Source organism: Cydia fagiglandana, chromosome 3, assembly GCF_963556715.1.
Source record: "Cydia fagiglandana chromosome 3, ilCydFagi1.1, whole genome shotgun sequence".
NCBI lineage: Eukaryota > Metazoa > Arthropoda > Insecta > Lepidoptera > Tortricidae > Cydia > Cydia fagiglandana.
Genome location: NC_085934.1, coordinates 8,468,769 through 8,757,126, shown reverse-complemented (window position 1 = coordinate 8,757,126; position 288,358 = coordinate 8,468,769). Strand labels below are relative to the sequence as shown.

The window sequence follows — 288,358 nt, the reverse complement described above, 5'->3', positions numbered from 1 at the left end:
CACTATTGTCATCTAAAACCTCATGAGGAAGATCATGGTTTAAATGGAAATGGAATTAAATTATTAACTTAATTTATTACACGTGAAATCCGGTACGTGCGAGGAACACAGAGCTTTTAGGTGTTGTTGGCCAGATTATGGTTTGGACGAAAGAGGGACGTTAAAAGAAACAAAGGACTTCGCCGGGATAGATTTTCGAAAGGCACTTTAGTCGCTTACCGTTTTTGAAACCAGTATTTGTGGTGCAAGTGGTAAATATTCCTAAATATAGACAATTGGACAATTATCTAAATTTTTTATTTTTGTGTCAATGATTTGTCGCACTTTAATCACACATCACACATTCGGACTTGTCTTAATAGTAGGTAGGTATATACCTACTTAATCAGAGTCGCAGAGCTTAAGTGGAGAGGATGAAAATGGGTACCACTGTTTGTTTAGAATTTCTTCACATGTATAATTTAATATTTGTTTTGCTACCTCGGGTCGACGGTGACTAACAATCTCTCGCCGGATGCAGAAATTGACGTTCGAATCGGGAAAGCGGCTACGATGTTTGGGAAGTTGAGTACAAGAGTATGGCAAAATAAACATCTTACCAGGAAAACCAAGATGGTTGTTTATCAAACGTGCATCCTGAGCATACTCTTGTACGGGGCTGAGACCTGGACCTCGTATGCCAAGCACGAACGTCGTCTTAACGCTTTCCACATGCGCTGCATCCGGAACATTTTGGGCATACACTGGAAGGATAGGGTCACAAACGAGAGGGTGCTTGAGATTGCTCAGCTGCCCAGCCTCTTTGCGCTGCTAAAGCAGAGACGCTTACGTTGGCTGGGGCATGTGCATCGAATGCAACCTTCTCGTTTACCGCGGCGTGTTTTGCTTGGTGCCATAGCTGATGCCAAGAGAAGCGTCGGTCGGCCAATGTTACGACATAAGGATTGCGCCAAGCGAGACATGCTCGCCTTCAACATCCCGGTACACAAATGGGAGGAACTTGCCGAGGACAGAGTCAAGTGGCGCAAACTAGTTTTTGACGGGCGTAAAATTCACGATGACGCTTGGTTTAAGACACTCGCAAGTAAGCGAGCCAAGCGACATCAGCCCAACACATGTTCACCACGGGCACATTACACCTGCCAGGCCTGTGGGCGTGTTTGCCGCTCCCGTATTGGCTTACACAGCCACGAAAAACGTTGTCTCCCTACCTGACACTGTTTGTATAGTCTGTAATAGACTCGAAGGCCGATGATGATGATGATAATTTAATAACAAGGCTTTTCAATTCTCCCTTAATTGAGTCATACTGTTCGTCATTGACCTAATTTGCACAAACGTGCTACTTAATATGTACATAGATAGATAAAACAACTGTAATAATTAAGAGTAGATATTTGAAATACTCAGTATATAATACCGACTACATGCCAACTCTAGCAACTGACTAGTCCGTAAATTTGCTCCGACGGCTTCCTTCCGCTCGCCCTTGTGCGCTTGCGCTCTGCAAAACTTTTGTTTTAGGTTTCCCTTTGCGCTGCACGTCGCATTTTACTTCACAACGGAGATGCTTCCTGCAAATTTAGCTACCCTGCAATGGTTTATGATATTTGTGTTAAAGCCACAGTCTCAGAATTAGGTAGATGGTCATATTTGTACTCCGAAGTTAGAATGTTTGCAGTAGTTAGTTTTAATATATCACATTTGTGAAAGAGCACCATAGGACGCACTGTTAATATATATAACAAAACTTTCGTGAGACAAACAAACATTATGTTGATTAACTGTATTAAATGCTCGACATGTTGAGCGTTTTTCGACTTAAAAAACGTGTATCTAATATGTTGTAGGCAATGAAACAGTTGCAGTTGATTTGTATCTACAATATTTATTTATTAATATGAATGTACCTACATATGAACAGTGGCAATATATAGCACGGTGTTACGTTATAAGTTATAATATTTTACGTACTTATATCCTCTTGGGTGTATTCAGATTCAGATCATTTACCTATTTGCTTTTTCACATATATTCTTCAAAAACTTTGTTAAGAATGCTGCCCAAAACACAAAAATATAACTAAATCTATCTGATGCATGCTCGCTCGTGTGTACAATATTCAGACTGGGAGCAAAGTGGAAACACATAACGAAACGAAATGTTAGAATTACCAGAGGAGCTCCTGACCAACTCTGAAGGACACAAGGGAATACAGCAATTTGCTACGTAGATAAACACTGGACGTAGGAACGACTTGCTTGAAAACTTTACATAAATACGTGATTTTATGCTTCTATTTTCCTATACACGCCAGTTTAACCGCAGTTTTGGCCATCAGAGCTCTTCTGACCACCTCTTGTTCACTGTGGCTATAAGCGCTTAATATTTTGTGTACTACCGCGGAAAGAATTATAAACTCTTGAAAATCATCCTCAGTTTTAATCAATATCAATATCATTCGGGTATAAAAATATGTAGTGATCAAAAAGATCCAATCTTATCTTATCCGATTGACTTAGGAACTAGTTTGGTTAGGTTAAGCTAAGTTGAGATTAGTTTCAACTTTCAGACGTGATCATTAATCTTGCACGGAGCTGGGTTGCAAACGGGCACGCGTTTGCACACCACTTCTAATGAGATGCATGGAGCTGGTTTATATTTAAGGCGCCTTGCATTTGTACTCTATATAACAAGTGTAATTTTAGATGAAAGTATTCGATACCTATTTAAGATTGGGCTATAATATTGATTTTAAATAAAGTTGAGACTGATTCTTAGGTAAGCTGATTTTGAGTTTTCGCTAGAATAAATATCTAGGTACCGAAAAGTTATCCTTTCTTAGTCACGAAGTTACAGTTAAGTATATATACCTACACCTATTTGCTAGTACGAGTATTGCCCCGATTATACTCCGCGGCAAAATATTTATATGACCGTGCTAAAGACTGGGAATACACGTGTGCCTAGTCGTCGAATAGCGGAAATTTGGCGATATCACTTTCTTTGGCATCGCTTGAAAATATTAGCCGTGAAGTAAACAAAAATTATCACGCGATCAAACTTTCTACCACGTGCGTATTTGTTAATTAATTAAGGAATTGTAAGAATTTTATGGAGTATAGAATCTACAACTTTCTAAAAGCTGGGTTCGTTTTCCTTCTGCACTTTGTAAATGCCACTTTTACAATAGGGCTTTGGTTAATACTTTTTCATGACCTCTGTCGCAGGCACCGCATCGCTCTGTGGTTTATTACGCTTAGAACCGCCCACTTAAAGTGCGGTATTGTTGAGTCCCTTCGCAGATTTTTTTTAATACTATGACACAGGAAAATAAGCGAACGGCCTGCCTAATAGTACCAAATACTAATGGCCGCTTGGCATTCCAGTGGTGTTACATCGCTCAATTCGATATTGTTAAAAGTTTTAGTCGCTAAGTTGTTACATACTTATTACGTAATTGAATTTTAGAAATATTATGTAGGTAATTAATGCCGCAGGTATTTAACAAGAATGTGTATTTATATACATTGCCATTATTTTGAACTGAGATTACATTCCATCCCAACCTCGAATCATAAAATGATCAGACGCAGTTTCATGTAAGGAGTCATCCAGAGCCTCTTCGCTGCCTAACTTACCTCGAATCAACCAGCCGGCCTAGCCAAGGTAACAATCGCTATCGCTTCGACAACGAAACGCATTATGTCTCTCTATCACTCTTCCATATTAGTGCGACAGTGACAGTTGCGTTTCGATCGCTACGTAGCGTAAGCGATTGGCATCTTGGCTACGCGGCCAGTATCTTTGATCTCTGGCTAAGCAAAGTCGTTACGGATGTCCAGTTCCTGTTATACTGTAACCGAACTAAAATCGAGACTCTGTGCTGTGAATAAGATAGTGGTTTGCCTTGAGTTACAGCCACAGTGCGCTAAAGCCCTAAAGGGATGAGATATCGTTTTACGAAATCCGAACTTTAAGGGCAGTTTACACTTTTATGGTGAAATTGCTTTTTTGTGGTTGCTTCAGTGTAGATATAATAAAATCGTCCAAGGGCGTGTTGCGGCTCTATCAGTAGTAATTTTGTGCAACGTTTTCCATTTTATAAAATGCAAACCATGTCATGCAATCAAATACAACCATTTCAATTTCAATTATATATAAAATGAATCTGAGGTTCCTATATACTTAGGTAATAGAATATTGTATAGATAGTCAAATGTAAGACTGCTTTAAGCCAAAATAATGTTTGACTGACTGTCCTAAGGTCCTGTCTGTGTATGTATATTACTACTACTACTACTGCCGTGGCGCAGCGACCCGAAGTGGATCTTGGCCTCTGACACTAAGGAACGCCATGCTTCTCTGTCTAGCGCCGTTTCTGTCCAATCGACGGCACCGAGCTCGTTCAGATCTTTCACGACCTCATCGCACGTATACGTCGTCGTACGTTGTATGTATATTAAGTGTGTGTATAACTACAGACGCGGAAAAATAATTGGACACTTAATACGACACGACCACTTCTTTAAAACTATCCTGGAGGGGCGGATAGGACACAAGCGGGGAAGAGGGAAACCCAGATGCAGCTTTTTGGAGCAAGTGAAAGAAAAAGTGGGGGTCGAGTCGTATCAAAAAGTCAAAAGCTGGCACAAGATAGGGAAAGCTGGAAGATGAGTATTATCTTCTCATCTCACCGACAAGAGAATATCTCTTAAGTTAATGATGACGATGTAGTTATACACATAATATACATTCATAGACGAAAATTGGCCTCCCTGTTTCAATCAATATCGGAGGAAGATGAATAAAGCATCATGTTTGAACGGTTACGTACTGTCCGGCAAATGACTGATTACTTTTATAACTTCGTATCGTGCAGCGGCTACTTTTTAGGTTTCAGTATCAGTTGGGTATCAACGGGACCGACAGCATCTCATGAACCGTAGTACATAGACAGTAAAAAATTTAAAGAGTGTATAATTAATATACACTTTACATTATCATCCGCGTTTTATAACAATTATTTTTACAGTACAGGTAACAAATACTTAAGATCAGAAACAGAAAACTACAAATAACTTGACCGAGAATAAAAGAAAGATACCTATATAGACATTTGGTAAAGTAGCCGAAAAGCAATATACGAAGCAATCAGGTATTGGAAAGCGTTTAATAGAAGTCACCTTTGTACGGTCAGCTAACGTGATATTGCCAACTAGGGATCAAATGGAACTCTTTGTTTAAAATGTCATCTTGGACTGCTTATCTACACCTACCCTTGTTCAGAAAGTTGATATGGTATTGCTTTATTGTTTTTATTCCCTTTTTAATGATCTGCAAAATCAATATGCAATGTATGTATGTATAAAAAAAGAATTAAAAAAAAAATTAACGTATTGCGCATTTTTGGTTTATTGCACGTGAAGAACAACTTTTATGATTTTTAGAATTACAACACATAATAAAACATATATTACTTAAGTTTAATCTACGTTGAATCCTCTTTGAATTAAAAATGAAATCCATATAGCGTAAAGCTTGAGTTAAGTCGTTAGTTTCAGATAAGATAATGCTAAGCTCAGATATATTTTTCGAATTTGCAATAAGTGGATTCACCGATAAGTGCTTTCTTATTTCGCTGCTAAACTTTTGTAAATCCTGTTAGCCGACGATTAACTTAGTCGTGTCATGAATTGGCACTTTCATATCGGGCTTAAGATAAGCAACTTCTTAAAAACAGTTTCAGCTAAGATTAATGGACGGGAGACAGCTGTTGGCAATTATTTTACGGTAGTATCATTATCTAGTTATCATTGTTAGATCTAAACTACAAAACAATTTCCATTCAAGCATAACTATTATTCAACAGGACTGTATATGTAGGTAGATTGTGAATGAATGAATAATATTTATTTCAGCACAAGTCCCATATTATGTTAGTAACAAAGTTTTTATTATGTAAGTACAGTCGCCATCGGATATATCGGAGCGGCCAAGGTGCTCACAAATATCTGAACACGCCTCTATTGTCAGGGCGTTGGATGCATGTTCAGATATTGTGAACACCTTGGCCGCCCCGATATATCTGATGGCGACTGTACCTCGTCAGTAAAAACTTTTAATTGCATTACCCGAAACAGAACATATACCTTTATTTAGGTAACAAACCAACAGACGGACTCACGCCTACTACTAAATATTAAGAGGATACACTTCGGCCGCTTCTCTATACAAATGTAGTCCCCATTTTCCTCTCTGGATATTGACATCATAGAAAATGTTTTAACATATTTTGATGTACCTATAGTAACCATAGCTAATAATGGGATATTTGACTTTTTTATTTGTATAAAATTAGGGACAAAAAATAGATTTCATACAATTTTTTAAATGCTCCAAACTCTTATAATTTATAATAAATAAAGTATCGAAAAAAATCAAACCCTTATGTTTGATTAGCTGTGGTTGATATACCTACCTACTTACAACAAACTGTGTCAAAATATTTTCAATAATGTTTATTAACATGGATATGGATATATCCAGAGAGGAAAATGAGTCCTACGTTTGTATGAAATGGCGCAATCGCGGCCGCGGTGTATCCTCTTAACGAAGAACAACGCAAAGAATACTTAAGTATTTTTCTCCTCGTGCCAGTAGTTGAGACTTCTCTGTAAAAGTTCCCCGATGCGCTGCCTGGTGAAATATTCAACTTGTTTGAAACTGCCCGTGGAGGCTGCTAATGAAAAGAAACCACCTAAAAGAAATCATGAATATTGAATTAAAATGTGTGGATTCCACTCTACCGCTACGGGGCGAAGTTGCGGACTATTATAATAATATTCTGTGTTTGGTCAGCGTACTGCATTCCACATTTTTATAAGTAGTTAAGCTGGTAAAAATGGGTCACGATATTTTATTCAACATGCATATGATGCATGTATTAAATTTAATGCTGTATTCCTGGCGGGGAAAGGTCTTATGCATAGGCAGTGTTGGTAACAAGAGACCTAAATGTATCTAAGATCTACAGCAAATTCTTTTAATGATTAAATTAGGTATGAATCCTTAAAAATGCCGGCAACGTGCAATGCACATACAAACTTTACAAACGGTAGCTACAATGACTGCTACCAGTTGGGAGACACTCCTGACTTCGGTCGAACTCGGCGCCGTTCGGTTCAGCATTGCTCCGAGCAATTATTAGGGTTGGCTCCACTTGACTTCCTTTTGCGTGCACCACCACAGATAAGATAATCACGTGAATTTTGACAACCCTAAATAGCCGAAAGGGATAGTGCCATACATTACAAAGGGTTGGCATGATTCGACCCTGAACCGCTGTCAAACTTCGGGTTTGTAGGAAGTGTCCTTTCTGTACGATAGTACTATTATTTCTTCTGTGCTGCTAGCTACAATTGACATTTTAATTGGGCTTGATTGACAATTACAAGTCTTCCTTTCATGTCACACTATAGATACCTAAGTAGGTAATTAAATTCTACAAGCACGCCGATAGATTCTTAGATTGATAGTGATGTTATTTAAGGAACAGACAAGAAACTTCGGCGCAAATATTCACCAAGCCTACATTGCCGAGTAGAGGGCTCGAAGGGCGACAAACTTTGACAGGGCTCTACCCTTTTTATTCTCAAGTTATGTGATTGAACTCATTGGTATTCTTCCCGGGTGCCCCAGTTTTATACCTAATAAAAGACACGTAGCTTCCGTAACACACGATATTTTTACCTACATCATTTTAGAGGAACCCATTTTTTCATACCTGCTTTGATTTTACTTTTAGAAATATAATAGTAGTTTTCTCAAAAATGGACGGCAAAGTCGACTTTGCCGCGATTAGTACCGCTAGTATGAGTACCGATTAGTACGATTAGTACCGCGACTATTTAGCTGTCTCAAATAGGCTGGCGTATTTTCGGCAGAAAAATACGCTTCTATTTTTTTATTAAAAAATAAAAAGGCGACAAGGGCTTTTTTCTGTGAAAATTTATACGTAAGAACGTTGCTTTTGTAAAATATTTCTATGATATTTATATTTCTTGCACCTTTGAGAAAAGCACTATATATGACTCGGCTGGAAGGCAACTTGCAGGCTGAGGATTCGTTTTAAACGGACGACCTTGGGAGTCCGTTTAATTGAATCTGAAGCCAGCAAGTAGCTACTTCCGAGCCTCGACAATAATCAAATAATGTAATATAATTGTGTTACAAGGGATCAAAATGATATTTCCGTCGAGATCGTACATTAAATCCTGAACGAAGCGATGGATTCTAAAGTAGAATCCTGAGCGCAATGAGGGATTCAAGTGTTAACACCCAAGACGAAATAATTTTGATACCGTGTGACACATATGTACTGCTTTTCAAATGAACTATGAGGAAAATACAAAAAATCTTAGTGTTGACACTTTTTAATTTCTACTCTTTTTTGCCATGCTGTACATTTCATAGTTAATTATATTAATATTTTATACTGGCAATGAAATGTCGTTGAACAGAAAAGTGCCACTTTGATCCCTCCTAGCAGGGAAGAAAAATCCATTTTCTGATTAGGTGATGTGAAAATACATATATACTCGTATAAACCTAGAACAAAAAAATGGTTATATAAAATAACGAAGAATGCCCAATGATTGCCAAATAAAATGAGAGTTCGTTAATGAATGTTGTATTTTCGAATGTGTGTCGTTTACAAGCACAGGGATTAATTTGGGACGTGCACACAACTCGACGGCACCCTCAATGGAAACAAAATCTGACAAATGATCTAATTATATAAATCTTAAGGTCGAGATTATACTCCATCAGCCATTTTGCTTGAGATTAGAGTTTGCGATGTAATATGATATAAGGTATATAATGCATAGCAAAGTTTCAACGAAGTTGGTAAGTACATGTATATTTTTTCACCACACCGGCTCGTAGGATCTCTTTATTCTTCAAACACTAATGAGTAAGTTGCATTTTATCCACAAGAGTGGCAAAGTAAGTTGATGTAAATTTTGAATTGTTTTCTCATCTTAGCTGTTAAAAATTATTTTTAAATTATAATTTTGAATGATAATTATTTATATAAATAAGTGTGATGAAAAATTTTGTGTTTCACTCGGTAGCAAGGTTTGTTTAAACCTCGTGCCTTCAAACCCTCACAACGCTATTTTAGGGTCTTTCCCATGTTCCAGTTTCAATATTAGCACGAGTGGTTAAATAAAAACTTTGCCCCCTTGTTAAACCAAAACCTTACTATTTCTAAATGATTCAGAAAGCTTGTAACAAATGAAAAATAGGTATAATTACCTGTGTTTGCTTTATTTGTATGTAATATATATATATACCTTCGAATGTCAGAAATGCAGAATAAATCAAAACGTGTATTACTCATTATCGTTAAAATTAATCTTAATAATATTTTTTGGTACCCACTCAAGACCCTTTTTACCCCAGCTGCCGCTGAAGCTTTCTTCACTATATATACATGATTATAACTATCATATAATTAGGCAGACTGTAGTTATTAATTATATGTAGAAAGTATGTAGGTATATAAAGAACAAATATATTTTGACGAAGTACTTACCTAAAAATAAATTGAATAGGTACTGGGTAAATTAGGTTGGTTATATACTCGTAATTAGTTTGCGAAAATAATATTGGAATTATTTTAATAAAATTAGTTTTAGCTGCTATATTTTCAAGAACTTTATATCATTTGGAAATTCGTACCTAATTTATCAAAGTTAGCATTAAAGCTTATAGCAAGACTACAATTAATTTAGTCCATTTAAAATATTAGTTAAGATGAGGGAATTTATTTTGAGCAATTAAGACCCATTTCAATAGGATGAAATGAACTCAAAGCCTTATAGACTATACCTACTAAGTATACGAGACATAGGTACCTATACAAAAATGTTTGATCGTATGGATACGATCCAGAAATCCTGGTGAGTAAATTACGGCCCAATTCGAACTTTAAGATACGTGAAATATTTATTACGTCTAGAGTCTAGATGCCATATGGATTAGATATGTCAGTTGACGTTTCTTCGAACACAAACGTTACTTCGAACGAAGTTCGTTAAAGTTCGAAACGGGCCGACAACAGTCTTAATTTGGTGCACGTACCCAAATCATGCAAATTATGATGAACTGAAATTCAGGTAAGGTCAGGGAGGGCATTTCCGTCATACTTTTTGATAAGTTTACTTTGGCTGGTCATAACTAAGATGATATTAACTTTTTAATAAACCTAATCATTGTAATAGATTATTTAGGTATCATTTATAGCTGACTCCAATAAAAAAAGTTATGTATTGAGAACCTTTTTTTAATTGAATGGACACATTCCGAACGAGCGAAACGTCTTTGTAAAAGTTCTTGTTCGAGCATACTCGAGCTTGCGAGAAATTTTCCGCCTGATTCCGACACGTTCATGCAGAAATAGAATTATGGGAGCGTCTAGGTACATATTTAAAAGTTAACCTTAAATGTCGCATAAATTAAAATTGTCCTATAGAACAATTTTAAATTGTTATAAAGACTAAAAATTTGATACTTATTTCGTTTGTTTTCAGATATGCCAATTATTAGAAGCCTACACAAACGACACACAAAATACGAAATTGACAGCGACATAGCCTCATTAACACTGCAGCGGTAATGCTGCAATAGCCGCGCTGCTCCAGTCGTAATTCGAATGTAACCTTTACTAATGTCAAAATTTCGGCGGAACTTTACTAGCTACCGTATAGTTAAACTCTACGTGCGAAACAGTTACACCATCCGTTATATGAGTTGTGAAAATATTTCTTAAAGTTTTGCCATTACCATAGTTGAAGGAGAAAATAAAAAATACTCATGGGCCTCATGGCAACAGGATCAACTCGACAGACGACAAAATAAGGTAAACGTTCTAGTGCTCAACATACTAAAGCCCAATAGAATAGATGACACCTAGCTTCCTGTCACTTCTATTAACAATGACTTAAGTTTCAAGATGACATGTACTGGGACCGCGTCGAGCACCAGTACGTTTACCTTACGGACCCTTACCCCTGTTTGGTAGAAAGGAGCAGATTTAGAGGAACCATAAAATCAATGCGCGGCATCGACTCGCTCATCGTTCGACCCTTCCTCGCACAGGATTCAATGGGAATAGACACATGAACATTGTACGATGCCGTATCAATTTCCTATCACACTGAGGCAACCTTACCTATTCTAAGGTAAACATACCTATTCAATGTTGGTTGGTTGGTAGGTTGGTTGGTTTCACTGTCATAGAACGTTAGATCGGTTAGGTTAGGTAACTTAGGAGAAAAATACGACTAGAATAGGAATAGAGGGAATATCGTTTAAATTCTAAAGTAAGTATTAGTAGGTACAAATTTTTCAACGAATAAAGTAATTTAAATTCCGGTGTCCGAGCAGGTTCTCAATGAACCATCTTGAAAATGCATTCTGCATGTTCGTATTAGGATAAGCTCACACCTAAATACGTATTTATACACTGGCAAATTTACATTGATCCGAATTCTTCTCATTTACCATTTCACATAATGTTATTATCCCCTCGTCCCCTAGAGAGATTTGCTTGTTTCTCGAGTCTGTAATTCGAACACAGATATCTAATCGTATATGCAGCACAGCAAACGAATCAAATGTTTGAAATAGGTATCAGTCTTTGTCAAACTAGTTATGGCAGAGAATTGCCCGAACATCCAAACTTCTTAATACGATGCTTGAAACTTGTACAAGGAAGATATCTCTGTTCTGTTAATTCCTAAGTAATTTATTGACGAATAGAATAGAATAATAGATTTGAATTCTATTACTAGTTTATGAGCAAAAGACGTTTTATCTACCTACTTGGAAGTTTGCCTTATATTCTGCGTGAACAATAACTAATATACCTAACTATGCTACTGAATTTAGAAATTTATTTACGTTTGGCGTACTGACAACATCATAAGCGAACAGGTCGCTCCACGAAATAACAGGCCTATTCGGATTTCGAGATAATCACAAGATCTAGAGACGATTTAGAGATCAACTAACTAGATCTACATTAGATATCGATTAGAGGTGACTTGGATATCTAAGTCATAACTTGTCGAAATCGTTCAAGAGGACCTCCAGAATCGCGGAAATGTCAAATTTGACATATCTATCTTACAAATATCTTTAAATTATCCATATCGTAACTTGTTGAAGTCTAGTAGAAATCTAATTCATTTCCCGAATCGAGCCGTAAGTACTAGAATGAAAGCATGCCAATTTAAATTTCACGCAACAAGGCTCAGATTCCAGGGACACGATTTTCCTTTCTGCTAGCGTCATACAAATGCGCGTAAAAGGCAAGTACATAGTCGAGTTGCTTATACACTTTTACAGCCAAAAGATCGGGAAAATAAAGTTCTTTTATTGCCGCCAGTTTTACAACCCCGGTAATAGGTAAATTCCACGAACTCCGAGAAATTCCTGACGGTGACGCAAAGAGTGCCTTTTTGTAGCCTTTCCACTGTACCAAAACTACCGCAAAGGTTTACAGTTCCTTTAATGCTACACGAAACTTTGTTTCCAGTAGGTACAGTAAATATTTATTGAATAATTAGACCGTATTTATATTCCAGATACTAAAATGACAGTTCGATTGCATCGATTTGATCAACAGGATAATCGGGCAGTAAATTGTAATTAGGTATTTACTTTTATTTTATTTATTAGTTAGAGTAGCGAATTAATGTGCTTATAGGACAGTAATAGATATTTATAATACATACATTAAATTTACTCATAGTGTGCACGATAAAAATGTAATTTTGTCTTCGCCGTGATGTCTAAATGATGTCAGTTGCCTGCGTGCGTCTCGTGCGCTCACAGACCTAGGTACTTACCTAACTACCTACCATCGCTGTCAAGGGAAGGAGTGCAGGTATACTTTATGTTACAGCGAAAGTAATAAATCCGGATATTATTTTGGATATAATAGTTGGATATTATGTAATGTAAGGTATATACTACCTTATAATATCATATCCGGATTTATTTATTTTACTGTTGTTAGAATCTTCCTCAATAAAAGACAGTTGTACTGGTAATCCACAATTAGCATTTATTTTCCTTTCTTCCCCGTCCTCTCTCACATTCTTCAACGCCCCGAACTAACTGACTGACTTCTACCCGTTTTCTATATTATTTTATATTCAACTCCCAAACTACCTTCATTAAAAATATTGTCAGTATTACCAACTGTAAAAATGTTAAATAATTATAAAATTGTAATAAAAGTTAGTTTTAAATTACTCGAACCTTACATTCGACCATCCTGACGTCGTGTATGGTCCCCATACACGCGCCTGGTGGAACCTTACATTCGGTCAGTTAGTTCAGTTAACAACAAAACCATCGTATTATCACACTAATTTGGTAAGTAAGTACATTTGCAATATATGATATACTAAACCTACTCTTGGGTTCCATTCACAAAATTACTTAATAACAATTTCTCCTCCTAAATTTGAATCTGCGTTTAAATTTACGCTAGTATAAAATTAGGTCAAACTGCTCGACATATTTTACTTGTACATGATTTATGAAACCTCGAACCAATCGCTTCTCAAGGCATTTGAATAAACCTCGAACCAATCAATTCTCGAGGGAATTAAACTAAACCTCGAACCAATCAATTCTCGAGGGACTTAAAACTAAACCTCGAACCAATCAATTCTCGAGGGACTTAAACTAAACCTCGAACCAATCAATTCTCGAGGGACTTAAACTAAACCTCGAACCAATCAATTCTCGAGGGACTTAAACTTAACCTCGAACCAATCAATTCTCGAGGTTTTACCAATAAGCATTCCTTGAACCAATCAATTCTCAAGGTTTACCCACTGGCCATATCAATTTAGCGAACCAATCAATTCTAGCATTTCATCGTCAAGGTGCAAACCATTCTGTTCTCGCCCTTGACCTGGAACAACAGAGAAACCTCTAAGTACATAATTTTATAAAATATATTAGTCTGACATTTCATTCGCGTCTTCATTACAATTAAGATCATCAGCGACATCATCGTCTTCATTTAATTCTAATGCAGGTAAATGTATCCACGGCCGCATTCTATCAGTGGCTACGGTGGTTTTGCGTCTGTTCTTCATTCCCTCAAAGCCGGGAATCGGGGCAACTTTATACCGGTCATTTCCTAAAGATTTAACTACTTTGTAAGGCCCCTCAAAAGATGGTAGTAACTTAGAGCTATTTCCTTTATTTTGAAAAACTGTCTTAGTAATTTTAACTAGATCTCCGATATTGTAAGTAGGAGCAGGTCGTCTGCCCTTATCGTAACGTTGCTTTTGCTTAGCCTGTTCAGAGTCAATTTTAGTCTTTACTTGGTCCCTTATAGTATCTACATCAAGGTCATGGCGCACTACATCAGCTAGCTCATTAAGTATCGGTGTAGCTTCACTTAACATCGCCGTGCCAAACATTATCTCCGACGGTGCCCTACCCGTCGTTTTCTGAACAGAGTTGTTCAAACCCCATTGAATCTTTCCCAATTTGGTATCCCAATCTTTTTCATTATGAGAGAGGTTAGATGCAGTTAACGAGTCCAATATGGTACGGTTGTAGCGTTCTACTTGTCCATTTGCCCTTGGACTCGCTACTGCATTTAACACGTGGTTGATACCCCTATCCTGACAGAACTTGCGGAAAGCATGGGATGTGAAGCTACTACCACGGTCACTAATTAATCGATCCGGTGCCCTAAAGGTATCGAATATCGGGTCTAAAACTTTAATCACATTTTGTGTTTTTGTGTTGCGAACGGATTTGATGAAAACGAATTTAGTAAAAGAATCGACCACAACTAAAATATGGGTGTGCCCCTGCTTTGATTTAACGAAAGGCCCGAGGTGGTCGATGTGTAGGGTATGGAATGGCTTTGCCACTTTTTCAATAGGGTGTAAGAGCCCTTCGCGATTGCTGTGATTATGTTTTGCGTAAGCGCATTCAATACATGAATTTACATATTTTCGAACGAATCGGGCCATTTTTGAAAACCAATAAGTCTTCTTGATCCTTTCCAAAGTTTTCTCGTAACCAATATGTCCCATCTCATCGTGATTTAACCTACACAACTGCCACCTCGCGCCCTTCGGGACAACCCATCGTAAATTATCTTTGTCTCCCTCAATACACCTAAAGAGCCTATTATCTTTGATTACATAGTTATCTTTAATGTATTCGAGTCCCTTCTCATCGAGCCCGCTACATAAAATACCTCGAATCCTGTGTAACTCACTATCTCCTAGCTGCAGAGTAAGCAACCAGTCTTCATCACTTATGGCCATCACCGCTGGGTATGGATCAATGTTCTCCGTTTCGCTATCAATGATAGGATTTCTTGACAGCGCGTCCACGTGGGACATTTTAACTCCAGCTCGATACTCTATTGAGCAGTTAAACTCCTGGAAAGCCAACCACCATCTGGCTATGCGGGGTATGAGATCCCGTTTCTCAAAAGTAGACCGCAGTGCACTACAGTCGGTAACGACCCTGAACTCTTTGCCCAACAGATACACTCGAAACTTTTTTAAAGCACAAATTACCGCCAACGTCTCTAACTCATACGAGTGAAAATTTTTCTCTTCAGGGGTCGTCTGCCGACTGTAGTAAGCTACTGGCCTAAAACTATCATTCGGTTGGTGACGCTGCAATAGGATGCCGCCTACCCCCAGCCGACTGGCGTCTGTATGGAGCTCAGTCTCTGCTTTCGGATCATATATGGCTAGCACGGGACGTTCAATTAATTTAGATTTAAGCTTTTGAAATGCATCCTCCTGTTCTTTGCCCCACTGCCAGGCTGCATCTTTCTTTAGCAGTCTAGTCAGAGGATATGCGATCTGAGCAAAACCGTAAATAAACTTTCTGAAATAACTAACCAGCCCTATGAACTGGCGAACACCATGAACGTTCTCCGGGCATGGAAAGTCAACTACTGATTGTATTTTAGCCTTCCCTGGTCGCATACCCTCTGCATCAATTTCATAGCCTAAATACTCTATCTTATTTCGCAAGAAACTGCATTTCGAAAGATTTAATTTTAGGTTAGCTTTTTCTAGAAGTTGCAGGACCTCCTCTAACCGATTGAGGCACTCCTGAGGACTTTTCCCATACACCAACAAGTCATCTATATATACTGTAGCCTTTTCAAACCGGATCGGGCCTAGAACCTGGTTCATCATCCTTTGGAATATTGCAGGTGCATTTGCCAGGCCGAACGGCATACGGTTAAACTCGTACTGGCCGTCCGGCGTGACAAAAGCAGTCAGATGTTTCGACTGTTCAGAAATGGGCACTTGGTAGTAACCTGACATCAAATCTAGGGTGACAAACCAGGCCTGACCGGAAAGACGAGCTATTTCGTCTTCTATTATGGGCATGGGATACCTCTCCTTCACGGTAAGGGAGTTTAACATCCTATAGTCAACGCAGAGACGCACTTTACCATCCTTCTTCCTAACCAGAATAATAGGACTCGCATAGCTAGACACACTCTCACGTATTATCCCGGCCTCAAGCATCTCGTCTACCATGCCTCGAATTTTTTCCCGTTCAGGATAGGATAGTCTGTAGGGCCTGTATACCACTGGGCGTTGACTATTCAACTCGATAGTCATTGCGGCAGAGTCTGTGCAACCTAAACCCGACAGATTATATGCAAAACAATGTTTGTACTTTTCGAGCAAATCCATTAATTTAAGTTTATCTGCTTCTGACACCGTTTCGCCTACACTTATTTGGTTAACATCTATCGGATCACCTATTAAGCAAGTAGGATTAGAACTTGACTTACCATTTGGTGAGAGCATCTCAGTCGAATGCGTTACTATACGATTAACTAATGCTACCCTTTCTCCGCGGGAAAACACTGCATTTTTCTGTAATAAGCACGGGACTGTTAAAGGTGTAATCACGACATTCAAGTTACCATTTTTAACGGGGTAAACTCCTCCACTTACGACGAACTGTTGATTTGGTTTTCCTATGAGTTTGGTGCTTAAAAATATATTTCCCGTAAGTTTGGGCTCAGAAACGGCCTTCACATTGGCTACACCGTGTAAAATACTGTGATCCTTTATGCTAACCCTAACGCAATGTTCATTCTCGGAGTCCGGGTCATGGCTAGGTATTTCGACGCCAATGTTATAAAACAGTAACCTGGTCGAGTCCTTAATAACAAGAATATGCGGTTGTTCAGTGAACGATTGACCAACCAATATAGGCCTATTCAATAGGTGGTCTTTTACAACTTTACATTTAACGGTTGCATCTACTCCGTCGATAGACAATTTTAAAAGAACGGATCCTAATGCCTCTACCAGACCATCCCCGAAACCTGTCAATACAGCCGGTTTTCCATCGTGAGTAACATTCAATAGCGAGAGAGTAGATTCTTTCACTACCGTCACCTCACTGCCAAAATCTACAAATGCATCCATTGGCAAGCCATTGACAGTTATATTCTTGAAATATTTTCCGTTTGGCTTCTCATTTGAAACACACATTACAGTTTTCGCCGTGTCTGAATTTGTAGATTTTTCTTTCAAGTAACAATTTTCGACTAAGTGTCCTACTTTATTACATTGATTACACTTAAGCAAAGGTTTCGGGCATTGTAAGTAAGGGTGCCCCTTTTCTTTACAGTTAAAACAATATATGCCGTTAGTGCTCGAGCTGGGAGCGGATTTGGTTGGTGGCCTATTTGTTTTGTTGCTATCGCCTGAACCAGGTGCACCATTAGCAGCTTTATTTTTAAAAGATGTATATTGAGGCAAATATGTTTCTTTATTGCTCATTAGAAACTGTAATAGAGCCTCCGGTTCAGTACACCTGAGCGCCAAAGCACTAGACTTAGTAGTTTTATCCGTAATTCCGTGAATTAGGCATTCAACCGCCCGTTTTCCTTTAATCTCGCAATTATTTAAAAGGGCAAGTTTTTCATAAAAGTAGACCTCGATTGGCTCGTTAAATCGACTACGTCGTCTAAGCATCTCCTCCAGGGACTGACCATAGTTCTGGTCGCAAGGAAATGAGGCCGTAAGTTTTTCTTGCCACTCTGGCCAAGTGAACAAAATAGAGCTCTGGCTCTCATACCAGGTCTTGGCCAGGCCCCGGAGTTTTTGCATCGCAAAATGAACAGTGGTTTTTTCGTCCCAGTTGTAAACAGAGGCACATTCGTTAACTTTCCGTAGCCAAACGTCAATACGTTGGCTTTTCGCGGAAGGATCAAACTCCGGTACGATATTTTTATAATCCAAACCTTTAATATTCATTTGTGTACTCTGATTTACAGCCTGCGACGATTGACCACTCTTCAGTGACTGAATAATGCCAACAATATCTTTACTAGAAAATACAGGACTACGTGACCTTATCTGTCGACGCTCCCCGCTCGGGTGACGATCCCGCTGTCGATACGGCTCCGGTTGCTGAGTGTGTCGGTCGCGGCTGGGCTCACTGATGCGACTCGGACGCTCGTTCCTTGCAGTGCTAGGACGTCGGCTCCGCCGCTCGATCCTATCTCTGCTAGGATGTCGACTGCGGCGCTCGGCTGGCTCAGTGCTGCGAGGCCGGCTGTGGCGTAAGCTCCTCTCAAAGCTGGAACGACGGCTGATGCGTTCGCTGCGTCTCCTACGGTCTTCATCGCGCTCTCGTAACAGGTCTCGTTCCAACCGACGTACGCGTTCGCGTTCGATGTCCAGTTCTCTTTCCCGATCTTGTAAGCGACGGCGGCTAGAACTCCTGCTGCGCCTGCTCACGCGACTACGACTGCGCCTGTTCGCGTGCGTCCGGCTTCGGGAGCGTCTGTCTACCGTCTCATTGTGCTCATGCCGCAATGGAGTCAATAGCCTGCGATTGCCTCCATTGCGGTCATTGTCAGCCGCATCACCCATTTTCTGGAAGTTCGTTAGCGCTGGTTCATCCCACTTCTGACTTGTTAGAATCTTCCTCAATAAAAGACAGTTGTACTGGTAATCCACAATTAGCATTTATTTTCCTTTCTTCCCCGTCCTCTCTCACATTCTTCAACGCCCCGAACTAACTGACTGACTTCTACCCGTTTTCTATATTATTTTATTTTCAACTCCCAAACTACCTTCATTAAAAATATTGTCAGTATTACCAACTGTAAAAATGTTAAATAATTATAAAATTGTAATAAAAGTTAGTTTTAAATTACTCGAACCTTACATTGTAACATACGAGTATAAACGTGACTACTTGACAACTAGCTCATAGACTAATAATTATCAAATAACAGTTTATGTTTATGAATTACAGATCATATCCAGAAAAAAAAACAAATCATATTCATAATCTGTTATTATTACAAGTAGAATACGCTCGCTTTTGTATCTCTACTTTTTCGACAAGGACGATAAGTAAGTTAGGTAGGTTAGGTACTTACCTACCTAAATAATTGAACAAATAATGATAGGAGAGGAGAATTCAAAAATAACCGTGACAACGCGATTTTCGTTTCGTTTAAATGCACAAACGATAAATACGACAAACACCGGCACCGATCAGCCGCCTTGTATGTTATGTACATAATACATATACTAAAATAGCTATAGATAACAAGCTAGTGTCGCGTCGTCCGTGACTCCGAGCGCTCGGCTGTCAATTTTGTTAAGTGTACAATTTACAAAGCAAAATGGCGCTTTCCTTGCAAGATGCCGTAGTACAGTCGTACATAGTGTATTCCGCCATACTGGCGTTAAAGTTGTTAGCGCTTTCTACAATGACCGGTATGAAGAGAATGTCTAGGAAGGTGTTCGCGAACCCTGAGGACGCGGCCCCGTTAAAAGGGAAGGTGAATCTAAACGATCCAGAGGTTGAGCGCGTACGGCGGGCGCACCTCAACGACTTGGAGAATATCCCGGCGTTCTGGCTGTTGGGCGCACTGTACGTGACGACCAGCCCTGAAGCCGCCTGGGCCACGCTGCTGTTCCGCGTGTATACTGTCAGCCGCTTCATCCACACCCTCGTCTACGTCATCGTGCCTCTGCCCCAGCCTGCTCGCGGCATCGCCTACTTCATACCTTACCTTATCAAGTGGTACATGGGGATGCAAGTGATTCTGCATTACGCTACAGCTATTTAAATGTGTGATAGATCGAAGAAATTATAAGACTGTTTATTAGTAAAAAACGATTTATATATTAATATAACGTTGTTTCTGTTTTTTTTTAATATAACATTACGTCTCTCGCATATCTTTGAGTGAAACCTTTTACAGTAGGTATGATATTTGAGATTCGAAACTTGCTTAGCCTAGTCCTAACCTGTTATCACATCTGAAGGGCTAAGATGGTCGGATCTTTACCATTTGTCACCATGCCTGTCACGTTCTAACAAATGTTACACAACGAAGGCCGCAAAAATTTCTGACACGATCTTATTTGTCACATATTTTTGCGGTCTTTGAAGAGTAATATATTATTGCAGGAGACTACCTACAAGCTACAAGAAGCCTAATCAGTTGTTTTATATAAAAAAAAACTACAAACTATTACAAACTACATATTATAAACGACTTAGGCACTACCTAATTAATTATCTGTGAAAAATGGACGTACAGTAAAATATATATTTATATACTTATCGATTTTCATGTTATCGTTTCTGAACATTTAGTGAGAAAAAATGACTGCCTACTTGGCATTCAATAATGATTATCTACTTAGCTAATGATTGCTCGCCAAATATGTAAAGGCGCTTATGAAAGACGACAAGTAAGCAGCAGGTAAGTAAATAATGCTATTAATGTCAGGTCAAATAACATGGTAATGTGTTATTTTTTGAATAATAAGGAGGAGTAAAAACAGCAACACTCCTAACTGTACATTGGCGGACCTTATTATTATTACAAAAGGCATAAGGCCCACCAATTTACATTTAACAATATAGGCGATGGTACATACAAATAAAAATATACCTAGTCACATTTTTTATGCTTTGTATGTATGTACATAATTTTCATTCTTACATTAGCATCAGTAATCTTACTCGTAGGTACTTTGCGATTTTAACTGTCAATAACAAACTCCTGTGAAACGAAATAGACAGCTAAACCGGCTCGAGTCATTATTGTGCAATTCACTAGTGGCTCGACCGTCGCATTGAGCGCACCGTTGTTTGTATCGTTCATTGACTCCTTTTACTTAATGTTAATCAAAATGGCTTTGTCCTTGCAAGATCCCGCAGTTCAATCGTACATTGTGTATTCAGCGATATTGGCGTTGAAGTTATTAGCACTTTCTACACTGACCGGTATGAAGAGGATAACAAGGAAAGTGTTCGCGAATCCAGAGGACGCGGCCGCGTTAAAGGGGAAGGTGAATTTAAACGATCCAGAGGTTGAGCGCGTACGGCGGGCGCACCTGAACGACTTGGAGAACATCCCGGCGTTTTGGCTGTTGGGCGCACTGTACGTGACGACCGGCCCCGTGGCCGCCTGGGCTACGCTACTGTTCCGCGTGTATACTGTAAGCCGCTTCATCCACACATTCGTCTACGCCATCGTGCCTCTGCCCCAGCCTGCTCGCGGGATTGCCTTCGGTATCCCTTACGGTATCAAATGGTACATGGGGATTCAAGTGATTCTACACTACGCTGCCGCCATTTAAGTTTATGCTAATTATAAGTGAGGCAGGATTTGTTGTAATACATTGTTGGGTTAAAACTGGTTTCTCATTATAATAGCTATTACTTTGTGTATAATATGCGTTTTTATTTCGCTTTTAAACTTGACCTCTTGCTCCGTTGTCGTGCGATTAACTTGAGTAAATTAACTGGATTTAACATTGAAAATTACAACGTTGACTTTAAAGTAGGAATTTAATGTATGCTTCGTACCTTGTCAAAGTGAAGATCATCAAAAAATTTAATTTTCAGATTTTGAATGAAACGTCATTAAAAATTTAAACAACTTAAAGTTCATTTCTTTGATCTTTAAGAGGTCTTTCACGAGACAATACAACATTTATAGTAATAAAGTACAACAGCTATGGGGTCATCCATTAATTACGTCACACGTTTAGGGGGTGGGAGGGGGTCAAGAAAATGTTGTGACATGGGGGAGGGGGGAGACACAAACATTGTAACGTCACTTTAACTTCAGTTGTATTGCCGATTTCGTTGAAAACAAAATTGCCTAAAATGTGACGTCACACCAGGTGGGGAGGGATTTGCAAAATGTGACCAAGTGTGACAAGGAGGGGGGGAGGGGTCAAATTACCTAGAAATTCGTGTGACGTAATTAATGGATGATCCCTAATAAACAATGTAAACATTCCATTATAATAATTAATAATATAACAATAAATAATTACCTACTACAATATAACGGTCGATAAGAATAAGAAAATAACAGAATAACAGAATGTGAGTTAATAAGAATAACAGAGTTTCGTTATCGTGTGCAGGTCATACTATTAATATCGCATAGGTAATAACATGAAAACTTACATTTAATACTTAAAACTAAAAATTAACAATATACATAGTCTAAGGTAAAATTACAGTGCAGTGAAGTGACACCTTGTAAAATAGCTTCTGTCTCTGTGTAACTCTGCGATGTACCTATAGATTCTGTGGTTATGGTTAATAATATGTACATACATTAAAGTTGGATATGTAAAAGATCTCCAATGTCAGAGAAGAATACTAATATCCCACCAAAAACATTCTGTAAAAAACTAGCCAAGTCTCGATGGAGCTGCTTGTTTATCTCTAAAAAGTAATGAAATCTAGACAAAGTCGTGCCAAGTCTAAGGTTCCTTACTGCGATTTCTTTATTATTATAGTTAATGTTGTGTGACTTGGCCGTTGAAGGGTACACAAGGGTACAAAACCAGGTGCTCCATGACACCATTGCACCAATCTGTCGCCAGAAACGCTACCCATTGACGATGGAAAATTGCCACTTGGAAAACGTTGATTCAATAACCAGTCAATTGTAGGCTTGATAAAGCTGCGTATTTCAATAATACTTATGTATGGGCGAGCCTGAAACAAACACTTCTTTTTGGTGCAATGGCAGATTGGTGCAATGGTGTCATGGAGCACCTGGTTTTGTACCCTTGTGTACCCTTCAACGGCCAAGTCACACAACATTAACTATAATAATAAAGAAATCGCAGTAAGGAACCTTAGACTTGGCACGACTTTGTCTAGATTTCATTACTTTTTAGAGATAAACAAGCAGCTCCATCGAGACTAGGCTAGTTTTTTACAGAATGTTTTTGGTGGGATTTCACTTCTTTTTGTAGAAACGTGGGCATATTGATTTATTTTATTAGATTTTCTTATTTAACACATTTTTTTTCTTTTTAGGAGTAGTTTTTTTATTATTACAAATCTTTCTTTTCTTTTTTCCCGGTTCTGATTCTTGTACAGTAGCAACAGTTTTTCGTATTGCCCATTCATTAAATCTAATAATTAAATAATAATCAGTAATCCGTCACTAATCATCATATAATGACTTGGCAATCGCACATAATGCTTTACTCGTACCGTACTCGTAAATATGTGTAATGCTCAAACTGCAATTAGCGCTAGCGTTATGTTCAATTAGAATTATTTTTAATAGGTGACGATGATCCTTTTGTCATTATGCAACCGTGCGATGGCCAAGTCATTATACGTATTACAAATTAAAGATATCTTATTGATACGGTTTTAACACCCCCTGGCACTGATTAAAATAACCGACTTGGTTTCACATTACATCTTAAAACTTTTTTGTAGTAAAAGCGTTGCGAGACTTGCACCTTTTTACATGTAATGTTTTTGATGGGATCTCATCTCTTTTTGTAGGCAGTCCTTCTTTTCGGGTACTCATACCCATACTATGTATACACATATCATAACTAAACATATCTTCATTCATACTCACATCGTACATCGTAGTGTACCTTTACTTTACCTACTATTTGTAGGAACTGCAACAGTAACTTTGTAATATCATATATTTATATGGGATTACAAACTTACTTATGCAGTTCTTAGATCTTTAAAACGTAACTGATATTGCAATATTTTTAGGTTTTCCCTTTATGTGGCCATTAAACCCTAACTCTGTACCAAATTTCAGCTCTCTGAGTTTATGGGAAGTACTAGTTCTATTCTGATGATCATGAGTGAGTTTCATAAATGCGAAACTTTGCTTTCGCTTAACTTCGGAACTAAATGACCTACAGACTTGTAATTTTGGATTTTAAGTATGTGATTATAGCTTACTGGATGACCAAAATTTCTGCGTTCTGGTCTTATCCAGAGGTTCTCAAATAGGGGCCTGAAAATGCGGCGAAATGGTTCCAGTAAAGGATGGTACGGCAGTGTTTGCTTCGCGCTCGACTTGGCGGGGGCACTGCCGTGCCCCCCGACTAGGTAATGAGATTTGGAAGTGTAAAGTCTCTCCAAACACAAAATGGAGAATTGCCGTCTGCACAGAACCCTTACAAAATTAGGCGATTCGTATGAATATTAAACAGGTATTATGAATATTAAGAAGCAGTTTGGCCTTTTTGTGCAGCGGCGTGCATGCCTGTTCATCAGTGCGTGCGTGCGTATGCGTATGCGCATTCATATATGTAAATGAATTATTTTATAAATTATTAAATAAATAACGAACTAACTGACAACACATCTCTTCTTCTTCTTCTTCTTAGTCGGATACTCTTGTCAGAGCAGTCGTGGTCATTGAGGTCGTTGTACGGCCTTTTTAGGGTTCCGTACCCAAAGGGTAAAACGGGACCCTATTACTAAGACTTCGCTGTCCGTCCGTCCGTCCGTCCGTCTGTCACCAGGCTGTATCTCACGAACCGTGATAGCTAATACAGTTGAAATTTTCACAGATGATGTATTTCTGTTGCCGCTATAACAACAAATACTAAAAAGAGAATAAAATAAAGATTTAAATGGGGGTCCCATACAACAAACGTGATTTTTGACCAAAGTTAAGCAACGTCGGGAGTGGTCAGTACTTGGATGGGTGACCGTTTTTTTTCTTTTGCTTTTATTTTCGTTTTTTTTTTGCATTATGGTACGGAACCCTTCGTGCGCGAGTCCGACTCGCACTTGCCCGGTTTTTTGTTGTTTCCCGCCATGCTTCTCTACACAACATGATAATACATAATAAGGTAATAATCTGACAAATACACTTTAACTTATGTACCTACGTGTAATAGCCACAGTTACATCGGTATGAAATCCAGGTGACGATCAAGTACCTAATTTAGACCCATTCAACTGATCTGATGATGGAACCAGAAGGATAAGTAGTGATATAGACCAGGACCTACACATTGGGTAAATGGGGTTGAGATACATATGTACTCATACTTAGACTACAATTAACCAGAACGCTGGGAGGTTTTTAATTTTCATTTGACCGAACGCGATTTCTTCAGAAACCGTAAAATTTCTCTCTCTTTAAAAAAGGCATCCTGAGGAAGCTATTTGGTTAGATTCGTAACACATTTAAAAATTCAACGGATTAAAAAAAACACGTTAGGTGTACCTAATGTAATGTCCAATGTTTTTTTTTTACTCTGTAAGTATGTCTTTTTTTCTATATGTAATATGTATGTTGTTGTGTATGTAATGTGTTGTGTTGTGTGTTATGTTTTGAAAATTCGGCAAATGAAATATCGGGCTAACATATTTCGAAGTTGAGATAGGTATCCTAGGGCGGGTTTATTTGTTCTATAATGTCACATTAAACGAGGAGACACGGGAAGGTTGTTTATCATGTCCGCTACTGTTTACCATCTAGCAGTTTTCAAAACATGTTATACAAGTATAGCTAAATACTCAAGTATGTGAATTTTTATGTAAGTGCTTATTACCTACCTACTTAAAATTCGACTTCTCCAACTCCTCGATGCTTAATTTAAATGTGACAATGATACGTAGGTAGAAAAGAAACGTCACTTAATTTATCGTAATTTGACACCAAAATAAGGATCAGGGCCATAGAAATATTGACACGGATAAATTGCTAAAAATATGCATGCACGGCCTTATTGCCCATATATTAACGTCGTGTGTACATATTTTAGGCACTTTGTCCGTATCGATATTTAATACCTAGCCTGTACGAGTACGATTTCTGCTGCGAGCTGCGAGCGAGCGACCTACCTCCCTACTCATTCTATTTTATTAAACCAGCGTTATCAGCTAATATACTCCATCTATCTGTATTACGAAGTAATTCTAATAAATCACAGGTGTTTATTAATGTACTATGGATCTATGAAGTGAAATAAACCACCTATGAACAACAATGCTCTTCGTTTACTACAGGCGTTTTTTGTGCGAACGAACAGACAAATAGGTAACGGTTTTGAGTAGAGATGGGCTGAATATGGAGTTTGCCGGATACGAATAATACGAATATTCGGCCGAATGTTCGATTTATCTGTGTCATGTAACACCTGTAAACCACCATGGATGCATCGAATAAATGATTATGATCATTGCAATAAACCATTTGAAAACGTTTCAGTCACATTAGCAGCTAAAGATGAATCGCTTCCTAGAAACAAACAAGTCAAACGGGACTTACAACAAAATTTTCAAGATTTTCCAAAACTTCAAAACATCCTATGGTTTCAACATGTCTCATCATGTGCTTTAATGACAACGGGAAAACGTAACCTGATGGATGAGAGTATTGTAGGTACGTACTTGAAAAGTTCTGTAGCCCGATTCTCAAAAGCTTGTAACTTGTAATATATGCGGGTGTCACTTTTTGACAGCTTTTGTTAGAAAGGGCCGGACTTCCACTTGTATTACAAGGCACAAGCTTTTGAGACATGGGCCCCTGGAGGAGGTTTTGTGTTTCAACAAAGCAATTATTTGCCAAGTATCGGCACTAACCGAAAATTTCGGCCTAATACGAACATTGGAAAAGCCGAATATGCCGAATACCGAAAAATTACCGAATATGTATTGGGCCCATCTCTAGTTTTAGCACTCAGAATCCGGACGGTGGGTTTTCATTTTTTGAAGCCTTCTGAACCCGTAATTTTGCATAGGTACCTAATAGAACTGACTCCTTGTAGAGTTTTTTCTTTCCTGAATTCGAAAGTTTCGAAGTGATACTTACATTACTTATTTCTGTGGTGATACCATGATTTTATTTTAGGTTTCCCTAAAAGCAAGGCTTCTAAAACGGTAAGATCCGTTCCGGTCAACATCCGACAAACAGGTAAACAGATAGGTAGCATGCGATATCCACAATACAGGTCCGCTCAAGCAGAAGGGGTTCAGGAGATGAAGTTTCGAGAACCGTCACCGCGGCGCGGCGTTTGGTTTTGTGAGTCAGTTAACTGGAAGCGGGTACGACAACGGAAAAATATTTCAACCCGTGTTATTATATTAGTGTCGTAAAACGTGTTGTACATAATTTTGAATAATACCTACATACCTATACGAACACCTGACAAAAATGAGTCGTCGTCGAAACTACTATTTATGAATACAAGAATTGCTTATTTAAAGGTATAAAAGTATAAGGAATTTAAAGGTAAGATAAACAAAGAGGTTGATAAAAAAGTTCGTCGAACTTTAAGGCCCATCTTTTACTCTTTTAGGATTAGTTTAAAGGAAAGAGGAAACGGAAACAATTGAAATACCGGAGGACTTACGGAAATAAATTAAATTACCTCGAATTGTAATAAACCTGGCTTTTGCCGCCATTTGTTTGTTTACTAGCTATGCCAACAATTTTACTACCTTACGACGCATTTTAGACGAGAACAAAATTTAATCTGAACGGTCAGAATTGTTTGAAGTCTTAAGTAAATACAAATCTCTTAATTCCCGTGGAGTTTATCATCTCTAATCTCCCTGGACCTAATTCTGTTCAAACAACTTCTGTTAAGTAGGAACTTAGTTAAGGAGACAAGGTCAACTCCTGAAAGGGTTTACTTTGTGACTTCTCCCACTGTCAGTTTCAATGTAAGTAGTTGGTAAGTTGGTAATTTTTTTTCACACGTACAAACAACTGTCCATCGGTGGACTTTAAGCCTTTTGAAATAAGGTTTATCGATGGATTTGTTAACGGTGTGGGCGATGATACTTATATAGATAAGTACCTTCTTTCTTTGGAAGTAAGAGGGGCGGAGAGAAGGGAGGAAGGGAACGCAAATTTTAGTTTTTATATTTTTGTCAAATACCATGAAAAAATTTAACACAGAAACTAGACTCTTATATAAATTTGTAAGGACAAACTTCAACCCAAAACCGTAAAAGGTTTACTTGTGACAAAAAATGACGTTTCTTCTAGGCAATGTGTAATTACATACAAAAACATCTTTCAGTAAACAATTTGTTATAAAAAAGTATTCGTATAAGTAAATTTCTTTTTCTTGTCCAGAATTTGCATTGAAAAATCCTTCACTACGGTATAAATAATAAATAATGCAATCGCATGAGTAAAGCCGGATCAGCTAACAACTTTCGGATCAGCCCTCGTACGGAACTGCGTGACAAATTGACAATACTGACAATCAAACGACAAGACCATTATGAAATGCTGCATCGAATGAAATGGAGATATTCAAATGTAAAGTGATTAATTTGTCATTCAAATTGTTTCATTCGATTAGCACGGAATTTTCGTCCATAAAAAATGAAGGGCAAGCTTGGGCTAATATTTTAAAGAAGGTAAACTGGCTCGACGCTGATTTCCCTGGAGCACCGCACCTGTCGGCTGTTGCCTGACGGTCCCTAGCCACCGTCAGATTAATTCGCTTCCTATCTATCCTGATTTTTATTCCAATTTGGATAATCTGACCAATTATTGTCAAAACACGAGTGGAATATCTTTGTTAGAATATCTCGGGATATCATTTTATGATAAAGCGCAAGGATTTTCAGATCTATTTCAAAGACAAGATGATACTCCAAAAAACACAATGACACCAATGTAGATAGGCAGTAAATACGTCAGTAAAAATAACCCATCCAGCTCCTTTGAACTCTTGGAATAAATGAGAAATTCTTTGGCGGAGTAAGGACGAAGAGCCTCACTGTCTCCAGGTATCCTAATACGTAAGTATATGAAACGAAGCCTTTCTGGTATTCGTGGAGGAGCTGGGAGAGCGTACTTTATTCGCTGCACGCATTTTCCGCAAAATAAGAACGAAGGATGTCGACTTGCGGAAAATGCACAGGAAAACTATCTAACAAAGCTAGGGTTATTATTCTTTTAGTAGGTACCCTGGTAATTTATGTCCAACACTAAACAAAACAGCCATGAGCATTGCCCGCAATACAGGAGAAAATAAAATTCCTTGTGAACTCCTAGATATTGTCAAGCACAAAGGAAAGATGTAAAACTTTCGCTACACAAATTATGATTCCATAAAATAAAATTAGTTATTCAAAGAAAACTTTTACCGTTCGGTCGGAGTAACTATTAACTGAACATGTCTTCGAATCGTTCTTGTGTAAAATGACGAACTTAAGGAGCTTTTATTGTCCTAACAATATCAATGAGTAGTTGTTGGTTACCTAGTGGTAAGTTGCGCGACTTTTAAACCTGAAGTCATTGGTTTGAATTCCAGTTCGTACCAAAAAAATTAGTTCCACGGAACTTATTGTCAGTTTTCAGAAAAAATAAATATTGTGAGTAAATCGGATTAATCCCAATAAAACCTATTTCTCCTTCTAGTTGGAAGACCAACATCAGATGACTGTCGCTGTCGTAAAAACTATTCTCGTGATTAGGTTGCAAACCGAACTCTTGGTTTCCCTAGTGAAGATGGCAATGTCAATCAATAACCCATTTGTCCTCTATATTATACCTATAATATTAACAAACAAGCATCGTGACATATAAAAATCGTTAGGTAACCGGACTAATCAAAATAAGGTCTAATTTACCCTCTGGGTTGAAAGGTCAGATGGCAGTCGCTTTCGTAAAAACTGGTGCATGGATTAGTTGTCAAGCGGACCCCAGGCTCCCATGCGCCGTGGCGAAATGCCAGGATAACGCGAGGAAGAAGAAGATTGTATGAGTAATATTAACAAAATTTTGCTTATGTTGGTTACTTGGTTTAACGAGGTTTTTTAATCAGTCACGTCATTTGTTGAGTGGATATAAAACATATAACAACTTCAAATAAAAACGAAACTCTGCGTAAACGATTCCTGTGTTGACTTTGTGGCACGTGCTTGTTTTCGCAACTGACCTGAGTATGCCCCTTTGTATTGGGTCGAATGGGCCGGGTATAATTTCATGTTATCTTAAGGGTCAAATTCCTTAATTACCTTTGTCAAACGATTTAATCCTATCCTATCCAACGAACACTAGAGCCTACTTTAAAACTAAAGGTCAGGTCGCGGTCTTCTTGTCGCGAGGGTCTCTGTACCCTGCCCTACCAAATACGCAAATTGCGTTTATACATACCTACAACCTACAATATCTACATATACTCGTATCTACGATGACTCGTACTGTAACGGGTATAAGGTATGTACCTACCTATAGGTAATGTATTTTAATAATATATATTTACTAATCCATTAATTAGGTACCTATCATTAAATTGTTGCTAGAAGTGAAGTGAAGTTTATATATGATCATATACACAATTACCTACACAGTGAATTATCATACTCATATTCCGTCTTGTTTGTCATATCGTCAAAATTTTCCAAATTTCCAAATGTGACTTTGGTCTAAATAATATCAACGCAATCAGTTGGACTTTCAATTATTTTAACTTGAGAGAACTACTTAATTATGCACATGCCTAGCAATGCACGCACGAGAACTTTCCAAAGTTGCGAAACTTTCCACATGAGAATTTCTCGGTAACTTCTGAGAATGTTCTCGAGAACGAGAATTTATTTATTTATCGTAGTTTATACCATGAATATTCACGATAGTTTAGGTGTAGTCCTTACCCCCAGAAAATTCCGACTTTTGGTCGTCCGCTTCCGGTCAGAAAAATGTATGACGGCCCGGCCAAACGGTCAGACTTAGGTGGGGGGTGCTCGACCAAATGTCATAGAGGGACCCTGGCAGTTTTTGATGCCGCCATTTTTTTTCAATATGGCCGACTTTTTTTTAACTTTTTTAATTTTGTCCTAGCGCGCTGAAAATTTGGTCACGGAATCTCGGGGTCCCCTAGATACCTATGAAAAATATTTTTTTGGAAAAGTGCTACAATTGCGGGAAAACTGGCCACTTTTATTTTGTATGGCAACTTTTAAACGGTGCGTGATAGGTGCGGGGTGCTCGACCAAATGTCATAGGGGGCCCCAAGACAAAGGAAACTGCATTAAAAAAAAACAAAATGGCCGACTTTTTTTTTATTTTTTCAAGTTGGTCCGAGCGTGCTGAGATTTGGCATGGCGGTAGATAGAGGCCTCTAGATTCTAATGAAAAATAAAAAATTTTTTGGAAAGAATTGTCGAAAGTCGAAATGTTCTCTGAAATAAAGTGAGAATTTAAGCAATTTATTGGTAAACTTATCACATCAACAAAATAGCTAACTGTAATAGACAATAATATATGCATAATAACATTTAGTTTTAAGTTATGCCTATTTAAACTTTATTTCAAGTAGGTATATTCTCTTGTTTAAACAATAATTTCCATGTTGCAGGAATGTTCTGAGAACATTCTCGAGAACGTTTCCGCTTTTTGGGAATGTTCTGCAATTTGTACATTGCTACACATGCCTGAAATAATCTCTGGGGCGATTCAACGAGCTTTCGATTTGCAAGCAGTCCCAGGTTGTAACCGCTTTCACCGACACAGACGGCGTCAATTATGTGCTGTCTCCACAATCAGCGTAATTGCGGACCGCTTGTAGCGGTAGCTTCGCGAATTTTAACATTGCATACCGAGTGTTGATTAGAGATCGCATTTAAGTACTTACTTAATTAGGTAGGATTTAGAATTGACGTCACTAAAACTTTAGAGGGTTGATATGATCCGTTTCTGAAAATAATTACGTTTTACTTACAGGTATCTACGTTTCGTTCAATTTCTTGTTCGTTGTACTTTTTACGTACCTACTTAAATACCTACGTTTTATAAGGAGTCATGACAATGAGACCAATGGGTCATGGGTTATATAAAAAATGTATGCATGTGTTGCTTGATTTAGAATTTCAAAGCCTTGGCACATATATTACCTACTTGCCGGAGTGGCAACAGTTCCATTGAAAATCCCGATACGTTTGTTTTGTAAGCAATTACTTCCGGTGTGAAACACCCTGTCGCCTGTGTGTGCAAAGCTTCTATCAAAATTCGATTGTATTGTTGTAGTTGTCCATGAGGCTTCCTAATTTCATACTTTGTGTACTCTTTAACGCAGTTTGTACTTGCAGTACAGAAACATAAGCAAAATCGGGGGGCTAGAAAGCCAGAAGGGATCGGATATTATATATAGAACAAATAGTCGAGTAAAAGCACTATCGTTGCTATTAAAACACTAGAAGTGCTTTTATCCACTTTTACTCAACTCTTACAGCATCGATTTGCTTCTTATACAGCGCTTACTCGATTTTTATAACACTTTTAGTCTGTATAAGTGCGCCTTTTCGCGTTGAGTAAACGCTTACAGGACTTTTACTCGACTGTTTTTACACCGTTTATAGCACCAAAAAGCGAAAATAAAAACGTGCTCTCAACTTTTATAGCACATAGATTTGCTAGTATTTTACTTTAAAATTTTTACTTTCGCGCAAGAAAAGTGTAAGTACCGCGTCACTGAAAGGGACGCATGTATTATAAATCTTTAATCAACTGGTTGTTCAAACTGACAGTATTTGCTCTACAAAAAAAATACTCGCTCTGAAAAAACTCAACCATTGGTTTTTCAGTGGGACCGATGCGTAATAAGTGACGCTCGAAGCTAAGGTGCAAAAATTGTGCAGACTGCGCGGTTAAGAGTAGAGAAGCTAATACCTCTAATATCATAATGTTGTCGAAAAAAAAATATAGCCTCGCAATAACCAAGATTTTATTACATCCCAGGTTGCATCCTTGTACTGCATCCGCGGCGCTTAACGATCGTTTGCCCAAATTGGCTTACAGCTGTTATGCACAAGCGCTCTTGCGGGAACTTTAAACTGCCCCATCTTCAACTTTTAATTGATGCCCATTACAACCCTGGTTATGGGATGAACATCTTAACTGTAGTTTCTGAGGCAGTAAAAGTACCTAATGGGGTAGCCGCATTGTTCTAATAATAGGTATTAATTATTATGAAAGGTGGAAGTGGTTTAACTAGCGGGCGCAATGAAATAATGTTTGTTCACTACGCTTGTTAAAACAGGAAATTCTACTGAAGTTGAGTTTCAGTGTAAGCTAGTCAAATACTATATAATTAAAAAGCTTATTTGCGGTCCAGGCAGTGTTGGTAGGAACTCGAGTCTACTGAGTCTGAATTTGAAAGAAACCAGCTCGTTTTACGAGATTTGGCGCTTAAAAACTTCTGTATCTTTTAAGTCCCGAGTCGAGTCCTTTGTTGAGTCTTTTTTAAGAGTAACTCAAAAGGACTCGAGTCTTCAGTTCTCTGAAAAGGACTCAAGTCTCTACAAAAGATTCGGGTCTCTAACAAGTTGAAAAGAGCTCGAGTTATACTCTCAAAAACTGAGTCGTGTCTTGAAGCAGAGGACTCAAAGGACTCGAGTCTTAACCAACACTAGTCCAGACACTTTCAGTGATTACATTTAAATACCTACCCAATAAAATAACAATTGACAAATTGACAACGTTGTTGGAATTAGGTAGGTACTTAAATGAAATCATAATCAATCTGTTAGATAAATAACTGTCAGATACCTACCTAATCATATTCAACATAGCAAATATAAGAGCCTCGGCAGAGAGTACCGTTTTGTAAGAGCTGGCGGCTACCTCGCACAACGTATCAGCATTGCGATACAGCGAGGAAATGCCGCCAGCATCCTTGGTACAATGCCTCAAGGGCTTATTTTAGATTTAAGCTAGTTTTAATTTATTTTAGTAATACCATACCATTGTCAATTTCCATAGTAAAATGAACAGTAGTGCAGCTGTCGTTGGAAATGGACTGTCAGTACTGTCACCTTTAAGGTGGTCGGCTCTTTTATCATTCGTCACCATGTCTGTCACGTTATAACTAATATATGTAAGTGCGAAAGTGATGTATAGCATGACAGGTGATATAAATACGACCATGATACCGCTTCTGGCCGCAATATTGCACGGCTACTTTATGTATGAATTCTTTCGTAATACTTTCCTCAATCATTCCGCACTATAATTTATTTACAAGTTTTATAAAAAAACTTAAATGAGCATACGACGGGATAATTTCAATAGAATTTGTCTTTTCATAGCAGAGAAAAGACTCTTTGTTCCCATACCCATTTTCTAGGCAGTAAAAAATTGTTACAGCAGCATTTCCGTTAGGCTCGTAAATTCCCGGGCCATAAATAATAGTTCCCGTTTTATGGGGCAAATCGCGGCTTTTAACGTGACCACGTGTTCTAAAGGCGGTTTTCTGTTATGTAACCGTAAATACACTTTTTATTTACAACTTTCACACAGTTGCATTTCTCAAATGTGGATCGTTTCGCGCTCGTCGCCAATGTTATATCGCTAATTAACTTGGTGTAATTAATTAATACGACCAGATAATATTCGATAAGCAAACGCTTTATTTTAGAAGACACGAACGGAACATGACATTGACAGATGCTCATAATGGCGGGAGACTGCTGTTGAGTTGCCAGCTCTATATATATACAACAATAATGCCTTTCCGACAACTTATTATTTTTAATACAAGTGTGGAATGAACGCAATTAGAAATTAAGTATACCCGAACAATCTAGGGCGTGAAGTGTGAAGTTATCATCATAATATCAACATGCGCTTGTGCAGAAAGTGCTAGGTACTTTATGTACCTGTATTCATTAAAAAAGGGAGGTACCTATATATTAAAAATATTGCATTGTAATAGCAAAAGTTTTTGAAAGTCAAAACTCTTTGATGTGGACGTATTGTCGGAAAAATAAGAAGCACTAATTCCAAAACCAAAGGCTAAGATATAAAGTAGGTATATAAACAAACACGTAAATTACTACTTTATGAGTAACTGTATATACCTATAATAAGTTTTATTTACAATAATACACATACACATTTACAGTTTTTGTTTATAAAATCTAATAAAGCCCTGTTAGTTGCCCGGGGCATCGTAACTGTATTAAAAAGTTAGTAGGTAAACTCTAATCCGTCGCCAAAGTTCTAATATGTCAAAAAATCCTAAATTCGAAAATAAACCTTAACTTGCGAATGATATCGCAAAAATGTTAAAACAAAAAGTAATTATGTACGGATCAAAATAAACATCATAAAACTGCCAAGGTTTCCTTGGGCTTTATTCTCATACCATATTCATCGAATTGAAAGAAACTCGAACTATAAGTCACAATTGTCTCACTTTTGCTCATTAGTAACCAAATCAGGAAGAGCGAGAGGAACAAACAAATATATTGAAGATGAATATTGCTGTCGCAGAATGGCAGACTTGCTTGTTTTTGTTTTAAAAGGCGCGCTTCAAAACCGCATTCCTGAAATGACTCTTTCTCGGAACGTTAATTTCCAAATACAAACGGTTTTTTACCCGACTACGGCAACGCAAAAGGAGGGTTATGATTTTGACCGGTATGTATGTGGGTATGTATGTATGTATGTTCATCTGTTCCCTCATAACTTCTAAAGTACTTATTATAATTTAACAAACGTTGTGTCATTCGAATCGTGTTAATCGTCCGCTGGTTATAGGCTATATGGCATCACAAAAAAATGAACATTGCGCCCTCTAGAGGTCATAAAGTCACGAACCAAAAAACTAAAATTAAGTAATGATGATGTGTTATACATCATTGGAAAGAGCTCAATTAGCACATTTCAAATATATAAATATTGTTAGCTTTTGCACCCGGCTTTGCTTGCATGCGCCAGATAAAACATTAATTTATCGGTTAGGTGATTCGAACTATGAATCTACAAGCGCTCTGGATTCTATCCGCGTGTTACTCAACTACGGCGATACAAAAAGGTTTTTGCAAAAAAAAATTGTTTGGCCGCTATACATGGTGTTTTTTAATGTCCTGCAGCATTTTATAACGTGAACAGGTATAGAAGTCCTGATCAGCCAAAATGTATGAAACAGTCAATTTTTTTACAAGATACGTACGTGTTCCGAAGCCGGGCGCCTTCGGCGCCCTCGTACTAAAATTGTCGGGCGTAGCCCGACGTACGCGTTCCAGAGCCGGGCGCCTTCGGCGTCCTCATACTAAAAGTGTCGGGCGGAGCCCGACGTACACGTTCCAAAGCCGGGCGCCTTCGGCGCCCTCATACTAAAAGAGTCGGGCGGAGCCCGACGTACGCGTTCCAAAGCCGGGCGCCTTCGGCGCCCTCATACTAAAAGTGTCGGGCGTAGCCCGACGTACGCGTTCCAAAGCCGGGCGCCTTCGGCACCCTCATACTAAAAGAGTCGGGCGGAGCCCGACGTACGCGTTGCAAAGCCGGGCGCCTTCGGCGCCCTCATACTAAAAGTGTCGAGCGTAGCCCGACGTACGCGTTCGAAAGCCGGGCGCCTTCGGCGCCCTCATACCAGACGAGTCGGGCGTAGCCCGACATACGCGTTCCAAAGCCGGGCGCCGAAGGCGCCCTCATACTAAAAGACTCGGGCGGAGCCCGACGTACGCGTTCGAAAGCCGGACGCCTTCGGCGCCCTCATACTAAAAGTGTCGGGCGTAGCCCAACGTACGCGTTCCAAAGCCGGGCGCCTTCGGCGCCTTCATACTAAAAGAGTCGGGCGGAGCCCAACGTACGCGTTCGAAAGCCGGACGCCTTCGGCGCCCTCATACTAAAAGTGTCGGGCGTAGCCCAACGTACGCGTTCCAAAGCCGGGCGCCTTCATACTAAAAGAGTCGGGCGGAGCCCAACGTACGCGTTCGAAAGCCGGACGCCTTCGGCGCCCTCATACTAAAAGTGTCGGGCGTAGCCCAACGTACGCGTTCCAAAGCCGGGCGCCTTCGGCGCCTTCATACTAAAAGAGTCGGGCGGAGCCCAACGTACGCGTTCGAAAGCCGGACGCCTTCGGCGCCTTCATACTAAAAGAGTCGGGCGGAGCCCAACGTACGCGTTCCAAAGCCGGGCGCCTTCGGCGCCTTCATACTAAAAGTGTCGGGCGTAGCCCAACGTACGCGTTCCAAAGCCGGGCGCCTTCGGCGCCTTCATACTAAAAGAGTCGGGCGGAGCCCAACGTACGCGTTCCAAAGCCGGGCGCCTTCGGCGCCTTCATACTAAAAGAGTCGGGCGGAGCCCAACGTACGCGTTCGAAAGCCGGACGCCTTCGGCGCCTTCATACTAAAAGAGTCGGGCGGAGCCCAACGTACGCGTTCGAAAGCCGGACGCCTTCGGCGCCTTCATACTAAAAGAGTCGGGCGGAGCCCAACGTACGCGTTCGAAAGCCGGACGCCTTCGGCCCCTTCATACTAAAAGAGTCGGGCGGAGCCCAACGTACGCGTTCGAAAGCCGGACGCCTTCGGCGCCTTCATACTAAAAGAGTCGGGCGGAGCCCAACGTACGCGTTCGAAAGCCGGACGCCTTCGGCGCCTTCATACTAAAAGAGTCGGGCGGAGCCCAACGTACGCGTTCGAAAGCCGGACGCCTTCGGCGCCTTCATACTAAAAGTGTCGGGCGTAGCCCAACGTACGCGTTCGAAAGCCGGACGCCTTCGGCGCCTTCATACTAAAAGTGTCGGGCGTAGCCCAACGTACGCGTTCGAAAGCCGGACGCCTTCGGCGCCTTCATACTAAAAGTGTCGGGCGGAGCCCAACGTACGCGTTCGAAAGCCGGACGCCTTCGGCGCCTTCATACTAAAAGTGTCGGGCGTAGCCCAACGTACGCGTTCGAAAGCCGGACGCCTTCGGCGCCTTCATACTAAAAGTGTCGGGCGTAGCCCAACATACGCGTTCGAAAGCCGGACGCCTTCGGCGCCTTCATACTAAAAGTGTCGGGCGTAGCCCAACGTACGCGTTCCAAAGCCGGACGCCTTCGGCGCCTTCATACTAAAAGTGTCGGGCGTAGCCCAACGTACGCGTTCGAAAGCCGGACGCCTTCGGCGCCTTCATACTAAAAGTGTCGGGCGTAGCCCAACGTACGCGTTCGAAAGCCGGACGCCTTCGGCGCCTTCATACTAAAAGTGTCGGGCGGAGCCCAACGTACGCGTTCGAAAGCCGGACGCCTTCGGCGCCTTCATACTAAAAGTGTCGGGCGTAGCCCAACGTACGCGTTCGAAAGCCGGACGCCTTCGGCGCCTTCATACTAAAAGTGTCGGGCGTAGCCCAACGTACGCGTGCGAAAGCCGGACGCCTTCGGCGCCTTCATACTAAAAGTGTCGAGCGTAGCCCGACGTACGCGTTGCAAAGCCGGGCGCCTTCGGCGCCCTCATACTAAAAGTGTCGAGCGTAGCCCGACGTACGCCGGGCGAACGACCACGACAAATGTAACGAAATCATGACCCCAAAATTAATTAAATAAAAAATAAGTTCAAAAACTAAAACCCGACTACTGCAAATCGCGCTCTAAAAAGTATGAAACAAGATAGAATTCTTATCTACAATTATCAAGCAGGAAATATTATAAATGTTACCATTTTTTTATATAAAAATACAACGTAATATAATTTACTGAATTTTTTTATATATTTACAGAGATTCAGAGGATAGCCGTGGTCGTATGCCACATTACTTTTAAGTTTATAATCGTGGCATACGACCACGGCGATCCTCTGAATCTCTGTAAATATATAAAATAAAAACTTTTTACAAAAAAAAAGAAAACCGACTTCAAAAAGGATGAAATAAAATATTATCCATTTTAAGTCTATGCGTTACCAACTGATATGTTTGAAGTCGGTGCCAAGCCAACTTTGGAAGCATACCATGATTTTGGTGCGAATCGATAAGGATGTACGTTGGTTTGCCTTACACGACGACAATTAACGTACTTTCTGTAGGTACAGTTGACGTTAAAAATATGTTTACACTTTTCGTCTTATTACAAAGGAGTAAGGTGAAAAAGTGTAACCATATCTTTGACGTCGAATGTACCTAAGAACACACCTCAGAACACACGATCCAACCTTAGCACAGTCCGTACCATGTTAGTCGGTACGCAAGCGTGAGATTGGGACTGAAGTTATTTCCCGTCCCTTATTCAGAGAACTACGTTTCATAGTATAAAACAATTCAAGGAATTTACTTTCTTGCCAAATGTCACCTGAAGCGGTTCAGTTGTATAGCCATGAAAAGGTGACAAAGAGGCAGACAGAATTACTTACACATTTATAATAGTTATTAATACAGTTCTAATGGGATTTATAGTCATAAGGCTGATTATATTTGACGGGTATTGTTACTACTTGGCTTGGCACCGACTTCAAACATATCAGTTGGTAACGCATAGACTTAAAATGGATAATATTTTATTTCATCCTTTTTGAAGTCGGTTTTCTTTTTTTTTGTAAAAAGTTTTTATTTTTCAATTTTTAGTTTTAACGCATTGTTAAGAGCGCGACGCATGAATGAAAAACAACATCATGACTAACACTAAATTCGTGTATCTACTTTAATAAATATGTAATCAGGAATTTTCTCGAGTCCGTCTGGGAAATTACAATTCCTGTCACTACACTAAATCCATCCTCCGCCCCGCCACTGACCCAATCTCTCAACCCCACCCGATCACTCTACCTCACAGCGTATCAACTCCTGATCCATGTACCCCTCGGCCCTGAACCAGCAGCCCTACAACCACCATTACCCGACCCCTTTATCCCCGACCCCTTAACTCCTAACCCTAACCCCCGATCAGTAGCCTTACCAGCTTTCCAAGAGTTTGACATTGATTTATTCGCTAGCGTGTGTGTAACTTACTTTCTTTGCATCTCGCTCGTATTGGCATATTAGTGCGAGCGAGATGCATAAAAAGTTAGTTACGAAGACGTTAGCGTCGCTAACTTAGCGAATATGTCAATGTCAAACTCGTGGTACGGCTACACTTGCACTACATCAAATTGGCGGTGTTCGGAAGCAAATGCTTGAGTTACTTTAGAAAACACCGAAATCACTTTACACGTGCCTTTAAAAACTGAGGAGTTCCCTCAGTTCCTCATGGATTCCATCATCAGACCAGAACCAAAAATAATACGAAAACACCTAGGAGGCAACTCCTTTCAAACAAAAAAAGAATTACTCAATTCGGATCACAGGTGCCGGAGTAATCGCTGAACATACTACATTTAAAAAATCATCATCATTATCATCAAAACAATCATCATCATCAGGTCTACTTCATCAAAGTGGTGGTTTTCGGGAGAAAATGCTCGAGTTGCTTAAGAAAACACCCAAATCACCATGCATGTGCCTTTAAAAATTGAGGAGTTCCCTCAATTCCTCATGGATCCCATCATCAGAACAGAACCAAATTAAAATGGGACCAACTTGGAGGTAGCTCCTTTCGATCAAAAAAAGAATTACTCAAATCTGACTACGGATGTCAGAGTAATCGGTGAACGTACTACATTTAAAAAATCATCATCATTATCATCAAAACAATCATCATCATCAGGTCTACTTCATCAAAGTGGTGGTTTTCGGGAGAAAATGCTCGAGTTGCTTAAGAAAACACTCAAATCACCATGCATGTGCCTTTAAAAATTGAGGAGTTCCCTCAATTCCTCATGGATCCCATCATCAGAACAGAACCAAATTAAAATGGGACCAACTCGGAGGTAGCTCCTTTCGATCAAAAAAAGAATTACTGAAATCGGACTACGGATGTCGGAGTAATCGGTGAACGTACATAGAAAAAAAAAAAAATAGCCACAACCGAATACAGAACCTCCTCCTTCTATGAAATGGAAGTCGGTTAAAAATTCAGTAAATTATATTACGTTGTATTTTTATATAAAAAAATGGTAACATTTATAATATTTCCTGCTTGATAATTGTAGATAAGAATTCTATCTTGTTTCATACTTTTTAGAGCGCGATTTGCAGTAGTCGGGTTTTAGTTTTTGAACTTATTTTTTTATTTATTAACAAAATAATAATACGTATTTTGCATTGCCTGCATTGGATGACGAAAACATGAAACTAGCTTTTGTCTGCGTGGAATTAGTAATTTGGGTAGGTAACATAAATTTTTATACAATCTGTTATTTCATCGATCTACTTATTATTTAAAGCATGTCGGGTCATGCTTAGTGTTGGGTTCCATACGTCAAAATAGATTTTTTTGCAAAAACTCACAGCCGAATTACTTACTCCCCCGCGAAAACGAGCTAATAAACATATTCAATGTTAAAATAATACGTTTCAGTCAGGCTATAGGAATGTGATTAACTGCACAAGATAATCAGAAAGCTATCAGCATTAATTTCGCGATAGCCAATCTATAAACTCGTCTCAGACGTCTGGTCGCTCACATAGTGTCTGAAAGACGCTGAATCATTGTCGAATATCGGCGTTCTCGCTTCATCATCCTATTTATACAAAGTCGTATCTCACTTATACTCGCATAGACAATTACGTCTCTTTTTATTATAGGGTTATCTCGCCCGTTGCGTAGCAGAGGACGTGCGTAACGACGAGCCACGCCTCCTCAGCGTCTTTCTGTGAACGCAACTGAAAGATGCGCGCGCAAGATCGCTCCCGAGTTAGGGCGAGCATACATGGAGCTAAGACAGAGTATTTTTTATACACAACAGAAATATTTGACAGGGTTAGGTGGAGCAATGGAATAAAACTACGCGTTCTTTTATGTTTATGCTTCAAAGTAAGTATAATTTTTTTAACAAACATCAATAAAAACGCTTTTGACCGATTTTCAAGAGGTAAGGGATTCCATCCCCCATAAGTAAAAGTGCTCCGTGAACAAAGTTTTGTACGAAACAATAATAATTTTTTACCACTTTATGAAAGATTTGTATAGCAACTTGCATGCATAACATACTTACAACCTACATATATTCATTGAACCTATTGCACGAAGTATATTGCAGTTAGTAACTACATAATTTCATTCTGAATTAATGTAACATGTCAATCATTAGTGCACTAATAATACGGAATGAAAAAAGTAGAGTGTGCCTTCGCGGGTGAAGGTAGGACCATTGAACATTACCTACTTATTACATAAGTGTACTAACCTACCCTAACATGAAATGAAATCTGGTTACTTTTAATAAATACCGATGTTCAGCGGAAAATAAAATGCATATAGAGCTAATTACATGCCAAGTTAGCCTCCTAACAAAGTAGGCACTGTAAAGTGCAAACCTAGTAGATAGGTAATTATTAAATACGATTATCGTCACGTACCTATAGGTTTTCTAATTACGTACAGAATGTACATTTGCTTGACAAACGCACTTGTTCTACTCTCGAAAACTTAACGGGTGAAGAAAATACGAAAACGTATCTCAATAAACCGGTAAAAATAGTGTTTTATGTAGGACATTACGGTATCATGTACTATGGTATCCACTTTCTCTACTTATTTTACCACGTCAAAATAAACTGCTGAACGCTTAGGTACCTTTCCTTTCTCTCATCGAAAGATTTTGATTTTATTAGTAAAAAGTTAGGTACCTTTATTAAGCTCTGCAAGGTAAAAAGCCATTAATATACGGCCCCGACACTATCATGGATACTGACATTACTTTGACGGAATGACGTTTTTAGTGATAGTGTAGGGAGTGTCATGAAGGAATGACGGCAAGTAATGAAGTTTATTTTAATAATTTCCGTCAGTTTTGGAGTTATGTCAAAGTAATGATACTAGAAATGACATTATACTGACAGTGAATTGATTAGAATGATGGAATCAGAAATGACAGAAAGAATGATGGACGATAATGAAATTATTAAACATTTTTAATATTTTTGAAGAAATGTCAAAATAATGACATTATACTGATAGTGAGTGGAGCGCATCACTCTAATCCCTCATTCCGTCATTTAAAGTACTTTGAAGAAGGTTTTATATATAACAAGAGTCATTACTGGCATTTAAATCAATAAGTGAAGTATACCTACTCTGTTATCATTACTCTAAAGTTTATTTTCACTTGACTCTTAAGAAAAAAGGAAAACATGCAGAATACAACGCACAAAGAAAATCTCTGTCCCTTTCTAAAAGTTTCCATACATGAAATAAAAACCTTTTATTTTATATTGTTTATAACAATTTAATTATATTTTTACCGGGAAACGCTAAATTCGAAATTTAGTTATCTGCCTCTTTATCGTTCGAATATGCAAAAGTGAGGATGATGATGATAAAAAGTGATAGTGAGGTTATATAACGAAATTTCGTGTTTCGCGGTAGACCCCCAGATTGTGATGGATTGTAGTAGTGGCGCCCCCTACGCAGGGTTTCGAGTAATATTCCCTATTGATGGAAATATAATTTACGCAATACTCTGCGTAGGGGGCGCCTCTAGCACATATTGAGGGCTTACCGCGAAATTACGTTTTCTGCCTCTTTATCACTCTTGCGTATTCGAGCGTTAGAAACTGGTAACGAAATTTCGATTTTCGCATTTCGAAGTAGACCCTCTGAATTTGCTAGTGGCTCTCCCTACGCCGACTTTTGCGTAATATTCCCTTTTGCGTTTTATTTCGTGCATGGAGTTCAATATATTTTTTTAAATATTATGGTCAACCACCCTATTTTGTATATTCTGTATATGGCCTTAAAATAACATGTTGTAAGTATGCACCTATCCTATAAGTAAACTCTCTGGTTTTATGGCATTATTCATAAACTCGTTACTGGCCTGAATTAGCTATAAATAGTTTTGATCTTCTCGTTTTGGTATTTATCTCTCATTTTGACTTATGTATTTGTAAGAAAGGGATAAAACATATGAACTAAATCAGACCTGTAAAGCTTAAAAAGTTTTATGACTAATTGAGAGTGAATAGTTAGTGTTTATGGTTGAATGTTCCATATAAGACTATCCCGTTCGAACTTGCTTTTTAGTTTATGACGGACTCTTTATTTATACCTCCTTACTTCGAACCTCCACAGATATTGTTTTTACTAAACGTCAGGTCAACCGCAGAAACCCCGATTAGTTTTAATCAGCAAAATCCTAACCACTTTTTTAATAATTATGTACAAGTATTAGTATTTCGGATAACCCAAAAACCTGTGTCTTAAAGGTCCTTCCCTCAGCATAATATATAGAATGCGACAGAAAAATGCGGTACTAAAGACTTTTTCATAAGGATCTGAAACGAAAACAGATACTCAGAAAAAGTTCGAAGGAACACAATATAGATCTTTAAGACGAAATGCAGTCAGTTTTCTTCAAAACATCAATTAAATTTCTGCCATAGCCGTTTTTATTTTACTAAACAAATAAAAACAAAGTATTTTTATTATAGGTAGGTTAACTAGGTTAAATATCAGGTAACTTTTTTCTTAACCAAATACATATAAATTCTTACATAAAGGAAGAATCCAGTAGGTACAGTCAGCCTAGTCAGTCATATAGTAGGTAGCATCCAAAGTATTCAAATAGTTCGGTACACCATATAATAGGTATGTATGGCGTACCGAACTATTTGAATACTTTGGATGCTACCATATAATATGTATGGCGTACCGAACTATTTGAATAGGTACTTTGGATGCTATATGATGCTGATTGTACTTTAAGAATAGTTTGATTCCCGGTTCGTGGTAAGAATAAAAACAAAATTTGTATACATTTTTTAACTACCAATCTTTTACACAGTCATGACGCACGCACGCACGATAAGGTTGAAACTAAATTAATATTCTTTTTAATTACCTATTTCTTTTTCTGCATTTTTCTGACTCATCGGGCATAGAGTTGCCACAGTACATAGTATAGTTACGACAGGTTAGAAAAATCGATGATTAAATAATGTCTTGGTTTTGTGTTCTTCAAAACGTACACTACAACATAACTAAGAACGGTTAGGAAAATAATAATTTAAAATTCCCCGTGAAAAGAAATGATGAAAATACTGATAGAAATACTGATAAGTGTGTGGGGAGATTTAAGAATGTCATGACCTGACTGGACCAAACGCTGGAGCGTCATGGAATTTCATGTCATAACTAATGATAGTGTCGGGGCCGTAATAGGTAGGTAGTATTTGCAATAATTATTATATTGAAATAATTACAGCGGAATAATCAGCGGATGCTGTTTTAATAAGGATAGTCGTAAAATAAAACGGCGGAAGCGGAAAGTAATTCACTTCTGATTTCTGTGAAATAAGTTGATAAGCATATACAGTATGCTCCGCCGTCATTAGGAAGAAGGGTGCAACTAACAATTTTTCAAGAATTGAATTATTTATATTGCCGTGTATTTTCTAATTGATTTTATACTTATGGCATATAAAACAAGTTAACGTATATGACCAATAAAAAGGCGCAAGTAACCATTATGCATGTCTTTTCAACTGGGTCCGTGTAGTCTATCTCGCGTAGTCAGTAGGATAGTCTATCTCGCGGGCGAGATACTTACGCGACTCGCGTCCCTGACGCCCCTTCTATGCTAGGCCTGCTGCTTTTCTATTTTTAACCGACTTCCAAATCCCAAAGGAGGAGGTTATCAATTCGGTTGTATGTTTTTTATTATTTTTATTTTTTTTATTTTTTATGTTTGTTACTTCATATCTCCGTCATTACTGGACCGATTTTGAAAATTATTTTTTTGATTGAATGTATATGCATACAGATTGGTCCCGTTTCTGTCAAAACCCAGTTCTGATGATGGGTTCCATGAGGAATCGAGGGAACTCCTCAAATGTTAAAGGCATACATATAGTGATTTTTGGGTTTTTATCATCAAATCAAGCATATACATCCAAAAGAGTGACATTTGATGAAGTGGAACTGCTGATGATGATCAGAACGGAACTCCTCAACGACGCATCCTCGTTCACGGTTTGCGATTTGTCCTCTTCGTTATGTTTGTTAAGCAAGTTCAGTTTTTAATGCACATTTTTGTCAAGCTCGAGTTCTGATGATGGGATCCATGAGGAATCGAGAGAACTCCTCAAATCTTAAAGGCATGCGTATAGAGATTTTTGTATTTACATCAGAAAATTAAGCATTTTCATTAAAAACTGTCGCATTTGATGAAGTGGAACTGCTGATGATGATCAGAACAGAACTCTTCAACGACGCATAGTTCACGTTTGGCGATTTTTCCTCTTCGTTATGTTTGTTAAGCAAGTTAAGTTTTTAAGCCACATTTTTGTCAAGCTCGAGTTCTGATGATGGGATCCATAAGGAATCGAGGGAACTCCTCAAATATTAAAGGCATACGCATAGATTTTTTTGTATTTTCATCATAAAATCAAGCATTTACATTAAAAACTGTCGCATTTGATGAAATGGAACTGCTGATGATGACCAGAATAGAACTCTTCAACAACGCATAGTACACATTTGGTGATTACGAATTTCGATTTTGACTTGGACTGGGTCCCGGACTCGGACCCAGAACCGGACTCATACCCGGATCCGGTTCGGACCCGGACCCGGACCTGGACTCGAACCCGGGCTCGGACCCGGACTCGGACCCGGACTCAGACCCGGACTCGGACCCGGACCTTGACCCGGAAAACCACTAGGATACCTTAACTAAATAAACCACTATGATTACCTACCATAAAATGTGTTAGTATATAAGTATGATGATGCCAATCTTACTAGCCCCTCCCGCTTAAACCCCCGTACACCGCACCGCATGGGCCGTTAAGTGGGTTAGGTTAGGTTTGAACTGCGATCCTCACAGAACTGAACTGCTATCAGAGAAGTGTGTTAGGTTAGGCTAGAACTACGACCCTTACAGAAGCGAAATGCTAGTAAAAAAGTGGGTGGTTTTACCTCCTTTTCTACATAGTGTACCATCTACAATAATCTTTCACCGGCCCCCATTGAAGTCGGTTTTTTTTTCTTAAAAATTATGTAGATACCTACCCTACATATATATACGTAGTTAGTTTTTTTTTTACCATTTTGGCAAATGTATAACTTTTAATATACCTAAATACGGACCAACGGACCTTTGTATCATTAATATTCTTTTTTATTCTAACAAGTCATTGAAGCTGAACGAATTATCTGAGTACGAATGCTGCACAAAGTCACATAGGTACAAGAAAACCGTCTATTTTTGGAAATCATGCAGACACTTGCAATTTGAACTTACGGACTACGGAGTTTGAACATAACCAATTAGAGAGCCATCTGCGCACTTTTAACCTTACTGACAGTAGGTATTATAATTGTACACATGTAAACGCTCCCTTATGCTGTCTCGTACGTAGGATGCGTTGGAAAAATCTCTAGCTAGAATCAGCAGCGCCGCGCCACGGTTCAGTCGCCGAAACTAACCGAACGTCACGCGAGCGCGCCCGATCCCGACGCCATCTAGCGGCGCACCGCGTGCTCCGCTCGCACCTGCCTCCTGCCCGCCAGCCGACATTCTCTGTCGCGCTTGCACCAGGGGCACGTAAAAATAACCTCAAAAACCTAATCACTCACCAAAATATTGCTCTTTCGCACACATCTAACAGTGACAACAACTATTGAGGTGAACAACAGTGTTATACCAGTGATACACTATAGACCAGCTGCTGTGAATGTTTCAAAAGTGTACATTTTAGTGATTTTTGGCCAATCGAAAGTTTCCTGAGGACGTTACTCGTATCGGTGGGCTGTCATTGACAGCCCCCCCAAAATATTGTGCCAATATGTGGTGGTTAATTTTATTTTGTGTTATAAATGTACAGACTTATGGAGTTAAAGCCGATATTGGATTGATATCATCAAACAGTAAGTATTGTTTGTTTGTTTATTTAATAATTACATACGATTCTAATTTTAATTAAAAACATCACCTGATCTTACGCAAATGAGTCAAGCGTGCTATGTTTTTAACACCTGAAAACCGTACCAGTACCAACAAACGTCTCCAAAAATATCTGAACATGCACTTCGACGTCTTGATAATAAAAACGTTCAGATATAAAAGAGCATCTTGTTTGTTTCTTAATGACGAATGTTACAGCACAGGTAGATGTTACGTCTGTACACACCTTTATTTTAACGACGGATTTATTGCCATAGTTTTTATTTACACCAGATAACTGGTTTACCTGCGGACATGCACGTGTTGGTATTGCAATTATCGTTATTAGTGTAACATTTACATTCTCACTTGTACAACATACAAGGCGATAAACTGCCTTGGCGGAGATGGAACGCTCACTCTGCGTAATTCGACATTGATAAACTAGTCCCTTGGAATCTGATAAAAATATACGCGTGAGATCCTCATATAAACATTTACAGAGTATTGTTCTTTTACTCTGTCATCATCATCATCATTTCAGCCTATATACGTCCCACTGCTGAGCACAGGCCTCTCATGCGCGAGAGGGCTTGGGCTATAGTCCCCACGCTAGCCCAATGCGGATTGGGGACTTCACATACACCTACGAATTTCTTCGCAGATGTATGCAGGTTTCCTCACGATGTTTTCCTTCACCGAAAAGCTAGTGGTAAATATCAAATGATATTTCGTACATAAGTTCCGAAAAACTCATTGGTACGAGCCAGGATTTGAACCCGCGACCTCCGGATTGAAAGTCGGGCGTCATATCCACTCCGCCACCACTGCTTTACTCTGTATCTTTAGGTATTTAAATAAAAGTAAACAAATAATTTGTACATTTTCGGGTAGTTATAACATTTGTTTTTTAACCGACCAATTACAAAACCGCCTGGATCAGACACTGAACGACCTGACTTTAACCTACATTATTTGAACGTGTAATGTTTTCATCTATAAGTTATACGGTATAACTTATACCCTCGCCTTATGGCTCATTAAGCCATTTGAAGGTAATAAGTTTGCTTTTATTTAAATGCCTAAAGATACAGACATAGATAGATTGATAATACCTAATAATATTGGTAGGTTCTTGACAATTTGTACGTAATGAAGCAGTTGAAATAAGTACCTACTTAAAGTACCTAAATAATATTATGGTATGGTGGTTATAGGTAGGTACTTGATTGATCTAGCCCAGCCGTTCTCAAACTTTTTCGGTGACGGAACCCTTTTGGAAAGCGAAATATTTGACGGAGCCCCAAATTAAATATTTTCGTTCGTCACTGTCGACCAGATATACCTATACAAGAGCTGGTTTTTTTTCTTATTACCTACAAGTATTTTCGCGGAGCCCCAACAGAGGCTTCGCGGAACCCTAAGGTTCCGCGGAACACTCTTTGAGAATGGCTGATCTAGCCTCCTAAAATCCCGCGTAAAATTTATTGCACGTATTCCACAATCTATTCTGAACACAGTAACTAAAAGAGTTGCAAATTCAAAAACAAAACAACTGGTTCTGGGTATCAGGTAAGTTGAGGAATCGCATCCTTCAGCTTATTCCACTGGAATCTAAGTTTATTAATTAATAACAGAAACGTCTAACTTTTCACCAAACAGATCCGATCTAATCTTCTTTTTTAATAAAACTAAGGTATTTACGTCTTTGGGGATTCATTTAATATAAACAGTAAGTACGAATAAATTAATCATTGTACCAGAGTAAGGAGTTTAGGTTTTCGAAGGTAAAGGCTTTATTACCACACAGGTTGCGAATCCATGTCCATAACTGTGGATAAAATGAATCTAGACCAAAGATCTAGACACATTAGTTAAGGTGTAATGGTCGTAATACTATGTAGAATATATATATATATAGGGTGACGGCACCAGTAATGGACACGGCACCAATTATGGACATTTTTTACGTTGATCGAATTTATTAAGCAACTGTCCCAACATTTTTCAACTGGCGTATTAAAGCATAACCAATAGACGTTTGAGCTGTCATTTTGACACATGTCACCAAAATCAGCCGTTTTGTTCTAAGATGGCTGCGAAGTAAAATCTCGTTGCGGGCGGTGGTCATAAAAATCCGTTATTGTTGTTGAAATCGTTAAGGAGGTGAGTACATATTTGTGCATGGTGTTATCTTGTGTTATGTTGTAATGAGATTTAATGTTATTTTTACTGAATAATACTATATTGCAAGTAAATTGAGCTAAGTTGAATATGTCCAATCACAGCAATAAGTTTTTTGTGGGGTTTGTTCATTACTGGATTTGATATTTTATGAAATTCAGTAATGGACAAGTGTCCAAGCTTAAGCTTTTTATTACTTTTTTAGTTTATTGTGTTAAATTATTTAATTTATTGCACTAAATATTTGAGTTGGGTTGATTTTGTGATTGCTCTTTATTTTCCAATAATGGACGATGTCCATAACTGGGTATTTTTAGTTGTCCATAATTGGGCTCTTTGTTTTGTCTTAGATGGATGGATAAATGTGGTCGGACTGCAAAAACTGCCAGGCTACGGCGAGGCCGACCAAGCCATACGTCAACAGGTTTATTTTGCTATTATAATCTGTTTTTTATTCATCCTATTTTTCGATGAGGCAAATAATAGCTGTCACGTGGTACCACAAATTTGGTCGGACTGCAAAAACTGCCAGGATAAGGTGAGGCCGACCAAACCATACGTCAACAGGTTTATTTTAGCTATTATAATCCGTTTTTTCATCCTATTTTTCGACAAGGTAAATTATAGCTGTCACGTGGTACCACAAATTTGGTTGGACTGCAAAAACTCGTAGCCTGGCAGCAAAAACTGCCAATTCTATTTCTTGATGAGGTAAATTGTAGCTCTCACGTGGTACCACAAATTTGATCGACCCAATCGCCAATCGGCCGGCCAATACAGGATTTGGCCAACCATTTTTTTTTACTGTCCTCAAAGGCAGCTATCGTACCATACAAGTTTCATACGATTTTTCGATAAGATTTTTTTGATGATTTTTTTATAACTGTGGTCGGACTGCAAAAACTGACTGGTTATGGTGAGGCCGACCAAGACCCGTCAACAGGTTTATTTTAGCTATTGTAATCTGTTTGTTTCATTCTATTTTTCGATGAGGTAAATTGTAGGGATTGTAGCTGTCACGTGGTACCACAAATTTGGTGGAACTGCAAAAACTGCCAGGCTAAGGTGAGGCCGACCAAGCCATACGTCAATAGGTTTATTTTAGCTATTATAATCCGTTTTTTTTCATCCTATAGGTAAATTGTAGCTGTCACGTGGTACCACAAATTTGGTTGGACTGCAAAAACTCGTAGCCTGGCAGCAAAAACTGCCAATTCTATTTCTTGATGAGGTAAATTGTAGCTCTCACGTGGTACCACAAATTTGATCGACCCAATCGCCAATCGGCCGGCCAATACAGGATTTGGCCGACCATTTTTTTTACTGTCCTCAAAGGCAGCTATCGTGCCATACAAGTTTCATACGATTTTTCGATAGGTCTTTTTCATGTTTTTTTTTATAGATTTGGTCGGACTGCAAAAGCTGCCAGGTTAAGGTGAGGCCGACCAAGACATACGTCAACAATTCTATTTTGCTATGAGGTAAATTGTAGGTGTCATGTGGTCCAATAAATCTGGTCGGACTGCAAAAACTGCCAGGCTAAGGTGAGGCCGACCACTTTTTTTTACTGTCCCCAAGGTCAGGTATCCTACCATACAAGTTTCATTCCATTTTTCGATGAGGTATTTTTTTGATGTTTTTTTGTCCAACGTTTTTGCCATTTGTACAAAATCTGCCAGGCCTAGGCCGACCAAGTGCGTTGGAAGGTACTAAATGTCAGGTACCTCTACAGGGTAGGTATATTCTATTTTTTGATCAGGTTTGTTTCATGCAGCCGGCAACCGGACTAAAACTCTTATAGTATAACTTAGAAATCTAAATGAAAGTTCAAATAGCGTTAATAAAAGTTGATTTGTGACATCATTTGTTTCATTTATGTGTTCAATACAAAAGTGTCCATTAATGGATGTTCATAATTGGGTCCATGTCCATGACTGGGTGTCCATTACTGAATTTTTGATGTCCATCAATGGTGATTTCGTAAATTTCAATTTATATATTTTTTATTAATTATGTATTAAACATACAGAATTTTTGGTTTTGTTTAAATGTTCCTCATGTATTTAAGTGCCGAATAAAAAATCACCATTTTTGTATCGTCAAAAAACATCCCATTTTTAAACGAAATTCTAATTTAGTGCGCTTAACATGTCCATGATTGGTGCCGTCACTCTATATATGTATAACTTGTTTGCTACATAGGCAAGGCATTACTAACAGATAAGGCATTGTATAGTAAGTAACTATCTAGTACCTAGGTATAATAAGGTATAATTTAAACCTTATAACAGTGGTATAAGGTGCAAAACATGCCTTAGGCGCCGTCTGTCATATAAAAATACCTTTGTAATTTGCAAAACATTCCACATAAGGCGAAGGTGTCAAATAAAGCAAAAGCGTGCGATGTTCCTATTCAAGGTCTCATGTGGTTTGAGTCAACAAGACGTGGTATCATTTTGCACTGAACTGAAAAAGGAAGTAAACATACAAGGCGTTACACTGTATATCTGCGTTTTACCTTATTATAGAGTTATGACTACGTAAGACAGTTGTGACAACGACAACAGAGTCAGTATTATTCTGCCTGGATTACGTCATTTCATAGTCCTACTGCTGTCGTTATTATAGTTAGCTTAGTTGCATCAACGCCATCATCTGAGTATACTCTTATATTTTGCACAATTATCTTCGTTACTCCTTTTCAAATCGCTCTAATAGTAGATGTAGATGTAGTGCAGGGACCGAAGGGAAACAGGGGGCAGAGTTTTAAATTTTGACCACTCGATTTCGTGTATTTCGTTCAATAATATCTCCACTATAGGCATTGAAATTCTACTAATGGAATTGAAAACGAGTGGTCAATACCACTAGAATTCCAATTTCTATCGCTCGGGTTTCGAAAATTGGCATTTTGCCGTTTTTCACCGATTTTCGAGTAGCAATCGAGCGATCGAAATTCAAAAACCTGGGTCGGAAAAGATGTTGCGTTCGTTTAGCCCAATTCCCTGGAGTTGGAGCTGCAGGTTATGGCTCCTCTATACGATGGGCCAGCGCCGGCCACTCAAAGGGACGCATTTATGCGTTAGAGGGAGCAAATGATATTGCTCGGCCACTCCAAGGGACGCATTTATGCTTTAGAGGGAGCAAGTGATATTGCTATCTCATTCTACCGCATGGCTGCGTCCCTTGGAGTGGCCGGCGCTGGCCCATCGTGTAGAGGAGCCATTAATGTCCCGGCGGCATTCTCCTCGAATCATCCCGTTTTCCTGTAGAACAGAAGGACGTCTTTAAGTTCGACATCCTTCAGTTCGACATCCTTCAGTGAGCTCTCTTCTCTTAGTGTATCTCTATGCATGTTATAATTATAACCAGTAATAATAACAGTCAGTATTCTCAGACTGCTGTTACCTAGTTTCAAAAGATTGGTTCTCCTGTGGCTCTAACTCTAATCTAATAGTACGAGGCTATCTATATTATAATACATTTATAGTGTATGTGTTCAATGGGAGCTTTTTGTATAAAACGTCATACAAAATAAAAACGGCTCACCTTCAAGAATATACCTATACTATATGGAATAGATAGGTATAATCACGATTTTTGCATCTTGTATGACATAACGCCACTGGTAAGCTATCTATTTTGTGAAGAATTTGCATTGCACACACACAAAGAAATAGAGCCGGTTATTTTTTCTTGGTGGTTAATTTTGCGAATTACCTACTCAGTAATTGCCCGTGTTAAGATTGTCGCATAATATTTATTTACTGTTGGCAAAGGCCTAAGATTGCTAGGTATGAAGAAGGATCACCTCTATAACCTCAATTTTTAAACGATAGGTACCTATCATTTGATACACCCAGTATGTTATGTACAATCTAGGTAGGTATTGTGGGGTCTGTCAGACGTAACCTCTAACTTTTATACACAAACGCCACTTGACATTCGTTTTTACACGCAAACGCCGCGGTAAAAACAAATGTCAAATGTATATTTGAGGAAACCTGTAGTTGGCACAACGTCGGCAGAACCAATGTTTGACAGTTATGAATTGACCCTTATAAACCTATGAAGCAAAAGACATACGGTTTAACTGGTAGCCTGAGTTTCATATATACAGGGTGATTCCGGGGTCGTGGAGCAAGCGATCAAGGCATGATACACAAGAAGCCCATACTGAACAACTTTTACTATGGGACCAACTCCGAAATCGCGAAAATAAAATTGGTAGTTTCATACATTTCGGCCGATCACATTGGTAGTTTCATACATTTCGGCCGATCACTGTATTATGCCTTGATCGCTGGCTTTACTATGGGACCAAATCCGAAATCGCGAAAAAAAACTGGCCTTCCCATAGAACACGACAACATGTGATCGGCCGAAATGTATGAAACTACCAATTTTTTTTTTCGCGATTTCGGAGTTGGTCCCATAGTAAAAGTTGTTCAGTATGGGCTTGTGTATCATGCCTTGATCGCTTGCTCCACGACCCCGGAATCACCCTGTATATTTAGTCCGTTTTTTTTAGCATTAGAAAGCACTTCGCAGAAGTAAGCTTGTGGTTCCAAATTCGGCACTTTTAGCGGTAATAATTTGAAGTAAATTATATGTATTGACCATGCTACATTAGATAAATCAATAATTATTAACAATTAAAGAGCCTGATAAAAACTGCACGCTTGCTTCTGTGGAGTTCTTTCTAATGCTAAAAAAAACGAACTATAAGTAGGTAAATGTAGGTAGTATTTGCATATGTACACGTACGTGTTTCTATTACAAAGGATGTAAGAAATAGAGTAATTACTTAGCTTATTCAAATATCGATGTCTATTAGTAATACATACAGCTATTGATAAGATATCTATGAATTCTGGACATTTCCATGTTTCATTGCAGTGTATTCATGGTGCAGGCGCTGTTCTGCCGTGCCAAGTTTCTAAAATAGCAACAACTGCAAGGGACTGAATGGCATGATATTTTCCTGAATCAGTACAAAGTTCAACAGTTGTGGCGGAAAGCCAATTTTTGCGACGGGGCTATTCTGGTAACTTTGTTTACAATGCCTCGGGCAATTTTATTTTACAATCTATTGGAGCTGAATGAGTACCAAGGTTGTCATTTCTCCTTAATCTGAAAAGCCAAAGAAAAGCAGGAACTGCAGGAAGGAGCAGGAAGCGAGCGAGCTTATGATCATACAATGACATCTTCTAAATATGCATGTCAATATTGTCAATGGTAAGGTTCATGATATCTATAATCTATAGAGTTAGACCAAGAAAAGTCTGCAGAGATTTTTATATTTTTTATACCCCACGCAGTGGAAGTGTTATTTTAAACATCAAACTTCAATGCAATTATGACACTTGCACTGCGGGGGCTATCAAAATCGCTGCAAACTTTTCTTGGTCTAACTCTAGTTAGTATCTCCGCTCTCGAAGGTTGTCTGTAAGAAATCCCGCTATGGGGATAGTTAATAAATAACAAAATATTTTTCTCCAGTGCTTAATCCATACTCCTTTAGTTGACCTTTCGCTTTCGCCATGTTGCGGATTTTTAGTGGTACGAGTACTAATTTATTTTACTGGCAAGGACATTCATTGACATCAGACGTTGTAATAGTTGTAAGTCATCGAATGTCACCGAAGTAAAGAATAAGAATTGATTTCGAAATTATAAACGATTTTACCACGAAAATTCCAAATAGTCGACTATCAAAAATGCAAGTAAAATATTTTGAATACCTAAAATAAAACATTGACATCAATTAGTGAAAAGGGACGAAGACATTCCAATAAACAATGTTTTGAATTAGTTGTTGATGTAACCAAGTATAGATATTTTATTTGACTACATTATTGCCATATGTAAGCAGAAGACTGTACCAACATTATACTGTACTACTCGTATATTATGGCCAAACAGAATTTTATCAAGCTTACACTATCGATATACCTACATACTAACGTACCTAAATTAATATCTAAATTCCAAAATAGAAAAAATGAAAAAAAAACCTTACTTTAACGTATAGGTGTATATAAGAAAGTTAAAGATGAAACGGAGAATACCTACAAAAATATATTATAACACTGACATCAAGAAACATGTAAAAGATAAAAAAAACACACAATTGGTTTTTCCCGTCTTACATTTCATGACGCGTGTTTGTTTATTTTCGTTTCGTTCTAATCTAATCGAACATCTCGCCATTCGGTGAAATAAACAAAGAGATAATAACAATACAGCGGCTTTGGGTGGTCGTGCGCTTACCGAATAATCCACTCGTAGTTTTAACTGTCTCAATTATGGCGGCTCACAGCTGACGCGGCGACCATAAAAGTACCGCTGATGAAAGAGCACAATCCCATTGTGCTCCCAATAAAACGGGCTTTATGTCCGAAGGGTGCGTCATTATGTGAAAAATGAAAAACGAATCGAACTTGTCATATTTACCGAATATTGAATGTAGGTGATTTTGGGAATTTGACTGTTGATTGATTGCGTTATATTAGTTCTGACGTCGCATGTCTCTTCCACGACCGCTGAGGAATTGTCGTGTATTTCCACGCTGGGATTTGTCATTTTTACAGATAGACCTATTCGGATTTCGAGATAATCACAAGATCTAGAGACGATTAGAGATCAACTAGATCTACATTAGATATCGACTAGATGTGACTTGGATATCTAAGTCATAACTTGTCGAAATCGTTCAACAGGACCTCCAGAATCGCGGAAACGATAAATTTGACATATCTCTCTTACAAATATCTTTAAATTATCCATATCGTAACTTGTTGAAGTCTAGTAGAAATCTAATTCATTTTCCGAATCGAGCAGTACATCTAGCTCGGATATACTTTTCCTATTCAACATTGTTAATAGTTATGCACTTTTGAGTAATTTGTACGTATTTATCATACCTAATTGTGTTAACTCGGCGAAAGACGCAGTTTTTGCAAATTTCTGAGATGAAAAATGACGTCGTTTTTGGAGGCACCAGCTGCGTCAGTCATGGCCGGAGGGTCAACTCTGTAGATTAGATAAGGGAGTCTGACTTTTTGCCCCCAATTGTAATAAAGGACACGAATCAGAATAACAAAGCCTGTATAAACAAAAAAAGTTTCATCTTTTTCGTAATCACGCTGCTCACAGTTTCAATTTATTTTAATTTGTTTATCTTATTATCCGTTGTTATATTTTAATACCGTCTATGCCTACTGTATTTTATTTTGTTTCTGAGACTATGACTAGATTTCTCGATGACTTGTTGTTTAACTTCCACAATAATGTGATATAATAACTTAAGTGTTTGACTCTGCTTTAGCTTAGCGTTATTTGATTGTTTACAAGTATCCGTCGAAAACAATGTTCATTTGCTTCCCGGGGAAACGCTTATTGAATACGTCTCTAGATGCACGTTTCGTCGAATATTTTCCTTTTCTCGCCGGCATCCAATATCATCACAGCAGTCAGCCCACCGCCATCCATTACTTCGGTGACGCACGGATGAGGGTCCCAAAATTGCTTATTTCTGGATCCGCAATAAAGGTGGCAGAAGAAATTAAATACGAAACAAACATGTAGGTATCATGAGTCGCTGGTCTTACAATTGTATACTACAAAAGTAAAAAAGAAATAAAGGTTTTACCACCATTTGTACTTGTTTCTAAAGAATGTTTACATAACATTACAAGCACAGAATACCTAAGTTAAAGTAAGTAAGGATTTATCTACTATTAGATAATTTATAAACTAAAACGAACATAACAGTTTGATTGGATTTTACTACGAGAATAGTCAGCTCGCACATGGACTTGTAGCGGTGTGAGTGGTGCTACTGTGTAAATGAAACAGAAAATAGAGAAAGCCACGCCTGGTAGAAGATGCAATAACGAATGAATGGAGCCAAATAAAGATATAATGTAAGTATATTCTTTTATATACATTATATCTTTATTTGGCTCCATTTGCAAGTTCATAGCGTTTATCACTTCTTATGTTGTCAATTTAACTTTTTGGGGCGAGGCCATACATTAACTGTATTTAATAAACAGTGATTTATTGTCATTTAGCACCTTGTCCTATTGTTTTTACTGTACTCATCTCATATGGTGATGGATTTTGTGAAATATAAGTAGATATTTCACAAAATCCATCTTAGTGTCCGACATTTTTTGTAAATCCTGTCTATATTTCACAAAAGCTATTCGTTAATTTGAGTATTCGTGGAACTTGAAACCAATTGTGAGAATGTAGTACAGTTGCGTTTCAAGTCCTTAATTAATTGCACCCGGGTTGGTTCGGTAGTTCGACTGCGTAGAGGATCCAATTTACTTGCAAACTTACTCGGTGTTATATTCAGTGAAATGGAACATAATTTATCATGATACCCCTGTATTCTCTTGATGCTTCAAGGATATTTGGTTTACATGGCACAATTAACAGGGAATAATTCTTTAGTTATATTTAGTTAGTCTCGTTACGCTTGATTATACCTAGGTATAAATACAACAGATACGTCACACGAGATACTGACGATTGTGTTTATTTCAGCTGCTAGACTTGTATTATATTGCTACAGTATCGAAAATAGAGTGAAAACTTCTGTGCCATTCCACAATATTATCTAACGGTATTATAGAATTCATCACAAACTTCTTCTGAACTTACTACACTTTTCCGCGTTTATTTAAAACTTGTTTGTGAGACGACTGACGTTGAAATTATTACACAAGACACAAGAAAATCCAGTCTTCTAAACGATGCCTCCGTTTTGGCAGTTTTGCTCAAACATTATTCGACTGCCGATGGAGGGAAATACAACGTTGTACACACAACACACACAGTATTTCTTACTTCTGAAAGTTGATTCTTATCCAGCAGGCTAATCTTTACAATTTTCCGAAAAAAACACATACTAATCTAATGGTAACACTGAAGGTTTCAAAGATACCGCGTGCGATTACATTATAGGATGATAGTATGATATCTGTTCAATTGAAGTGCTTCAATACACAAAGATTATTGTACCTACCAAATCGTATAGTATGATAACCGCTCAATTGAGGTCCGCTGCCAAGTCCAATGCGACACTTAGCGCTGACCTCGATCCTGCTCTAATTCACTAACCATTTAGTCTCAATTGCCCAACCAAATCTAGCATCACTAGAGGCTGCAATCCGTAACAACTAAGCCTAATCGGAGATCATTCAAATACTGGTTCGTTAGGCGTTGCGCTATCTAGGTTCTCTAAATAACAAACTCGGTATTGGACCGTTGTCATTAAGCCTGACTGTCACTGCCCTACTGATGATATAGATAGACAGTGGTTCGATCAACGAGGGTGGGATATGGGAACATTGGGCGAAATATAGCCATCTGTTATTTGACTTTGAAGCTTTTGATGGCATGATAAGTTTGCTTTTTGCATGTGCCTGTCGGACATGTGCAGCGATAACGGGTGATTGGTTTCGATCCTGTATTAATTGTTGGCGCTGATATTGGAATCGTTTTAGTATGCTTGTATTCACATTCTCAGCTACCTATATATCTACATAAGTACGTGTACATTGTATTATATAATAGGATCTTGGTCAGCTTCTAACGAAAATTTATGAGATTAGGCGGAAATATTGACATTTTAGATGTAAATCAAGATGAAAAGACTCAAATAAGTGTTAATAACAATACCTTCTTACAAGGCGTAATGAGTAATGTGATGAGTAGCAAGTTTTTCGTGTATAAGAATTCGCACAAATTAACTTTTTGTGTCCATTGAACTTTAAAATTGCATTTATTTAAATGTCATTGTAAAATCACGAAAAAATTGTCCAGTTGTTGTCAAATACACAAGAACACGAGACCTAAACGTGCAGTCTAGTTGACCCTAGGACACCGCTTCGCTTTAGTCGAATCTGCTCAGGATCTCCTTTGATTAAACAGAACTTAAGCAAATCGCATTTCCATTCGTTATACTCGTAGTTATATCATCCTATATTTTCGCCCGCTTCCACTATCCAGAGCCAAACACCGAAAACAGTCTAATCGTCCTAATCCAGTTGGCGGACTTCCTTCATTTAAAATTGAAAACCATGACAGAAGCCTGAAAGACCTATCTATTTATCTATCTATCTATACATATAATAAAGCTGTAGAGGGTCGAAAGTCTGTACATGGAAGATATTTGAAAAAAAGTTGGCTGGGGATACTTAGAATCGATAACAGAACACGTTCCAACAGTTTTTAGAATTTTTGTCTGTTTGTCTGTTTATCTGTTTATCTGTTTGTCTGTTTATTTGAACGCGCATCACGTGAAAACGGCTGAACGGATTTTGATGCAAACTTTACTAATCGGTCGAAGACATCTCCGGCCAGGTTATAGGCTATAAAAATTCAACCCTTAAAAGGGGGGGTAGCCACAACCCTCGCTTGATTTAAGTGGGCGTTTTCGGAAAAAAATATTTGGGTAAAATATCACTGTCCTACGACTTTGGTATACTTTTTTACCGTCAAATACTGTTTTAAAGTGTACTACATGTATACAAAAATTGTAAAGTGATTTATTATCTGAGTATTTATGGTAAAAAAACTGAATAAATGGTACTTTAAAGTAAAGAAAATGTACAAAAACTGAAGAAAGGGAGATGATTTTTGAGTGTCCCATGCACACTTTGCATACTTTGGATTCAAATATTATATATCTGCCTCCTTCTAGGCCCGAACCTGGTTGTTGTGTGATAAGATCATACCAGCCAAAATCTATTAAAAACCTTATTTTTTAGCACCTAAAGTAAAAATATGCATTAAAGTTTAATTTATTGTTGTCCTTCAATATCGTCGTAGTGGAAATTTCCACCAACGTCACGGAGTTTTTACCAACTTAGTAGCAAAAATCTACTAATATCATACGGATTTTTACATGATCGTAACATTATGTTCCTATAATTACCCGGTGTTTAGGTTTTACAAGGCAATTGGGCTCGAAAAAAGCTAGTGTAGGTTGTGCGTCACGATGTGCAGAAATTTGTTTTCCACAACGAACTGAATTAAACTGAAGATAAGGAGTCAATTATTGACTAAATATTTATGAATTACGTTAGATTATTATGTGTTGTATGATATCAAATAATTATAATTAAGAAAATTCAAACGATCAGACCGCTATTTCGCTTTATTAACCAACCGGCATGCCTACGTCACATCCAATACGTTACGTGATGTATTAGTGGAACAAAAAAACGTGACGTATGGAATGAAAATGCACGGTTTACATGCCGTCAGTTTAAGTTGCCAAAATATAGTAGGTAGAGTGATATTAAAAACACAAATAATTTTATTCTAGCTATATTCTTCTAACTACTCGACCTACTAGTAATTACTTAGCACCAGCGGCGGCTCGACCTAAGAAACGCTAGTGGCAGGCGCAGGTTATGCTTTCGACTGCAGCAGTATTGCAGTACGACAATACTGCTAACTGCAAATGTCAAAAAACTGGGCAGCAACATCTATTTTGATTTTGTAGCAGTAATGCAGTCGGCAGTATATCGTACTGCAATACTGCTGCAGTCGAAAGCATAATTACTGCAGGAAATTTCAAAATCTGTTAAGTTAAACTATAACAATAGGTATTAATTACTAAATTATTTAATTTAGTACAACATTAAGTAGGTATTAAATTAAATAGCTATTTTCCGCACATGTAAACCCTTCATGTAGTTCCTAAACGCGATATTATGGTCCATAACGTCACTTTGTCCTACTGTGGCTGTGATTGATTTTATTAGAATTTATATTAATTTTTAGGATAATTGATACTGATTTCGATCTCATTTGCAAGAATAATATATGATAATTATTAAAAAGAACTTTTTATAATACCTTTACCTTACGTTTTTTATAACAAAATGATTGCAAAGCAACAATTAAAACGAAAAATGTGACGTATTGGAAAGACTTCTTTAAATAACTTTATTGTAATACTTAGTATTGCAGTTGTTATTCGTTTTTAGAAAATTAATATTGTTTTGTATTTCAATAAATAAAAACTGGTTCACTTAAAACACTCCGATCTTCACTTAAAACCTGCCTAAAACTTGTAACGTAATGGATCGTCACATTCGCTGTCATTCAGTTTAAAGTGATTTATTAGGAATATAAATAATTTATATAGAAAGAAAGTAACATTTTCATAAAATATATAAATAGTAGATTTAATTCAACCCATTTTTAGTCAAAAAAAATTTTTTTTTGGTGTGTGGAATTCCATTACGTGACGGACTCTAATTCTAAAAACGCCCAAGTTTGCCCCTGAATCTTAGGCGCTACTTAGGAAGCAGGAGCAAAATTTTTTCAAATATGTGCTACCACTATTGAGTATCCTGGTAAACTAACAGATGGCGCTGAATTTAATACGTATTGACATGAATAGCCACCGAGGAAGGTTTTTGCCAAATTAAGTCTAAGTTTAGATGAGGGGGTACGGACATCAACAAATTTAATTGAATAATTATGTCGAATTAATAATAAACAACAAAATTAAACGACAGTAAATTAATTACCCCTCATTGCACAGTGCCATCTTTTTCACGACTACCCAGAAAAAAGAGAGAGAGAGAGAGAGTGTATTGTGTTTCAGCGTTCGTGTTTGTATGTAGGTATATATTTATTTCTGAGTTTCTTTATAACACCTTAACTTCCGAATGCCTTAACCTTAGCCCGATAGGGAATGCAAATCGGTTATTTTTGTATGGAAATAATCAGTTTTTAACCGAAATCGCGGTTATTTCCATACAAAAAATAACCGATTTGCATTCCTTAAGCTCGACGTACGTGACACGCTGTACGCTTACCAAAGCCGGGCGCCGAAGGCGCCCTCATAGTAAAATCTTCCGACCAGTGCCGGATTAACCAATAAGCAAAACAAGCACGTGCTTAGGGCATCACGTTCAGGGGGGGGCACCAAAAGGCCAGGTTGAAAAAGTAAAACAAATTTTAAAATTAGGGACAGACACATCGTTTTTACCACACTATATTTTTTTAGCTGTCCAAAAGCTAATTTGCAAAAATAATGGCGCGTAATTCTTTGGGAAACAATCGGTAGCAGTAGAATAGAAGTGTCGTGATTACATGCATAGATTCGATTTCAATCCACTCTTTTGCGGTTCGGCGTTAGGTCTTATGCGAGGCTTTCTGCCTTACGGCAAAGTTGATCTTCTGCCTTAATTACACTTGGGCGTGGATCCAAATCCAAGCTTTCCTCTTTCGCAGCTGGGCCTACTGCCTTGCTCACACTTCGCCAATTCAATTCACTTGGTCAATTCCAAGCTCTGCTTTCTTGCATCTTTTATGCATGAAAATACCCTTAAATATCGAGCCCTATGCGAAGCTAGGCTGATAGAGAACTGTCCCATCCCTTCTTTCTATGAAATCCTGGATTCGCGCCTGGTTGGGACTAAAAGTAAAATTGCGGTTTTTATATCGAAAACTTTTCGCGCTTGCTTCGCTCGCGTTTTTAATGACTTTCTAAAATATGATAAAGGTGATATTCGGGTGGCGACTGCAGCAGCATTACTCTGTTACAACGTTACTGCTGCAGCACTGTCAATTTTCGTTATAAAATGATGTGACTGATTTCCATACTAAAAGTAAAAATGTACAACTGTCTATCATATTGCGTTTTTATATCGAAAAATTTTCGCGCTCGCTTCGCTCGCGTTTTCAATTACATTCTATCATTTCAATCATTTCATCATTCTAACCTAACATATGATAAAGGTGACATTCAGGTGGCGACTGCAGCAGCATTAGGTACTCTGTTGCAACATTACTGCTGCGGCACTGTCAATTTTCGTGACAAATTGGTGTGACTGATTTCCATTCTCAGCTGTAATGAGGAAATGAACTTCACTCAATTTACCAAAAAAAAAATGTTATCTTAATGACCCTAGGGAGAGGGGGCACTACGGGGGGGGGGTCTAGAAATGCTTAGGGCATCAAAATATCTTAATCCGGCATTGCTTCAGACTTAACCCGACGCACGTGGCACGCTGTGCGCGTTCCAAAGCCGGGCGCCTTCGGCGCCCTCATACTCAAAGCGTCGGGCGTAACCCGACGTACGTGACACGCTGTACGCTTGCCAAAGTTGGGAGCCGAAGGCACCCTCATACTCAAAGCGTCGGGTTACGCCCGACGCACGTGGCGCGCTGAATGCGTTCCAAAGCCGGGCTCCTGCTGCGCCCTCATACTAAAAAAGTCGGGAATTTCCCGACGTATGTGGCGCACTGCACGCGGTCCAAAGCTAGGCGACTTCGACTTTTTTATACTAAAAGAGTCGGGCGTAGTCGAACTACTACAAATCGCGCTCTAAAAAGTATGAAACAATAAAATAGAATTATTTTAAGAAATTATCATGCAGGAAATTATAAATGTTATAATTTTTTGAATAAAAAATACAGCGTAATGTAATTTACTATATTTTATATATTTAGAAGCTTACTGACACAAACCGAATTCCACGCGGGCGGAGCCGCGGGCACAGCTAGTCAGTAATAAGTTCAGGTTGGTTCCGTCAAAGTCAAAGAAATGTTTACGTTTTAGCATCCTTTTCCGTTGGAATAAGGCGAAAAATGTATACATATATCTGACTTAGAAGTACCTACGCACGGGAGTTTTATATGAAATTTTAAGCACGTCCCCGCGCAGTGGCGCGCCTGTAAATCTGGCGCGAAGTTTGCGCATTAGCAACGCGGGAAAAAGCCAGAGATGAGAAAAGTTGACGACAACATGGCATTGAAGATTTTAATTGTAAACCGTTAAGTAAGATTTCATTCAGGCCTGCATTGCGGTACCAGGTTTAAATACAGTACCTAAGGACTGTTCATTTTATTAAGCGGACACACAAAAAAGTATAAATTACATTTTTCTAATTCTGGAATCGCTTTATTTAGATAAATATAATAAAAACGGAAACCAACGCAAAACATTTTAATGTAAATATAGTATAATATAATAACATCGGTAAGATTTTCGTACTTTTACACGGTTGCGCCGTTCAAGTGCCTGCACATACATTTTTGACACTTTTTGACAAGTTGTAAACAACATTCGTTTGAATTCTTTCAATGTTTTAGCTTCTCATCTACCCTTTTTTAAGTGCATCTTCACATTGGTCAAGTGCCACTCGATGGAGTGGAGCTCCGGGCAATTAGATGAGTTGACTTGTTTTTGAACGAAATCAATGTTTTTCAAATTCAGTAGCTTTACTTTCTGACCAGCATAGTGGGCACTTGCCAAATCAGGCCGAAATGAAGAGGTGACATTATGCGTCTGATAGACGGAAAGTACTCGTTATTAGATGCATTATTTTCTGTAAATGTCGCAACCAAAGTTCATGTCGCAAAATAGAACAAACTTTTTAAGGCCACAGGAACCAATTGCCTGCCAGACAAGGACTTTCTTCATGAATTGGTCAATTTTGATGTTACTCTCCTCGTCGAATATATGATCTTCTACAACGGCATGGTAGCATCAGGGCCATTGGTAACGTACTACAGCAACATTTTACGCATTTTCCGTTGTCCATTAAAATGCTACGAAATTTATCTTAATGTAAAATGTAGTACAGTTTGACGCTTCTTTTTTTCGATTACTTTCGCTGCTCTGTAATTCTTTTGTCCATTTTTTTCTTTCTATGGGTCCATTTATTGTACATACTTCTTATATTTTAATCTGTGCCTACTCTAACGCCTGCTGTCTTAGGAATTTTGCGAACCGATAAGTAATTTATTGATTTTAACAGCCGCATGACAATACTTTTGTTTCTGGATTGGCCGGGCCGCTTCTGTGCCGGGATTTTGTAAAATCTTCAAGCATATGATGCTCTGCAAATGATTTAATAATTTTATTTACGTTTAACTTGGAAAATTTGTACATATTTACGATTTTTCGCAGTGAATACTAGCCTGTGCATCCTTATTGCAGAACTAACTTGCTATGTTCCAAATTTGTTCGGTCCTTCGGGAAAAATATTTGACTATTATGGGAACAAATATGTAGCAATTGATAAATAAGGGATTGTTAATTATATTGTTATGAGCTGTACATCAATTGATTTTAAATTCGCCGATTAAAAGAGGTGTAAGAGTGTCCGCTTAGTAAACTGAACAGTCCTTACTTGTCGTACCTAGATACGCCGCTGTCTAAATGAAGTGTTTTATTTTATAAAAACATTCTGAGCTTATTGATAATTCGGTAATTGATGGTCATTCTTTCATGAAATGTTTGAGTTGAGGGTGAAGGGACTAAAAGAGACAATCTGTGCAGGATCCAAACTAAGGGGCCTGTTGCATGACAATTTAGAACTTGAGAGTCCGTCTAATCTAAGTCTAACTTTGTACCGACTAACTAAACAGAACAGAACATAGTGAGAAAGTTATTATAAACGTCATATTTGCATAGAAATTTGTTATTCATAATGACATTTCCCCACTTTAACATTGTAAATATGTCATGCAAAATTAGCTTAGTCTGACTCTACAAGTGGAAGACTTTTTCTAATAAAAGTAATTTTAAAAACGCATCGCCTTGTATTGTTAAAGGTAAAATGTTATACGTCAGACTTCAAGGTAATAAGGAATTATTGTTTGTTCTTGTTTCGAATTGAGTTCCGAGTGTAGGTACCTTAAGTGTGAGTTGAGGAAAATTCAATGATCAGCGTATTGACGTTGGACTTAAAATACCATGTATTCCATTCTGTATACATTTGATCTCACGGAAGACTAGTTTAAAGCAGAGGATAAATGGGAGCGTCACTTTACTTACCTTATTATTTACATACGGTTCATGAGTTACAGCCTGGTGACAGGCAGACCGACAAACAGACAGACAGACAAACAAACGGATGGATAGCGGAGCCTATAGCTAATATGGTCCCGTTTTTACCCTTTGTGTACGAAACCCTAATACTTCGTACGGCACCGATGTTAATACTGTTATCCGTGAATTTTAGCAAACTAGCATTGAGTTGAAGTAGACTGTCTACGTTAATACGTACTATCATCTATAAGTACTGCGACTTCGCGTCACTGAGACTAAAGCGATAACGAGATCAGGAGCTTGAATGAGCAGAAATCGATAAATTGAAAAGTATCAAAATTAAACGAACTGATAATCCGGGGGTTCTGAAAATGAGCAACTAACGAGAATAGTTAAACGGACCCGTAATTTGCATACAAATTGGCTTTCAGGGATAAACGCTTCATTTGTATTCAAACGCAGGGTCTCAGTTCAGTGTGGCTGAAGATCATTTATCCAGTTTCGGATTTGAATCAACCACGATATCAGTGGCTACAACCACACTACCTGATTGCTAATTCGGACATTTTTTCAGTGATCTTGTACTAAAGATATAAATATTGTGTCGAATTCCACTTATGCCACCATCTTATTGTACAATAGATACTTATAGTTATAGACATAAGTATATAGGTATACTTACAAGCGAATGATGAAATGAAATTTTATACGGTAGTGTGACAGAAAATTCAGAGAAAATCTAGTAGGTAGAGTTAGACCAAAGAAAGTCTGAATGATTTTGATAGCATACGCAGTGCAAGTGTTATTTTAAAAGTCAATCTTCTATGAAATTATAACGTATCACTTGCACTGCGTGTGCTACTCGTATCAAAATCGCTGCAGACGATTTCTTAGTCTAACTCTAGTCATTATAGTCTCTAAATGCGGTCAATACACTTTTAAAACCTATCGGAATTTACCAGCCCATGGTGTATCTGTATACCTACTTAAAGTCTATTTCAATAGAACTTGCTAACTATGTAAACAAACCGCCATATTGTAATTGTCTCTGAATGATCAATTTACTAGTGATGGGCAAGACTCCTACATACTACTTTACTAATGTCAAACCATATCGAATAATAAAATACCAAAAGTAAAAAACAAGTATATAGTTACTTATTTTTATTAATTTGTATAATCACGATCAGGAGACAAATTAGTACTTAAGAATCATGTATTGATGTTTATTGTTTATTGTTTATTGTTTATTGTTTATTTGTTGCATACAATTAACACTTACAGTTCAACCTTACGTGCTAATTGGAATTACATTACTTAATAGCTAGCAACATGCATTATTCGAATAAATGAGTGAATATATTATAAGTACCTAACTACATTCGATTTAAATCTATAACACATTACTGACATTACATTAGGAGTATGACGTTATTACATAAAAGAGATCAAGGGAGTAAAATAATTGATTAAATGTCATTGAAGGATAATTAAACTGTGGGATTGCAATAATTAATTAAATGTCATGTATATAAATAAATCAAGGAATTGCAATAATTAATTAAATGTCATGGATAAAAATGAATCGAGGAATTACAATTATAGTACAAAGTCATAAAAATACAAATTCGGGTAAAGTCAAGCAGATGAGTACAATATGGGCAATTTATTAAAATTAAGTCAGTCGTACATAAGCAATGTCAAATATTTCCAGCGAATAATTATTATAGCATATTAGGTAATGGAGCTAGTGGTAACGATTGATTCGATGTACCGATTTGATGCGCCTAGAAATTTAGACTCCGTCGTGAAAAAAATATCTAGGTCATTGTCGCTGTCCAAGATGTTGTTAAGCAACGTTAAAGCCTGGTGAAGAGGGGACGTAGCAAGCAGGCGCGTCCGACCTGGAGGTACAGCAAAGAGACCACGGCTACGGGGCCGTAGCTGTTTCGCGGAGAGACGGGGAACCCGCAGGCTTATTTGTAGTAACAATGGTGGGTTTGTTACTTGTCCCCGAATTAATTGAAAAAAATATTTTATTAGGTACATATTTCTACGTGACTCTAAGGATATATAATCTACCATACCTAAAACGAATAGGGTGGGATAAAGAAGGGGATAAAAGCCATATAACTTCTTATAGAGGAACCTTATGAATGATTTTTGAACTTTTTCTATTAGAACCGTGTACTGTTTTTCATGGGGACTCCAAATAACTGCGTTTGTTTCGAGTTTACTTCGAACGAAGGCGTTATAGAGTACAGTCATAGCAAGCTTATTATTGAATAGCTTCGCTTGACGCATGACGAATCCCAGGCATCTGCGGGCTTCGTTACAGGTTATTGTAATGTGGTTATTAAATGTGAGCTGAGTATCAAACCACGTTCCTAAGTCTTTAATTTCATTGACGCGTTTCAAAGGCTTGCCCTCTATGACGTAAGGATGGGTTATAGGGAGTCGAGCTCGCGTGTACGTGTGTGATGTATTTTATAACCGTGGCGGTAGGTACAGAGCGTGGGTTGGGTAGTGTGTAGCGGGTTTATATTACAAACTTTAGTCACAACACTACCCATCATAGACAATTGTAGAATTTAAAAGAAACAAAACCGCCATTCCATCAGGTCCTAATAACCTAACTTATGAAACCATTTTAAACTTTTAATTAAATATCCAAGATACAGTTACATATTTATGTATTTTACGGAACGGGTCGTTTCAATAGTGTATATGTGTATGGTTTCAATGGTATTTGATGAGGTGGTGTGAAAATTCAAAGAGAAATAGTGATAAATCAAAATTGCGTTGTTTGTTTACATAGTTTGCAAGTTCTATTGGAATAGACTTTAAGTTCATAGTACGTATGCAACTTTTATACCTTTTTAATATTAAAAATTATATGTAGGTAATATAAACAGAAATAAATTTAATAATAGAATATATATTTTGTCCGGATTGGCGGGAAACTACAAAAGATAGGGTTGAGTGGAGGAAGCGAGGGGAGGCCTTTGCCCAGCAGTGGGACACTTAACCAGGCTAACAAAAAAAAATAAACAGTAAAAAAATTAAACACTACATAAAGCTACAACTACAACGTAAACTAAAATAACCTATAAATAAAACACTGGCTCCATTTCTGTGCCTTTGGCCAGGGTGCCTTTTTATACCTGATTCCTAATTTCATATGCTTTATTTCATTTTAATAGAAAGTAAGTCGTTTAGTTTATGTGACATTTATATGAAAAACGTCGTCCTTCTGAGGCGCGCTGAGGAAAAATTAGAAGTGTTTTCCTCCAAGTTAAAAATTTCCTTTGATGTCTGTAATGAAAACATTTTTCTACTCATTCCCAAGTAGCACAGATTAGCTGTATAGCAGCCGCATAATGAAGTACGAATACGCTTGAAGCTGGAATATAAAAGCTGCATATGAGCTGTATAAGCGTCTTTTCAGCTTTTATAACTCTTAAATGGGCACAAATTAAGCAGCCTTAAGTTCACATAGCTACTTAAGAGCGTTGTAGCAGCAATTTAACGGAATTATAAGGGGTAACAGGAGTTATAAGTGGTGTATATTGACTGGGTAAGAGACCACCAGTTACCCTTTATTCAGCTAATATGTCACATGTGCGCCCTAATACCGGGAAAGATTGACGTTGGGCTGAATAAAAGATAATGAATAACATACTTTTACACCTCTGCCTTAAAAAACAGCTATTATTTAGTATAGTGACATTGACGACGAACGCAGAGGTGAACATATTTATACTGAAGCGAAAACGTCAAGCGCAACGACACCATAAGTCATTTTGTTAAAGTGTTTAGTTATACATGATCTTATATATATTAATGCGAGAAACATGTTTGGGAATGCAAGTTTATTGACATTATATATATACATTATCTAAGAAAATTTCAGTGCGCCACGAAAATAATCAGTATTTATTTAAATTAATCATATAAATAAGCTATGTATAAAAACTATCTCAGTGGTTTGGACAGAATTATGAGATAAAAAGTTAATAATACGTTATAGAAAATACTAAACTAATGATTTAGGTTAAGAACTCATGCACAAAAAATTATTGTTACCCTTAAAAGTTGAAAAAGTAATACCAATTTTGTAGGTTATCTACGATAAAATGGCGGTCAATGTTAAAAAGCAACGTGAACCATTAAAATTCTAATATGCAGCATACGACTGATAAAGATACTTAAGTGAACCACTATAAAGTCCAAGTCGTTATTTCAATACACTAGTGAACCTCTAAACAGTTATAAGGCATCTTGTGAACGTTTAAACAGCCGCTATGCAGACAGTCTCAATGGTAGTATAATAGGCTGCTTAACGGTAAACATGTTCAGCGCTAAGCCGTATTATGCGCCACATGTGTTCGATTATACGTCTATTGGTTTCATAATAGTTCACTCGTTCTCCCTTATAATAAGTCAGCGAAATAAAAGCTGCTTTAGCGGTAAACATGTTCAGTGGTAAGCTGTATTATGCGCCCCATATGTTCCATTATACGTCTATTGGCTTCATAATAGTTCATTTGTGCTTCCTTAAAAAGTCAGAATAATAAAAGCTGCTTAGCGGTAAACATGTTCAGCTATAAGCTGTATTATGCGCCACATGTGTTCCATTTATACGTCTATTGGCTTCATATTAGTTCACTCGTGCTTCCTTACAAGTCGGCGTAATAAAAGCTGCTTAGCGGTAAACATGTTCAGCGATAAGCTGTATTATGCGCCCCACGTGTTCCATTATACGTCTATTGGCTATATAATAGTTCATTCGTGCTTCCTTAAAAAGTCAGAATAATAAAAGCTGCTTAGCGGTAAACATATTCAGCTATAAGCTGTATTATGCGCCACGTGTGTTCTATTATACGTCTATTGGCTTCATAATAGTTCACTCGTGCTCCCTCAGCCTCCTCAGCAACCTCAAAAGTCAGCGTAATAAAAGCTGCTTAGCGGTAAACATGTTCAGCGACAAGCTGTATTATGTGCCACATGTGTTCCATTATACGTCTATTAGCTTCATAATAGTTCACTTGTGCTCCCTTAATAAGTCAACGTAATAAAACTCCACAATTACCTCCTTCTACAGCACATGGCGTAATTTTATCCACTAAACAGACCTTATAACGGTTAAAGCATTTGATAACCCTTAAAGCTGTATAGGGTCGTAGCAAATATACCTTTTTCTACTCGAGTACTTTTATCTGTCATTTACATAGTCACGAACGAACATATAAGGGCATAAATTATTCATACTCCTTAAAAGTCTATAGTCTATTGCCCAAAAAAGCACTTGTGTCGTTTTAGAGACATTACGATATGGTAAGCTAGTGCAGGGTAGCAGGTGCCACATACCGGTACATTGCTCCCAACGTGACAAACGATTGAATGCATACGGTTTTTATTAAAAAAGAAACAAATTTGTACTGAGTTCATTGCTACCAACATAATAAAAAATACTTTTATACCCTACAGCATCACGACCCTGGTGCGGTGCGGTAGTGTGTAACGGCTTTAAAAAAAAACATAACCATAGACATTACTCGTTTGTTTCTCGTTTCCCGCCTTTCCCGGTAATTTCTTGTTCTTTGAGTACTTTGCGTTACTATTTGTTTTGCGTTCATAAAAAGTGTTGAAAATGGACAAAGAGGATTACATTGTGTCTACACCTGAAGAAATATCCGCTGCAGCACAAGCAGCGACCGAAAATTTGTTGCCTAAGTACTAAATCTCAGCACCTATACGACAAATCTTATGAGAAGTGCATGGCGTGGAGATTGGAGCACAAAACTTCGTCATTCTCTGAAAACGTCTTTGGTGTATTTTCAAAGACTAATTGGAAGCACCGGATCAGATCTATCTTTTAAGCAAGGTTGGTATATGTTATAAAATTTTTTGATACACATTTTTAGGGTACACAGTACAACGAGCTATATTTATGTACAATTTTATATTTTTGCATTGAAACTGAATATTATTTAATTCTCCTTTTTCTTGTTACAGGTTGCAGTAATATTTGGTATTATGGGTGCTTGTCGCATACAAGAGCTACATACATATAGTATAATACCTACTATCCAAAATTTACATTGACATTGTCATAAATAAAATTTTGTTTATATTTTTTTGTATTTTATTTAATATTGCCTACTCATAGAAAAAGCATTGTATGCAACGTTGTATAAGTAGTCAAAAAATGCTCATGGCGTATTTATTAACAATGTTCGCCTTCGGCTCACATTGTTACCCACGCCACTCACATTTTTTGACCCCTCTTATAAAACTGTTGCATAAAATACTATTATATCACTCTTTGCGTATTAATGGTAGTTTTCAGAGCGGTAATGCAGCTTTTAATCAGCCCTAAGCTATATAAATATCACTGAGATCTATTATACAGCTGTAGGACCACGATAGTGCTGTTATAAGTGTCTTAATACGCGCAGAGCGTTAGATAGAACTAAAAGTGATTAGTTATAGAGCTATCTGTGCTACTTGGGATTATTATTCGCGGTTGTGCTAGATGGGGACTATAAAATGTGCTCGAGGTGAATGACTTGCGGGCGCAGCACGGTTCCATTTTTATCGACTATCACTATGCGCGTCCCTTTCGCACTTACATACTTGTTAGAAAGTGACAGGTATGGTGACAAGGGATAAAAACGCCACCGTGCTACGCCGCTTGGACCGGGAGACAAATAGGCGAGGGGTCGGTCCATAAACAAACTCATTTGGCACCATTTGCACTGGTTTCTTTGTGTTTATGGACATTAACAGTTAGATTTCCTATGTTAATAGCTGTTATGGTAAAAGGTCCCTATAAACTCTCTAATTCCTTTTCCTCTTCTTTTAGTTTTTAGTCGCGGTTAAGGCGCATTGATGGTTTTATCGCTGGCTAAGTGTTAGCCTCGTTCTGTCTAATGTTTTAAATAAATAGCATTTTGGTATCGTCTTGGGTCGTCCCATTCGTTTTTCGTCAAGTTCTTAAATTAGTCCTATTCTGCTTTCGTCACGCATTCTACATTCGTCACAATCGTTGGTGGCTTTCAATGTAGAATGAGTGACGAAAGCAGAATAGGACTAATTTAAGAACTTGACGAAAAACGAATGGGACGACCCAAGACGATACCAGCATTTTTTATGTAGTATACGTGAACAGGAATTGGAATCAAAGTGAAGTGAATAGGAATCGAGCAGAATCCCACATTCTTTATTTTTCTCCTCCTCCTTCAAATATTTTTACCCGATATACCGATGAATATTTTTTTTTGTGTGGGTAAAGTTTAACACGCATATTTTCTTTTCTTGCATCCTAATGAAACTTGGAGAATTAATTGTGTGTTATGTTATGTGGTAATAATAACATGTTTTTCTGATACAAATATGAATATGTATGATAACATTTTGGCCTCAAACTTTAAGAAAATTACAATTTAATAATAGCGAAAATACAGCCTAAACCTTGTTCACAAATCTCACATTGCCAGTTTTAATTATGCCCCTAATGGCACCAATATTCTGAACAATATTTAAAATATTTTAACAAGCATCTGGTTTCATACTCGCCTACGTTAAATGATTAAAGGAATAAGTAGGTACCTATTTATATATTAACAGTGTTAATGGTGAATTACCGCATTTACGTAACACATTAATTTTGCGTCAGTGGTGCTGAGTTCTTCGTTCTTACATTGTGTTGCCAGACTTCAATAGTCTTTACCAAGATCCGCCATAACGCACAAAACTCCGTTTTAATTACCGAGTAATTTAATATCTCGGGTTTTACTCATAATTTGATTGTAAGTCCCTAGTAGGGATATAATTGAGTCGTCTACCTCACAGGTTTTCAAAGATAATCAAATCAGCAATGGAATATTTGAATAAGAAAGGAATATCTAATAATTTTCCTTATACGGGGTGTATTTTTTAGGTGAAAAAAAGATATATGTATGTGATTTATTAATGAACTCATCGTTATTATCAACTTTTACTACAACAGTAACTCTGCAATCACAAAAAAAAACTAAACTCTATGCAATTGTCGAATTGAAAGTATCGATCTCCCGGTCTTTATTACAAGCTTTTATTTAACTTGCAATGTACCTATGTAAATAAGTAGTTAACTATGTTTGTACGGGTCAAATCTTGAAAGCTAAATTAGAGCCATTTTCTGATTTCCAATGAAGCTGAAAATTTGCATACATATGTAAGTCGGGTGACAAATTGACAATGCAATATTATGGTACCATCGAGCTGATCTGATGATGGAGACAGATCTGTGATAAAACAACGCAACCTAATTGTGTTTGGAGTTTTTAGAATTGTCTCCATGAGTACCTCTTAGTTTTCTGTGGAAAGAAAAGTACAGTTAGCGATAAAAGCTTGTACCAAAAATGGAATTTTTGCCAAAAACTTATTTGCGATTTCAGTGTAGGTAGTTCTCATACCAAAAATTCCTCACAATAATTTAATAACTACAGTCTCTTTTGTTTTGCATTCCTACAATAAAGTTTTACAATAGGTAAATACATGAATGAAATTGGCCTTTCGCTGATGAATTAAATGTAATTACTCAGACGTACTAGGTACTGTCTTAACCTTATTGCTTTCAGTTAGGTTATTGACCCATGTCGAGCACTGAGTCAAATACGAATACAGTTAAAATTCGCTCGGGGGGTGTATCTACCTATTTACCTACTTAATGTAAAAAATATTCAGGAAATAATATTTGATAAAAATAAATCATTTACGCACGTGCCAAGCCTAAACACCTATTTAAAGCATTTCATCATAAAAAAATTGTTCTTTAAATGAAAATGAATAAGGTTTCCGTCCTCTGTTACTTATACATAAACCTCCTCCTCCACTGTTACTATAATTATACCAAAATGAACTCATTTAAATATTAGTTCAGGGTTTGAGTCCCGGCTCTGTGTACACTCGCACACTTCGCGGACTTTTTTAATTAAAATATTTCAAACGCCCAACATTCTTGGTTAACAAATGAAGTTGTTCCCGAAACGAAATAGGAAACTTTTGTTAGGTAAAACACAAGCATAACTTTGCTATTGGTTTAAATTTTCGGCAAGGGATGGATAAATATTAAGAAGTAGGGACCTCAGGATTTGTTCTCATATAAACTCATTTCCATCATTGTCTGATAAACTAATAAATTTTAGAGAAATGTTAATTATAAATAAATTTCATTTAACCCCTTACTGCATTTAATAAAAAAATATTTGTTTAAATTTGAACTTTAATGGCCGTCAATGGCGTCAATAGAGTTGAATATCACATCCGCCATATATGGCATTGTATGAGGTAAGGGGGTAAGGTGAGCGTCCTTGCTCGCCATGCTAATGCCCAATATATGGTAGCCTGCAGGCGTATTATGGATGGCTGTATCCACGTGATAAAATAACTGTCATGGTTTAACACCGCGGTATAGAAAGTGACGGACACCGTTTTACCACGCTGTCACGTAGACAAGAGCGACCATCATATCCGTACTGCTCTCACCTCCATTGAGAGTTAAGTTTAAATGTACTGGGACGTCTATCTTATAAGAAGCCTCATCTGCATTGGGGCAGTGTTGGTATATCTGCAATGTCCTATTTATTATTTGGTTTTCTAATTACTAATCTATTGCTAGTTTTAAAATACAACAGTGATAATATGTAAGAAACCATAAAACCAGACATGATAAATATACCTATATTTTATTACCCGCGACTAGTTTTAGAATCGCGCACTTAGGAATAAAAACATCGCAAGAAATTATCACCTGTTAAGTAGCATATCATGTCAACAGTTTTTATTATTATGTTCATTTTGTTATTACTGTTCCCTCTAATAAAAATATTATGTATTTTGCATTACTTAGCCTATACAATTTCTGTATCGTATCGACTTACCTTAATAAGTGAAATGTAATATTTCTTCAAAATAATATATCTTTACTCCGATATTACGTAAAATTTTCTAAAATGTTTAGCGAACTCTACCTAACATCCAAAAGCTTTTAATATAATGTTATCAATTAACATTAGTGAGTCCGAGTCATTACGCACGTTCTCTCTAATTGTGTTATTAAATTATTAATCACGAGTAATTGGATGAGCTGGCAATTCTAGTCAATTATTCGTAACCCGAATCTCATAATACGTATAGGTCAGATATTAGCTTTATTATACAATTCAGAGCCATGTATATGTGTAAGTCTAAGTACGGAGTACATTTGAAACAGTGTGCATTGTGCAAGTCTCTCTGCTTGTGCAAATTAAAAGTAAGTTTTAATTTAACATGCAATGTTAAATACAAAGATAGTATTTCCCGTCGGTAGAACCCGAGCTAAAGAAATGTAGGTGTGGAATGTTAGAGACACATACGTCTATGATATCTTCTTAACATCACTGTCATTTTCATTTGTCATATCAGTAACGACCATTTTATAAAGGGGATTGACAATTATAGCGCCCGCTTTACGGCCGCAGCAGTAAAGTGAGATTTGGTGCGACGGGTTTAAGTCCATAGATTCGGATGAAGTTTGGAGCTGACACCATCTGAATTTATGGACGCAGCACACGCTTTTTTTTCTGGAGATGAACTAACACAGTCTCGAGAAGTCCCATAGTAACCTAATCTACCACAAATGGCACAAAACGGGTAACCTAAAAACAGGACATTCTATCGTGTAAAGTTATTATACCAGCGTGATATTCGTTCGGCTTTTTCATTCCCTCCCGTTTAACATAATTAAATGTGTACGTGGTTTCGTTGAAATTACATGTCAAATCCCGGATAGGGTAGGTAAGTGAAACGTGCTTAGGCACTTATTTACAGATTCGTTCATTCCCCTAGCCGAGCGATTTGCTCTCAATGAGACATGAGGGTGCTCCACCCAGATTGGATGCCAGCACCCCGGCGCCGCGGTCCACCACCCGTTTCACAAGCACCCTCAGCCCTAAAGTAATGAAATTAAATTAGTGTCCCTTACAGACATCCACACTCATAGCCGGTTTGTCTTTCGCATAAAAATGCCCTCTGCATTCATTTAAATCACATCGTGAAAAACTGCCAAAAAGCGACCCATTTGTATGCAAATTGAATCAACTATATTTCAATTAGTTAAGGCTGCTTTTCACTGTTACTGCCGGATGCCGCAATAAATAAACATGAATTGAACTTGTTTCATAGGATTCGATTTATCATTTCAATGTGTTACAGAAAATGTAATACGTATTCGAGATTATTGGCTTACTTACAAAAACACCCGGTGAGCAGAACCGATATTTTTTAAGGACCGACACAGACATGTAGTTTCTATAGTCTATATCCACAAGTTGTAGCTGAATTGTTCTTGGTGTCTCTGTCGGCACTAAATCATACTTAATAAAAAAAAACAGTTGTCATGTAATAATTTTTAATAGGTAAATAATTAACTTCATCCATTAATACAACCTTTGGTAAATCAAACAGCGAATAACTTTTACACATAAAGCTCTGGGTGTTATTTATTAACAGTTGAACCACCATTACCAGAAATTTTGCAGTAAGTTAAAGTCCATTGCGTCGTCGACATTTAGTAATTGCGAAATTATCCTCAAAACCATCTAATTAGTTTGGTAACTACATTCGCTACCTTTTGTGGAAACAGGAAACGTGTAAATCATTGAAATAGTCCAAGTTCCATTCACGGGAATAGGACGCGTTCACGAAAATATTGCCCTATAAATCAAGCGAGTGGACGGCAAAGATATAGTTTGTAGTATTGTATTGGCGTCCCGACTCTCAGTGTCCACTAGTAATATACTAAAGGCTGTTTAGGATCATGGAAATATACGGTCAATGGAGTCACAGATAGCCCGCTTGAGTTATACGACAAGTTTCGATGGCCGATATCCGACGATTGTGCGTTTATCTTCCGAAAGTAAGAATGGGTATACATTTTTTACGAGAAGATATCATCAAAGCGTATAAATAAGCTGTTTGAATTTCATGGTGTAACAAAAATTAATCTTCGCTTCCTTGTCAGCTGACACGTTATGAAATTCGTTTTCGAAGAAATTATTATTTTCGTTTTACCTGATTTCCGAAGGAGCGTAATAATTTTAGCGTACCTATGTAAGCATGTATGTACTTTATATGAATGTATGCACAGATATGTTTTGATATAAGGAGAAATAGGTTAGCAGACGGTTCTGCTTATTTAGCACACAATTAATTTGTATTAAGGAGAAATTATTATGTAGGACACAAGAAATACAATATCATTCCTTCACAGCCTCCTCTTTCACCCATACTTTATATTCCTTTTAAGCATCCACACGCCGCTCCAGTGTGCGAGCAGGACATATATAGCACATATATATGTGTCGTGAACATTTTGATCAATTTATGAAATGTCATTTCAGAATTGATCAGTTCATTTGACTTTTTTCATGATGTGGCCAACCGTTCATTTCATGAAATAATTGCCACACCATGAAATTATCAATTCTAAGATCTGGCCACGCCATATAGATAAGGCTGTCTCGCTCTCACATAGGAGCAGTTTGCAGATTCGCTTTTGTGAGATAACTGCGTTATACGGAGTGATCACATTTTTTCAGTGAAATTTATTGTAGAATGTTTATCCCCCAGGTTGTTCGCTGGTGCAGTTCCAGTGTGCCAACAAGGAATGCATACCCCAGACTTGGCTGTGCGACGGCCACGCGGACTGCCAGGACGGCTCTGATGAAGCTTTGGACCAATGCAAAGGTAAGCCTGACTGTGCGCAAGATGAGTGTGAATATCAAATCAAGATTATAATTCTTCGAGCCGCAATGTTTTCTAATGGTTTTCAACGATCCTGTCAGGATCATCTGTCCATATTGTTAATTACGACGCACATACGATAGCACAGAATAAATAATAGTACTAGGTACAGAAGACTCACTCTCTAACAAAACGCGTCTGTCACGATCAGCACAGATATGGCCGCTAGGTGGCGACAGCGCCACGCGCGGCTTATGGCAAACCCCAAAATTGGGGTCGAACGGATGGAGTTTTAGCTACCTGTAGCAAAGCGACGAAATCGCGGAGTGAGCCACGCCTGACGATAGTGAGCAATTGACATTTTATTTGCAATTTTTAATATATATCTTTTCAGTTTCTAGCTACCTTATCTGATATTATAAAATTTAACGAAATGAAGCAACTATCGAGTATTCTTTTCAAAATATTGGCTGTTTCTTAGAAGATAATACGTAATAGCAAATGTGTGTGTGTAGCAAAAACACAAGAGACATTACACTAGTACAAACGGGAGTGGTATTCATTTCAATCAATTAATGGTCCCGTATCAATCAGTTTCCCGATGGAAAAGATTTATCGACGCCATTGTGTTGTTGTTATTGTGTACAACTGAAGCCTCGACAAAGGAGCCTTGTCCTGACAGCCTATTAACATTTATTCAAGGGGAACGGCTTCGGTAACGTCAACGTGCTCAGAACTCCTAATTTTACGCTAATTAGGCTCCCTGGAGTTCAATCAACTGAGTTTCGTCGAGAAATTCAATGTATAATTGCTATGGAATAAATTTTGACTAATTTATGTTTGCAGATAATTTACTTTTAATTAAATAATAAGGATAAGTGCTTACCTAGTACAAGTGTCGGCGGGAAAGGGATGGTGAAACATTATATAAAAATACGTAGGCATAGGTATTAGGTATTTAATGAACGAATGAGTGAATGTGGTTGAAGTGTACGACATTTTAGCAGTTGGCAAAAAACAAAACATTATAGTAGATACATTTCATAAAATATTTAATAACTCAGATAAATTCCGTTGAAGTAGTATTTGTTACGAACAATATGACTTCCGTATCTTTCCAGTCGAAATTATTTTAAAAATACAATTGGAGAGAGAATCAAATTATTACCGTTGACATACGGAAATAATTGAAACACAAAATATTATTTCGTCATCACATGTAGGTAACAGATAGTCGACAGTAAATTGATTATTTTATGAGCAATGTATATAATTTTGTACGAAATGTCATATTTACCAATTAGTCCAAGTATTTGCTCAAAAATATGATCCCATCCAACAGAAAGCATGAAACTGAAATATGTTGCTTATAACAAGGCTAAAATAAAACAGGAAGTAAAAATCTTTGCAAATTTTTCGTTTTCCCGTTCTTGGAAAAGACACAAATCAAAAGTTTAGGTTCCCACTCCCACTCAAAAAGTCGTTTAGGTACTTTTGGGACCGAAAAGGAGATTAATATTTTTGTAATACTTAGTTAACTCCTGAAAAGTTTTTTTATAATTCAAAAACAGTGAGCCAATTTAGAGTTTAGTTTAATATAAATATGTATTAAGTTACATATGTATTAAAATTTGGTTTGCTTTTTATGTAAGCAATCTTTAATTCTTATACTATAGCTAAACGTAACGAAGGTATGAGTATATATGTGCAATAAGTACGATTTAATATTACATAACAATAAAATGTTTATATAGACTAATATACGAGTAGAGTATAAATAAACACTTAGGTACGGCTAGAAAAAACATTACGTATTTAAGTAAATATTTTCCAAGATGATTTTAGTAAGTGATAAAATAAACGGTTAATTTGAGTTAAGAACATCCAAAACTTTGTAATACCACCGATACAATAAAGTCGATAACTACTTCGATAGTGCAATTCACATAATAGTCTTCACTTGATAAAAATAAGTGATAATGATGACAGAATTGTAGATTTAAAAACATCGAACTTTTCAATTCCAACAATGTTTATTCTCGAGATTAATACCTACCGAAAATGACATATTCATGCAGATTTTATATTCTTTGGTTGACTAATTCCGGAGCGCCTACACTACGAAAGTCCAAAGGTGACCCTGAACGTGGACAGTCTATTTTTAAATTGTTATGTTCGTAAATTATAAACTGGATTTCGGAATGCAAATATCGTTATAGAATTTTCATAGAAACAGTGTTTGCAAGCAGTGGTGGCCGAGTGGATATGACGTCTGACTTTCAATCCGGAGGTCGCGGTTCAAATCCTGGCTCGTCGTACCAATGAGTTTTTCGGAACTTATGTACGAAATATCATTTGATATTTACCACTAGCTTTTCGGTGAAGGAAAAACATCGTGAGGAAACCTGCATACATCTGCGAAGAAATTCAAAGGTTTATGTGAAGTCCCCAATCCGCATTGGGCTAGCGTGGGGACTATAGCCCAAGCCCTCTCGCGCATCAGAGGAGGCCTGTGCTCAGCAGTGGGACGTATATAGGCTGAAATGATGATGATGATGAGTGTTTGCAATGAAAGGGGTAAATGCTAAATATGTTTATCATAGATAAAAAATAAGTTCAAAAACTAAAACCCGACTACTGCAAATCGCGCTCTAAAAAGTATGAAACAAGATAGAATTCTTATCTACAATTATCAAGCAGGAAATATTATAAATGTTACCATTTTTTTATATAAAAATACAACGTAATATAATTTACTGAATTTTTTTATATATTTACAGAGATTCAGAGGATCGCCGTGGTCGTATGCCACGATTATAAACTTAAAAGTAATGTGGCATACGACCACGGCTATCCTCTGAATCTCTGTAAATATATAAAAAAATTCAGTAAATTATATTACGTTGTATTTTTATATAAAAAAATGGTAACATTTATAATATTTCCTGCTTGATAATTGTAGATAAGAATTCTATCTTGTTTCATACTTTTTAGAGCGCGATTTGCAGTAGTCGGGTTTTAGTTTTTGAACTTATTTTTTATTTAATTAATTTTGGGGTCATGATTTCGTTACATTTGTCGTGGTCGTTCGCCCGGCGTACGTCGGGCTACGCTCGACACTTTTAGTATGAGGGCGCCGAAGGCGCCCGGCTTTGCAACGCGTACGTCGGGCTACGCTCGACACTTTTAGTATGAAGGCGCCGAAGGCGTCCGGCTTTCGAACGCGTACGTTGGGCTACGCCCGACACTTTTAGTATGAAGGCGCCGAAGGCGTCCGGCTTTCGAACGCGTACGTTGGGCTACGCCCGACACTTTTAGTATGAAGGCGCCGAAGGCGTCCGGCTTTCGAACGCGTACGTTGGGCTCCGCCCGACACTTTTAGTATGAAGGCGCCGAAGGCGTCCGGCTTTCGAACGCGTACGTTGGGCTACGCCCGACACTTTTAGTATGAAGGCGCCGAAGGCGTCCGGCTTTCGAACGCGTACGTTGGGCTACGCCCGACACTTTTAGTATGAAGGCGCCGAAGGCGTCCGGCTTTGGAACGCGTACGTTGGGCTACGCCCGACACTTTTAGTATGAAGGCGCCGAAGGCGCCCGGCTTTGGAACGCGTACGTTGGGCTCCGCCCGACTCTTTTAGTATGAAGGCGCCGAAGGCGTCCGGCTTTCGAACGCGTACGTTGGGCTCCGCCCGACTCTTTTAGTATGAAGGCGCCCGGCTTTGGAACGCGTACGTTGGGCTACGCCCGACACTTTTAGTATGAGGGCGCCGAAGGCGTCCGGCTTTCGAACGCGTACGTTGGGCTCCGCCCGACTCTTTTAGTATGAAGGCGCCCGGCTTTGGAACGCGTACGTTGGGCTACGCCCGACACTTTTAGTATGAGGGCGCCGAAGGCGTCCGGCTTTCGAACGCGTACGTTGGGCTCCGCCCGACTCTTTTAGTATGAAGGCGCCGAAGGCGTCCGGCTTTCGAACGCGTACGTCGGGCTCCGCCCGAGTCTTTTAGTATGAGGGCCGGCTTTGGAACGCGTATGTCGGGCTACGCCCGACTCGTTTGGTATGAGGGCGCCGAAGGCGCCCGGCTTTCGAACGCGTACGTCGGGCTACGCTCGACACTTTTAGTATGAGGGCGCCGAAGGCGCCCGGCTTTGCAACGCGTACGTCGGGCTCCGCCCGACTCTTTTAGTATGAGGGCGCCGAAGGCGCCCGGCTTTGGAACGTGTACGTCGGGCTCCGCCCGACACTTTTAGTATGAGGACGCCGAAGGCGCCCGGCTCTGGAACGCGTACGTCGGGCTACGCCCGACAATTTTAGTACGAGGGCGCCGAAGGCGCCCGGCTTCGGAACACGTACGTATCTTGTAAAAAAATTGACTGTTTCATACATTTTGGCTGATCAGGACTTCTATACCTGTTCACGTTATAAAATGCTGCAGGACATTAAAAAACACCATGTATAGCGGCCAAACAAATTTTTTTTGCAAAACCCTTTTTGTATCGCCGTAGTTGAGTAACACGCGGATAGAATCCAGAGCGCTTGTAGATTCATAGTTCGAATCACCTAACCGATAAATTAATGTTTTATCTGGCGCATGCAAGCAAAGCCGGGTGCAAAAGCTAACAATATTTATATATTTGAAATGTGCTAATTGAGCTCTTTCCAATGATGTATAACACATCATCATTACTTAATTTTAGTTTTTTGGTTCGTGACTTTATGACCTCTAGAGGGCGCAATGTTCATTTTTTTGTGATGCCATATAGCCTATAACCAGCGGACGATTAACACGATTCGAATGACACATCGTTTGTTAAATTATAATAAGTACTTTAGAAGTTATGAGGGAACAGATGAACATACATACATACATACCCACATACATACCGGTCAAAATCATAACCCTCCTTTTGCGTTGCCGTAGTCGGGTAAAAATAAAAATACAATAAAACACAAGTCCGTAGTAGATCGTGTTATGGTATTTGTAGGTTTTACGACTTAAAATACGTGAGTGACCCGTGCTTAATATATTTAATATGTCTGTGTCTCACGGAAGTTTTGTTATTAATTAAAGTAGATAGTATTACTAGACTCAGCGCTACATATTTAGTAAGTCGAAGTATGTATTTTAAAGTACATCAGACCGCACTGTGTTCTATATAAGCCAAATCAGATTCCATTAAAGGAAGGCCGTATTTATTAATGAACGTTAATGATACCCTGAATGGTTTATAAAGACGGTTGCATGAGTTCCACTGATTGCCATTTGTTGGCTTCCATTGATAGGGATGACGAGTCGCGACGCTTTGGCGCCGCGGGTAGGTACGAGTAAATACGACGGTTGTGCACACGACTACTAGGGGCGAATTTGACGAGCCGCGAGCTCATGGCTGAACTGTTTTTGCGTTATAGTTTCAAGTTTTTTTGAAATTTGACAGTTCGTGATATAACCAGTTTTGAGTCAAATTGTTGAGCTCTATTGTCTCGATGTTAATATGTATTGTAGTGATCTCTTCGGCTCTTCAAATATTATGAATGTGTCGTTGATGGTCCTCGTTTTATGCGTAATAAAGTAGCACCATGTATTACGAGGGTGTCACTGTCAATTCACAACACACACTCGAACACAGACTCCTCCTTCTTGAAATCAAAGGCGGTTTATAAATAACGTATATAATGGTTTATAAAATTGACAGTAGTGCAGCTGTCGTTGGAAATGGAATGTCACTCTTAGGCTAACGAAACATTCCTCTCGTACATTTGTACTTGATTACCATTGTTAAGGCATAGCTCAAGAGTTCGCAAACAACTGCCAGGCAGTTGGCGAAAAATAATTATGTGTAATGGATATTGCTGTGTATTTTTATTAAGTAAAAAAAGAAACATTTAATTGTGACAAATGAGAACAAACTGATTTCCGGATATATACGGAGGGTTTTCGTCTTGTGAGTTCAAAATATTATCATTCAAATTAATTTACTCTACCTACACACGCAAGGCAACCTAATTAAGAGTAAGTAACCCTTACTTATTGGTTAATTTTGCAAATTTATTTCGCGTTTTATGGTTCCGTAAATAGACAACCTTGTTACTTCGCCATGCGTGTCTATCTGACCGTCCGTCCGCGATAGAAACCGATTCGGCATCGAATGTTATTCAAAAGATTATTACATATTTATTATTTGTAAAAATATTTTTTTATGAAAAAATCCTTTAACTAAACACCTGAACTGAAACGCGAGTCAAAAATCACGAAACCGTAACGCGAATGTGCTTTTATGCGAAATAAATAATTCATAGCGTACATTTTATTTTTAATAAAAAAAAAACCATTTTGGATATGACGTAGATAAAAGGATATAAATTTCGACGAGATTTTTCTTGTATTATGTTGCGCTACTAACCATTTTCGTATCATATACCGTAATGGATCCGCTACACGATGGGCCAACGCCGGCCACTCCAGGGGACGCATTTATGCGTCAGAGGGAGCAAGTGATATTGCTATCTTATTCTACCGCATGGCTGCGTCCCTTGGAGTGGCCGGCGTTGGCCCATCGTGTAGAGGAGCCATAATGGCAAGGTTTCCATTGCTCCCTAGGATCCTTGTAAGCTAGGATCGGCAACGTGCGTGTAACTTCACTAGCGTTTCAAGCACCCATAGGCTGCGGTGGCACCCGCGCATGTGTTTGCCACCGTCAGTCCGTCATGGTATGAAAGAACTAAAAACACGCATAATGTAGGTTTCCGTGCCTTCAGTTCGGATACTGAAATGCACATGGCCAGTAATCGATGGTAAAAAAACAAGGCCAAGGTTTCATTGATAAAAATCGTATGATACTCGTACCGTCAATAACAGCAATTGATAATGTTATCAGACGGTATTCAATTTGCGAAATAAATTACTTTTTTCTACTCGGGTACTTTTATCTGTCATTTACATAGTCACGAACGAACATATAAGGGCGTACATTATTAATACTCCTTAAAAGTCTATAGTCTATTGCCCAAAAAAGCACTTGTATCGTTTTAGAGACATTACGATACGGTAAGCTGGTGCAGGGTAGCAGGTGGCACATACCGGTACATTGCTACCAACGTGACAAACGATTGAATGCATACGGTTTTTATTAAAAAAGAAACAAATTTGTACTGAGTTCATTGCTACCAACATAATAAAAAATACTTTTATACCCTACAGCACCACGACCCTGGTGCGGTGCGGTAGTGTGTAACGGCTTTAAAAAAAAAAACATAACCATAGACATTACTCGTTTGTTTCTCGTTTCCCGCCTTTCCCGGTAATTTCTTGTTCTTTGAGTACTTTGCGTTACTATTTGTTTTGCGTTCATAAAAAGTGTTGAAAATGGACAAAGAGGACTACATTGTTTCTACACCTGAAGAAATATCCGCTGCAGCACAAGCAGCGACCGAAAATTTGTTGCCTAAGTACTAAATCTCAGCACCTATACGACAAATCTTATGAGAAGTGCATGGCGTGGAGATTGGAGCACAAAACTTCGTCATTCTCTGAAAACGTCTTTGGTGTATTTTCAAAGACTAATTGGAAGCACCGGATCAGATCTATCTTTTAAGCAAGGTTGGTATATGTTATAAAAATTTTTGATACACATTTTTAAGGTACACAGTACAACGAGCTATATTTATGTACATTTTATATTTTTGCATTGAAACTGAATATTATTTAATTCTCCTTTTTCTTGTTACAGGTTGCAGTAATATTTGGTATTACGGGTGCTTGTCGCAGACAAGAGCTACATACATATAGTAATATCTACTATCCAAAATTTAAATTGACATTTTCATAAATAACATTTTGTTTATATTTTTTTGTATTTTATTTAATATTGCCTACTCATAGAAAAAGCATTGTATGCAACGTTGTATAAGTAGTCAAAAAATGCTCATGGCGTATTTATTAACAATGTTCGCCTTCGGCTCACATTGTTACCCACGCCACTCACATTTTTTGACCCCTCTTATAAAACTGTTGCATAAAATACTATAAAACAATGATAACATTATCGTTGTTTCGCTTAAGTGATATGTGATTACAGTGATTCATTAATAATTCTAAGATTACTTATTACAATCATTACACACCTGTTTTTTCGTGTTTAATTGGACCGACGATTGATGACGGTGATTTTTCGGCAAAAACAAAAGGAAACGTTATGGATTGGCTGACGTTTGTGTCTTGTGTTCTACACTTAACATCCGTTGTACTTCTATTAAATGAAGTTGTGTGGGTAAAAACCCAGTTGAATGACAGTGTTTAATAGTATTATTTACTCCTATGAAGTTTATTTGTTTAGTTTCACCGGACCCTACAAAATTCTGATCTAAGATTTCGTTTCTTGGGAGGAAGTTTTGCATAAAAATTATGTTAGTTGGATGACCATACAACTAACATAATTAATATATATTTATATATTATAAGGGTGGCCTTATAATATTGTATTGTCATCCAACTAACTGCTGCTGCTTTGATGATGGAGATAAAAAGTCGTAAGGATTCTGTAATAAAATACTATAATATGTATGTAACGTTCAGCTTACCATAATCGTCTCAAACTTCATATCGCATTAGTGAGTAACATCTTGACTTTGTCTATCTGGCATCAAAAATATGCTCAGAATCTACTCAGCGTGTTTTGGAAGAGGCATAAAAGCTGACGGGCGCAATTAGATTGAATACTTTCTAGAAACTTCAAACCGAATTGGAAAATTTAACTCATTATGCTCGGCGAGGGCGATTTTGCTGGAGTTTTCTTCATCTCGCGATATAAAAGTTATTACGATATAACTTTTTCATGTAATCAATGCTGGGTTCCTCCGGGCTGTTTACCATCCCTTTGCATAATGATAAAGATATGGTAATGCCAGCGTAATAAGATAAGATATGCTAATGGGCTAAAAGGGCACCCGCTATATTAACTGAAATTTTAAGAAATATTAAAGACTGTACTACGGTGAAACCTGGTTAATTAGAAGCTGGAAAAATGGGAAACCTCAGTAACTGCAACCAAGTAGCCAGTCCCGGTTCCTTGTCTCCAAAAAAACCCTTTCCAAACTATAGATGCGGAGCTCAAAGCATCCATAAACGTAGGCTATAATGAATAAGTACCCACTAAATGTAACATTGTGAAGGAGCTTTCAATGGTTATGTGCACCTGCATACGTGAAATCAAATATGTTGTTAAACCTCTGTTACCAGATCTTGATATTTGGTACAAGTGGTACAACACAACCTCTATAACTGAAGTATCCAATATTTCAATTATGAACGTATACATATATACATTAACGAATGTTGCAATACACCCAAATAACGAGTAAATATTCTTTGTTAATTCCGATACTATACAAATACTCTTTATTGCGCAACTCAATTAAAGAAAACATTACAAAAGAAAATAAAAACACAAACGGAGGTAATCAACAAACGGCAACAGGGGTTGATTGTTCAAGAACAATCATTATAATTACCGACTTAAATAGCAATACGTCGATTTTGCTGGGCGACTAAGGTTATTTAATCAATACTCACCTAGGTAAAAATAGATATTAGGTATCTATAAAGGCAAATACCTAACACATCCCGGACACAGGAACAAATAACGTGCTCATCAAACAAATATTTGCCCTTATCCGGGACCCTCAGCTTCATACTCATTAATAGTCAACAAACTAAGCTAATCAAGTGTAATCAAGTCATCTTGTCGTCAATCTCATTAAAATGGTGAGTTTAGATACTTTCGCAAATTGACTTTGCTTATTAATATTAAATTTCACCGGTTTTAGAAACTTTCCTTCTCGTTTATATGATCCGCTAAGCATACTTTACTATCAATTTAAACAGATCCTGTCACAGAAATTAACCTAGGAACGTCGAAGTTTATAATCTTCATTAAATGAATCTTTCCCGGTCGCCCCTGAACGCTTAGTCCCCTTATTAGCAGATTACGTTAAGCTTGTTGCCTTAATGGAGCTGAACCCCGCGATTAAAATACGGTGTCTTAAGATATGAACGTTGTGCTGTAATTTTCAAAGGATTTGATACGAGAATAAATGCTATTATTCTTGACAGGCGGTTAACGGTAAAAGTGATACGGACAGGGATGTGTCACAGCTATTGCTGCTAAAATTTCATTCAGTATATTCTTAATTAAATTTTCAGTAATCGCACGCACCTCCATTTTACTTTCTTTTTCTGACAATAATTTTATCATACGGCTGCTTACTTTTATCATGTTACTGGCATTCACATATTATGGCTCCTCTACACGATGGGCCAACGCCGGCCACTCCAAGGGACGCATTTATGCGTTAGAGGGAGCAAGTGATATTGCTACCTCATTCTACGGCATGGCTGCGTCTCTTGGAGTGGCCGGCGTTGGCCCATCGTGTAGAGGAGCCATTAGCATTTAACCCGCACTTCTCTCCTTATTAACGGTAGGTATAGAAATTTACATATGTTGTATTTATTTATCCAGGTTATATCTGCGTGCCAAATTATATTCTAATAATATCTCATTAAATTGTCGTAAAGCTTCCATGTCCCGGCTCCGGATCCGCGTACGCCTCTCGAATATCCTTTATTTCTGAGAAACCATTATCCTGTGTACGGAAAAGTCATTGAAATATTAGTAGGACTAGACACCATTTACGTAGCAACAATATTTAGTAGCCTAATTCATTCGAAATATGCAAGAGAAAATTATTTCGAGACACTGTATGTATGTATGTAGGTATGTAAGACTAGAAATAAGGGGAATAATATTGAATATGTGTACAAAACGCGAGAGTTTAAAGTGTTATAGAAATAAGGGGAATAGGTATTTCCTTCATTAAATCACATTCACATTCTTACCTGCGACAAACAGCGGAGTATCGCTAGGGTTCTAAATATTTCCAAATAATTTTTTTAAGTAATGACACGTTTTGTTATAGATGTCTGTAGTTCTTTATTAAGTTAGTAAGAAATGATGTTGAAACTTTTAGTTTTTCGAGAGCAACTCATCTATTTCCATTACCAAGCGAATTATGGCAGTTACAACGTTAATATCTGATACGTTTGAACGAAACATCACTAACCAAACACGGTTATATTGTACCAGCTTGTTTCAAACATAAAATTCCGAGACTATATTACGAACTTTGTACCCTTGAAGATTTTAAATTGAAAAACTCGACAAAGGAGTTTGGTTAATTAATTTTCCAATTTACATTCATAAATTACCTAAAATGTGACTTTTTATTTTATTTGGAAATTTACGAGAAAAACATGTTTAGAGCTTAATTATATTAAAAGCGCTTCTAGAAAAGTAGATGCTGATAAAGCACTCTGATGAAAATTAATATTAGCTACACAGAACACACAATAAAATAGTTGGAGCGAGCCTTTCAAATTCATAAACAAAATGCACATGGCCGTTTAGTCGGTTAGTAAAATGTCCAATTCGACGCCGGCCGTAGTCAACAAGACCAACTGCTGTATTCGAACTTCAAGATATTCACAAGAGACGACACGTACTAGATCCATTCTAGATAAGTTATAGTTAGATATCAACTAGTTCTCTTTTGCAGCGCAATTCGGGCAACCAATGTCACTTTACGTTAGATAGAGTAAGATATCTATTAGATGTGAATTGTATCTCTAAGTCATATCCTGTGGAAATCGTTCAAGGGTATCTCCAGAATCGCGCAAATGTCAAATTTGACAGGTTAGATCTTAAAAATATCGTTATCGTATCTTGGTGATGTCTAAAAGATATCTAGTAGATGTCTAATCAAAATCCGAATCGGGCTCCGTGTGTCCGCTCCGCAATCAGATCACGTCGGCAAACGATCCCGGGCCGGGAAATTGTGCGTACAGACAGATACACCCATGAATACTTGCATTACTGGTCTTAGTTGCTGAAATGCGGCGTTGTGTGTCAGGCTCAAAGAGCGATAATGAAAAGCCGTGGGCGGAAAATGTAAGGGCTTTATTCCAGCCTCTCATGCTTGTTTGTAGTTTCAAACATGCACTGCATTGAAATTAGTAGTCTTGATAACGGAATTTACGTAATGTTATTTTTAGTACCTGGTACCTAGTACATTTGATATTATACCTACATCATCAAATTTTAAAAGCATAATAGGCAACTATCGTTAACTAATCTTAACTATACTGTATCGTGTTCCAAATATTCTACCTACTTATATATTGTGTATTCAGGAGTGGAACATTTCTAGAGACTAAGCTGAAAGGATAGTGTTAGTCGTATCGAGTTATTTTAATCGTAAAGCTGGATAAAAAAATAATTAATATGAAATATTTTTATATCAGTCACAACCCTACAAGGTTATTTACAATTTCAATTGACACATGTCATGCCATGCATTCATAGGATCTACTTTCTAGGGTTGAAACACAGATTTTTGCAATAATGTTTAATAAACTGTACTTATCTCAAAAACGGTTAGAAATATTAACGTGATAATAAGTGAAAAATAACGTACGTACCCTAAACAATTCCCCGTTTGCATAAAAGTCAGAACGAGGGAGGGTTCCACCCGATACAAGTAAAACCTATATTTAGTACTCTTTACCTACGAATGCTATGCGTCATTAAGTATCGTTTATGACAACGTCAGCTTTACACAAAGTAAAAACCCTTCTAAGGGATGCCATGAGGAGTAGCGATTCGAATTGAACCTTGTACCCATTGAGAAAAGGGTTGCTTTTCCCTGGTAGTGCTTATTCAAAAATGTTATTAGGAGACGCCCTTTTTCCAATACGGCTTAGTGAAAAAGGTAAGGCTGGAGTAATGAGGCAGAACTCGGACACTTCTGTTAATGATAGGGCCGAGTTTTGCATGAATCCAAATTGAAGCTCAAAATGCTGCTGATGTCAGGTTTATTTAAGTAAGGGTCGAATATATATTAAGTTTTCTATAATATTTTCAGGAACGATCCTGTTTGTGCCTACATGTAAACATATCATAAGGACCCATCACAATCCTAAAAAAGTGTTTACCAATTTGGTTTTTTTTTGTGATAATTATACAATTTGGAACAAACGTAACATTTAGGTACCAGTGGTACCGTCCGTACCATGTGAGTCATATGCATATTTTTGTATCCATCCCGACCTCTTTTTAGGTAATATACCTACCGTTGAAACTTTATTAAAATGGACTTGAGTACCCTACCATTTCTTTTAAAACCGCAAGATACCTATTATGTTTGTTTCTTTCAGCATTCATGACTATCTGTCGGATTCGAACTTTAAGATACGTCAACTAATAGATCTAGAAACGATATGGATTAGATGTGTCAGTGTCAAAAGTGACGTATTTGTTTGAAGAAACGTCACATTTGACAGTGACATATCCATTCATATCGTTTCTAGATCTATTAATTGACGTATCTTAAAGTTAGAATCGGGCCGTATATCAAATGTAAATGAATAATGTATTACTTTAAACCTTGTTTCCGTTCAGAAGATTTTCCCTTTTTGTCTTACATATAATATTACTACGATTCTGAAAAGGGCGCCTCCGATCATTTCTACAATAAACTTATTTTAGGATCTCTTCAGAAGATTGGCTTGATATCGCGCATGGCACGGCTTAGTTACAAAGGGCGCCGAAAAAAGGACCTGAATAATTTTCTCTTAAAATACAAATTCCAAGAATTTCTTGAAAAGGGCGAATATTTTACATCTTTTTTCTGCTTTGAGTTTAAAACAGTTGTATAAATGAAGCTATCTTTTGAAGTAGCCCAATTGTAATGTAAGGAGTCCGAAAATGAAATTCGAAACTGCTTCTGACCTTAGTTATAAAAATTTAAGTGTTTGACCGATAACGGCATCTTTCCCCTGGTTTTATTAATGTCATTAACCGCTTTTCTGATCTGAAACGAGTGCTATTAACGACTTGCATTGACGACGTTTTCAGGTTGTAATTATGTAGGCAGTCAATAGTACATTTTTACTGATTAAGGTATAAGGTAGGACACACTAGGTCCAGTGGCGGATTTGCACTAAGGCCCGGGCCTAGGGCGGGAAATTGTGACAAAACAGTCGCTGATGATAACAAGAAATAACGGGTGGTGAGAAAGGGGCGGCTACAGGGCCACCAACAAACTAAATTTTAGAAAAGTGACATAGTCAAAATAAATATAATATAGTGTGTAGGTAAAAACTAGCTAAGTCAAATTCTGAATTTTAATTACATCCAAGCGAACTAGAACTTGGCACTCACATATATCTCTATTCTTTTTCCAGCGAAATCAACAACGACGCATATTCTATTGAGTATGGCTCTCGTTTCACATTAATGTTTTTGATGGTATTGTATTACATAATGGCCTTTTATTGAAGATGTTTTTTTGATTCCAGACGTAAGGCCAAAGCCTTACTGTGAGGCATAATTGAAACTATACATAAATGTTTTGATATTTCTCGAAAGTAATACATTATGAGGCTTGTAAGAAATTAAGTCTAACTTTTACACAACTCAGTGACATTTTTTGTAGCGAATCGTGGCTTTTAAAATATAGAAGGTAGGTATAATCGCTTGTTAATAATGGGGTGAAATAATTGTAATGATTAATTTTGATGAAACGATTTTGCATGTGATCAATTTCTAAAAATTTATTTTCAATAGTTGTAATATCTACACGGTATTAAACCAACTGCCATCGTTTTTATCGCCGTTTTTAAAAAGGTTGATGGCGTCAGGTTCATGGCACGGTAAACTTTAATTCCTATCCAATAAAGAAATAAAAGTAATGCGTTTGCAATAACCATGGCTCCCGAAAACCTATAAAGGGCGAAACCAATCTTCCGTATTTCCACGATGAAGGTTAGTAATTGCCGCCATAAAGTCTGGTGTCCTCTGAGCGCGTCCGATATTAAATTTTAGCGCCCCAAGTTCAAGTCTTAAATTTCATATCGATTCTTTGATCGCTATCGTTTTTGTTTAATTTCAATTTGCCTGAGTGCTCTCCGCTATAAAATCTTGACATAAGTGTCTTCTTCCGAGTGTAAGAAATGTCTAGCAGTCACATTAAATGTAATATTAAATAGAAAAGTTCACAAGTTTAAGCACGTGCTAATATTGGTAGGTTTCATATGTTTTTCAATATATCGATACCGAGAACATATCGGTGAAAGAGATTAATGTTTTGGTACATTATTTGAATCACATTTCCAATTCATACCTTTTTTGAAATCACCGCGTTTCATGCATGCATTTCTCGCTACGCGCATCTACGGCGTAGCACAAGTTGCGTTGTGTACTAGACGATAGGTACGTAGCACTCTACGGTAGTGGCTTTGCTACGCTGAAGGACTCCTGTGTAGCGGCGCGATTCGGGAAATGAAATAGAGATGCACTAGATAAGATATAGTAAAGATATGTGACGTTCCACGGCAAAAGGTACCATTGCCGCGACTGAATATTGGAGCGGCGTTAATAATAAGCGTAAGCGCCAGCCGCCATAAGGTACCTTTTTTCGTGGAACGTCACACATCTTTACTATTTCATATCTAGTGAATGTCTAACGGCGCGATATCTTAAAGTTCGAATCGTGCCGTAGGACTCTGTTTTGTCTTAATATAAGGTGAAGAGCGGCTGCGCCAGTTTTCTATCCTTTTAAGCTGTAATGTACTAAATTAACTATTCTATTTTCAAGTTTAGCAACAACGTAGTTTGTTATAAAATTATACTGACTAAATTCATGAAAAGCACAATTTAAACGGCCGTTTAATAAGTAACTTTTTATATCTTCTCAAAAACTGATAATTTGTTCCATAATACCTAACATGAATTTCACAAGTTTCAAACTAGCCCAGAATTGTGTACGACATGACGTCACATAACACTTGGGAAACTTTTTAATAAAATAAAGTGCCTCTTTAAGTTGAAACTAAGTTTTTTTTTAATTTATAAGAGCACTCGTAGTTCAAAGCGTTGGTATTTTGAAGGAAGTGCCCGTACCTAGTGAGCCGAATTTTAACTCGCCCGAGGACATTCTAGAAAGTCTAGAAACGTGAGTCGAAAATCAGCGAACGTTAACTGTATTGTGTCAGTTACGACACTATAAGAATTTACTAAACTTGACTTTTAACTATGTAACCTAGGTATGATTTTATATGAACCTCTGTGTTAATAATAATGTTTGATTCAGCTGATGTAAACTGCATGTTTGATCGATCAATACACATTGACCGGCTGTTTGCTTAATAACAATGGATTGTGTACTTTGATAATTACCTACTAACCATATGTTTTACCATAGAACCCGCTATAAGCTTCAAAATATAAAAACCAACCAAGAGTTAGTTCTCAATTTCTGGTTTATGTTGTGCTCCACAAAGCATATCAACTGCTGTTATTAAATCATTCAATTTTATAAAGTCATTAAATTCAATATAAAAATACAAGTTCAAGCGACTTTTCTAATTAGCTAGTTATATTAGGAGTTGGACAGTAAATAAACAGCACACATGTTTAAGGAAATTAAGTTATACCACACACTGTGTGTGACAGGTAGAATTCAAGATGTATTAAATTGTATAAAAATTTCAACTACTAAAAAAATATTTTCAGTTTGTCCTTCTTTTGTTAACAAATTATACACCTAAACCTCCCTCACGAATCACTCTTCTATTAATAGGTGAAAACCGCATCAAAATAAGTCTAGTAGTTTTCGAATTTATCGCGAACATACATACACACAAACAGACAGACGCGGCGGGAGACTTTGTTTTATAAGGTGTAGTGATTATAATTATTGAAAGGTAACATCATTCCTCGGACAAAAACAGGTTCGAAGTATTAACGTGGACTTGTATCTATGAAACAAAGCTTGGGTTTGTTTCGTTATCCAGGCTACGTTACGGCAAGCGGCGGTTAATGACACGGAAAATTCCCGGGCTCCGCGTAAGCGCGGTTACCAAAACGCCGGATTATGCAGCGTAACATTATTACAGCTCAGACGAAACGACTTCTTGACGGCGCGGTATTATTCGGCCAAAACGTATAGTTATGAAATTCTTGGAAAAAACAGCACAAAAGGCCTCGGTGTTTTGTGTAAAGCTCTGCATATTCGTTTACGACTAATTTGGGTTAGATGCTTTACATAATGTACCTGCGCTATATGCGATTTTACAATAATAATTCTCAGAGTTGTTTCAAGCGTTCATGGACTTCATGGTAACCTATATTCTTGACAGGTTACTTTGTATGCCATCTTACATCGCCTAAAGGCTATAAGGCTAGGCCTTCAAGCCATAAATAAACCTAAGTTTGCCGGGATTAAATCCCGTGTTAGTTTTAAAATTATGAGTGAAAATCGTGTTAGTTTAAATCAAGCCTAAAACAATTCTGAGAATTGGGGGTACTTGACCGCATGAGATGGTCCATTGGTCCAATCCATCTTATGTGTCGTTTTTGATTATTATGTAGTATCTTTGCTATTATGTAGTACACATTCGTTATTCAATTAAGATTTCTCGTGCCAAATAATATTCCATAATAGCATCTTTTCCTCTCCTGCCATTCTGCCTTGTATATTCATTTCGGCTGAAGCAATGAGGACAGGCCACTGGGGTATTGATACGGTCTTAATACCGCAGTACTAACTGTAAGAAGCTAGGTTCGTAAATTGTGTTCTACTTTCCACTAGTAGCAAAACGAAAAAAAATAAAATGTATAATTCGGTATTTATTGAGGAAATTATTATGTAAATTGGATACACAAAAATAAGGTCTCTGTCTCTTCTTAAATTTGGCAGACGTCGAATAGAATATACAGTGATTTTTGTTATTGCCTGGACCTCGATTCGTCGAATAAAGGGAAAAGTTAATTTGCTACGTTTGTTAACTTGCTTTTGCATTCTTTGATATAACGGTATATAAGGTTACACGAATAAAAAAAAAAACAAATTCGAAGAACTTATAAATGACTTTCTTTGATATGAACAGAAAGGTCTCTTTTATACTTTAAATTTTCACATAAAATACTTTTGGCAACTTATAAAAGCGGCTTCTAAAATTCTTCGCAAGTGAGGAGGTACTAGCTCGCCCGCCACTTGTGAAAGATTGATATTCGTTCGCTAATGCGCTGACAATTTCCAACTAAGTACTTTATAGCACGACTTAGAGAAAAATGAGCTAAAGTAGAAAATCATGAAACTAGGTCACACGAGTACCTTGTTAGATATATAAGGGCTTGGTGGGTTTCTTGAGGCTTTCAGTACGGATACTTATATACCTACAGACAGAGCCAAGTCTTCTGACTTACCCACCCCACCTACAGATATGATGGTGGTTGCATTTTGAAAAACCAAAACCGAAGTGATCCCATAAGAGCACCGTGAACAAAGTTTTGTACGATGCTCTAAAAACTCAACGATGATCAACTCTCGCCAACTTGGTAGGTACGTCCCACAATAAAAAAGGAAAATATATTAACATTTAACGTAAATTTTGTTAGACAGGGTCGTACGCATTATACCTTTCTGTGCTGAGGCACAAAATAAGTGTTAGTGCTGACTGAGCTTTGTACCTACGTGAGACCTATTTTAACAGGGTAAGCTGACTTGAAAGCGCCATAATACAAAATGAGGATCTACGACGAGGAACGCGACTTTGTAATATCAAGTCTTCTTCGTTTATAAGCTAACACTAACGCATGTGTTGAGAATTGACGAACGGTATCCCGGGTGGTTGCAAATTGCTAAATATTACAGCAATAACGTCGTATTATGAGTTTGTTTGGCGCCGGGCTCCGGAGCCAGCTGCGTGTGCCGTACAATCATACGGTTTTACAGCGGGCGCCGCCGACGTGACCGGGGTGACAACCGCTCACGGAACATCTTGTTACATTTGCGATTGTTTCGATACACAATTCTGTTATAAAATGTTACATTGTTTGGAATAAAATGTATGCGATTACAGGCAATGAACACTCTTCTCTAATACACAACATTGTTATGCGTATCCACAGTAAGCGCAATTTATTTGTGTTCATAAGTAACAAGTAACTGCAAATTACGACTAAGTTTAATTTGGTTCTCCAGACCAATCGTGATGAGCATAGGAGTGTAAGCGACTTAATTGTCATCCGCCATTATATAAATTAACATTTTAAACCAACTTTAACCAGCAATGACACATTTTTAGCAGCGAAATGGCAAAAATAGCTTCGTCATATTAGTCGTGGACATTTTACTTTTAAATAATTTATAAGTGATAATTAGTGTAACATAATTTAAGAAATCTGGAATATAGGTGTAACTAGTACTACAATCCGCTATTTATTTCCTTTTTAAGTAGGGTTGAGGAATGGTGAAAAGGGTTTACTCGTTTAGCGACAGCAAAACATAATCCCAAATAATAATGAAAATTTTACCTAGGATAACAAAAGAAAGGGTTAACTAAATCTATATGCGAGGATTTTCCCTGCGAAGTAACTAATCTGTTATCCCAATTTCACACAACAACATGCTTAATACATTTCTATATTATAGCTAGGCTTCGCAAGCAACTTCCGCCATGTAAAAATTATAAAAAAATCCCCCGTCAATTTAACTCATAAGGATTAAAAACAATCCTGTCTAAAAGCAACTCTACGACATACATGAATATATTTTTCAAACTTTAAGACTACCCAAGCTGGACTTTCAATGGTGTTAGTACCTAATGCGTTGTCTGTCAAATAACTACTAATGGAACTAGGAGGAACCTTTTCATTACACATGTAAAAATGTTATTACATTCGGTGCCAGCTACGCGCTACGGTCTACGAGCTACACAGGAAAAACCATAGAAGCGAAAAGCGTCTACGAACGGAGAACCTGCCTAGTGGGTCGCTGGCGATGGCGGTGAATGTGTTAAAAACAAAACCGTGAGCAAGGAGCAAAATTCTAAAGCAAAATCCTAAGCAAGGAGCTAAATAACATTCGGCAAGTTCAATAATGAAATAACTAAAGTTGACTAAATTACCCGCAACCAAAGTACCTACATCGAGCAAAATCAAATCATGCGTAACTTTGTACTATGACATTTAATTAATGCAAATAATAAAGACTTAGTAGACTAGTCGAATAGCTAATAAACAATCAAATTCCAACAATGAAACAATCCCAACCCAACCCTACTGTTTTAAAACTCGCCAATCCTGATCCCGGCGGAAATCAAGACTTCACATTTTAAAATCCTATGCTGTTTGAGCTTGGAGCAAAGTTGACACGGCTTTGTAAATGAGTAGGTATGTAAATATTTGGCGAGCTTTGTTATATCCTAAATGTTTATTTCATAAAACATGGTCTCAGTATTGTTATTTTACAATACCTATGGACTATTTCATAAAATATTCACGAGATGTTTTCCAAAGCAGATACAAAGAAATGTAAACTTAAGACACCTTCAACAAACACGAAGAAACATTGTTAAAATTAAGATTTCGTTCTTTGTTTTCACAACTACAACCTCATCCGATCACCACTGTGCCGAGGTTATTTTTATATAAACCAGCAAATTATAAATTCTTACTGTGTTATCCTGAAATAAAGTGAAAATGCGCAATCGCTTTTTTGTTTTGGTGTCTCTAATCTCTAATCACCGCTTCAAGTCAAGTGATTCCAGAAGTGAAAAGAGTAATTCGAGCCGTTCAGACGAGGGTTTCTCATTCCCGGCTTTGCTTTGAAACTTGCTTGCAAAGATCACTCGTTAAGATTTCAAGAATACTTCAATGCACTTTCGTTTGTTCAAGTAATGAATGAGGAAAATGAACGTCATTTGAATAGATCCAATTGAATGAAAAGTATTTTTGAACTAATCTCTTAAAGTGGAAATGAAATTCCAAAAGACAATCATTTCATTAAAAAGTAACCCGCTAGAAATTTAACTCATGGAAGGACCCACTCGAAATTCAATTAGCAAATCGACATTGTAAGTTTACCTACTGTGTCGTAATAATACTAATACTACCTATTCTGGTAAATAGTTTTCTTTGGTAAATCCAGCTAATACGCGATTTATAAGAAGATAAGAGTGTCTGTCTGGATAGAACACCTGGATAGGTGACCCCACTTAACACATGTGCCAGAGAAGCATCTGCCAGGGAGAACTGGCGTAGAATCGTTCGTCGTTCAACGTGACCACGACTGCTCTGCCAAGAGTAATTCGACGGAGAAGAAGAAGATCCAGGTAGCGTAATTGTTACGTTCAAGTTAACAACGCCAGAATTTTCGAGAACCGTAAAACGACACCCGGCGCGAGTGAAATGTGGTAAAGACAAAATGTCGGCTACAAATTGTTCCACATTCTCTTAAGGCAGATCCGACCTTGTGCCTTATTGCGCGCCGCATACTGATCAGTGAACTGGAGGAAAGTATTTTTGAAACGATATATTTCTACATTCAATTTAAGTCGGGATACGATTACTAAAATGCATTCTGTTTACTTTATTTTATGTTTTCTTTCCCGGTGGCCCCTAAAAAAATGTGTTCCCCGCTCTAACAAGTAATTCACAGCATATGAATCTATATGAATAACTTCATATATTATAAAATATCTACACAAACTATTTCAATGTCGCTACTTTTTGTTTCATTAATTTATTTTAGTAATTTAATTTAATTTGCAAATTAATCAATTCCAGCTAAAATGTCATTGAAAACCTTAAGTAATATGTGCCTGTTTGAAACTAAATATATCTTTTACGTATATATCATAACATTCATGACGTAAGAAAGCCGATAGTTGGCACATAAAGCAAATAAGTGTAAATACAAGGCGCCGGCAGCTATTACCGCAGTCCAATGTGTATGGGAACTGAAAAAAGCGTATGTTATATTGGAACTAATACACATCCGTCCTTTTTACATTTCGCTCCTGTTATTGTGCACGCTCCGTCACGTTTACTTATGCGACGAGTGCTACAAAATAACCGCCATTACACGACAAACATCGCCACACTTTCGGTTCAATGCTATTCTTTATGAGGGTTTATGTCAATGAAAAGGGTAATTTCATTTTATAGATGACTTCACCTAGCATTTACCTATTGAAGTTTATTTTTATTTTATTTTTCATGGCTATCTCTCCAAACGAATGCTACGAATAATATTCGTAGTATTCTCTTCAGTCAATCTGCTTCTTATCTTAGTACTTACTACGTGAATAAATATGTACGATCTATCAAATCTGTCATCTTATCACTATCTAGATAGATAGAAGTAGCTATGCTATCATCCCAAAAGAACCCAATAGGTGCTGGTGATCCGCATGCCTAACCTCGTAGCTACAGTCGTTTGCTATTTATTTTGTCCATTCTTGACGTGTAATACATCGCTTAGTCTAACCGTGTTGTACATTAAATTCTTCCATCGTGAGGCGACTCATTCTGTGTGGACTTATAATATCAAACACAATCTGTAGAAACTAAACCCTCGTTTTTAAACTCTCAAACATTTCATAAACATAGTGGAGAGCTCGCTTAATCTAATTTATTTCTCTTTTTATATTCTCTTAAAATTTTGTAGATATACAGTAAATTGACGCGCGCACGATGCTCGTCGAGGGTCTTATTAGCATACGATCGTTCTAAAAGCTGAAAAATACGGATCGTGGAAAGAACGTTCGCTGTCCGCCATTGAAATACGAGTGCGGAGCTCATCCGCTTATAAATTATTTAGCGAAGAACGGTACGGATTCGCAAAACTCGCGAACACAACGACATATTGACGGATACAGGAAAATTTAAATATATAATCATCAGGACACTTGGCAAGTCATCAATTTTCGTGTTTGTTTCGAACTAGTCGTAACGGTACTCGTTCTACATAATGTAAAACGGGTTACAGACGCTCATACAAAGCGTTTCATATAAATATATTGAAAGGATATGTAAGAAAATGTTGAAACTTACACTTCTTACACCATACTAGAAAACTGGGTACAAACGCACATCATCATCATCATCATATCTGCTGGAAGACGTCCACTGCTAGACATAGGCCTCCCCCAGGAATCTCCACAACGACCGGTCTTTAACAGCAGGCGTATTATGGATGGCTTTATCCACATGATAAAATAACCGTCACTTTTTAACATCACGACATCGAAAGTGACGGACACCGTCTTATCACGCTGTCACGTATAGTTCGTTTTTTTAGCATTAGAAAGAACTCCACAGAAGCAAGCGTGCAGTTTTTATCAGGCTCTTTAATTGTTAATAATTATTGAATTATCTAATGAAGCATGGTCAATACATATAATTTACTTCAAATTATTACCGCTAATAGTGCCGGATTTGGAACCACAAGCTTACTTCTGCGAAGTTCTTTCTAATGCTAAAAAAAACGGACTGTTAGGCCAAGCAATAAGAAGTTATAGAGGGAAATGCTAGGAACACAATTTTTGACTCCGTAGCTTTGTTTGGACTAGTTACGAGGTGAACATATCAAAAGTCCCCGGCCGTAGACCCGGTGCTGGGGGGTGTAGAGGGGGGAAAGAAGGCCTCATTTTTCGGTTTTTCACTTATATCTTGGAAACTTTGCGTCTTAGCGACATGACTACTAAGACAAACCAAAAGCTGATAAAATTTGTTACAAGTTTTATCCAGTCAAGTTTTTCGATATCTTGAATAGTTTTTGAGATATCCGCTCTTGAAAGTTTATTTAGGGCTTTCAATTTTATCTTGATATCTACATTAGTGAAGCTCTTAGGCCGTGTTTGGTATCATTTTCGTATAAGTCGTGGGTGCTGAATTCATTTTTGGTATCACATTGACACCATTCCTAAGAAAAAACACATAAACTTTAAACAAATACCTTTTTTTTTTAATTCCTCTTCACGCTTAAACCGCTCAACCGATTTAATTGAAATTTGGTATGCAGATATTACGAGTCCCACGACAGGACATAAGATACTTTTTATCTCAATAATCATCCTTTAAAGTTGTGAAATAGAGTATGGGGGGAATTCAACTTCGTCGACGAAACTGCATTCCTGAGGTTAATACTGCTTAAGGTAAGGTTTATAGTCATGTTTGGTATCATTTTCATCTAAATCACAGATGTATACCATCCTAAATTTCATCTAAACCGGTTCAGTGGTTATTGACTCCCCATACAAACTTCCACCCCACTTTTCATACCCTCAAAAGATGTTTTTCGTTATAAAAACTATCTTATGTCCTGTATCGAGACTGAAACTATTTCTATACCAAATTTCAACGAAATTGATTCAGCGGGTTAAGCGTGAAGAGGGATTTAAAAAAATATGTTTTTTTAAATTTTGGTTTTACTTCGAAATAGTGTTAATGTGATACCATAAATGAATTCAGCACCCCCGATTTGTACGAAAATGATACCAAACATGGCCTAACAGCTTCACTGATGTAGATATCAAGATAAAATTAAAATCCCTAAATAAACTTTCAAGAGCGGGTATCTCAAAAACTATTCAAGATATCGAAAAACTTGACTGAATAGAACTTGTAACTAATTTTATCAGCTTTCGGTTTGTCTTAGTAGTCATGTCGCTAAGACGCAAAGTTTCCAAGATATCAATGAAAAACCGAAAAAATCGACCTTCTTACCCCCCCTCTACCCCCCAGCACCGGGGCTACAACCGGGGACTTTTGATATGTTCACCTCCTAACTAGTCCAAACAAAGTTACGGAGTCAAAAATTGTGTTCCAAGCATTTCCCTCTACAACGTTTTTTGAGCATTCATTTCCTGACCTATGTAGACAAGAACGACCATCATACCCGTACTAGATACGAAACTGTTTAAACATAGAGAAAAATTCATGTTCTAATTTGGTATTATTGTTCAAAATCGAACGAAAGAAAATAAAACGCTGTTTCAATAAAAATAATTTCATTGACATTTATTTGTAGGTACTAGTAGGTATTAGGACCTTGGGATGGGTTAAAAATACGTGTGTACAGATAGCTCGATGAGATATTTTAATCATCATAAGACTATGATAATATGTACTTTTACTTATTCTGTGATAAGACGCTTAATGGAATAAGCAACACACTTTGGTATATAGGTATAGGTATAGGTATAGGTATTGGACAATCTTTAGAAGTATTGCTAGTATTGATGTTCTTAGAAGGGTCAGTATCGAAATTAAATAAAATTTCATCAGGGCAATCTTTACAAGATCCACTTCTAATACAGTAAAATTATACATTTTGCGTTTGCGTCAAATCCGGTAGTTCTGATTTTTTGTAGGCTTGTTTATGATGTTGGCCCAATGAATAATCCAAGTTTGTAACCTCGAGCGCCGAACGCAACTTTGTCAAATATCGAATAAACCGCAATTTTTTTTGGATTTGGGCGATTATAACCCTAAAGTACTAGTTTTGATAGTAACTTCCTAGGGCGTTTTTAAAGTACACTAAATTTGCTACAATAAGACACTAGAATTGTCTCTGTACATCTAATATTTTCCGAAATAAAGCCTTTCAAAATTTTATAATTTTACATCAGTTTTTAGCTATAATATAAGGGTTAGGTAGGTAATTTATATGGAATTCATCACCGCCACGTTCTACAAAATATTCATATCCCATAAAAAATGTATGAGTGCCTATTTTGAAAAAAATATTTTTTTATTGAAAATAAATATTTTGTAGAACGTGGCGGTGATGAATTCCATATAAATTACATACCTAACCCTTATATTATAGCTAAGAATTGATGTAAAATTATAAAATTTTAAAAGGCTTTATCTCGGAAAATATTAGATGTACAAAGACAATTCTAGTGTCTTATCGTAGCAAATTTAGTCTATTTTAAAAACGCCCTAGGAAGTTACTACCAAAAACTAGTACTTTAGGGTTATAAACGCCCAAATCTAAAAAAAATTGCGGTTTATTCGATTTTTGACAAAGTTGCGTTCGGCGCTCGAAGTCACAAACTTGGATTATTCATTGGGCCAACATCATAAACAAGCCTGCAAAAAATCAGAACTACCGGATTTGACGCAAAATAGCCAGGTTACAAAATTCGACAAAGTTACTGGATTATTCGGGTCGCTGCGCCACGTACCTATACGTACCTATACAGTAAGTACCTATAAGTAAGGACAATCTTTAGCAGAGTCTTTTGTCCGTTGTCGTCAAGTTACCCGCAGAATCTCTGCTTAAATTCATCGCTGCGGCACTGGTAACTTGGAAAGAATACCCCATAAAATGCTATGGCCATGTAGAGGCGAACGACATGATTCCGTTTATGAGGATAAAGAGAGGCCTCCTGTTCTTTCCGCTCGCCTCTGACATCGCGGCCCAATAAATCAACCGTGAATAGCACACACGGTGTAGATAAGGGACATGGAACAAGAGGGTTCCATAAATCGTTATTAACTACCGCTTCCTGCGCCCTTGTTCAAGTTGAGTGTGCACAGAAATATGCGCGTTATCAAGTCGCGATATTGAAAAAAGGGGCATACGAAGGTTAATTACACATGTTTTTGAGAAGAGTTTTGATAAATAAAATTGTAAAATTGTCGCTTTTTACCGATATGACCGCCTGTTGTTTAATTTCATCTTCCTGTATTATTTGTATTGTTTTCTGTAATGAGGTGTGCAATAAAGAGTATTTGTATTGTATTGTATTGTACAATGTTTGACGCTAGCTTGCTTAGGAACTGGTAATAAAAGAGGGGTTAAATCAAAATTCGAAATATCACAGAATGCGGGAACAGGGGCAGACCAATGATAGACTATATGTACTTCTTTTTTAGGGTTCAGTACCCAAAGGGTAAAACGGGACCCTATTACTAAGACTTTGCTGTCCGTCCGTCCGTCCGTCCGTCCGTCTGTCACCAGGCTGTATCTCACGAACCGTGATAGCTAGACAGTTGACATTTTCACAGATGATGTATTTCTGTTGCCGCTATAACAACAAATACTAAAAACAGAATAAAATAAAGATTTAAATGGGGCTCCCATACAACAAACGTGATTTTTGACCAAAGTTAAGCAACGTCGGGAGGGGTCAGTACTTGGATGGGTGACCGTTTTCTTTGTGCTTTTTTTTGGTTTTTTTTTTTTGCATTATAGTAGGGAACCCTTCGTGCGCGAGTCCGACTCGCACTTGCCCGGTTTTTTAATGAAAAATTTTCAGCTAAATCTGTTTGCAGGACGATAATGTCTGGCAAGTGAATAAGTGCGTAAATCGTCCTACAACGTATTGTTTAATCAAAACTACAAGTAAGCATTCGGAATTGAATTTCGTGATCAGATATACTGTTGGCTGTCTGCTAACATTATTTTATTGCTGAATTGCTTATAAAGAATTCATTTTATTGGCAGGCAAGGTCGGGCATGATCTACCAATGAATTGAAATATCAATTCTATCTCGTTAAGGTAAAGAAAATTGGTTTTAGTAACACGAAAATAGACTTAGTAAGTATGTAGGTATATACTTATATAAGTAGGTATTTCATAAATTGTAGCGATAAATAGATCAAATTTGCGCCCATATTATTTTTTTAAAGGTTTCTAACTAAAAGTATTCTAGGTAAGTAAATAAAACATAATTTTAAACTACTGACTTTATGAAATAGTTTTTGAGAATTTTGCATAAAATGAAACCGAGTTGTGCATACGCGCCTTTCACAGAATGTAATATCAGGCTTCTGTTTGTCAAGCTATCTCCGTGAAGGCATGTTAATTTATTTGCAGCTCCTCTATCGCCTGAGCTTGTTTTATTCAAATTTGATGGCTAAACATATTTCATGCCGAAACTGCGCTTTCTGGGTCAACCCGGCTGCTAGACGACGTTGCTTTTACTATTTTAGGGAAACGGATGAATGATGAATTTCATCACTCGATTTGACGTAGGAAGCTGCTGGAGAAATTTGATTTCCAGTTACGTTATGACTTGAGATTCAATCTCTATTCTAGTTAATAATCTAAATAACTTTGTTGGTAGAGTAACTCCTAACGATTTTCTTCCATGGCTCCCATTTGGAATTAAGTGACAGAAGGTGAGTGGCTACAAATAACTACTTTTGTGAAAAGGAATGCCAAGTATCAGTCATCGTAACATCGCCCTTTAATGCAAAATTGGCTAATACTACTATTGATTTTTTTACTGCATCTCTTCTTCTGAATACCAATATATTATTGTGTTGTGTTGAAGTAGTAAATAATAGTTATTAGTACATATGGCCCTTTAAATTTTCGACTTATTATAGCACACGGTGTCGTAATGGAGCACCAGATGTACTTTAAAAAGTATTAAAACATCTGTTGTGTACCAGAACCTTTATAATGGCTTAATGCAATTTGGAATGAAAATACGCTGTTATTAACTAAATTAACATTTTAAATTTACCTTTGTTTATTGAGAGTAATATACTATGGTAGTAACGAAACAATATCAGTTCCACGTATTATTAACATGAAATATTAAGCTTCATTTTAAAAAGGTTGACGGCGGCGTGGCCCTTGCCTTTAATATTCGTGATGATTTATAGAATTACGCTTTATTCCAGGGTTCCGTGTCGGGAGGTGACTGTATGTATACTGAGCACTGTCAGTTTTTTTATCACTCTCCACAGATTTGTATTTCATAAACCGTACTTAGTTCTAATATGTTATTATATGTTTTTCTTTTACCGCTCTATCACAAAACAAAATAAAAGACAACGAAATCCTGTTAAATTTAGCCTCCAAAATATTTTTTTAAATCCCAAAGTAATTGCGACTTTCGAGATTATGATCGACCATTAATTTCATATATCGCAGGCATTTTTATTCCTGTAGCCCGACCTTCATGATAATTTATTTCTTGTCTTAATAAAAATGATGTCATTTGCTACGCTATCAATCTTCGGAAGCGTTATTATTTTCATTTGTTTTACCTAAGGCTAATGCTTGGTTGTTATTTTGTTCTGTTTTACATATGAATGACGGTCGTTTTTTAGTAATGTCAGTATTGGGAGCTTTAAAGTTTTTACTGCACTAAAATAAGGTTCATTATCAAGAAATATTGTTTTTTATAATTTTTTTATTTGATGTTGTCGTCGGTTACGTCGTTGTTACCTATAGGAAAAATTCTAACGGGTTATATTGCGAATTTAAGTTCGAGACAATCGAGACCTTTGCCAATGCTCATGATAGTCATGATCTAGGAATGTATGCACTGAGAAAAACTTAACATACCCCTATAAACATATATAATAACGAGTAAGCCGGCCTACTTAATACGAAATAAGCTCGTTAACCATGTCGCGTTATGACTACTTTGGAATTAGTGCCTCTAAGCTTAAGGGATCCAGATTACAAGGTAACAACGGTACCTTATCGACTTAACTGAATATTAATTGGATTCGATTCTACTTGACTTGATTACTCTCGGATTCGATTGAACGATAAGTTTTAATCTGCTAGGCTGTAAAAGACTATTCTATCGATCAATTAAATATCGAACCAAAATAGGCATTGAGTTTCGCCTACCTACTTTACGAGCTAAGTGGGACTGGGCTGGACAAAATGTGGGCAAAAGTGGTTACTGAGTGGGACCCACGGAACACCTGAGATAGTGCATGTTAACTGAATCGGAATAAAACAAAGTAATACAATTATTTTTTACCAAACTTTCCACCAATTTAAGTAAAATAACGTTGTAAAAAATTATAGTTGAATATACACATTACAAAGCAGTTTTTTTTTGTTATTGTTGAATACTTTTTTCATTCTATTTTAGTTAGAATTTAAAAAACGATAAAATATCTTTCAATTCGTACATCGGAAATGTCCACTCGTTAAGTGCTCCGGCGTCCGATTACTTGGATTGTAGATGTGGGAGTTTCAACTGCTATCTAAAGTGGGACTTGGACTGAGTGTTTGTCAGAAATGTCAGCTTTAATATCGAGACCGACATTCTGACAGCGGCACAAATCGAAACACGTATTTATAATTTATAGGTTAGCAGCAGTAAAGTGGAGTCTAAACATAACTGCTCCTAAGCTAGTTATTTTTGCAAGCTTCTTCTACGACATAACAATAAAGTAACTCTATCGATTTACTCCTTAAGTCTATCAATTTTCTCTGTCATTTACTAATTAGATTAGGTATTTATTACTGATTATAATGGTCTGATCTTCGGGCGTAGTCCTATGATCTAGTTCACTATTTTGTATCCTGATTTAGGCACCTATAATCTCTCCTCACCTTTTCGTTTTCAGACACCTTACGTTCTTTTCATAATATTTCCATCGCATGATACGGCTAGACAAATACGGGATTCTCTGTAAATACCTCAACCTTCCAAATATTTTGGCCCAAATGAAAAGGTTTTATGTATAGTGCTAGTTGATCCTGCACGTGTATGGCACCCAGCGAGTTGTGAAATATTTAGTTTTCTATTTGATTGTGAATAGTATATTTACTTATATAGTCACAGTGTAATATATGAAAAAAAAATTAAAGTATGGCCCTATGAAAAACTGTTTTTGCAAATCTCAGAAACAGGGTTGATGAATTACTGTACATTCAAATTTAATCCAAATTCCTTAATTCCTTTAGTTCTTGACAATGTGACCAGAGAGCTGAGATTGGCCACAAACTTCCGACATCTCGATCAAACAAGTCCGAACTAAAGTACTAGTCTGTAAAAACGTCGATAATTAAGAGGTATTCAGGCCGTCACAAACGGATGTGGTAAAAAGTTAGTCAAGCTATAATTTGGCACAAGCCCGGTTATGTTACTCTAGTCACGAACCTACACACACACGTAGCTTTGTATTTTATGCGCCCTCGTTGACCCTTCGTTGTCCATAAAAGATTTTTCCAAACGTGATGTGCCCGAGAATGTGTTGCGGTTGCTACGTTTTACTCAAGTTATAAAGTATCTGGTCTCACTTTCACTTGTATAAAGGTATTCGGGGTCGTAACAGACAGGTATATGCTATTATTAGTTTATTCGACCTCCTTTTGTGTCCAGGTTTGTGTCTCCTATTTCTGCCTCAAATCTAATTTGGAGCAGTAGCTCCAGGATATGTTTTGTTTCCAATGTTGACTCCGCACGCTCCCTTACCAATATTCCCATTATTACATTAGAAAGCGTTCGTGTATGCTATTACAATAAATGATGCGCAGTTTGTACCATTTTAGTGATATGCGAGTATGACAGAGTTGTTTGCTGAGAGCACAAAATAGTCAATTACTTCCTTCCCGGGGTATTTGACTTGAACCCTTGTCAAAACGTTCAAGTTCTATGTCTGTTTGAACTCTCTTGGGTCAACAATAGCTCCTTTATGCCACTATTCATGCGGCAACCGTCGCAGTTACTGAAGCCATTCCGCATAATTTTTACCCTCAAACAAAATAATGTGTTCATAACTTAAGAGTTTTGACATTGTTATGGAAAATGACACGCTAACGTGAATTTACGGGCTTGTTTCACCCTCCCAAGACGAGAAATGAGTTTTCGCTACTTTAAAACATTACCTACTGCGGAACTACGCTCCTCTTGGACTTGTTAACATTTTTGACGTGAAAAGCTTTTGATGTTCATTCTTAGGTACTAGTAAAAATACAATCGTAGTTGAATTAAATAAGAATATGTTTAAATTTATTGAAAAGTGTACCTACGAATAATAAACGCGTTTAACGAGTTATTTTGTACCATATGGGACTGTTTGAACTGTTTTGTTTTTAGCGAAAATTTTCCGTTATTTTAATACTACTACTAGGTACTGGTGTAGTTTTGCTATCTTGCTTGCTATGGAGTTTTGCGAAGCTTCTTAGCTAATTACACTCTTATTACATCTATTGTTTTCGTTATTCGCACCTATTCTATAGAGCTACGTAACCGTCCATTGTATCCTGTCCATTATTTCGTGTTCATTATTTATGGTTTCTTCTAGTCGATGTCGCGTGGCAGCATACTTAATTAATAAATGGCAATAATACTTACTTAGTAATAATATCTCAAACAAAACCAATTCAAGCCGTATTCAACGTTGCGTGCACCCATTAATTAAACCATGCTCTTTAGAGATCTGAAACATAAGCGCTATCTAAGCTCAGTTGAAACCGTTGTTGCGTAGAATTAAACTACTAAGGTATAATCGTTGGATCATTGTAGAAAACTGCAAAATTTGATGCAGTTTGAAAGGAATTGTTAGTCAATGAAAATTATTTGGCTCAGAGCTGTATTGAGATGATTTCATGACACTGCTAATTCTGATAACGGTTTTCGGGGTTCCGTACCTCAAAAGGAAGAAATGGAACGCTCCGTCCGTCCGTCTGTCTGTCTGTCTGTCAAAACCCTTTATCTCGGATACGCGTGGAGGTATCGAGTTGAAATTAAAACCATATATGTACTTAGGTCTACAGTCCCTTCAAGACGTAAAAATCAAACTTCTGAGTCAACATAAAAAAAGATACAGCCGCAATTTATGACGCAAAAAAACGTACATTTTAACACTCAAGGGTATCAAAATTTATAGTGTAGGTACTTCCCGTTGACCTATACTTATGAAATTTGGCAATAAAAATCTGAAACATACAAATTTTTAAAAAATAAATAAAGTTAAGTTTGTACGAAACACTCGGTAGGCGTGTCCAACTCGCACTTGTCCTGTTTTGATACTTGTTATGAGCACATTGCATTGTACGCTTCGCGATAGTGCGGCAAACAGCTACAATAGACATTAATTTGCTGCAGCGCAGCGTTATGAAATCAACCGCGCAATAAAAGAGTTATTTAACTACTTACTTAAATGTAAGAAACTAGATAAAATTTTAATTTCCCTAATGCAAACTTTCCATAAGATCAAACATTTGCATAAAATCACGTGTAACAACAGACCCCTTAACCTCCCGTTGTTTGTTGTGTATGAAAGGGCCTTATCGTAATTACTTGCAAAGGCCATTGTTTGTTTTCAAAACCAGAATAAACGATCAGTGGCGTTATCGAGACACTCCGGCGGGATTAGCCGGTCTTCGCTCTGCTGATAGATATCCCTATCCATGTTATTTCAAGCTTATAGAACTTTTTAGTCCCACTAATCTATTTTCTCATTAGAATTTCACATGGGTTTAGTATGAGTCTAAATTTTCGTGTATGTTCCTGAGCCGTGAATTATTTATATGTATATAAATAAGTACTTGCTTAGTAAGTAACTAACTTGTTCATGGACTTAAATAAGACCTGGTTATTTGCCATTGGATGCAACGGTCCATATGGTCTAAGCCCTCATTGTAACATTGTATATTATATTATTTAGCAGGTAAATCAGTCAAGCGAACTCACTTATTTATTACTTCTAAAGTGAAAAACAAAATAACACCTTTCAACACCCACATTCCCCGAGGATAAAAATACGAGGTTCCCAGAAAGTTTATTTCAACCTGGCCGTTTATTCCCGTTGCGGAGCGCGCTTGAGTGATATGGACTTTTTGACTAACAAGTACAACCTATACGAAATCAGGGAGCGTACTTATCTGGTCTACCTGGGCGTTCGCCTCGCCTTCGCTTCGTGAACGGTCGGAATAACAACCATGCTCGCATCCTCTGGGATGAAAAGGTTGTTTTTCCAAGGTTCGACCGAATTTTATTTCGGAAACTTTCTAGGGCTGAGGTCGCTCCGCTTTGCTACGAATACATTTAAATATATTGTAAAGTTGCCTCTTATGGATACCACTTGATTTTCCTTACCGTGAATATGTCTTTATAGGTACCGAACTTCCTTAGTAAGTAAAAATTAAGTAGGTACCTACAAGTAGGGTACATCGCCAATTATTAACCAGTTTTCAATTACTGGCCACCTATACTAAAATGAATTCTGTGTATAGGTGAATAGAACTCATTTTTGTAAGAGGCGGCCAGTTATTGAACGAGTGGGTTGTGGATAAATTTCAGTTACTGGCCATTTTCCTTATACTGAAAATGAGTTTTATTTATCTGTAAATAGAATTCATTTTTGGAATAGGTGGCCAGTAATTGAAAACTGGCTAATAATTGGATTTTCGTTCCTTATATACTAAAATGAACTTTGTTCACCTATAAATAGAAATCAAATTAAGTGGCCAGTAATTGGGGGGTGGCTAGTAATTGGCGATGTACCCTATATATTTACAGCGACTTGATCGGTACGTTTTCTTTTATTTGCGGTGGCGAGAGCGTGTACTCCGTTTGAAGTGTTTTATTTTCCCTACAATACAATTTGTGCACATTTATAAGTTAGTTCAGAATTGTTTTATCTATTAACCCATTCACTTCCAAGCACGTGCATTTATGTAGTTATTACTTTTTTTCAATGCATTATAAGAATAATGAATTGTAAATTTGTAAAATATATCTTACCAGCAATTTAATATCCGCAATTATCATACATAAGTTTATCAGGTACGTGCTTTAATAATTCAGCGCTCCCAATGAAGAGAAATTGTTTAAGCATTTTTCATGTCAGCTCGATGTTTAAAACAACAGGTACTGACATGGCCGCTGAAAAAAGGATTTAAATGAAAAGTGACTTAATGGAGTTAACATTTCCCAAGAAGTTAATTTAAAACGTTACATTGTTTACACACTGTAACTTAGTAATTTTAGCGACATACGACGAATGTATCTATTAGTCATCAGACTAAACCTTAAACAATAGTGACTATGATTTAATTGCAAGAATGGAGTGCCCGTATACCATTCGAGGGCGTATTCAACTTGTAAGATTGATAAGAAAAGTACTAACCTAAACAATACACAGCATACCATGTCTCTAATATAAACTATATGAATTCATCTGTCAACTTGCTAGCAGCGTAATTGTATAGCAGCAGGCGTGGCTCACTCCGTGATTTCGTCGCTTTGCTACGGGTAGCTAAAAGTACATCCGTTCCACACCAATTTTAGTGGCTAGCCATAAGCCGCGCGTGGCGCTGTCGCCACCTAGCGGCCATATCTGTCCTGATCGTAACAAACGCGTTTTGTTAGAGAGTGAGTCTTCTGTACCTAGTACTATTATTAATTCTGTGGTAGCAGTGACAAATGCCATAGCAGCCAATCGAGCGGGCAGCGTGTGGCCCCTAAGTCCTGATGTAAGGCGGGTCGTTGGCTTGGTTTAAACCCCGACATTGATAAATGTTTCATTTATTCTCCCGTCTGCAGGCCGTAATTCCAAATCTGCTGCTGCCTGAATTTTATTATTTAATTATTTGTAGCCATCCGTTTTTGCGGGTTTTTCCTTTACGTAGAGTCCCGTGGATAACTCGTTTGGAATAATTTTATTGGCGCGGTGGTCGTGCTATGACCGAATTACACGATAACGCGGGACGGTCCGTGAGTTGTGATTAAAAAAAAAACATTTTTAATAACATTGGTCGTGTACATTTTAACGTCTTGGAGTTCGCTACAAGTCATCATCACCACAATCAACAATTGGAATTTGTTTTAAATGTGGATGTATGTATTTAAAAGAGTAAATAGTTAACTTCACAATAAGTCCATTTAAAACTCGTTAATATTGTCATACAATAAATCAAAATAAATTGACTTTGATTGTTATTGACAGGACCTTAGTTTCGTTTCGTGCGTGTGTTTACTACGAGCAACGTGCAATAATGTTATTTTTCTTTACTGTTGTTTGTATGTACATATATTTGCGAAAGAATCTCAATACTTACTTACTTATATGGTTGTTGTAGTGTGTTTTGTATTTTTTTGAAATATATTTGTTTAGTTGCTTAGCTTCTGAGACTGTTCCCAAACACACAAGGTCAATCGTTTATAAGTGAAGAATGTCTGCAACTGCTGATTCGGGAAATGAATTAGAGATTCACTAGATATGTGACGTTCCACGGCAAATCGCGCCGTGACTCTATTGTCGCTTTTGAATCTTGCTTGAGGAGTGAATTTCTTCCTGTCTGACTGTGTCTGACCGTTGAATATTTAACTATTCTTATAATAACCTTAATGTATTATATATTTTATTTTCGTTATACGTCGAGTTAAATAAAATTTTGCTGCTTTTCCATAAGGTATTTCGGAATGTGGAAGCAATTTCGAACTCGTCATTAATCGACCCACCAATAGAAAACTTGTTCTTTTGAGTCCATTGAAATTATATATAAAGCATCCGTTTCCATTGCTTTGTGTGGTTTGATCTATTTGATCTATTCGCTGAACTAAAGTCGGTATCTTTAACCCTTAAATGCATGAATTTTTCTTTTTGCCCGAAAATAATATATGTGTTACGTAACTGTTTGCTGATTATCGGGAAAATGGTAAAAACGAAAGTGGTATTGTGACTGACATATAAGTACCTAAATCTAACCTACTTCCAGATGACCTAGAAGGATGAAATTTGGAATCCAGCTCCGTTATTGTGTGTAAGCGTAGGAAAAAATCTAAAAATAAAAAAAAGTTAATAAATTGGCGGGGTCCCCATACAAATTTCTTTTTTATTGTGACTGACATATAGTACCTAAACCTAACCTACTTCCAGATGACCTAGAAGGATGAAATTTGGAATCCAGCTCGGTAATTATGTGTAAGCGTAGGAAAAAATTTAAAAATAAAAAAAAGTTAAAAAATAGGGGGGTCCCCATACAAAAAAATATTTTTTTATTGTAGCGTTAGAACCGTTACAAGCAGATATTTGAAACTATCCCAATATAAATAAAGCCTTGGCTGATATCAGTACATGGACCAGCAATAACAACAACCAACCTAACCTAACCTAACGAAAACAGTGTACACTCAATTTCATTCCTATCAAACCAATCCTGACCAACTAGACATCAAATATAATGACATCTCAGTAGAAAAATGTGATAATGTGAAATTTTTAGGTTTACATATTGACAACAACTTAAAAAAGCTGGAAAAAACACGTCGAAGTTGTTTGTTCTTAACTTGACGGATTTGTATTCGCCCTAAGGAAACTTAGAAATACGGTATCCTTACAGGCCGCAACAACTGCCTATCACGGATATGTGTCATCTGTACTTAACTACGGTCTTTTACTATGGGGCAATTCGGTCGACATTGAAAGAGCGTTCATTCGGCAGAAAAATTGCATTCGTGCGGTAGCCAACGCTTGGATCACGGACAGCTGTAAACCACTGTTTAAGAAATTTAATGTTTTGCCTTTGCCTTGCATGTACATAAAAAAAGCATGTCTGTTTGTGATAAAGCACCCTGAACTCTTTAAAAAGAGATTTGATGTATTTGCTGGAAATGGGAGAGCGCAATACAAGAACTTATTATATCAGCCTCCTTCACATTCTACTGTATACCACAGAAATGCATACAATATGTGTATAGTTATATTTAACAGTCTTCCCGATGAGCTAAAACAAATTGATAGTAACCAATTAAGCAATAAGATTACAAAATGACTGTCTGAAAATTGCTTTTATAGTGTAAGGGAATTTTTAGAGCAAAAATTGTTAAAGCAAATAGAATAATATTTTAAGTAGCAGAGATTATGTATATTTCTTGACATCTTACTATTAAATTATTTTCCCAATGACTTCTAAATAAATTATTTACACGACATCCATTTTGTAATTTGTAATTTGACATTTCATATAATATTTTAATTTATCGATTTTACTATTTAATTGGACATTTTATTATTTAATACCTATTCAATTTGTTACAAGTGGATGACATTTTTTTTTGAACTATGAAAAATTTACCCACTGTTTTTTATTTTTCTAAGTTTTTTCAATATTGTGCTTTTATTTTATTTTAAAATTATTAGATTGTCAATTATTTGCATGTCGTGTCTTTGACTGAATACTGATACTTACATGTAAAACCTTTGTCATCGTGTACCATACGTATTCTGGCAAATAAAGAAATTCTATTCTATTCTATTCTATATGTATTATTATATTTGCTATATAAAAGAAATATAAAAATAAAGTTAAGTCAAAAAATAAGTGGTGTCCCCATACAAAAAACTTGTAATACGCGCTAAACAACCGGCCAACGGTGTGTCGTTGACGGCGCGCGGCACCACATAAAATTAATACAAAGAACAGAAGTAAAAAACATGCAGCGGAAACACAAGAAAAAACATTAAATCTCAATACCTGCCTAATTTTCTTTACAAAAAGTATTGATATCCCATCAAAAACATAAATGTAAAAAAGGAGAGCCAAGTTCAATACAAAAATTATGCTTGGCTGTGGGGTTCGCCGCAAAAAGAATGGAGATCTAAATGAGTGCCAAGTTCTATGCAAAATCCAAATATACACAACAAAACAACAACAACAACAATATAGGAACAAAATAACATTATAAACAAGTATTAAACTCTATTTCTTTGCATTATTGGATACCTATAACAATTACTGTTATTTAAAAAAAATGTAAGATCTTAAAGTAGGTTAGATTTGGGTTGGCCAGTTTTTATCAGAATTACAAAATATATATATATTGAATAACTTTATAAAATGACTGATGTAATGAAAACTGGCCAAGTCAAATCTAACCTGCTTTAAGATCTCGCATTTTATTTAAATAACAGCAATTGTTATAGGTATCCAATAAAGCAAAGAAATAGAGTTTAATACTTGTTTATAATGTTATTTTGTTCCTATATTGTTGTTGTTGTTGTTTTGTTGTGTATATTTGGATTTTGCATAGAACTTGGCACTCATTTAGATCTCCATTCTTTTTGCGGCGAACCCCACAGCCAAGCATAATTTTTGTATTGAACTTGGCTCTCCTTTTTTACATTTATGTTTTTGATGGGTATAATTATCAGGAAGAGATATATGAAAAATCTTAATACCGTCAGAAAGATACACAATTTTAGATACACCTATGATAAACTTTTTAAATATAAAATAATTACAAACCCCAAAAAACCTCCAAAATCACATACTAAAAATCACCAAATTCTGGATATTGTAAAATTTTCTGACATTTCGTCATAAAACGAATGTATTTTTTATAAATTAAAATATTGCGTTAATTTAAGCAAACAATCGGAAAACGGATTGGTTTTACTATTGAAATAATATATAGGAATAAATAGATTTTATCTAATTATGTATAAAATTATATATTTTTGTAATGTACGCTGCATCGTACACCATGCATTTAAGGGTTAACTATCAATTCCCTTTTGTTTCAGGTAAGGCCGTTGTAGTTTTTATTTGAAATTTGGTAAGTAACAACAATAAACAGTATACCTAATACAAACTGTATATGCCACTGCTGGTCGAAGCACTCAAATAATAGCTATAGCCTGCGTTCCTGCACCCGAGCTGAGGATTAGGTATTCGGGAGCACGTGCCTCGCGCTATTTTCAAAAACTTTTAGTGTTGCCTATGGTTTTAGGAAAATGTTTGTTGGAAAAGTTATCTATTAAAATTTTGTATACTGATTTGACATATTTTTGTAGTGTACTTTTTTCGTTGCATCTTTTGAGTCTGAGTTCTGGGTACTTGCCATGGTAAAACAATCGCAGACTTTCTTGTACCTCATAGCTGTGCCCTGAAATTGCCTTGAAAAGTGTTTCATGGATCCCTTTTTAAAAAACGAATACCTAAACATTTTAACGTTAAGCAGAAAACATAAGACTACAGTGCGAGAAGAATAATATTTATTTTACGGGCTGCGATACTTGCAATGCGTTCTGTGAGATCGCCAGAGCCCATTCCGAGAGACATGACCCACTTATTTATAATCCCCATATTTAAATTTTAAATAGTCAAGTTAAACCCCTCCTCCTCCTACCCTCCTCTCCTTGACCTCTCCCCCTCCCCCCCTCCCCTCCTCCTCCCTCCCCCCTCGTCCTCCTCCTCCTGCCCTTTTCTTCCTGTATTATTTGTATTGTTTTCTGTAATGAGGTGTGCAATAAAGAGTATTTGTATTGTATTGTATTGTTGAACACCCCACAATTTGACTTACTCGTCGTACTCACCCTTAAACATTGGACAAATTATGACCGGGTTATTAAACGCTTTTTAATTTATCCACAAACATTTTGTTTTCCAAATTAAACGTTAATGAGGTAAATAATTAATGCAGATGCAATAAAATATGCGGCAACAGCATCCGCCACGAACCGCAAAACTTGGCAAGGACGTAAAACGTCCTTTAAACCACGATACATACGACTTTACAGTATTAGTAGCCCTGACAAAGAGGACGCCGGGGACAAATTTGAAGCGCAAACGCACCTTTCCGCGGTATTTATTGCCCATTTTTACTGCAAACTGCCTTATTTATTACAGGGGGACATAAAGGAAATATTTATTAGTTGCTTAGCTGTTTACGGAGATTATATTTAGGTAATGTTAGCCTGCAGTATGTCAAACGAAGTAGTACGTACTAATAGGTGTTTTGTCTGTTTACAATAACAGTTAAAAACTGCAATTGATTTGCATGAAAAATAAATAAATGGAAGACAAACTGCCCGATTCGAACTTTAAGATACATCAATTAATAGATCTAGAAACGATATGGATTAGATGTGTCAGTGTCAAAAGTGACGTTTTTGTTTGAAGAAACGTCACATTTGATGACACTGACGTATCTTAAATTTCAAATCAGGCCATAACTTCATGCTTGTTTAGAAATTATGTTGCTCAAAAATGTTCAAATAATAGTTGAATGATATATTTTTCTCGTTGAATATTAACCTATTATAAAGCTATTAAAGTAAAGCTAATAGTTATACCAATATTTTGTATTAATTTGCCTAATGAATTTTTCAGAGTTTTTAATAGGCCGTGCTATACGAATTTCCTTACAATTACTATCACTACAACCAGGTCTGTCAGGGACGATGTCATTCATTTTATCAAGGAAATTGACAGATACAGCGCCCGCATCAAGGCCGCAGCTGTAATGTCACAATACTAATGCAACTTCAGTTGTCATTCGAATATCACTTTTTCACACAGACGGGCGGACAGCGGAAGCTTAGAAAGATTATTGACAACATTTAATACACACACATGTATAGTTGGTGTACGTTAACTAGTTAAAGTAACTTAATACATATGTCGAGCTGCACTGCATCGAGTTCTTACGTACTACTAGAAATAGAATCAACCATATTTACATCCCGAACGCCCCAAAACCCAACAAGCTGTCGGTAAATGCTAACTCAACTAATTACAACCGTACAAATACGGCAGACGGGTACAAATGTGAGCACGGTTATGAATAAAATAGCGCACGCAGTCGGGAATATTCGATGCAATCATTTATGGTTGACACCGCCACATTCGCGTCACGTCCTATTTGCTTTAATGAAAATAAATTCAGCGGAAAACACTATCCGCAGGGATTAGCTGACGCCATAAATAGGGATTAATGAGACTTAATTACTTGGCCTTTTTGCCTCTGCTCCGGCCAAGCTTCCCTGCATTCTGGACACGTCCGCTGATAGGTACGCCCAAACTCGCCACACAATGAAAATGATGGTCCTTTCTTAATCAAACTTCTCGTACAATAGTCTTATGTTTTCTTTTGGAGTCCAATATGTTAGTGATTCGGGACATATGGCCCTAGCTTTTTACAGAAAATTACGAAACATTTGTCACTTGTCAAAATCGTCAATGAGTAAGCTGCGAATATCGGACGTCTCTATTGTGCGGCTGAACAAAAACCAATGACCCACAAAAACGATGATGCCAACCCAAAAATAACAGTCGTATAAATACTGTTAAAATCTACTACTACTTAGTGTACTTAGGATTCTTAGGATTCATCCGAACATCGACACTAATTCATTATCAGTGTTGTTGTTCGGATGATTAGATTAGTAGCGCTGGTGCACCAGTCCGAATCAAAATGTGATATTAACTCAAAGAAAAACGAAAATTCTTCTAATATGAAATTTCTCCTGAAATATAAAGCTACGAAGAATTTGTGGATTATGATAACTCACACACTCGCACACTCACATTTTTTTGCAATCGTTTTATCTGTTAAGTATAACACAAAACAATTAGTTTGTAGGTACCGAAAGATTTCGGAATTTAGGGAAACCAATAATTGACAAAGATACTTTGTTACTGGAATAGTTGGGGATACAAAATGTAAATTATTTGTTTAGTTGGAAACGAAGAGCAGAATGTTGTGGTGGCAGTCGCATAGTCGGTGTAAATTAAGTAACATCTGGCAGACAAAGAGCGCACTGCCAGTCCCGAAACTGTCGGTTTGTTTGAATAAAACTTTATCTTTTATCCCTCAGAGCCGGGTTCGTTCAAAACTTTCATTTTCCTACGCATACCCCTTATAAAAACTTATGAAAAAAGGGTTGCAAAGTATACAGATTAGAATATTTGGGTAATATTGATCGCACGTTCGGACGCCGAAGGTACCCGGGACTCTGTTAGGAATTTAATATTGACGATAGTCGCGTGCTGTCACACATGATATTCAGTTTAGAATTCTGATGGCACTGAAACCTTTGTAGAGTATCTGAAATACCTGAATAGCGTTAAAAATCTTCGGTTATGGAATGTTTCTGGACATAGCGCCAACATTATATTTTTTGAATAAATAGATAGGTTCAGTTCATTGGTCTTTTCACTGATTGGTAATTTTTTATTGTATCCATGTATGTACAACATTATAAGAAATATTAAATTACATAAATTACTAAAAGACATAAATAGGAATATAAAACTAAAACTAACTACAATTAAAATAATTAAAACTAAAAATTAAAAATATCTATCAAAATTTGGTGCCCTCGGTGATTGGTGGCAAGTGGACGCGAAGGAAATGAAATAGTTTAGCGCCCTATTTGTAGGTGCCTCAACTATGCCAACAATCCTCTCCGCTGCGGTCAACCGCTATATTTTACGCTGGCACATTCCATGTTAAATTAGTAATTAGTGCTCCAAAAGCGCCAATTTCGACTTATCTTAACTACAAGTTGATTTGCTGTAATGTGAAAGCACCACTAACCCTTATATTTAATGTCCCATTAAGACACATAACTGAACACAAAATGTTGGGTATGACACTAAAGTACAGGCATACCCTTTATGATTTGCTTACGCAAATTTACACTGAACTAACTTTAAATTTGCATTATGTGTACAGTACATACAGGCATGCTTTGTATATTTGAATCAGCTTAGGTAAGCAATCCAATCTAATTTATCAAGGAAACTACATTATAATTATAATAGATTATTGTATCGCGTTAATAGAATTTGTGCGCGCTGCGATAGTTAGGTACTCGTACATGTGTGTGTGATTGTTTGTTGTTCGCAATGCCTAGCTTAGTTGTATTAAACTAAACAACGTTATTCGGATTTGTATTAGCTTTTTGTTAAATTGTCTTAAACTAAACTGGTTACATGTTATATAGGTACCTAAGTATAAATATATGTATGCATAAAATAGATAATCAATTATTTTATCCTCATCAAGACAGGGGACAGAAGTTAATTTAAAATAAGTCATGAAGATCGCATCGTAGTAATTGACTCGTAAAACTGTGATGGCTCATTCCGCTGTGACCTCGCCTCGCATTCTCTTGACCCGGGTTCAATAGAGCACCAATCTGTTAGTCATCGAAAGTAATGTACGGAGATTCATCACAGCCAGTGTTAAAGACGATCTCGTAAAGTAAATCCGTTCCGCTAAAACAAACTGGAATACAAACCGACAGAGCAGACTAGAGCGAGTGTAGAAAATTCGATTTGAGAGATATTTTTGCTGGGTACATTTTTTGTCTGGAATTCGCGGAGAATTTGATTTGATTTTTCATTTCATTCCTTTGAGTCAATGATTGGATCGTCCGCAATAGCCAGATGATCTCGAATCTACACCGCAAAGAGAGGCCAGCTGGAATCTATACATATTAAATGATTTGTTCGGTTACACAGTTACACAGGTTACACTGAGGTATTCGAGGCGGGAGGGAAGCACTCACGAAAGTAAATTGAGTTGTATCGAGCGCGGTGTTAATTATTCCAATATTTACGTGTGGCAAAGGTTTACTGATGAAAAGCTGTTTAAAAAGAGGATCAAGTTAAACTGATAAAAACCACGCGTAAGTTATTTTATATGGATATAGCAATCTATATTATGTATATTCTCAACACTAACCGAAATGAATAGTATCGGTAACATATACTATAATTTACTTATATCTATTTATTATATTTGGCGTGGGAGGGAAATTCAGGTTATTTGCAATTAGGGAACCGTAATCATGTTGGGTCTCTGTGGACTACCTTAGGAATGCATATCTAATTATAGGTGAGTGTACGCGCTATTGGTTCCTCGCATGGCCTATCTAACTATACCTATCTTGTAGTACCTAGGGTTACCAGATGACAGGAATTTTTCCTGACATGTCAGGAATTTTGGCCTTTTGTCAGGGATAGGGGCAGACTAGAGCGAGTGTAGAAAATTCGATTTGAGAGATATTTTTGCTGGGTACATTTTTTGTCTGGAATTCGCGGAGAATTTGATTTGATTTTTCATTTCATTCCTTTGAGTCAATGATTGGATCGTCCGCAATAGCCAGATGATCTCGAATCTACACCGCAAAGAGAGGCCAGCTGGAATCTATACATATTAAATGATTTGTTCGGTTACACAGTTAACAGGTTACACTGAGGTATTCGAGGCGGGAGGGAAGCACTCACGAAAGTAAATTGAGTTGTATCGAGCGCGGTGTTAATTATTCCAATATTTACGTGTGGCAAAGGTTTACTGATGAAAAGCTGTTTAAAAAGAGGATCAAGTTAAACTGATAAAAACCACGCGTAAGTTATTTTATATGGATATAGCAATCTATATTATGTATATTCTCAACACTAACCGAAATGAATAGTATCGGTAACATATACTATAATTTACTTATATCTATTTATTATATTTGGCGTGGGAGGGAAATTCAGGTTATTTGCAATTAGGGAACCGTAATCATGTTGGGTCTCTGTGGACTACCTTAGGAATGCATATCTAATTATAGGTGAGTGTACGCGCTATTGGTTCCTCGCATGGCCTATCTAACTATACCTATCTTGTAGTACCTAGGGTTACCAGATGACAGGAATTTTTCCTGACATGTCAGGAATTTTGGCCTTTTGTCAGGAATAGGGACGGAACACGAAAATGTCAGGAATTTTTGGATTGATAGACTTTTTTATAAAGTGCCTTTTTATTACTTAAAAACCTTGTAATGTAATAAATGATTCAACTTATCAATAATGTCGTAATTATTAATCTGTTTCTTTACTCAAGCATACTTACATAGTTGGTTAAGAAATCATGTGTAATATTCGCATTTGCAAAGATAACAATATAATAAGAAGTAAATATCCTCTGCCTCTCTGACTAGACCCCCCCACTCCCGGCTTAAAAAATATGAATGTCAGGAAAAATATACGGAAATCAGGAATTTTGTCAGGAAATTCTCAAAGCCAAAGTTTGCCTCACTTCCAATAGGTATCTACTGTAATTTTCGTAGATCGTCACCTGTATGGAGCTAACTATACTACAAAAAGTATTAATTTTCTTAAACAACAAAGGTTTTTAAATATTTATGGATTGCTATTATATTTGCACCATAAAAGAAAATTAAAATCAATAACATATTTCAATGTAAGTACTTAAAGTGTCCATATGTATACGAAAAAGTGAGGTCGAACTGTAATAATGAGTGAGATGTGTGAATGCAAATGAATAAACAGGAACACATATAATACGAGTATATCAAAATAAAATAAAATACGTATTAGGGGACATCTTACACAAATCAACATAGCCCCAAACTAAGCAAAGCTTGTACGATGGGTGCTAGGCGACGATATACATACATCCTACTTATATAGATAAATACATACTTACTTAAATGCACTATGACCCACTAAATAAATTTATAACTTCAGTCCGAAAATATTTCCTAAAACATAAATATGTAGTTAGAAAATAAGTTTAAATTTAGATGTATATCTTTAGTTGTTTACTTATATATGTTTTGCATGCGGTTATTACCTGTAAGTGATTGTGACATCACTCCCTACATGTATTAGCTTGTACGTTGTAAATGTATAGATGTCAACAAATGTTCGTGAACCTTAATAAAAAAAATTAGAAAAACTGCCATGACTCAGTACGGTTACCATCAGTACTTTCTATAAATCTCGCTCGCACTCGCATATTAGTGCAAACGGGATGTATAAAAAGTAAATTACGTTCTCGACGGCGTTTATATCAGTGACAAACTGATGGTAACCGTACAGGAACAATTATTTATTCTTATTTATTCTTTATTCTTATTTGTGTTCATCACACAAAAAATGCCCTTACCAGGATTCGAACCCAGGACCAGGGGCTGTATTTATTATAATAAATTTTAATTAAAATAAAATTATCGATTATGTACTGCTTTCTGCTGGATTCGAACTTTAAGATAAGTCAATTAATAGATCTGCAAACGATATGGATTAGATATGTCAGTGTCAAAACTAACGTATTTGTTTGAAGAAACGTCACATTTGACACTGACATATCTAATCCATATCGTTTGCAGATCTATTAATTGACGTATCTTAAAGTTAGAATCGGGCCGTTTATCGATAAGTGGCAGCCTATGTGTCTAACCGAAATTACAGTTCGTTGCCTGTACGCTGCATATCGAACACATGTTAAATTCCGGAGAGCCGCATTGGACTTGCCTCCTGTCATGTACTACTGAAATATTGCATCGGGGCCATTAACATTCGATGCTCGGCTCTTTACGATACATGATATCGCAATGAATATTTTGCTCAATATCTGTGCTGCGATCACAATTCACAAAGTATTCAAATAAAACAGACGACACACAATACGACGACACACACACACACGACGACACACATACACGACGACACGACGACAGGTCTGGCCTAGTGGGTAGTGACGCTGCCTGTGAAGCCGATGGTCCTGGATACGAATCCCGGTAAGGGCATTTGTGTGATATGTTGTGTGATAAATATTTGTTCCTGAGTCATGGGTGTTTTCTATGTATATAAGTATGTATTTATCTATGTTTAAGTATGTATGAAAAAGCGCTGGTGGCCTAGCGGTAAGAAAGTGCGACTTGCAATCCGGAGGTCGCGGGTTCAAACCCCAGCTCGTACCAATGAGTTTTTCGAAACTTATGTACGAAATATCATTTGATACCTATTTACTAGTCGCTTTTCGGTGAAGGAAAACATCGTGAGGAAATCGGACTAATCCCAATAAGGCTTCCCTCCCTTTGGGTTGGAAGGTCAGATGGCAGTCGTTTTCGTAAAAACTAGTGCCTACGTCAAATCATGGGATTAGTTGTCAAGCGGACCCCAGGCTCCTATGTGAGCCGTGGCAAAATGCCGGGATAAAGCGAGGAAGAAGAAGAAGTATGTATTTATCTATATAAGTATGAATATCGTCGCCTAAAAGCCCCCAGATATTGATTTATTCATTTATATTATTGAAAATTCAACTTTTCGGCTAATTTTTATGCATACCAAAGATGCTATTAAAATGATTTAAACGGAATGAAGTGATAAGCAATAATAAAGTTCAGTCGTTTCAATAAAATTTAGATCACGAAGTAAATAAACGAGATAATACCGCGAGGGCTTTAGCGGGCGTCGTTTAGAACCTAAGTTTTTATTGCGTATCTTACCCAGTTTTCTGAGATAGTATTTTCGTAGCTTGTAATAGTCATCTATTCTTTGTAAAGGGACGTTCGGATCCAGACTGTGCCAGCATTACTGCTGCAATATTGCAGAACGACATTACTCCCGACTAGCGACTGCATTGCTGCCGCAAATGTTAAAATTCCAATTTATCGAGCAGTCAATATTGCAATTTATCGAACGATTCATATTTGACGTTTCCTACAGTAAAATAGTCTGCAGTTGTGTCGTGCTGCAAACTGCAGGAGTAATGCTGGTGTATTCTGAATCCGAACGTCGTCTTAAGAATATCTTAGTAGGTACTATTCGGGTTGTATCCTAAGCGCCGCACCCAGGGTCCCCGTTACCGTCACCTAAGGCACTTTACTGAACTAAGCTAAACTTAGGCATTGCAGCCCGGGTTGATGATGTATTCCTTCACTGGTGCTTCACTGTAAGGCAAGTGATAAAAATTAAAGTGTAGTACATACATATGTACATCTGTTTCGTGTTTATTGCGTCTATTCACCTAACGCCATCATCTTCTAAAAAAGCTGAAGTTGCTATTAGCAAATGTAGGTAGACTAAAAACGAAACATAAAAAAATCCATTAAGCTGACTTAAAGGAAAGCGTTTCTCGTCTTGCCGCATTACTCGTGACCTGTGTGAGGCTGTTATTGTTTTAATTCCTCGTTCTCCTTAAGAGCCTTTTACTTATCTAATTGAATATTTCTTAGCAGTCGCGTTTCCTGGCAGTTTGAGTGCTCGATGAATAATTTAAAAGTAATTTTGGGTGACAACTTTATCTCGGGAGCATATCATTTTTTCCGCGATATGAAGCATTTCAGTTGACGTGATAAGTGAATGTAGATGTTGTATTAGGTATATGTTTTTCTAAGACGTAACTTTATTCTTCGGACACACCAACGATAATTTACGTAATACTTGTAAGAATATGACTTTGAACAATTGTGTGCTACACGCAAAGAACATGTCTAGTCACGCAGACTCGAGATATATTTCTGTTACATGAACATCACTCTATAAATAAAACAAAATCTCGAAAATAACATTTAGGACAGCAGGAAAAGGTATTAGGATATTATTAGGATATTATTTTCGTTTCAATCTTTTATACATAGGAATTGCAAGACCATTCGTTCACACTACCATCCCATTTACAATAATATCATATTTACTTACACATCCGCTCGCCAATATAGAGCTCCTGGTCCCCACGACCTCTCTTTGCATGCATAATGCGTAAACTTGGAAATATCCTCCTTAGCGAATATAAAGTTACGTTACCCAGGGCGAGTTACGTCGTCTAGTCTGATTGAACGCCATTGGATGGAATAGAGTTCGCGTTTGTTTAGATTATCCCTTGGTAACGGCGCCATAAACTTGCCAGCATCGCGTTATGACTTGTATTTTTTACTTTTTATTTTTCGCACCCGAAATTTTGCTCTCTTAAGAGTAAGTCACGATCCAATTTGGAGGGTCAGTTACTGTAAATTCAAGCTTAGGGATTTTTTTATTTGACAAGAAGTAGAGTAATTCCTTTTATACGTTCATTGCTACTTGAAGCTGAACACGTTGGCTGCGACTTTATACAATGTTTTATAGTTTAGTGAATTCTGTCAGTCACTAATGAGATTTTTAAGGAGTACGAAGTCAACAGAAGGTACGTTAGAATAGTCAAACGCTGCAGATTGTCTTTGCTCTTTGTAGGTGGCTGACATGGCAAAATCGTCACGATCGAGAGTTTTTTGCCTATAAGCCTTCTTGTCAGATTTCTGAGCCGAACTGGGCTAGCCGGTTTTGGCACGGAGGTAAGTTTTCCCTGAAAACTGGCGTTAAGCCAGTTTCACGTTTGATCGGATTTTTTGCCAGTGCTCGATGAGCGCTAACAAGCATTTTCCATTTGTCCTAATTGAAGTGAAAACAAAAGAAATTATACACGTAATTAAATATATCATGAGGAAACTAGCTATGAGCAATAATAAAAATAATATTTAAATGTGATATATTATTTATACAGTAAAATTAACGAAAAACGTTTACTCAAACCGTTAATGTGTAGGGCCGGGTAATCCCGAAATCGCGAAAAAAATTTACTCTACCATAGGGAATTTTGAAATGTAACAATCAAATTTTTTTTCGCGATTTCGGGGTTGGTGCTGTAGTAAAAGTTGCTCAGTGTGACCTACACATTCACAGGTTTGAGTAAACGTTTTTCGTTAATTTACATACTGTATAGAGAGACACATACATACATTTAAATAGAAGTATCGACTAATAATAAATGTTCAAGATTTTTTAATGTGTGTGTAAACCGTTACTTTTGCTGTAATGCCATCGCAGGCGTAAGTGCGCGAAACACGGGGCAACTCCATAAATCAAAAAGTTCAGGAAGCGACGAACGGACGACTTACGAACTCGAGTTGTGAAACAAAGGCAGCTGCTTAGAAAATAACAAAGAAAAGAAATTTAATATTTTCGGGCCTCTCAATTCCGTTTTCAGCAGTGTTAATTCTGTTTTTCGTGTCATGAAAATATTAGTAGATGGAAAAATAAAGATGAGTAATAATTATACAGGATGTTTTTGTTAGGTTGACCATATTTTGAGGGGTGAATGTGTAGTAGGACTAGTAGGCCATACTGAAAAACTCTTGCCACCTATGCGGCCAAAGCTGAAATAGACGAAAAAAATATGCTACGTATAGAAAACATTGACTTAGGTACGATTTGCCAAAATGTATGAGAGATAAGATTTATTTTGTGTTTTTAGGTTCATAATTAATATTCACCCATAAGAGTATGGATTCACCCCAGTAAACAACAAAAACACCGTGAAATAAAAACATACATAAATAAAGAAGATTCCGACGGATTGAGAATCTCCTTTTTAGTAGTCGGTTAACAAACTGGCAGTCAGAGATTCAGTTCCATTCGAATTGGTTAGGAGATTTCCAAGAAATTCCTAGAAACATTGTTTATCGTATCTCATCCCATATGTCAAGTCAGCTTGTTTGACGTAGCTCACGTTTCGGTATTTGCTGTCCAGTGGCATTAGGGCTCGCCGGTATATAGAACATAGAGGTAGCTCTGTTCTGTTATCAATCAAAAGACCGATACCGCAGTGCAGACCACATCCCAGGGATGGATTCTGTTTTATCATTCGGTAACCGATTTTGATTGAAATGCTGAGTAATCCGTGTATTCCGTTCATTTCTACATTTCAGTTTATTTTGGTGGTTCGAAGCATTGACAATATCTGTAAAGTAGAAACTATTTTTGGAAAGGATATTTATGTCGTTTTTAAAAGGATATTTACGATACTTTACAAATTGTATATAAGAGGAAGAAATTGAAAAATTTACGCTTCTGGCAGGACTTGAACCCGCAACCTCCGCAATCCGTGCGTTAGCTCTAACCAATTGAGCTACGGCACACGCCTACTAAGCCTACCAGAATCTCCTACCTATACCTTACACGCCTTTGGGGTGGGGAGGTGTAAGAGTTTACAAATATAAATATTTCTTACACTGAAAAAGAGAAACATTCGCTGTCTAAATAAAATGTAAGTACATTATTTGCATTGTACAGCAGCACCGACGTTAAAATTAAAACAAATAGGGTTTGTTTCCTCGCACAAGCGGGGCGCGTTTCCGTGCAATGCAGAGCCATTTCCTTCCCGCTTACATCCTCTACTGCAGTTATTTTTTCTTCGGCGTTTGCAACAAACTTCGCCGTTATTGCTGCTTGCACAAGTACATTCACTGTTTTTTTACTATTGCAGTTTCATATACAGTGTGTAAATCCAACACGGGCGGTAAATTAAACCAGAATTTATCCGTGTGATCATATAGAAGTTTTAGACCTAGTAATTAATTTTTGAAATTTTACCGTGCAGTAATGTACCGCAAACCTTACCAAATATAACATGACAAGACATTACTAGATGCGAGCTTTTAATAATAACTGCCAACACGCGTTGGCAGTTACTTTAAAAAGCTCGTATCTCGCAACTTGTATGTTGCTTTACATTGAGGGTCGGATTATTTTGTGTGTAATATTTCCATTGCCATTTTTTTTAAGCCAAAACCTGAATATAATTTTTAGGTCCTATGCTAACCACTGTTTAAATAGTCGCCCGCATTGTATTTACATACGTACTTTGTACAATTGGGACATATTAGCTATTTTTAAAATAAGTACCTGCTGCGACATCACGAGGGCAATTTCTTAATGACGAACCAATTATTTAAACACTCGTTGCCACGTAACTGTACTTACGAAAAATTATTTAATTATTAATTAGTCATTCTGTGCACTCCACGCTTTTAGTTCTAAAGTGCAGTCAAATCATACTTAAAATAAATAAACTTTTACAGTAAGTAATTCAAGCATCTACATATTACATCAGAACACACTTTAAATTTATAGCTGCTCGTTTTATAGCCTTAATTTGCATGAGTTTGTGTGCCAGTAGTATGTGCCAGCATGTAACAAATGCTCGTAAAACATGTTTTACACGCTGAAACAAAGAAGCTAGCCGTCAAGATATGGACGACATTGCGTTGTTTATTATTCTTCTTGTAGCCTGTAGATCCGTAAGTAGCACAGAAATAAATCTTGCTTTCTCCGTCCACATTATGCATGCTAACGCCGGCCATTCCTTGTTCTCTGAAGGTAGCAGCACCATTGTCTCGTACCTGAGGACTAAATCTCGTTCGCACTCGGTTAGCACCGGTGTAAGCTGGTAAGCCTCGCTATAACACCAAATTGCGACTTGAATGTTCTTTCGGCGCAATAAAGATTAAATGTTTCTAGAGGTGGAATGTATTTCCACGACCGTACTCGAAAATATTGCTTTAGAAGTATTCAACTGAAAGCACAAATATGCAAGAGTTTTGAATTTACTTCGCGTTCGTTATCGATGAATTAGAGTAAGTATATATATTTTAGACTACAATATCCTTGTGTAAAGGCTTCAGATAACTCCAATGTTCATCAGATCCCTTTATGCATTATTGCATATTTTAATAGGATTTTCAACAATCTGCATCAGAAGCTAGAGAATTGGGAGAAGCTGATAGCACATTTATTAAAGTGGAAAGAAGTTCGCAGTGCTCCGGATACTATCTCTGCTGAGTTATTTGACTAGCTCACTAACTTGCTGCCTATCTTTAGGCAATTATCTGGGATGGGATTTAAACCGGCTAGCATACTGTTTTACGGCTTTAGGACGTTTTCCATAACGTGGATTAAAAAACGATTTAGCTTAGTTTATTCAGAATATTCAAATATTTTTTTATTATTTGTAAATTATGGTTGCGACAAGAAAGGGATTTTTAAAAGTGTAACTTTTCTTGAAGGTTCGAAGTAAGGTAATATTTCAGTTTTACAGGTTTTAGTCCTTACAAAGGTTCGAAATTCTTAACATGACATGGAGACCCGACGTCCGTCTGTAACCTATGTGCGGCTGGTTAGTTGGCGCGGCAATGACGCGTCACGACGTCACGTAGCGGGCGACATGCGACGTTTATTGGTCGCCGCGCCGACGACAGTGACGAACGATTGTGCGAGCAAACGAGACTTATTGCAAACAATTTTTCAACGTCGATGCGCGCGAATACGACCTTTCCCCGTTTAACTTCTATTTCTAATATCTTCATTGCTTCGAATCATAAGGTACGGGGAAACGACATCAAAAAGAAATATAAAATGTAATCTCACCCAATCACGTTAAAAAATCAAATAGCAGCGTAATTGCTTCCTGCGAATATGTATTTACCTACATGCGTATATTTACCACTCGGATAAACATTGCGTAAACATGTGTAATGAATTAATAGTACATTACTACAGAGACCGGGACGAAAGGGGTTGCCGGCCGAAGACATATAGACGGCCGAGCGAAGCGAGGCCGGATAGGTCTGAGCGCGGGCAACCCCATTTCCCGCCGAGGTATGTATAGTGCTTTTCTCAAACATGCAATGAAATAAATAAAATAAAAAATCCACGAATCCCAAGTTTTATTTATAGAAAAAACCAAAATTAAACTACACCCAAAATATAACCAACACGTACCTATATCATTATCACGCGTATGTTTTACACGAGTCGTGTATTTTTACTACCCGTATATTTTCATGTATCTTTGATTTTTTCACCTTGTATCCGTCTGACTGTCGTTTTCGTCACAAAGATTTACATAGTCTTTCATGTTGATATCATGTTTCACATACATCGTTGCTTTATGCATGGAGTAAATAAGTATAATTTCCACAGTGTTGACGAATTTGTAGTTACATTCATTTAAAATATGCCACAAAACTGTTTCTAATAAACTGTAAGCCATTTTTCTTAGTTTCTCAAATAATAAAATTGCCATAAGTAACCATATACATACTTCGTCTTTGACTTGGCGGCAGATCAACTTTACCTCCATAACAATTTAAAAAAAATAACTACGCGTGTTTGAGTAGACCTTTTTATCGCTAACGTTTAGATGAAATATTTTAAATATTTTTATTTGTGTAGTTAAATTTATAATTTAAAATTATAAAATTATAGAATGTATTATTTATTAAGTTCATGTTGATTTTATACAAATAAAACTGCAAATTATAGCAAACATTGTTTTTTGTTTTTTTTTTATAGGCGTAGTGGCAGAGTGTCATTACGAACCATAAAGCAAATACTGCCTCTAGTTTTTTTAAATGGATGAATGCCACGATGCTGTGTCACAAATATCTGTGAAATGAAAATTAAAAAAGAGGACTTTGCCGGCCTAGGCCTGCAAGATGTGTATGAAATTCCATTAACGACCTTTTGTCCTAGCCGCACCTGAAACGTCATACTTCGCAGCCTATTATAAGGAACATAACATCAATATTTCATTGCATGTTTGAGAAAAAAATATTACTGCATGATGAGAAATGAAAATCCTTAAAATACTTGTGTTTCTCCTATGGGAGATATCACAAGCGTAGATTAATAAAACATTAAAACATCGCATCTTCACTGCGCTCGCGCCTCGCCCTTCGCCCGCCCGGCCTGCCCGGAGGACCAGTAATTAAACTGTAAATTACCGCTAAGTGCGGACCCGGCCTGAAGGTCGTATCGGTAGCCTCTCCCAAGAATACCAATGAACCTCAGAGCCGTAATCAAAAATTTATACCCCCTCCCCCGTACGCGCAGGTCAAATATATTTTTAACTTCGGAAGTTTATCTCTCTCGTTCTGTAACGATGCTGGTGAATTTTAATTTACGCAAACAGTAATTTCATTTTAAATATTAAATGTAAAATGTTCAGAAAATACTTAATGTTTTAGATCGCAGACAAACGTGTTATTAATAGCCTGGACAGACCATTGAATCCCGCGACTCCAAAAATCAAATGTAGGTAATATTTCTCCTGCCGCAATGAATTTCATATTTTATGTACGGTTTCGTATTGTGCGTAAAAGCTGGTTACTTTCTGTAGAATTTGTGACACTGATGAATGAGACATGGCCGGCAAATAGGGGAAATTTCATCCTAACCATTTGTTTCGCTGTTCATTTTGATTTTTCGACCAAAGTGACGTCGTTTATCGAGTTAAATGGTATCTTTGTTCAGTAATAAATACTCAATTGGTGCTTTTAACTGAAATTTCCATTGTTTCAATGAAATCGCTGAACGATCGTACGATTCGAAATGCGAGAGATTATCGCAGCATTATGTAAATACCTGCTAAACCAAGTCTTTCTTCGTTCATCCATATTTATGGCTGTAGAAGATTTAATATGTACACAGCAAAATACAATGGATGGCTTTAAAAATGCAAAAACGTTAATTCATGATTTAGCTTTTAAATTTTGGGAGTTTTCCGGTCTGGTGCCATGAATCTGAAATCGAATTCCTTTTGCATGGGATTAGTTGTTCACATTAGGTACTCGAATAAGTGCCAGTCAAGTTAAAATAAAATAAACAGTAATCAGCGGATATAAAAATGATTAAGTACCAGTATTACTTACATACTTAATTATGAAACATAGGTTTGTAGTCGAAAATCAATTAAGTGAACTTAAACGTTTCTAATAATATTAGCAAAGTTGCGACAAGGAAGCGCGTGATCTCGACACCGAAGTTAGCCGTGGCCGTTTAGCTCGTAAAAGAACGTAACTGCTGCTGTGAATAGATAATAAGGATTTTATTAAAATTCCTTGCCCCTGTTTTGCCATTTGTAGGGCTCCTTTTGGAGAACGTCCTTTGTTCTGGTGGCATGCGAGCCTAAAGCCTTCCCGAATTACCACAGCGTTGTCTTCAATGAAATTTTGCCTCTCCTTTGTATTTATATCAACATTTGAATTTAAGTTCCTTCAACACAAAGGTTGAATAAATATACTTTTCTCAAACATGCAATGAAATATTGATGTTATGTTCCTTATAATAGGCTGCGAAGTATGACGTTTCAGGTGCGGCTAGGACAAAAGGTATTTAATGGAATTTCATACAAAGCTTGCAGGCCTAGGCCGGCAAAGTCCTCTTTTTTAATTTTCATTTCACAGATATTTGTGACACAGCATCGTGGCATTCATCCATAAAAAAAAACTAGAGGCAGTATTGGCTTTATGGTTCGTAATGGCACTGCCACTACGCCTATAAAAAAAAAACAAAAAACAATGTTTGCTATAATTTGCAGTTTTATTTGTATAAAATCAACATGAACTTAATAAATAATACATTATTAACCAAATTTTATAATTTTAAATTATAAATTTAACTACACAAATAAAAACATTTAAAATATTTCATCTAAACGTTAGCGGTAAAAAGGTCTACTCAAACACGCGTAGTTACTTTTTTTTAATTGTTATGGAGGTAAAGTTGAAAAATTTTCATTCTGTTTTATTGGATTTATGGTGCGTTGTTGATTTTTTTACTTTAATATGAGTTCCGACGAAATAATGAAATTAATTGTAATCGTAGGTGTTGGAATTGGCAGCGTAAGCAGAATTGATTTTAAATAACTTGCTGCCTCTACCGCCAAGTCAAAGACGAAGTATGTATATGGTTGCTTATGGCAATTTTATTATTTGGTAAACTAAGAAAAATGGCTTACAGTTTATTAGAAACAGTTTTGTGGCATATTTTAAATGAATGTAACTACAAATTCGTCAACACTGTGGAAATTATACTTATTTACTCCATGCATAAAGCAACGATGTATGTGAAACATGATATCAATATGAAAGACTATGTAAACTTATGTGTCGAAAACGACAGTCAGACGGATACAAGGCGAAAAAATCAAAGATACATGAAAATATACGGGTAGTAAAAATACACGACTCGTGTAAAACATACGCATGATAATGATATAGGTACGTGTTGGTTATATTTTGGGTGTAGTTTACTTTTAGTTTTTTCTATAAATGAAACTTGGGTTTCGTGGATTTTTTATTTTATTTATTTCATTGCATGTTTGAGAAAAGCACTATACATACCTTGGCGGGAAATGGGGTTGCCCGCGCTCAGACCTATCCGACCTCGCTTCGCTCGGCCGTCTATATGTCTTCGGCCGGCAACCCCTTTTGTCCCGGCCTCTGTAGTAATGTACTATTATTGAATAACGCCGCTATTTTATGTAGAAGGCTAATAAGACAAAACGTGGCCGAGACTTACACGCGATTTAGGAAAATAAACATAACAGGAAATATAATTGTTTCAATTATTTTTTCCCGGCGTGAAATAACAACTGAAATTCAAATTTCTAACCATATAGGTTTCCCAAATGCGAATTTGTGGCTTCTCGTTATCTGCGTTTTTTCTATTTGCTCATAACACGCCCTAAAGCCTTTTTGGATGACGGCGAATGAATATTTTTTTAAGTTAACCTGAAACGAAAAGTTTTAATCCTACCCGATTCAACGAATTCTATATAAAACGATCCAAATAGAAGTAACTGTCTATAAGCAACGAAAAACTTTAAATTGGCGGTTTTCCAGTCTGCAATGGTTTCAATGGAATAGCAGAGTGGCGATAATATTGTATGTCTGAGTCTAGTATATTGACTATGAAATGGTTTTCTACTAGGTATTTTACTAGTGAAGGTTTGTTTATAAAAGCCCATCTTATGAAGGAAATAACTTTAAGATTTTAGATTATAGTCTTTTCCTTCATCGGCTGGAAATAACATAATCTGATAGTTGAACTACGTCACACATCACTACGCGACATCGGTTCATTTGTTTATCGTTTTCCTACGAGTATCAGCTTCTCGTCCCTCGTTGGACTAAAATGAATATTTATTTAAATTCTATATGGATTTACTTTTTTCGTTGTCGTGTAAAATTTGCTGACGCATTTTTCAATATCTGAAGCATCAATACCAATGGGCGAGACCCTTTCCATTTCATAGTCAAAGCGTATCTATTCAGAATATCTAATCAAACCCTTTACTTAACCCTTGGCAAATGCTCCTTCGATTGATTACTGAGTATTCATTTGAAGCCGTTTCAAAACTATTTTATGAACGTCTTTCAGTGGGAATGCGTTGTCAGGGTTCACTAAGTTTCAGACTAATCTATGTACTACAAGATTGGACAAGTTTACTAACTCCTTGTTTTGGCCGAGTTCATGCGACGCTGATACGATTACCTCAGCATGGCTCAACTATAGTTTAGTGTTCTTACAATACATTTGACGAGATGTTTAATCAATTAGGTCGCCTGATAATGATCGGTTTCTAGTTCTATTGATATTGAAGTTTGTTAGGGAATTAATATGGTGAACATGGTTATTTGTTATGAATCTCCAATTTACAAGTGACATTCGTCTGTTTTTCTGAACTAAGAGGGAAAATTCTGCACAAAATGACAAACGTGGCATTTTTTTTAATTTGGCGGACTTTATACTGCCAGTGTTGCCTGCACAACTAAAAGTGACATCACGTGACCTTTTTAAACTGTCGGATAGTAACCCCGCCCATTTCAGTAGTCTTGGTATCATGATATGACAAGTATCACGGGTTTTTTTCCACTGCGACTAGTTTTTGTTCAACTGTACATTTATTGTAGCCCTGACATAAGTTTTCCTCGACAAGTTATTTTTTATTATTACATAGATATTTATCGTCCCAAATTGGGTTTTCGTGTTTATTCTGCCCAGACTGAAGAGCTATTAAAAGTAACTATTTTTTTTAAATCTTTCGAATAAAATTGACACTAAAATAAAAATCGACCCATTGGTATCAGATAAACAATTATAGCTGTCAATGTGCCACCTAGACATTGCCAGTCGCATAAATAATATAGCTGCCAGGAATCTGTACTCGAAAATTGCTTGAGTAAATAAATAAAATCTGTGAAGAAGAATATATCGTGTTTTTGCGCTCCACGATACGTAGGCCCTCTCTTACAATAACTTGTTATCGATATTAATGAAGCACTCTATTTCATTTGACTTAATTGAATCGAAACACCTCCGACGTCATTAATCTCCACAAATGAAAATGATATGTGCAGCGGGAAATCAATTTTCCGCTCGGTTTCCTCGCATCGAGTATTCGGCGGTCCACGTTTGCCATTTGACTTTTTAATATTCGCTGGTGATATTCACAACCTTTTATTCAACCAATTGTAACATCACAAAAATAAGCTTTTTGTACCAAAAATAAAGTTTATATTCCAATGTGATGCGAACTGAATATGTGAGGTTTATAAAGGTTGCAGGCGATATTTCACTATGGAGCGGGGTCTTTGCGCCAAATCAGCGATTTTAGACAAACGCTAACTCTAGTGGATTCTAAATGAAAGCCGGACAGGACAGAATATTTCTGCATAAAACGAAATTATATTTGCTAGAACTTTAATAAAAGCTCATATTTAATAACGCTGATGTTGGTTGTTTATTTTGATTCCTAAACGAAGAAGTAAAGTTTGATTCTGGAAACTTAGGTTATTACGATTAGATTATTCTATTAGAGGATTATTCCTCCTACAGGCGTATTCTGATTTTAATAACAGGTTATGATTCTGATTTAGATTAGTTATGGATTAGATCTGTCAGTGTCAAAAGTCAAAAGTGACATTTCTAGTTGAAGAAATACCCATTACAAAAATAAATTACGACTATAGCTGGCGAATTCGTCACTTTGCAAAGATATCTTTGCTATATAGCATTCTGAACCTGCGCGAAGAGGCGCAGCCATGCGGGTGGTGTGACCCCTGGCTGTCTGTCTGGCTTGTTGTGGATGTGAGCTAGTGCTCAAAAGAAGGTTTTACTTATATGTATACATGTTTCTGTTTTAAAATTCTATTTAGCTCAACCTACACTAATTCATAAAGCCACATTACGTGCTTAGGAATTGAAAGGTGATATTATAATGTCATTCAAATTAATTTATACAATATCTTATAACATAATATTCATCATCTATTCAGTTCGGCCTAGGCTAAGATATCTCATTTAGATATATATAGGATCCCTCTGCGGTTTGCCTTTGTACCCTTGTGTTATCTTGCCTTATCAAAATACACTTCAAACGGATTAGTCCTTTGCCTGAGTTTGGAGCCTGTACTGAAAAGCCTAAAGTTATATCTCAAATGCCATGAATAGCCACCCTAAACTTAAATTTGATCGATTCTTAATTTTTTATCTAGTATAATAATATAAGTCTATCAAAAAATAACGCCTTTATTTCATCGTCTACATATATCAGCTGTTCCACAACAACACGTTTTCTAATAGAAAGTACATAAGAAGTCACTAGAAAACATATAGACAATTCGCTATAAGTGTCCTATAACATAGATCATCCGATATCGCCAGGATCCCATCATCCGATTTGTATTTTTATTGTAAGTTCTTTAATTTTTTTTAGAGCTCTTTCCCACTGACGTACAGTTTTTTCTCGTTTTCTGCTGTATGCGTGCAGTGCAGTATCCAGTAAACAGAATGCTCGTGTGAACGTTACTATCTTAGCTCGTATACTTCTAAAACGGGATCCTGCAGAAAACCGTAACCGCAAAAAACTGGACGTCAGTGGGAAAGAGCTCTTAGGAAGTACTTCTTTAGTTAATGTTACGAAGTTGAACTACTGATTAAGTCCATAAAATGATGGCATACTTCCGCGTATTCGGGAAACGAGATAATCACAAGATCTAGAAACGATATAGAGATCAACTAGATTTACATTAGATATCGACTAGATGTGACTTGGATATCTAAGTCATAACTTGTCGAAATCGTTCAAGAGGACCTCCAGAATCGCGGAAACGTCAAATTTGACATATCTATCTTACAAATATCTTTAAATTATCCATATCGTAACTTGCTGAGGTCTAGTAGAGATCTAATACATTTTCAGAATCGAGCCGACTGTTTAGTAAAGTGGGAACGTTAATTTAAGTTATAAACTGCTAAAGCAAATATGTACGTTTATTTGGAAGTTATGCTAAACGATTTAGTTCAAAATTGGTAATTTTTCGGGGACATTATTTACATTTAAAAGCACTACACGTCTCCTAACAATCCTGACAAGGGTAAGAAATGACAAAAGCGACGGAGGTCGTCTTTTATTCGCACACCTAAAGGATTTTGTCCCGATGTCACCTTTCAAGGCAATTACATGAAAAGGAAGGTATGTAGAATACCTACTTGAACTAAAGTGTCCATCGAGTCGGACCAAATAAAGCGCAAGAAAGGCTAGAACTATTCATACAAGTGTATGGAGGTTATAAAAAGTTGTATACCGTTTAGGTCAAATTTATCGCAATTTATTTTATTTAAGTGTACATTTTCTTCATCTTAGCTCCGAGTGCAAACAATTTCTCTCGTAGGCTTAACTGCGTTGTTATTTCATAAGATACATTATCTAATAGCTCTTGTAGCCCCTTTTGCTGGAACTAGTTCCAGAATTGAAGACGGTTAACAAGTAACAAACAGGACAAGAACATTTCGAAGTCATTTAGAACCCAGCGCGCTCGGAACGACGTTCTAGTATGTAAGCGGTCTAACTTTGTAGTGCCCTTAATACGAGTATTAATGTTTTTTAGAACAAAAATAATTATCGCAGACCAGATTTACGAACTCCTCAAAAAGTACAGTCAGCAAAATTATTAGCTTAGCAGCCTTGTATACATTTTTGCACGTAGGGGTGCTAAGCTAATATTAGTTTTACTGAATGTACGAGTATTTCAAGTCTATGAATATTTAGAGCATGCACTTGTTACACATTTCTTTGTTTTTTTCTTTTTAATATTTTCATTACCCCTTATAGATGGTACATCTAAACCTCAGCCACATTTTTTATGACATAGCAGGCAAACGAACAGAAGATCTTAAGTATTACACAGTTTAACTGTGCGAAGAAGTTTCTCGAACGCACAGTTGAGGACAACCAAACATCTATGTGGTGACGACGGAAATGTTGTCGCGTAGAGCGATGGCGGAGAGAAACGTTAGCGATTAATAAGTGAAGACGTAACTTGTTGGAGCAGTCGGTTAAAACATGTTTTTCTCTATTATTCTTTTTTGAGAAAATAAATTCTTTGTCTTTTCTTATATATCTGGTATAGGTATAGTTTTCCCGTTTAAAAGATACATATTGTGAAACATAATAAATAATTTCAACAGAAGGACCTCCTTGTTTGAGGACTTTATGACCTGTTTAGAGGTAAAGCTATTCGTGTAAATCACAGAACATTGCGGATCTAGCAACCTCGGTACTTTCACTTTACAACGAAACATTAAACTTGTGTAAGCATCAACAACATTTTAGGTAGACAGATAACTTTGTTGTGAAGGATAAACGGACGAAACTTGGGAGCCCGGAGGCCACTTAAAACTTATGTGGCTTTGTTAACCATAGCCCTATATTCGAACACTAGTTAAGCTCTTTTGGAACAATAAAATAGTCCTTGAGATTCGATATCGTTGATCAAAAGATCACGAAACTTGCTAGTTAGTATTGTCTGCCTTCACACAGCACCTATCAGTTTAGCTAAGTGTCTTTCGTGTAATTTGTTTCTCTTAAGTAGGTATATTTAGTACTTTATATTTTTGTGATGATTAGATATTAAGCCTCCGTTTAATAGATGCATGTTATATTTTGAGTTCGTTTAACAAACAAACCTAGTGGTACTTACCGATAATTTTGTTTACTTCTCTTCTTCCTCGCGTTATCCCGGCATTTTTGCTACGGCTCATGGGAGCCTGAGGTCCGCTTGGCAACTAATCCCAAGAATTGACATATGCACTAGTTTTTACGAAAGCGACTGCCATCTGACCTTCCAACCTAGAGGGGAAACTAGTAATACAGTAAAATTATACATTTTGCGTTTGCGTCAAATCCGGTAGTTCTGATTTTTTGCAGGCTTGTTTATGACGTTGGCCCAATAATCCAGTAAATTTGTCGAATTTTGTAACCTGGCTCTTTTGCGTCAAATCCGGTAGTTCTGATTTTTTGCAGACTTGTTTATGAAAGGCTTTATTTCGGAAAATATTAGATGTACAGAGACAATTCTAGTGTCTTATTGTAGCAAATTTAATCTACTTTAAAAGCGCCCTGGGAAGTTACTACCAAAAACTATTACTTTAGGGTTATAATCGCCCAAATCTAAAAAAAATTGCGGTTTATTCGATTTTTGACAAAGTTGCGTTCGGCGCTCGAAGTCACAAACTTGGATTATTCATTGGGCTAACATCATAAACAAGTCTGCAAAAAATCAGAACTACCGGATTTGACGCAAAAGAACCAGGTTACAAAATTCGACAAATTTACTGGATTATAGGCCTTATTGTAATAATTTTGTTTACTTATAGGTACCTCTATATAAGAAACGGTATAGGTAGAAATTAAAAGTCGAGTTGTTTCATCCATTTGTTTTTGTCTATTTGTTGATTTCCTCGTAGATCATATCGCCATTATTTTACTAGTCGCAAAAATATCGACACATTAAAAAAATGCTTAAGAGTACAACGTGATGCGTTGTCTCGGGTTATAAATAAATTAGTCAACGTTCCCAGTTGCGCAACTGTATGAAGTCAATTGACTATAATAAGCTGTATTGATTTGTTATCGTCTCTCAACAAGTGCCCTTTATGAAATATAATCGTACGTAGAAGTCCAATCGACAGACGATGTCAAGCTCACTTTTGACTCAGTAGAAGTATTTAGTAATGACATACACATAAAAGACATACATAAATTTTAGTTGCAATAAAAATCATTTAAGATGAATTACGAAGCAAAGCTCTTCTCCTTCAAAATATACTTAATAATACACAGTTACACACTTCTGTTTACTACCTACGCTTTTTTGTTTTTTGATTAAGTATTTATTTTCTTAGGGACCCACCTTTCATCCGTTGTTTAACTTTAAAGTGCTTTTAATGCGTTAATTTTATGTTAGTCTACGGTTAAATACTTTATATTTAATTAATTTCAAACATAAAAATAAACATGAGAGTGGCTGTGGAATTTAACTGTCTAGGTAACAACAAACACAAACCTGAAAGGTTTTTTTATTCACATCAAAATAGGTCGTAAAAATAGTCGCATTCGTTTTCGTTGTTATTTATTTGAAATTATTTTAGTAATTTCTCATTAAGAGTAGGTAGACAGAGTTTTGGTTATTTATTTTTTAATTCCATGAAGAGTAGAATGAATGATATGTGATTATGAATAATATGACATAAATTATGTATATTACTTGTATGTAAAATATGATAACATTTCCTACCGAAATAGCCACTACGACTGTTTTGCTCCCGTTTCTGTGACAAAATTAGGTATTAATTAAACATAACTCCAACATGTTAAATGTTTGTCAGCAATGTCAGCATCGCACGTTGAATGCATGGGCGCACTGCATGCTCGGAACATGTAACGAATAGTGCATATTCAACAAATTGGTATGCTCAGGCAATCTGCACGGAATCTAGGCGGGTTGCTACGAGTGGGTAAACATCGTATTCTGGGATTGCCTGAATGTTTGGCTATCGAACTAACCTAACGAACCCTTGGAGTCAACATTGCAGAACTGGAGAAATGTGAAAAGAGTCTTGTCCACAGCTAAGGTATATCCCTACTAAATTTAAATAAATACGATAGTAAATCTGTATGTCTGTTACCTCTTCACGCTTACGCTCATGCAACTAATATAGGTAGGTATTTTATTTGTGGGTACGCTATTTTCGCTCTTGGAAATTAATGCAGAAATGTATAACAAGCGCCTGACCGGAGAATAAATATATTCCTTCATTGCAATCGCTGTCGTTAGCATATGGTAGGCGCTTGAATCACACATTATAATTAGTATTCGCGCCGTAAAGAGCTAGTAAAAGAAAACTTGATTATTTTACTTTATTTTATTTACAGAACTTGTTCCTAAGAGTTAAGGTGAGTAAGGAAAAGAAAAACGAAACATAATTATTTGCATTTTAATTAGTCATCTTGGGCTTTTACCCAAGATTATAAATATATACTTTACTTATATGATGTAGGTATCAAATTATCGTTTCATGGTTTTCTCAAACTGAATTTTAAAAGTTACTTTTACAAATATCGATTATTCCAATAACAAACTAACTTTAAATGTTCCACAAGCAAATTTTTTGGTACGTATTCTAAAATAAAACTGGAAAGCAACCTCAACACAAAACAATATTGGCTTAAAAGCCAGTCCATAAATGCAGGCAACTTTGCTTAAACTAACTTACCTTCCCTACTTGCACTTCCTTCCGGTGATGGAAAGCTATTAGTCGACAACGCTTTAAAAATGCGGTGTCCTATTCACATCCAATCCTAAAATGGCTGACAAAATTAACTAGTTTAGCTTCGATACACGATTAGGTAAAGTTAGGTCGATAAAAATCGAATCTATAATTTTACACCCCACTTTAAAATAAAACCGGTCCCGCCGGTAATTTCGAGCAAGTCTGCATACTTGGCACACCGCGCAAATCGTTTTAGGTCAGTTTAACAAGCTTTAATTAGCTACAAATGTATGTCACGAACTAAGTGCGGAACCAAATCCACGATATCTATTTTAACGTATTTATAATAGTGTAATCCCTAGAATAGTGTCAAATTGTTGTTTTTTTTTAATTTATGCCCCGGATGCTTGCCCTTAAAGCCAAGTCTCATAGAACAAAACTAGAGACAGGGAAAAGCTATGATGGCGCCGTCTATGCAAACCTTTGACAGATGCCAACCCTATTAATAAAAAAATTGCAACTGTGTATTGTATGTAGTTTGGATAACAGTCTACTTAACAGGTAACTGGACCTACAAAGAAAGAAATGTTTCGACAACAGTAACAAAATATTTTGCTAAAACTTTTAGCTGACTTCGCTGTTACAAAATCGATTGTAGGATATTGAGCAAATTTATTTATTAATTACTTAAGTTCAGATTTTTTTTAATTAATCAGTAAGTTTTTTTTTCAGTCTAGTGTTGTAAAAACAACATGTTCAATACGCTTTTGATCAAATGTAGGTACCAATCTTCTCGTGAATACATGAATTAATTGCATTCCATTTCAAAAACAAAATAAAAACCGGGCAAGTGCGAGTCGGACTCGCGCACGAAGGGTTCCGTACCATAATGCAAAAAAAAAACAAAAAAAAGCAAAAAAAAAACGGTCACCCATCCAAGTACTGACCACTCCCGACGTTGCTTAACTTTGGTCAAAAATCACGTTTGTTGTAAGGGAGCCCCATTTAAATCTTTATTTTATTCTGTTTTTAGTATTTGTTGTTATAGCGGCAACAGAAATACATCATCTGTGAAAATTTCAACTGTAGCTAGCTATCACGGTTCGTGAGATACAGCCTGGTGACAGACGGACGGACGGACGGACGGACGGACGGACGGACGGACAGCGAAGTCTTAGTAATAGGGTCCCGTTTTACCCTTTGGGTACGGAACCCTAAAAACGCTTCACTACATAAAAAAGTTGACGTGTCACCATTTTATTTAAACTTAGCACTTTATTTATCGCTAGATAAACCAAAGCTCGTAATGCTGAACTATCCCCGAGTTGAAGGCGATGATGAATGATTTAGTCAGACCGTAAACCTTCACCATTACCGTAACTGCCGGCTGAATTATGATTTACGACGGCTAACTTTGAACTGCTGCCTCAACCTCATGTATATCTCAGACTTGGATACAGCTAGCCCTATATTTCAGAGCTCCTAGTAACATTTTGCCTCTAAATGGAACTGGAACGCTTGTGGTTAGTGGACAACTGCGAACACTTAAAAGCTTTGCAAGTGATTATACTTTGAGTATATTATTTAATGTAAGTATTTATAATTGTCTAGCAATAATATATGTGAGGCCGAGCTTTGCTCGGAAAAGATATAAAAACCCAAACATGCGCGTTTTCCAGAGATAAGACCTAGCTAGATCGATTTTTCGCCCCCGAAAACCCTTTTATATAGCAAATTTCGTCGAAATCGTTAGAGATGTATCCGAGATCACCAAAATATATAAATAAATAAATATACAACATTTGCTCGTTTAAAGGTATTAGATTAGATAAATATCTCAGATGCATAAAAACAGAACACACAAGGCGAACTCGACTTTCTGAGCTTAGCTTTTAAGCTTTCGCCACTTTCTTTTAATCTGTATCGGCTTTGAAAAGTTTTACCGAGCTCAAAACGGGAAAGCCCGTTGTAATAGAAAAAAGCAGCTGTAAAATTCTCATGTCAATGTTTATCCATTCCTAAAAGCGTGGCTGCGACATCGGTCAGTCGGCGGGTGTGTTCGGTGCACAGCCATGCGGCCCAGTGTCCCACATAGCTCGCTAGACTTCGTGTACATAGGCTGTCATGTAGGAGATATCACGGTTGGTTGGCCTGACGGAAAGACATAATTAATTCTGGCTATGTTACATGTGGGATGGGATCCCTATGCCTGCAATTAGAATATAGGTCGAGTAAACTTATCATAAGAATAATTAGGTAGTGTGCATTGCATAATTGCATATTCCTGTAGCATTGTGTCTACAACATTTCAAGTAGATACCTAAGTAGTATACAATAACGGAATTTGAATACAAAATATTGTATTAAGCAGATCTTAGCCACCTTTGCGTAATCTATATAATTTAAGTAAAATAAATTACGTTTAACAACTTTGGGAAATAAATCAATTATATTATCAAACATTTTGATTCATGTTTTTAGTACATTTGTAGGTAGTAGGTACTATACCTAAATACTATACATACATATATTATAAACCGAAATAATATGCCATACACTAAAGAAAAAAGTAACTAAGGCCCACTTGCACCATTCCACTAACCCGGGGTCAACCGGTTAAACCTGGAGTTACCATGGTTACCAGTACAATTTGACACTGAGTTAACGCTTTAACCGCATAACCCCGGGTTAGCGGGATGGTGCAAGTCGGCCTAAGACCGCTTTTGCCTGCTACTCCGGCCTACGCTACTGGAGTGAGGGCTGTCACTTATTCTTTTGTATAATTTCTTTTGTATAATCTTACATTAGGGGTAGCAATGTTCTGATGTTTTCGTTACGTATAAATATATTTCCAATAACTTACTGCGTTGTTAAGATTAGGTACAATAAATAATTAAATATGTAAAACTTATATGCAACCCGTTAACTTAAACTTCGTTGCAACGTATTTTATGTGTATGAAAAAGTATCAGGTATACAGAGTAGTCAAGTTAATATTAGCCCGGGCTCGCACAGAACATTGTTTGCGAGGAACAAACACACGTTAGCGGATCCTATCGGTGCCTCTTCCACCGCGGTAGCATGTAACTACAACGAGCTGCAAAATTGCATGGAATTTATTCATAAAGTGGCCATGCAGTTTTACAGCTGAGAGTACAGATTCGATAACTGACACCTAAACAAAAAATAACCGACTTCACGAAACAGTAACCACCAAAACATTGCTCAACGCTTCATCAGCAGTGTCTTTAACCAAATGTTGCTTTCCGAATGTGTACTTATGGCATGTATTACCACGATTTCTACAGCATCCCATAATCGGATGCCGACCTCGTAACGATAGTGCCTACCAAATGAACCCTTTAAAACAAACTAAATAATATTTTTCTATATTACATAGCATAACAGTGTACGTGGAAATTGTTGCCCTACTATGAAGAAGAAGAAGCCCTTTCTCATTTACCACACAATCACTAAAAACGAATATCTTTGCCACATCGCTATACACAATGGTCTGAGCGCCGAACATGGAACAGACACTGAGCTTTACTGGACCAGACGCGACTTTGCAAGGAAATACCGTTATTGAATTTCTGCGTATTATGTCTTTTACATATTATATAGATGGGTCGAGTGATCCAATTTCGCATTCTACACAGCTATCTATTTGCACTTATATTAAAGTTTTGTCGAGTTAGCTTCCACATAAGCTATCGTTCGTTACTTTGAAAATCACCCATATTTTCATGTGAATACCTATCTCTTGTATTTACACAAATGAATATTAAACTGCAACGCAAAATGTCTTTAAAATCTAACAATGTATTATCGTATTTCAAGATCTACCGCAAGATACTTAACTTCAAATTGAAAAAAGGCCAATTCTACGTCTTACAGAGGCTTTTCAGGTCTCAAGTCTCAAAGAATTTAAAAGGCGGCGCGATTCGAAAAGTGAATTAGAGATTAACTAGATACGATATAGTAAAGATATTGACGTCCCACGGATAAAGGTACCTTATGGCGGTTGGCGCTTACGATTATTAACGTCGCTCCAATATTATTGCGGCGCTATGCGACGTAAGCGCCAGCCGCCATAAGGTACCTTTTGTCGTGGAACGTCACATAAGTATACTATTTCATATCTAGTGAATCTCTAATTAATTTCCCAAATCGCGGCGCCAGCCGCCATAAGGTACCTTTTGCCGTGGAACGTCACATATCTTTACTATTTCATATCTAGTGCATCTCTTATTCATTTCCCGAATCGAGCCGAGGGTGTCCGTTGAGACGTCTAAAGAGGAGGTTTCTTTTAGTATTAGTATTTCTAAGTTAAAACCTAAAATACTGTGATAATGACATGACCCTTGAAGATTACTTATGCGCCTTAAAATAATATTCTTGAATTTTAGGAGCCTATATGTACATTTTTATGTTATTCATTCAGTCAAATTTAATCATAGCCCGGTGAGCTGTATTGTGGCAGTTAATCTGAATAAATTTACACGCTACAGTGCCTCACTGCTCGTTGGCAATATCGTTGACCCGATGTGAGGGCTCATGGGGGGCGGTTAAGCCCGATTTAGACGATGCGAGAACTCGCATGCGAGTTTCATATCATTGCGGGTTTTGATCGGTCGGATGAATTGGACGTAACCAACAGTCCGCAATGTAACTAAAATCGCATGCGAGTTCGCGCGCCGTCTAATTCAGCCCTTAGCGACCAATGTGGGTACATAAGCCAAAAGTTACCTTAGTTTAGTGGTTCTTAACCTTTTCAGTCCTGTCACCCCTATGGCTAACTAGGGAACCTGATTTTACCCCTCCTCTCAATGGTAATAAAAAATAAAACGTGTACGTTTGTTATATTGTTATATTAGGTACTAATTTTATTTAACATTAACTGAAATGTCACATATATAACTATTAACTTTACCACACAACTAATTGCACAAAAATATTGACTGTGTTCTTAGAAACACATTACATCTAACTATGTATTCTTTTCATCATTAATTCATGCGTAAAAGCGTATGAATGTAAGATTTTTAATGCGAAGGTTGGCACTGCTTCGCATTAACAAGTTTTGGAATATCAGGCTTTGTTTCACTTAAGGCGCATCTTAAATCATATTCCACGTTGAGGCGATTTCTAGCCTTTGTTTTTAGTACCACCAACGTTGAGAAACCACTCTCACACCTGTATGTAGTAGCAAACGGTACCAACATGTTTAGAGCTCTCTCTGCTATAATCGGGTATTCAGCACTTGAAAAGAAACGCTGCTGGTCAAACAAACTGTCAAATTTAAACTGAGTGAGGCGTCCGTTGACAACCGAGTGAGACCGACAGCGCGCAGGCGGCGGGGTGTCGACCTCTCGCTCTCGCCGCGCACTTGTCGGCGGCGTTCGAAATCATACGTTTACAATTACACTTTTTAAACACAATTTGCGCGCTAGACAGTTAGTACTTACATGAAATTCACGGGCGATCTATGTTCTTTATTTTAGGTCTAATCGTTGTTATCTTTCATTAGCTTATTACCCCCGTAAAATACCAGTTTTACCCCCACGGGGGTAATCACCCCCAGGTTAAGAACCGCTGCCTTAGTTCATGAATAACGTTGCTCCACGACTTCTTCCTCGCGTTATCCCGGCTTTTGTTACTGTTCGTGGGATCCTGGGGTCCGCTTGACAACTAACCCCAAGAATTGACGAAGGCACTAGTTTTTACAAAAGCGACTGTCATCTGACCTTCCAACTCAGAGGGGAAACTTATTGGGATTAGTCCGGCTTCCTCACGATGTTTTCCTTCACCGAAAAGCAACTGGTAAATATCACATGATATTTCATACATGAGCTTCGAAAAACTTATTGGTATTTGTTATTTGGTATTTGAATCCGCGACCTCCGGATTGAAAGTCGCACGCTCTTACCGCTAGGCCAACGGCGCTTCACGACGAATACGACAATTTAAAGCACATTGTTCTAAAAAGCCTACAATCCAGTCGGTACAATCTGCTGAGATAATGTTATCACGAGCCAATAAAGAGGTAAGCAAAGAGAACTCAGTTAGCAAGCGCTTATAGCAGTAAAAATATTATTTTAAACACAGTATTTCGACTGCCCAACTCCACTTAGGATGTATGTTTGGATTTTACAAATGAATTGAAAATGCTTTGAAAGGGTTTTTAGGGGTATTGTTGTTCTGAAGATTAGCTCCCTAAAGGTGACGTAAAGTGGCGTGGGCGAAGCGACCCTTCGCCCACGGCCTCTCTGTTAAGGTGCAGTAGGCTCAGAGAACCGAGTTTTTAAATAAAAATTCGTAGTTTCGTACCAATCTTGAGGGTTTTCTCTGGGGAGTTCAGCGATTAGAATCCTGAGTTTTGACTTACGCTCGATAAAAAAAAAATCAGGAGCACTGGCCTAAAAATGCACTAAAATACCTATGATAAATTTTGCACAAAAACTAAAAAAAAAAGGAGCAATATTATGCTTGTGGAAACTCAGCAATTATTTAATTAAATATAATATACACGTCAGGAAATAAAATTCATAAAGATCATCCGCGGTCCTAAGCTCGCACATCCATCTCGCTCACGCTTACTTAGTGAGAGTGAGAAAAGAATACGAACCTACTGGACCTTAAGGGGAAACAAACCCCACGGGAACCAACCTTTTTTATAATGACTTGTGTATACCTACAGATGCAAATTCGCCCACGGCTAGATTAGTTCGCGCTATGCCACGTGTACAGCTTGGCAAAAAAAAAAATAGAAATTAAAAAGTTGCAACACTGTAGTGTCGTCCCGTTTTCTTATATAAATTGATTTGAAAGGGACGACTACAGTGTTGCAACTTTTTAATTTCTACTCTTTTTTGCCAAGCTGTAACGTTCGGATGGCAACTGTAGCTGCATTACTGTTGCGACATTATTCCCTTCATAATATGAGGATAGAAATTTCTAATCGCGACAGTAAGGTAAACGTACGAGTGCTCGACATGCTAATGCCCAATAGATGACACCTTGCCATCACCTCTATTGACAATGACTTAAGTTTCAAGATGACATGTAGGACCGCGTCGGGCACCAGGAAGTTTAACTTTCAGGTGCTAGCAGGTACGAACGTTGAAGTTTGTTCGAAATATATAAATGGGTCGGCTTAATTTTGATGTCCATTTTTCCCGTGAGATTTGGATAAAATTTGGTTGGTTTGAAAAACTCCTCATTCTGTGTGGAATAAATACGATATCAAAACTTGTTCCCAGAAAATTGTTTGTTATTTTCCGTTGTGAGTTACGAAAATAAATACTTAGGTTTTCGTAATCTAGAGCAAGATTTTTTAGGATGTACAGTGAAATTGCTATATATTGTAGGTACAGAATAGAGATATCTATCCACCAAAATTTATCGAAATTTGTCAAAAAAAATATTCGTCATTAAAATAATCATCGGCCTAAATATACATTTTTAGCATTAGAAAGAACTTGAAAGAAGGTTAGCGATCTTGACATGTCGTTTAATTGAAAACGCTTTTTAAAAATCAAAAACTATTACTTTTGAAAGCAGAAGAATATAAATGATCGTATTAGATTCATAATTGTTACATATTTTTAAAATGTGTTTTTCTATTAAAATACACATCAAGATTGTTTACCTTTTTTCTAATGCTAAAAAAAAACGAACAGATAGCTGTAATGACCGGTTACGCTCTCGTAGTATTAAATTATCATTCGAGTGATCATAATAATGTTCCTTTCTAGTAGCATATTCATCATCATCCTTTGCCCTTTCGTCTATTAAACTATAATAAAAATAAATCATTTATTTTAAGTAACTATGTAGTGTAGGTATACATTTAAATTCCGATAACATACATTTTTAATATTTTAAATAATAATTGTGATTGCATAAAGTAGCTGACGGAACTGGCTAACTGTACTATGACCTGAGACAGTGGAACGGACGATAGCGGCCGGGAACAATAACTTTGTTACGACTTGCACCGCTCCGTAAACAAACAGACAGCGGCGAATAGACTCATTTATACTCCTTGATTAAGTGATTAAAGCCTAGGATATGGCTTAAGGAGACATTTGGATGGCAACTGCACCTACTTTACTGTTACGGCATTACTGCTGCTGAGGCGTTGACGCTAATTTGGGCTCATTTAGACGATGCGAAAACTCGCATACGAGTTTCATTACATTGCGGGTTTTGATTGGTCGTTTCAATTGGACGTAACAAACAGTCTGCAATGTAACTAAAATCGCATGCGAGTTCACGTGCCGTCTAAATCAGCCCTAAGGATGTCCATGTCAATTTCCTTGATAAAATGTGTGACCGATTATACATACTTATTATCGCGGCAGTAAAGCGGCAACGAACGTCACTCATTTTACCAAGGAAATTAACAGTGACAGTTCCGGAGTCAACGCCGCTCCGAAATAATGCCGCAACAGTTAATGCAACTGCAGTTGCCATCCGAGTGTTATCTTTGCTTTCGTTTGTTTATGTTGTTTTCATGGACATATATATTACTTCGTAAGGACGCGGCTAACGAGCACTAAAAAGGGGGCCGCTACATGGGTGTGATATTTGCATTTATCACACCCCGGCGCTCAGTCGTGTGGCGAATTGCGCAGTAGAAAGTTGTCACGCAGCATAACACAAAAATGCCTTATTGCGTTGTAAAAGGGTGCAAAAACCATTATAGGAAGTATAAGAAAAAAAATGGGATCTCATATCATCGGTAAGTAATTTCCAATTAGGTTTATTTATTGCTTAAAACCAATTTTAAACGATAATTTTATTTCATTCTCACGAGCAACTAATGTTCGCTCGTACGTCATAGCGCTAATGCATTAACCTTGTAAGGACGTCATTTCTCTTTGGAAGTTATTATGAAGTAGAAATGCATACTGCGTGATTTGTATAGGTAAATTTACTTAAATATGATTAGTTGATTACCTACCGGATATAATTACCGAAATTAAAGTACCTATTGTCTGTCTTACAGAGTTTGTTCCCGTTTCTTTTACATAATTATTAAAAACATTCGAAATAACAAGATCAAGTATTTGTTATTGTTTTATTCGTTGACTTAGGTACCTAGTATATTAATTCTTGTCAGGTTAAAGTTTTTAATTAACTGTAGGTAAAACTCAAAAAAAATTAACAGGTGAGCGCTAGAAACAAAGCGCGCATTTTCAAACACCGATTAATTCACATCGCTGTATTTAATACTTTCCATTACCTACTTATATTTTTGCATCATATTTGTGGACAGGTGGCACGCTCTCGTTTCGGAGGCCAAGATTCTCTTTGGATCACTGAGCCAAAATAGTTAGTTTGTATTGCTGTTTCCTTCTTTTTTACTCTACCTGTTTTGCAAGCAAGAAACTAACAGAAATAGTTGTTCGCCGCATTTTACTCGCGAAAGCTCGGGAGGTACTTATCGAACTGTACTGCTGTAGCTAGTAGCTCGGCCAACTTGTCGACCTTGACAGAGCCGGCTTACACAGGGCGGCACACCGCACTGCGCGAATGTTTAAAATATTGCATTGCCACCTGAGACGATAATGACATCACGAAATAACGTAGAAGAACGGAAACTTATAAGGATAAGTTCGCCCATTTTAATACAATAAATATGTTAACTAAAGCATTTATTACGAGAATCATAAGTAATACATAGGCAAAGGGTTAGGTTAAGACATATGTAGGTAGGGTAGAAAAGGGGTTTCAGTCGATGTGTGGAAGGGCGGCACCGTCGTCGAACCCAAGCCACCAGGCGGGGGACTTAAACCGGTGGCGTGTGCCTCGGATGCACATGGTGGTGGCACGTATAACGGCGTTACTGATCCTGCATCTCAGCCAGCCCAGTACAGTACTTAGAGATCGGTTCCAACGTTAAGATATGGTTTCTGCCATATGTTTTATAACGGAGGACATTTGGGGTGCATAGACGCTGTCAACAGATGTTACAAGTGGTGTGAAAGTTGCATGTCGCATTTCACAGGCCGTGGAATATTTTCTCTGTTTTTCGTCTTCAGCTGATTTTAGTACAGATGTCACGGGTCTTGAGAGGTAAGAAGGAGCGTCAGTGTCGACGACACGGATATCAAACAACGCCAACAAATACAACAAATAATTTTGATTAACCATAAACTTAATCGACGCTCTTCTGATATAAACCGCGAATAAACTTAACAAGCCTTGTACGCCCGTACAAAGTTATCGCGAGAGTCGAGCTCACGTAGTTGTACGCAGTGTGTAACAGATGGCGCTTTTTTGCTGACATGAAGATCGCAACGGGCAATTCATATGCATGCGCTCATCCATAGTTTATATCTATGGTTGTTTTCGTTTGTTTTGTTCGCCAGTTTGGCGGGTAAAATATAACTACACCATGTAGCTCTCGAAATAAATCAACAGATGAAAATATGACGCCATATACATAATTGAATTCAAAATATACAAAAAGAAAATGTGTGGGGGCGAATCCATAATTAGATTAAATTGGAATTCGATTTGAATTATATTAAGACAAACAGAATGCAGGCTCGGTGTGGATAAATATTTATTCCCGCTTTCATTAATGTCGACGTACTTATCCAATTTCTTTTGAACCTTTCACCATTCGGAAGTTCTTTGTCTATTTGAGTAGTCTCTATTCGATTTTAATGGGGTTTTCCCAACGAGCCGGCATTTTGTTATTTTTTACTCTTTAGAGTAGAAAAATCTGGATTATATTCCAAAGACCCCTTGTTAACCTAGTCTGGATTATTTTGTCGTTTTTAGTTCACTGTGGGAGTAAAATTCAAACCCAGTCGCTGTTTGTGTTTACCGTAAACCAACTCTTTCCTATATATACTAAACCCAATAACTAGACTGACATGAAAGTACGTGACATGATGTTAAATATTACTTCCAGGTACTTAATTAATCCTGTGGAATGGGAAGTAAATATATATTATAGGTATATACACGGTGGGCAAAAAATAAGTGCATTCCCGTTGCCAGGGTGGTTTTGGGATTATATAGTCAGCAGCAAAAGTTGCTAAGCGGGCGAGGTATTCAAAATTACCTTGACACACACTTCTTCTCTTAACAATAAAGTCGCGTCATGATCATTTTGAACACCTGGCCCGCTTAGCAACTTCTGCTGCTGACTGTACTGAGAAACTTACACTATGGGACCTACCCCAAAATTTACCCTCCCATAGAAAATGGACCAGCGAAAATGTATGAAACAGCCAAATTTCTTTTTTGCAATCGGAGTTTGTCCCATACTAAAAGTTGCTCAGTATAACCCAAAAACCCCCCTGGCAACGGGAACGCACTTATTTTTTGACCACCCTGTATACTACCGTACGAAACTACATATGTACATAACTACTTAGCTACCCACAAGGCTCTCAACTACGAACGTAGGTGCTCGCTTACTTCACTGTTTCTGATTGTGATATTAGAAACTTTGGTGAGTTCAGTATTCCTCTCGGAAGTAGGCCACGCAATCAGTCAAAATAATATGTAAGTAGATAAAATACTACGGTATTTCGGCAGCTTCAGTGTTACTCTTTGTACCATATGCACAGTTGATTTTCCAACCTTACTTAACTTTACATAGCTACGGGTAACATACACCTCTTTCTATATATCTAGTAGGTACCTTTAAACGAGCAATTCTTGCACATTTATTTATATAATATATAAATAATGTGCAAGAATTTATAAATACATATTATGTATTTATAAATCGGGGATCTCGGAAACAGCTCTAACGATTTCGATAAAATTTGCTATATGGGGGTTTTCAGGGGCGAAAAATCGATCTAGCTAGGTCTTATCTCTGGGAAAACAGGTATTTTTTAGCTTTTATAGGTTTTCCGAGCAAAACTCGGTCTCCCAAATATTAATCAATTATTACGTATTGTTGACAGCAAAAAAACTTTTATTCAACAAACAGTAGCTGGTGTTTTATAAAGTCACCATTGTTCAAATAAACTACATACATCGAAACAATTTTACAGGGTTACATAAATACAACACTCCTACAAAACACGCCATGCCATCTCACTCACATCCCATAACAAATTGTATGCATATTTACAGCCATTCGAATATCAGCGGACACAACATTCAATGTGAAAAAATTAATCACAAACATTAATAACGCAACATGTAAAACGAAATGAAATGTTCATATAAATACTCTTTCCCAGGGCTCGGAACCGGTTTTTTTAAATCCCAAAATAGCCCGATTGGGAAAAATATTGATCTCTCTTTACGTGGGACTGAATCATGTATTTAGGTAACTTCGTGTTATTAGATTGTCCCATTAAAATGGAAATAATAAACCAGAGAAAGAAAAAGAACGTAATAATACCGGTATTTTTTGTATGAAGAAAAAACCGGTTCCGAGCTTTGCTCTTTCCATTCGAATGGCGGTCTTAATGCCAGGAGATATTATCTACCAGTAACTATGGGCTAAACCGAAAGATTGAGTTGGTGCAGGTACATAAAATTTGAGTCACACACAATTATATGTTATACGTATACATAAATAAGTTATAAGTACAAAATAAACAAATATAACTACCTACGTATGCCTATATACCTATAGTGAAATATCTCGAGGACGATAATTGAACCTTTTCAAACAGATGCGCGCGACATGCGTTTGAAAGTGAATATGTTCTGTGCACACACGCAAGTTCAGTATAAAAGCCTCCTAGCTTTTCCACACTCATATTTTGAGGATGTTAATGCTGCTCCGCGTGCCACCGCCCACACTGTTAACTGTTCATCGGTAGACCTTCTGTCTGTTGTAATAAGGTCCACCGATGTACAGTTAAAGAGTCTGGCTGTTTGTACATTTACTCGAGTAGCCTCGCGACATCTAGACGTGCACTCAAAACGTGCCAATATGGCGTTCACTTTTCTTCTATATCCTAGCTTCGACATCACAAATATTTAAGATAGAGCAAATATTTAATAAGCAATTTTGGAAGTTCGATCGAGTAAGCTCATTTTAAAGTTAAAAAAATAAACTAGCAGATATTGACACTTTATAACAATAGATTAATACTTTCCTGTACAAAGCGGGAAAACGCTGGGATCGGCTACGCGCGTAGCGCTACGAAAACGGGTAGTGAATGTGTTAAAACCACCAACGATCATAAACGTTAATCGGCCCAATTCGAACAATGCTTATAAAGATGTCACAACGATACGATACCGATATATCACTGTCAAAATTACATTTCCTCAACCAAAAACGTCGCTTTTGACACTGACGGTATCGTATCGAAGTGTCATTATTATAGTCATTGTTCGAATTGGACCGAATATTTCCCGCGTGTATGACTCGTCAGCCATAACAAGGCGCTACGTTGAATTATCTGCTAAGTACCTACATTACAAGCCTGCTACGCGATACGGCGTAGCAAACTATGATGCGTATTTATATACGCTGTGGGAGTTAACTAAAACAAATTATTTTCATGATACGAGTTTACGAGTATTATCTAAAATTTTAATGTGTTTTTTTTTGTTGTAGGTAAGAACGGCACCAATCAGGCATGATTCAACTATTTGACACTCGGTAAGTAAGTATTCTAAAGCTCCTATCGTAAATTTATTTCAAAATACTATACAATAGGGCTGTCAACACCGCTGCATACTGGCATCCATTGTATAAAAAAGGAACCTCGACACGAAAAGAAGAATTTACCATGCGCCACTACGTAGGGTAAAACGAATGTAAACTAATCCGATTGTAAAATAGCAAGATAGTATAGATTCGGTAATCGCTTGATCCAGCGATCAAAATTTGCGTTAGTTCGAAATTCAAAAACTTGGGGCACTTCAAGTTTCCGGAAGTTCCTTATAGTCCATAAATAAGCTAGCATCCCGGTAATCCTTGCCCGTACACCCTCATAACAGCGCGCCGGCGAGACCTGGCGGGGCTCCAACTATCCTGCTTCCAAGACTTGTCGCCTGCAAACCAAACTTCGACCCCGAACATCTTTCCTTCACTTCTTTGAGGTTTAACGATGCGGTTACGTGTTATGGGTTTAGATTTTTTCAAAGACATATTATAAACGGATGGGCCGACCTATATACACTGTATAAACTAAATTTTAAAATGTAGAATTATTTGTGGGTATATCCGGATTCCGGATAAACAATATAAATAAACAAGTTACTGTGCCTTTTTAGGCTTAAACCTAAACAGATAGGCGGTTTAAATCTTCACCAAATTTGCATTGATAGTCGCTATGAAGGATTAGGGAAACATTACATACATAGTAACAGTATAGAAATAATGGGCAACCCAATTTCAACTTATATTTATTGTTTCGTAGCTAAAATCGGTATATAAACAAGTATTATTATAAAAGTGAAATACTGATAAAAACCAATTTATTATGCATACTTAATAAGATATTAAAGTCATTCAAAATTTTTGATTCAAAAATTCAAATTCGATGTTGGCCAATTATTTGGAAAAGGAATTATTGTCGCTTAAAACTTCCCGTTATTGTTTAGTAAATGTTCCATTTTCTCACAAAAGAAATCCCAATTGAAAACTTACCTTCGCGCGAAAATTGAAGCAACCAAAAGCCATTTCTCCTCCGAGTTATTTGCTCCTTTGTTTCATATTTTACCAACTAAATTGCTTGGTTTTGTTTAAGCGTAGCACAGAGTTAAAGAGCGTGAGCTTTATCACCCTCCAGAGGCTTAGAAAATGGGAGGGCGGGAAATACGGCGGCGTAATTGAAACCGCGGTACAACGCGTCACTATGCCGTACAATGTGCGGCCGTCCATATTTATTTTGAGAATTTAATTTGCGTTCCTTTCTCAAAAGTAAACACAGACGCGGCGTGATTCGAACTTTAAGATACTAACAAACTTTTGACGTATTTTAACCCTTATCTTGGCATCGTAACACCCGTGATACATGGAACTTAAAAAAATCTAGCAGGTTCACTTTATTACCTAACACAATAATTCTGCCATCAATATGTCGAGCTACCCCCCTTACTTATATAAAAAAATAATTGACACGAGTGTCATTGTAAATTAAATAGTAATAATCAACATGGCGCCGCGGAAACTATAGATTTCGGTTCGTACTGGAAGTTTTGCATTTATTTCTTATGTTAGTATATATTTTTCCATAATCTACATTTTGATATCTTTACTGTCTCTTAGTGCATACATATTTACAATGCCTTCGAATTTAAAAACATTTAATACATAGAACCTTACATGAAACTGTTATGTATTATATTTGATACACTGCCAAGAACTCAGAAATGTACATATCGAAAGGATTGTATTACATTTAATACATTGCCAAGTTATCGTCAAAATATTTTTACATGATTTTTTATTTGTTTTATTTTTGTGGGGTTACAAAACATGCTTCAATTATTTGATATTAGTTGTCGTATTATTTAGCTATTAAACTTTGTTTTTTTTTAAGTATTAGATGTTATTTAACTATATATTCGTACGCTGTAGCATTATTGCTACGCCGTAGCCCGTAGCACGGAAAAATATGTGTATGGCAAAAATGGCCCCAAAGTAAAAAAAAAGTTTTTTTTTTTTACTTTTAATTATTTGTTTACTTTTCATATTTTACTCAACTTTTTGCTGACGACTTTTTTGAAACTTTACGGGATCTAATTTTCCGCCCATGTGATCAGGTATTCGTAGATATAATTTATTTTTACAGGTTTAATAGTCATCTGATGCTTTAGATTCCGTTTAATTAGCAGTAAATGCTAATATCTGTTGCATTACATGTTTTATTTTTATTAAAATCTTCATTTTTCTTCTAAAAAGTAGGTAACTATTTTGTCGAGTTATTGGCATTGTATCAAATATGATACATATGATTTTCCGAAACTGGAAAATCTTGGATTTTTTTTCTTATTTTTTAATAGTCTAGTATGCTCAATAGGTGACAAAAAACTAAAAAAAAGTTTATATTTAAGATATTTTGAGCCTTGCCAAGATAAGGGTTAAAGTTCGAATTAGACTGTTACTCGTATTCTGCATGAGTGCCTCAAATTCTTTTTATAATATGAAATAGGTATCGTAGTTGGCGTGTTAGTTTACTTTTACCTTTTGGAATATATGTATCCAAAAATGGTAATTGTAAATCCTGAATTATCCAACCAACACACAGCGTTCAATGAGTAATTATCTTTAGTTAATTATTTTTAATTGAGCTTTCAAGTACAGCGAAGTAGGTCGATCGTTGGCAATTATTATTTGCGTTAAGCAGTCGCGGCTGCTAATAATTTATCATGATAATTTATCAGAGCTCCACGCGTCCCAATTCATGAGAGCGATCTTTTTCCTTTTACATTTTTGGCTTTGCCGACCAATTCGAATCCAATTTACATTTCAATCGGCAGGCTTCATGTTTTTACATGAGGCTCGGCGCACGCCGCAGTTCGAGGCTTATGAAATAATGTTACACCCCGCGCAGGTACATACCAACATTTCATATTACTTAACGGTGCACTCGCCAGCAATTTTCATTGTAATTTACGTGGCTACCGAAACTTGCCCGTATAAATTATTTAGTGCCAACTCTGTCTTACTGACGTTCGTGAAGATTTATATATGTGTTGTTTATTTTTGTTTCAATTTATTTTCATACATATGAATTAGAACAGGAGTACCTAAATAACAAGTAGCTAGGTACCTAACAAGAAATTTATTCACGGAATTTTTGCTTTGTTACTATCGCGGATATGTTTTATTATCAGATATGTACTTAACGGGTATTATTCTCTGATTTAAAAAAACATTTAGGTACATAAGGAGTACATATATCCGTATCGTTGTATTGTTATTCTACGTTTCTTTAAACTTCCATTGCCAGAATTTGCCTTGATCAAATCTGTAACAAACGTTGACATACATTTCAGGAGACAAAATTCAGTCTGATTTATGTTTACGAGCGTGTCACAGTTCACCTCTTTATTTAAACAGGCACGTGAAAAATACTTGCTAGTTTGTTTTGAGATGCATTTTTCAGCGCCAGCGTGGCGGGTGAGGCACAGATAAAGTTGCTAAGCGAGGGCCCAGACTGCACGTTGTAAACTAGTTTTATTTGGTCATAACAATGGTCTCGCGGGATCTCAGGACACGTCTCGTATCGTACCAGCTTTACTCCGCTCGCCTTCGTGTAGTTTTACACGATACGATGACTTTTTACGCGCCTTTGATGCGCTGCGGCACATTTGCAGATATCTTTTATGGGGTAAACGATTTTTACGATTCGTTTTACTTTGAGAAATTGTAAGTTAACTATGTTGCTCTGAATATGTTGCAAGGTACACTATCGCACTAGTATTCAAATGTTATGCACTGCATGCCCCGGTCGTTTAGGTACATAGGTATATTTCATACGTGTATTGTGTCGGCAGTAAAATCGGTTGATTGGAATGGCGTGTCAACCTCACGCGTACTTCGTCACGTCGTAAAATAAGTATTTATTCTTGTTTTATTTTACGATTGAACTAGATTCGTGTTGGCGGAACTACATATTTTTATCATGTGACATTTTATTCTAGTAAATATCGTAGTGTTAGAGTTTAAAGCGTTTGATATCCTCGATACAAATAAACATACAATGTAACAACAATATATTATGTTTTATAAACAAACTAGCTCGGAATATATAAGCCGCTAGGGCAAAACTAAATAAAGCTTAATTGGACTCTGCAAAAACCCCGCCACATCAATCTTCGGATAGAAATAACACTGCGTGTTGTTTTGACTTATTTACATTTGGGTTTACGTTCGAGCTCAACGAGTGGCTTTCGCATCAGCGCAAAAATGTTTAAGTCGAAAACGCTGGCATCCAATATTTATGACGTAGTACAACCCTGCCGTCTAAACCTAAAGTATTATAAGACTCTATGAAGACCATACACCTTTACTGCCTTATGCACTTGGGCGGTACTATACTGCTTTGTCTTCGTATGTCAGCTCAGGGAGCTCTTGAGAAGTTATTGTTTTCTTGTCATGTGGAAGATATACCGTTCGGGAAGAAAATGAAACGTTGTACTCAAAATGAAACGTCAGCTCGTACGGTATGTTATTAAAATTGTATTACCTGGTTTATTAATACATTAGACATGTTTACGAAGCTACGGATACAGTTTAACATATGAATATCGCTGTTAGTCAATAATGCGCGTAGTTAGCAATATTAAAATAAGTAGGTAGTTTGAAGTGTTATTGTTGTGTTAAATGTATAAAAGGATGCAAATTAACTTTTTATTGACATGCCTAGGCTTAGTTGTCCAAAAAATAAACGGATGCAATTTTTGTGGTAGGTAGTTATAATCTATTTCCTTTATGGGAAATCTATTAAGCATCATTTTTTATAATATTATGATACAAAATTTATTTTAATAAACTATGTACTTATGTCACTATGGTCATTTGGACAACGACCCAGAATAACAACACAAAAAAATGATTACCTACCGGGTTAGTTTCAATAACCAATATGATATTTGTTTAATTATTTGAACCCCCTCTCCCTGATTTTTTTTTATATCGTGTAATAATAACATGTAGGAGCATAAAGCTTTTGTCTATATTTTAGTTGGTATGAAAAAACAACAACAACACCACTTCGTAAATATCATCTTTTTCTTGTATGGAAATTGGTTTTGTATTTTGGGAAAATAAATGAGATTACGCGTTACGATCCGATTAGAGGGATACCGCGTTTACTTTCCACGAAATAACACCCTTAACTTAATCTTCGTCAAGCCTTCTTTAACTCGTAGGAACCTACCATCAAAATGTTGATTTAAAAAAAACTGGGCGTTATTTGGTAGGTACACTCATGTAGATTTCCATTTTACGAGTAAGAATATAAAGTGACCCGTTTTTATTCTCTCAAACAATGTTTATATAGCGATTTAGGCCTACGATTCTGACGAAGCGGGTCCTGGGTTTGAGTAGCGCTAAGGGCAGTTATTTTTGTCACGATCACAACTATTCATGTAGCTTTATTTTTAGGTTACGGTGAGATAACCTAGATTCGTGTTAGATTGTCAAATAATATTTATATATAAATTCAAGTTAAACATTATCATAGGTACCTAATAAGAATGTCAAAGTCTCTCAAAGAGCTATGTAACGAGTTGCTCGGAGTTGAGTATAAGAAATGAAAAGATGCAGAAGGGAACCAACACCGTTGACATAGCCCAAATATTTCATTTCAATGCCAGAACTAATGTGGCAGAGGGCGAGGCATATCGCTCTTTGAAAGAAAGGTTCATGACTGGCTACTGTGGATCGGAAGACGCCACGCGAAATGGCCCCAATATGGTAGAATAACTTTTTATTTTAATCGAGGTCGGAAATGAGATGAGGAGACCGTTGAATGAGGGCATAAATGCTCGACCGGTCGTTGTGGAGATTTCTGTCTAGCAGCAGAACCTACCTATGATGATAATCATAAAAAACGTAAAATGTTATATTTAGTATCACCACAAGACTCAAACATTTATATTCATCAAATATATTACATTTTTAACTGAAGATGTGTAAACGTAACTGCTCTTGTTAAATTGTTACGAACATTAAATATATCAAATTTTATTGTACACAACGTTGTAACGTATTTATTTAATGTGAAGTAGGTACTTTGTTAAAAGGATGCCAGAGAGGCTGAACTAAATGAGACTACATTAATCACTCTTGAATAATGTGATCCTCTTTCGGGCTGCGACAAGCGGTTTTAATATGTCAAATATACTGGTCAAGGACGTGGTGCTGTGGCCAGATGGTCAAGTCTCCTTATCGGTCGCACTTTCGGTTCACAGCCATATCGCTTCCCACTGAATACGTGACCCACATTTATAAAATGTCGTACATTAAACCGTATTCAATATATTAGATAACATGATGACAACACAACAATTTTTGGTATTTCCTTATTTACATACATATTTCGCGCTAATAATGATTGCGACAAAAAAAATTGAGAAATAAAAATACACACAACTGCGTGGCGTGCTCATAATATTTTTCTTGTAGTTTATTTGTAGCAATGAATTTGTGAATTTCAAGTGGACATTTTTTTTTAAATATCCTTTGAAAATTGATTATTGTACCTAAAGAGTTACACTGAGAAAAAAAATCGTTTATAACAATTGATATTGCATTAACCTTTAATGCTTTAAACAGTTCCATATGAGCCTATCGAACCAAGCAGTAAAGTTTACTGGTCGTACGTTACGTACGTACAATAGCTAATATTGTATATCTATCGCAGTTAATGTTAATGAAATCACTTTAATGTGTGCTCGATAGATCATAATTTTTTCATTGCAGATGTGCTTATTGTGCTTAGATATTCAGTATCATCAACTTAATTACTTTGATCTGATGTTTCACTGCTAGATAAATATTATCACAATTTATAAAAAAAAACCCGGTTTTTAACCAGCTTTTGTAGGTAATATCATTATATCATGACTTAGGCCAGAAATCGCCATGTTTACCACAACATATAAAACACCGTTCAACTCGTTCCGAACGCTAACTACGATGTTACGTTCCGTTATTGCCACGGAGCTACCGTGTTTACGTCTTAGCAAATAACCGCTCCATAAATTTTACGAACTCACAGGCGATATTGTTCACTTATTACGTGTCGTCAGTTTACAAGACTGGCTCAGGCGATAAGCGAACTCATTTTGTTGTGTCAAGTCTGGAAGTTTCAAAAAGGAGGTTGTGAAATAGAAATGTCATATTAAGTATACAGCAGGAGGCAGGCTTATGTGTTCCTGTTGGGTGAAAAAAAATATCCCAATGTATATCTACTGTTTTTTTATTTTACGTTACGTTACCTCCATACAAGATGTCCATAAGTAGAAAAGTAAGTATTAGTGGATTCTGAAAAGCAGGAATAATTTTTTAATTTTTTCTCGTGATTCTGATTTCTCGAACATTGCGTAATCTCTATTTTTAGAATGTTCTCCCAGAACCGATCGTATTAATAAAAGTTCTCAATATTAGTACAGTACGAGAGAAACATTTAAATACGTTTAATTTTCGAGGGAAAACCGTGTAGAACGAAACCTCGATAAGTTTTTGCTAGGGTGAATACGGCTAACCGCCGCTTCCCCTTAAGTATACATATTTGGAGCAAAGCGAGGAGGCGTACTTTTGAAAACTGTCGCTCTGCGGCTTTTTTCCGGAACTGTTATGCATTTGCGATGCATCTTTGCCGCGTTATTCTCATTTTACTTTTTGCGGGCGAACGAACATATTCCAAGTTTTCATTGGAAGATATATCATTCACGATTTGATGTCAGGTGCACGTTTGAATTGGCTTGTAAATATTAAATGATAACAAGTAAATTCTAAACATGCTCATTGGTAAAAGGCAGTATCGGCACACCCCAAGACTAATATAGTAACTAGTAACCGTTTCTTATTCATGACTTATTCATTGTTTCTTACAATAAAAATTATTTCGGTGTCATTTTACATCACAATATGTAAAATGATAATCCCGTGCCTACGTTCCTCGGCCTCGTTTGTACAGTGGGTATGGCTCTCGTATCTATCTGGCAATTCTTCAAAGGCAAAGCGCGGCGCAATCGCGCTCCTTCTGAATTATGTATGCGCATTTTCACTGATGCGTTCGCCTATCGGTTACGAAAATGTTCAGAGATAACAGTCATTCCCGCAAACATAAAAAAGCACTTTTGCGTACCGTAGTCCACGTACATGAGAGTTCGCGTGCAGGTATTATTTTACTGTACTTTATCTAGTCAGTTTGGCAGAGTTTAAAACGTGGTGGTAAACCACCCGCTTACGAAAACTACCCGTTTTAAGTAGCCGCATACGAGAGGTATTTATTGGGCTGTAACTAAACTGGAAGTAGTTCGGCACCCGAGCGAGTTTCCGGTAAAATATTGTTCGTACCGACTAATATAAATTAGTAATAATTAATATTGAGGTAATAGTGCTACTTATATGTCTAATTAAACCAAAAATGAAAAACCAGACGTAAAAGAAAACCCCAATAAAGTTGATTTACTTGCTAATAAATAATTATTTTTCTTATACTATTTTGTGGAGACAGTACTAATGTTATGATGATGCTTCCGGCCGATTTCGACCATGGCGACCACTTCGACTCCTAGTTAGCTCGGCGCTCGTGCGCCCGAATATGGCTGACATAGCCGATCTTGGAGGTGAACCTCCGCGCACATTGAGGGCACGTGAGAACACCAGCCACTTAGTGGTAGTGAATGGAAGCAGGCTGGCGTGCTTTCAGCTCATCGCGTTTAGCGTCGAGGTCAACTTTACGTTGCTCCTCGAAATCGTGCAATTTGTCATGCAAAAATTATAACATTAGTGCATTACAAACAACAAAACTAAAAAAACAAACTAATGTTATAATTTTTCATCATAAGGAAACGTTTATAAAAACTTGCAAAGCAAAGTGCAAGTTGGCAATTTTGCGTTTTGTACACCTTAAGCGTAGCGGAAGCAATTCGAGTGGGCAAAGTGCAGAGGTTGGCGCCGACATCCCATTTCCGACGAACACTTACAGGTCGTGTCCGACAAGGTGAGGCCGTGTAGGTAATAACACGAACGCGAGTGAATCGAGATTGCGGGCGAACTAATGTCAAATGACCTCAAGATTCACCATGTGTTAACATCGATCCATATCAAGAGAAAAATGTTTCAGCGACTATCCATCTATAAAGAGACTGACGGCGCGATTCGGGAAATGAATTAATAGACTCACTAGATATGAAATAGTAAAGATATGTGACGCTCCACGGAAAAGGTATTACCTTATGGCGACTGGCGCTTACGCTATTATTAACGCCACTCCAATATTTAGTCGGGGCAGTGGTACCTTTTTCCGTGGAACGTCGCATATCTTTACTATTTCATATCTAGTGAATCTCTAATTCATTTCCCGTATCGCGCCGTGACTTTAGATACTGACCAGCACTAATTATAAAGAAGTTCACCAGAGGATGGATTCCTATTATGTGCTGTCCAGTCCTAAGCTCATGGTTCTATGCAGTAGATAACCCAGTTGTGGACATCATTTTCGGTCGTGTCGGGACTTCGAAGAAAAGCAGCGACTTATTGTGGTTCGCCTCAGCCTGATTCGTCCTTAGTCGGTATGCTGTTACAATGACACCCTAGGTCTCGCGGGAAAGAGCAGCCGATGCGACCACACAGGAAATTGTCTGTCGACCTCCATCGCGATAGAAATCATACATCTTACTGCGGAACGTGGGAATAACCGACGGCTGACCGAAAAGAAAGGCTGAAGCTGTTGCGTTCAAACAGCAACAGCTTCAGCCTTTCTTTAAAGCGGTTTATTCTATGTAGAACGTTTTTTTTTCACACCCACACACACAGCACACACTTGCTTAGATTCGGGGCGAGACAGTAATAGCTGAGTTTGCTCCTAAGTAGAGATGGGTAGTGAGTAAATACTCACAGGTAAATACCGAGTAAATACTCAGTATTTACTCAATATACCCGTATTTACTCGTTTATACCCAAATTGGTGGGTATAAACTATTTCGAGTGCTGAAAGGGGCATATAAATTTGAAATATAGGTGTATTTTGTAAGCCGCTACTGGATTAAGTACTCAAAATTGTAAGAAATGTATTTTTAAGAGGGGCACTCCATACATGTAACTAATTGTCACAAAAAAATATCTCAGAAACCACCAACGTGTTGCACGTCATTAAATGGGTCTTCAAAAATAACTGCAATGTTTCTAAGATCATTTTTGGATAAATTGAATATATGTTGGAAAAAACCGTTCCGAAAGGCCAAAATATTGTTTATCTCTCTATAACTTTCGAACCAAAGTTCAGAAAAAATATGAAAACATACCGGGAGATGAGCCGTATAATAGAGTACAAAAAACAATATTTTGAACATCATCGGTTGAGCCATTTTTGAGTTTTCTTTAGAAAACCCTTAATAAAAGGTCGTAAGTGCCGCGTAAACACGCACTTTTGCGCGACATGCACTTATCTAGAACATCGATAAAATTTAAGTACTCATATTTTTTAAGAAAATACCTTCTTATTTAAAACAAAATTGTTATCACAATTTGCCTCTCACTAATAATTTCCTTTTTTTCCTAAATTAAGCGCCTTCTATGCTTTTTATTTTATAGATATTGTTAATACACGTTAGCACTCTTCAATAAAAGACAATTTTGTACTTAAATCTCACTTTTTGAATATTTTATAAGCAATCGTTTTTACCCACCTAAATGAGTAAATACGGGTATTTATCGGGTGCTTTGAGTAAATACCGAGTAAATACTCAGTATTTACTCACCCCTACCCATCTCTACTCCTAAGAGAATAATTATCTTATTATTAGAACAAGTCAAACTACAGTTACATCTAAAAACTAGAAATAATTGCAATTTTTGTATAGCAGTAATCGAATATTAAGCTATAAATAAATCTATTCCATCGGCAGTTGATCGGCATTTATTCAAATTGAAAATTAGTACCAATAACACCCTCCATGAGGCGTATTGTTGTAGGTATTATAAATCGTGATAACATATTATCATTGATATAATCTGACAATATCAAAAATATTCTCTTCTTTGTGATTATCGTTATTATTTTGCCAATATCTCCCTCAGTGCATGTAATTTAGGTAAAAAAGGTAAACCAGATTATTAAGAAATGTCTATGTGAAAAATAGAAATAATGGAAGCCGATGTACAAGTCTAAAAAAAACAGCGTGTTGAAGGTTTCTTCATAACAACTCTAAATATTTTAAGTATGTAAACGTACCAAATATTGGTTTCTTTTACGTTCATTGCCTGTGCCTTTACTAACAGAACATATTTGAATTGGAGGACAAAATTTGGATATAAATATACTCGTAAATGTGTTGTTTAAAATAATCTGTCCGATACAGTCCTTTATCGGCTTACAGTCACGAATGGGTTTCACATGAAATTCCCAAATATCCGTGGATTTGAATTTGCTATAATACATGAGGCGCCTGTCTAAATTCATTCTACCTGTGTTGCTAAAATCGACGTTCAAAATTACAATACACTGCAATGCAAAACCTGTTGGGAAAAAGAAGTGTCGGTTGGGAGTGATTGGAATCGACGGGGTGTGTTTTTAATACCACTTTTTTTGTTTCTGGTAGTTTTCACATGTGGGTCCCACATATCGGAGGAGCGATTGGCTCCCTGCCAACAGCCAACGAGCGGGAGTTTCCCAGTAACTGCCTCTGCTTAACAGGAATCTATACGTTTTCGAGAGCGGATTTGTATTTCATTATCTACAAAGTAAGCCAATTTCTCGGATGTAGAAACTAACGGCGCAAATAGTTGTATTTTTTGTGCCAATAATACTTTTTTTTAATTATTTTATCGCATAAGACGCTTTGGCAACTGGCATGTACATAAACACGTTAACTCTTTGCACAGGTTAGATGGTTTAGAGGAGTACAGTCAACTGTAAAAATATGGGTGTAGACAACTTACTCAAAAATATGTCCCATAGTTTTTAATACACTGACATAAGAGTTATACGACATATTTTTGAGATGATTTGTGCACCCATTTTTACAGTTGACTGTACTACGCCGTAGCCAACAGATTTCCCGCTACGTATAAAATCGTAACGGTTATTATTACTGATATCGTGCCTTAAATTGAAAACAATTGCTCTTATTGCATTGAGTTAAAACCAAAAAAGGATGACTTCTAAGATATTTAATTTAAACATTCGGATTGGTAAGATTTAGGTAATAAATTTAAAAATAAATACATGGCCCATTTACACTTACAGCCAAAGACAGACTACCTGTAGAATCTACTACAACTATGTTGAGGGCACATTAATTATTCATTACAATGATGCAGCCACATTCCAACTTTCAAAATCTTAATTGACATTGATTCGACGATTACTTGCAGATGCACTGTGGGTAATGTAAAAACAAGTTAAAAGTTTGAATTACTATTACCAATTGGATATTTTATTTATTACCTTGAAAGGGTAACACTAAACACAAGAAATTTCATCACGAAGTGTACACTTCTTGTGTTGAGTGTACACTCAAGAGCAATGAAAACAATAGTTCTTATCGAAATGTATTCTACGTAAGGATACTATCGTGCTGTAGAAATATCTGCGTGAGATAAACTTTGTCGAGGAGCTGAGGGCACTAGAATATTCAGGTGAGACGTATAAAAGTAGGTTGAGTTTTTATTACCTTTGACGTCTTATTTTTTCTGAGGCAAATATGAGCTAGGAGTTCCGAGTAAAAAAAGGAAGTAAATTTAACCCTTCTTCCTAAAGGCGTCAAAACGAATTACCAAGAGCTACGAATGGCAATTAGGTTAACTTTATCAAAAGTGAAGAACTGTATAACTTTATAATATTTAAGAGAGGAGCACTATATATTATTACACTCAAACTATGTCTTTTATTAGGTACTAGTATTTTCTACCTTAAAGCTAAAACTGGTTAAACGTCTACCAGATAACTAAAAAATAAATAAAATTACTTGCGATGCGTTTATGCATAGATTTATAAAAAAATATCACCCACTTTTTTGTCACAAATGTACTTTTGTGGATTTCTAATAATTAAAAATTACAAAATATTTTGTACTTTATAATTTCAGTTTTTTTTATAAACTTAAAAATAAATTTTAATGAACTTGTTATTACATCCAAAAAAAAACAACAAATTACTTAACATCGGTCTAAGTTGCGATTCCATTTATATGTAGGTATTCAGGTTAAGAGAAAAATAAAAAGCGTTTTCCGGTAGACGCAAGCGTTCTAGCGTTCACTCTAGCTTTAGAAGTCGGTGAAAAGTATAAATTCAAGAGATCTTGGCGATCTCGTTATATTCGAAGAGTCGTTAGAAATTGTTATTCAGAAATCCTTTTTATGAACAAAAGAGCTTCACTGAAACAAACACCCACGTTTCTTTAGTTATGTTTAAAGTTGATTGTTTAAAGAGTTTGTGGCTCGTTAAAAGTTCCCATGGCTTTTAAAACATTACTTGTTTTCATTATCTTATCAGCATCGCTTTTACCTCATAAAACGTAAGATTTATATCTAACATGAAGATGTATGCTTGAGTAAATGTGTCAAGAGTAGAATTAAGGATTACAAGTTGACACAATAAATAGGTATATCGATCGATATAAAATAATTTTAATCATCATTTTCCTCGCGTTATCCCGGCATTTTGACACTGCTCATGGGAGCATGGGGTCCGTTTGGCAACTAATCCCCAGAATTGGCGTAGGCACTAGTTTTTACGAAAGCGACTGCCATCTGACCTTCCAACCCAGAGGGTAAACTAGGCCTTATTGGGTTTAGTTCGGTTTTTCCCTTCCCTCACGATGTTTCCCTTCACCGTAAAGCGACTAGTAAATATCGCATAATATTTCGTACATAAGTTTCGATAAACTCATTGGTACAGTCAACTGTAAAAATATGGGTGCACAAATCATCTCAAAAATATGTCCCATAGCTCTTATGTCAGCGAATTAAGTTGACAGCGAATAAGTTGGCTACACCCATATTTTTACAGTTGACTGTACGAGCCGGGGTTCGAACCCGCAACCTCCGATTGAAAGTCGCATCATGCTCTTATCATTGGGGGAATACGTTGTTTATCCACTTGAATACTGATATGTCCGGTTCCACGAAATTGTAACTTTCCACGGTTCTAACCTTTCATTGAACCCGGACGGCAAATGTCATCAAAATGTCTGAACCTAGTGGCACATCCTATTTGAATAACTAGAATCAGAAAACCGTACAAACAACATGCGATGTGATTCACGTAGGTACAATCTATTTGCTGTCCAGTGTTCGTGTTCACGCCGCCACTTGTACTCGTAACTGGCACGAAGACAAATGCCATATAAGATCGATAGGTGACTTACCCACGGGGGCGTACCTAGTCCTTTATTGGCATGTCCGAAAGATGCATAGCGAGTGTCAAGACCGTGCAGCAGACCTACGTAGCAGTGTTAGGGCACCATATTTGCGTAAAAAGGTTTTAATATCAAAATAGCAACTACTTAATTGACTATGATTTGGCATCAAATGATTACTTAAGAGAGAAATCAGTAACTACTGTAGGTAGGTACATTACATGACTATGTGTAGTTGTGTACGCTTTTAAGCGAGTTATAATGTGAAATAGGGAGCTAGGTATCTGAATTTACCCGGCATCTGCCTTCACCCCCTTTCCCCTATATACGTACCTATTACGAATCCCTTTCACATCGTAATGTCCAACTTGGAACCCTTTTAAGTAACTGATGAAGAGATTGTTTTTATATTTAATACAAACTTCAGGAGCTCAAGGCATTTCTTTTTTGTAATGACAAATTAAACTTCAGTTGAATTGTACTTATGAAACAGCAAAAAGTATCAATGGTTTTTATCTGTCGCTGTAAAGGGTATAAGACAGAATTTTCTTTAGTCGGTAGTTAAAAAGTCGTAAATTAACTGTGGTCGGCCGGTGGTAGACAGGCGAGCTGGAAAGCTTTTCGGTGAATAATAGTCTGAGAACAGTTCCGAATTGGCCACACTCCTTAAGCGTTTCTAAAGTTATTCATGGCGCTAACTACAACGAAACATACTTTTATTGAAGTTGTATAACATTTTGTTTTAAGTTTTCAATATTACAAACACTGCAAAATTTAAAATAACGTTATTGCCCTACGTGTGAAGACGCGCCATGTTTAGGTCCACCGATTCGCTCTAGGCTTAAATAAGCTATACGTAGGTCGTTTCCGGTTTATTAAATGCGTAAGTATTTAGGTAGGCGGTTCTTTCAGCTACTACGTAACTAGGGTCTGATTTACCAGATAAAGGTATTGTGAAGTCTTTGATTGTAATTTAAAGTGACTTTATTAAATTAAAAATACAGATGGAGCGAAAATAAACCGATAATGTTTGTTTGTGTGTTGTGTGTGTGTTTCTGAAGAACACATATAGCCTAAAGTAGTTGAAATATGTAAATAAATATGTTTCTTAAATTTAGATTTTGTATTTTAGGTTCATTATCGCTATAAGTTCACATTCACAGTGATAGACTCGCTTCCCTAAGCAATCCGAAAGAATAATTATCTATTCGGTACATGCAATAAATTATCGCAGAAACACGGTAAAACGGTAGCAGAATCTACACTATTCAGTACTGAAGTGATACCTATCTACCTACTCTCAGCTAGCTCTCAACCATTACATACAAAAGATTAGGCAGAATGTATCATTGTATCCCACTTGCTACAGTCCCGACACACTTTTCCTCCGTCACAATTGGACAGGTATTGTCTTTTAGCGCCGAGTAGCAGCTATGCAAAAATTTAAAGGGCTAGAACGGAGAGCTAAACATATATTTACGTTACACACATCTCATTAACACATTCTTCTTAAAATCCTTTTTTTTACTTCTACAAAATAATTAAATTCAAACATGTTTTCAGTTAACGCACCTTAATCGATTCGGATGATCAATTACTTAAAACATTACCATGATATTTAGTTAATAGTAATCAATGATTAAACATATAGATGACGTTCGGACTTCATCTGCAACAGCATTAATGTTGCGAAATTACTGCTGCGACATTTATACCGCCGCTGTACACTGTATATGTCAGTTTCCTTGATAAAATGAGTGACGTTCGCCGTCGCATTACTGCCGCGATTATGACGTTCAATTCGTCAATCATTTCACATGAGATAATTCGGCCGCATCTTACGTTCCATGAGTAATGTCACAACAGTATATAATGCAGCTACAGTTAAGTATTGTTGGTTAGGACTCGAGTCCTGTGCTGCCCTCCTAAGCTAAAAAGCGGTATTTGCAAAAAATTTCATTGAAAATACGTCCTTTTAGCTTAGGAGGGAAGGACGTATTTTCAATGAATTTTTTTTGCTAATACCGCTTTTTAGCTTAGGAGGGCAGTGTGAGTCCTCTGCTCCATGACTCGACTCAGTTATTCAGACTCTTAAAATTAAGTCTAAACTCGAGTCTTTTCAACTTGTTAGAGACCCGAGTTGTTTTGTAGAGACTTGAGTCCTTTTCAGAGCTCTTGTGTTATTACAAACAATTTCGAAATGCATTGTTTTGTGGATTAGGTTTGGTTAGGTTAGACAAAAATGCGTGATTTCTTAACAGTTAGTTAGAGGAAACCTATAAAATTGTTGACGCAGTCTTTATTCGGAGACTCGAGTTCTTTTGAATTGCTTTTTAAAAAAATTCAACAAAGGACTCGACTCGGGACTTAAAAGACTCTGAAGTTTATTAAGCGCCGAGTCTCGAATTCAGACTCAAAAGGCTCGAGTTTCTACCAACACTAGCTACAGATGGTATCCGAATGTCACCTTTATCAATTACTTGAAAGGACTTCACGTCATGACCAAAATTACGCTCCCTTGCTTCGGTCTCGAGGATCATTTTGATATATGTATGTAGGCTGTTTGTTTCTAGCTTTTGAGTAAATTGCTGCGGTATTCCTTGTTGGAGGCACTTAAAGGGTCATAAATTAGTGGTAGCTGCCCACAAACGGCGAGGTGGATGTTTCCCAACGTGAGTAATAGCCTCCAAGGGACCCGCACCGAAATGCTAAAAAATCTTTTACAGCCAAAATGTTGTTCCTAAATAAATTGAAAGTATTTGCAGTTGGCATTCAATGTCGATACCAGGTAGGTGTCATTCCGTAAAGTTAGATTGGAATTTAAAAACAGTTTCTGCAAAAAATACAAACTGAAACTGCGGTAAACAAATAGTACCGCTAACTTGTTAGCAGATTTGGTATTCGATACTTACCTAAATAAAAGACGGAACATATGTCAATAAATGTATTATGTTAAAATTAGACACGGCTTTTAGTGTAATTGACTTTATTGCATCATATGTATACTTAATATGACATCATATTGAATTGACGTACGCGGCTACGGCTACCCCTTTATAAAGGTTAACAATATGAATAATTGTTTTCATTTGTTTAACCTTAATATTTTTAAATGAAAGTCTAACGAATCTAAGCATCGTGCATTTTACGGTAAGCTTTATTGAGATCGAATTTGTTATTAATACGAGTATTATACCTACAAGAATTAAAATTTCGATAATTCATTGTATTACACAAGAATTAAAATTTCTATAATTCATTGTTCCGTGTAAAGCACAAGCACCCATTATTTCCTATTTAGTCTTTAAAAGCATGTCAAGGTTACATAACATCAAACAAAGACACATAATATTAGACAGCGACCTAAACAAATGCGTTACTTATGTATGACGTAAGTGATAAGTAATTGGGTCAGACATGGGTCAAGTCTGGGCCCGTCCATGATAACCTCCCGCACGCTTTGCGCAGTGTCACTTCTGATAACAGACGCGTGACCAGACACGTCAGCTGCCGTACCAACGTAACGGGATTTGGAAATCGATCCAATTGGAACTGGAACTGACAATACACGTTAATATTTAAACCTTTTTTTTTTTTTTTAATGGGAGGAAAATCCGTTATGGATACCTCCGCACCGCAGGGACAGCGCGGAGGTTATGTCGGACTTTCACCGACTAAAAACCTCCCAGTAGTCCTTCTCAGCGCATTTCGGACGGCTCTGGGATCTCCAGTGAACGCGCCAGTGCCGTCCTAACGCTATGCCTCTTTGAGGGTACTCTCCCCTTTTTTTTTTTTGGTCGCAGTCCCTAGCTGCGACCGTCTCCGACCCCGAGAACCCCTTTTAGTCGCCTTTTACGACAGGCAGGGGATACCGTAGCCGTATTCTTACGCCCGGGCTACAGGGCGCTAATATTTAAACCTGCAACGTATTTACGGCCATAAAGTTGAACAAAGACAGGCGGGAAACTGAGGGCCCGAGTCGGATTTTGAAATAGACATCTATTAGATATCTTTTAGACATCACCAAGATACGATAACGATATGTTTAAGATCTAACCTGTCATATTTGACATTTGCGCGATTCTGGAGATACTCTTGAACGATTTCCACAGGATATGACTTACAGATCCAATTCACATCTAATAGATATCTTATACTCTATCTAACGTAAAAGTGACATTGGTTGGCCGAATTGCGCTGCAAAAGAGAACTAGTTGATATCTAAAATATAACGTATCTAGAATGGATCTAGTACGTGTCCTCTCTTGTGAATATCTTGAAGTTCGAATACGGTAGTAAGTTACGTTCGGCTTACAGCTGTGTATGACTTTAGATTAAAATGACCAATAGCTCCTTAATTAAATGTCTGTCCGCCATTTGTACAATTTAAATAATTAATAATCGAAAGTCACTGATATTTTTAGCTGTTCTTTTTGCTGTGCTTCTATCGCGAATTTATTTTATTATGTGTTTTAATACCTGTGTTCAAAACGCGAAAGTTTTGAATATATTAAATTCATAACCAAAACCTACAAGGCTAATTTAATAATAGGTAGGTAGCTGAAGAACTGTCATGTCCCTTAAGTCCATTCAAAGGTCAATGTCAAAGCCTACCCTATAAGCCATATTTTTATTATACTTACACGTAGTGCCTTTTAAGCCATTCTGATGTAATTAATGTTATTTTCGGGTACTTAAATTATAATAAACTCAGAATCGGGTGTTTTTTTATTATTCCTTAACCTGTCATAAATAATAAAACTTAGCCGTATTTCCTCATAAATGTTACTATATTATGGAGGATTATTTTCTTGCGTCCCGTTTTATCGTATGATCGATGACTAAGACATCTAGAAGTAATTGGATTGGGACGCTTGAATCGACCTTGTAAGGTTAAGCTTATTTCCTTGATATTAAAACAGTTTTCTTGGAAGAACCATGGTTACATTTTAGATATTATTGGGATGCGTAAAATGGAAAGATGTATTTTAGCGCTTAATGTGCGTTTTAGCATGATATTGATAAGTATTAGTCAATATTATGTTTATGGAAAATTTATATTGTGTCTCTCTTGCAATCCCTAGTAACATTATATTTTTGACAGCTAATCTCAATAATAAAATACCCAAACTTGTATACATTCCAGGTACCTGTCAATTTGGAACATTCTTTAACACAATAATTGTGGAGCTCCGAAAACTATATGACGATAAATTTAAATAATCTTGCGAAATACCTGGGCCTTCTGAGAATATTTGGGTAGTGACAATATCTACACGACAAGACGTCTGATGATAAAACTTAACCGGATACAGAATTAGAGTCCGGAAGACCATTCATTTCTCACTCAAGACTGTGCAGTAGGTACCATTACGTATAAATAGTACGTGCACAACTGCACATCTCCAAGAAAAGATTTATCTTGTGCAGTCTAAACCATTGCACACTTGACTTTCTATTCCCACAAGATTGCGCAGCGTATCCTCCGGGAGGCTGCTCGATAGCTGAAGTTTACTACAGTTCGTACAGACAGAGCTACGTTAAATACTACCTAACTTATACATAATTTCCAAATACTGTTTACCTGTTTTAACTAAACATTTTATTATTATGCCGCTGGTATTCTCCTTTACAGATCAACTTAGGGTTCAACTACGTCATGATTACCTAATTGGTGATAACAATGTATTCACGTGCGGTAAAACCTCTTAGCACAAGAACCTACCAGGTATATATACTTACGTCTGCAAAATAAATCTTATACATATAAATTATTCCAGTACGCTGACACATTTTCAAAAGTAAATTCTCGCTGTCGAAATATAACATACGAATGGTATCAAGTTTCAGCATAAATTTGAAGTTTCGAAACAAAATAGAGTAACCGGTAACTCTATCCAGGCACCTGCGTTCGGGATAGGTGCATTTAGATTAGTGCATCACGACCGCCCAGACTCCGCCGGGTCTTGGAAAGACGGCGACTGTGAAGTTTGCCAGCGGAAGTCACATAAATGTTAATGAAAGCTTGGTACTTAATAAGATTACCGTTTTCGTTGGACCTAATTCGCGTAATATCTTCATTTTTATGCAAATTTAATAAAGCTTATAATGCCAGCGCATAAAGTCGTTGAAGTACCACCGCAAGTTGGCAGGTACCTATGACTTATAAACCTTATAATGATGTAACCGTATTATATTTATTTAAATTAAGACATTTACTGCGCTAGCCGGTTCTGTGTGCGTTGGCGCTTTCAGCTACATACTGTTTGGCAGTGAATGTGTTAAAAATACCGTCCATTGACGCGGGAAAATCTTGAACTGTTTGGTGATACTTGAAGTAAAGGATTTAGCACATGAATGCGTTTATGGTAAGTAATGATAATCCTGTCCAACATGAAAGGAATATCTACAATACCTAATGTGTTTTTTTTTTGTAAAAGTTGGATCAGCAAGTTGTCGGATAGCAGAATAGAAAAACAACAATCAACAAGAAAAGGTTGATTGCCCCTATACTTCATCTGCATGCGTACAATGTTTTGTTGTTTTCCTATTGTACCCAATACTGCGGACAAATCAAATGTGAGTGAGCAATCAACTCCGTTCTCTTTTGTTACGCGCCTGACAATTGTAAGGATTTTCAAAAAGAAATTCGTATGTGTGGGAGGTACAATTGTGTATCGCGGTTGGATCACTAAAGTCAAACATTCTATTGACTCGTGTTCCAAAGATATTCTGTCTTTCATAAACTTCTGCTAATATAATAAATGACAAAATAGTGTGGACGCCACTCATTATATTTGCAGCGTAATCACGCAAAAACGGTGAAATGGAAGAAAAATAGATATAATAAATGCTTATTAATGTGATGCAAACCCATTTGAGACTATTTTTCATACATTTTGCTGGTCTGATGAAATTTTCTATGGGAGAGTAAATTTTTTTCCGGGGTTTCGGGGTTGGTCCCATGGTAGAGGTTGCTCAGTATGACCTAAACATTAATGGGTCTCTTCTTGGCCTTTCGTTCTGATACATACTGTATATACCTCCGTATACTCTATCTATCCCCTTTAAGACTATAGGTTGCAACATTCAATCCAATTTATTATAAAGCAATACTAATATAAATATGTAGAATTAAATGCAGTAATCGATTGTATCTGTTTAAAGAGAAGTGTATTACCCATGCGCGTGTAAGTAGAAGTAATTATAGGAATAATACAAAACAATAGTTGTACTCGCAAAAATCCTAGTAAGACGAAATTGTTGTTGACAATGAGCAAAATTTAATATTCCGTCGAGGGAGCCAATTTGAATGTATTTAAATATTCTAGAAAATCTTAAGCGTCCCTATCATGAAATTCATGTAACTATTAACTTTCCGAGATATAAATAATTTTGCATTGTTTTTCACTCCTCATTAAAAGAAAAGAAAAATTATGAATTGTGTAATAAATACCTACGCTTGAAACATAAATAAGAATGAAGCAATACTCGTCATTACTTAGGTACTTAAAAAATGTTTTGTACATATATGAAATTGTTATTTCCCTTCAAGTGGCTGTAAAAGAAAATTCGAGTACGATTGCTATTTACTGAAATACGCGACTGAAAGCTGTTAATTTGTATTCAATACGGCAGGCTAAAAATCTTCTAACCGGGATTATAACGCTATTAATAAACATTAAAAATAAAAATTATTGTTTGACGGGAAAAATTTAGAGAAAATGTCAAAACCGCTTTCACTCCCTCTGCGCTGGACACAAAAGGCCTTCAGTTACGAGGAGTGAAAATAATGTTTTTTATTTTAGTAATTTTCGTAAAAGTAAAGTAATATAAACGTGTTGCGCCGTCTTGTAATTTACTTAGGTCTACCGTATTTATACTTAAAACCTTAAATCTCGGAATGATAGATGACATCACAGTATAATTTATTATCCTAAAACGTAAAAAAAACATCGAGATGATAGCTGTCACTAGCATCACGCTCCATGAAAAATACTAGGTATAGTTGATTTGCATTCAAGTTCAATCAGTCAGGAGTCAAGACATTTACACCGGGAGATATATGCCATGAATTTTAGAGTAGACAGGTTCTGCAATATTCATTGTAATCTGATGGTATGATATTCGAAACATATATGTGACCAAAAACTGTGTTTAGAAGCTATCGGTTGTATAATAGTGGAAACAGTATACCTATGTACCTAACCTACCTAAATACCTCCCTTAAAACTAATCGCCATTACGCAAAAAGTAATAAATTGCAATTGAGAATGAGTGCACAAATGTTGGCTTGTATCCGAGTTCTATAGAACTGCATTATTATACCTATTTGGCACTGTTTATTTTATTGGACAGAGGGAAGCTTTTGGCTTTTTGCGTAGTCTAATCCAAGCAATTGGACAAACCCCCATTACGATGATTGATTCTCGGCGTTCAGGCCGGCTACAAACACAAAGGTCTGGTGCAATTTGAGAGCGCTTTCAATTTGCACTGAGCCGGTTGCCTCTCAATTTGTGGCCCGAACCCGCACCGGCGGGGATGGCGCTCGATCGGCCCTGGCGCGACCTGCTGGCTCATGACAAGTCAATTTCAGTTTTAAGTCGTCGCAAAATATTGTAATTGAAAAGAAGATGATCGTTCGTTTCGATATCACCTCCTTCAAATTAACCTTAATTTTTTATCTATAGTTGTGTAAGTTTTATTATGTTTGTTTATTTCTTTCTTTGTTTTTATCAATAAAGAAATAATAAACTTGCAATCTAATTCAGAGATCGGCCGTACCATATCGACTGTCATAACACGACTGTCTGTCACATGCATTAGTAGTCCGTCATCTAGATCTGATCTGGTCCTATAAAAACCCTGAGTACCTATTCTCACTAGATGTAGTGATTATGCATCCATTATTTACTCACAATTCTTATAAAAGACCAACGTTATGTGCATCCATTATTTACTCACAATTCTTATAAAAGACCAACGTTATGTGCAACATTTGTAAAAATAATATACTGTAATTAAGCATGTAAAACTTCGCGAAATGTGACAGTTAATCTCGTTGCAACGGAATAAAGTTCCTTTCAAAGTTAATTTCATCCGAGCTGAACTTGCATTAGCTGAAGTCTCGAGGCAGCCGTGCATCGAAAGATGCTACGTTGTTTTCGTAAAGGCGTGTTTACTCTTCAAAGATGTACCTAAGAGAAATATTTTATATTCTTTCACTTTCTATTCGGTTTCGATAAGTTTCTAACCTTTTTAGTGTTCCGTAGAAAATTTTGTTCACGGAACACTTATTTTAATTAGTTTTGTCAGCAGATACATGTAAATGTAGGTATAGATTTATTAATAGGTTTGTTGTTATTATTTTAGTTTTCATATGTAGATAAGCATCCGTTTTCATTATAACTAAATATTGACGTCCGGTCTGGCCTAGTGGGTAGTGACCCTACCTGCGAAGCCGATGATCCTGGGTTCGAATACCGGTAAGGGCATTTGTTTGTGTAATGTTCCTGAGTCATGGATGTTTTCTATGTATTTATATGTATATTATATTTATCGTTGTCTGAGTACCCATAACACAAGCCTTCTTGAGCTTACCGTGGGAGTTCAGTTTGTGTAAGAATGTCCTTATAATATTAAATATTTATTCATGTTTTATACCGCACGGGTTAAGGGTTTCTACCCTACCCTACACCATGTAAAGAGGTAGAATCAATATTGGCTTTAAATGATCGAGATGGTTATTCAATGTAAACACATTCATGCAATATTTACTTTCGCTGAAGCTAACATTTTGTGTGAGGGATAAAATATTTCATCAGTTTTAACGTCCCCGAACAAAAATAATTTAGGGCCGTTTTCAGTCAATACATCATAAATGTTGTGACACGCACGATGAACTGACACTCGATTGTTTAGGGATTATTGACGCGTCGTTCGTTAAGCCCGGGTACTATGAACGGGCCTATTTTTAGTCGATTGAGCCACACATACTGTCAGTCAAAGTTCAATGAAAGTATAGTTTACTTATTATTAGCGTAATGTACCACACAATTAAACGTATTGAGTGAGGCTGCGTATTCAAATATTAACACTTTGACCGCCAAAAGACATCCATACACGTACACGGAATGCCGTATCTTCAATGGCGTGACGTGTATAAACTTATAAAGGTACCGTCAAGAATTCAGCGAAAGAAATCATTAATAAATAATTCTGCTGATATGTTTCAGTTGTCATTGTGTTTTCATAAGCTAAATGAAAACTGATTACGAAACGAATAGTTTAAAATTCATTTTCGTAACTTCCAGTCAATAATAATAAACCAATTTTTATCTCGTATTAGGAGCTTTGTGGCAAAATTTAGCTGGAAAGGATTTATGGTATTGGCTGTTCGAGCGTTTTCATATGTAGCTCCAGCCGCGACTCCAGTCAACTCAAGCTGTTGTTGAATTGCAGGAACCCGATAATATTCGATTTTGGCACGATAGTAGACGAAACCGATTCACATTTCAATTCTGTTTAGAAATTGGTTTTTAAATTATTTAGAAGTTGCATTTTCATAAGTTATCAATGAAGGGTGTGAATTTATACTGCTAGACGTATACTACATATATACCTATACCTAAAACTATTAATCAGTCACCAAAAAGACCTCTAAAATTATACCTATATAAAGATGGTGTGAAGGGCGAGGAATGATATTGCTGTATATAAAAAGTAAATTGCTGTACCTATATAAAATATAAAATTTGAAAAATAGGGGTGTTAAAGATGGAGTATATCAAAATAAAAAGAAATTATTTTCACGGTTTAAGCAAAACAACCGCCTAACCAATTTTTTGGTAGTTACCAAGAAGATTTAACACGTGCTTATGCGTTTCGTCATGTCAGCTTTTTATCGCCTACTGATAGACATAGGCCTCCCTTCGAGTACGACACTTCCCGGTCCTGAAATGAGCTAATCTCGCCCAGAAATGAACTAGCTAATGCGTATTTATGTGCATGTAGGTAGCAGTAGCACTGCTACTAGCACAAAACTGTACAGGCGGAAAGTAATTATAAAGTTTCCTAATGTAGGCTCGACATAAAAATGATCGGAATACAAGCTATATACGCTGTTGAATCATCCAAACGGTATAGAAAACAACTTGATAATTAACAACGTTGACTCTAACCGACATGCAGGCGGCATGCGCGCTCGTTTCCATTGTGCCACACACTATTGTTGCGACTGGCTTAGTGGGTTTATCTGCACAATTGTTATTCATATACGTATACGCTGGGCCATAACGTGACCTATACAAAGCATTTACAGATTGCGAACGTAGTTGCGGCCTGCCGCAGCCAGAGCACAAAGCTTTGGCCAATGTTTGTGCCGACGAGGCTCACCAATTAGCGTAATAGGCATTTGACCAACCACCGCCCGTCTAACCCCTTGACTATTGTGTGTAACCAGTGTGCACATACGCCTAACCAATTTTTCTTCTATTATTTGACGTTCATCTTCAAACGAATTGATTTAGTTCACATTTTTTGTTGCTTTATTGCTTAAACAAAAAATATGCGAATGGCAGACTTCAAGTCAAATGGCATTTAGGTATCTATTTACATAGGTAGGTACTCGTAGCTCTAATACACAGATTAGATTGTACAAAGATTATTATCTATATATTTAGGCATTCTTGTAATACGGAGCCTGATTCCGGGCTACAGAATCTGTATCTCTACGACTAAAGAAAGCCCTAGAATTATTTATTTATGTAGGTAGAAGTAATTTGTGTATATATTCGATTTACCTTGTATTTCTAATTTTTAAATTTAATCGTATAGCAATTCCGTACAAAAGCTTTATCTATGGACACTGAATTACATTTTTACTTATTCTCGTACCTAGTAATCTATTGCGTTCTCGTAAACGAATCAAGCCGTTTGAACAATTTCTTCTAGTTTAAAACAAGATAAAATCTAGTAATTAACCAGGATAGAAAGGACGATGGCCGTCTAACGACTTAAGATGCAGGGAACGTGCGGCCATTGCCTCAGCAAAATCAGCTTTATCCCAATAAAAAACAGAACTTGAAAAGTATGAGGCGGTAAGTCATTATTACGGCTGAACGGTCGTGTTTTACGACATTGCTTACTTACAGTATGTTTTTATTAAGCATTATATATATATATTTTATGTAAGATCAGTGTGTGTTCAAAAATTAAAATTAAAGTTATTCCTGGTTAACGAAGAACCGTAATATTATTTTATTTGTCACATCTAAGATGTGTTTTGTCTGAAAGCTCTTGACAATATCAATGAAAAAAATGCCACTTCAAATCATAAAATGTTTTTAATACAGTAGGTACGAAACGATTTCGGCTAGAAAACTACAGACACTCGAGATATACCTATGTAATAAAGAAGCTACCACATAATTGCATAGTGGGTATCCGCAGTTGCCTTTGTTTAAGGAATAATGAGTTTCACTGAGGCAGCTCGCGTCCTAATAAACTTAGCGGCATACGAATGAAACTGAGAAAAAGGCGGGAATTAAACCTCTTCGCAAGCAAATTGAGGACGGAGTTAAATTATAATTAATGCTTGGTCTCATCAAATTTTAATATAGAATAAAGAGACGTATTAAGCACCCGAAAATGCAATCTCAGCCTAATTTTTTTTCCTCGGTTATCTTTTTCATTTTAAGGTCTTATTTTTATATACTTCATTAACACGATTTTAACTCAAGCTCCACCGACTGTAATTGAACGAGTCTGTCTTCCGCATGATATGATAATAATTAATTCGTAACAAGAAATTGATTTCGCAAAGGCCAGTGAAAACAATGAATTATCTTAAATTAGCTAAGTATTCAAACTGTATCTACACAGGTTCCAGCACACATATTACGAACTGTTTTGTTTTTAATAGAGTTATATTTAGTCTGCACTTGTTTCAACTAGACCCTACTCGTATTTTTTGCAATAATGTCTATTATGCCTGTATTTAATTAAGGCTGACAGCCGTCTGTGCTGTGGGGGGAATTCTCCCACGCCGGTCCCTCCATCGCCACGTGTATTAGCGCTCGGACCAATGTGTCTTTTCTTATATGTGACAGGTGACACGCAATAAAGAATGCCTATGTTATACATAAATAAGTTTAATACGTATTTTACTGGACGGTATGGGCCTCGGGTGGGCGTTTATCGAAGTACCCCATCGGAATGGTTAAACTAATGCTGCACCTACACATCTTTGTAGCGAAAAAAGTGACTAGTGAAGTGATTTTTTCTGCCCCTTTTCAGTTTTCAACGGTTAAATAGTTTAGTGTCCTGAAGAGGCATTCGAGCTTTGTAAATCTGAACTTGATTTCACAATTTTCATAATGTCGACACGTGCGAACCTACATAATTGGTACGAGCGAGCTGACCGAGCTGTATTGTCAAACTATATTAAGATTTTTAAAGCTACGCCACGCGCATCATGGTCACTCCCAAATTAAGCAAGCCATTGTTACTGTAAACAAACTTCATAAACTTACTATACTTTTATTTGTATTGAACTTCGAAATCATACACCTCACTAAACTTTCACTATTAGTCTAACTGGATGGTGTAGCTGTCAATTCAAGTGAACCCTCTGGTAAGGGTCGCTTTAACGCTGGCATAACGTTAATTAGGTGTGAAGCGTCGTACTAATTACCCGCTACAGAACAAAGAGTATGTACCGTTATTAAGATGGTTTACTCCTTCAAGTGCACCTGGTTTATGCAAGAGTAATTACACCTCTCATGTTGAGGCAAAGGGAGATTTGAGAGCGAGAAATTGTAGGAGCTCTTAAGCCTTTCCCACACGAATGTGCGTGTATAGTTTACACGTATGTTTTATTTATGATGTAAGGGGTTTAGTGCGGGAATGTAAAACAAAGTCGAGGTTTTCTTAAGGGACTTAAAATCTGGGGCAACTATACAAGGAATGTAAGCTAAATTGTTTCTAATTAGGCCAACCGGATGAAGTCAAGAATTAGGGCTGCTCTGAGGACATATAATTTTAACCAATTTCAAAAAAGGATTGCATAAAGTTTCATCAAATGTTCTATATTTCGACTGACATATGGCATATGGACGCCGTTATACAATAGATTGCGTTCTTTAACAATCGCTTATGTTACGTCAACGTGTGACAATATTTTGAAAAATCACAAAAAATCCCATTAGGGGTCATCCATTAATTACGTCACACCAATTTCTAGGTTTTTTTACCCCTCCCCCCCCCCTTGTCACACTTGGTCACATTTTGCAAACCCCTCCCCCCCTAGTGTGACGTCACATTTTTTCTACGAAATCGCCAAATCGAATTAAGTAAATACCTAAGTATTATTAATATTTTACCAAAATATTTTTGACGATATAAATATTAGTAATTTTATAACCCAAAACTGCTTAGGAAAGAAAATTAAACGATTAATAATAATAACTATTTTCGTTTTAAAAACTTGTTATTTAAATTTACAGCGAACTAAATAATTTAAATAAATTTTCGGTTACTGATGAAGTTAAAGTGACGTCACAAAGTTTGTGTCTCCCCCCTCCCCCATGTCACAATATGTCACATTTTCTTGACCCCTCCCTCCCCCTAAACGTGTGACGTAATTAATGGATGACCCCTTAGTTACCTAACATTGATTACCTAGGCAGAAGATACCTTCTAGTTATGCCAACAAGCGATTTAGTCTATTTGAAAGTGAATCCATTAATCTAGTTTTAATATACAATAGCTTTAATGTACCTATGATAACTTCACTTTTAGTTTTACTTTAGTTCGCCTAATTCTATCGGTATTAAAACTAGTTATTGCCCACAACACTGAGCGGTAAGTTTAGCGACGTCAAATCCGTTCTATATTTTCCCTCGGTTATTCGCGTTTGGCCTGACCTCACATTTTGCTGACATCCGACGTCCACTGAGAACAAAAGACTCCCAACAATGTAGACCCTTACTTTTGTACACTGTATCTGATAGTGATCACGCGTTATATTAAGCCAGTAACACACATAACAAAGAGCTATCTGTAACAATCAATAGTATTCTGTAAATGATTTGTACAAGTTTTTTAAGGAAAGTGATGTTGTGGTTATAGGGATTTTCCACGTGTATTTTGTAATATATATTGGTTTATAGGATAGAAAGGATTATTAGGCTATCTTAGTAATCCTAAAAATCATACATAATTGTTTATAGGATATCTTTTTACTCTCATGCTTGTTTGTTTTTCTATCCATTCCTCTATCCATACCGTCCGCCACATCGTGATGACGTCTTTCATTGCGGGTATTTAAGGGTAGTTGAGGCGTTTCCAATGCCATGAGGAAAGGTCCAATTTTGACACTTATTTCAGATTTAAAGTCTGGATTTCAAGCTAACATGGTAATTTACACTATAAGTACATACTTACTATTGAAAACGGGCTATTTGGGTACCTAACATATTTGTTCTCGATATTTCTGCACAGTTGCACAATGCAGGAGAAACTCAAACAAACTTCAAGCGAACCTGAAAGAGGGTAAATTGGTACGGTGTGTGGGTGGACCACAATGAAACACGTCAATTACTTACTATATCGGCCCCATTTTGAATAGTATACCTACACATTTGATCCTCACTAAAATATTAACTCACTATAATTTGTTTGTATATGTGCTATTAGGTATTAGGTATTAGGGATACCGCTCTGGACCGATCAAAGTGGCGTGCTCTTGTGTTGGAGGCCAAGACTCATTTTGGGTCACCGCGCCAACAAAGTAGTAGTAGTAGTAGTAGTAAGTGCTATTAGGTACATACTTACCATGTCTGTGTTGTGTACTTCTTTGTATGCAAAGATTTAATAATAAATCGTACATTCAAAACAGGCTCGATTAATCGATTGTTTCTGCCAACAAACTGTTATACAGTTTGGCGCTGGTTACCCTATTGTAAAAATATGCTGTTTCTAAGAATAAAAAATAAATCTATTTATTGCATGATTTAAGAAAAGAGACTTTGAAAGTAAAATAGAGATAGGTACAGTCGACGTCAAAGATATGTTTACACTTTTGCACCTTACTCCCTTGTAATAAGGCGAAAAATGTAAACATATCTATGACGTCGACTGTACATTATCTACCTATACATAAACATATTGCTTGACTAACTTGAATGGCTTGATCGAATAGTACACATGGTACATATAATAATAGATACATGTTATATGCTATTGTGCATAGCAAATAGCTTCGACTCGACTATAGTATATCATGTATTAATGTTAAGTCTGTGCCTATATGTTATAATCACAAATATTGAAGTTTGTAATTTCGAACCAGAACAGTTACAATTAAACTTATACATATATAATATATTGACTCGCAATTGTAAACCCGGTGTATTAAAACAAGCACGTGAGGTATTTTAATTAACCGAATTTCAGCCACAAAATAAAGCAGGACATTTAATGAATAAAATGTGCATAAATCAAGGAAAACCAACATTGGGTTCAACGTGCAATTAAGATCAACACGTCACATGTGCAACTTTAAGCGAAAACACACACTGCACAGAAGCGGTCTTTCCGACGAGCTACGCTTGGTAGAAAGCTAAGCTGAGCACTTATAGTTAGACGTTAGACCTAGTTCAAAAGACAAGCAATTGGGGCAAATATGAGCAGTAACAGACCATTTTAGAATAATTGACTTAAAATTTTAATCATAAACATAATCCTACTAGACTAGAGGAGTAGATTGCAGCTTGCAGAAAAGTGGTCAATATTATAGGTAGTTCAAAAATTCCATATAAATCAATGAAAAACCAAGAAAGAAACTTCTAATAAGAACTACATGTACGATATTCTCTCGGACGGTAAATTAATTAATCCTGAGAACCTGGAAATTATAAACGAATGAAAAAAAATCCAAATTCTGAAATAAAACCAAAACTGCAGCGGGTCTCAGGTTAATACGAGGATAGAAGAAATATGTAATCGTTATGATTCATTGCGAAACATGAATCGTGACCAAATAGGAAGACTAGACTGAAAATGTGATTAAGTAAGACAAGAAATATTAATTTGATAGAAAATCGCAAACGTGTCACAAACCGATCATTCGTAGCCGCTGACGGCGACACCATAATACAAGAATTATGAGTTTCGTGACCGTTTTTCTCGACTCCGGGGGTTTCCTGCCAGCACGGCCGTCTTCGCTCAATCATCCGTCATCGCCCTCATCGACACGTCTCCAGCACCGCGCCCGCGATATCAAAATACCATTCATCAATTAGGCAAACGTAACGATTTGATAAATGATTGATAAGTCTTGATTACACGAATAAAATACAATAATTCGCCCAACTCTTGTGCATAGAACTTGCGGATACTAAGAGGTTATGTGCGATATTTACTGAACTATTTTTTCCAAGTTTGGATATCGTGCAAGTTATTTCTATTTCTTCCGTTTCCTCTTTACTTACCTATAGTATTATGTATTAAATTTTTTGTCTAATTGGAAAGTTTACTTGGAAACAACTACAACAGATAAACTTTCCAAATAACATTAGTGATTACATACAGCAAAAGACCGATTAAAAATGAACTCCATACATACTATACTCCATATAATTGCCATTAAACGTACCTATAGCAATATTTACATCATCCATATTGATAGGCAATGCTAAACCGTAATTAATTTGATGTAAAACGATTCATGAGAACTATAAATCCGGGAAGCTAGTTAGATTAACTCACGTTCTGAAAGTAACAAATGGGTTCTTAAAAGGTAAAAGCTCGGGTTGCTGGGTTGAAACAGTAGCGCGATTGCACAGCACGTTGTAAGGAATGGCCTCTAATAGCGCAGTTCACGTGGTCCCGGCCAATTTATTTGTGGTTAAGTGCGCACAATAAATTTCTCAAATGGTCCGTGCTTACACAGACGAAGGCTGTCAGCTATTTATTTCCCAAGTCCCCTGTATGTTGTCGAATCTGCGGACATACTGTAGACAATAGGGGCTTAGATTTGTCACGTGATGTGATAATAAAAACCGACTATTGCTTCCTATTTGTCGCTTCAATAACTTTATTATGTCTTGTCGTAACGTTTCTTTTATAGTACACATAAACCCGCCTTTAGCGTCCGTGTCCCAAAGGTTAATGGGGAACCCTGCTTTTACTTTCAAAGTCTTTAACCTTAAAGTTGAGTAGGAAGTGCTCGGTTGCTAAACAAAGCTCTTAAGCGGACTTAGAAAAGTCTATACATATAAAATCAACGGGATTGTTTGAAAGTAAAATAATTTGAAACAGTTTTACGAGTACTAGTTAAGAAAAAGTAGCTTATACTCGCATTCTTTGAGGATACTGTACAAGTGTACAAATACACTTCCAACGTACAATGCAATAGGGTGAATAGGGGAACAATACAAGAACATGAAGTAATAGACTCTGCACCTGACGTGCTTCGCAGCGGTGTTCTCTGCGAGAAATATCATAGTTTGATTTGTATAATAAGCTTAGGAGTATCGGTGCCGGGAAAGTCGTTAAGCATTATAAAATTTATAAATTTAAAATTTAATTCAATTTTATTTATCACTTTAGGTGGTTTCTGCTGTCGTAGAAAAAATATTGTGTGCAAAGTAACATAAATGTAAATATTTACAAAACTTCTTTTCATCTCTTGTTTTGTAACTACGGGCGTTGAATTTTAAGAACTCATATTATGTTCCTGATGCACCAAATACTGTACCTACTCTTTCAAAAGTCCTTCCGTACTCCAAGAGTCCGTAGATTAACTGCCCTCATCTGTCATTTACAAATAAAGTTCAGTATCTTAGCATGTGCAAACTGTATTCTGCGGTAAGTAGGTAATTAAATTCTTTGAAGTGCAGACAGAAGGCAAAAATGTAAAACGTTGACCGCTGTTAACGCCGCATTTATGCATAAGCACGTTAGCAGACATTACAACCAACGGCTCATACCGAATTTCGTAATGAATGCCATTTTAAATTTTAACCCTACTTTTACAGGATGTTACAACGTTTATTTTAAAGCATACTTTTGGGACTAAGTGGACTTGTCAGAAGTGTTTGTCGGTTTTGTTATGAAAACGTTACATTTCACAGAAAAATAATTTTAGTAAATATGTTTCTTTTTGTTGCAGGTAACAGAAAAGAGACATGGCAAAGAGGAAAGCAAGTTTTATAATTTTAATCAACAGTAAATCCACGAATCAAGAACCACCATTACTTTAGAAATAACGAACTGGACGAAGTATTTCCTACGCGGTTGGTCGACTGTTGCCTATTACCGAATGAAAAACAATGTCGACTAAACATTTTAGACTAGTTCGTCTAACTAACCGTATAAAACTAGCGTTAATGAAAAGGTCTGTATTGTCACATTTCCATGCAGAGGCAAGAAAAATAAGCTTCTGATATTATTCAAATGTTGCGAATATACTACAAAATATACGATTTTCCGTCCCGTAAAATCCTGAAGAACAAATTGATAATGTAGCATTACTCGATTTTTGAATTGAGACATGATTTTTCTGTTTATAGCCACTGGATTGTCCATCATGGTAACCCCGCTTTAGCACAAGCTAGCTTTGTAAAGCTCTCGTCTATCAATTCTACATTTCATTTAGACTAAGAGAAGGCCATTGGCAATCTTACATCTTAATTGAAAAGGTGACGACCGCTTCTCAATATAAACTAGTCATCATATTCCTCTCTGGTTAACATTATAGAAAGTTTCAATAGTAAATCATTTAAACATCATCAACTTTGAACTTTCGACTTCTTTTTCGCACTTTATTTTAGACATGCCTAGTTTAGTATGTGTAGGTATACACTTTGCTTAAAATGGGTTAACAAGCCCGGTTATTTACTAGTTCATCTTTCTTCAAGAAACTGTATTTAATTATTACTTACAGTTCCAGTTAAATGCAGATTTCCATAGCAAATAGCAAGTTCTTAATTGAATCAGTTCATTGTTATCTAATTTCGAAGCTTTCATTAATTGGAAGAAGTTAGGGACCATTTTGGCTTCAAACTTCAAATACCTTTTAGGAGTAAGCATCTTTTTTAGCAATGATAATGAGCTAGAGTTTTGGTTAGTTACTTACATATATACGGGTGTGACTGTATGTGTAGTTGCAATGAAAAATAATTCATGCCATCTATGTAAATACAGCCCATTACCATGAGTAAGTCTGAATTCAAAAAGTACCTATCTGGCAGAAAATATTATACAATCCAGGAATAAATTTCCTTGATGGGTAGTTAGAGAAATGGGCCTGACAACAAATGTGGCGAGAACAAGATCATCGGAGAAGGCTACAGAAGACAACATCACGACAGTAAGACTCGCTAGCATTATCGAATTGAAATCTGTTTTCTATGAGAGGGTATAAACCTAACAATATTTTGATTATACGAAGTTTTAATTTTAAGCACAGGCATTGATCTAATAATTTAGGATACTAGCTACAACATTAGGCGTACCTGAAAATTATCTGACCTCATCGTGTTTCATATACATGTCTTAAATCCCATTAGATACCAACAAATAAAAAAAAGTACTATCATATATATTATGGTGGTTTTAGTCTTGATATCTAAAGTTATGATATTGATAAAATAAATAGAATATGTACCCCAAATAGATAAAACAATTGACCTAAAAATATTGAATAGGAGAGAATATCCATTTATTATTTGCATTTAAACAACGTGGTTCAGTACACAAATTTCACAAACAGTAACTAAGACGTTAAATTAAGTGATTTAAAATTATTAAATTCTTAACAGATACAAAAGGTAATAACAGCCACGAAATGGTCTAATATCAGCCTTGTGTTATACATATATTATGGAACAATCGTTAACATATGATCTAATCACACAGAAAGCGTCTGAAAACGAAAAACGAGCATTTATAAAAACGATAAATTACACCAAAATTCGGGCCCTTCACTGGAAAACAAATTAAACGTATTGTGCTTTAAATAACATTTAGTTGTAGTACTACTTTTAAAGTGTCTACTGTTCCACAGCTGTCCTCGTTGCAAGATCTCCCGATGAAATTATACAAATGCTAATGAAAGTCGGCTCGCCCGGCGAGATTAGCGTGCTCGCTATGAATTGGGTCTATTTAAGGGTTAATTTCACCCTAATTTGAGTGTTTGTGTACCCAAGGCTTAGTTTTGTTTTCTTGTTGTTTATAAAAGTAATATTTCTTCGTAATTGTAACCATGTTTACGTAGAAGCTTAACATGGGTGGAACTCTTAGATATCTTGCGTATATTGATCCATAAGGTAAACTGAACTACTGAACAGATCGTAAATTTTATACCTACTTAAAAAATAATGAAATTAATAATTTTGTTTCATTACTCCATAAAATTACATTAATCTGTAATTCAATTAGTCAAACAATTTTAAAAGCCAACATTTTGCAAAGGAAAAATCCATATCAAAATTTGCAATTTATTAAATGACACAGTTCTAGACACGCGGCAGCGTGTCAAGCCAAGTTCAAGCAAAGGAACTGGCTAGCCAGCGCCGAGTGTAATATTACACGAACCACTTGGTGCCACTTTTGACCCTTCTATAACTCAAAACATCTTTGACGTAAACACATAAAACTACGTGTGTTTAATTATATCCATAAGGATATCTAGAAGCCCAAATTTCATGAAGCTAGCTCAAACGGTTATAAAGGTATGAAGGTCAAAAAGTCGTAAATTTTAAGACTGACTTATGACTTATAGTACCTAAACCTAACCTACTTCCAGATGACCTAGAAGGATGAAATTTGGAATCCAGCTTGGTTATTGTGTGTAACCGTAGGAAAAAATCTAAAAATAAAATAAAGTTAAAAAATAGGGGGGGTCCCCATACAAAAAAACCACTTTTTATTGGGACTGACATATAAGTACCTAAACCTAACCTACTTCCAGATGACCTAGAAGGATGAAATTTGGAATCCAGCTCGGTTATTGCGTGTAACCGTAGGAAAAAATCTAAAAATAAAATAAAGTTTAAAACTAGGGGGGGTCCCCATACAAAAAAAACATTTTTTATTGGGACTGATATAAGTACCTAAACCTAACCTACTTCCAGATGACCTAGAAGGATGAAATTTGGAATCCAGCTCGGTTATTGTGTGTAAGCGTAGGAAAAAATCTAAAAATAAAAAAAAGTTAAAAAATAGGGGGGGTCCCCATACAAAAAAAATATTTTTTTATTGTAGCGTTGGAACCGTTACAAGCAGATATTTGAAACTACCCCAATATATGTATTATTATATTTGCTATATTAAAATAAAGTTTAGTCAAAAAATAAGTGGTGTCCCCATACAAAAAACTTTTAATACGCTCTAAACAACCGGCCAACGGTGTGTCGTCGGCGGCGCGCGGTACCTACCACATAATTATACAAAGAACAGAAGTAAAAACCATACAGCGGAAACACAAGAAAAAACATTAAATCTCAATACCTGCCTAGTTTTCTTTACAAAAAGTATTGATATCCCACCAAAAACATAAATGTAAAAAAGGAGAGCCAAGTTCAATACAAAAATTATGCTTGGCTGTGGGGCTCGCCGCAAAAAGAATGGAGATCTAAATGAGTGCCACTGCCAAGTTCTATGCAAAATCCAAATATGTATTTATAGGAACAAAATAACATTATAAACAAGTATTAAACTCTATTTCCTTGCTTTATTGGATACCTATAACAATTGCTGTTATTTAAAAAAATGTGAGATCTTAAAGTAGGTTAGATTTGGCTTGGCCAGGTTTTATCAGAATTACAATATATATAAAATGATTGATGTAATGAAAACTGGCCAAGTCAAATCTAACCTACTTTAAGATCTCACATTTTTTTAAATAACAGCAATTGTTATAGGTATCCAATAAAGCAAGGAAATAGAGTTTTATACTTGTTTATAATGTTATTTTGTTCCTATAAATACATATTTGGATTTTGCATAGAACTTGGCAGTGGCACTCATTTAGATCTCCATTCTTTTTGCGGCGAGCCCCACAGCCAAGCATAATTTTTGTATTGAACTTGGCTCTCCTTTTTTACATTTATGTTTTTGGTGGGATTAATGTCTTACACTCAGGGGCAATAATACGGGTCTCGTTATCTCGCGTTCTTTTTTATTGCTCTTGGGTGTATTCCGAAGATAATGTTAATGACTTGCAAAATGTATATATAGACATATTGATAGTTAGGTATCTATATTTAAGTACAGATTAAAGGTTAATGGAATTATATAGCAACTATCTCTCAGTAATGGATGATGTATTAATATTAATACGAGTATAAATGACTAAATTAATACATGTATGAAAGCTATTTGTTCTAGTTCACACATGCGGGTAAATCAATTAACACATTAACAAATGACGTATAAATGAGTGCGATCAAATATACTAATTTTGAAACAAAACGGATTAAAACACAATAGATGACAACAGATTGATGTTGTTGGCGAAATATACTCTAATGTTTTCTTTGGGGCTTTCACTTGGCGGAAAATATCTTATGTTAATATTTTGTATGGTACAGCAAATTTATTTCGCAATTTTGGGTGAGGATGGTTCATAAATAAATATTATGGGACAATCTACACAAATCCACCGTATCCCACAGTAAGGCTTGTGTTGGGGGTACTAGAAGACGGTATATATACCAGCTTAAATACTTATTAAAAAATTGAAATAAAACTTATAAACACATTCATAACTTAGGATTCAAAATCTGTGATAAACACACAAAATGATTGTTACCGGGATTCGAACCAAACTTCATAGGCAGGATTAAAATATGACTACATATCAACTGTCAGACAACATGTACATCGAAATGATTCTGTATATATTTTGTCAACAAGGAAACCAAACCATTTACCCATAAACAGGTTTAATAAACACAGGAGGGATTACAATCTCTGGCGCTTTAATCATAATATGTATTGTATGTGTTCCGCCGCCGGACCCTGCGTTAATGAAACTCTTCCTTTGTTTCCTGCTATGTCTGCCCATTGTTGTACGAGTATATAGCAGATGCTTAATTATCTTAACGTTTCACACCCCTCTTCTTGCTTTACGAGAATAAAAAGCTAACCGGATTAGATTTAACTTATAATTTTACAATACGAGGGTCTGTAGAATGATATTAACGCGTGTCTAAAAAAAATAGTTGTCTGTAAAGTCGGTTTACGGACGATAATTTTGCTTGATAACGTCATAAGAAAACATTACCATTACATTACGTAACGTTACCATGGAGATCGGTCCACAACAACGTTACCCAGGAGATCTGTCCACAACGTGACACTTTATCGTGCATGCTAAAATACCGGTGGTGTTCATCAATTTATAAGACGTTATCACGTCAAAAAAATTATACCAATTCACTTAAAGTCGCCGACATGAGTGTATATAAATATTTACCTATACATAATATGTGGTATTATCTATGAAAAGGGACCTTATTGTCGATGGCGCTTACGACAAAGACTTCGATGAATAAAATACGTAGTAGGTTGAAATTGGACATTCTGGCCCATTTCGGTTCGCTCGGTCCCAATTTAGCAATTAAGATTTTGTGAATACTGGAACATTAAATTTAGCTGTCTATCCACTGCGCAGGTCAATTTATGTTATGTGACGCTGATGGACTGATCAGTCATGTTGTGTTTGAAAACAAATCGGGTTCAAATGTCCCTTTTTATAGTTTTTTATAAATAACTCGTAAACCGTGGCCTGTTGCAAAAAATGTTCTTATACATAAGTAATCTACATAAAATTCTCTACATTAAATATTCTATACACTTTTTCGCTAGGATCAATATTTAAAAAAATATTTAAGGGAGAAAGTTAATTATTAATATTTTTAATTGTTAATATTTATATTATAAAAATATTTTACATAAGTAATCTACATAAAGTTTTCTTCATTAAATATTGTATACAGTTTTTCACTAGGATCAATATTTAAAGGAGAAAGTAAATCAATTGTTAATATTTTTTGTAAATAACTCGTAAATGGTGGCTTGTACAAAAAAAATCTTATACATAAGTAATCTACATAAAATTTACTACATTAAATATTCTATATACTTTTTGCTAGGATCAAATATCAAATATCAAATATCAAATATCAACATTTATTCAGCAAATAGGCCACAAGGGCACTTTTACACGTCAACATTGAATTTACATAAAAGCAAAAATAATAACATCAACAATTTTATAAATTAAAACTAACAATTCAATCTAACGTATTACAATTACTAAGAGATGTATATGGTCTCTTAATGTCGAATTACATACAAAATACAGATAAAAAAACACACACAAAAAATCTATAATATTTAGAGGTGTAAATGTCTCTAGGTGTCAGAACTATAAGATTATATAGTTTATCAAGTTATCCTTAGAGATGTATAGGGTCTCCAAGAGTCAATATCCTGTATAATTAATACATTCATTAAAAGAAAAGAAACATACGAGAACAGAATGAGGCGTCTCACTGTAATTAATTAATAAAAGTTACTAAGTATAATAGCTCGTGTTAGCTTAACAGACCAGTCTCCACAAACAGCACCCGTTCACGAGTATGACGCGTATCTCAGCCATCGCCTCCCTCAACCTTCATTCGGGAAAGTGGCGACCCGATCAACAACGCCACCGTAAGCAAAGACTTTTAAGCGAGCATGACATGTTCAAGCTACCGGCCTATATTAATATTAAAATAGTAATAACATGTAGCTGTAAGACACGGCATTTTGTGCTCATATGTTACATAAAAAGACAGTAATATAGCTTCACATAATTACTAGCCTAAGTTGACTTAGAGATGTAAAGGTCTCTAAGTGTCAGAAACATTAAAAATATAGGTAAGTATGTACAATCAAAAATAAAAATCAAATAAATAAATATGTACTTAGAGATGTATAAGGTCTCCAAGTGTCCAAAACTAAAATTAAATTAAACAATATAATCAAGCGAGAACATCATTGTCTCATGTGTCAATTCTACTGGACACTAGCATATTTAATTCAGTGTAAAAAAAAAACAATATTTATTTAATTCTTATTATACTAATGAAACCAATCAAGCTACCGGCTTAAAAGCATCTCTATCGTTTATAAAATCATTTACAGTGTAGTACGCCTTACATAACAAGGAGTGCTTAATGTGCGACTTAAATTTGTGAAGTGGTAAATTCACTACATCAGTGGGGACTTTGTTATAAAAACGTGTACAGTTCCCGACGAAAGACGTACTAACCTTACGGAGGCGGTGGGCGGGCACGGCAAGTTTATGTTTGTTTCTAGTGTTATAGTTATGGATATCACTGTTAACCTTGAATTCGTGGATGTTTTTCCGAACATACATAATATTCTCTAGTATGTATTGAGATGCAACGGTAAGAATGTTAACTTCTTTGAATTTCTCTCTTAGGGATACTCGAGCGCCCAGTCCATAGATGGAACGTACAGCTCGTTTTTGCAGCACAAATATTGTCTGAATATCTGCCGCTTTTCCCCACAACAGAATTCCATAAGACATAACACTATGGAAGTAACTATAGTATACCAGCCTGGCCGTCTCTACGTTTGTCAGCTGTTTGATTCTCCTCAGTCAATATTTAAAAAAATATTTAAGGGAAAATGTAAATGGAGAAGTGCACTGAGTTGGCCGTTTTATCCCAGGCGATGCCGCTTGGCACGATTGTTCCTTGGATCATACTTTATTGATATAATGTCTTAAGGATATTAACTCTTTGCTTCCACCCAAAAAGGGAGAGGGGAAATGCGATTCCGGCGGTACAATGCGGTCTGTTTCTACCTACCTGTAGCTGTCAGGTCAAGTTTGGTATCATTTTCGTATAAACCAAGGACAAGGAATTTATTTTGAAATAATCGTTTTACTTTTTCATACCCATAAATACTCAAATACCTATTTCAAATACATTGAAAAAGTGTCACTTTAAACTAGTCGTTCATACATTCGCACGGCGGTAGTAGATCCCATACAAATGGGACTATGGCCAAGGTTAAAGAAAACACCAGGCAAGTGCGAGTCGGACTCGCGTACGAAGGGTTCCGTACCATAATGCAAAAAAAAAGCAAAAGCAACCTTTTGTTTCTAACAGCAGCCGCGGCCCACGATTACTCATACGCGCCCCGGCCGCTGGGGACCGGCGGGTTGGTCAACGATACCTCGTAACTCATGAGGCCCTGGTACTTGCTCCTTTCTAAATTAAATTTTTAGACAATTTTTTCTCAATTTTGGTCACCTCACCGTAGCTTATAGATATTTCATTGCAAGTTTGTGAAATGCACTATACAAATATCGGCGAGAAACGGTGTTTTCGGTGTATAGTACATGGCCTACAACCCTTCGTTTCCAGGCCTATATAGTAATGTACATACTATGTATTACGATACATTACGTTTTACAGTACATATGGCCCTTTAAATTTTTGACGCAGTTATCTAGTTTGTTATTATTATCATCACCCAATGTGCTTTTTATATCCGGGTGTCGTAATGTAGCACCTGTTAACAGTTTTTCACTATTACGTCTATGACATTTATTCCTAAAGGCTGTTTGTTTACAGAGAGCCTACCTCGATACGCGAAAATTTAAATTTTGTTATTTGTTCAAATATGAAAGAGCGATAAAGAGGCAGGTAACGATATTGTCGTGTTTCGGGCTAAGCGCTTAGTTTGTGCTTGGTGCTTATTTAAATTAAATTAGCTAACCCAAGAGTTCCCATTACATTGTCATTGACCTTCACTTGCTCAGATTTTTTCCTCTATATACATTTGCCACCAAATATAAAGTTTGTAGGTCATCTGGAAGTGGGTCCCTTTTATAAAAAAACTTCCGTGAGACTCTGACATATTTATTTATTATTATTATTACAACAAAACAAATTGCACATTATAGCTAATGCCAAAGCGGCACAAATTGGAACACATTAACATCATAATGCATTAACACTATAAAGCAATAACACAATATACAGCTAAAACACAGGTATTCATTATGGCATGATACTCTTAGGCATCTCTCTTTCTAATATCCTCTTGCATTCCATTGTCAATTTGTCACTCGCCCCATCGCAATCACAAAATCGCACTGTGGCTGCGACTTGAGCAGGGAGTTGAGTAGCGCGTGCGTGCGCGTGACCGGCGCCTGCGCATGCACCTGCGTGCGCGCTCGGTCTCCCGCTAGCAGCGTATAAAGTATAAACAGGCGCACGCAGACTTCGACACAGAATAATTAATAGTACTACCGTACATAAAGGAAACTTCCTACAAAAACGAAGTTTGACAGCGGTTCAGGGTCGAATGATGCTGTCTCTTTCTAATATATGGCACTATCTGTTTCGGCTATTTAGGGTTGTCAAAAATCAAGTGATTATCTTATCTGTGGTTCTGCACGCAAAAGGAAGTCAAGTGGTGCCAACCCTAATAATTGCTCGGAGCAATTCTAAGCCAAGCGGAGCCGAGTTTGACCAAAGTCACTATAAATTTTATTTCTAAAATTGCCAATTAAAATTTGGACAAAGAGAGTGACCTTTGTAACTGTAAGGAGTTATTCCCAAGTTGACCCTGTAAGAATAAGGTAGGGTACTTGTAGGCAATCAAATAATTATATACATTTTAAAAGAAGTATTGAGTACAATGGAACCAACATCTATAATTTTTAAGTAATGGCATTAAAAATTTATTTGATTAATGACTTTAAAAATTTCTGGAAGCAAACTAATAAATTGAGACCGAGGGCGGGCCTCCCTGTGAGTGTAGAGGGTGTTAGCGAGCCTAAGGAGATAGCTGATTTGTTTCAGAAGCATTTCAAGGTTGAGTCTCCCTTGGGGCCCTGCGGGGGCCCACCTCCAAAGAGGTGTGTGCCTTCGGGGCCTCTGGTGAGAATTACAGTTAAGGAGGTGGCATCGGTGGTGAAGAACATGACGCGAGGGAAGTCGCCAGGACACCACTCCCTTAGCATTGAGCACCTGCAGCATGCAGGGCTACACTTACCTAGAGTACTCGCCATGTTCTTCAGCTTCTGTGTCAGCCATACTTATATACCGAGCGACATGATGAGAACCGAACCGTGGTAGTACCAATTATTAAAAACCGTACAGGAGACACCTCGGACATTAAAAATTATAGGCCCATTTCGTTGGCTACGATTGTAGCAAAGGTGTTGGACAGTGTGCTTGACAAACAGTTGGAAAAACACACGGTGCTTTATGACGCACAATTTGGATTTCGGCCGGGCTTATCCACCGAGACGGCAGTCCTTTGTCTTAAGTACACTGTCCGATACTACTCAGACAGGAAAAAACCAGTTTTGGCGTGTTTTCTTGATCTCTCGAAAGCCTTCGATCTGGTGTCCTATAACAGACTTTGGCAAAAACTGTACGAGGAGACGTCTTTACCCGGGGAATTGGTGGAATTGTTCAGGTTTTGGTACGGCCACCAAACCAATGTCGTTAAGTGGGCGGGTTCGCTATCCGATGAGTATAGGTTGGATTGCGGGGTCAGGCAGGGGGGGCTTGCGTCGCCCAGACTCTTCAGCCTATATGTCAATCGGCTGATCGAGGAGCTTAGCAACACTATGGTCGGATGTTCAATAGATGGAACGTTCGTAAATAACATCAGTTACGCGGACGACATGGTGTTGCTAAGCCCATCGATCGACGCCCTTAGGACGCTAGTAGGTGTTTGTGAGCGGTATGCGGAGGCCCCGGGTCTCAAGTACAATGTCTCTAAAATCGAGCTGCTAGTTTTCAGAGGAAGAATAGTCCAATTAAACGACCAAATGTTACCTCCAGTGAGACTGAATGGCACTCCTCTTAAAGTAGTAAGAGAATTTAAGTACTTGCCGCATCGCTAAAAGATGACGTAGATGGGAAAGGGAGCGTAGGGTGCTGACAGTAAGAAGTAATATGTTGATTCGTAGGTTCGCAAGGTGCACTAGCAATAAAATCACCCTTTTTAAGGCGTACTGCCAGTCATTTTACACCTGCAGCCTATGGATCAACTTTACTCAAAAAACTTACAGCCCCCTACGCGTCCAATATAATAACGCTTTTAGGATGCTGTTGGGGCTGCCGCGCTATTGCAGCTCTAGCGGTATGTTCGCGGAGACGCGCACCGACGGCTTCCACGCCATCATGCGCAAGCGGGTGGCGTCGCTGGTGCGGCGCGTACGCGGCAGCGCCAACAGTCTCCTAGCCACTGTAGCAGACAGGATAGATGGCGCTTTCTGGGAGTACTGGAGTAGCCTACATGTCTATTAAATCTAAATAAAGTACATAACATAGGTAGTCACTAACATAGGTTAAGAGTAATAATAAGCTACTAATACACTCGGCGTCAAAAAAATCGCACCTCGCCAAAAATTCGTTTCAAGCAAATATAGCTCTTATCTAATGCATTGTACCCTATCAATATTGGTATCGTTTGAAAGCGCAATTAATGAACTTTAAAAAGATAAATCGTCATTGTTCGTAAAAACAACCATCGCCGAACATAGGCGTTTTGTTTAAAAAAGGGCCGAGATCCAATTTTAATCGGTCCGTTGTTGTGCAATCCGGGACGAGTATAAAATGGAGGGTAAAGGTTAGTTATGGTTTATTCGCTCTCCAGAGGTCACTGAGGTTACTAATGAACCGTTACAGCAAGAAAAAACCCTTGGTCATGGATACCAGTCCAGAAGGAGCTGCTCAAGAGGTGGCACTGCTGCAAACAAGAGTATGGCAGTAAGGAGTTGCTGAAAGATTTAACATAAGCGGTTTTCGAGTGCGTTGAGTCTTGTTGAGGTTCCAGGTGACTGGTGGTTACATCAGGAAGCCTGGACCTGGAAGACAACACTGCTCTTCCGCTAGAGACAATCGGTACATTGTATCGAACTCTTTGCAGAACCGTTTCTCCGAGGCTGTTGAGCTGCAGCAGCAGCTTCAAGCAGCTCTAAAAACAGCAGTAAGCATCTCTACGATCTTAAGAAAGCCGAAAGAGAAGAGGATGATGCCCCGTAGAGCTGTTACAGGCCCCCAATTAAAGCAATAGCATCGAATAGCCAGGAGGCAATTTTGCCGACTGCACGAAGATTGGACGTTTGAACAATAGAGGAATGTCCTTTTTTCCGACGAGACGAGGGTGTGCCTTTACACCAACAACAGGTGCGGGGGGGTGTGTAGGAGGCAGGAAGAGCAATTTACGCAGGCCTGCACTGAAGAAACCGTCTGCTTAGGGGCCGTCATCTCGCATGTTCTGGGGCGGCATTTCGATCGATGAGTAAACTGATCTCCTGTGCATTTCCCGCACTGAAGGTGGTCACAGCCAAGGATCCCTGACTACTCGGCGTTCCACAACGGTGTTCTTGGAGGAGCATGTGATCCCATATGATGGTTTTGTTGGACCCAACTTCCAGTTCATGCATCACAACGCCCACTGTCACACTGCGTTGTTTGGGTGAGAGTAACTGTGGGAGGTTGGGATCACGGTAATGGAGTGGCCAGCAAGGAGCCCTGACCTGAACCCAATCGAACATCACTAGGATCAGCTAAACCGGCGGGTTCGGTCACCTGATCCTGCTCCTGCCACTCTCGACAGGCTTCAAAACGCCATTATTGAGGAGTGGAACAACTTTCCTCAAAAACGCATCGTGGCAATCATGACAGTCATGACTGATCACATGGAAGCTACTCGTAGGGCAAGTGGAGGCAGCACTAGGTTTTAAGTTTAGTTTTAAGTTTGTTTTTGCCGTATCTGTTGATTTTGTAGTGTTTTTATTCTTTGCAATTTTAACCTGAATACACGTCGATTCGTTTTACATGGGGTAAATCGTCCATTTTACGACATTTTCCAATAGAGGGTTTCATAACCTTTCAAATAAGGCCCCATAATCTTATCTTGCCTTATATAATACAAGATTTAAAACCGCTTGAAAGAAAAAAGTTAAGATGTGCGATTTTTTTGACGCTGAGTGTACGGAAATTTAATTTCTGATATAAATAATTTAATTTAATTTAATTAAGCAGTTCAATAATTCAAATGAATTCACAAAAAGGCTAAAATGTTATTTATTAAACAGACCTTATTACTCCTTGCAGGAATATTTAGTAGTCAATTTATGTTAAAATGTCCTATAATATTTATTTATGTATTGAGTATAATTTACTTTCTCCCTTAAATATTGAAGGTAGCGAAAAAGTTTATAGAATGTTTAATGTAGAAAATTGTATGTAGATTACTTATGTATCAGAACATTTTTTGCTACAGGCTACCGTTTACGAGTTATTAAAAAAAACAATAAAAAGGAACCTTTAAACTCGATGACTGATCAGTTCATCAGCGTTACATAACATAAATTTGACCTCCACAATGGATAGACAAGAAAATTGAATGTTCCAGTATTCACAGAAACTTAATTGCTAAATTGGGACCGAGCGAACCGAAATGAGCCAGAATGTTCAATTTAAACCTACTACGTATTTTATTCATCGAAGTTATAGTCGTAAGCGCCATCGACAATAAGGTCCCTTTTCATAGATAATACCACATACTCGTATAAGTACGAGGATATCGTCGCCTAGTACCATCGCCCACACTGTTAACTGACTATCGATCAGCCTTATTACAATAATGGCATGAGATTCTCCGATGGACAGTTAAGAGTGTTGCCGTTTGTACACATAGTCCAAGCTTTGCTTAGTTTGCTTGACTGTGTAAGATGTCCCCTCATATTTGTTTCTCTTTTAACTCGCTCGGTCATCAATAAAGAAACATTTGAATCGTGACGAAAAATACTAAACATCTTTTTCTAAAATAGGATTTCAATGAAGCTTTTTGCTTATTTCTTGTTTATTCTCTTTGTCTTGTTTATTCTCTAACGAAAACGGGTTGTTTCTGTTGTAAAGTTTTTGTCGCGCCGCTGCGATGTGGCCCAAACAAAGGTGTTAGTCCCTAGGGGCATCAACGCGCCATGCTACAAACTCTTTAAGTTTACTCGCCTGCAGCTAACAGCAAAATGTTATTTCCTGCTATTGAAACATATTAAACGCTTTTATATTTTAACTGCGGATATAAAGACGACAATTTACCTTCAAGATTATTACATAGTTTAAAAAAAGATAAGGTGGAATTTATTAGCTTAAAAATATGTAATTCTTATTTTGGATACTTACTCTATTCATATATCCCTTGTTCATGTTTTGATATGTTGATCTCTAAATAGGCACTAAATATCATCATCATCATCTCAGCCATAAGACGTCCACTGCTGAACATAGGCCTCCCCCTTATGTCCACCGGTGGACTAATTATAATAGGCACTAAAGTATAATTAAATTATGCCATATCAGTTTTGACGGGTCGGTGAAACTCTTACCTACATATGTACGTACCAATCTTTACGTATACATAACTACACACATTATTATTTAAGCTATCTATTAGACATCTTGTATGTGTTTGTGTCTTGTTGTAGTTGTTAATATGATAAAAGATACGGAAGTCATGTGTGTCCATTGGAAACAAACATTATTTAACGATTATTTCTTAATAACGATTATTTATTATGCAATTATTTCTTAATAACTGAGATAAATATGTTATTAATGTTTTCATATCGTTTTTTAACCCGATGTGGTCGACAGAGTTATCGTATTACCATTTAATAATGTCCGATAATAAATATATTGAATTATTATTTGCGTAATAAAAATCATATTCTTTTTAATTTAATGCTATGTTTTGAAGAGGAAGAAAATTAATTAGTTATTAATAACAGCGCAAACTCGCTAGCGGCTGCAGTCTGCTCCTAAAATGCTTTTGTGTAAACTCTGAAAATTTTTGGCAATAACACACAACATTTAGGTACAGAAATCTCTTTTCACTTAAAATATTTTGATAATAAACTAAAAGAATAATAATGTAGAGTTACGACCTTAAATATATTTTTTTTGGAATATACCGAACCACTAACTGAATCAAAATTGAACTTTTAGCTTGAAAACATTTTGTTACTGCCTAGGTTATTTCCAATTCAAATGCCTTGTTTTGACTAAGTTACAAATATAAGTAAAACAATGCTATTTTATTAAGCTAGTATAAGTAATTTGGAGTTTTTTTTCCGTAGGTTTAGGTACGTACGGTTTAACAGTGAACAGTTCGATTGTTTTTATTCGACTATAGTCACAGGTGAGTGATTTTATATTATTTATACTAAGGTGACTAGTTAACCAGCACCTACTGTGCACAAATATAAATTCATTAGAAGCAACAAAAGGCGTCCGAGCGTGGCTAATGAAGAAGGACGTCTTGTTTAATTACCTTTTGTAATTTTTCTTCTAAGCGGGCCGACGTATAAATTAATTTTCTTTCAGTGCCCCCGTGAGCAGTGAACCACCATTATGAGGCATTAAGTGAACTCTCCTTTGTGACCAATATAACGCCCGTACCAGTATTTGCGTAATTTTAAATCATAATCTTTCATATCATTCTGAAAGAGATTGTTCATTGGAGATATGATCATACTTGCTATTTATCTCCATTTTTAGCTTCGTAAATAATTTGAAAAATCACAGCGTAATATGTTAACTTAGGTTTAAGTGCATTGGAGCATTCCATGAAATTGTCTACCGTTGTCCCGTACAAACGCGAAGTTTCTGAAGATTTAAAGGTATAAGAGTTTCCTTTTCTATGACAAATGGTCAAAAATATGCACAGAAAAATAATCGCCTGCTTTAAATGCCGAGAAAAAAGTCGCAACACAGGAAATAAAATGCGTTTGTACGGGACAGCCCGTGGAATGCTCCAGTGCTGTGTAAAAGAAAGAAGTTATAGGTACATGGCTGTAAACGAGCAACAAATATTGTACTCCTCAAACAATAAAACTTTTGTAGAATAACTAAAAAATTATGAAGTCCTTAGACTTCCTATTATTCTTTCATATTATGTTTATTTTTATCTTCAATGTACGCTATCATCATTGTAATTGACGTTGCTTATCACGCTTTAAACAAAACAAATCGCAATACATTGCGTCTTACCATAAAGTTTAAAGTGTAAATACTAAAAATCAAAACACAAGTCAGTTTTAAAATTAGCTGAGCAAATGTTGGTCACTTTAAGGAGTACTGCCTACATATGTATTACTCTACCTATACACAGAGCCTACCCGGTATAGAAAGAGTCATACATTTAACTTAAACACGAACAGATAAACTTAAGAAACTGTTTACGGTTCAATTATAATTATATATATGTATATGAAATCAAGTGTTGCGTAATATGGTTACATTATGCCTGGATTGGCATTATAGGTAGTCTACAAGCAATTTTTTTATTTATTTATTCTAACGTACTATGTAATACGTATTTATACGTTCGAGAATAAAGTTTTTATCGATTATCGGAAATCGCTAGCTATCTTGCAGAGAAAATTGAGTTATCTTTTTGCGTCGCATTTAAACCCTCCCACGAGATTATTGAATGTTTTTGCATTATCGGTGTCGTGCAGCGTACGGAAATAGTACGCTACTGTCGCAGTGACCTATGGCCGCCTAGATAGCACTATCAACGACGGAAATTCGGTCATGTATTACTCCGAATACTTGTACCTATTTATTATAAAACGATTGATGGTTAAAAGCATAACTTTACAACCGTTTAAATAATTGACAAGATAAGTAAGTCGGCTTATTGTAGGTATGTTAACAAAGAGGAATAATTGCTTTTGCGAAACATCAAATGCAAGAGATGAAATATTCAGAAACATAATAAAAGAACATTGTCACAGGCTGTTCGTAGCACGTCGGCGATATCTTTTGCCCTCGGTCGTTAAAGAGTTTGCGACAAAAACTTTTCCAATATTTTTTTCATCACGTTTGTCAACTTCACGGAGGAGCCCGTATCACGTTGACAAACAAACAATATTTTCCTAGCTGACGCGAGTTTTTCGAACTCATTTCCATTCGAGAACGTGTCGCGCACAATTTATTGGCTTCTGGAACTTGATACGGAATTCTCTGAGAGTTAATCTTTACCGGAACTAGTCCAATTGTGCTCGCGCTCCGTCTTCGTTAGCGACGCATCGCTTTTCATTAGCCTCATGTTGACAGGCCAACTTTTGTCCCCGAGTCTAACACGTAGTACTTCGACTCTTTCTCGCTAACTTCTTTCTGGACGAGTTTCACTCGTGAGCCACTGTTCAGTCTGCGCCAATTCCCCTGTGAAACTAACTTATTGAGCAATCGCCACTCCAAACATTTTTTTGCGAAAATCCGAACGAAATTGGAATTTTGTCAAAGTTACTATTCCATCCATCGTAACGTTGAACCAATTTGCAGTTTAGTCGGTCAACCGTCCACTCCCAGGCTTGCAGAGTAAGTGCTCACCATTTGTAGACCGTTAGATATCTTTACAATGTAGGGCATGACGTGTAGAGGGAGGGTTCTTATCGGGGAATACTTCTCCGAGCAATATAGAGTATCATTGCTACTCGCTAAGCTCAAAACCCCAATAACTATTAACTGGAGCAATACTCATGATTGGAAATGCTTTATTTGTTATTGAATGGCTTTGGATATAATATATATTTATGAAGCTGATAAACTCGGAACATTATAGTTTCATTATGTTATGAACGACAATATGTCGATAAGTTCGGTTGGTATGTTAACATTCCGGCGCCAATTGATGCCGAAATTTTAAGTGAAGGAACGAAAAAAACTATGTGTTCGTCTGATTTACCAGAACATATTTTGTTTTAATTATATTATTCAAAGCGTCAAAGCGTTTCCATGATATTTTTATAATTTTAGGGACCGATTTTATTAATGTTGACCATCATTGTTATTAGTGCGACTGGTGACATTGAAAAAAGTAGGGTGAAAACATAGAGGATTGAGAAATCTATCTCCATTGACTTGTTTAATAAACGTTAATATAACGTAATATTGGCTCCGCGCTTGTCATAGAAAATAAAACCCGACTCGGGTTAATCCACCAGAGCGCCCCGCGTTTATAGTTCTCAATCTTCTCTTGGAGCGTTGAGCAAATCTGCGGGGACCGAGTGTCGGAGCCAATGCTCTACGATCTTACAACAAATTGCTGGAAAAGACATTCTCAGCCCGAGGATCTTTTGTACTTTATAGAGCTTTGTTTTTAGTTTTTCGTCAGATGAAGTTTATAGTAAAGAATGATCTCGTGTTTTATTGTAATTTTATTAAAACACAGTAACATAGGTACCTCCAACTGAATATTTAATTTAGTTCTTAAGCGGGAAGATGCCGCTGTAACACGGCCTCGTCCGTATGTCCAAAGTGAACTTTAGACAGCCAGAATTTTCGCATAATTTATTGTTACGACAAAACATATGGCGCCGTATGGCGGTGACACTCAGGGCACGATTTTTTTTTTAGACTTTACACCTGTTCTTTCCAATCGGTTTAGTTTCATTTCATTTAGATATTTAATTAAATATGATAAAAATGCATTATTACATTACCGATTTTGATTCCATAATGTGCAAATAGCACGAAAAGTGGTGTATAGAAGTGCGACGCATAGCTGTCAATATTGTAAGCCTCATGCATATTATGTATATGCCTTATGTATATGCCGGCGCCCGCATCAACACGCTGCAATAATAACGTTGCAACTGTAATACTTCTGCAATTACCACACGAAAGTCACCTTTAAATGCAATATAATTTTGGAACAAACATGCTATGTAAAAATCGAGTTACTTATTTTCATTATCAAAATATATTCGGCTTATTTGAAAGTCGAAAAACTACTATTTATATAAAATTAATATTTTTAAATAGCCATGAAAAAAATTGTAAGACTTAAACAAGCTCTCCCGGCGGTTTAAACCTCCCGGTTTCCCCCTACTACTAATCTGTAGGGAGAAACCAGGATTAAATCGCACAACTATTGGACAAACCCAACTTCTTGGTTTTCATTGTACCTAGGTGACAATTCAAGCACATAAGGATTCAGGGTTAAAATCCCTGTAAAGGCATTTACAAGTGCGGTAAAAACCAGCGGTTCCTGAAACTTAAACGTTTTGGTATATATACATACACGGTGTAACACGAGGAAACCGAATAATTTTAACAGCGTATTCCTGATCATATTTAGAGACAAAAATGTCCTATAAACTTTTTTGAAATTCGCCTAGTTTCAGAGATATTATTAATTAAAAAAAAAAACAAGTTATTATTGTTACCTAGTGTAAAAGGCCTTTTTGATGGTGATATTGCTGCTATGGGACGTAGTCTAAATATCCTTATTGATAGATGTCAAAAAGTGACAAGTTTACCAATAACATTTATTTTTTATGTACAAATACATTCAAAAAATTTAAAACCAAAACAAAAAAAAGGTTATTTTTGGCGAAATTGACCTAAACTCATATTACATTTTTTACTTCTTTTGACCTCAGAAATGCGTGGTGAAAATTATTCGGTTTATCTCTAGTTACCGTGTATATCTCTAGTTATTGAATTTTGCAGTATTGTTTGCTGCAAAGCCATAAGGCAAAAATGCATTTATTTATCTACAACTGTGTTGTGTAGTTATATATCATCCATGAATAACAATTTCCTAATTTTACACTGTTTACTATTCTGGATTAGCGTGGAACTGTCCCTAATAGGTATTTACTTGTTGCTGTTGTAAAAACCAATAACTTCTGTCAACTAAATAACTTTATCTACGCACATATCATTACTGCTCTAAAATGCATTCAGAAACCGTAGAAAATGACCAGCATTATCACAACCAATTTTACTATGAAAACTTTCTTATCTGTGGTAGTAGGTAAAATTTGTACTTTAAAGTTATAACTTTACAGATTTTTGTAAGGTTATGAGTTTTAAATTTGGAACAGCTGTCAAAACTCAAGTGGGTGTCTATTCTAGTATCCATAGATATTAAAACAATTATCGATACGAAACGTCAATTCGGTATATTTTTTAAATATAAACCGTACGACATTTGATCTCGAGTGGCATGAGAATAGGGACTTCATTCTTTTGTCTATGAATTAAAAAAACTACGGATGCGTGACATTTGTGAAAAAAAGTTTTCATTTACCGCCATTTGACTTACAGTTGCATCTTTTAATTAGTTTTAGGTTATAATATTGATTTTGATAATTGTTTTTAAACAAAATTTAAGCAAAAGTATCGTGTAAAATGAGGGATAAAAAGATATTTAGGAGCCGCCACCTCTCAAATCTGCGAGTTAAGTCAGACAGCAACGATGGATGTCGGTTGAAATATGAGGTTAGTGAATATATAATAGAAGGTAATAATATGTGTGTAGATAAAGTAGTGTATGTAACTGTACATAATTAGGCATTAAAACACTCGTGTGATCCTTTTAAGAAACTCACTTCGTTCGTTTCTTAAACCCACACTCGTATTTTAATGCCTTTCATTATGTAGCAGTCACATAAACTACTATTGCTCGCAAATCGAATACAATTTTCATTAAATGCCAGCGAGTCGCGATTAGTAACTGTAAATCCGTTCACCAGTCGTGCTCGACGTTTTATCTCGAATGTAAACTGCGGGCAATATCACAGCCCTTTCATAATTCGCACGTCGAAAATTCAAGGGGGATTTCTATAGACATATATGCAAGTATACTAAGTAAATACCATCACCGAGTTAATATTTCGCACGCCAACTCTGCAGAGCACATTCCCAGGTCCAAAATTAAATATACATTTTAGTATAATTTTTATATAAACCAATTTCTACTAATGTGTAAGAGTTATTATTTAATCAACGATAAAATCTACAGAACGAAAAAATACGGTCATGCTTATATAAATAGGTTAATTTGTTCCTTACAGAAACCAGCCAATTCGATATCATAATGATGTCGATGTGCGTTGGAATTGGCCTGAAATTCCCTAGTCACCTTACATAAGTACTGTATTCATTCAAGTCATGAGCACATGTATTCAGATTTCATTAATAAAATATTATAATACAGTACATGCAACATCTGGTTTATTACATGTCTATGAGATTTTCTTGCTTTCCATTGCGGGTAAGGTTTACATTCGCACGGATAAACCAGGAGGAATTGTATTACGAATTAACAAGGAAGTCAGTCGTGGCAGGTTGCGGCTCGCTTCTGTGTGGTACGGGTACTTATATGACCCTGTCAGGGACACTGACACGTGATACCATACATAAGAGACTTGAGATTAATGAAGATTCAAGCGTTGTTTGATGTTTATTTCATTACAAGCTTTTATTTAGTTTCACCTGTCCCGTTGTCGGTCTGATCAAATCAAATCTTGCAAGTTTAATTGACAATGCAATATTATGGTGCCATCGAGCTGATCTGATGATGAAGACAGGAGGTGGCCATAGGAACTCTGTGATGAATCAACGCAACCTAATTGTGTTAGGGGTTTTTAGAATTGTCTCGATGAGTATTGGTTGTCTGTCGTAAAAAAAGTACAGTCAGCGATAAAAGCTTGTTACAAAAATGAAATTTTTGCCAAAAACTTTTTTATATTTTGTGTCTTGCTTAGGTAAACACAGACTAATTATATCATTAGTTTTTTAAGATTCAATGTAAGGAAATTTTTTATTTAAATATTATGTATTTGCTGTCCTTAATTAATGAAATTTTAAATATAGTTCTAAGGTAAACGTACTGGTGCTCGACGCGGTCCCAGTGCATGTCATCTTGAAACTTAAGTCATTGACAATAGAGGTGACAGCAAGGAGTCGTCTATTGGGTATTAGCACATTGAGCACTATAGTACGTTTACCTTAACAAGGTACCTAAAATAGTTGGCCTCAAAGGCTTGCTGGGAATGGATATATGTATAGGCGGCTGGCTCTATAGAGTGAAGGAGAATTACCACGAAATACGAGTAGGTACATTATGTCGGTATCCGATATTATTCGGATACCTAATATGATAGGTTACCATGTGCGCAGTATGAATTTACAGATCAATGTATATTTACACTAATGGCAAGTAAAGTTTACTGACGCTGGTAGAAATAAACTAATAATAAAAATAAGAATGATTTATTCAGTATCTTAATTAAATTACAATGTCTGATCTGAGGTACCAGATCAAGTATTATAAATACTTGTGTTAAGAGAACACCGCTAAATAAAATGTAGGCACAAATATGCGAGACACATATACATATTGTGCATTTGCGCATCAGACAGCAGAACACGTTTGTGCGCTCATGCATTTATCTCAGTGATGCAATTTCTCTCCACACGCAGATAAGCCTGTCTGACATTCGATGCATTTAGGGCAAATTTGGTCCTAAGGACTGAGACAGGAACTGCCAGTCCAATAATAATATATTCTTAGATGGAATTGATGAATACCTTATGGTATAATAATCGAATTCTCGCATTTTGCGTTTTGATATCTTAGTTCAAAGCCGAGTGGCTGATGTGAACGAAAGCGAGGCTGGGATAATCAGATTGAATTTTAATGAAATTGGGACTGACTTATTGTTGCTGAAAGCCTAGTAGTCGTACTTGTGATTTCCGCTGGCAGGATTGGTTCTTATGACTAGAGATGCCACGAATATTCGGCAACTATTCGGTATTCGGCCTATTCGGCCACTTTTCCGAATATTCGGTATTCGGCCGAATGTTGCCTACTATTCGGCCGAATACCGAATATCTGTTGCACCTACCTAAAATGAAAAAATACACAAAAAAATTACCAAAAACAAGGTATATTTAATATTTAAAATGTATTCTTGCAAAGTAGTTAAATAGGAAGGCACGTTTTTGAGCATTTGTTGATTACAAAATATTTTATTTTTGTCATGGGTCTGATTTGATTGACTCTAACGACATTCATTAATTCTGTTTAACATAAGAATATATCTTAGCAAACGTTGTGCTTTGTTGGCGAACAGTTTTCATAATAATTGTGACTCAAAATGTTCGCATGTCATGCCGAATATTCGGTCGCCGAATATTCGGTATTCGGCCGAGAGAGGGGCCGAATATTCGGTATTCGGTATTCGGCCAAATCCACTATTCGGGGCATCTCTACTTATGACCCAATGATGGATTTAAGAAGTAGAGCCACGTAGATTTTTTTATTGAGTGGGGGGATTTCCAGCTTATGCGACGTCTGAGCTGAAGAAATGTCGCTTTCCACCACAGAAGTTAGTTTATATTTTGTACTTTTTTGTGACAATAAAGTCATTTCATTTCAGAAGGGTTCCTATGCTTCAAGTGCAATAAGAACCATTTTATCGAAGATTTTGATAGGATGGTTCTTATGCTTCATGTGCAATAATTCTCTCTGGAAAACCACAATTATTTAATTAGGAACAAGAAGATTATTTCTGCCAAAAGTAATCTTATGTTCAGAGCACGCCGTATATGACCTTTTTTGTTGTTTGTTCCTTAAAAAAAAAACTCAATTACCTACATCTTACAAGTTCATCTAAATAAGTATATTGGAACGTTTTGTATACGTTTGTTTCTGTCGTAAATTGAAATACTTAAATTAGCTACAGCTGATGCAATACTCACGCATCGGCGGTAAGAACCTGCCTAGCATGAAAGCTCCCAGAAGGCTGCGTGTACGCAGGCAGGCCGCGCCTGACGCAATCAATCATTATACCGGCATCAGTGGGCCAGTTGCAATTTATAGCCGCATGTCAACGACCTGTAGGGCTACCGCCAATACCGAAAATCGTCAATTGCGGGGATTTTTCTCTGTCACTCTAATTACGCCTTCATTGGAGTAAAAGAGAAAGATCCCCGCAATTTGCGAATTTCGGTTTTCGCGGTAGCCGCTCTGAGCTTGACTGTAGAACTTATAGGTCAAACTTAAATTTCGTATTAGTTACATAACATTACTTTTAGAATTTGGTGTCAAAACATATTATTACATAAATAATCGAACTGCGTATGTCAACAAATGAACCAATACGCAATATGCAGGAACAAATATTATGATTTTATGATCACTGATAAGAAATAAAAATAACTTATAAATAGGAAATGAATTACTGCCATAATAATCAATATGGGTACAAAGAGCATTATGGGTACAAATAGGTACATTCGGTTGAATGTAAAAAATGTAAGGGGGCCTATTTACATCTCAAAGATTGAAAAGGGCTAAAAAGAAAAAGAAGAAACAAATGATATTTCGTGTATAATGAGGTAGGTGTAAATAGTTTCTTCTCCAGTAGGTACTGTTAGATGAAGCAAGGTGTACCTATTCGGCTACTATTTGTTTAATTTCGAACATCAGATGAAAATCACCCAAATTCCATGATAATAAGAATATGTTTTTTGTTATTATTGTTTTGTGTTTTTATATTTTACTTTTATATTCATATTATAAAATACCTAACGTGCGAAGAAAAATTAATAAAGATCATCCGACGGTTTTCGACATTTGGAATACCTACTCGACTATACTGAAATGCAAGCCGAATTTTTGTTTGCCTCATTTTGCAGTTATTACAAAGCTTAAAAGTGCATAGTTTCTTCTCGGCGGTTGTCTAAGAAGTCTACGCTGCTAGGCCGCGACTCTTGATTTCGTAACATCTAATAGGCGATATAACATCGATTTTTCACACAAAGGGAGGTTAGTGGCGCAACAGCAACCCCTATTCAATAAAAATCACATTTTCTTTCACAAGTCGGCTGTCGGTGCCTGGGTGACATTCATGGCGGAGTTTAGTGACTTCCGAAGTAGCAGGTTATCAGACACGAAGGAGGGGGAAGGTGCTGGAGGGTAAAGCTGGAAGCTGCGTTGTCTCCCCTCATTCGCGTCCCTAGACCCGGCGCGCTCGGACGCGTACCGCCCGCGTTTTCACGTACAACGGTTTACGTGACAGCATTTTATTTATTTACGAAACGACGTTTATTTCGTTTACATTGACTGTACTTTTGTTTTAATGCTGTGCCGAAGGTTTGTTGTGACTGAAGTGGTGAAGTGATTTTTATGATTCCTTTGTTCTATATTTACAATTATTGATATCAGGTATCGAAAATATATACACTTTCCGTTCCATTTCTATTAAAGCGTTATATAGTTTTTTATAAATGAATAGCTATAATCGAAATTTTATGTCATAGACATGTTTCAAAATTACACATAAATATATTAACCGCGCGCATTGTAATATTACCACCTGTAATTCTGACATAAATACACTTATTCAAAATATATGTCTAATAACATCTCAGAGCGTCATTCCCTGCTAGGATAAGGCTATTAAAATAATGAGTCGTCAGGTAATAAACAACAGCCCGACCTTTATCTAAACGATTCATCTCATAAATCTGGTCGGATCACTCCGTGTCTCTAAGACATAAATGCCTCCCTTAGGTACCGCTTTCTATTTATAAACATCTTAGAGATTCAACTAGAATATGCAACGGTAGTCTAACTTGTGATCGAACGCCTATAGAACGTCAATTTGGGCCCAACTTGTATTGAACTTAATAGGTTAAGTAATTAAGTGTTGTGGTAAAGGTTTTTCATCAGCGCGCTAGAACGGAACATTTTTTTATTAATATGCACAGAAACCGAATGACTTCATCCCATGATAATTCATTTTTAAAACTAGGATGATATATGACGTTATTTACTTTGGGACTATAAAAGTAGAAACTTATGTATATTTAAATACAACATAAAAAGTGGGCCGTGATTTCTGTTACATTTCTTTTATTTTGTAATCTAAACACGCATGTTGCGGGCCAGAACAATGGGTGCGGTTGTGATTGTGATCTTCGACTTAATAAAATTACAAATTTTAATTTTTTTGGTAAAAATAGTCGTAATGTTTCTGACCTTACATATTGGGCTTTGTTTGGTTTGGTACAAAATAGTTGTAATGTTTCTGACCTTACATATTGGGCTTTAAAAAAACAGTACTACATACACAGTAAATACTTCTGACTACTATTAAATTGTCTGTGTAAAAAAATTTTACGATAATGCTAAAAGTTTTGGATTAATAAATGAGTCAAAACCTGTTAAATGTCCACAAGTTGAACACTTGCCACGATATGAATTCAGCAGTTTTTATAATTCAAAATGTGATAGTGTCAGGTTTTTTTTGATAAACGTTTCGTAGGAGCATATTTATTACAAAGAAACAATTTGCCAAATTTCACTGTTTTTACAAGCTTTTATTTGGTTTCACCTGTCCCGTTGTCGGTCTGTAATCAAATCTTGCAAGTTAAATTTGATCCACTTCCCGGTTTCCGATTGAGCTGAAATTTTGCATACGTATCATCGAGCTGATCTGATGATGGAGACCGGAGGTGGCCATAGGAACTCTGTGATAAAACAACGAAACTTAATTGTGTTTGGGGTTTTTAGAATTGTCTCGATGAGTATTAGTCGCCCGTGGAAAGAAAAGTACAGTCAGCGATAAAAGCTTGTACCAAAAATGAAATTTTAGCCAAAAACTTATTTGTTTGGTTTGTTGATTAAATAACTTAAAATTAGAAACCTGCAAAATAAGTGTAAATTAAATTAACATACAACAAGTCATTGACACAATACATCTCTTGTTTTTAAATAGTTTAATGGACGACAAGCCACCTTGCCTCCCTAAAACGTCAAGGCCCAGGTTCTATATTGTTTGGATTATTCAGAATGCTTTTGTTATTAGTTTAAAAATATCAATTACTTATTTACACTCTGCACGAATAAAAATAAACTATCGCAATTAATTCATTGTCTAATAAAGTCGAGAACAAGTTGCTATAGATTATTATGTGCAATCAATTCGACATAATATAATATCATATAGGTTATATCTAAAGACTTACATAGGTACCCTATATTTTGTATCTATTAATATATAAACTTTTGGACTTCAACCCATGAAAACCTAAATTGTATAACTTCAATTATGAATGTAATTATAATTAACCTTACATGTAGATACATCTTCTTAAGTGATATGTATTTAATTTACCTAAATTGAGATAGGTAATCAAAGCCCTGTCTACACATCACTGAGGAATCTTATTTCTAAGTGTCAGTCATTCTCAAAATTCCCATTCAATAATACAACACAATTTTATATGCCTCGAACAAATTCTACCTTATATTACCTACCTATACTGTGCACTATGAGGCCGGGTGAATGTCCAATATTCATGTCTAAGACTGATATAGTAAACTATTGCAATCTTGCCCTACCCTACTTGTACTAGACGGCCTCCATGGCGGAGTAAAAAGTACAAAACTGCGCTTTCGATCCGGACCCGTGAGTGCAAAGCAAGTTTCTATCTGGGATGACAACCTAGAACGCCACAGTGAATTGAAACTGCGAGTTATAAGTAAATGTCGTAAAAAATTATGACGGCTTTCAATAAAACAGGCTTACATACTGGGCTACCGGGTTATGCTGATATGCAAAGTTCGGGCAATAAAGATGAGCAAAATTTAGTAAGTAAAGTTGTCATCAGTATATCGATGCAGGCAAAGTGCTTAAAAATATCTGCGCTATGCACTTAAACGTCTTCATACGGCGCGATTCGGGAAATAAATTAGAGATTAACTAAATACGATATAGTAAAGATATGTGACGTCCCACGGAAAAAGGTACCTTATGACGATTGGCGCTTACACTATTATAACGCCGCTCCAATATAATAAGCCACAATAAGCCGCCATAAGGTACCTTTTTTCGTGGAGCGTCACAATTATCTTCATTATTTCATGTCTAGTGAATCTCTTATTCATTTCCCGAATCGCGGCGCCAGCCGCCATAAGGTACCTTTTGCAGTGGAAGGTCACATATCTTTACTATTTCATATCTAGTGGGTCTCTAATTCATTTCCCGAATCGAGCCGTTAATAGAGGCTTTGTTCAGATATTTGTGGGCACTTTGGCCGCTCCGATATATCTGATGGCGACTGGTTTTATCACTTTGATCAAAGTCACATCTATGGAATATAGTTATTTCTAAAAACTTTAAATACCTCTATCAACGGTCAACGGTCTATAACATGATAATATTAATGACATTGACTTCTATTTATTCATTTATTTACATTAAAGAATTCAAAGGTTTCGTTTTATAAATGGTCACTAAAGAAAAATATTGTCCATTATGCTTATTTACAGAACGTTGCGTTTAAGCAAAGTTTACTAGGAAGCCATGATTTAAAATAATATTCACTAAGTTGAGAAACTTACATTCTTAACAGCATAGAGATTTAATTGGTTAAATATCTGCTAGTTATCTTTACAGAGGTATGCTATTGGTATTATGAGCTTGTTTGCTTGTAACGACGTACCTATTCGATATGTCTTAGAGAATTACAATTACCTACTTAGAAACTGTGCGAACCAGAAACTTCATACGCCGGCTCTCTTCATTGCCCATCAAAGTTTCGACAGAAGTAATTGATATTCATATTACAATTCAACTATTTGTACCTACTAGTCAATTAATATGTATGTATGTAACTAGTACAACTGAGACATACTTTAAACAATGGATAGTAGTTTTCAGTAAGTTGTGTAGTAACAAGAACTAATTGTAATTAACTCTTGTCGATTTGGTATCGTAGTAATGTTACAGAAGTATTAAAAAAAATATGATTCCTAGCTGGCATAAAATCCGCGATAACAAAAGAGGTAACATCTGAGAATGTTGTACTTATAACAGTTTTAACCTATCCTGCATGTAGGTATATATAGGCACTAAATAGAACGCGCGTAGTCAGTGCAATAGACCAGATTTCATTATCAACATTGATTAAAAACGGGACGAAAGATGCGCTTTACGGAATATCAGCCGTTATAAGTTTCGGAATCACCATAATATATCCTGAGTATTCCCGGGAGCGCGATCGCTGTATTTTTCTTCCCTTTTCGCAGGAAAAACTTGTAATTAAAACGTCAAAACCTTGTTTTATTCATCGAATGAAATTGGCCAAGTATTGATTTTGCTGTGAGAACCGTGAAGATGTTACTATTCTTAACTGATAGGTAGGTAACACTTTGAAATCTTTACTTTTATAAATACCGTTAATTTTAGAGTTAAAGTCCCTCATAGGGGGTTACCATAATCGTGTTAAAACAGATATTGCTTAACGTTTCCTTCTTATTTCCAAAATCGTTCGAACGTACGATGAATGAAAAGTTATGATTTATTTATACTATTAATTACAAAATTCACCACAAATTTTATGGCTGCCGATTAAAATGATCCAGACGGGAGCTATATTTCTTGAACGGGAGATATCGTTTGCAGGCCTTCGAATGGCGCCTTTGGTTTGGTTCCACTGAAGCGGGAATTTACAAGGGAGAGGGCGTGGCAAGGGAGAGTGATGGGTGAGAATTTGACAGAGGTCGTTAATTATATGCTTGTCGGTCTCGCGATCGCGCGCCAAGATCCTTGTGGTGAGAGGGAAATTGCCGCTCCCGCTCCATTTTGCACACGCGTAGCGTATAATTATGTGCCAAGAAAATTTGATAATATTAAAGAAATCGTATGAGGTATATACGAATTACATTGCCGGTCTCTTATACCATATGACGCAATACGTTGCCTTAGTTTAGATATTGATCGCACAATGAAACACTCCATTTGGAATGAAATTACTAGATATCTCGTCTAGTCTAGTTTTGGAATAAATTTACGTCAGATGGTTGATCTCTGTGTAGACCATAATTTGCTTTGGCATACCCTCCTAGATGTAAATGAGCGGGTAACAATTCGGAATAATTATTCCTGTTGTTTTCAAGCAGAGGGTAACTTATTTTGTGGTTGTCTTTAAGACGTTGTTATAAGGAGGCAATGTGAAATCGCTCTTACCGGCTACCTACAATGGAACCGTTTTCATGAAAATGTCACATTCAATCGACAGGCGATCGATCGGTGTTTAATTGCACAATCGCTCTCGTTGCCACCTTCGACAAATTGCCATCAAATATCGGTCAAGACCCAGTAGAATAATGGTGTGGTGGAATCGGCCTCTCAAGTTAGCAGTGCGTAATTAATTTTCGGTTAGGATCCATCTATACAATTTGCATGAAGTTAGGAACGTTTTATACGGCACTTTCCACGACATTTCATCTAACTTTCGGCGGCTGAGATTTTAGCTTGAATGTTGTGAATTTAGGGAATGTTACGATCATCGTGAAAGTAAACAAATTAAACATTGTATTATAAAATAATTAAGGATAAACTTTTAATTTATCAGAGGGTGAGCGAATTTTAATCCGTTTATATTGAAATGCTGAAATTTTTTAAAATGAGTTATTAAGTGCTTATTAATGAACTCAAAAATAGACGTTATTATTTTCTTTGGTTGCAACATTTAATTTTATCGGCCAACATATTCCTGTGATCATTATGTCTCTACATGTTTTATTAAGTACTTTCTATTTATGTTGTGTATTAATAGTACAGGTGATAGTACAGTCAACTGTAAAAATATGGGTGTACAAATCATCTCAAAAATATGTCCTATAGCTCTTATGTCAGTGTATTAAGAACTATGGGACATATTTTTGAGTAATTTTTCTACACCCATATTTTTACAGTTGACTGTACATGCATCCTCAAATCACCAAAATTTGTTCAACATACAACAACAACAACAACAAATCGTTTATTGACCAAATATTTTTACAATTGACATCACAGATTGAACTTAGCAGAAAATTTGATTTTACAATTAAACTTAATATCCATCGGCCCCAAACTAGGCGCAGCCTGTATCTCGGGAACCGGAAAAATAGAATTTACTGAGAGACTTTCACAAAACTGAATATGATGGCCTTTTTTTTTTTAAGAACTATCTAATATAAATTTAATTTAAGTACAAAAAATGCATGCAGGAATATATACAAACAAAAAGCACAATCAGAAATAAACCATGCAGCGTAAGTGGATTTAAATTTAAGGAGTGAATTGTGTGTGTGTGTGTGTGTGTGTGTGTATACGCTACCTAAGTACGAATAATTTCTTCTGTCTGATCGTAAGACTGTGTAAGAAGCCATTTCTTAGTTTTCGATTTTAATACAGAGCAAGAGAAGTCATCAAATTTACATAATTTAGAAACCCTATTGTAGACTATGGGGTGCAGGAAGAATGGAAAGCGTTTGGCGAAAGCAGTGTTTACTCGAGGACAACAGACAGTCAGGTGATTAAGACGTTTTTGACGACGTCTGACGTGGTCTACAGAAGCTACAGCAGTTCGATGAGATTCAGTAACAGCTTTTACTACGAAAAGTTGACGAACTCTAAGAACTGACGTTTCTCCGTACAACTCGTTGGTAGGATAGCGGAAAGGTTTCCTCAGCATTACCTTCAGCACAGCTCGCTGCGCCCTTTCTACCTCTATCATTGCACATTTGGCGGCGCCACCCCAGGCCGCAATACAGTACTGAATAATAGATTGGCAGAGTGCAAAATACACAAGCTTTAAAATATCCCGGGATGCCCCACCCCTTAGAAGCTTCATAACATAAATAACTTTTCTCACCCTACCAGATAGTATTTTGATGTGTTGTCTAAAGGACAGCTTTTGGTCAATCACCACTCCGAGATACTTGACCGTCTCAGCGCGTTCAATGGAGTCGCATAAACCGTGACTGGACGACAATGCCAAAGTGTTACAAGAGAGAGGTGCTGACGAAAGTGTTTTATAAAAAGTTAAAAATTTTGTTTTTTTAGTATTCAAGGTGAGTAAATTTTTATCCAGCCAGTCCGCTACACATGACATACCAGTTTCTGCCATAGAGGTTACCTCAGGCCACGAACGCCCACTGAAGAGGACCACAGTATCGTCAGCATAACATATCAACTCTGTGTTCTGCAGCTGAATTGAAAGAATGTCATTCATATATATAAGAAAGAGCGTTGGCCCAAGGATGCTTCCCTGTGGGACACCGAAATTGATGGGCAACTCGCTACTTATTGTATCGCTAATTCTGATGTGCTGCCTGCGATTTGTGAGGTAGCTTTTGAACCATCCCAGCGCCGAACCTCTTATGCCAATGTGTTCAAGTTTTTTAAGGAGAATCGGCGCTGAGACGGTATCGAAGGCTTTGGCCAGATCAAGAAAGACCCCAATACAGTGTCTTCCCTGATCGAGCTGCTTTGCAATTAGGTCAGACAATAGTGTGACGGCATTTTCGGTAGACCTACCCCGTCTAAACCCAAATTGTCTGTTAGATAGAAGGTTAAAATTTTCCAAGAAATTTGTGAGGCGTTTGTTGACTACTTTTTCGAGCAATTTAGAAAAAATGCAGAGAAGAGATATCGGACGGTAGTGGTCGGGATTATTTTTCTGGCCAGATTTGAAGATAGGAGATACCGCAGACCTCTTCCAGGCCTCAGGGAATGAGCCCGAGCGTAAACTTAAATTGAAAATATGTGCAAGGGGAGTACAAACGAATTCACTGATACCTTTTATTAAGGCAGGCTTATATCCATCTGGCCCAGGCGCACTTTCATTTTTCAAGTCTTTTATGAGACAACTTACTTCATGAGGATCAGTTGGGGTAAGAAAAAAGGATTGAGCGGGGATTTTACTTTGTCTACATGATAACGCAAGACTTTGCTGAGTAGTATTGAGCCTCTTCAAGATTTGATCAGCTAAATTTTCACCTATCGATGCAAAATGACTATTACACAAATTGAGAGATTCCTGACTAGTTGTGGAAATTTTGGTAAGTTCACTGGCATCAGAGTTGCGTTTTGAATATTCACAAATTCTCTTAATAGACTTCCAAAGTTTTTTTGGGTTGTTACTATTGCGGGTTAGCTCTCTGTTGTCATATTCGTTTTTAATATTACGTAGCAGTTGGCCATAAAAGTTCCTGTAACGAATATATTTAGCTTTCAAAATTTGGTTGTCGGGATTCCTTCTAACCTGTAAGTGAAGGCTATCACGATGTCTCATACATCTTATTAAGCCAGCAGTCATCCACGGCTTTAAGTTGAACCGGCTACGGCTAAGTTTGACTACATTGGTGTGTTTGTCCACTGCGTTGGAAATAATGTTATCGAATAATGTAACAGCGCTGTTTACATCTTCATCTACTACATTTACTAACATACATACATACATATTGTACATATTGCATAACTGGTGCTTTGTTGAATATACAATTATACATACATGTGTAATATTACAAAATTCGAATCACTGTCATTACGGTCAATATAAATTACTTATCCCACTGACGCCGCCGTCGCGAAGAAAACTTGCCTCATTTGACCCGCAACGAGAACCTACTTTGTGAAACAAGTTTTTCAGTTCTAGTGCCGTACTTTCCATTCATTGGCGTCAAGCTCAATTAAGTACGTACGCCGACTTTTAATAAAATGTTTTTAAACGATTCCGCGTGTTCAGATTATAAATCCCACTATAATGAAATTTCGTTCGACATACCGACGCTTAAGAATCAATACTGTCTAAGTAACAAATAATTTAAAATTTAGACAATTATGGCATGCTATTCGTTATTTTTTTCTGCACCTAACTGCATTAAAAGGTAAAAAAACGTCAAAAATGTTAGTTAGACAGTATTGATTCTTAAGCGTCGATACCATTTTGATATTATCTAGCGATACCTATAGGTAGGATAGGACCTATACGCGGTCTTTTTACAACATACCTATGGCTTAGTAATTACCGTGCGTAATCTTAATTCAAATTAAGTCCTAGAGTCCTAGTTACCAAACCTAGTTAACAACTTTGATAGCTGTCAATTTATGTTAGCCATAATCACATGCTTCGGAATATAGACGCCTTGTCTAGATGTTATGCTAACCGACTGGCGCCGTGTCCTGGATTGTAGGTAATTGCATTAATGACTTTAATCTAAGAGTGACATTCCATTTCCAACTGCAGCTGCAATACTGTTCATTTTACTATGGAAACGCGTCGCTGTCATTGTCAATTTCCATAGAAAATGAACAGTATTGCAGCTGCAGTTGGAAATGGAATGTCACTTTAACACGCTTTGCTCTTTGACGCAGTTGGTGCTTGGAATCATACCGATTTACTAGTCTTGTGAGATTTGCCGCCGGGTTGGTTTAGAGGTGATGAAGTTGTATATCAGTAAAGTGGTAGCACAAAGCATTTGTTATTCACTTGATTTCATTCGGATTGTTTATGATTTAGTCATTTTATGTTCTCGTGTACAATAATTACTTTTAATTTACCTACTTTACCTTACGAAAACAATAATCAATAATAACCAAAATTTTATAGTATTATGTTAAACGCTTACAGACCAAAAATAAAGCTCTCCTTTCACACAGCCACAACGCCGGAAATAAGTAAACTAGGTTAATTTCGACAGTAATCCTTGCAGATTCACTGATCTATTTGGGTAAAACCCTCGCCTGAATCGAGTATAACAGTCACATGCTATCGGATCACTTCGGATTTAGCGACGCCATACAAACGAGACTTAACCCAAACTACCAAATAAAAACGAAACGGCTGCGAACGACAAACAACTATAATATATTTTTTATTCTGTTATTTAAATACAAGTTTGTACGTATCTAAAGATTATAAGAAATAATCTTACGGTTAAAGATAATATTTTCGACATTCCTCAAGTGTTCAATGATTCAGAAATAACGCGGCTGTCACAACGCTTAGCTTTGTAGTATAGATACACGATCGGCAGAAGCTATATCACAAACACGACTATCTCTAAGCTGAATCATTTTATTCACGAAATAAGTTCACAGACGAATATCTTGATGTTATTTATGACCCTAATTTTCAGTGACTATTACTACCTAACGGTTATCTTTCTATCTACACAATGTTATTCGGGTTTCTAATCTCTGTAATATTTTATGCCTATAAAACTTTCAGAGAACGACCTTCGCCGGAGACAAAGGGTCCGGATTATCCCCAGTAGTTACCTGCTTTTAATCCGAATCCCCTCTTGATTCCGAATTTAAATCAGCCGGTAATATACTGACACACTAATTAGTTATCGGGTACATCGATCGTCGTTTGATCGCTATTAATGTTTTCGTCAACCTAATTGGGTTATGAATGTTATGATCTCTGATTTGTAATTTTCTACGTATGTCACGTCGTTTTACACCTATAACTAAATCTTCATACTATAATTTTATGTTTACTTAATTTTAAAGGAATCCTAAAAATTACTCTTCCGAAACCAGAATACTCTGGTTAATATACATCAAACAATACTATCTAAATATGATTTTATTTTTCAGTGAAAAAGACAAATGGTGTAAAGTGTTTTAAAGAGATTGATACGAAAAACTGTGATAAAAACTCGTTAAGTGAAAATGGCTATATCGGGCGTTTGGCTGGTGGTAGGCTGCCTGCTGGCAAGCGCAGGGGCTACTGTATATGACGATGACTACGACACATATACGAAGCCGTACGATTACAAAACTGCAGGTAAGTGCTGTCAAACAAAATTACCTACATATAGGTAAAACATAATTATCGTCTTATGTTTAAATAATGATTTCTCCCTAAAGTGTATAAATAAAGGTTATACTTATCTTATAACCTACTAGCTTTTGCCCGCGACTTCGTCTGCGTGGAGTTAGTAATTTGGGTAGCTTATTTATTATCCAATCTGCTTTTTATCGATTCCCCATACAAACTTCCACCCCCCTTTTCACCCCCTTAAAGGGTGATTTCTGTGATAAAATCTACCCTATGTCCTTCTTCGGGACTCAAACTATCTTCATGCCAAATTTCAACTAAATCGGTTCAGCGGTCTAAGCGTGAAGAGGTAACAGACAGACAGACACACTTTCGCTTTTATAATATATATATATATATTATATAATAATTATTATATTAGTATGGATTGTGGCACAAGCAGAAGTATTTTTTTCAATATGTCCAGATCTGTGTTAATGTGTTATGTAGGTACATATTTTATTCAAGTGTTGGTAAGATTATACGAACTACTGTTTTCGAAGTGGCCTATTTTCATTACACTCGAGTAAATATTATGTACCTATCTAAGATGTGAGGTATTTTTATAAAACAAGTCCACAAAATATTTTTCGGGAGAAATCGTCATCTAATATTATAGTTACTCGTACCTACATATACTTATTATTATTATATATTATCTTCCAACTCCCACACATGAAAATCCTTCTAACGAAAATTGCTGCCCAAAAGGATGGAACATGAATAATAAAACGTACGTTTGCCTGAAACTAGGCTTCCGGTGACTTGCAATCAAAAATTGCCTTGCCCTTTTTTGTGATGAAATATTTATTGATACTATTGGAATGTTTAGTCATTTATTAATAAATAAAAATAAAAATAAAAATAAAAAAGCCTTTTATTCCAACTCATTACTAACTAAAGTTTACAAACTAAGGTTACATATAACTTATTTTTAATATTTACATAATACAATTTATATCTATACTTTTTATTTGAATGAGCGGACCTCCTCGTGAGTAAAGGCCTCTCCCAGTTTGCGCCAGCTCTCTCTGTCTTGAGCCTTGGTGTGCCAGTTGCTAGAGACGTGCTTTGTTATGTCCTCTATCCATCTTGCCTGTGGTCGCCCTTGTCTGCGTTTGCCTGGTGGTCCTTTCCAGAGCGTCGTTCTCTTCGTCCACCTTGTATAAGGTAGCCTAGCTACATGTCCTGCCCATTTCCACTTCATGTTTATGCAATGTTCTAGGGCATCTACGATGTTGGTTTTTTCTCTTATTTCTGAGCTTTTTATTTTGTCTAACCGTTTTATTTTTAATATACTTCGTTCCTGTGCTCTCTGGCAGGTTCTAATTTTTTGTTTAATAACATTTGTGTATGTCCAGGTTTGGCACCCATAGCTTAGACATGGTAGTAAACAGGAGTCTATGACTCTTTTTTTCAGTGGCATCGGTAGAGGGCTTTTTAGAATGTCTTTTAGACTCCAGAATTTACACCATGTTTTTGTGATTCTTCTGTCTAATTCTTTCTCATTTCGATCCTTATCGAATGAAATTTGTTTTCCTAGGTAGATATAGTCTTTCACGTACTCGATTACCTCGTCTTGTATGTGTATTGGTCGTTCTTTTCCGTTTGTTATTATTTTTGTTTTGTTCAAGTTCATTTCCAATCCGATTTCATGGCTAATTGAGTGTAAATTTGATATCATATTTTGCAGTTCCAGTGCGCTGTTCGATAAGATTGCAATATCATCAGCAAAACAAAGGTAACTGAGGTATCTGCCGTTTATGCTGACGCCCTTTCTTTCCCACTTTAGATTTTTCATTATGCTGTGTAGTACGGCAATGAACAGTGTCGGAGAGAGTGGGTCACCCTGCCTCACTCCTCTCTGTATTTTAATTGTTTTGCCTGTGTTCTCTAGTCTTATTTTGCTTGTTGAGTTAAGGTAAATATTTTTGATGATCTCTATGTATGTTTTAGGTAGTTCATATTCATGTAAAGCTTTCCATATTGCATCATGTGAAATGGTATCAAAAGCTTTCTTGAAGTCTATAAATGCTATGTATACTGTTTCATTAAACTCTGAGTGTTTTTCTATGACTTGCTCTATTGTCTGAATATGGTCCATTGTAGAGAAACCTTTACGGAAGCCGGCTTGTTCTACTGGCAGTTGGTTTTCTATAGCAGGCGAGATGCGTTTCTGAAGACAGGATGAAAAAAGCTTGTACAGGTTTGACATTAAGCTTATAGGCCGGTAATTGGAGATGTCAGCGGGGTTGCCTTTTTTGTACAAAATGATAATTTCTGATGTCGTCCATTGGTCAGGAACCGTTTTTTGCCTGAGAATAAGATTGAAGAGGTGTGCTAGATAGGTGTACATTTTTGTACCTGAAGCTTTTAGGTGTTCATTTGTTATCCCGTCGCTTCCTGGGCTTTTTTGTGCTTTCAGTTTTTTTAGCGCTATAAAAATCTCTATTTCATCGAACCATTTGATGTGTGCAATTTCCATGTTTTCAGTTTGGTTTTTTCTCTTATTTCTGAGCTTTTTATTTTGTCTAACCGTTTTATTTTTAATATACTTCGTTCCTGTGCTCTCTGGCAGGTTCTAATTTTTTGTTTAATAACATTTGTGTATGTCCAGGTTTGGCACCCATAGCTTAGACATGGTAGTAAACAGGAGTCTATGACTCTTTTTTTCAGTGGCATCGGTAGAGGGCTTTTTAGAATGTCTTTTAGACTCCAGAATTTACACCATGTTTTTGTGATTCTTCTGTCTAATTCTTTCTCATTTCGATCCTTATCGAATGAAATTTGTTTTCCTAGGTAGATATAGTCTTTCACGTACTCGATTACCTCGTCTTGTATGTGTATTGGTCGTTCTTTTCCGTTTGTTATTATTTTTGTTTTGTTCAAGTTCATTTCCAATCCGATTTCATGGCTAATTGAGTGTAAATTTGATATCATATTTTGCAGTTCCAGTGCGCTGTTCGATAAGATTGCAATATCATCAGCAAAACAAAGGTAACTGAGGTATCTGCCGTTTATGCTGACGCCCTTTCTTTCCCACTTTAGATTTTTCATTATGCTGTGTAGTACGGCAATGAACAGTGTCGGAGAGAGTGGGTCACCCTGCCTCACTCCTCTCTGTATTTTAATTGTTTTGCCTGTGTTCTCTAGTCTTATTTTGCTTGTTGAGTTAAGGTAAATATTTTTGATGATCTCTATGTATGTTTTAGGTAGTTCATATTCATGTAAAGCTTTCCATATTGCATCATGTGAAATGGTATCAAAAGCTTTCTTGAAGTCTATAAATGCTATGTATACTGTTTCATTAAACTCTGAGTGTTTTTCTATGACTTGCTCTATTGTCTGAATATGGTCCATTGTAGAGAAACCTTTACGGAAGCCGGCTTGTTCTACTGGCAGTTGGTTTTCTATAGCAGGCGAGATGCGTTTCTGAAGACAGGATGAAAAAAGCTTGTACAGGTTTGACATTAAGCTTATAGGCCGGTAATTGGAGATGTCAGCGGGGTTGCCTTTTTTGTACAAAATGATAATTTCTGATGTCGTCCATTGGTCAGGAACCGTTTTTTGCCTGAGAATAAGATTGAAGAGGTGTGCTAGATAGGTGTACATTTTTGTACCTGAAGCTTTTAGGTGTTCATTTGTTATCCCGTCGCTTCCTGGGCTTTTTTGTGCTTTCAGTTTTTTTAGCGCTATAAAAATCTCTATTTCATCGAACCATTTGATGTGTGCAATTTCCATGTTTTCAGTTTGATATGATGGCGCTGATATGTATGGGCTTTCCTTTTTTGAGTAAAGTTCTTTGTAGAAGGTTGTCGCAGTTTCCAGTATTTTACTTCTTATGTTGGTAGTTTTTCCATTTGATTCCAATTTTGGTACCCATGGTTTTGTTTTGTTGAGTTCCTTAAAAGCTTTTTTTGTACTTCCATTTGTCGCTAGGCAATTTTCTATTATTTTTAATTTATGTTCTTTGTAGTCTTTTCTTATTGCTTTATTTACTTGTTTATATAATAGTGAGAGTCTTGCTTTGTCTTCTCTAGAAAGTGGATTTTGTTTCTGTAGGTTGTGTCTTTCGTTTATTAGGATTTGAGTTTCCCTTGATATTATTCGGTTTTTCTGTTGATTTGTCTGCTTGATGCTAGTTATGCTGGATATACTCTTTAATAGACAATTCTCAAGCTTGTCATAGAATGGTTGAATGGGGTCATTGTCGGTCATGGGTAACTTTATTAATTGGCTTTCTAGTTTTTCTTGGTATTTATTTTCTTCGTCTTTTGAAAGCAGGCAGTTTATTTTATTTGAGTATGATTTACGACTTCGTTTCAGCCCTTTTATCACATAAGTTGACCTTAGCAGTCTATGGTCTGAGTTAAATTTAATGTTTAGGACTTCATAATTTTCAAATTGCCGAATATTTTTGGATATAATGTAGTCAATTTCGTTTTGTGTCTCTTTATTAGGTGATATCCAAGTCCATCTCTTGCTGTTCCGTTTTTTAAATAGTGTGTTGATAATTGTTATTTTATGTTTCATGGCAAATTGTATCAGTTTTTGACCTCTGTCATTTCTTTTTCCAAAACCGTATTGTCCGGTAGCCACTTTTTCTTCATGTTTAACTTGTCCAATTTTTGCATTGAAATCCCCTAATATAACCTGGTTTTTTCTTGCAGTCAGGATGACGTCATCTAGGTCTTTGTAAAAAGCATCAATCGTATCTTCGCTTGCTTCACTGGTAGGGGCATATACTTGTATCAGAGTTAATGGCGTAGAGTCAAATTGTAGATTCAAAATAGTTATTCTGTCTGAAATTCCTTCAAAGCTTATAATGTTGCTTTTAAATTGTTTCTTGATAAGGAAGCCAACTCCATACTTGCCTACTGTTTCTCCATAGTGACAAAATACATTTGTGTCATCCTCTGCTATTGTGTAGCCTTGTCTTCTTATTTCTGCTAATCCAATTATGTCATATTTGATTTCAGAAAGTGCATTTTTTAATTCTAACATTTTTTCTTCTGAGGATAGTGTTCTGACATTGTAGGTACATATGTAAAGTTTATTCAATTTTCTTGGTTTTCTTGAGGGTTGTACTGGGAGGTTGTCGTCATACTCTCCCGCGGGGACGAGCCGTAGTGGGAGATTTCTGTCATGGTTGGTGTTTGACAGCGAAGGTGAGGTTGTAGAGGGGGCCCTGGTTCGTTGCTATTCAGTTCGGTGAGGTGATTTTTCTCGAGGTGAGTTGTTGTTGACAGGCTGGCCAGTGTTTCTTGAAAAAAACTGTTTAATATTTGTGTTGTTTTGTTCTCTAGGTGTTATTTTGTTTTTCTTGTTTGCCTGTATGCATAGTGTCTTCCTTCTTCTTTCTCTTTGGGAGAAATAGACAGGTTCCTTTTTTTATTCTTTTCCTTCACTATGAGCTTATCATGTTTAATAAAAACTTGTTTGCCGGCTTGCCATTCCTGTCTAGCTTGTTCTTGGAGTTCCTTTCGCTTCTCCAAAACTTTGGGTGTGAAATCTTCTTTTAAATACAAAGGGGCGATGTCTTTTTTGTTCTTCACTTTTAAAATTTGTATCTTCTTACCCATGGTTGTAAGTGTAATCCGAATAGGCCTCGTTTTGTCATTTCGCCTACCAATTCTTGATACGTTCTCAAGTTCGCTTATGTCGCACGACACTGCTAGCTTGTCGTTGATAAAGTTTAGCACTAAAATTTCCAGCTCCGAGTAATATTTTTCTTGCTCCGGCATTCCGAACAAAAGGATATTTCGTTCCCTCTGTTTACGGTCCATGAAATCTAACCTTTTTTGTTGCTCGTCGAATTTTACTTCGATATCTGTGATTCTCTTCGCATGGCTGCCAAGTTTTTGATCTATATTTGTGTTTATGTCCGTTATTATTCTAGACTCCATGCTTTTCATATCGGTTTTTTGTTCGAGGTCTTTTTGGATTTTTTCTAATAACTGTTTTAGCTCGTCCATGTCGACAAGTTTTGACACTGACAGCTGAGTACTGTTTGTTATGGTGTAAGTAGTGCCCTCTAGCGAGTAGTGGATCGATTATTTGTTGCGGGAATGGTATATGCGACTAGAGTGTGCTCGTACGCAGTAAAGCGGAGTGTTTCTTGCAGTTTGCAACAGATGGCGTTATATTCAAAGGTTCTTTCTCACGATGACGGCGCGTGTGACGTGCACTTTTTTGAAGTTAACGAGGTTATTTTTATAAAGATTTTTAAGTACACTTCGTTTAATAGTTACACAGTTAAATGTTTTGATCTCTGGTCCGTCACAAATGCCTATTGCCGGCAAAAAAATGTTCTTTGTTGTTCGAATAATTCACTTAAATTTCACTTTTATGTCCTAACGGTCTATTTCTTTTTTAACACTTTTTCCTCACTAAACACTTGTTGTTAACGTTCCCTACATTTGTAGTGATGATTTGTTGGTAAAACATCTTGATTTCACTGTATTGGAGCGTAAAGAACGGAGATTTAAATAAATACTGATTTATTACTAGTCATTTATTACTATTGGTAAATCTTACTAGCTTTTTATTGTATTGTGAAAAAGTTCGGTAGTAATTATTTTTTAAATACTCGCCTCCGCCCCGTATATTTGAATTTGAAGAGGTCTCAAGTTAGTACTTTTGCGCTTCGGGTTGGGAATTTCCATTTGATTTGTCTGTAGTGGAACTCCATCTCGTTATTTTAAAATCAAGTTAATATTAACAGACTTAAGCCGGCCTGGGTGCAAAAACTGATGGCTTATTAAACTAAGTTTTATTATTAAAATATGAGTATGGATATTTACAACATTTTTTTAACGTACTACGAGTATGTTTTTGGTTTTGCTTATTTCTTGAGGTCTTAAATTACAAGCATTTTTTGTTTTTGGAAGTATCAACTAATAGATGTGTATCGTCAAAGTTGCCCAGTGGTGGCTATATTTACTTATATTTATTATGACTTAAAACTATTTGGGAAACAATAGAGACCCTAAAAAAACATCTCATCTTAAAAGAAACTTTCCACAAAAATTTAATCATAACCAATTTTAGGTATTTGAACTTTTAATTAAACTGATAATAATAATCACATTTTCACTAAAAAGTTTTCCAGGCAATTTATATTACACTTGCTGGCATAGTAAAGCAGTTTGCATTATGGGAGGACGCGGGCAGGGCACCACTGCACTCGTACTCGTAACGTGTGCAAGTGCGCTCGAAAGCCTCTGGTTAGAGTAACAAATGCACTCATCGTACACTCGGTAATACAATTTGCCTCCTGCTTCCGACGCTATTGCCATCTTGGGGACAATTTGGTCTAATGCCTCTACATCTCACGTTTTATACAAAATATTTCGTGAAAATGGCAACGTCTTTTACTGCTTTCTAAAGAAATTGAAACTAGGAACCGGGCAACAGCTGCGCGACCTTTCCTTTTCTTTCTTGTTAAGAAAAGATTTGTAATCCTGCTAAGTAAACAAAATGGAAGCCGAATTACTGCGTCCCAGCAGGTTAATTATTTAGAATGAAAAGTAATTAAGCCAGTCTTTTACCTCAGCGGGACGTCAAAAAGCTTAATGCTAAAGAAACATCGTTAACGCCGCCGTCGTCGTGAATTACTTAGATTACCAAAAGATCAGGGTGGGAAAAAATCGAGTACGTTTTGAATTCGGGTTGCGCATAGTTCATCCCAAAGCTCTTTGAAATGTGAATCTTTTGTGCGCTCCTTTGTAGCTTACCCTTAAAACCTAACACATTAACGTTACGAGCGAAAAGAAGCCTCCACGGTGACTTTAATCAGTCTGAGTCGATTATGTGCCTAGACCTAGACATCATCACAGTCATCTGCCTTTAGGATTAGGGATCCATGAATTATATCTAAGATAAAATATATTTAATCTAAAATTAGTCTAAAATGATGTACTTACCTGCTTTTGTAACTTGTATTTTTTTTATTAATAGTTTCTTTATTCTTTATGAGATAATTATTTTAATAGTAATATATCGCAAAACGAAATAGGTACTACATTTTATTATATTTCTGTAAAGCTGTTCAAAAATATATCGCACGTTTCCTTTCTTTAATCCGTCACAATTTATTAAAGGTTTTATATTATTTTTTGATATTGTATATGAATAAAATATACATAAATAAATTGTTAATAATTTTCTTAATATGTTATTTATTGTATATGTGTATAGATACATTTATATTTGTTATCCAAATACATACATACATTCACACTTAAATGATACAAGTAATGCCTTGCAGACAGCCATAAATTGATACCTTCTTTAACGAAGACCTATCAATAAACGCGCCACGATATCTAAGTATAGACATATGATTAAAAACGCGAACTCATGACGAAACGTTATTACGTTACATTTGCTTCGGCAACTTACAGTCTTCCATTAAGCTCAACAGAGGCTCAACATACAGCTATGGGGGTAAATGTTGGATCTAAGTATATTATCATTCACTTTCCTCGCCGGGGAACATTAGTGTAAATTGATACTTCACCGAAGGCGTCTCAATGTGTTTAGTCTCACGCGCTGTTATATCTGTTAGCGCTTCGTAAGTGAGTATACTCGTACATACATAATTGAGATGATGGCAACCTATAAAGTGAGTAGCTGCATGAGCCTTTGAACTTAACTAACACATCACGTGTACAACGGAAGTAATATACATAAAAAATGTTATCCAAATATAAATTAAACAAAAAAACTTATTTCTGATCGTAAACAGATACATATCTAATAGCCAATAATTATTCCCAAGTTAACATATTATATATACCTATAATACGATGAATGTAGATGCTATGGTCGAAATACAGCTTTTACATAACACGTCATCACTGACGTCAGAGGATCGAAGGGTCTCGAGACGCGCACGCGATTGAGAGTCAATGCTGTTACGATTCTACGGTAGAGTGATTTTATCCCACGATAAGCCATCTCTGAGGAATTGGCTTATCGAAGGACGGTGGCACACGTCTTCGTTTTACTGATTCCTCTGGCCTAGATAATAAAACCGTAATTTGTTAGTTCGGTCGCGCGATATCCGTATTTGATACGTCACGGTTGAGCCGTGATCCGCTAACGCCTGTCTAACTGTGGGACTGTGCGCCCTCGGTGGAACCCCATTTCACTAATGGGACCGTTCCGAAGCGATTAATTAACCGTACACTGCCGAATAATCTATTTGTTCTGTACATGACTTGTATGGACGCTCGAATAGAATTTATCCTTTAATATTAACCTTGATAATTTACTGGTAAATAGGTAAGTCGATGTTCGAGTTGGCAGTTTAAATTCAACCGTTGTCGCAACGCTTCTTGCTGAAGTTCTTTTGGTTACGTCGAGGGAAGGGAAAAAGATCACGTAGAAGGTTAATGAGCATTTAGCGCGATAAGCGCGAGCATCTAACAAGGATTGAAGCAGGATCTGTTGAGCGGTTCGCATTAACATTCCTAGGTAGAGGGGGCAATAATGCGGGTGTTAAAAGCGGGCTACACTCAGCCCTGAGCGCCTCCGGGAATACCGACCGGCCTTTCCATATACCTTTTACATTACCAGTGTATACCTTCATAAGTAGATTGTATTAGTTACCAATTGACCTAAAATATCGAGGAAAACATGGTCAGAATTTAAGAGGATGCCTGAAGATATTAAGAATTCAATTTATTAAACTTTGTAGTACCCGTAAACTTGCTCAATATTGCCTACCAAGCCAAACATATATATTGAGCCTCTCTTGAAAAAATGTATACCAAACAGTTATCTTCATGTAATTAAGGGGCCCACTGATTAACAGTCCGCCGGACGGTATCGGCCTGTCAGTTGTTCGGAACTGTCAAAATTTTGTTCTAACTGACAGGCCGATACCGTCCGGCGGACTGTTAATCAGTGGGCCCCTATAATGGGATAAATGAGACTATTTTTATAAATGTTTGGTAGGTAACGTTTAACATCATATATTATGCGGTAGGTATATGTATTGTGTCAATAGTACCAATTCAAGATATTTTTTTGGATGGATCAACTATTTTTTGTTTTTATTCAGTCCCGTCAGCCAGGGGACAAGAGTAGCGAGGTTTGTTACTTCCATCATTGGTAGATACTCGTATATGCATGTTTAGTTAATGAAAATGTCAAAAATCAGGGTCTTAAGAGTAAACCAAGAGAACGTAACCATGGCAACTAGTGAGAAAAAAATTATACACCCTTTTATCAAAATTATCATTATTTTTATATACATAGTTGTAGTGATGCAAAGGTAATTTTAAATTGACACAAAGTACCTACCTACGTCTTTCATGTTCCCTCAAATTACCTCATGAAAAAGTGTCCCCGGCGACGCCACTTTGCGTGTGACTATTTATATGGAAAATAACGGTAATACGTGTCGCTTGGAGCAAATTAGTTTGCACTCTACGTGTCTCCGGGGAATATGAGCGACAAAGGTTCGTTTGCGGAATGTGTGAGCCCACTCCACGCTTAGCTAAGGGTATACATAGATAGTTGGATAGAAAATCCCTCTTTACAACTGACAAGCTTTCTCGAGAGTTAACATCGTAAGAGCGAAGTTGGTTATACAGCAATCCGTGAATGGCTCAGTTGAATTCCCGCGATGGCGACGGTAAACCTACGCACTCCCCGGGTGTGAGGCCATATTATTTGGTGGGGGTACGTTTTGTTTACAAATTGCTTGGTGGCGCGTGCTTCGTTTCTCTCCAAATTACCTCAAGATAAAGCGGCCGCTGCTACCCGCCGATAATTTTGCTTCGGGCTTGTTTTATACGCACGTTCAACGGTGATTTCGAGTGTAAATGAATTGCTCCGGTTTACAGCTTCCCTTTGGTTGATTAGACGACAGCGATCAGAAGTTTAATATTGCTACTGCTGAACGACGTAGCTTGTATTAGTCTTATTTGCGCAGATGAATTTTGATTTCAATTGATTAAGTTCAATAAAAAATTCTAAATCCATTAAACCGGGACCTTCTTTTTGTAGAAATCGCAGGAGGAAACGCGGCAGAAAGTTATACGGTCGTGCTAAAGTCAAACTTAATTAGATGAGTTCACGTAGATAATTACTTGAGAGCTTAATTTATGTTTCAAAGAGTAAACAGTAATTTATATCCTTTTACTTGTTTCGAATTTGATCTGGATTAGTTATGGTTTCTTAATAAAATACCCAGATTATGACAGAACAGAATAAGCCCCCGGGACATTCTTGTCTTAAATTATTTAAAGGTATGTGTTAAGGAATTAACTGTTAAATGTATTAAGTATCTTTGTATTATTAAAAAATAATAGGTGTCTGATATTATAAAAACGTCAACGAGCAAATTACCGGAAATCATTGCCTAAAATAATTCGTATTTAAAACTTGACCATTAAAAATTGATCGATATAAATATAAAAATTGATGGTTGATTATTAATTGACCTTGACCTATTGTAAAAAGATTGTGTACAACAGGTCAATTGATAGTAAATAACTTGCCAATAAATTAACCTCGCGGTGAAGTGACAGACCGTGTGCCACCACAGGTCCACTTTTCGCAAATTAAAACCATCCGTAGTTACCTCATGATTAGGTACAAAAATGGAACATTAGCATTCAACGCGCAGATGGTCCTCAATTGACAGAGTGTTGTGAAATGTTAACTGTAAAACCTCATGAAGATCTGCTCATCTGTAAAAGTGTAATTTACCTTGGAGAAATTTCAATTATTTTATACTGGTTCCTTACAACTTGAACATTACAGAAATACTTGTCCGTAATATCTCGGTTCCCCGCGAAATGAAAAATTTCACCGTTAACGCTACATTTTCTGCGTATTTTGTCTAAAAATCGCCGAGCGATATATAATATATTTTAATATTTCGTACGCCAAGGCTATTAAAAGCTGCCCTATTGGATTAAGAAGTGCTAAAATACCACTCATTTTTATGTGTTCCAATAATAATGAAATATTAGACGATAGACAAACCTGGGTATGTAGGTAGGTATTAAGTAAAAATATTATAAATTAGAATATTCATTGTATTTACTCGTATGTAATAAAGTAAGGGTGAGGGGTCGATTAAAAGGTCAGACAGAGTCTTAGCCACTATGTTAGTGTTTGTTGCTTCAACATCAACCGTCTTTCAATTTGTCCGTGACACAAAATGATGTCGGTAAACAGTTGATATATGATGTTTTACATAACATAAAGAAACCATTTTAATTTACGATTACACACACACGCATATACAAACTACTAGTGTATATCAAAATATGTAAGTTTACCCCAAGTTTTTTCACGCCAAAGCTCGGAAATGTGTCGAGTGGTTCTAAGTCTTGATTTGTAAGTAGCGCTTAGTTGTACGCCTGAACCAACAGTCCAACAATGTTGTAGTTGTACTACATTTGTACTCGTAATTTCCACTCAGTGATTGGTTGACACTGGGGTTGCCAACCGTACTATATTATATAGTATTGTACTATATTTTGGCTGTCTGCACTATATACTTTTGAAAAAATATATAGTACGCTAAAATATTATATTTCCGATTAAACGTATATTACACTCATGTTTAGTATTTTATCTAAAATTATTATATATTTTTTTCTTATTCTGAAAAATACTATATTCCACCAAAAAAAAAGTTGGCAACCCTGGTTGACACTGAACTGAACTAATCTCAGCACACCAAGATCATTAGGTAATTTACGGTAGGGCTTTAAATCCTTTTCAAAATAGGAAAGTTTACAAGATTCAGAAACTCATTGTATAAGGCGCTTATAAGCGTTAGTAAAAAACGCCTTCAGGTATCTATTTTTAATTTAATAATACAAAGAGGCCAGACGTGACTATGATTGATGTATTTTTATATTTTTTTTAGACGATGCGATAATGGAGTAGTAGACGAAAATATGTAATAAGAAAAATAGTGTTATTACTTACGCTTAAGCACTTTGTAATGACTCTGCCTAAAATGCAAACTCGCATCTTCAAGGGGATCTCGCATCTCCCCTGAGGAGTCGGCAATCAAACTAACTCCTCCGTCTGTTGATCACTTTCTAACCTCTTCCACGATGTACTATTATAATTGTTGTTGTATTCAATATTAACTGACACATCTGAAAACATGCAACATGCACTAACTCTTTTTTTTTTTTCATTGTTTCACAGACAGCCGCACTTGCACAGCGTCAGAGTTCCGTTGCAAGACGGGCCGGTGCATACCCAGCTCCTGGCGATGCGACAACGAGAAGGACTGCTCAGACAACTCAGATGAGGACTCGGCCAGTTGCAGTGAGTATGAAAACTGGGAAAACCTTTCAAATATAGCATCGGATATTTTATAATATCCACTCGACATATCAACGAAGTCTCGTCTCAACGCAACCGCGAAATTACAAAGTTTATGACGAAAATCATCTAAGTAGTATTTTTTTATCGCAATTTATTAAACGAGTAAATTAAGGTTAGGCTGAATGATCATTCCTGGATGAAAGAACTTTTAAAGAAAATTGCCTGACGGCTCGATCACACTTCAATAATAATTTATATCTTCTCGAATATAGAGACCAAGTAACATAAAGTTCTTCATATTGCGGAGCATTATTGGAAAAACATTTGTAGAGGCTTTAATACCCTGTGTAAACTTAGGGTCTTATCCTCGCGGGGGCAGTGTCATCGAACGCGAATCGTGAACGACTCGGTTCAACCTTTTTGGTAAGCTTCAATGTTAGTCAAACCGGCGAATATTTTCTTTAATATTTCCAGCTCTACGCCTCATTGCTACGGCGTAGTCAGCTACAAAATGAACTCCTTGCCGTAGCAAATAACTTGCAAAATATTGCTACAGATTGCGTGCAGAATTGAAGCGCATACATACATGTACAGCACACGTTCCGAAACTTACATAAAGTTTCATTTTAAAGAGTTCATTCGCATCTTTATACGGCACCAAAGAAACGAATAATGTTCTGTAAAATTGCGAGACAGATACTCTCACATCGTACCTACGTTTTTGGAATAGACGTAACAAAGTCTAGTTTCATTTAAATTAAATGTATAATGTAATACGTAGTACTTATTGTGTGTGGTTTTTGATTTGATCGTAGGGCCGTGTTAGACCGTATTGTGACTGTATTGTATAATTATAATATTTCATTCTTGTTTCAAAGAGTATTCTAAATCAATAGGCACATAGATACTATATTTTAGGTTTGTATAGGAAATAAAGGTCTAAACCTTACTATTGAATAAAAAAATATTTAGATAACTCGCAGGAAGTTGCGCAGAATCGGGACAGGTCGCACACTCTCGTTTCGGAGGCTAAGATTCTCTTGGGATCGCTGAGCCAAAATAGTTGGTAGTTAGTTAGTTATTTAGGATTTTCAATCAATGCCGAAATTTTATTACTCTTGATTGAATGATTGGCTAAAAATACAATTTATGATAAAGGTTTGGCATTAGAACCCGATTTTCGTCCTTACCTAATTTCTGATTACTTATCTTTTTATAATCTTAATTAATTATAATTCATTTGATTCTGAATATACCTACGTAACTAGCCATTCAAATTAATTAAGAATTGTTCATTAAATTCAAATACTTAGTTAAGCATTGTTTTGTATTTTTTTACTCTTTTGCATTCTTATACCTCTATACATATAGGTAAGCATACATTATGGTTATTTAACTATATATAAAAGTTAGACAGTTAAATATGTCCACAACGCCACCTTGTAAATTGAACAAACGTTTTTTATTAAAAAAAGGAAAGACACGGCAGAAAATCTAATAACAGAAATACCTCCAAAATTTTAATTGTTCGCGATAAACGTGTGTGAATAATTGGAATGAATGCGGATGTGGTGCACGAAATGGTTTAGGTACGGATTTAAGGTTTGCGAAAATTTATTTATTGCTCCGGCAAGGAATAATGGGGCGAAACGCGAGTACCCGGAGGGGATAATTCGACGTGTTCGTGGCGGGTGAACCGGGAAATTATGCTCGCAACGAGATTAGAGACTTGATTCTTCGATCTGCATCTTATTCCCTATCTATACATACGCACCCTGTTTCTGTAATATCTATCTTGTTATATGTTCCCCGTAAAATATCAATTTATTCATCGATTTACCGATCCGAATGTTCCTTTTGTGCGAAAATGAAACTTGATTTGGAAAATTGTCTTATTATTTTACGTTATTATTACGTGGATCATTTCTTTTTGATTCTGTAAAAATAAATAATGTAGTTATGCGTACATCTTTAATAATACATTTTGAAGAATATTTTATACATCGCCGCTGTAGTTCCTTCATAAACAAACACTATAACTCAAAGGTTAATTGGAAGAGATCCCTCAAAGGGATAAGTTCGCCTTTGTACTTCTTACTAGTAGTATGTTATTTTTAATATGTATTTTTGTACAATAAAGAGTTTACTACTACTACTATACTACTATAAGTAAATAACTCGAATTCGCCAAAAATGACACTAATGTTGTTTTTGTAATCATTTCTTTAAATGTAAAAAAAAGATACGTTTGAGCTGAAAAGCCCACATAGCCGTCATGTAAACAACTTGCAATCTTAAATATAATGCAACTTCATGATGTGAAGGCTAGGCCGCCTTGATGATGATTTATGACGTAGGTAATGTCTGAAGTACTGTCAAGACATTATTTTTTTCATCAAAAACTGTTAATTTCAAGGAGTGCCATTTTATAAAGGACTTGAGGTCAATAAACGTCTTCGTTAATTAACCAAGTTGGTTCTATAAATTCCCGTTAATGAAAGCAAATCAAGTTTAAAAGTACTGAAACATTTTTGTACTTGATGAAACAAAGGGAAAAGTTAAAACGTTAAGTACAGAAATAGAGCCTGGTTAGACTAGACGTAAAAACTAAAAAAAAAAGACACAATTACGTAATTTAGACCGTCAGTTATTTCTTTGATGCTTTATTTATACGCTTATTAATTTAAGAAGTATTATTCTCATCTTTCAAAAGAAATGGCTTTAGGCTTTCAAAACGCGAATAATACTAACGTACATTTCACTAACATAAAATTCGTCTATTGAAGTCAAATTTAGCTAGTGCCTTACTTCTAGAATATACAGGGTGTCCCAGAATTCGACGTCAAGCCGTAAACGGATGATAGACCAAGTCATAACAGTTATCATAAAAATACAAAAAAAATCCAACTCATGTTCTTTAAAAATTATGGTCACTTTAAAAATTCACTAAAAATTCACATCCTGTAATTATTCAAGATTACACAATAATAAAAAAAATTAGAATAAATTATGGAATTTGTAGTAACAAGAGTTAAAGAACCATTACAGGATGTGGATTTTTTAGTGAACCATGTGACCATAATTATTAAAAAACATGAGTTGGATTTTTTTTTTGTATTTTTATGATAACTGTTATGACTTGGTCTATCATCCGTTTACGGCTTGACGTCGAATTCTGGGACACCCTGTATTTTGGTAAACCCTAATACGAGTACCTAATATAGTACCTATGGATTGCTAATATGTACAATAAAAAAAAAGTGTTAATAATGTACTTAATGGTGTTAGGCAGGCTTTTAATTCCGTGTCTTCTTCAAAGAGTAACAATGGGTATAAAAAGCCTGTAAAAGTTTTGCGAGCTTTTATTTTATTGTGAGTGGGATACGACCGGTCCCACACTCCTGCTTTATACACTTGGAGCCAGTATAAGTCGGGGCCACAAAATGGAAAACCTTTTTTATACACTTGGAGCCAGTATAAGTCGGGGCCACAAAATGGAAAACCTTTTTTATACACTTGGAGCCAGTATAAGTCGGGGCCACAAAATGGAAAACCTTTTTTATACACTTGGAGCCAGTATAAGTCGGGGCCACAAAATGGAAAACCTTTTTTATACACTTGGAGCCAGTATAAGTCGGGGCCACAAAATGGAAAACCTTTTTTATTTGACAGAGACACGCAATGTTTTGGACCTGTGGTTAGAGCGGGGGTATGGGACTACACTCGTATCTAATGTTGTTTTTGTACAGAAATACGTACCTTCGTACTTTTAAGCCAGTTCTAGATAGATGTACCTCAGCATTTTATTTATAAATTCAAGGCATTCCTTAATTAACATCTTCCAAACGAAACGTAGCGTAATTTGTTAAAATTATGACGAAAGTTTAAAGAAAACTTTAGGTATGCTTTGAACTCGGCAAAGTGAAACTTGTTGACAAAGTTTTCCTATTTTATTAGCAAATACGACGCAAAAGGGCTGAGTACAGACAGAATAATTACTCCTTAATAATTAATGTTAAGCCATTGTGATTAATTATCCAACTACGCAGTGTTTCACAACAGATTAATGTATTAACGTTTATTATTGTGTCGTATTGTACACGATTAAGATTTTAAAGGACTCGAGAGTTAAGGTTTTTAATGAATTTTATAGATTAAGATAAAGTTCATAGACCGCACTGAAGCTCTATCTAACAGACTAAAATAATCTGAGTCATTTTCTCATTGATTGAGGTTTTTAACTTGGCCGTTTAAATAATTAATCAAAAATGTACCTATACTTCTTTTAATTTTATTTCCACGCCAAACAATTTATGCTCATCACGTTACTATAAGAACACCTTGTGACGGATCGTTTGGTCATTATTATTTTTTACGTACAGCTTCTCAACGATCTTGTCCGGAACACAAATTTGTGTGTGCCACCGGGCACTGCATACCCGGAGCTTGGCAATGCGACGACCAGGCGGATTGTCCCGATGGCTCCGACGAGCACAGCTGTGGTAAGGGCATGCCTCATCCGGAGCATGGGACGGCACTGGGCATGCTTCACCGGAGGAAAGCATCACGGAAAGATAGCATGAAAACGCGTTTAAATATGTACGATAAATATAATACTGAACTATTTTAAGGTGTTATTATCATCAATCAATTCATAGGTATGCAAGAAAGAAGGGATTCTTACGTAGGTAACTAGGTATTTCGGAGACTGATGCAATAATAAATGTTCTCATCGCCTTTAAGCTAATTTCAGAAAATATAAGATGAAGGCGAGACTTAGTCGTAGTCCAGAAAATGAAATGAATAGTAAAACAACTAATACCTAACTTTCGATTCAGCGACTTGATTTGAAATTTGATAACAGGAATTTCAGGCCACACCTACAGGAAAAAATATGGATCAAACGGAAAACTAGTAACTAATGAAAAACTGCCAAAACGTGTTCTGCATTCGACAGTTCAGTGGTTTCGGCGCAGCTAATTGGATTTGATATAAAAAATGCATTTACATTTTATTTTCGATGTCCATTTGCATCAGAGGTATTTAGCATGTGCATGAATTGGGTCGGCAGATGTGGCGGTATGCGGCACGGAGCAGTTCACTTGCCGGGGTAAGCCTGGCGAGTGCGTGCCGCTCACGTGGATGTGCGACGACAACCCGGACTGTTCTGATGGATCCGACGAAAAAGCATGCAGTAAGGGTTATCATCATTATAAATACCTTTGGTACACCGATGCTCTAAATTGCGGAACAACTGCGAAGTTTTGTCTGCGTAGGCAAAATTTCGCATCGTTCCGCGGTTCATATTGTCAGTATATTAAAGGCGTCACAGTAGCTTAGCGTGCGTTACATCAAATGTCCATGTATTCCAAAGGAATAACTATTATTAAAAGGAAAGAGAACACAAAAAAATTGTGCCTCAATCAGAAAGTTCGTAACGCTTCGCTATACTGTTTTATCATAAACATGCCTACATTGTTCGTCACTTATCAATATTATCGCAAAACTTATGGAATGCAAAGCATCAAAACATACCACGTCATTGGTCCTTGGTCTAGTTTATTATCAGGTATGTTTGGCTTATGAACTTAGATACGAAAATTGCACGACGCAGTTCCTAATTACATTATCTTCACATTTCATCATACAGTTGGAGCAAAGTGCACATCGCTGCCTTGTTTGAAACGTGCTCTTATGTTTTGTATTACTTTACCTCTTGAAAGGATTCTAGTTATAAAAGAACATCTTTCTTGGAACTTTAATCAGTGTCTTGGTAGAGAAAAGAAAATAATGTTTACTCGGCGTCGCGGGGTCGATGTTTAACTATTCCTCTTTGGCGCTGGCTGTATCAATCAATCATTGGAACCCTCGCCTGGCCAAACATTCTGTATTCTATCAACGCCCGGCTCATCCGTCTATAAATTCTTATCTACCCTCCCCGAACCCACCCGAAAGCGTGAGCGATGACGTTGCGTGTGCTTCAACCGCAGGGTATTCTTCCGCCCTCAACAAGATCGCTATGGTTATGACATCCTACTTTTCTACTTGTTATGCCTAAGCTAACTTGATTCACGGACCTCCTGATTCAATATTTATACGATAATTTCCCATATTAACTTCAAATCCAAACCCCTGAGTGTCTTTTGCTTAGAGGATCTAAAAAAAAGCTGATTACCGCGCTTAAGAGGAACGGCACCTAACTATTACCTACATTAGTCCGCTCTCCAGAGGAATTTAATTAAATGTAGAGTCCGTATAAAACACGAGTGGGGACAATTTTTCAACAGAAAAGAAATGTACGCTGTAAGAATTACGACCCCGACTATAAAATTACCAGACTTAGTTAGAATTTTACGATTAAATTTGACGTTGGAAACATTAAATGTAATTTTGTAACGTCTCGCGTCAGCTTTATACCATACATATTTTTAATAAAATACGGATGATTTTTAGTGAAAACTTTCGACTTTGGTATTACTGTAGATGATGATGATAAGTACTTATTAGGGCGCTTACCTAAGCATAAAGAGAAATGTGCATTTTGCTCAGGCTGATGTTTGAATTTTGTAAAAATTTTCAATATTAGCAGTTTTGAATGATTCACGGTTATAGTTCCATTAGACTTATATCCCCGTACGGGGTATACCCGTAAAAAGATGCATGTATGATTATATAACTTATAACTGCGTTGAAATATCTGAAGGTCGAAAACAATACAAAAGGTATTTAATCACGGTCTATATCCCGGTCGGTATAAGTCTAATTTTTCAATATTCCCATTTTATTATTAAGTTACGAAACAATGGTAGGTACGTATATATTTTTTTGCTTGGAATAATTTGTAACCAACGGTTAAATGTGCAGATGAAACATGTCGTTCGGACGAGTTTACGTGCGGAAACGGGAAGTGTATCCAACAGCGGTGGGTTTGCGACGGCGACGACGACTGCGGCGACAGCAGCGACGAGGTGAAGTGTCCGGCGCCGACCTGCCAGCCGCACACGCACTTCTCCTGCAAGGACGGCCACTGCATCTCGGCGAGGTGGCACTGCGACGGAGATATCGACTGTCCGGACGGAAGTGATGAGACGGTGAGTGTTAAATAAATACATGCCGTTAAAATGTTGCGTGCTGTATGGGAAGTGACGGGGTGAACGTCAACCTCCAGTCGCATAGGCAACCCATTTTCCTGTTAACTGGGGAATTACATCTTAGCTTTGACACAGCGACGGGGACGGGGTATTTTAGAGCTTTAATCTTTGAAAATAAGAGTAAAAGCATAACTTTTGCAAAGTTCTATTGCGAACTGAAAGCCTTTGTGGCTTTTACTTTGGTTCCATAAGACCGGATTCCTGTAAGCCGTTTTATAATAAACTTCAGTGTGCTACTGAAAAGCAATAGCTTTACTCGTCGTGTGATTATTTTCGTCCTTTATTTGCTATAGTGTTTATTTTTTAATTACAGGGTTGCGCAACGCCTCCTAAAGTGACATCGCCATGTATCTCTACGGAGTTCGAGTGCCGTGACCGTATAACATGCGTGCACAAAGCGTGGGTTTGTGACGGCGACCACGACTGCCCCGACGGCGGGGACGAAGCCCCAGAAGTGTGCCGGGGAAACGTCACGTGCAGACTCGACCAGTTCCAGTGCAAGGATCTCAGCTGCATCCCAGGCGCGCTGTACTGCAATGGCCAGAAAGATTGTCCAGATGACAGTGATGAGTTAAATTGCAGTGAGTATCTCTCTGTCATTTTAATATTGTGCCATAAAAGCATAGTCCTTGGCCGTTTCAGATATTGCGATTGGTTCATGGACAGTCGAAATATTATTAAAGATGCGTTTGTCATTAACGTGTCTGTGAGTAGTTAAGTATACAGGCCCATTATTATTAACTTAATATAATCTGTTTGTGAAAGTGATTGCGGTTGACTACAGTGTGGTTGAAAGCTTAGCTGTTTAATCGTTCAGTGAGCTCCCTTTTACCAGCTAACCACCGCCTTATAAACTAAGAGTTAAAGGGGTTATTGTTATGATTTACGTAAGCTTGCTTTGAGACACTCGCAAGTATGCGACCCAAGCGTCATCAGCCCGACACCTGTTTGCCACGGGCACATTACACCTGCCAGGCTCGTGGTCGTGTTTGCCGCTCCCGTATTGGCTTACAGAGCTACGAAAATCATTATCGCCCTACCTGACACTGCTTATATACTGTCTGTAATAGACTTCGAAAGCCAATGATGATATAATTTACACATAGATTTTATGCCTGCCATTCGTTTAATGCAGCACTGGTTGCTTTTTGATAAACCTTCAGTACCTTTTGGCATATACCTATACATAGATATGTTATCGATGAGGTTGTAAATTTATCGCCCTAAGTTTGAAGTTCATTTGCATATCTGATAATGGGCAGGAGACTCAGGGGTGCTACTAGACTTAGCTCGTTAATTTTGACGAAATATTACAGTGAGCTGTCAAGTTTTACTATTTGAAATGATTGATATTCGAAAGATTACTTACACATAACTAATCTATAGACCTCCTGAGGGTCTGTACATAATACATATTATATATATACCGAGGAAATCTTACTGTTTTCGCTGATGTTAGTTTGATCAAGGTATGCAATTAGAAGTTTATTCATTAATTTGAAAACACTACCCAGAAGGACAACTCGGAAGTTCCAAAAGTCTACTGGATATATATTTAATTGAAATACCCTCTTCACTAAATTTCCCTTTTAATTCGTAAATTAAACAAGCTGAACACCGCTGTAAATGCAACTCGGTTGATTTAACGTCGCTCACTGAATTTGATTAACGCATTGTCTGTATTGTGGAGTTGACTGAGTTTAACGTGTTTTCGTTGATTAAATGAGGTTGATTTACCAATTAGCTTCCTTTGAATTTTGAACATAGTATCTAGTGTTGAATCGTCGATGAATAAAGGAATTAAAAGATATCACTTACAAAACAGTTATCATACATACAGTTGGATATTTAAAAAAATTAAAATGATTTTTTCCGGAAAAAACCCGATAAAATGGAGGAAATTCCTGATATAACGAATCAATGTTTTCATCATCTCAGCCATAAGACGTCCACTGCTGAACATAGGTCTCCCCCTTTGGGGGGTGAATGCCATAATCGCCACGCTTGGCAGGCGGGTTGGCGATCGCAGTCGAGTAGGTACACCGAATTTGAGGGACGCTGCTGCCCGTCCACAGGTGGTCTTGGACGTTGTTTGAGGACATACCCGGGTCCATCAATGTTTTACCTGTGTTATAATCAAAACTTTTCCTTTCCAGCAAAACCAAAAACCGTATGCGACAAGAAAACGGAGTTCGACTGCGGCGGAGGCATGTGCATACCTCTCTCCAAAGTTTGCGACAAGAAACCAGACTGTCCCAACTTCGAAGATGAACCCAGAGACCGCTGCGGGGAAAACGAGTGCGCCAAGAACAACGGGGGTTGCACACAGAAGTGCGTTGACACGCCTGTTGGCTACTACTGTGACTGCGACAAGGGGTACAAGCTCATTGACAACAGGACTTGTGAAGGTTCGTTTTTTTTATATTTGTTGGTCAAGGCATGCCACAGGTGTCTCCAAAGTTTGCGACAAGAAACCAGACTGTCCCAACTTCGAGGACGAGCCCAGAGACCGGTGCGGGGAGAAAGAGTGCGCCAAGAACAACGGGGGTTGCACGCAGAAGTGCGTCGACACGCCTGTTGGCTACTACTGTGACTGCGACAAGGGGTATAAGCTCGTTGACAACAGAACTTGTGAAGGTTCGTTTTTTATTCTTCATTTTACTTATCTGTTGGCATCCAGAGGATCTTCATGCCGTCCTATCCGCAGCAACACAATGATGTAAGTATATTTGTACCATCACGCTCCGCGATGGTTGCGCCATTTAGGGTCCTAGCTAAATTGGTTGTTCAATACTTACGCTACAGAATTTCCAATTTAGCAAGAACCCTAAATGGCATAACAATCCCGTGTGGTGACTGTACCAGCAATTTGAAGTCAATTTTAAGATTTTGGCGTAGCAACACGTGAACTTTATAACAGGTATATCTTTTCGACTTTCGGAGAGATAAGATAATACCTTTTAGTTCAAGGTTGGGTAAGCTTATAGATGTGAAATGAAGAGTTCATCAAAATAATCGTGGGAAGTAGGATTAGCCGGTGTTCAATTCCATTTCATTGGTCAAATCAACACGAAGTGTCAAATACATAACAGAACATCACGACGAAACAGAACTAGAACTTTTGATTAATAAACTTTTCATTACTCGTGCTACTTGGAACACGAAACTATCAAATGTTTCGACAATTATGAATGTGTTGAGTTGATTCAATAAATTTTCGCTACACGTGTATCGGGTAATTCCACGCATTGTTATGCGCAATACGTTTATCATTAAATGTGTACACAGGGTTATCCAGAGGTGTGTTTCGGATTATGCTATCTACTTTTTATTTATTGAACTTCAACCTACTGCAAAATATAAGGCAGACGCTTGATATATTAAATAATCGACATCATGTGCATTGACCACCTAAGGAAGCTACAATTGCTGCTTTGATGAAAGTTTCCGGATCAGAACTATCTCTTTAAACATTTTCTATTAAGAGCCAACAGGAGTGGTCATTCCTCCATACAAACGTACTCCTCGTTTTCCTCCGTGGTTTTTGAAGCTAGAGTTTTTAGTATAAGGTGGCCAGTTATTGAAGTTATTGAAACCTTATACAAAAATGAATTCTGTTTATAGGTGAATAGGATTCATTTTTAGATTAGGGCGGCCAGTTATTAAAAGTGGCCAGTTACTGGCGAATTACCCTACTTAGTAGTAGCAGTAACAAAAAGTGACAATGCAAATTGCAATCAGTGAGGTGCGCGCCAGCGCGAGTACGGGCGCACCGCACGCGTCTGTGTGCGTGCATTACACACACAAATACAGTCTCTCACGCCGCGGTTACGCCCCGTCAGAGCGACGGGTATATTCAGCTTGAAATCTCAAAATTGACTTTTAGCTCAGCTCCCGTTTCGTCTTAAGAGAAACGACCATTATAATTATAAAATACGTTTGGATAATATGTTAAAACGAAGAAAATGCCTTAAATAAGTACCTACCTAATTAAAAAAAGAAATGACTTGGTTACAGACATCGACGAGTGCGCAGATCCTGGCTCATGCTCCCAAATGTGCATCAACGAGAAGGGTACCTTTAAGTGTGAATGTCACTCCGGGTACGCGCGAGATCCTCGAGACAGGACTCGTTGTAAGGCCACGGAGGGCCACCCGTCTCTACTCTTCGCCAGGCGGTTTGACATTCGCAAGATCAGCTTGGACCACCATGAGATGGTCGCTATCGTTAACGATACCAAATCGGCTACAGCGCTGGATTACGTGTTCAGGACTGGAATGATCTTCTGGAGCGACGTCAACGATGAAAAGATATACAAGTGAGTATGAATATAGGTTCAGTCTACTAAAATCCATTGAATAATTGACGAAAATCTAGCTACGTGCCCGACGTTCGTAAATCCTGCAATCGTGAATGATACAAAGTTGTCCATCGTTGTATTATGTGTCCATGACTGAAATTGTTTGTGCCAAGTGGATGCCAAAATGATTATTAAGAAGCTTTTAAAGCACATCTTCAAAGTCTGACTGAACATACCTACCTAATCTAATTTCTTGAATTAAAAGTTTAGAAGTAGATAAGGGCTATTTTTTAATTGGGATCCGATTAACAAACTTTTACGGAGGCGCGTTTAAATTAACTCTTGGGCCGCCAGGTTCCCAAAAAATATGCCTAAGTTTTTTTTTAGATAAGCTACATAAATAGGACTAGAGCAATTAAAAAAAACGGAAACATATTTGCAGAATATTTTTTAGGAACAGAATTTAAAGGCACGGCTTTCCATACGCAAGTTTGCAAGCGGTCACAAGGTTAAGATTACTTTAACTCTAATTGTAGTTTGACGGATAAAGGCTGTGTTGTTGTTTTGTTTATTTGCCACAGACGACCTTCGCTAAGCTAATTGCACAAACCAGTTAAATATTACACATTTCGAATGACGTTAGAAGCCGTCTGGGTTAAGGTCACGAACAGCGATTAAAGGACGTCGTTCCGAGTTAAGCAAAGCGTATGACGGATTTAAATGTTTACATAACTTTAAGATACCTAATTACATATTTCGTAATTATTATGACAAAGTTGTATCATTAAGTACATAACAATTGTGTCATACCTTAACGTAGTTATCCTATTCAGATGCCTAAAACAGCCATGCCTTTCACGTCGAAATTTCTCGGTGCATTCTTCGCATACACACTACCGTCATTACATATTCTCCTGTATACGGATAACTTACTTGGTTGGCGCGATGACCCAAAGTGAGTCTTGGCCTCCAACACAAGAGCACGCCACTTTGATCGTTCCAGAGCGGTATCCGTATATTCACGAATATTCGTAGTGGTGTGTTTATTTTACAAGTAGTAGTGTGTAATCTTTAGCCGAAGAATCCCAAGCGCATAAATTTAACAAGAACTAGACAAGAACTCTATATTTATTTGCAACCGTGGCCATGAAAAACCTAAAATAAGTAGGTACTTACCTTGATGACATAATTTCAGAGCGCCGATAGACGAGGGCAGCCAACGCACCGTCGTCATCGGAGATCAGCTGATCACCTCGGACGGTTTGGCCGTCGACTGGATCTACAACCATCTGTACTGGACGGACACTGGCAAGAACCACATCGAGCTGTCAGACCTGCAGGGCAACATGAGGAAGATTCTGATTAGGGACCGGCTTGAAGAGCCTAGGGCAATCGCGCTTAATCCTCTCGATGGGTGAGTATTGGTACTGATGACAGATACATGTTGCTAGTACATTGACAGGGGTGCGAAACTCCTGACTTCGGTCAAACTGGGCTCCGCTCGGCTCAGCATTGCTCCGAGCAATTATATTAGGGTTGGCACCACTTGACTTCCTTTTGCGTGCACGACCACGGATAAGATAATCACTTGATTTTTGACAACCCTAAATAGCCGAAAGGACATTATTAGGAATATTAGAAAGGGACAGCATGGTTCGACCCTGAACCGCTGTCAAACTTCGTTTTTATAGGAAGTTTCCTTTCTGTACGGTAGTACTATTAATTATTCTGTGACATTCATTAAGTACTACCTACATGCGCGCATGCTACCTACTACAAGCAAACGAGCTTTAAGAGTCCTGCGGCGCGAATTATTATTTCCGTGGTTATTATTAGAAGTAGAATGCTTACTCTTACCTGGGGGGCGCCTAATAAAACTGGTACTAGTCTAATATGGCCAACGAAAGCTGAACTAAGGAAATGTCTAATATAAGTGACATATTTATTTAACCTGTTAACAATCGCAGCAATAATAAATGTGCTTAACTTAGAACTAAATACACGCTTTACATCTTGTTATTTATTTAAAATATAAACCTCGTGTCTTTAGGTTTATATTTTATTTAAATAAATAACAAGATGTAAAGCGTGTATTTAGTTCTAAGTTAAGCACATTTATTCTTGCTGCGATTGTTAACAGGTTATTTATTTAAAATATAAACCTAAAGACACGTACAATACAATATTCAAATAACTATTTAGGTATAAATACATTTAATGAAATACAACGACTTATATTATATAAGTTAGTTATATAAATCTATATTAGCAGTATGTAATTAAATTAATATAACCTAAAATCGCAAACCTCATAAGTCATAACTCTATGTCAAGCACATTACGATTTACAACTTTAGGCAACAACACCTAAAGTTGCAAACCCCTTAACTCCTTCGGAGGAGATAAGAGGTTTACGACTTTAGGTAACCTCGGTAAAAGTGATAATGCTCACCCGCAGCTTATTTCGCAACATTTTATCGGAATAAAACAAAGATTATGTCAATACCCTTTGCATGATTGATCGGGGTCTTATGTGGCATTACAAAATCAGTGCAGTTGAAATATTATAATGTAAATATTATTAAGTAAGCAGACGCCCAGACGGGTGTTATTTGTTACACTGTTGATTTATTTATAAAATACTGACAGACAATGTATTCCAAATCTTTTCAACCGGTTATTGATTTGGTTAGTTTTTGCTGCCTTGTTTACGTACGTCTTTCGTATAAGAATTCGAAATTGTGATTTTATTTTTAGTGTTGACCCCTGGAACTTAACAAAAAACGTCACTTCAAATATTGAATAGGTACCTAGCAGCCTTAGTAGCAGACGTTAGCAAATATGTCAGTGTCTAACTCGTGGTAAAGTAAGGTAATGGTTGTAATCAAGATACATACCTACTTCTTTTGTAAGGCCATTACGTTGCCAAAGTTTATCGTACTTTAAGTAATAACAATAATAGGGTATTTGACTACTAGTCAAATCAGTTTCTTTTTCCGAAATGTCAAAATGATTTGCTACTACGGAATTTGAAAGCGATTTTGAAATGTCTTTTAATTGAAAAACGCTTTTAAAAAAACAGTAACTATTATAAAAGCAGAAAAATATACATGATCGTATTAGATTCATAATTGTTAAATATTTGCCGTGACTTATTTTTAAAACGTGTTTTTCAATTAAAAAACACATCACGATTGTTTACCTTTTTTCTAATGCTAAAAATAACGAATGTGACGTCACGATCAAATTAGGTACCTACTATTTTTAGTTTTATATGGGTGTGAAATCGTGGCTAAAAATAACTGCTGTTTACGTTTCTCTATTAACATTCTGGTGCTTTAATTATTGCATGGTGTAGAACAATTTATTTTAAATGCAGTCAAATACCGTATTTGCTACAGGTGGATGTACTGGACGGACTGGGGCCAGGTGCCCAAGATCGAGCGCGCCGGCATGGACGGATCGCACCGGCAGACCATCGTGTCATACGACGTCAAGTGGCCCAACGGACTTACCTTGGATCTTGTACGGAAACGCGTCTACTGGGTAAGTATTCTGATGGACACAGGATGTACTGGACGGACTGGGGCCAGGTGCCCAAGATCGAGCGCGCCGGCATGGACGGCTCGCACCGGCAGACCATCGTGTCATACGACGTCAAGTGGCCCAACGGACTTACTTTGGATCTTGTACGGAAACGCGTCTACTGGGTAAGTATTGCGATGGTCACAGGATGTACTGGACGGACTGAGGCCAGGTGCCCAAGATCGAGCGCGCCGGTATGGACGGCTCGCACCGGCAGACCATAGTGTCCTACGACGTCAAGTGGCCCAACGGACTTACCTTGGATCTTGTACGGAAACGCGTCTACTGGGTAAGCATTCCGTTGGACACAGGATGTACTAGACGAACTGGGGACAGGTGCCCAAGATCGAGCGCGCCGGTGTGGACGGCTCGCATCGGCAGACCATCGTGTCATACGACGTCAAGTGGCCCAACGGACTTACCTTGGATCTTGTACGGAAACGCGTCTACTGGGTAAGTATTCCGATGGACACAGGATGTACTGGACAGACTGGGGCCAAAGTGTACTGGGGCGAACTTAATGCCAGTAGTAATAAAACTCTAGATTCTATCCTGGGCAAGATAATATATTTTATTTTAGCCACATGACATTGACAACATCATGAGAAGGACGTAGACAAGACATGTGGGGCTACATACCAAAAAGGCAGTTAGGGCTTGTGCACAAATCACGCGAGGTATTTTCGGCAACATTTTCATTGATAATCGATGATTATCGACAGCGTGACTAAAACAAGACAGAAGATAATAGGGGACCAACTTGGAGGTAGCTTCTTTGAAACAAAAAAGAATTACTCAAATCGGACTAAGGATGTCAGAATAATCGGTGAACGTACATAAAAAAAAGCCACAACCGAATACAAAACCTCCTATGAAATTGAAGTCGGTTAATACATACATTCAAACGAATTAACATTTTATAAATGTCTACAGGTTGACGCAAAAATGAGCACAATCTCGTCTTGCAACTACGACGGCAGCGCGCGGCGGGTGGTGCTGTACTCGACCGACGTGCTGCGCCACCCCTTCTCCATCACCACGTTCGAGGACTGGGTGTACTGGACCGACTGGGACAAGGCCGCCGTGTACCGCGCCAACAAGTTCAACGGAAAGGATATTGAGGCTATCACTTCTACGCACACTGTGAGTTCGCTTTTTGTACGACGCATGAACTGTAGAGCCAGGTCTCAAAACTACTAAAATTGAGAAGCAACTTAACTTGCTTCGTCATCCGTTCTCCATCACCACGTTCATTTCGTATGGAACCAATTTTCTAAACTTCTAAGGCGGCAAAATGAAGAGCCGACTGGGCCGACTTGGACAATGCAAGTTATCGAGCCTACAAGTTCGTCGAAAAAATATGGTGCTTTACATTGTTCGCCTTTTAAAACACTTTTGTGACACCAGAGGCAACATAGTCAATTTTTAAATAAATACAGCACCGTCTTGTTGCCTGCACTTTAAATTTTTATGTTAAATCCGGGGTTGGTTATCATTGTAAGTAGGTATATTCCTAGTTCGACTTTTATCACAGCTCAAAGTGTTACTAGGGATAGATAGATATCTATCCCATATAAAATGCATTGCAACAGCCGAGGAAAAGTGAAAGCTTCTTACTGACCATGTTTGTACGCTATTAGAAAATAGCATTGCTACTTTGCGTTGCGGTACATGACGGGCCGGCGAAGTTCTAGGAAATCGGACAACGATTATAAATTCTTAGTGGCACTTATTAAGTAGTACCATAAACAATCGTATCGGTATAGGGTTAGCACTGATTATCTTTTTATCTTTACGCGGATAAGCAAAGTAATGTTTTGGTATTAATTAATATGGATTTCCCCAAAGTAACGCTCGATTCTATTCATTATGATTCAGCACATAAGTTTATTTTATCTATACAATACTTGACATTTATTATTCCCAATGGCTAATCTTTCTTTTTTTTTATCTTACAAAATTAATAATGTCATTTATTTAAACATAATGGCTAATTCATTTATTTATATATCTACATTGCTCGATTTAAAAAGTCTTCGTCAGTAACGCTGCCAAGCCTGTGTCCGAGCCTTTGATCTTTACACCTTCTTACGCCCTGTGGCTCTATATATTGTCAAGTTCTATGATGGTGTTCAATGTGTTATGTTCATATCATCTCTTGGGATGTCAATCTCTTCTTCCTCGATTCCTTATGACTGAGGGTCAAGACCACATTGGGGTGGTTATTTTGCGCACCAAGGCTCTCCACTATGCCAATCTATTCCCTGTTTTTCTGCAGCTTGTCGGCAACTCTAAGCAATCATACATTTCCAGCTCCAAAACCCGATGGTTATCCACGTGTACCACCCGTACCGGCAGCCGGACGGCGTGAACCACTGCGCGGCCGTGAACGGACACTGCTCGCACCTGTGCCTGCCGGCGCCGCGGATAGGCCCGCACTCGCCGCGGGTCTCCTGCGCCTGTCCCAACGGGCTGCGCTTGCTGCCTGACGACCAGATGTGCGTCGAAGACAGTGAGTATATTTTATAATGTTATTAAACCCCTGGAGTTCCAAGGGTTTATTTTTTTTTAATTGAAATACTTGTCAACGTCAAGACGATTTTTCGGACGTAGGTACGAATTTTTAATTCGTTTTGAGCTCGCATTGAGCGTATGTACTTGTATTGTGTTTGACAGCAAATTCGACACGAAAAAAGTTAAAGATGAAAATTTTCTCTTTTCGTTCTTGCTAAAGTGTAAAGACGGACGATGTGTATCAGGAATTTCATCTAGCTCTCAAAACTAACATAGTATTGACAGCGTAGGACTGCTAGATGCAATACGGGCAACACAAGTTGTGGAAAAAGAAGGCTAGCTAATCGTAACAACTAGAACAGCGTCGCAGCAGACAAAGATGGAGGACCGAGATGGTACGCACTTATAGACTGTTAATAGTAGAAAGTCCTAGAACAAGGAGATCATTTGATACTTATCCTATATACCTACTTATTATTAGAATTCCTAAATCAGTTCTATGGTAGATTGTAACTAATTACATCCGAGTTAAAGTGATTCCTAAAAAAAGACAAACGTAATATAGTGAGAAATTGCAATGTATCGGCTAATGTGGTGTATTTACGTGCAGTAATTCAGTTAGGTACATGTCATATAATGGTAGTCTAGACCACTTTGTGAGAACTACCTATAAATAAATTGGACAATCATGTTGTTATTACTGATGATCAGGGCTGCCAGATCGTATAATAGGCTACGAAATTCGTATAATGAAATTATTTTCGTATACATGTCGTATAGTTGGTCAATCGGTATAATTGGATACGAAAAAAAACACCGATGTTAAACTACTGTCAATGCTTCAAAAAACCGGGCAAGTGCGAGTCGGACTCGCGCACGAAGGGTTCCGTACCATAATGCAAAAAAAGAAACAAAAAAAAGCAAAAAAAAAACTACTGTTACACGATTACTGTTACTGTTATACGATTTAATGGAACGGCAACTACTTAAATACACGTCAACGCGGGCTATAACCGCGAAAAACCAAGTGCGCAAATTGCGGGCATCTTTCTCTGTCACTATTATTACGCTGTCATTGGAGTAAAAGAGAAATATCCCCGCAATTTGGGGGCTTACCGCAAAAACCGAAATTCACCAGTTATTAAAAAATCGATTTAAAATTATAGTTTTTTTTTGTACTCGTATAATGCAATCGAATTTCGTATAATTGCGGCCACAGGATCGCATAATCAAGATTTATGTACTGGCAGCCCTGCTGATGATTTCTTTATAATCTGTTTAGGGGAACATGCTATTTCACGTCAACGATTTGACAACATAACAATAATGATAAAATATCTTTGATCAAACTACTTTTCTATTTCTATAGACGTGTTTTTATTACCTACCTACCTACCTATATAGGTATATAAATTTAACGTGTCATGCTAACGAAACATGACAATTTTATAATTTTACTTTAAAGCATAATATAGATACCCACCCATATTTCTGTAGGCATATTATATAATTTTCGTTTATAGTGCGAATAGAATCCAAGAATGTTGTACATGAGTATGATATATTTTGACGGGACTTATTTACACACACACCACCACACACCACATGTGTTTGAAACTGTTTGAAACCTAATAACTATACTCAGTTCAGATGGGTGGATACACCATCATATTTTATTATATCCCTAATACTATGTTATTTAATGTTCTCGGTAAAATAATAAATTTAATGGTAGTTTTTTTCCACTGTTTAGATTTTATTACTGGTACCTTTTCATATGTAGGTACTTGCTCAATAGACGCCGTTTGTTTTTCTTGTCACTTTGTTGAAACCTAAGTGACCGATTCCAAATAGTAAGGATTCAAGGATGATAAAATATTCCGCAGATAATACAACATACACACATTCCTTAAACGCAACGGAAGTTCATGGTAATCATGGTGTGAATTATGTGACGTATCACACCTTGCCAAGCTAAATTAGACTTTATTATGGTGCATTACCAATTACAACAGAATATCGTTACAGCACCATAATGAGGCATGTGCAAACATGCGCAGGTGTTTTTCTCGCAAGTCTGTTTGTTTTCCATGTTGCGTGTGTTTTATGGAAAATTGAAAACAATGAACTTCAATACAGTAAAATACACTAGGCTCGAGACGACTAGCTTGATATGAAATCGAGACATGTAGGTAATAAAATAACATGAACAAATCATACATAAAACGGATTACAGTTTATAGGATTTTTAAAACAGATGTTTACCAGAAAGCAGATGTGAAAACGAACCTACAATGTAGAAATTGTATTATGGTGCTCACATAATGTAACGAGAAAATATGAACTCACTTAGTTCATTCAGGAAAGGATACCACGCGAAAGATTAAAAATCCTTGGTAGGTAAACTAAAGGTTTCACACGGCTGTAACCCGGTGTCCCAAAGGAGTGTAATTAGTCCAGTCATTATATTCAAAAAACCGATCCTACCCGTGAATAATTAGTTCTTGGATTTTTTTTTCGTAGATCCCTCGGGTGGGTCACTGGGAGTGTAAATTCAAAAAGTAGACTCAATCAGGCTCCTGTGTATATTCGAAAAACGGTTTTTCTTGAATAACTAAAACCGCGAGGACAAAAATTGTAGGAAATTTGATTCTCTACAAGTTTGGTACTCACAATTTTTCTTCTAGGATCTATATTTTGGAAATTAAGTTAAATTCAAAATATTTTCATCATCTCGTTTATTTTCAACTTTACGGCATAAATGAAGAGGACTAAACTTGTAGAGAATCAAATTCTTTTTTCAAATTTAACTTCCAAAATATCGATCCTAGAAGAAAAATTGTGAGGACAAACTTGTAGAGAATCAAATTTCCTACAATTTTTGTCCTCACGGTTTTATTGTAAAATTTATGTAGATTAGCGTTACGAAAATGTTGGCATTAAATGTGTAAGTTCATCGTCATACCTACTCCTTGAAGTAAATACAAATACATATTTGTCAATATACCTACTACACTCCTAATCTCAATAACAAGCGATTTCTAGAAAACTCCCGAAAAGTAGGTACAGTCGCCATCAGATATATCGGAGCGGCCAAGATGCTCAAAAATATCTCAACACGACTCTAACGCCTTGACAATAGAGGCGTGTTCAGATATTTGTGAGCACCTTGGCCGCTCCGATATATCTGATCTGCGAGTGTACCTACTTTTCGGGAGTTTTCTAGAAATCGCTTGTTATAAAGGAGGCACGACATAAATAGAAAATGATATCATATTTTGTTCAATTGACTGAGGTCAATAAATACATCTAGCGTTATTGTCATTTCTGCCTTGATTGATGAAACCGAATCAATATGCTTATTGACTGTAATTGGCACGTAGATAAAGTATTCCTGTTGATGGTCACATCGTTGTTGCTACCTATGCTCTACCTACTCACGTCCCAGGGGTTCCATACATCATCGTAATTTCCCCCCAAAAGTGGCCCCCTTGTAAGTAAGTATGAAATATATTTATTGACCTTACACTTCTGTATTTAGGTCACCGACGTACATAATGTGTACTATGTACTATGTAGGTAAATTTCCACCCCATTGGTCCAGTATTAGCTTCGATGGAATTGGTTATGAGATGGACCGACATAGACAGACGAGTGATTCTATATGGGTTCCATTTTTTCCCTTTGTACGAAATCCTAAAAGCAGTATAATGAAGAAATGGAACTTATAAAGCTTGTAATAAAAATTACATCAGTGACACCGTACATGTTAATTGGAATTTTAGGAGTTCATGTAGTTCTTATGCGGTTTTTAACCACAGACATGCATTGTTAGTTACGCGTCAGCGTTGACTAACTACCTATGTAAAATTTCTTAATGCGTTACTTCATGTCATAAAAAAATATTTACTTAAATTTAAACTTTAATAACTGTAAATAAAGTTGAATATAATTATGGCTTTGAATGCGGTAAAGGGTTTTACTCATTGGGTTTTTCATAAATAAGTAACGTTTAAAATCATACTTGAAGTCTTAAGTTGAATATTTTGCTGCGATAGTGTGGACAAAGTGACTTTAAAAAGTACCTAGGTAGTGTTCTATAAAACTATTGCTTACTAGAAGTAGTGGAAGTTTACATGTGTGTCATGTTTATGTACCTGTGATATAAACAAAACAAATCGGCGTTTTTAAAAGCGTAGTAGTTCGCTGATAGGCCATATCAGCAGTATTTACTGGAAATTACGATAATATTCCGATTGCAAATGATTAAGTCGAGACAGGTGTTAAAAATATCGTATCAAGATATATTAATCTTCTGCGTACCTACCACGTCGCGGCGCGTCATCGGATGACGACACATCGTACGATATTTTTTTGACGCTGTGTCATTGCGTGTTGTAGGTTTCCACCGAATCATACTTGCTCATGAACTAATGATTCCATCCAATACAACGGTTCATGTGTTCGTTTCTGATGTCACTATTTAAATTGATATTTAATACGTGATTTTGTCCAATGTCCTTTTATGAATAGGTAATTAGGTATTGATACACAGAACAGTCTTTTAATACTTTTTATCAGTGTACATGTGCAGACGACAAAGCTCCATTCATAAGAGCAGACAGATAAAAGAAGATCAAGATTCATCATTCATAAAGATTTTATTAAGTAATCGGTACCTAAACCCATGATTTCGATTAATATCGGTAAATACAAGACAACCAATTAAAAGAATACATGATTCTTTTTTTAAATCAGAAAATCATATCAGTCTATGCCTTCAATTTTCATTAAGTACACTTATTTTCAATAGTTATCATCGTTTTCCTCACTTGCCTCAGAAGTGAATGAACCTTCTCGGAAGTCGCAATAATCGAGCAACAATCGAATCCAATATAATAGATGCCTACTAAGTATTATAAGTGCCTATGAAGAAGCAGACGTTATTTAGATAGGTAATAACCTACTCAATAAAGGAAGGACTGAAGTTTGTAAAAATAACATGTAAATTGTTTACGACGAATGATATTTGTATAAAATTAGGTTAAGAAATTTGACGGATGGGCATTACCTGGGAATCCGAAACGGTAAGAGCTAAATGAATACACGGTATCAAATTTCCATGGTATAACTATTTGTCTACTTGTCTAAATACTATAAATAATATTGTGTGATGAATCATCAAACCTATTATTATATTTAGAGTGTTTGTAATTATCACATTAAATTATTCTTAAGTGGACAGTTAAAATCAAAGTGAGCAGTGAAAAGGTAATTCCAAGCATAACGAATCAATACGCATTGAGTCATAACATTGATAACGATTTGCGATTTGCTTAATACAAATAACATTAATTGTTTTCGCAATCTCGCGGAGATACGATATCGGGGATTCCTGTGGTCAGAGGTCTGACTTGTATACAGCTTTTGCCTGTAATTATTTAATTAACCAAGACTAAATTTAGCCGAGGAAAATATTTAGCGAACCGAATGAAAATGTAAATTTAATTAATCTAATGCAGCATTGCCATATAAATAATATTGTTATATCGCATCAATTAGGTACCTACCTAATATTTTCGTTTCCATTAACTGATAGAATCTATCATATTTTGACATCTGAACAAACATAAACACCATCACAACCTTAATAAGCCTTTTACGCATGACAACAAACACAAATTACGCAAGCACTATTTGAAGATGCAGTGCGTGCTAGTTGCCAAGGCGATGTCATCGTCAAGGCACGATCATTTTATTACGAGTTTATGATACACGCGTAGGGACCCGATTAGATCTACACCATCGATCTTCACCTGTCTACCGATTAATTACCGTAGTATAAAAGGGCTTTCGAACATCTACTTAATTACACTTAAGTACAATATGTTACACAAGAAAGACCGCAAAAATATCTGACACGATCTTATTTGTAGAGTCATAAGAGCGTGTCACTTAGTTTTGCGGCCTTAAAAGAGTAACATACTATTGCAGGTGACTGTACCTACCTACAGAAGACTTGCGATGCGGTTAAACTGTTAAAGGGAAATTGTGCTTTAAAAACAGCCATTTATACTGGTATACCAATTTACTTAAGCCGTTTTCATAATAAACAGAGTCTGTTGTCCATGATGGGAAATTACCCAGCCTATTTATAGCCATGGAAAAAACTTCAAAAAGACATACGACGACGGTGTAATTTAATTTCGTTCGAGAAGCCACAGGCGTTGTAGTTAATATTTTTAAATTTGATGTATATTGTATAATTCAGTGTGGTTTTTTTTTTATATGTTATTAGTATGTTTTTTTTTTTTTGTTTTCCTTTTCTTTCGTTGTTGTTCAGTATGTATAAATTTTAGTGTCTCTCTCTTTTTTATGTCTGTTTTTTGTGTGTCGCTGGCGTATGTGTTGTCGTCTCATAGTTTTAAGTCAGGTCCCCACTGAAAACCAGCGCCACGGATTGCCGCGGCATTATGCTGAGTGGGGTCCTATTTTAGCGTCCAATGTTTTTTATGTTTGTATGTCTTTGTTTTCTAGATGTAATATGTTGTGGCGTTAAATAAATGTATTTTCTTTCTTTCTTTCTTTCTTTCTTAATGCAGTATTTATAGCTACATACTACATACATCTGCCAACACGTTCAGTACATACTATATTAGCATGCTCGAGTATACTTATGGCGACTACAAGTGGGGAAAAAGGGTATTTGTCTTCCGGTTCCGTATTAGGTAGTAAACAGACCGCTCTCGGCCCAGTGTATTGTATAATAAAAAACGCAACGCAACATGTAGGTGATGTAGGTACTTAAATACCGAGCTTAACTCTGAGCAAATATTCTATACGGATAAATAATAATTTTTTTATAATTTTTACAGCAGTTTTTTTTTTCTATTATCACTAGTTCATTAAATTATGATAAACTTAGTTGCAAATTTTAATTGCTTTTATGTATTACTTATCATTTATTAACTGTCAGTCAGTCAGTGATACATTAACGCGACCTTGCCTAAACGCCGTACGTCACCCTACTATCGAAATTCAAAAAGCAATACGTTGCCCAAGCTCAATGGCTGGGTAGTGAATAAGGTGAGGTGACGTCACGACATCACGCCACCTTTCGTTTAGTCAATTCGGACGCGATCCGGCCCGGCGCTAGCGGCCTTGCTAACTATGTCTCTTTATTACATCATTTTATTGCACTGTAGTTTGGCAGATGTTAAACATGTGACATAAATATGTAATTTATTACCTATCCTTTAAAGGTATCTTTTTGTACTGGATAACATATGTCATCTGATTACAATTGACATGAAACAAGGAGATTAAGTGGCGTGTGGTAAATTAAATCGAAGGAACTAGTAAATATGTACAGTTAGCAGGAGTAGCCAACGGGGGATTTGGTCAAAGTAAGGGGAACCTGCACGTGCACACGCTCATACTCGCTTAGAAATTTCTGCTGCTGACTGTAGGTATATACTTTTTGGCCCCTGATTAATATTATTCATCATAAATTGAATACTGCTCCTTAACTTAATAGTATTTTCTGGAACACTACCTTCGTAGTTTCGTCAGCTACGACTAGACCAATTTCGGACCATTTATTTTCGTTACTGTTTTAGTTTATAAATTTTATTAAGGGTATATATAAAATTAAGTTTAACAGTCAGTCACTCGGCGACCTAAGGGTATATTAATACAAAATTACAGTTTACGGACCTTAAACTGCCTTAAGGGATAGATCCTAGGCATTTGCGCAAATATAGTTCTGTATTATGAACGAAAGAAATGATATTTTTGGATAAATACAACCAAAGTCATTCGTAACTGTTCGATTAACCTAGACAGCTGTGAGTGTGAGCCGGATCGCACTCGGTTAAATTGACGGAACGTTGGCGAGTTTAGGAGGCGCGGCGCGGTCGGCGGCGGTACACTTGGCATTTTTGCATCAGTCGCCGAGAGCGGTGGTCGCGCGCTACTCGTTGCACTCTATATATCGCTCTATTCTATCAAAAGTTCAATTACCCTCAAACTTGTCACTTCAACAAACATAAACATAACCTGCAAGCATTTGTTAAGTTTAATTTATAATACATCTACAGATTCGGTTAATCCAGAAGTGGAGGTGCAAAAACCGACAGGTTCAAATGAAAATATTGTAGAGGAAAATCCTGTAACCCGTGAGTATTTTAACCGGCCATCCAGTTTCTTTAAACCAGTTCCTTCTGTCTTTACCTTACTGCTCCTTGAAGTGAACAGAATTTGTGGCATTTGAGGTTATATCGACGAATATGTTAATGAAAGTGAATGTGTAATAGTGTGTTACCTGCAGTTAAATGTGTCTGTGCAATCGGATTTTCTCTTGCATTTTTTTATGACTTATTGGATTGAATGCCACAATTTCTGTCGCGGATTACGTTCCTGAATGGGTTTAATCATTGCCATCGCTTTCGATAAGATAAAATTACATTTAAATTAGGGCGCAGGAACCATCATACTAACATTCATCGCTATTCACTAACACGGTTCACTGTGAATGTTTAAAAGATATCTGTGTGTCTTCAACATAGGATTCCTAAATTTACAGGGAATGCCAAACGTCTAGTTTCCAAGCTGATGAACAGCTTTGAATGTGCGTTAAAGAGGTCTGTTAACACATATGGTGAATTCAAAAAGAGAAGGGCTACCAGGCCTTCTCTTGAAGCTAGTTCGTGACTACGCCAAAAGCGAGGACACTACTGAACCTCCAGAGGAACCGAGTTTACCATCTGTCGACGCAGACGGCGAGCCAATGAAGGTGTATTGGGAGACCGATAAAGAACAGTTGGAAGAGAAGAATCAACCTTACCTAGACCTCTTCTTGAGAGACATCGCTCTGTCGAGAATACCGGACACCACCGACGAACCAACCAAAGAATTACATTACAATTACGACGGACTTAGTCTCAATTTTTTACCAGAGGCTGTGAAAAATTTTAACGCATTGGGTAATGTATAATATTATTTTACATATAATCATAATATAACGGGGTTTTTCTAGCTGGGAAGACACACAGATTACTTGAACTGGGTGCATGTTGCATATTTACACGGATTACATAATGCTAAAACTAAAAACCATTAGGTATCTAACTAACAATGATTGCACACGCAAAAAACGTATAAAACTTTACTGGGTAGTTTCAAATTATTTTAAATGAAACAACGACATTCATGAAAGGATGTAACAATGATTTATCAAATAGTGGGATCATTACCAGCAGTGGCCTATTTTATAAAGCTACAAATTACAATTTACAAGCGGAAGTCTCTTTCTAACCCTATGTATTAGAACAAGACTTCCGCTTGTAAATTGTAACTTGTAGCTTTATAAAATAGGCCACAGTAATTCCATTCATTGTACAGGGTTTTGTTGTGCATTATTGGCATTACATCCACAACTCGACGACAATACCTGTCCTTCCTGTCCTCTTTTGTTTTTTTTTTAAATCCCCTTTGTAACAATAATACCGTGTGCAGAAGTTACCATACATTTAAACTAGGTTAGTATATTTGAGTAACAGTTGGCACGTTTCATTGACAACAGCAAAAGGATCCTAAATAGATTAGTCTAGTTTAAACCGGTGTGAAAAACCCACGCATCACTTGTGTTTAAAAAAATGTGTGTATTGATTTTGAGTTTAAATATAGGTGCATAGCTATAAAGATATCAGTATCACCATATCCGAATTAATTACAATTATTAAGTTAAGTTTTGTATTATTGGTGAATAGTTGAATACAAAACTTTTCTATGTATAATTCGTGAGCTGACGGCGTTTGTTTATTTTGGGTCAAATACCTGATCGGTTGACATTGAACTTGTTAGTGACGCTGATGACTAAAATTTAGCAAAACTTCCTACGTTTTATTGACATAAGCAGTTAGAATTTCGTGCAAGCAAGCAAATTAAACAAACACATCCGCTTGTCCTTACTTAATTTTCGATCTTTTCATGTTTGTGATTAACGCTTATTCTCTGGTGGTGGTTATTTAGACCACAAAAGCAGGTATGTTTAGTTTCAAAAGCCGTGTGTTAATAATCTCAAAATTAGAATGGGTGATGCGTACATTACACTGTGTTTGAAATATAAAATTAAGACATCTGTGATTTTTTAAAACAAAAGATATCATCATGTCTCTTAACTGCGACTAAGTGTAAGTTTATTAGGTGACAATGTCAGTAAAAGCAGTTTTTTCGGCATTAGAACAATGCCAGAAAACAAGTAGTTTTTCCTTAAACATTCAAAACTAAACGTACCTGCCGAAGAATTACAGTGTGAAATACTTACATTACATTCCTTTGATATTTCCAATTCCAGTACGTGTTTATCTTTGTAATCTTATTATCCAAATGTTTACCAATTTGAGACATAACTTCAATAATTTTCTATAAGTACCTATAGTTCGTTTCTTTTAGCATTAGAAAGAACTTGAAAGAAGGTAAGCGATCTTGTCAGGTCTTTTAATAGAAAAACGCTTTTTAAAAATCAATAACTATTACTTATGAAAGCAGAAGAATATAAATGATCGTATTAGATTCATAATTGTTACATATTTGCCGTAACTTATTTTAAAAATGTGTTTTTTAATTAATAGTCACATCAAGATTGTTTACCTTATTTATAATGCTAAAAAAACTAACTATAAATATACCATTCATGGGAGATATCAAGGGACTCGCAAAAATGAGATATTTTCCTAACGATCGGTTTTTATGTAATTCCAGATGTGCCAGAAATACCAAAATCTGACCCAGGAATCTCAAACAACGGCCGCGACGCAGGCGTCATCGCCGGAATAGTTGTTGCTGTAATCTCAGGAGTCATCATATTAGCAGCATTGGTAAGTTTTCAACAATATAATAAGTTCTCGCAGTAATTACTGCCAGAAAAAAAAACATTATCCTTATACGGTTTTCTTTTCAATCGGCGCCGGTAATGATATTGGCGATTAGGTGTTTTTTGCAGAAACGGATCCAACTGATTACGAGTATTATTAGCTGGTCTGGTGCAAATAATTTTAAAACTTAAGTTTCACTGTAGATTAAGTAAGTACCTACCTATACTTAATTCGTCTACAATCTAAACTAAAAAACTGAGAGTTCTCTTACATAACTAAAGATTAACCCCCTTATTCATAAACGTTTACTAAAGTTGAGAAGCCGATAATAATCGTTTGTCCCTTTCCGACGTATTGGTATGATAGAAAGGGACAAACGATTATTATCGGCTTGTCAACTTTAGTAAACGTTTATGAATAAGGGGGTAAGTAAAGCCTAGTAAATAACGATTCTCGCGATTCCAAGAACTCCATTGTCTTCATATTCATACTTTTCTCACGTTCTGAATGGTTGTCGTGCGAATCAGTCGTTAAATGTGAAAGTAAACCCAGTTTACCAGATAACGTAACTATTAAACGTTGATAAGAAATCCACGACCATGTTGCAAATGTATAGTAAAATACAGAAATTAATACTGTGATTAAATAAACTTCACGTTCTTCCTCCTTTTCCACTGGACCTACAAAACAAATTAACAAGGCCGTTGGAAAACTTTTGAGACAAAAAAGCGATATAAAGTTTAACCGGTTTAAAGAGGCATGTATTGACTGTGAATTGTGAAATGCCGCAGATAGCTATTATGGTACGATGGCGGAAGAACGGGCTCATGGCTGACGTTCGCTTTTTTATGAAGAATGAATCATTAAGTATCTGATTTGAGGAAATTTGGCATGACTAATTATTTGTGTAGACCAGGTAGTCTGATCTGTTTGTGTCTTCGCCGACTTTGAACGATCTTATTTGCAATTAAAGATAAAGATAATTAAAGATCTAATCCCTCCGAATTTTCTAATAGTTTAGTATAACCAACTGTTACTTTTACAATGATCATGTTACATATTCGCCTGAATGCACGCGTACCTAGCATATTTAGGTGTCGTGTGACACCATTAGTGTTGTATTGCCGAGAAATGAGGTCGGTTTGTTATGGGATTTAGATTGCTTTCCGGAAGCCCTTCTATCGTTCGACTTGCGATTGTTCACTTCGTAGTAATGGGATTGTTCATGGCCAAAACTGAAATGGGCGTGTTTTTAAAACTATCATTGCAAATATATCGGACAATATATTGCAAAAAGATAAGGGAAGATATCTAGATAGTGACTCGATATTAATCTTAAGGAAAATAACTGGATACATCAAGGCTCTTGATTGTAGATAATATATTGATTGATTTTCGATTGCGCTAATGAATCGAATTCTTACTAATTGTAGACGAAAGTAAACAGCGGAATCTTTAGACGGCGTCATCTACTTTAAACGGATGTTGGTTAGATAGTTTTCTCGATAATTCGTATAACGTAATTAGCGGAATTGGTTTCTCAATGAATTAATTGAAGTTGATATTTTTCGATTACATCACAACGAACCGCATCATTAGATACAATTGGTTTATAAAGACGACGAGTGCAGTTAACAGTTAACCTTCGTCAAACAAACCATTCAATTGGATTCTCGAACTTTCGTCTAAAGTGGACAAGAAATTAATGTTAATTGAATTGTTTTCCAGATTGCAGTGGTGATGTACCGGCACTACGTGCACCGCAACGTCACGTCTATGAACTTTGACAACCCCGTGTACCGCAAGACCACCGAGGACCAATTCGCGCTCGAGAAAAATGGGTACGCGCCCGGCAGCAAGCTGTACCCCAGCACCGTGGGAGAGGAGGTGAGAGCGCTAACTGCTATGGAGTGTACGCTTAACATACAGAACAGCCTAAGATAAGTCGCGCAAACTCCGCACTGCCCTCCTTAGGAGCCAATTAATATAAGTGGGTGTTTTAGGTCACTGACCCTAATTTAGAACTAACATTTCAAGATTTTAATAATTAAAGAATTTTATTTTTGAAAACATCAATTCGATTTCTTAAATATACTTAACAATGATATGATATGACCCCAACTCGACTTGGCCAAAAGAAATAGTGTTGTAAATAACAAGATAATGCATAGTGTTAATATTAGTTAGGTATAAGGTCTGCCTAAGACATTTTAAACTCGATGTACTTAGTTACGTTTACTAGGACATGTTTTAAGGAATTTGTAAAACAAGATATTTTTCGTTTAGGTATTAAGAGTAAGGGCAATTGATTGTGCCAACATTTTTACCGCATCAGTATTAAATCATAGCTGCCAAATTTTTGGTATTAAATTATAGGTAGATATTAATGCTGTAAATAGTCCCTTTGAGATTGCCAGTATATTTTTATTCCGCCTGCTTTAATTATCTGATAATATTTTACTGCCGAAACTTTTGTTTTACATGCTAAAACATTCGAGGGCTATTAATTATTGGTAAGTTGACTGTAGAACACAAACTTTGTATTTGTCAACATCACTAAGCAAACTGTCACCATGAAAATCGCGAAAAAGAAATCTATTGCCGAGAGGAATATGTAGCAATTCGCTTGTGACAGTTGTGACGTTGATAAATACACAAAGGTTAATAATTATAATAGTGCCACTTCATTTCTTTTGCGTGTACAAGTTGGCTGTTTAGAAAAGCATAAGTACATTTGACAAAATCAAAAGCTTGTTGATTATCGTTTACTTATTTGTTTTTTTTTTCTTTTCAGGCTCAAGAACCTCTCAACACGCCCGGTACAAATGAGTTTGTATAGTGCTCGAGCTGGCAGTAAATACGTTATATTGTCGTTGAATGCGAAAAGAAAAAGACGGACAATGTGATACTTAAAAATAGTGAACCAGTGAATGGGTTTAAGCTGACAGTTTTGCAGAAAACTCTAAAATAGTTAGCGTTAGTGCAGTGAAAGTGTGGCGATGATCGGAACCAAGTTCATTTAGCTGTCACGCCTCGCACCTTTATGGATCTCAAAATTATGAGTTTGTCATTTCATACGATATCGGGTCAGAAGGCCGAGAAACTTAACCGCGCTACAAAACTTGTGGTCGAGTATCACAATGTGCAGTAAAAGGGACACGTCTGCTACTATTTTTTATTAGACTGTGAATAGCGTAGAGATTAGATAAAATTGCTTTATCAGCAGATGCCTGGTGCATAGTAATTATTTATATTAACTATACAATTTTTATATTCAACTTTTAGTTAAGTGTTTTAATTGCTTTTGTATAACGAACTCAAGAGATTGGTTGATTTCTTAATCAAATAAAATGAAGCTCATTTTTATATAGCGAGATGTACTTATTTAGTGAATTTACAATAATAATTGAATATGTATGCATGCAGTAGGTACATAAAGTACCTAGGCACATGTGTAACGAATTCAAAACAACAACAACAAAACAAAAAAACTGTTTTTGTTGTTGAAGAATAAAATATGCAAAGATTTGCGTTATTGTGATCATGCACAAATATAATCATAAGTTTTTTTTTTTAAGTAGGTACCTATTGAAATAAATTAAAGACTATCATAACTTTTGTGCCAAAATGTAAAATTTGCAATAAATAACACGATCGCTGAACACGTACCTACTCTATTATTGCAAGCATTGTATTGTAACATTATTTTTTATCTAAAGCATATTAATTGAAGGACTGGAAGGTGGTAGGAGGTGGTTGGAGGCTTACATATTAATGTATAATAATGTAATTTCACTTCATAATGTCTCGAGATAAGTATTTATTTATGAAAATTTGACTGTAAAGGGGAATCTGTTTCGATCTACGCATGTATTTAATGTGCCAACTAGTGAATTTTACTACTGACAATATATGAATTGTGTTTATATTTGTCTACTAATAAATTATTCCTATAGTAAATTGATTCCTATTAGGAGCATGTTAGTTGCCTGGTATTTATTTTAAATATAAATTGTTATGGATTAGTACAGTTTAATATTTTAAAATTTTATGTAAAGGTTGTGTTTACCATCCTAACTAATATGATTATATACAATTATGTAAATTACCATCATGTTATCTTACCTAATAAAATTATGTATTTTTTATTAGTAACGTTTGCCTAAAATTTGGAACGTGACTTTGTCAAGCAAAATCCTGCCAAATCCTATAAAAATGTAATTATATTAATGTAATTCAATTACATGATACTTGCACATTTCATACAATACGCATAGCTCAATAAGTGTGGTCACTCAAATTATTGTGTAAATATTGTCAGTAAAATATATGTAAAATGTGTTAATCATTCATTTTCATTTATCCGCCCCTCTTCCCTGGTGTTAAAATAGGGTACTTGTACGTTCTTCACTTTAATTTTGAAAATGAAGACTAATTTTGAGCAAACCTAGTATTCGTGAAAGTGGTGTAGTATAGGGAGACAGTTTATTGAGTTAGTGAACGGACCCGCCTGTGTTTAATTTAAAACCCCTCTACCCCTCACGTCACCTCATGGCGACCATGACACGTTTTGCCTACTAAGACTTTTTATTACTAACTCAATAACTGTCTCCCTATACTACACCACATGAAACAAAAGAACTATATCGCTAATGCTTAGACTGTGGAATTGTGGATTGCAAATAAAAACAAAATATGCTGGTTTTAAGCTTATATTATTCAATTTAGATCTTTGGATGCAACACGTCGACACGTGATTAGAAGCCCCAGCGGGACATGTCCGCATCAGATTGTTAACAATGAACGTTAATCAATGAAAATAAGGAATTACTTAATCCTATTAATTAGGTACACTGGCCTGCATCTTTTTATTACATTCGTATCATGTAAGGTTTATAAATACAATCACTGCAAATGCCACATTTTATAAGTAGTATCGTTGTTTTCTACTTATTAATTATTATGCTTCACGCGCACGTTTTATCACTATACTGTTACTTAATCAAGTATTTTATTGCAACCTTGGCAGGTAACATACTTATTTGCGAAAAGTTTTTTTGGCGCACGAATTACCTGCTGATTGGTACATTTGGTTTTTTAAACCAAGGTAATTATTATAGTTTGTATTGAAGCGACCTTAAGAATACATTAATTACTACATAGTACGAGACTATACTACAAAAAAGCTACCTACACATCGGTAGGACATCGTGATCCGAATTTAAGGGCCTCGTTGATTTTGATTTGGTCGATCTTTATTAATACATGTCATATCACAAACAGCTACATCTAATTTCCCGTAGCTACCTACCCTACCCAAGGTCTAGCAAAAAAGGTATAATTTGTGTTAATGCCATCGATCAGAGTCCACTAGCGATAACATTTCTATTAAATGATTTAAATGTTTCAACTTTATTTTAACAGTACGCCAAATAAATGCATTGAAAAAATAAAGATATGGCGATGGTAGGTAGCTACTGGGAATAACCAAATATGTAGTCAAAAGGCTGTCAATTCAAGAGATAATTAAGTCCCACAATGGGCTTACCCCATAAATATGTACATAACATTTCAAGTTTGTAATATTACTTTTACGCAATACACACAAATACTATCAAGCATTACCATTGGCTACACTAATAGAAACTTCATCAGTTACCCGAATTTTTTTCACAGTCGCCGGCTCCACGTTTTCACTAATTTCACTGTCTTTTGTAACTGTTATATGGGGCATTAGCTATGAAAAGGGACCTTATTGTCGATGGCGCTTATGCCACACAGCGTAGCGCGGCTTTGAATTTATATCGGAGCATCGTTAATAATGGCGTAAGCGCCATCGACAATAAGGTCCCTTTTCATAGATAACGTCACATATCGTCAGTGTTGTTTACTTGCGAGTCTTTATACAGTTCGTACTGTTTTGTGATGTGATGTCGGAATGTGTCAAACGTGCTTGCAGCAATATGTCGACGGGCGTGGTGGAACATCTGGTCGTAGTGATGGAGATTGTGACTGAAAAGGCAAGACATATAATTTAAAATAAACATATATGAAGAGGTAAGATATTTTGAAAATATATGGGGTTTGGTTGGCTTACAAACAACGCCATTTAATAAGGCTACAAGCTACTATAGAGGCAATATTTATATCTTTTGGCACAGGCGGTCTTTGTTATTGAATGCTATTATAATATTATTATTATGTATACATAATTTCTCTACATGAAGGATAGGATATAACTACCAATAGCTTTAAATTATTGTTTAGTCTACTTGCATTCAAAGGCTACAAATTATAAAAATATTTTTGTTCCAAGCTGTATTGAAGCGTTAATAGTAACGACATCTATTTAACCTCGTTAGAAACACTTGGTCAGTGTTTGTCTCCCAATGCTACCTACCTATCTTAGTACAGAGTATTGAAACTAGATGGCGTTAGTTTTAGTAGTTCCAATCGGTAAAATAAAAGAACTGAAAATACAACCGCAATACTGCAGCTATTTAAAAGCGATAAAGATATATGCTTCAGGACCTCGATTCCTTAACAACACTATAGCCAACAAATCATGTAAGACAATTTTGACTTCTGAGGGCCAACTGCGAAAATCGATAATTCATTATGTGCCTTTTCTATCACACGCAAATAGACGAATGAACGAAAGAAGTGGTTCGCAGTAGGTGTTATGTTCATCCCTCTCATTCAATACTAATTAAAACAAAGTAGAAATATTCCTCGTGAGAGACTAGCGCGATTGGATAAAACCTAAGCTAAATTTAATCCAATACTTGTCATGTAACTTACATGCTGAGCAGTACAGACGCCAGCATCTCCCGTGTATTTCGAAGATGTTGAATATATGCCCGTGTATATTTCTTGCAGGCCAAGCACTCGCAACCCTTTAAAAGGGGACTGAAATCTTCTTTATATCTGTAAATGTAATAAAAATTTCAATAAAATAGTAAACTAACTTCAAAAACTTTAACATTTCTGTTTGGAGACCAACTGATATGTTTGAAGTCGGTGCCAAAGCAAATTTTTAACCTTTCACCTCTCGGAACGCGGATCCGTACAGTAATTATTGAATTCCAATTAATTATTCATTGGAGCTCTACTACCGTGGATCCGCTTTCCGGCATACTAAAGATTAAAAGATGATAAATAGACACCCAGACAGAGCTGTTGACATATGTTTATAATAAAATAGTTGTCATTGAAATAAATAATTAAAATTGCAGCTTCAGTCATTCATAGTACCTAAAATAGTTGCAAGCTCATGCTTAAGAGCCCAGCAACGTGCACACTAACGCCACTGCTAAATAATCGTGATTATTTAAATTTAACGATAGTGTACAGTCACCAGCAGATATACCTGAGCGGGCAAGGTGTCCAAGAAAACATATACACTTCAATCGTCACAAAAATAAGGACATCTAAGTTGTCATTTTCACGTAGGCTTTCAGTTCGTCACATATACCTTAACTTCTGAGTTTTTCTTTAACACATACACCTTTATTTAACCACAATGACAATAACGCTTAAAAAGTCAGTGGTAACTAAGCACTCAAATGCAAGCTGCTGTCATTAATACCTACACGCACTGCCAATCACGTACGTCAGCAGCCAGGGTGCCACCAGTTGCTAAGCAGTTGTTATTTCAATGGTAACTAAGAATCAACATTTATTTTTATCTGTTTAACTTTAAAATAAATACTGTAGCACTATGAATTGACACCTCCTTTCTTAAAGAAGTATTTTATCGTTAAGTGTCAAACTTAGACAATAAATAAGTAGGTTCTACGAGAACGATCAGTGTTTTATTTTAACTGTCATATGCGGCATGCGGCTGTTCTTCCAAACCGTAGAGCATTATTATATACCTATGTTTATATATTTATTTAGCCCGCTTATTGTACTAAAATATACTATACAGGGTGGCCTATTTAGATCGGCCAGTATGGGAAAATCTGATACTATAAGATATACACCGATCTCTTCTTAGGAATCATGTCATCGATTTTAGTAACACGAAAAACTGCATTCATACATTTTAAAAAAAATGTGTACCTACTCAGCTCGGGAATCGAACCCCGAACGTTTTGAAAAATAAAACTAAGACTATTTCTATTTAGATATCGATTGTGTAGGTCTTAAGCAATAAATGTTACTATGAAACATGATGTCTGAAATCAATAAAATGCATTGTTTTCATGTCCTTTAATTTAATTTAGTAAGTTTTCGAAGAGACCAGCATTTTTAGGGTTCCGTAGGTACCCAAAGGGTAAAACGGGACCCTATTATGATACAAATGTTCATCCGACCGTCCGTCCGTCTGTCACCAGGCTGTATCTCACGAACCGTGATAGCCAGACAGTTGAACTTTTCACAGATGATGTATTTCTGTTGCCGCTATAACAAAAATACTAAAAACAGAATAAAAAAAGATTTAAGTGGGGCTCCCATACAACGAACGTGATTTTTGACCGAAGCTAAGCAATGTCGGGCGGGGTCAGTACTTGGATGGGTGACCGTTTTTTTTTTTGCCTTTTTTGCATTATGGTACGGAACCCTTCGTGCGTGAGTCCGACTCGCACTTGCCCGGTTTTTATTTTCAATACATTTTACATACATTTTTTTTTAATGTATGAATGCAGTTTTTCTTGTTACTAAAATCGATGACATGGTTCCTAAGAAAAGATCGGTGTATGTCTTATAGTTTTACATTTTCCCTTACTGACCGATCTAAATGGGCCAACCTGTATAGTACTAAAATACGATGCCCCGAATCGATCAAAGAACGAAGGAGAAAATAATTGAATTGAAACGTAACACGTTCACTGTCCCAATCTGACATGTAAACTTTATGGCTTTGTAATAGAGGCTAGCCGTGGCCCACGTGAGGAGCACAGGCAGTAAAGGTGTTAAACATACCCAACCTAGCAGTAAATATCAAATGGCATTCCGCACAGGAGTAATCTAAGTAACGCTTACTGCAGGTTCAAACCTACAAAGTCCTGATAGAAAGTCGTACATACGCTACATGTGACATATCTTCAAAAATTATATAAACTAATGCGAAATTAACATAAAACCAGAAGACACAAATTAATAATAGAAATGAAACCCAAAGAAATAATAAAAAGCTGTAATCTCTAGGTGCGACTGAGATTTGAACCCGCGGCCTCTGCTTTGAAAAGCAAACGCCTGTTACCGAGACCACAACGTGCCTTGACAATTGGCTCTAAATTCGGCTTCAGTTAGCGTTTGCTATGTGTCATTCGTCTTGACGATTCTGTTAAAAGAAATAGTTTGCAGTAAGTTGACCGAGAGGCTCCTGTCAAATGGTTGAAGGGCAAAACGTGAGATAGATGTATGTGATGACAAGACTGTACTGCTTTCGATGATTGTCAAAACGCTTTACCTGAAATTAGCATGGCTATCTTTCACTCAATATTCGACCATACTTGTATGCTTTAAAGTCTATTTTTCCATATTGTTCAGATATATTTGACACGTTGACCGCTTAGATACCATTGGTTTTTTGACAGCTAAGGTATCAATGACTTGTTGTAAGTGTAGAAATTAATGAATAGCGACTGTTAACATATTTGTGACACGTTGAGCGCTCACAAGTAAATACTACCATGACAGTCAACAACTTTTTGACAGTTTAAACGTTTACCTCTCTTTGAGCACCTGGAGTGTATAGCGACTTCTGCTGCTGACTGTATTGTGTATTTAAGTACCTTTTGAATACATCAAACTAGTTTTTATGTTGCTAGATTCGTCAATCTATGCGTCCAAAGTTAAAAAGGCTGTTTTTGTTTTTGAGTTCATAGATCGACGAATCCACCAACATAAATAGTAGTTTGATGTATTCAAAAGGTACTTAAATACAAAACACAGTACGTAGCGGCCGGCCCGCTTTTTTAAATACCTATCGTTAAATTTAAATAATCACGATGATTTAGCAGAAGCGCTAGTGTGCACGTTAATGGGCTCTTAATTAGCATGGAAGAACTGTTCTGGCACTGTTCCCTTTTTGTAGTGAAATAGGTTATTTTCAAACAAAATATTTCAACTTACTTGCTATCATTTAAATCTAATATACACAATTCATCGTGGCTTTTGTCAACATCGAAGTTTAACGTCAAGGCAAATCCTTCATTGGTCAACTTCACTGGGTAAGATCCATCAAAGACATCATAGCCATTGCCAATCGCAGCCATTATTGCAGCGGGGTTCCAAAATCCTTCCAAAATGCGAACCATTTCTTTAGGCAAGGATTCCTGAAAATGTTAATGTCATATTTAAAAAAATATTCAATCTGTTGGCACCTTTAAGGCCGCAGACTAGATACAGGCAGAATCGGAGGATAAAATAATATCTACAGGGTCATTTTTGGACCGTTAGCCATTAGGTAGGTCATACTGAACAACTTTTTCTATGAACCTTCTAAAATCTCATGTACTTGTTTGATTATGCTATGATGACATACTTACATTGACTCTCTTAAAAATAGATATCACAGTGTCATCTGGCACATGTGTGTAATCTTCAGTGCCATCCAATATTCCCTGCAGGGCTACTCCTGACAAACTTTGCCTGTGCTCTAAAATGTGTTGAATGCTTTCTGTGCATTTCTTTTCATGACCGGCAGCTACTATAACACCTAAGAAAAACCATTATACATTATTAATGTTCTGTAGTTTGTTATGGTTTTACTAAAAGAATAAACTTAGAATCAGATGCAATGTTATTTATAGCTCTTCGACTATGATTGCCAAAATGGCTCGACTAGACACATATGGTAATAGCCTGACAGGTAATTTGGTTCAGTATAAAATAGTCATGGCATTCTATAGGCATTTTTATTGTTTGCAGGCTATAACAGGTGTCCTTGCCATGTTTTAACAACTGTTTTTACTGCATTATGTCATTATGAATCTTTTAAAATCATTTTTAGGGTTCCGTACCCAAAGGGTAAAACGGGACCCTATTACTAAGACTTTGCTGTCCGTCCGTCCATCCGTCCGTCCGTCCGTCCGTCCGTCCGTCCGTCTGTCACCAGGCTGTATCTCACGAACCGTGATAGCTAGACAGTTGAGATTTTCACAGATGATGTATTTCTGTTGCCGCTATAACAACAAATACTGAAAACAGAATAAAATAAAGATTTAAATGGGGCTCCCATACAACAAACGTGATTTTTGACCAAAGTTAAGCAACGTCGGGAGTGGTCAGTACTTGGGTGGGTGACCGGTTTTTTTTTGTTTTTTTTTTGCATTATGGTACGGAACCCTTCGTGCGCGAGTCCGACTCGCACTTGCCCGGTTTTTTCTTTTCTCTAGCCTACTTTGGTGTCCCACTGCTGGGCAAAGGCCTCCCCTCGTTTTCTCCACTCGACCCTGTCATCGGCATTTTAGAACTTTAAAAAAAAAAATTATATTAAACATTAATATATAATCAAGTTTTCTAAAAACTGACTTGATTATTTGTTCTCTGTATATTGTTAAAATCTAATTACCTATCAATGAACCTCCTTGCAGTTGCTTGGAAGAATTATATCGCTTGACACATACATCAAGCATGTTGTTACTTCTGTTGACAGCCTTCAGGACCCTCTTGAAGCCTTCACAATGTGATGTGCGTCCATCTGCAACTGCCAAAATGATATCGGGTTTGAACAGCTCCATAAAGTCCATGTATCTGAAAATAATTTGCATAAACATATTGATTGATGGAAATTAACTCTGTAAACCCCACATCATTATATTTATAACCTTGTATGCAGTGCCGGATTTAGACATTTGCCGCCCGTAGGCTATGCCGATTTCGCCGCCCCTATCCGCCTCGCTTATAGGTTTTTTAAATTACTTTCCTATCAGAGGCATTTAATTTTTTAGTACAACACACCACAGCCATATTAAAATGCATATAAGGTGACGTCACTAATGTCACATTTTAGATACGGATATATATGTGCCGTTTTTGTCACTCAATGACGACGCGACCTCGTTATATTTGCCTGATCTGGTGTTATGGTGGGTACGGCTGGGTTTTTTGCCATTGAAAAACAAGGTGAGGCATTACCAATGCCTAAACATTGGCAGTCTGGCTGGATATAGCTAAGGAGTTCGGTCGGGTGGCATCGAGTCTGCTCGAGGGACTATGCTATACAAATGGATCGCTAGCTTTTTGTCCGGTAGACGCATAATGAGCCGTATAGTAGACGGAAGCTGCTGCGATAGTGTGAACATTACCGCTGGCGTTTCACTAGGTTCTGTGCTATTAATGCTGCATATCAATGATAATCATTGCTATGCAGATTGCAGATGACTGTAGTAGGGATACGTATTACACAGGCCGTGCTAATATCCCTCATTCTGTGGTGCTGGAAAGTCATGAAAAGCTTGTATCTGATATCGAAAGCTCTCTATCCATCCTGAGTTTCGGCATGGGATCGGAACAATTTAGTGAGATTCAATACCACGAATACACAAGAATCGACGATGATCCCAAACTCACAATGTAGTCAGATGGTGGTCAGATAGGTCACAAAAAATGTAGTTAGTTAAATGAAAACGCGAGCGTAGCGAGCGCGAATTTTTTTCGAGAATATAGTAGGTAGGTACATTTTTAGGGTTCCGTACTTCAAAAGGAAAATATGGAACCCAGCATTATACTACCAGGACACAAGAATCGACGACCATCCCAACGTTACAATATGGTCAGATGGGTCACAAATAATATGTAGGTACTTAAATGAAAACGCGAGCGTAGCGAGCGCGATTTTTTTTCGAGAATATAGTAGGTAGGTACATTTTTAGCGTTCCGTACTTCAAAAGGAAAATATGGAACCCAGCATTATAGGTACTATCAGGACATAAGAATCGACGACCATCCCAAAGTTACAATGTGGTCAGATGGGTCACAAATAATATGTAGGTACTTAAATGAAAACGCGAGTGTAGCGAGCGCGAAATTTTTTAGAGAAAATAGTAGGTACCTACATTTTTAGGGTTCCGTACTTCAAAAGGAAAAAACGGAACCCATATAGGATCACTTTGTTGTGCGACTGGCCATCTGTCTGTCTCAATATAAAGGGTCTTGACATGACAGAGGGCGGCAAAATCGACAAATAATGCTTGTTATTTAAATTTTACAAATAAATTCTGGTCCCTATCTGAACGGCACGTACAATATTTTTTTGACCCAAATTTGCCGCCCCCTAAAATCTGCCGCCCTAGGCTTCAGCCTACTCAGCCTAGTGGTAAATCCGGCACTGCTTGTATGTCCCTGCAAATTCTGCATTTATAAACTAACATAAATGTTGACACATTATGATGTAACATAGATTAAAATCTATAAGAGTTTAAAACTCAATTCGACTTGTATACTGCTAAAATTGATTCACAAGTAATTTATTGAGAATAATGTCTGAATAAATGCCAGATTGCAGGCTTGCATATACTGGGCCCAAGACAGAGCGACAGTGCACTGGTGAAGAGTCTTCACATTGTCACATCCCTCAGCCATGAGGATACAAGGAAGAAAATTGATTCGAAAACAAGTACTTAGGAATGCAGAAGTGTAATTATATTGTTCAATCATTTAATGTAACCCACCATTTCACGTTTTTGATATATTTAAGTTTTAATCAAAAACACCAGTTACCTGTCAGCACAAATCATTTGTTTGCCCCTTTTTGTCCACAATGGCACCTTGTCTAACTCAAAGTGTCCCAATGGTGTAGCATCATTCAGATTTTGCAATGTCGTGCAGGTTATATGGTCAGCGACTCCTGCAAACTTGGCTATTCCCTCGCCCTGGGCTTTGACTCCAGCTTCTAAATGACTCGTACTGTTTAAGGGAACCCAGAGGAGTTGGGGGTTAGTAAATACCCGAGCTAAGACGTCTGCCGTCAAATGAACTACACTCCCTCCCTGAAAATGATAGTACGAAATATTGTTCACTGTCTGATGTAAATTATATAAAATAAAACCCAGTAATCATTCAGTTAACATGAGAACAAAACCTGAGTAAGAAGTGCAGCTGTAGGGGTTTCAATTATCGTACTAGGTGACTTGGTGAATCCTGTTACGGTACCAACCCGTTCAGCACCACATCCAGCCTGCTTTATTGTGAAACGCATTATAATTATAATAGACACGCTTTGAAATAAATTGACTTCGGATTCTCAAAACAATAAATGTGAAATGCAACAAACGTGCTTTTGACAACTTTGATTTGACAGCAGGCGCATTGACATAAGTTTTTTAACGTTGGCAACACAACTACACTGTCTGACAGCGATCAATGAAGTACTAACAGACAGGCGTACCGGACCATCCTTTGGTCCGGACCGGCGGTCATTCGAAAATATGGAAGGTGGTTTAGGCCTTAGAACATATTATACAACATCCAAAGAGCATATAATCACTACGTTTTAAGAGTCGGCACTCTCGAACAATCCTTGAACCGAATTATGAACGTACATATGTCAACACACCAAATACAGGTTTAAATATCTCGCATCCAGGCCATAATTGTTAAAAAAAAACCACACACAATACTACCAACACAAAAAAAACAACGCTAGGGCTCGACACTTCCAGTACCTACTGTTTATCGATATCGATAAATGTGCGATACGTGCTGCTGTATTTACCTACTGTACTACTGTAACAGTACATTTTGAGAATCACGTGGATTAAGTAGGCATATTACAATATGCTGAATATATTAAGGATGCACATCCTCTTTACACTAAAGTGTTATGTCTTTAATATATTCTATGTTGCTATGAAACGTTGTTGATAGACTATTCCTTTTGACTTATGTATCTAAATAAACTATACACGCAAATTCCATTTATTGTTATAATTTAATATGGTAGCAGAGCGTGGTTCGAATTAATGTTACGTTATTTGCAATTGTGGTGAAGAAAGCGAAATTCCCAAAAATGCATTCGACTATTTCGTCGGGTATAAAAATTGAGATTGGTCGTCTTGACGGAGCCACAAACTGGCAAACCTGGCGGTATAAGATACAACTGCTGCTAAAAAGTACCCCAGGTACGTTGGAAGCAATACAAGGTACGTTAATGAAACCTAAAACCCCAGATGAAAAAGCAACATCTGAGGAGAAAACAAAGTATAAAACGGAAATGGAAGCGTTTCAAAAATCAGATAGTCAGGCGCTGCTAATCCTCACGACTAACATGACAGAGGAGACACTACAAAAGGTGATGCGTTGTGAAACAGCTAGCGAGATGTGGAAAGAGCTCCATAGACTCTTTGACGGGGCAAAAGAAGACCGAAGCTACGACCTGTGCATGCGGTTCTTCCGCTACCAGAAGAGTGAAGAGCACGACATGGCTACGCATATTTCAAGTCTTAAAACTCTATGGTATGATCTGAACAAAGAAATTGAGGGAGATAACCTGCCAGAAATGCTATTAATATGCAAAATTTTGGACACACTTCCAGAACAATACTTTAGCTTCAAATCAAGTTGGCTTTTAATGAATAAAAGTGACAGGAACATAGAGAACTTGACTACACAAGTATGCGCATACGAAAGGTCTCTAAATCAGAAAAGCAGTGAAGAAGCCGGAGGAAGCAACGAACTACTTATGTTACGAGGGAATAAACAGTACGAAAAGAAAAGAAATAAGAAGTTCAAGAAATGCAATTACTGTGGAGAAGGCTTTCACAAAGTCACAGCCTGCAAGAAGTGGATTGCGGATGGTAGACCTCCTAAACCTCCGAAGCAAACCTCTAATATTGCGACATTGACACTGACTGACCTTGCTCTTACCTGCGAAATGAAGAATATGGATCCATACTCGTGGTATGTAGATAATGGCTCGACAAGCCACGTTTCTAACAGAAGAGATATATTTCAAAATTACGAAAAGTTTGACGAGTCTTCTACTAGAGTATCGACAGCCAGCAGACAGGAGATACAAGCCATAGGAAAAGGCTCAATCCATCTCGAAGCTGACATTAACGGCCACAAAGAGTTAGTAATCCTTTCAAACGTATGGTACATACCAAGCATTAAACGAAACTTATTTTCCGTGCTGTACGCGCAAGATACGCTTAAAAATAGCTGTTTTAAGTCAAATGGCCTGTCTTGTATTTTGAAGAATGATGAAAGAGTGCTATTACTTGGAAACTGAGCTAAATATGGCGATTTATACAAACTCAACGTCAAGGTATTGATGCCGAAGCTCGAAGTGAACCAATTATCGACACCTCAGAATCTTCAACTCTACCATGAACGCCTGGGACATCAAAACAAGAGACATGTGGCAAAATTGATACACCAAGAGCTTGGAGTAAAGTTAAGCTCAAGTTCATCAGATATGTGTGAAGGCTGTGTTCTTGGAAAGAGCCATAGGCAAAAATTTGGCATGAGACCTAAAGCTACAAAAGCTGGAGAAATTATCAGCACAGACGTATGCGGTCCTTTCCCTTTCTCGATCTCGAAGTGCAGATACTATGTCCTGTTCAAAGACGCTTACTCCAAATATCGTTGGATCTACTTTCTAAAACAGAAGTCTGAAGTGCACGCTCGGATGAAGGATTTTCTTGCTGAAGCGAAAACTTCCGGACACGTAATCCAAGAATTGTTAAGCGATAATGGAGGAGAATTTGACAACGAACAAGTGCGGAATACTTTGAGAAAATACGGAATCAAACAAAGATTCACCATGCCATACACTCCTGAGCAGAATATGTCTACAGAAAGAGAAAATCGCACGGTCGTAGAGATGACAAGGACTCTGATGCACGCCCGCAATAAGATCCCAAAGGTCTATGGGCTGAAGTAACAAACGCATCGGTGTACATCCTAAACAGGACAGGGCCTACTCCTGTAGAAGGAAAGTCTCCGCACGAGCTTTGGTATGGCAAGAAGCCAAGAATTGATCACCTAAAGGTAATAGGATGCGACTGCTACGTCCATATCCCAAAGCAGAAAAGGACTAGTAAGTTGGACAAAAAAGCACAAGCAGGAATACTCATTGGGTATGACGGCGATGAAGGTTATAGAGTTTTTAATATAGAGGAGCTAAAGCTTATCAGATCCCGAGATGTTGTCTTCGACGAAGCACCTCTACCTGAGAAAACCAAGATTGGTAGAAACTTGATAACACCTCAGCCTGAAACAAACACCTATGACTTTCCTTTGTCTCTTACAGATGCTGAAACTGCTAGCAAGAACAGTCACTCTCGTCGACTTGGAGAGGGTCCCATCGAAGAGGGTTGCCGTGAGGTGAGTTGTGACACTACTACACCTATAGAGGCAAGCATAGGAGATGACTTCCGCGAGGTGAGTCACACTGGTGCACCTTTAGAAGCAAGCGTCGAAGATGACTACAGCGAACAATGCCATACTCATCCACCTTTAGAGGCAAGCGTCATAGAGGATTACGAGTCAATGGAAGATGAAGAGACAACAGATATTGAACCTCCGACACGACAGCTTCGCGATCGGAACCAGATAAAACCTCCAAAGTGGTTTAGTTTTTATCAATTTCTCAATGAGGCTATATCTATCTCTGAACCCACCTCGTACCAAGACGTCCTAAGAAGCCCTGAAAAAGATAAGTGGATAGAAGCTATGAACAATGAATTTCAATCCCTACAAGGAAACCAAACCTGGGAATTGACGACTCTACCTAAAAATAGAAAAGCATTAAGATGCAAATGGGTCTTTAAAATCAAAAGAAACCCTGACGGTACAGTCGACAAGTATAAAGCACGATTAGTCGCTGTTGGATATACACAAAAGAAGGGTATCGATTATGACCAAACGTTTAGCCCTGTAGCGAAAATGAGCACAATCCGGATGTTACTTAGTATTGCTGCTAATGAGGGTTTAATACTCAGACAGTTTGACGTCGCTACTGCTTTCCTTTACGGAACTGTCAAGGAAGAAATCTTTATGCGACAGCCAGAGGGATACGACGATGGAACGAATCGAGTATGCAAACTGAAAAGAAGCCTATACGGGTTGAAACAGGCGCCTAAGTGTTGGAACGAGTGCATCCATGACTTTCTTATAGGGTCAGGCTTCATTCAGAGCGAAGCAGACCCTTGTGTCTATGTCAGAGAACGAGGACAGAAGAAAATACTGGTCGCACTATATGTAGATGATGGATTATTGGCCGCGTCAGACGCAAAAGAGGCTGATGACTTCATTAACATTGAATTGAAAGGATGTTTTAAAATCACCACGAAGGTACCGTCCTATTTTCTGGGGCTTGAAATAGATCAACACAAAGATGGTACTATAAAAGTCCACCAAACGGCTTACACAAGAAAATTGCTTGAAAAGTATGGGATGAATAACTGTAAGGAGGTTGGAACACCCATTCTAAAGCCTGAAAGAGAAATGGACGATCGTAAAAGTCCTGACCAGTTAGACTTCCCTTACCGGCAAGTCGTTGGGTCATTATCGTACTTAATGGTTGGGACGAGACCAGATATTGCATATGCAGTTGGAGTTGTATCACGGAACCTAGATAAACCTACCTCAAGTAATGTACAACAAGTAAAAAGAATACTTAGATATTTGAAGGGAACTGTTGATACAGGGCTTGAGTATAAGAAAGGTGAAAAGCGTCTGGTGTGCTACAGCGATGCCGATCACGGTGGAGACGAGGCAACGGGATGCTCCACTAGTGGAATAGTATGCCTATATGCTGGTTCAGCAATATCATGGCGCAGTTCGAAGCAAACTGTCGTTGCACTATCATCTACAGAGGCGGAGGTAGTAGCGGCCAGTGAAGCCAGCCGTGAGATTGTTTGGCTAAGGAGATTGTTCCAAGACCTGAAAATACAACTTGATACGCCAATTTTGCGCATTGACAATGAGTCTGCAATCAAGCTTGCTTACAATCC

General features: G+C 37.0%; 2 protein-coding genes and 1 pseudogene across 2 annotated transcripts; 2 read left to right on the top strand and 1 right to left on the bottom strand.

The window, feature by feature from the left end:
* Positions 1-19,658: 19,658 nt before the first annotated feature.
* On the top strand, positions 19,659-21,819 carry LOC134679997 (uncharacterized; annotated as a pseudogene).
* Positions 21,820-47,559: 25,740 nt separating this feature from the next.
* On the top strand, positions 47,560-273,792 carry LOC134679994 (very low-density lipoprotein receptor). Its single transcript, XM_063538964.1, has 17 exons — positions 47,560-48,031; positions 79,707-79,823; positions 240,898-241,020; positions 245,403-245,522; positions 246,092-246,214; positions 247,885-248,111; positions 248,485-248,752; positions 250,328-250,579; positions 252,189-252,489; positions 253,667-253,885; positions 255,873-256,017; positions 256,990-257,199; positions 258,370-258,568; positions 266,670-266,747; positions 269,335-269,450; positions 271,176-271,334; positions 272,242-273,792. Exons 1-17 carry the CDS (start codon positions 47,950-47,952, stop codon positions 272,284-272,286), a joined length of 2,784 nt encoding a protein of 927 aa, XP_063395034.1. The 5' UTR covers positions 47,560-47,949; the 3' UTR covers positions 272,287-273,792.
* Positions 273,793-274,126: 334 nt separating this feature from the next.
* Positions 274,127-283,699, bottom strand: LOC134679986 (queuine tRNA-ribosyltransferase accessory subunit 2). Its single transcript, XM_063538953.1, has 8 exons — positions 283,483-283,699; positions 283,122-283,390; positions 280,972-281,153; positions 279,947-280,116; positions 279,531-279,733; positions 276,249-276,374; positions 275,314-275,459; positions 274,127-275,165 (listed from the first exon to the last, which is right to left on the bottom strand). Exons 1-7 carry the CDS (start codon positions 283,597-283,599, stop codon positions 275,315-275,317), a joined length of 1,212 nt encoding a protein of 403 aa, XP_063395023.1. The 5' UTR covers positions 283,600-283,699; the 3' UTR covers positions 274,127-275,165; position 275,314.
* Positions 283,700-288,358: the final 4,659 nt, after the last annotated feature.

Bases quoted from the DNA above. Each gene is read 5' to 3' on its own strand.
- LOC134679994 (XM_063538964.1), top strand. From the start codon at position 47,950: ATGTGGTGGTTAATTTTATTTTGTGTTATAAATGTACAGACTTATGGA. The intron at 266,748-269,334 runs GTGAGTATTTTA...ATGTAATTCCAG, and splicing joins AGAGGAAAATCCTGTAACCC to ATGTGCCAGAAATACCAAAA. The intron at 271,335-272,241 runs GTGAGAGCGCTA...TTTTCTTTTCAG, and splicing joins CCAGCACCGTGGGAGAGGAG to GCTCAAGAACCTCTCAACAC.
- LOC134679986 (XM_063538953.1), bottom strand. From the start codon at position 283,599: ATGCGTTTCACAATAAAGCAGGCTGGATGTGGTGCTGAACGGGTTGGT. The intron at 283,391-283,482 runs GTTTTGTTCTCA...TATCATTTTCAG, and splicing joins CAGCTGCACTTCTTACTCAG to GGAGGGAGTGTAGTTCATTT. The intron at 279,734-279,946 runs GTAAGTATGTCA...TAACATTTTCAG, and splicing joins CTATTTTTAAGAGAGTCAAT to GAATCCTTGCCTAAAGAAAT.